The sequence below is a fragment of the Podarcis pityusensis genome, assembly GCF_964106645.2.
Source record: "Podarcis pityusensis genome assembly, chromosome: 12".
Taxonomy (NCBI): domain Eukaryota; kingdom Metazoa; phylum Chordata; class Lepidosauria; order Squamata; family Lacertidae; genus Podarcis; species Podarcis pityusensis.
The window spans coordinates 2,709,342-2,982,222 of record NC_138037.1 but is presented as its reverse complement, the minus strand read 5'-3'; the positions used below and the strand labels follow the sequence as shown (position 1 = coordinate 2,982,222).

At 46.9% G+C, this 272,881-nt stretch overlaps 5 protein-coding genes and 1 long non-coding RNA gene across 12 annotated transcripts; 1 reads left to right on the top strand and 5 right to left on the bottom strand.

Moving 5' to 3' along the window:
* Nucleotides 1-21,352: 21,352 nt before the first annotated feature.
* Nucleotides 21,353-31,916, bottom strand: ELP6 (elongator acetyltransferase complex subunit 6). Its single transcript, XM_080974276.1, has 7 exons — nt 31,784-31,916; nt 30,239-30,317; nt 29,069-29,139; nt 27,328-27,461; nt 25,715-25,910; nt 24,270-24,416; nt 21,353-22,548 (listed from the first exon to the last, which is right to left on the bottom strand). The coding sequence occupies exons 1-7, from the start codon at nt 31,835-31,837 to the stop codon at nt 22,420-22,422; spliced, it is 810 nt and encodes a 269-aa protein (XP_080830402.1). The 5' UTR covers nt 31,838-31,916; the 3' UTR covers nt 21,353-22,419.
* Nucleotides 31,917-51,125: 19,209 nt separating this feature from the next.
* On the bottom strand, nt 51,126-78,378 carry CSPG5 (chondroitin sulfate proteoglycan 5). 2 transcript variants are annotated; one of them, XM_080974082.1, is made up of 5 exons: nt 78,231-78,378; nt 74,202-75,732; nt 66,371-66,559; nt 57,607-57,760; nt 51,126-51,907 (listed from the first exon to the last, which is right to left on the bottom strand). In XM_080974082.1, exons 1-5 carry the CDS (start codon nt 78,292-78,294, stop codon nt 51,746-51,748), a joined length of 2,100 nt encoding a protein of 699 aa, XP_080830208.1. In that variant the 5' UTR covers nt 78,295-78,378; the 3' UTR covers nt 51,126-51,745. The 2 variants fall into 2 exon arrangements, with proteins under 2 accessions (XP_080830208.1, XP_080830209.1); XM_080974083.1 differs by having other exon boundaries at nt 57,688-57,760; nt 78,231-78,377.
* Nucleotides 78,379-84,539: 6,161 nt separating this feature from the next.
* SMARCC1 (SWI/SNF related BAF chromatin remodeling complex subunit C1) lies at nt 84,540-185,045 on the bottom strand. The gene is made up of 28 exons (XM_080974003.1): nt 184,686-185,045; nt 179,854-179,973; nt 178,076-178,161; nt 176,366-176,447; nt 173,974-174,066; nt 171,029-171,098; nt 164,281-164,350; nt 163,065-163,140; nt 160,767-160,892; nt 160,047-160,171; nt 158,127-158,251; nt 155,072-155,131; nt 153,417-153,454; nt 153,024-153,145; nt 149,822-149,893; nt 147,219-147,332; nt 145,787-145,940; nt 140,788-140,901; nt 138,758-138,817; nt 131,232-131,490; nt 129,848-130,009; nt 119,366-119,427; nt 117,999-118,113; nt 113,936-114,090; nt 111,342-111,476; nt 103,919-104,183; nt 87,824-88,000; nt 84,540-86,845 (listed from the first exon to the last, which is right to left on the bottom strand). Exons 1-28 carry the CDS (start codon nt 184,998-185,000, stop codon nt 86,742-86,744), a joined length of 3,456 nt encoding a protein of 1,151 aa, XP_080830129.1. The 5' UTR covers nt 185,001-185,045; the 3' UTR covers nt 84,540-86,741.
* Nucleotides 185,046-190,470: 5,425 nt separating this feature from the next.
* Nucleotides 190,471-236,158, bottom strand: LOC308459033 (KAT8 regulatory NSL complex subunit 1-like). 2 transcript variants are annotated; one of them, XM_080974046.1, is made up of 13 exons: nt 235,536-236,158; nt 219,920-220,061; nt 218,836-219,036; nt 215,683-215,810; nt 202,622-202,826; nt 200,884-201,049; nt 198,876-199,016; nt 197,940-198,106; nt 196,467-196,588; nt 194,985-195,039; nt 193,784-193,896; nt 192,508-192,733; nt 190,471-191,549 (listed from the first exon to the last, which is right to left on the bottom strand). In XM_080974046.1, exons 1-13 carry the CDS (start codon nt 236,042-236,044, stop codon nt 191,268-191,270), a joined length of 2,457 nt encoding a protein of 818 aa, XP_080830172.1. In that variant the 5' UTR covers nt 236,045-236,158; the 3' UTR covers nt 190,471-191,267. The 2 variants fall into 2 exon arrangements, with proteins under 2 accessions (XP_080830172.1, XP_080830173.1); XM_080974047.1 differs by having other exon boundaries at nt 196,467-196,585; nt 235,536-236,157.
* Nucleotides 236,159-242,031: 5,873 nt separating this feature from the next.
* Nucleotides 242,032-272,556, top strand: DHX30 (DExH-box helicase 30). Of its 5 annotated transcripts, XM_080973998.1 has the most exons (21): nt 242,064-242,092; nt 245,868-245,922; nt 253,097-253,114; nt 253,651-253,781; nt 255,467-255,577; nt 257,313-257,671; nt 260,129-260,252; nt 261,551-261,700; nt 262,278-262,430; nt 264,394-265,215; nt 266,401-266,479; nt 266,671-266,775; nt 267,069-267,244; nt 267,362-267,568; nt 268,229-268,310; nt 268,600-268,793; nt 268,881-269,040; nt 270,059-270,216; nt 270,860-270,967; nt 271,084-271,219; nt 272,219-272,556. In XM_080973998.1, exons 2-21 carry the CDS (start codon nt 245,895-245,897, stop codon nt 272,452-272,454), a joined length of 3,537 nt encoding a protein of 1,178 aa, XP_080830124.1. In that variant the 5' UTR covers nt 242,064-242,092; nt 245,868-245,894; the 3' UTR covers nt 272,455-272,556. The 5 variants fall into 5 exon arrangements, with proteins under 5 accessions (XP_080830123.1, XP_080830124.1, XP_080830121.1 ...); XM_080973997.1 differs by lacking the exon at nt 253,097-253,114 and having other exon boundaries at nt 242,032-242,092; XM_080973995.1 differs by lacking the exons at nt 242,064-242,092; nt 245,868-245,922 and adding an exon at nt 250,902-251,103 and having other exon boundaries at nt 270,860-270,963; nt 271,080-271,219.
* LOC308459167 lies at nt 245,776-259,860 on the bottom strand. The gene is made up of 2 exons (XR_013977833.1): nt 259,481-259,860; nt 245,776-246,294 (listed from the first exon to the last, which is right to left on the bottom strand). It is a non-coding gene; the product is annotated as an uncharacterized lncRNA (long non-coding RNA).
* Nucleotides 272,557-272,881: the final 325 nt, after the last annotated feature.

Below are 272,881 nucleotides of genomic sequence, written 5' to 3'. Positions count from 1 at the left end.
GGGGACAAGCTCTGAGATTATGTAAAACCAAGGGGAGAGCGTTGATCCACTTAATTCCAGAGTCTGTACAGAGCTTTCCTAGTTGTGACTTCAGCTGTTGATTCATTCTTTCAACCTGGCCTGAGGATGGGGGATGGTATGGGGTGTGTAGTTTCCATTTGATCCCTAGAGCTTTGGCGACTTGCTGAACTATCTCTGAGGTGAAGTGGGAGCCCCTGTCGCTGTCTATATGTCTCGGGACCCCGAAGCGTGGTATTATCTCATGTAGTAGAGTTTTTGCAACCATTTGGGCATTGGCTCGGCGAGCTGGGAGGCATTCCACCCATCCGCTCAACTGATCAATGATGACGAGGGCATGCTTATAGCCTTGACAGGGGGGCAAATCTATAAAGTCAACTTGAAGACTTTCAAAAGGAACAAAGGCCCATGGTCTGGCTCCAGGTGGGCTTCTGGCGGTATGCTTTGGATTAAAGGTTTGACAAGTGTGACAGTTCTTTACTGCTGTCTTCGCGGCAAGGGCTAGTCCGGGGGCATACCAGCAGCGTTGGACTGAGTCTATAAGCTTGTCCCTTCCCCAGTGGGTACACTGATGCAGAATTCTCACATGCTTGGGTACCCATAGTCTGGGCATTATAAGTCTCTTGTCTGGAAGATACCAGATGCCATTCTCAAGGATGGCTCCGTGTTCTGCCCACCCCTTTTTTTCCTCAAGGGTGGCGGTTTTATACATTAAGTCAAAGTCTACGTCTGATGGAACTTGGGGTCCCTGGAATTCAGTATCTGAAGAAAGTGGTTGGAGGGCTGCTTCTTGTGCCATGTGATCTGCGCAGCTGTTCCCTATAGATACGGGGTCTTTCCCCTTTGTGTGAGCTTTACAGTGGACTACTGCTATTTCCTCGGGAAGGTGTATGGAGTCCATAAGGCGCTGTACTAGGGGTGCGTGGGCGATCTTAGTGCCCGCAGAAGTTAGGAAGCCTCTCTGCAGCCAGATTTGTCCGGTAGCGTGAACTAGACCGAAGCAATATTTGGAGTCTGTATAAATTGTGACCCTTTTCCCTGCTGCTAACTCACATGCTCGGATTAAAGCGATGAGTTCGGCCGCCTGTGCGCTATACTTGGCATGGACAGGGCGCGCTTCCAGGATATCTGTGTCACTAACAACTGCATATCCGCTTTTCCGCTCTCCCCCTACTATTTTCGAACTCCCGTCAGTGTACAGTACTAGGTGGGGGTTATCTAAAGGGAGATAGTCAAGGTCCTCCCGTGGTTTCTCGGCATGTCGTACTACTTGGCTACAGTCGTGGTGTGGGGTGCCGTCGTCAGGGAGAGGTAGGAGGGTTGCGGGATTGAGGGAATTCACTCTCTTTATGGTAACATTAGACGGACTGAGGAGGATGGCTTCATATCTGTTGAGCCTTTGTATCGTAAAACGTTGGCACCCTTGCAGGCTGAGAAGGGTAGCGACAGCGTGGGGGACGTTTACGGTTAGTTCATGTCCAAGGACAGTTTCTTGGGCTTTTTCTAGGAGTAGTGCTGCAGCTGCCACTGCTCTAAGGCATCCAACGGTTCCCATTATGGTGGTGTCTAGTTGAAGGCTGTAGTATGCTACAGGTCTATTCCTTCCCTGAAAGGGTTGTGTAAGGACGCCTGAAGCTACTCCTTTGTTTTCGTGGACGAATAAAGAGAAGGGTAGTCTATAATCTGGGAGTCCAAGGGCGGGCGAGGACCTTAATTCGCGTTTGATAGATTCGAAGGCTTCGAGTGCCTCTGCAGTCCATTGCAATTGATCTGGGGCACTATCATGCGTCATTGCAGTGAGGGGTCGGGTGAACTCTCCATAACGGGGAATCCATGCTCGGCAAAATCCGCTCATTCCAATGAAACCTCTGAGCTGCCTCTTGGTCTTTGGGAGGGGTAGTTTTGCTATAGCATCGATCCTATCGGTCGTGAGGGCACGGGTGCCCTCTCCGAGGATATGTCCAAGATATTTAACTTCCTTTTTGCAGTATTGTATCTTTTTTGGAGATACCTTGTGTCCCTTGTGCGCAAGTATCGTAAGCAGGGCTATAGTGTCGGATTTGCAGGATTCTAAATCCCTTCCACAGAGTAAAATGTCATCTACATAAAGCCGGAGAACGGAACCTCCGGGGAGATTGACGTCTAACAAGTCTTGGTGTAATATGGAAGAAAAAATTGCCGGAGATTCCACATATCCTTGGGGCAGCCGGGTCCACGTTAGTTGACCGGTCTGCCATGTAAAGGCAAAAAGAAATTGGCTCTCCGGATCTACGGGGATGCTGAAAAACGCGGAGCATAAATCTATAACGGAGTAAACTACAGTTCCCTCCGGGATTGTGCTCAGAAGGTGGTGGGGGTTGGCGACAACAGCATGTCTCGGAATAACAAAGGAATTGATCAGTCGAAGGTCCTGTACTAGGCGCCATTTGACGGGATTTGTATTGGGTTTTTTGACGGGGAGAAGGGGGGTATTACATGGGGAGGCGCAAGGAACTAAGACACCCATTTTTAGAAATTCGTCTATCATTGGCGTAAGTCCTTCGATTGCTTCGGGGGGGAGGGGGTATTGCTTGGTGCAGGGGAATGGTAGATCTTTTCTGTAGTTAACTTTGACTGGGGTTGCAGATTTTAGAAGTCCGACTGATGTTGACTCAGTTCCCCACAGCCAGGAAGGGACATTGTTAAGGAGCTCTGGAGGTAGGTCAATGGTATTGTGGTTAGCTTCTTGAAGGATGCCTTGGAAATTGAAAAGGGAGTCATCCGGCATGTGCAGGAAAATCCCTTCTTGGCCGCACTGTATGGTGGCATTTAGTTTGCAGAGCAGATCCCTCCCCAAAAGGTTAACCGGACTGGAGGTGAGTAGAAAGGTGTGTTTAACTGATAAAGGCCCAACGGAGACGTTCACAGGTTTGGAAAGGGGGCAATTCCGGGGAATTCCATCAAGCCCCATGACGGTTCTAGTTTCTTCACCCGTGGGCAAATGACTATTCGTTAGAGTTGAGTAGGTGGCCCCAGTGTCCAGGAGGCAATCGTAAGACTGCCCATCAATTTGCATGGTGCACATGGGGTCAGAGGAGGATAATTGCAAAACCGGGCAGAGGAAAGGGAAAGAGGCGGGATCTGCTTCTAATTGTCAATGTGTCTGATACTCTTCAACCATCATTTCGTGAGTTGGGTTTGCGGGGCGCCCTCCCTGCTTAAATGGGTTGGCAGTGTCATGAAGTTGGTTTCGTGGTCGCGGCTGAGGTAGCGAGGGTTCAGCGCGGGATTGCGTTAGATTTGAGGATTGGATAGGTCCGTATGGAAGAGTAGGCTCTTTGTACCTAGGGTGGGCATTTTCTGGGTAGTATGGTTTGGGGTTCTTATATTCGACCTTTCTGGCTCCTGTCCGAAGGGGGCAATTTCTCTTTATGTGCCCTACTTCTTCACAGTGGTAGCAAATGCGGTCTTCAAAGAGTTCGGACCCCCCTGGTTTAAACCTTTCTTTCGAGGTAGACATTGCGGCTGCGTAGGCCAACACTCGTGGGGAGTCAGGTTTTTGGTCTTTTCTTTTCCGTTCATCCCTCGAGTTGAAAACGGACTTTGCGATGGAGAGGATTTCATTTACGGTTTTTCCATCATATCCTAAGTGGGAATTTAGAGCTTTTCGAATGTCGGCTGTAGCTTGGTCTTTAAAAAATCCTTTGACTATTACCTCATGTTGTGGGCTCTCCGGATCTATTCCACCCCAGGTCTTAATAGCGGAGACTAGCCTAGAGTAGTAATCAGAGGGGTGCTCATCCGGTCCTTGAAGGATAGCTTGGACCTTGGTCCAGTTTACTGTTCGCTGTCCCGCAGCTTTAATGCCGTCTAGGATGGCCTTCTTAAAAATTTTTAAACCCCATATTCCATGTTCGGTGTTATAGTCCCAGTCTGGGTCGTTAAGTAGAGACTGGGCGGTCAGTGGGGTCATCGAGGCGGGGCGATTTGGTTGGTACCCTTCCCGGGCGAGAGCTTCTCCCGCCTTCGCTAATATCTCTCTTTTCTCTGCCTCGTTAAAGAGGGCCCCAAGCAGCATATGCACATCTGCCCAGGTGGGGTTATGAGTGGAGAAGATGGTAGCTACCTGGCGGTGGCATTTGTCGGGGTCGTCTCGTAGGGAGGGCATCTTATCGGACCAGTTCATTAAGTCCGAGGTAAGAAAGGGCTGGTGAGTAAAAACCATGCGGGGAGGATCTCCTGCCCTGGCGGGGGGTATTGGTAAGGCCCGCAGTGGAAAGGCACCCTCTACCTCTCCGTTTTGCAGATTATCCCGATTCCTAGTTCTACTGGAGACGGGTCCCTCTCCTCCTTCGGTCAAAAGTTGCCCATTGAGCAGGGGTCCGAGATTTAGATCTAATTGGTCTCTTGTTAAGCTGGATGAGCTTGAGGAGGGGTCGGGAAGTGGTTGTGTATTTGGAGTACTTTGGGAAGGTGCAGCAGCTGCAGGGCGAGGTGTATTCTCCCTTGGTCCTGTGCCCCCCCCACCGGTTGCTGTTCTGTCTGTCGCCCCGGATCCTGGTGGTCGAGGTGCTTGAGGTTCGGGGTAGTAAAAGGGGACGAGGGTCCTATCCAGCTGTTCCTCCTGGGCTCTAATCTCATCATATGGGGGGGGTCCGGTTGTTTTCAAAACAGCCATTTGTCGGACAATTTGTGCTTGCTGCCGTTGAAATAGCTCGCGGGCTTCAGCGAAGGCATTTAGGTAGTACAATTGCCGGGGCTTTTCGTCAGCCAGGTAAGTTTTAAGTGCTTGCATCTTCAGGAGGTTAAAGGAACCATGGGGCGGCCACCTGGAAGCTGGTTCTAGATGGTGGGTGAAGGCAACCCACGAGGTGTTGCAAAGGTCCCTCAACTTTGACTTCGAAAGTCCTTTCCTCCCTCTCAATTCCTTCCAGTTTAAGAGGACAAATTGGAGGGGAGTGTCAGAGTCCTCCATCTGGCGGGAAGGCTTCGCGAAAGCCTTGTCGCCTGGAGGAGTCCAGTCGGAGTGTTTAGAAGCCTGGGCTCCCATTCTTCCTATGTAGGGGTAGGGGGATAGGGACACACACAAGGGAAAAGTGACGGGGGAAAGAAAAAGGAGGGGGTAGAAAATATCCTCAGTGTTTGGAATATCTTAGACTATCGCAACTTTCACCTATCTTCAAGTTGCAATTTCATTTTAAGAAACTCTATACATGAGCACAAACTACACTGACGGGACGCCTGGCCCGAAAACCTTTTCCTCGGGACGCCTGGCCCGAAAACCTTTTCCTCGGGACGCCTGGCCCGAAAACCTTTACCTCGGGACGCCTGGCCCGAAAACCTTTACCTCGGGACGCCTGGCCCGAAAACCTTTTCCTCGGGACGCCTGGCCCGAAAACCTTTACCTCGGGACGCCTGGCCCGAAAACCTTTACCTCGAGAAAATTTCCCTTTCGTGTTGCTTCACAGAACTAAACCCTAGTGTGGGGCCCCAAGTTGTGAACCACCCGCTTTCTTTTCCACGACAGCCTCCTGCCTAGCCTGAGACTAAGTTCGGAATTCCCTACTGAACGCTTGCGCAGTGCAATGCCAGATCGGGGTCCGAGAAAATTCAAAGTTAGAAAGGAAGCAAACGACCTTGCGTTCTCACATACCCGGGTCATCCCTAACAAAGGTCGCCAGGCAGGAGGGGCGGCTTCGTTTGCATAGTCGGGGTAAGGGGAGAGAGCAAGAGGGTATTAGAAAAAAAACGCCTCCGGGCGACTTCCGAGAGAGACGTCAGAGAAAGATAGTAAAGAGCCACGCTTTTCCGGACTCAACTCCAAGACGGAAAGCGGGGGAGAAAAGGAGAGGGAGAGATGCTTTCAGACGTTTCTGGACGACTCCGAGAGACAACGTCGGAAAATAGTAGGGCCCCGCGATCTCCCTGGCCACCCTCCGAGGGGGAGAATCGGGGAAGAAAAGGAGAGAGTTTAGAACGCACCCGGCCGACTCCGAGGGGTAACGTTAGAGATAGAGGAGAGAAAGGCCCGGCTGTCGTGGAGATATTCCGTTTCCAACCCCCTCCCAATGTATTTACTTCAAACCATACTCACGTTCGGTGATGTCCCCCGCGGATCCCGGGATCCTTTTCTTTAGCCGGCTTTCACCTCGCCTTTGCTCTCTCTGGTTGGGCTTTTGGTGACGGTTGATTACCGCCCGCAAAGAGGAGGCAGGGAGAGGAAAAAAGATCCCTGGGCTAAGGTTGCCCAGTGGCGCCTGATCCCCTCTATCTCCCCTCTCACCTTTGCAGGAGAACCAAGTGTCCCAGAGAGTGGTCGCCAACTGTTAACGGAAAATCTGAGGGCTCCCTTGGACAAAAGCAAAGACACCAGCCAGAGCAAGTCAGAGCAAAACAGCAGCCAGTAGGCCCGGTCTTTATTTAGGAAAAGACTGTCGCGACAGGACTCCCACCGCCCACAAGGTGAAGCAAGATGGAAGCCCCGAACAAAGGAAGACCCCAACTTTTATTAGTTCCTAATCCCCTAAGTTACACCCCTAGAAATACATCATATTTACATCATGACGACGTTAAAAAACAGGAGGAGCCAGAGGAGGGGTCGCACAGGTAATCCGAGTATCCTGACACCTGGCAGGGCCCCCTTCCCCTCCTTGCCATAAGCCTTTTCGGAGAACAAAAGGGAAGGGCGCGATTTCCTGCCCCCTGAGGGGACTCCGGTCACAGTCCCTTTGTCATAGTCCGCGCTGAATACACTAGCATATGCAGTTCATTGTGTCCTTGATAGTCTTCCGTCTGAGTCCATCAAGGCGACTATCAAGGTTGCTGTGTCAACAGGGGGAGGGTTGAAGAGTACGTGCCTGCTCGGTCAAGGGATCATGGCTGATTGGCAACAAGCCACCCCCCTTTGAAAGTCCTTGTAATATGGAGTAAAATAAAAGTGGTCCGATGAGAATCCGACGTACGGTTGATTTATGGTGAATTTATGAAGAATACCGTTGCTGAAGTTCAAGCACTTTCACTCCTCAGGAAGTGGTTGCTACATTTTGATTAAATCAGTCACGGTCAATTGAACCCGGAAACTTTGTATTAGGAAGCTGTCAGAGACAGAGAAGCGAGGGCCTGCCGCCTGCAGTACCAGCGTGGCCGCCACAAGGGGCGCTGTTCGGTAACACTGATTGGCTGAAACGGCTGCCGGCTGACCTGGAGTTTATGCGCCTGGTCTACTCGTACTAAAGATAGGGCAGAGCGGAACGTGGAAGAAATATAGAAATAAATGCTATTTTTTAAGAAGATCAGCGCTTCCTTATTTACGGAAGGCTTTAAGGGATGGCCCTCTAAAAGGGACATCCCTAGGGTCAGGAAGGGGAGATGTGTGCATGTGTGAGTGTGGTGCTTGTGCAACACGTGTCAAGGAGATGGGGGGGGGGGGTTTCCGGCGACAGTTTGACCAAACTGCGGGAGGCAGTGGAAGACAGGGGTGCCTGGCGTGTGTGATAGGAATTTTATGGTCTTAGATATATAGTAATGTTCATAACTGCACATACATAGATCAGCACAGGAAAGCCAACCTGGAACCATTTTGATTCCTAAACTGACCAAATCCTTTCTCTGCAAGGTTACCCCATTGTCTCTTTCCTCACAAATCCTGTCTCAAGGATATGTCTGTTTGAATAAGGTGTGAGCCTGTGACCTGGCCCAGGAAATAAGTATTTTACCACTACAAAAGAATGGCCAGGCTCCCCAGGAAATCCAATCAAGTAACCTGCTAGACAGGAGATAAACAACAACAGGAGAAAAACAATATTTAAATTTCTGTGATGTAGGGGGATGTATCTGAGGGGTGGTCTTAGGTTACACCCCTTCTGTGATGTATGCATAATGTTTCTGGGGGTGGTCCTGATCTAGAGAATGGGAATTTCAAAAGTCTTTATAAGGCCTTGCAGGCCATTGTTCTGGGTCCTCTTCCTCTCCTGCGTGTGAGGGGAGTACCCTGTTGCAACAGATCAATAAAGATCAAGCTTACTAGCTGCTTTGCTTCTCAATATTCTCTGGTTGGCCTCTGTTATTTTCTCCTACCAATAGGGAACCTATGTAAGGACTCTATATGGGCTCTTGGATACCCCATAAGGGAAAAGGGCATATTTTTATTTACAACAGATGGCGACCACGCACGAAGGGACTTTTGGTTACCCGGATTCTGGAAACGAGGAAGGACTGGTTATCCAGCGCGCACCAGGCAGTTTGCCAGGAGGAATAACCAGTCTTCCATCGGTCCCAGGGTCTGGAAATAACTGGAGTTTCAGCGGGGCTAACCAGAGGAAGCAACGCTTGATCAGGCCGGCCTTAAACAACCAGTCAAGAGATCGTGGGATCACCAGGAACAGCGCATGCGGAAGTGAGTATTAAGTAGGAAACACGGGTAGTGGGTTGGGTTCTCTAAACCACAGCAACCAAAATTCTATAATTCTTCCTTTTCCCTTCAAATCTAAAATTCCTATTTTTTTCCTCATCTAAAATTGCCTTCTCCTTCTTTCTGTCCCCTCGATCTCAACACCAGCCCTAGCCCTTCGGAGTATGCCCAGGCAAAAGTTGTGTGTGACTTCTTTCACTTCCCTTCTACAGTCTATATGCCGACCTATTCCTTCGGAGTTTTGCCCAGAAAAAGGTTGTGCTTTTTCTTCTGTACTGAAAACTATAACTCCCAGGTGCAGCCGCACCTCTGCCATGGCGATCTTTGTTAGAGATGACCTGTGAGCAGAGAAAGCAAGGGCACCTGATTCCTTTCCTTCTTTGTCATTTCTGAGTCCCAATCTGGCACTGCGCTACGCAAGCGTCCAGTAGGGAACTCTCAGGTTAGATTGTAAGAGGCAGGAGGTTGCTGTGGGCTCCCTGGCTGAGTAATGACCAAAGGGGGGAGGTTTGAGATCGCTGACCGCACTGTTAGCTTAGTAGCCAGGAAAGGCCAACAGCTGTACCAGCCTAGTAAGTCAGGCCAGACGAACGGCGGTGTGTCACAGTACTAATTCTCGGAGTTGTCCAAATTGAGTGTACTGTGGGTTATTTATTGTGTTTCCTGAAAAGTGGGGATAAAACCCCGACTGCAGTATAAAAGTAAAAGCTAGCGCTATTAAAATTCTTAAAATGGGTGCACCTCAATCAAAAGAAATGAACCCACAGACTCCTGATGGGAAAGAAGCCCAGTTGGCGCTTACTTCCCGCCTGGACTTTAAGAAACGTTTTTCCTGTGTTTAAATTGTACTTAGGTAACATCCAGCAGCTGCTTATCTTAAATGTGCCATCTAAAATAAAAATGCAAGCTTGCTCCAAGTTCTAAATCTAAGGAAGCCATGTTGGGCCTTATCAATCTTAAACAAGACAAAAATGAGAATGAAGTGTGCAAATGTTTGTTATTTGAGAGAGCCTCAAAAGAGTCTTCCTCCTTGTATGTACTTCATTAAGCATATGCCTATGAAAGTATGGTCTTCCTTCTAAGAAAAATATCTGAGTCCAGTTTTAACTTTGATTTGGTTGGACAGAAGAGTTATTGTAAGGCTCCTGATATCAGTCTCTATAAGACTTCCTGGCCTCTTTTCTTAGAAAATGCCCCCCCTTGTTTCATTCTGTCTCTTTCAGGTTTTTTTTCCCCTTCTCCTTCTTACTTCTGTGCCAGGTAAATTTACTCCCGAGTAAGCTTCCTTTAAAGGAAACTGCAAAGGTGGGGGGGCATAGATTAGGCTTACTATTCCTCTGCAAGTTCAGGAAAAATTGTTCACTCTTGTATTCCTTTTAAATCAAATCTATGGCTGTTTTAACTATGCTTTATAAGAGATCCTCTCCCTATCTTAGGAAAAATGTTCACTTCAGTCTTTAAAGATAATTTATCTAGGAACTTTAACTCTCTAGTCTAAGGAAGTAAACTCTCACTCAAACTAGCTTCAAGATCTGCTAAAAGGGTTCTGTATAAAGTTGGGTACTTTTATTTTCCTCTTCCTTAGTACATGATAGGCGCTTGGCTTGTGATAGGCGCATGGCTTGTGGTCTCTTCCCCAGTTGTGTCTGTGTACATAAGTATGTGTGTGTCTCTCTGGTAGTACAAATCTTGCTATGAACCCTGTATTTTAGGGTTGGACTAGATGACCCCAGGGTCCCTTTCAACTCTCCCAATTTGTGGCTGTGTGGAAGGCCATGTGTCTGCAAGCATTGGAGGGTAATTCTTAAATTCTGGTGAGGTGATGTGTTGAAATTCAGCCCAGATTTGCTCTTTGTTTTTTAAAAGGTGTGAGGTGAAGCCATGATGTTTGAAGCAGAACTGGTGATATCAGGCATTTAAGTGATTACAGTGTTTATGGTTTTGTCTGTTATTTACAAAAATCAGACTTAAAAGTCTACTCGAAGTTTAAGCACATACAAATGAATAATCAAGTAGAATTAGCCTTGACCAATCCTGTAAATAAAGGGCAGTAAAATTTGTCTGCAAATGGTAAGGCTGAAATGACTGAGAATGTTAAAAAAAATCAAAAAAAAAAATCCTATGAATTCTAACTCTCTGGCCATTTTTACTCATAAATAAGAGAGCGGTTGATTGTTCCGCGAATGACCAGATAAAATGACCAATAATGATAGCCCTTTCCTGTACATAAAGGAAGCAGTCCCTTTTGCTTGGGCTGAAATTGCTAGCTTTGGTGAATACTTAAATTGCTGAGTTTCTCTTTTTTGTTTTAAAATCTAACCCTATTTTTAAAATCTACTCCTTACCTTTCCCTTCCTTATTCTAATTGAGCCAAAAGATGCAACATTTCAATGGTATAAAAGGTTTGCTGAGACATGAACTCTGCACATGCACAGAGGCTAGATCAGCTTACAAAAAAGAGAGCGCGAGAGAAAGGAGGGGGGGAGAGAGAAGGTTTGGAGAGCGTGAAACCTATACAAATTTCCTTATGTAAAACTTGGAACCATTGAGGGAAATCGCCCTTAATGTGTTTTGCTCCAGGGGCTACTTAAGACAAAAGAGTTAAGTACTGGACATGCCAAATTCTTTTCACAGGTAAATATCAAAGCACTCCCACTGTGAGTTCCTCTCTTGAGTAGTTTCTCCCCCCCCCCCCCATGGGATTTAAATTTTATAAGTTTTTTTTTTTTGGTGTGTGTGTGTATATGCCTATGCATTTTAGGAACAGCATTTCCTGACAGACCTCTCACATGAAATAATTTTCCCTTTTAACAGAGTGTCCTTTCTTTTCTCCCACAGCACAAATGATAATGAGGGGATGCAAACAGTGATTTAAATACTCTATAAAAAGTAATTGCATTTGTTTTTCTTTTTGTCTTTCTTCCCTTAAAGCCAAACAGTCACTTTCTTTCTGTTCAGCAAAAGAAGTCTGAATCCCTGCTATATTAGTGACTTCCCTCTATCTCTTTGTGGCTTTGACATTTTTTTTAGGTTACAAATAATCTGTTTTCGTTTATTAAGTTCGTTTTATCAGTTCTTCCATTATATATATGAAATTAATCGAAGCACAACCAAACATTGTTTATGGAATGGTATTTGTTTACCTTTTTGCCTGAGCATTTCTTATTAATTCTAAGCCATTTCTCACTAAGCCATTTCTCACCTTCTCACCCCTTGCCTTTTCCTGTAAGACCTATTACAGTCGTTAAGAGTCGTCAACAGGCTCATCTCAGCTATCTGCCAATCTCCGATTCCCACCACCCTTCTAAGTAATACCCCTCCCCACCTTCTCAATATATAGAAGGATCTGGTAACTTCTGTTTCAGTGTATCTGAAGAAGTGTGCTTGCACACGAAAGCTTATACCAAGAACTAACTTAGTTGGTCTTTAAGGTGCTACAGGAAGGAATTTTTCTATTTCAACTTTAAAATTGCCATTCATTTTTTCTTGGTATTAACTCATTTCCCAGTATTCCGCTATTAACATTACAGCCGATGTTGTCACATCAAGAAACACTCTTTTATTTTCATTTGGGATGTTAGAATGCCAAAACAGATTACTTCAGGTTAATTCAGGTTTCTTAAAAAAAAAAATTGTGTGTCTTAGCATTTATTTATTTTTGGTTCCTCATAGGTCATTTTGTGTGTGTGTGTGTGTGTTTTACTTTGGGGACATGTTCATCACATGTTGAAAGTCAGTTTCATGAAGTTCTTTTATCAGATAGCACATGGTGAATTTTAAGTTTTTTCCCCATTGTTTTCCCTTTTTTTCAGTCCAGTAGTAATCTGTGCGGTTTTTGATAATATCTTTGTATTATTTAATAATAATTCTTTTCTGAATCTGATGTCTTTGTGTCAAGTCCGTTTTCATCTAACTGGTAATCTAATTTTTTGCTTTCTTTTTAATTTTTAACCTTTCTTGTATTTTTTACAGTTCTCTTTCTCTACATGTGGAGTAATTTTTTATTAAGTGAAGGAAAGCAAACAAACTTAGCAGATAATAACAGTAATTATATGAAAATGTGATAATAATATTAAAATGAGTAAAATGCTTAACGTGCTAAGATAACTCAAGGAGATTGGGGGGGGCTTTTGCCCCTTCCTTTTCTAACTATGTCTTTTAAGTCCCTAAAAAACCCTGCCCCCTTACAGGATGTCACTTCTACAGATGTGTTACTACAGACCTATGATGAAAAAGCTTCACCACCACCTGCAGCAACAACAGACACCAGAAGTTTTCAAAGTGCCCACAGCTATCTCTTTCAAAGGATATAGACTGATGGGGGAGTGGGGCTGACAAAGGGGGGAGGACTTGAATTGCAAGGACATTTTCTCACTTTTGAAACTCAAGCCTCTGTGCTCCAGGATTCAAAAGATACATACGTAAAAGATCACAATTGTGTCAAGATATGCAACTGATATTTAATTAGTTTGTTTTGTATTATGTGTTATTATGTAAGAATGTTGAAATGTGTCTGACAGTGTGATTTCCACAAAGGGGGGGGGCTATTTTTGTCTGTAATTGTTTTTATGTTTTATGTCTTATTGCTTACACACCAATGGAGAATTCTCATGCATTTTATACTTTCTAATAGCTCACACTATTGTGTAGTCCAATGTTTAGATCAATTTATAACCACATTGTTCCACCTGGCACTCTGCCAACTTTCCCTATCCATTTTAAAATGTGTTAAACCTCGTTTTGCCAAGGACAAGCTTCTGGATCCATAAAACACCAGGTACATGAAGGTGCATATGCTTTGGTTTAGCAGGAATGATCCCTTATAGAGTTAAATTGACTTATTTGGACAAAGTGCCCTTTTAAGAATGGTTTTCTTTTAACAGATTGGTTTGAAAAGTAGAGAACCATGGGGCAAGATAAATTCAAATTGGACTCAGTTTGAATTGGGCAAGTGTATCCAGGCTGCAATTAGCTTTTTGGTCCTTTAAGTGCAAGTGAGCAACTTCCCATGAGTGCAAGACCACAGCCTATAATAAAATCTCATAGAAAGGCCAAGGCCAAGGCATCTCCCTCACGAGATGCCCAAACCTGTGCCAGCTATGGTGAATGCCAGGCGACATGGTTAATTGAAAGCCCCGAGGGGATTCAACAGACAGGATGTGTTGCTGTAGCACTGTCGGTGTGAGACCACAAAAGAGCTAGCTTGACACCTGAGAAACACACAAAAATGGCGAAGGGCAAAACACCAACTGCATTTTTCAGTCATTAGTGGACCTTCCTGCTAGGTGTAAAGCATAGAACACTATTGAGTAAATGGTCTGTCCCAAAGTGTTAGAATGCCACAAGTAATTTAGTAGCAAAACACATGTGTTATTTTTATATGATATATTCATACAAAGGCATCCATTTACAACATACGATGGTATTATTTGTGGGGCAAAAATTTTTAAGAAAAATTCTAGCCCCAAAGGGGGGAATAATGTGATAGGAATTTTATGGTCTTAGATATATAGTAATGTTCATAACTGCACATACATAGATCAGCACAGGAAAGCCAACCTGGAACCATTTTGATTCCTAAACTGACCAAATCCTTTCTCTGCAAGGTTACCCCATTGTCTCTTTCCTCACAAATCCTGTCTCAAGGATATGTCTGTTTGAATAAGGTGTGAGCCTGTGACCTGGCCCAGGAAATAAGTATTTTACCACTACAAAAGAATGGCCAGGCTCCCCAGGAAATCCAATCAAGTAACCTGCTAGACAGGAGATAAACAACAACAGGAGAAAAACAATATTTAAATTTCTGTGATGTAGGGGGATGTATCTGAGGGGTGGTCTTAGGTTACACCCCTTCTGTGATGTATGCATAATGTTTCTGGGGGTGGTCCTGATCTAGAGAATGGGAATTTCAAAAGTCTTTATAAGGCCTTGCAGGCCATTGTTCTGGGTCCTCTTCCTCTCCTGCGTGTGAGGGGAGTACCCTGTTGCAACAGATCAATAAAGATCAAGCTTACTAGCTGCTTTGCTTCTCAATATTCTCTGGTTGGCCTCTGTTATTTTCTCCTACCAATAGGGAACCTATGTAAGGACTCTATATGGGCTCTTGGATACCCCATAAGGGAAAAGGGCGCATTTTTATTTACAACACGTGCTCTGGTCCAGGGGGTCATGAAGAGTCGGACACGACTAAACAATAACATGATGTAAGAGATTGTACTAGAGACAACAAACACAAATCCAGCATGATTTCAGATTAAACCTCAGAATCGTCACAACAATTTACAGCGATTTCATCTTCATTCCTTTTCCCGGATTTTTTTGTTTAAGCCAGTGAATAAACTGCCACTCTGTGTGTTACAAAGCTACTATTGTCACTCAAAAGTTAAAAAAAGAAATATGCCACGTTGTGCCTGCTTGCTTGTGTGATATATAAAGAGCAGGCTAACAGATAATGAGTGATGTCTTCCATCTATCTGCATGTGGGAACTTGTTGTAGCAGCTGCCCAAGACTACAATGGGCATCACTTGGAAGCGCAGTTCAATAAAGGCATTTCTTAAGGAAACTGGTCTGTTTGGTAAGATGTTGTTGTTGTTTAGTCGTTTAGTCGTGTCCGACTCTTCGTGACCCCCTGGACCAGAGCACGCCAGGCACTTCTGTCTTCCACTGCCTCCCGCAGTTTGGTCAGACTCATGTTTGTAGCTTCGAGAACACCGTCCAACCATCTCGTCCTCTGTCGTCCCCTTCTCCTTGTGCCCTCCATCTTTCCCAACATCAGGGTCTTTTCCAGGGAGTCTTCTCTTCTCCTGAGGTGGCCAAAGTATTGGAGCCTCAGCTTCAGGATCTGTCCTTCCAGTGAGCACTCAGGGCTAATTTCCTTAAGAATGGATGCGTTTGATCTTCTTGCAGTCCATGGGACTCTCAAGGGTCTCCTCCAGCACCATAATTCAAAAGCATCAATTCTTCGGCGATCAGCCTTCTTTCTTTGGTAAGATAACCCACTCTAAAATATACTGCTCTCAAGGATGGCTACCAAGGGGGAATTGGGTGTATTAATTAGTTGCAGGTCCCTTCTAGAGTCTATCCAGAAAAGTCAATCCCTTAGTTGACACGTACTCAATATCAAAGCAGAACTCAGATTTGGAAAAGAATAATTGTCTAAAACATCTTGATAGGCTGCTTTCCAGAGTTGGTTATGACTCAATTCCATATAACACAGTGCAAGAAAATGCTCAGGTCTACAATATAAAATAAATGTTCATAAATGTACCAGGCAAACAGATACATAAATATATAAACCCTATGTCTGAAACAGTAAAGGAAAATAATCCTGAAGCCATGTGACTCTCCCAAATAACCTCAAATATTTCTCTGCAAGGAGGAAGGAAATGGGAAAACCTCCCCATTGGCTCTTTGCTCACAAATCCTGCCTTAAGAGTGTATCTGTATAGGAATAGGGTGAGCCTGTGACCTGGATTCAGGAACTGAGTATTTACCATCACCAATGAATGGCCAGACTGCTCAAGTAATGCAATCAGTGACCATTATAAGGTACCCTGGCAAACAGGATTTCTGCTGTAGACCGCCTCTTCTGCTGTTGACCGCCTCCTTCTGTGATGTATGTGTGATGTTTCAGTGGGGTGGTCTTGGGCTCCAGGGTGGGTAAAAAGTCTATATAACAGCTTGCATACCAATGTTCTGGGTTCCTCCTACCTCCTGCATGTGGTGAGGACCCTGTTGCAACAGTTTAATAAAGATCAGGTTTACTAGCTGCCTTGCTTCTCAATATTCTCTGGTTGGCCTCTGTTATTTTCTCCTACTGATAGTGTGATAGGAATTCTGAGGTCTTAGATATATGTTAAATGTTCATAAGTGTACCAACCAAGCACGTACATAGATCAGCACAGGAAGACCAACCTGAATCCATTTTGATTCCCAAACTGACCAAATGTTTCCTCTGTAATAATAATAATAATAATAATAATTTATTATTTATACCCCGTCCATCTGGCTGGGTTTCCCCAGCCACTCTGGGTGGCTTCCAACAAAACACTAAAATACAATAACCTATTAAACATTAAAAGCATCCCTAAACAGGGCTGCCTTCAGATGTCTTCTAAAAGTTTGGTAGTTATTTTTCTCTTTGACATCTGGTGGGAGGGCATTCCACAGGGCGGGTGCAAGGTCAAAGGAAAATGCAAAAGCCTCCCCATTGTCTTTTCCTTCACAAATCCTGTCTTAAGGGCATGTCTGTGTATGAATAGGGTGTGAGCCTGTGACCTGGCTCAGGAACTAAGTATTTGTCATTACAAAAGACTGGCCAGGCTCCCCAGGGAGTCAAGTGACCGTTATTAGGTAACCTGCCAGACAGGAGAAAAACAACACACTCAGATTTCTGCTGTAGACCGCCCTTCCGTGATGTAGGTATGATGTGTCTGGGGGAGGGGGTCTTGAGTTACGCCCTTTCTGTGATGTATGTATGATGTTTCTGGGGGTGGTCTTGGACTCCAGGGCGGGCAATTTAAAATGTCTATATAAGGGCGGACACACCTGGGTTCTGGGTCCTCCTCCTTTCCTGCGTGTGAGGGGAGCACCCTGTTGCAACAGTCAGTAAAGATCAGGCTTACCAGCTGCTTTGCTTCTTAATATTCTCTGGTTGGCCTCTGTTATTTTCTCCTACCAATAGGGAACCTACGTAAGGACTCTATATGGGCTCTTGGGTACACCATAAAGGAAAGGGAGCAGTTTTTTTCTTATAACGGTAAGCATAGTAACATTTTTAAAAATATACTTTAAACTGAGTGCAGTCTGCTCTTGCATTAATTGTTGGCTGCCTGCATTCTGCAAGCTGCTGGGTTTTGCTATAAGCAGAATCTGCTGCTGTTCACGTGCCAATAGAGCCTGAGGTTGCAGGTTGCACAAGGCCAGCGATGCATTCATCCTCTTTAGGGAAGAGAAAACAAATCTAATCTCTCCATCCCTGTTTCAAAGGAAGAGGCACCAAACTGCCTCTTCCTTCCACCAATTCGTATGACTGCCTTTTTTCTTCTTTTTTTACAGAATTAGATAAATCAAAGGTGAGGCGTGTTATATATCAAAAGTAATAATGACCGGGAGAAAAAAAGTATGGTGAATCAACAGATTCCAATTTGTCGTAAAGAATTTCTTCTACCTGGAACGGTCTCTTCTCTGAAACCTCAACCCTAGTTCTAGGCAGGGCTAAGCACAGCTACCAATGGCCCTCTTCTCCATAAATCTGTTCCTCTTTTAAAGCCATCCAAACAATTTAAAATACAGGTTAAAATGCAATTTAAAATGCAGCCTCATTTTAAAAGTAGCCCATGGATCAAAATCATAAGGGAAGGGGAACATAAGGGTCAGACCGAGTCCAAACCAAAGGCCAGGCGGAACAGCTCTGTCTTGCAGGCCCTGCGGAAAGATGTCAAGTCCCGCAGGGCCCTAGTCTCTTGTGACAGAGCGTTCCATCAGATCGGGGCCAGTACTGAAAAGGCCCTGGGCCCTAGTTGAGACCAAACTAACCACCTTGCGACTTGGGACCTCCAAAGTGTTGTCATTTGTGGACTTTAAGGTCCTCCGCGGGGCATACCAGGAGAAGCTGTCCCGTAGGTACGTCATACACTTCACACCCAGCTTCTCCTAGGTTTAGCTGTCTGACAATAACAGGTGGGGCTGAAGCCCTGTAGCAACTCTGAGTGTACACATCATTCCTGTCTTCCCACACTTCATTACTGAAGATGTGGGAGGTCATCAATCACAGCTGTCAATATACAGAGCACCCACGTTTCCTTTCCTGCAGCAGGTCAGAGACAGAATGTCAACACCGGGTGTCAAATTATGGAATAATAATATTTATACCCTGCCCATCTGGCTGTGTTTCCCCAGCCACTCTGGGTGGCTTACAACATATCTAAAAACATCAGTCCTTAAAAACTTCCCCAAACAAGGCTGGCTTCAGATGTCTTCTAAAAGTCAGATAGTTGTTTATTTCCTTGACATCTGATGGGAGGGCCTTCCACAGGGCGGGCGCCACTACCAAGAAGGCCCTATATCTGGTTCCCTGCAGCTTCACTTTTCACAGGGAGGGAACCTTCAGGAGGCTCTCAGAAGAAGACCTCAGTGTCCGGGCAGAACAATGGGGATGGAGACACTCCATCAGGTACACTGGGCCGAGGCTGTTTAGGGCTTGAAAGGTCAGCACCAACACTTTGAATTCTGCTCAGAAATGTACTGGGAGCCAGTGAAGATCCTTTAGGACCAGTGTTATATGGTCCCGGCGGCCACTCCCAGGCACCAGTCTAGCTGCCGCATTCTGGATTAGCTGGTTTCTGAGTCACCTTCAAATGTAAGCCCCTGTAGAGCGCATTGCAGTAGTCCAAGCAGGAGATAATCAGAGCATGCACCACTCCGGCGAGACAGTCTGTGGGCAGGTAGGGTCTCAGCCTGCGTACCAGATGGAGTTGGTAAACAGCTGCCCTGGACACAGAATTGACCTGCACCTCCATGGACAGCTTTGAGTCCAAAATGACTCCCAGGCTGCACACCTGGTCTTTCAGGGGTACGGTTACCCCGTTCAGGACCAGGGAGTCCAACACATCCACCCGCCCACTGTCCCCCAAGAACAGTACTTCTGTCTTTGTCAGGATTAAACCTCAATCCAGCCACCAACTGTATCCAGACACTCACACAGGACCTTCACTGCCCTCACTGGTTCTGATTTGAAGGAGAGGTAGAGCTGGGTATCATCTGCATATTGGCGGGCACCCAGCCTAAAGCCCCTGATGATCTCTCCCAGCAGCTTCATGAAGATGTTAAAAAGCTTGGGGGAGAGGACAGAGCCCTGAGGCACCCCACAAATGAGAGCCAAGGGGTCTGAACACTCACCCCCAACACCTCTTTCTGGACACAGCCTGGGAGGAACTCTGTACTTGGCCCTTGGGAGACTCTCAAGCTGGGCTCCACATCCCCAAGCGAGACCCCTCACTGGTCCTGCTTCGAGTCCTCTAGTGCTTCTGTATGGTGATAACCGTTGGGACGTGGGTGGCGCTGTGGGTTAAACCACAGAGCCTAGGACTTGCCGATCAGAAGGTCGGCGGTTCGAATCTCCGCGACGGGGTGAGCTCCCGTTGCTCGGTCCCAGCTCCTGCCAACCTAGCAGTTCGAAAGCACGTCAAAGTGCAAGTAGATAAATAGGTACTGCTCCGGCAGGAAGGTAAACGGTGTTTCCGTGCGCTGCTCTGGTTCGCCAGAAGTGGCTTAGTCATGCTGGCCACATGACCCGGAAGCTGTACGCCGGCTCCCTCGGCCAGTAAAGTGAGATGAGCGCCACAACCCCAGAGTCGGCCACGACTGGACCTAATGGTCAGGGGTCCCTTTACCTTTATGGTGATAACCATAAAATTGTAGAGTTGGAAGGGATACCAAGGGTCTTGACCAAAGATTATTCATGTATGCCACGATTGCTGCTAGAATCTTGATAGCCCCAAAATGGAAAACACAGGAATTACCAACCGTGAAGGAGTGGCAGACGGAGATGGTCGAATATGCGGAATTAGCAAAGCTGACCTAGAAGGATCCGCAATCAGGAGGAAACAAAGTTTCAAAAGGAATGGAGTAAATTTATGGAGTATATAAGTGAGAACTGTAGAAAACTGAAGATGTTAGCAGGGCTGAAATAAATCTTATGACATGGACTAGATATTACCAAGGAACTGTGGATTAGAGACTGGAATAAGAAAACCTGCTGAAGGGAGGGAGGGAAGTCAATGCTCGGTAGAGCGGAAATAATAATAATAATGATAATAATTTATTATTTATACCCCACCCATCCGGCTGGGCCTCCCCAGCCACTCTGGGCGGCCTCCAACAAAACACCAAAATACAATAACCTATTAAACATCAGAAGCTTCCCTAAACAGGGCTGCCTTCAGATGTCTTCTAAAAGTTTGGTAGTTATTTTTCGCTTTGACATCTGGTGTGAGGGCGTTCCACAGGGCAGGCGCCACCACCGAGAAGGCCCTCTGCCTGGTTCCCTGTAACTTGGCTTCTCACAGCAAGGGAACCGCCAGAAGGCCCTCGGAGCTGGACCTCAGTGTCCGGGCAGAACGATGGAGGTGGAGACGCTCCTTCAGGTATACTGGACCGAGGCCAAAAGAAAGATAGATGTAAAAGGATATGAAATATCAGTGTATTTTGTTTGTATGTATGAAATGAAAACCTAATAAAAAGTATATTAAAAAAAAGGAAGGGATACCAAGGGTCATCTAGTCCAACCCCCTGCAATACAATGCCTCTTGCTTGGATGGAGTGTGACTCTTACCTCTTATTCTCTTATTCTCTCTCTCTCTCTGTACCTCTGGCAGCTGGCTTTACACAGCTGGAATGGAGCCTCCTTTGCAAAGGCAACAGTCACACCCATTCCACTTTGCCTCTGATGCCGCTCCCCTCTGGATTATGGCCCCCAGAAAATGGCTCACAAGGGAATGTCGTCCTCAGCTTTCAAATGGTCCCCTGCTCCTGCTTCAGCACAACCAGAGCCCACTTATCAGTATTTTTTAATCAGCTTCAGCTTCACTCTCTGCCTCCCAGGACCCAGAAGACAGGCACATTAAGGAGATCTGGGGCTGCCCTATTTGCTCCACTTGGCAGAGATATTTAACTTAACGCTCCTCGCCGAAGGAAACACAGCAATCTGCCACCAGTGATTGATAGTCGGGGCAGGGATGTCTCCACCTTCCTGTCTTTTGAGATGGATTCCTGGAGAAAAGGTCACTGCTGACTGGAGAGAGTTATTAAGCCCTGTCCCTATAAATGGGGAAATTAAGGAGATTAGAGCTGTTAGGACAGCAGCATCCCAACATTGCAAAATTGCAAATCCAAACTAAATAGGAGAGAATAGGTTTGGATCAAACAAGCATGAAATCTGCAACTGGTCTTGAATTGCGTGTTTATTCAGCTGTCAAAACCCCCGCTGGTTTAAGGCCAGAGGTTAAGGCTGTCTCACAATTCCGCTGGGTTAAGGTGGAGGCCTTAACAGACACGCCCCACAATCAGAAACGATGTTGGGCAATGTCAGAGATTCCCCGTGCTTTCAGGCCCAAATCCAGATGAGGAGAATGGAGTGCCTGGGATGAGCAGAGGTGTCCCTTGTTGTGCTGGTCCTGTCTTTCTTAAGCCAGGGGTTGGGAACTGCCAGCCACATTGGGCCCCTGCAAGGCTCCTAATGCAGCCTGCAAGGCTGTTCCCCCAAACTTCTGTTTTCCCCGACTACTGATGTGACGTCAAGTACAGGTCAGGTTACAGTGACTTGGTCGCATGACCAAGTTACCCATGGGGAAATTGATGGTGATCCTTGCAGAAAGTCACTTTGAGCTCCCTGCCTTAACCACAAGGGGTATTCTGGTGCCCCTTTAATCAGACTGTGCGGCTTGGCTCACTTCCCTGAGTTATCTCATCTGCACGCAAGTCATTTCCTGCCTTCCGTCCGTAGCATACTTGAAGGCTGGGTTGTGTTGGTATCTTGGGCAACCTGACAGCCTGCGAAGATGGGCACAGCACCTGTACACAACTGAACACGGAGCGTTTTCAGTCGCCTGGGCCTCCTGACCTGCCTTGCTGTCTTTTGACACCCGCTCGAGAACCGGCGAACCTCCCGAGACCACCTGGCACAACACCAAGGCTGGCTGGAGTTTTTTTTAGTGACAGGCCCCGAACTACTGGTTACAGTCTTTTCCTTGTTTTTGACATTGTCCGCAGAGCAGCTCAGAACAAATTCAAGATCAGACAGAGGACTGCAGTGGTGGTGGGAAGCCAGTGCCCTGCTCTGCCCCGGATCAAACCCCAACAGAACACCACAGTGACTGAACCGTCACTGCAAAAGCCACCTCTGCATGGGAGGATCCTTCTGTCCCTCTCTCGATGCCTCGAGATCTTCCTGAGGACAGAGCCACTCCTTCTCCATCGCCCCTGAACCAAGCTTCCCCCAACCCTCAGAAAGTCACAGCACAGCCGCCGACATCCCGCGAGCAAAAAACACGACGTTCCTGTCCTGGATCTTGTACTGGTAAATGCGCAAGAGGTCCCGCTCCGCTTTCCTCTCCCACGAGCTCCGTTGGATGATCGATAACTGGAGCAAAGAAATGAAAAATTGGGGGGCGGGGGAGAGAGGGCGTTTATTTATTTATTTTTATATACAGTGGTACCTCGGGTTACATATGCTTCAGGTTACATACGCTTCAGGTTACAGACTCGGCTAACCCAGAAATAGTACCTCAGGTTAAGAACTTTGCTTCAGGATGAGAACAGAAATCGGTGGCAGCGGGAGGCCCCATTAGCTAAAGTGGTGCTTCAGGTTCAGAACAGTCCTCCAGAATGAATTAAGTTCTTAACCCAAGGTACCACTATATTAAAAAATGTTTTTCTGCTAGATCACTAAACATACAGGTGAAACTCGAAAAATTAGAATATCGTGGAAAAGTTCATTTATTTCAGTAATTCAACATAAAAGGTGAAACTAATATATGAGATAGACTCATGACACGCAAAGCGAGATATGTCAAGCCTTTATCTGTTATCATAGCGATGATCATGGCATACAGCTGACGAAAACCCAAATGAAAACTTAATGATGGCTTTCTGCACAACTGTCAGGTCAGCAGCCTTCCCCATGATTGTGCTTCCTACTGAACCAGACTGAGAGACCATTTAAAGGCTCAGGAACCCATTGCAGGTGTTATGGATTGAATAGCTACTGCACCTTTTCACAATATTCAAATTTTATGAGATTGTTAATCTGGGGTTTTCATCAGCTGTACCATGCCATGATCATCACAATTAATAAAATACTAATAATAAAACATAATGATAATAATGGTAAGATCCTAAGCGAGAAATCCGGATGACGACACTGATGTCATTCAGATGGCAGCTCTCAGTCTCATTGCTCTCTCGATAAATTTAGCAACCTTCTTTGTTGTCGAGCTGTTCTGGTCAGCTGGGAGTGAAAACAATTTGGCTTCACAAGAGCGGCCCGGGGTGGCAGATAGGAGTGGCGTGATGGTCTCGTCCCTGAGACCTTTATATAGGGAACAAGACAGGAGAACGTGTGACACAGTCTCTACGTAGCCAGCTCCACAGGGGCAGAGCCGGTTCTCGAATGAAATTTTTTGATATCTACCTTCAAGAACAGCTGAGGGTAACATATTTAGTCTGGCCAATGTAAAGGCCCGTCTGAGTTTTGGAATAGTTAAGGTAGACATTATTATTAGTATTTTATTATCTCTGCCAAGTTTTAAGTACTGAGAGTATTAACTTATCTGCATCTGGTTATTATTATCTCTCTCCCTGCCCTGACCATTTATATTCATAATCTTTCAATTTGGTTGGTCTATTTACTTAACCGACCTGGTTAATATACCAGAGAAAAGGCCGCCGCCCATGGGACAGAGGATCATTGATGAATGATAATCCATCTTTTACCTAGGGTTTTAATAAGCCATAAGATTATATGGTAACTATATTTGTAATGTACTTTTGTCGGTGTTTGTCCTTTGATGCTATGGCCTGTTGGCTACGCAAATAAAGTCTTTGTTTGTTTTGTTTGATCATCACAATTATAACAAATAAAGGCCTGACATATCTCTGGACCTAATGGTCAGGGGTCCCTTTACCTTTTACACTAATAGTAACACCTGGAACTTCTCCTGGTAGCAAATCAGCAACCAGAAGTGAATCAAAACATAGATGAGCTCATTGCTGCAACAACTACCAATTAATCGTGAGGTTATCTTGACGATGAAGGTGGTGTTTGCAGGCCTTTCACCTTCATATTTGCTTCAACACACTCACCTGCCCATGAACATCCTTGCAGTAGCCAGTCGCCAGTCCTTCTGCCCACAGGATCCGATTGCTCTGGTGACGGACAGCCTTCACAAGCAGCTCGTTCTCCTCATCCTCCGAGTCGGCGCTGCTGTGTAGCATCACAACCAAGTTCCCCTGAGAGCCAGGAAGCACCACAACAGTTTCAGCTCCAATTTTAGATCAGGAGGCGCCGATAAGACACCAGCCCCAGTCTCCTAACTATGTAGTATCTGCACCAAGCTGAATTTTGAATTTTTGAAGCTAAGAGGCAGATTACTATTCTATTTATATATACCCCACCTTTCCCCCCAGACCAGGACTCAAGGCAGCTACAGTGGTACCTCGGGTTAAGAACTTAATTCGTTCTGGAGGTGCGTTCTTAACATGAAACTGTTCTTAACCTGAGGTACCACTTTAGCTAATGGGGCCTCCTGCAAATTAAAACAACACAGGTAAAATTTTAAAAAGCTAAATATACGTCCTCTTCAGGCTCCGGAGAGGGTCTCCTCGTGAGTCACGAAGGCTCTCCAGCTCTCTCCCACCATTCCTGGGTATGAATGAAATTATTTATAGTGGTACCTCAGTTTACGAACGTAATCCGTTCCGGAAGTCTGTTCTTAAACCAAAACCCTTCTTAAACTGAGGCGCGCGTTCCCTAATGAGTGCCCTTCCACCGTTCAGATTGTGTTCTTAGACCAAGGTAAAGTTCTCAAAAAAAAAAAAAAAAAAAGGTAAAGGTAAAGGACCCCAGATAGGTAAGTCCAGTCGCAGGCGACTCTGGGGTTGCACGCTCATCTCACTCTATAGGCCAAGGGAGCCGGCGTTTGTCTGCAGACGGTTTTTCTGGGTCATGTAGCCAGCATGGCTAAGCCGCTTCTGGCACAAAGGAACAACAAAACCAAAAGAGTGCATGGAGATGCCGTTTACCTTCCCACCACAGCTGTACCTGTTTATCTACTTGCACTGGCATGCTTTCAAACTGCTTAGTTGGCAGGAGCAGGGGCTGAGCAACGGAAACTCATCCCATCACAGGGATTCGAACTGCCGACCTTCTGATTGGCAAGCCCAAGAGGCTCAGTGGTTTAGACTACAGTGCCACCCGCGTCCCAAAAACTGGGACACTATTTCCGGTTTTGCGGAGTTCGTAAACTGAATACTTCGTCAACAGGACTGTCCTTAAACTGAGGTACCACTGTATTCATCTACTTCCTGGCGCCGCCCATGTACGTGGCTGCACACAAGGAGAACATGCGAAAGGGCTTGGTGGTGCCTGCATTAAGCACTTTGGAAACAGTTCTTGAAAGCCCAAGAAAGGGCTGTAAAAGGAACAGGATTTCCTTCCAAGCCCTGCCTACGCTGGAGTGACAACGGCCACTCGTTTCAGGGCAGGCACCTGTCAAAAGGGAAAGCAACCTGCGCAGCAATCATGGTACCTTAAGTTGAGTGTTCACAGTGACTCTGCAATAATGGATGAAGTCGAGAATGTCCGTCAGTCTCACACCCAGGCCCAGCAAGATGCCAAGGTTGTCCACAAGCAGAACAGGGCATTTCCACGAGTCTCTGCCAGAGGCAGGGCTCAGCGCACTCCGGACAAACTCATAAAGGGCTTTCAGGTTTGAGCCATCACCACTGCCAGGGACAGACGGAGGAGAGGAGAGGTCTAAGTCCCTGGAAGATCACATCTACAACATCCACAACATCCCACCGCAAGCAAGAGACATTACCTCCAAACACATACCTATGTAACAGGTGCCAGGAAACAACTTCTCCCCACTCAATGAAATATACTATCAAAGGCTTAGCTGCAATCCGGTTTTTTTCCCTTTTCTTTGGCAACAGTTATTTATTGGTTTTCACATATTACATTACAATACAAATGTACCAAAGCCAACACATTTCCTCCCCATCCCCCCATACATTTACATTTATATTTCCTCAATCCATCATATTATTCTTTTCTCCTTCCTCCCACTTCCCTCCACCCCCACTCGATTTCCTCCACATTATACAATTTTTTAGCAGACAAAGATACCTTACTCAGCGAAGTTCTGCCTGACTCCTTCCCTTCCCCAGGGCTACAACTGTTTTGCACAAAGATACGGCAACTCTGGCTTTCAAAGGATCTCCTGGGCGCTGTGGCTTTCCCAGTCGCCAAGACCATGTTGAAAACTAGGCTGTGGGACATAGATCGCCAGGAACTAATCTCAGCTGTGGAAAAAACATGCTCCCCTCTTTATTTTCGACTCTCTTGGGCGCAGGAATTTAACCTTAATTATTTACAATTTTTGTTTAATCTGCAAGGAAGAAGGGCCTTCTTGCTGGCTAGGTTCAATTCTAATCCTTCTAACCTCCTTTGCGGTAGGTTTGCGGGTTTGGCAGAAGGAGATAGGCTCTGCCCATGCGATGCCCACCTGGTGGAAACTCCAGCTCACACGGCCCTTAAATGTAATGTGTATGATGATCTCTGCCAGCAATTTTTAGACCACCTATGCATTCCAACATGGGAACCAGAGACGGAGGTCATGCGCTTCTCATTACAAGGGAGAGACCAGGAGCTCACCAAGACAGTAGCTAAGTTCCTCTATCTGATTTTTTGTTACCAAAGTATGCTACAGGATCCTGCCCTTGATGGAAACCCACAGAGATGAGGCGGATTGCTCTTCTGCCCTTTGGCGAGTGACTGTGCCGTTGGGGTGGCAACAGATCGCACTGGCCTATCCATTCAGAATGTATTCTGAATGTTCTTATGTGATTCCAATAAAGGTTACTTGACTTGGCATTATAAAATTTACAATAATCTTTGCGTTCTACAGTCTTCTCAAATCATCTATATTTTCTTATTATCTTTCCTTACTAATTTTTCTTCCATCCAGTACTTCGCATTTAATCTAGGCATATTAGCATTATCTTTTTTTGAGCAATATTTTGACATATATTCATCAAAACATTTCCACTCCTTTTTTTAAGGCGTTAGGCTGCAATCCTAACCCTACTTCAGTCGGACTTACTTCTGAGTAGATCTGGTTAGGGCAGCGATGCAAGTTACCTGAGGAACTGGAAAGGGCTGGCTTCACCCGTCTGTTCTTGCCGCTGCTGGCCAAACAATATGTCGTTTGAAGTTTTCAGCCCTTCCAAGAACACAAGCTGGCCTCGTTCTTTGGCCGCAGCCAAGCTGACTCCCTGAAAAGTAACATTTGCAGGTGGAGAAATGCAAGCATTGCAATTTTGCAAACGGACGCCAGGCACATTTGAACATCTCTCCTGCAGGTTTTTGGCTAGGGCAGCCTGCCTGCCAAAAGCAACAAGCAGGAACATTCACCATCTCCCGTTCCACGTGGAAGCTGGCCCAGGAGTCCCTCACAACCCAGTTTCAAATCCTCTGCATTGTTTATCAACGCAGACAGCTATGGAAATCCTTGGGAGAGACAGCACACACACAATCGCCCTCGATTGTGAGAAACCTCTGCACCAGTTCCTGTTTGTTGAAGAGTCACCAGAAACAGGATGTTGGAGTAGACGGGCACCCTCTGGCCTGATCCAGCCGCCAGGCTCTTTCTTATGTACTTAATTTATTTGGTCATAAATTATACCAAAATGAAGGAAATAGTCCTTCCTGATAAGAAGCGTCTTCATAGATGGTGCTTAGTTGGAGACACGACTGAGCAATGCTCTAGCTGACTGCTTCCCAAAGTGGGTGGTACCTGCCCTGCAGGGGGCAGGGGGATTACTTAAGGGTGTGCTAAGAGGCAAGGGGGGACGTGGGTGGCACTGTGGGTTAAACCACAGAGCCTAGGACTTGCCGATCAGAAGGTCGGCGGTTCGAATCCCCGCAACGGGGTGAGCTCCCGTTGCTCAGTCCCTGCTCCTGCCAACCTAGCAGTTCGAAAGCACGTCAAAGTGCAAGTAGATAAATAGGTACCGCTCCGGCGGGAAGGTAAATGGCGTTTCCGTGTGCTGCTCTGGTTTGCCAGAAGCGGCTTAGTCATGCTGGCCACATGACCCAGAAGCTGTACGCCGGATCCCTCGGCCAATAAAGCGAGGTGAGTGCCACAACCCCAGAGTCGGCCACAACTGGACCTAATGGTCAGGGGTCCCTTTATCTTTAAGAGGCAAGGGGGGGCTGGAGGTGGTCTTCTCCAAGCACATTGATCGCTTTTCTATGATTGACCAGCTTAAGGTCTCAAGCAAAACACCTTCCACACTCTGCATTTCAAGTTCCGCTGCTCTTATCACTATTTCTTTAGGTCACGTTCATTTGTAACGATTCTGAGTTGTCACAAGATAGCCTATTATGGGAAACAGCTATTGATTTTCTCCTAAATCCTTAACCGTACATCTGTGGTAGTTGAAGGTTTGTGTGTGTTTGTTAAGCAGTTGCACAGAAATACATTGTGCTATAAAGCCCCTTATGTTTCTGTTAGTCAGAATGCATGAAAATGCTTTTCATGCAATCCTATTTGCTGAACTTAATTGTGTTATCGTCTTTAGTGGGTTGTGTAAACTGCTATTTTATAGGGTAGGGGCCAGTGGGGATGAGTTTATGGAACCAAGGGGTTAGCAGCCTGCAAAAGTTTGAGAGCCGCTGGATTAAGATGCTGATGATGAAGCAGCCTTGGTATTAATTTTAATTCTGTATATGGCTGGTAATTGTGAGCAGGAGAGCTGCTGCGCTTCCTTAACAGTTTCCCTTTTGGCCCCCCTCGGCCTGATCCAATAGCCAGGTAGATCATCCCTGGAGGCCTGGACTGAGATGTTTTAATTAATACAATAAAATCAGCCTCGCTTACCAGCTTTTGGGCCACTATGTTGTAGTGGCTGAAGGATTGCAGAAGAGCCACGAAACAGACTTTACAGCCAGCTGGAAAGACAAAAAGGACACAAATTGTTTTGCTGGCAATTACAACACAAAATCGGCAGGAAACAAACTGTTGCTCTGAAAAGGCCCTTTCCCATTGTCATTTTTGTCATCACCTTTCAAGGCTTTCCCATCCTGCTGGGAAATGACAAAACCAGATTCACTGCCGATTCATTGCGTCTTTTGACTTTATTGCCCAAATGGACAGTGGAAGGAAGGCAAAGGACTCTCCTTCACTGGAGGTCTTGAAACAGATGTCAGATGGCCATCTGTCAGGGATTCTCTAGTTGTGGTTCCTACATTGCAGAGGGTTGGACTAGATGACCCTCGGGGGTCCCTTCCAACTTGACAATTCTGTGATGATTCTATCTGAAGTTAGGTGGGTTCCAACTAGTGACACAGCCTTCTCAGATGGAGCACTGCATTTGCTAGGAGGTGCTTCTCACACGAACTGCACAGCTTTCTGGTAGAGGGAAAAGACTATATATATATATATATATATATATTCAGTCCTTCCAGCACAAAACATAAACAGGCTGACTGCAGAGATTTCATCCACTCTGCTGAATCCTCCAGGCCGCTGCTCTGCTTTGTGTTTATTTTCATTTACCGTATTTTTTGCTCTATAAGACTCACTTTTCCCCTCCTAAAAAGTAATGGGAAATGTGTGTGCATCTTATGGAGCAAATGCAGGCCGCGCAGCTATCCCAGAAGCCAGAACAGCAAGAGGGATCGCTGCTTTCACTGCGCAGCAATCCCTCTTGCTGTTCTGGCTTCTGAGATTCAGAATATTTTTTTCCTTGTTTTCCTCCTCCAAAAACTAGGTGTGTCTTGTGGTCTGGTGCGTCTTATAGAGCGAAAAATACGGTAATTTTTACATTCACAGGTCTATCTTGTTGACGGTTTTATTCCACCATTTACAAAACTATATAAAAGAGCACATTTCAGAATTCTCCCCCTCAAACAGGTGTACAGATTACATACACACATGCTACTGTTCTTCTAAAGACGTTTGCATCCCATTTTGCCAATGTTTGGTTTTATGTAAGAAATATGGGGTGGTTGTTTTTTTTTAAATCACCAGATTGATTTTGCTGCATACCTTTCAAATAAAAGGAAAGGAAATGGTGAAGCAAGAAGCTGGCATCTGTCTTGTCAGAACACAGCAAGGTCAGCTTGCCCTGGAAAACAAAAAAATAGGGAGAGTATAAAAATGAAATGATCACATGAGTCAACAGTGTGATGCAGCAGCAAAAAAACCTAACGCAATTCTAGGCTGCATCAACAGAGGTCTAGAGTTCAGAACAAGGGAAATAACAGTATCGCTCTATTCTGCCTTGGCTGGACACCACTTGGAGTCCTGTATCCAGTTCTGGGCTGCCCTATTTCAAAAGAATATTGACATGCTGGAACATGTGCAGAGGACGACGATCAAGATGACCATGGGTCTGGAAACCAAGAATTATGACCTCACTGGGTCACGGCGGAGATTAAATGAGGGTGGGAAGAGAACTGCCTATACCACCTTGAGCTCCTTGGAGGGGAAAAAATATGGGTGTGTATATATGTAGATATATATACAGTGCTACCTCGGGTTAAGTACTTAATTCGTTCTGGAGGCCCGTTCTTAACCTGAAACTGTTCTTAACCTGAAGCACCACTTTAGCTAATGGGGCCTCCTGCTGCTACCGCGCCGCGGGAACACGATTTCTGTTCTCATCCTGAAGCAAAGTTCTTAACCCGAGGTAATATTTCTGGGTTAGAGGAGTCTGTAACCTGATGCGTATGTAACCTGAAGCGTCTGTAACCCGAGGTACCACTGTAGTTCTAACTACATCAATGTTTAATTGTTTTTAATGGTTATTTTTCTCTGTGTTTCTAGCTGTTTTTTATCCATAAGCCACCTTGAGTCCCTTTCATGGGAAAAAGTCGAAGAACAAATAAATATATAATAATAGTAGTAGTAATAATGTTAATATCAATGCAGTATACAAATTTAACTAATATTAACAAGAATAGATAGAAATCAGGGATGAAAAACAATAATTTTATATATTGCGTGCCTCTGTTTCTAATTCGACCCTGTTACACGGTTTTGTATGTATTGTGGTATTTTATGCATTGTGACTTGCCACTATTTTTCTTGATTATACTTTAGTAATGATTATAATTGTGAATTTCACTTTAATAATTATTTGCTGATATTCTGGGAGCTGGTTTTGTAGTGTACTATTATATTCAAAGGCATTATTCAATGTTACCTTATTTGATATGTCACCTATTTCAAAGTTACGTTTTTATGATGACTTTTTTGTATTTAATCAGATTGCTATAAGGTGTGGGGAAGACTGCTCTCTTATTTTGCTGTTTCTTTATCTTGTAATCCACCTTGTGCACAGTAATATAGAAAAGCGATAGATACATTAGAATTGAAGCACCTGGAAGTCTCCAGGGCTCCAGAAAGAGGCTTCACTTTAGGGGGGAAAGGCCTGCAAGGCCAAGGGGGGAATGACTACAAATCCCAGCATGCTTCGCTCCCACACCATGCACGCGCGTTGCATCCTGGGATCCAGAGCCCCACACAACCCACCAGCCCTCCGCCCACCGCTCCACGGAGGCCGGAGACTTCCAGGCGGCGGCCCCTCACCTGCTCCGGCTTCTCGACGGAGGCTCCGAGCAGCTCGTTCAGCTGTGCGAACATCGCGTCGCTCTCTTTCTCGCTCTCTCTTCAGTACGGCGTCCGCCGAGGGTCGAAAGAGGCGCCGCTGCTTCGCGAGGCCTGCAGGGCCGCCGCAGTACGCATGCGCTTGTCGGCCTCCGCCGCCCTCTGCCGTCAACTTGTCAAAAGAGGCGCGTTGCGCATGCGCCCCTGGGTCTCGGCTCCGCTCTCGCTGCCGCCGCCCTCTGCAGTCCGCTTGAAAGCGGCGCGGGCGGGCGCGAGGTCGCAGAATGGAGCGGGCGGGCAGGAAATTGATCCACTCGCAACGCTGACAGCTGAATGCTAGTAGATAAAAGAATTGTCATGGATAGAATCACAGCGTTGGAAGGGACCCCCAGGGGTCATCTAGCCCAACCCGCTGCAATGCCTAGATATTTGCAGGCGGTCTTCCCTATGAGCTGTTAGAAGGCGATGATAGATGCATGTTTTTTGCAGTACTGTATGGGGAAATACTGTAAGGGACACGGGTGGCGCTGTGGGTTAAACCACAGAGCCTAGGACTTGCCGATCAGAAGGTCGGCGGTTCGAATCCCCGCGACGGGGTGAACTCCCGTTGTTCGGTCCCTGCTCCTGCCAACCTAGCAGTTCGAAATCACGTCAAAGTGCAAGTAGATAAATAGGTACCACTCTGGCAGGAAGGTCAACGGCGTTTCCGTGCACTGCTCTGGTTCGCCAGAAGTGGCTTAGTCATTCTGGCCACATGATCCAGAAGCTGTACGCCGGCTCCCTTGGCCAATAAAGCGAGATGAGCGCCGCAACCCCAGAGTCGGACGCGACTGGACCTAATGGTCAGGGGTCCCTTTACCTTTACCTGTGGGGAAATTTAGTGATGTATGGAAGTGAGAGCTGGACCATAAAGAAGGCTGATCGCTGCAGAAGTGATACTTTTGAATTCTGGTGCTGGAGGAGACTCTTGAGAGTCCCATGGACTGCAAGAAGATCAAACCTCTCCATTCTGAAGGAAATCAGCCCTGAGTGCTCACTGGAAGGACAGATCCTGAAGCTGAGGCTCCAATCCTTTGGCCACCTCACGAGAAGAGAAGACTCCCTGGAAAAGACCCTGCTGTTGGGAAAGATGGAGGGCACAAGGAGAAGGGGACGACAGAGGACGAGATGGCTGGACAGTGTTCTTGAAGCTACCAGCATGAGTTTGACCAAACTGCGGGAGGCAGTGGAAGACAGAAGTGCCTGGCGTGCTCTGGTCCAGGGGGTCACGAAGAGTCGGACACGACTAAACTACTAAACAACAACAAATGGGGAAATTGCGGACATAAATTTGGCACGCGACAAGAGGACCGGGAAGCCCAAAGGCTTCCGTTTCATTTGCTATGAAGACGAGCGGATCACCGGCTTTTCTGTATTTAGATCCCACCTCTTTCTCCAGGGAGCTCCAGGGGGCGTACATGGTTTCTGCCCTTTCCTCATTTACACGATAACCCTGTGAGGTGGGTCACGCTGAGAGCCAGCGACTGGCCCTCAAGGTCACCCAGGGAGCTCCATGACCCAAGTTGGGCATTGAACCCTGGTCCAACACTCTAACCACTACACTACCACTGTCGCTGCAACTTCCAACATCCTCTGCCGATTCAGCCCCAATTGGGGCTGGGGAATGAAATAAAAATGAAATAAAATTAAGGTCTTTTATATCTTAAAATATATATAAGATGTCCCAAACTGACCAAATGTTTTCTCTGCAAGGTCAAAGGAAAATGGAAAAGCCTCCCCATTGTCTTTTCCTTCACAAATCCTGTCTTAAAGGGTATGTCTGTGTATGAATAGGGTGAGCCTATGACCTGGCTCAGGAACTAAGTATTTGTCATTACAAAAGACTGGCCAGGCTCCCCAGTCAAGTGAGCATTAACAGGTAACCTGCCAGACAGGAGAAAAACAACGCACTCAGATTTCTGTTGTAGACCGCCCTTTTAGTGATGCAGGTATGATGTTTCTGGGGGTGGTCTTGGACTCCAGGGCGGGCAATTTAAAATGTCTATATAAGGGCGGACACACCTGGGTTCTGGGTCCTCCTTTACTGCGTGTGAAGGGGGCACCCTGTTGGAACAGTTCAATAAAGATCAGGCTTACGAGCTGCTTTGCTTCTCAATATTCTCTGGTTGGCCTCTGTTATTTTCTCCGACCGATGGAGAACCTACAAAGGACTCTATAAGGCCTCTTGTGTTCCCCATAAGGGAACAAGGGCAGATCTGCGTTTATTACAGGAACATCCGGCCCTCCAGATACGGCTGGTTTTAAAAGGTTTGGGAAATTCAAGGGGTGCTGGCCTTCGCGCCTGCCTGCACACGGCTGGCCATGACTGGAAGCAGGTTACTGGGCCAGGTGAAGCACCTGCTAGGCATGCAGGTTCCACCTCACAGAATCACAGGACGGTAGAGTTGGAAGGGACCACGAGGGTCAACCTTATGGGGTCCTCGCCGCGGGATCACATTCATCCATTGCTCTACCAACTGCATTGGCTCCTGGTGGAGTACAGGGTCGGGTTTAAGGTGCTGGTTTTGACCTTTAAAGCCCTATGTGGCCTAGGACCCTTGTACCTACGGAACCGGCTCTCCATTTAAGGTCCACAAATAACAACACTGTGGTGGTCCCCAGCCTCAGGGAGGTTAGATTGGTCTCAACTAGGGCCAGGGCCTTTTCAGTACTGGCCCCGACCTGGTGGAACGCTCTGTCACAAGAGACCAGGGCCTGCGGGACTTGACATCTTTCCGCAGGGCCTTTGGTTCCACCTGGCCTTTGGTTCGGAATCAGTCTGACCCTTATGTTTCCCTCCCCTTATGGTTTTGACTTTTAAAATGAGGCTGCATTTTAAATTGCATTTTAACCTGTATTTTAAATTGGGGTTCCCCCCCCCATTATGTTTTTACTGTAATTTTACTGGTGTTAGCTGCCCTGAGCCCGGTTCTGGCCGGGGAGGGCAAGGTATAAATAAAATTTATTATTATTATTATTATTATTATTATTATCATCCAGTCCAACCCCCTGCAATGCAGGAATCTCTTTGCCCAACTTTGGGCTCGAACCCACAACCCTGAGATGAAGAGTGTCGTGCTCTACCGACTGAGCTATCAAGAAAGGCACATGTCTGACATCTCCAGGTACAAAGAATCTCAGGCACAAGGCGTTGGGAGGAACATCCTCTCTGTGCCTGAGAACCTGGAAAGAAGCTGTTGGTCAGAGTTGGCAATACTGGGGTAGATGGACAAAGAGTCCGACTGCTGCCTGGTGTAAAACATTACGGTAGACTTTGATCTGATCCGGAAAGACGGTCAGTGTGTCTGCGTTCCACCAGGGGGCATCACAGGGAAGCAGATTCTCTCAGAAGCCGGAATAAACGGGAAGAACAGGAATGAGAACAGATAGGAAAAGCCGGCTGGATTAGGCAGGTCGCACATCTCATCCAGTACCTAGTGTCCAATCCCAAGAGCAACTCTCCCTTCCTGCGGTTTCTAGAAACTGGCACAAATTGAAAGGGACCCCGAGATTAATCCAGTGCAGGAATCTCTACTAGATCTTACATGTGAAATAAAAAATTTAAGGTCTTAGATAGATAGATAGATAGATAGATAGATAGATAGAGATATAGATATACAGGTAAAGGGACCCCTGACCATTAGGTCCAGTCGTGGCCGACTCTGGGGTTGCGGCGCTCATCTCCCTTTATTGGCCGAGGGAGCTGGCGTCCACCTTCTGGGTCATGTGGCCAGCATGACTAAGCCGCTTCTGGCGAACCAGAGCAGCACACGGAAAAGCCGTTTACCGTCCCGCCGGAGCGGTACCTATTTATCTACTTGCACTTTGACGTGATTTCGAACTGCTAGGTTGGCAGGAGCTGGGACCGAGCAACGGGAGCTCACCCCGTCGCAGGGATTCGAACCACTGACCTTCTGATCGGCAAGTCCTAGGCTCTGTGGTTTAACCCACAGCGCCACCCACGTCCCCAGATATAGATATAGATATAATAAATGTTCGTAAATGTACCATCCAAGCACATACATAGATGTGTGGACCACATGTCTGGAGCAGCACAGGAGGACCGCTCTGAAACCATTTTCAATTTTTTTCTCTACGGGGGTGGGGTGGGGCTCCCCATTGTCTTTTCCTTCACAAATCCTGTCTTAAGGGTATGTCTGTGTATGAATAGGGTGAGCCTGTGACCTGGCTCAGGAACTAAGTATTTATCATTACAAAAGACTGGCCAGGCTCCCCAAGGTATCCAATCAAGTAAGCATTAACAAGTAACCTGCCAGACAGGAGATAAACAACACACTCAGATTTCAGCTGTAGACTGCCCTTTCTGTGGTGTAGGTATGATGTGTCTTGGGGGTGGTCTTGAACTCCAGGGCGGGCAATTTAAAATGTCTATATAAGGGCGGGCACACCTTGGTTCAGGGTCCTCCTCCTTTCCTGTGTGAGAAGGGAGCACCCTGTTGCAACAGTTCAATAAAGATCAGGCTTACAAGCTGCTTTGCTTCTCAATATTCTCTGGTTTGCCTCTGTTCTTTTCTCCGACCGATGGAGAACCTGCAAAGGACTCTGTAAGGGCTCTTCTGTCCCCCATAAGGGAATAAGGGCAGATTTTCATTTATTACACATGATAGTTGGCCATCCAACCTTTGCTTAAAAAGCTCAAATGAAGAGTATAGCCAAAATTATTCCTTGCCAGATGCTTATTAAGCAGTAAGGAAAACTGGAGTGCTTGGTTGTCAGCAATTGTCTGGAGCGTTCTGCTGCAAAGCTGTGGATGAACCTGAAAGGGATCAATGCGAGAAACAGAGAATCGTAGACTTGGAAGGGAACCCGAGGGTCATCCAGTCCAACCCCCTGCAATGCAGGAATCTCAGCTAAAGCATCCATGACAGGCGACCATCCAGCCTTTGCCTAGAAACCTCCAAGGAAGGAAACCTTTCCACAACCTCCAAAGGGAGTCCTTTCCACTGCTGAACAGCTCTTACTGTCAGAAAGTTCTGCCTGGGGTTTAGTCGGAATCTCCTTCCTTGTAACTTGAAGCCATGGGTTCGAGTCCTACCCTCCAGAGCATGAGAAAACAAGCTTGCTCCATCTTTCATGGGTCCAATATCTTATCTCCTCTCAGGCTCCTCTTTTCCAGGCTATAAACATACATTGCTCCTTCGACCGTTCCTCATAAGGTTTGGTTTCCAGACCCTTGATCACCTTAGCATTGCTGCCTTCAACAACTGAAGCAGAGCAAAACCATCAGGGCAATAATAATAATAATAATAATAATAATATTTATACCCCCGTCCTTCCTGGTTCAGGGCGGCTAGCAACAAATTTAAAACACTTAATTGATGCAACAAAAAACAGAATAGTATAAAACGTGAATAACAATAAATTCAGAATTCAAAATCAATTTAGGGGGGAAATCCATCCAATAAACATTAGATGATCACCAGGGCTAGTGGCTAAATTAGTCCTATTTGGGCCAGCAAGGAGACCAGGGGAGAATTAGTTGTGGGATATTAGCCCTCCATGAATTTGTCCAATCAGCTTTTAAATCCGTCGTTTTCCAAACTTTTTCCATGCTGCCTCTCACTTGCCTTCTCTGTAAACTAAAAATACTTTAGGATTAATATGGATTAAGACCCGCCGTAAAGATTTAGGGAAACCAGCGAGATTTAGCCATGGCTTGCTCCGAACACATTCTTCACCTTTATTTCTTTGAGTACCGATTCCATTAATACCCGACTTTCGCCTCCCATAAGCTCCAGGTGGCCTACATGGTTTTCTCCTCTATTAATTCCAGCAATAACCCTGTGAGGTAGGCTGAGTTGAGAGGCACGGACTGCCCCAAGGTCACCCAGTGAGCTTCTTGGCCAAAGGGGGAGATTCGAACCCAGGTCTCCAACACTCTACAGGCGAAACTCAAATAATTAGAATATCGTGGCAAAGTTCCTTGATTTCCGTAATTCAACTTAAAAGGTGAAACTAATATATGAGATTGACTCATGGCATGCAAAGCAAGATCTGCTTCTACTTCTCAGAGGTCCAAATCTTGCTCGATTTGCAATCCTTGTTTTGCTGATTTCCTTGAATATTCTAATTTTCTGAGATGGTTAATTTGGGGTTTTCATAAGCTGTCCGTTATCGCAAGGATGACAAATCAAGGCTTGACATACTTCGTTTTGCATGTCACGAGTCTATCTCATATATCAGTTTCACCGTTCAAGTTGGATTGTGGAAATCAAGGAACTTTTCCGCGATATTCTAATTTTTCGAGTTTCACCTGTAGAACAAATCAAGGCTTGACATATCTCGATTGGCATGTCATGAGTCTATCTCATATATTAGTTTCATCTTTGACGTTGAATTAGCATCCTTGTGCAGCTAGCCCTCAGTATGCAAGGGATCCCTTTCAAAATGGCACCTCCCAATTTCAAAATGGCGTTCCCCATGTCACGCGAGATGTGGGTACCTCAGGCCTACCCGCTCATCTTGGGGCACTTACGTTACCCTCCCCTTATGAAGGCCGCCCTGTTTAGGGAAGTTTTTAATGTCTGAATCTGTATTGTTTTTAATATTCAGTTGGAAGCCGCCCAGAGTGTCTGGGGAAACCCAGCCAGATGGGCAGGGTATAAATAAATTATTATTATTATTATTATTATTATTATTATTATTATTATTATTTTGATGAGGCGTCCGAAACGGACTTCTTCCTCTCGCCAGGGCCACTCGCCACAGAATCCAAACAGTTTGATTTGCAAAACAAACATTTAAAACAATATACAACAATCGATTTTAAGTTTAAAAGTGCGATAGGCATATAAACACATAAAAACTTTAAAATAAACTACCTTAGAGAAATGAACCAAATGTCGCCAGTGGATCTGGGTTTGGGAATTTTATTAACAAACTAGATTGGATCGGGGGATGATCTGCGCCTACGGATCTGTGCGCAGAATCTGGCGACAACAATCCGGGTCGTCTTGTGGTCTTTGCCTAACAGGAGAAGATCGAATTTTCGCTTTACCAGGAGGTCAGCAAGCCTCACCAGCAGGGGGTCAATGGTTTCTCTACATGCCTCATAGTAGAAGGGACATCTGAAAAATACGTGTTCAGGGCTTCCTATATCCCCCAATGTCTCTGCTTTTTAAGATGCTGTCTAGGTTTGGGTCATCACCTTGCCAACAAAGGTCCATATAGTTAAAGCCATGGTTTTCCCAGTAGTGATGTATGGAAGTGAGAGCTGGACCATAAAAAAGGCTGATCGCCAAAGAATGGATGCTTTTGAATTATGGTGCTGGAGGAGACTCTTGAGAGTCCCATGGACTGCAAGAAGATCAAACCTCTCCATTCTGAAGGAAATCAGCCCTGAGTCCTCACTGGAAGGACAGATCCTGAAGCTGAGGCTCCAATACTTTGGCCACCTCATGAGAAGAGAAGACTCCCTGGAAAAGACCCTGATGTTGGGAAAGATGGAGGGCACAAGGAGAAGGGACGACAGAGGATGAGATGGTGGGACAGTGTTCTCGAAGCTACCAGCATGAGTTTGACCAAACTGCGGGAGGCAGTGGAAGACAGAAGTGCCTGGCGTGCTCTGGTCCAGGGGGTCACGAAGAGGCGGACATGACTAAATGACTAAACTAAATTAAACTAAACTATATCCCCCAATGGACAGGCGCAAATTCTCTGGTCATATGGGACTTTTTTAAAGGATCCTTCCAAGACTGGCGAGGGCAGAGCCGAGCTTCTGGGGAGTGTAAAAGCCCTTATTGCATTTTTTGATAATCATAATAATATAATAATAAATTTTATTTATATCCCGCCCTCCCCAGCCGAAGCCGGGCTCAGGGCGGCTAACAACAATAAAACAGTACAACAGTACAACACAACACAACACTCTAAAATCATTCATTATAAAATTAATTCAAATGCAAGAAAAAGGAGATTTGCTGCTGGTGCAGCTATATCTCTCTCGAAGGGAGCGGTGATAAAGGCCCCTTTGATCCTGCTATGGGTCCGAGAGAGAGAAAAAGCAAACAGAGTTAAGTTTGTGCTCCCTGTTTCTGCATCCTTCATTCTTCTGCCAGCTTCTCTTTCTCTCTCTCTCTCTCACACACAAAACCCCAGACATGACTCCCTTTCCTTGGCCAGCTAACCAAGCATTGAAATTTAATAGCCTCGCTATTTAAAAGTGATTAAACTTTCTGATTACAATGCAGGTCTCCCCGGTGCTGAGTGGCAAGTCCATTCATCGGATGCAAAGCAGGAACTGATGAGTGCAAATGGTCTGGGAGCGCAGAGAGGGGGGCAACGTGATCCATCCCGGCCAGCCCCCCACCACAGGGGCACCCGCATCCCATTCGTGCCCTGGCCTCCCCAAAATGTGGTGGACCTCCAACACACGGGGCTAATTTTACGAGGCTGCAGCTTTGCTTCTGCAATTCCAAGTCTTTGGGATATCAACTGCAGAGTCCCATGTGCACAACCATGGGACGCAGGTGGCGCTGTGGGTTAAACCACTGAGCCTAGGACTTGCCGATCAGAAGGTTGGCGGTTCGAATCCCCGCGACGGGGTGAGCTCCCGTTGCTCGGTCCCTGCTCCTGCCAACCTAGAAGTTCGAAAGCATGTCAAAGTGCAAGTAGATAAATAGGTACCACTCCGGCAGGAAGGTAAACGGCATTTCGTGCGCTGCTCTGGTTCGCCAGAAGCGGCTTAGTCATGCTGGCCACATGACCCGGAAGCTGTACGCCGGCTCCCTTGGCCAGTAAAGCGAGATGAGCGCCGCAACCCCAGAGTCGGCCACAACTGGACCTAAGGGTCAGGGGTCCCTTTACCTTTACCTATGTGCACAACCATCCATACATAGCTGTCAACTTTTCCCTTTACTTGCGAGGAAACCTATTTGGAATAAAGGAATTTCCCTTAATAAAAGGGAAACGTTGACAGCTATGCATCCATAAGCTGTAGTAGTAGTAGTAGTAGTAGTAGTAGTAGTAGTAGTATATATGCTGCTTTCCCCCCAGACCAGGACTCCAGGTGTCTTTGACAAAATAAAATGCAAAAAGATAAACAGCCTATAAAAGGTAATTGTTTTAAAAGTAGTTAAACTCTAGTGGAAGTAAAACAATGGCATATTACGTTGATGGATTATGCTGAAATGGCAAAAATGACCAGAAGAATCAGAAATCAGGAAAAACAAAATTTTAATAAAGAATGGGGGAGATTCATTATTTATCTTAAAAACCATTGTAAACAGTTAAAATCATTAGTAGGGCTGGAATAACACTTGTAGTTTAATGGTGGATATACAGTGGTACCTCTGTTACGTACTTAATTCGTTCCAGAGGTCCGTTCTTAACCTGAAACTGTTCTTAGCTTGAAGCACCACTTTAGCTAATGGGGCCTCCTGCTGCCGCTGCGCCAAGCGATTTCTGTTCTCATCCTGAAGCAAAGTTCTTAACCTGAGGTAATATTTCTGGGTTAGCGGAGTCTGTAACCTGAAGTGTATGTAACCCGAGGTACCACTGTAATGGAGATGTAAAAGATTTGGATTATTATAAATGATGCAGGAGGAAACAATTAATAGGACCCACTCCTATATCTCCTGCCTGAGGGTAGAAGATTAAAGAGGTGCTGTCCGGGGTGTGAATTGTCCCTGAGAATTTTTCTCACTCTCCTAAGGCATCGATCCCTTGCGATGTCATCTAGCGGAGTCAAGGGACAGCCCATGATATCATGCACTGTGTTCACCACCCTCTGTAAAGACTTTCTGTCCGTGGCTGTCAAGCCAATATACCACACTGTGATACAATACGAGAGGACATTTTCTATTGTGGACCGGTAGAAGGAGGTCATCAGTTGTTGTTTAACATTGTTCTTTTGCAAGACGCTGAGGAAATGGAGTCTCTGTTGGGCCTTCCTAACCACCTGAGTTATATTGTTTTTCCAAGTGAGGTCTTCACTAAGGTAAACTTCCAGGAATTTAAAGGAAGAGACTGTCCCCACACAACCCCCCTGATATACAACAGGGCTAGTTCCCCTCTCTTCCTCAGAAAGTCCCACACCATCTCCTTTGTCTTGCTAATATTTAGGTGCAAGTTATTCTCTAAGCACCATGTAGATACCATGTAGATTCGAAGGCTCTTGCTCCTCCAGCTGAGCTCCTCCTCCTCCTCCTCCTCCTCCTCCTCCTCCTCCTTCTTATTTATACCTTGCCTTTTTTCCCCTGACAGGAACTCAAGGTAGCTTACAGAAAAAAATAAGAACCGCTAAAAACACAGACAAATCAATCATTACGTAACTATTAAACTTTGATAAACTCTCTCTTTCTCTCTCTCTCTCTCTCTCTCTCTCTCTCTCATATTTCAGGACATTGGTATTCAACTTCTGTTACGTACAATGGAACTTCAAGGAAAGCACCGCTTAAGGTTTGGGGAGGCAGTGTGGTGTAGTGGTTTGAGTACTGGACTAGGACCTGGGAGGGCAGGGTTCAAATCCCCAGTCGTACATGGAGCATGGACCTTGCCAACAAAGGTCCGTATAGTTAAGGCTATGGTTTTCCCAGTAGTGATATACGCAAGTGAGAGCTGGACCATAAAGAAGGCTGATCGCCAAAGAATGGATGCTTTTGAATTCTGGTGCTGGAGAAGACTCTTGAGAGTCCCATAGACTGCAAGAAGATCAAACCTCTCCATTCTGAAGGAAATCAGCCCTGAGTGCTTACTGGAAGGACAGATCCTGAAGCTGAGACTCGAATACTCTGGCCACCTCATGAGAAGAGAAGACTCCCTGGAAAAGACCCTGATGTTGGGAAAGATGGAGGGCACAAGGAGAAGGGGACGACAGAGGATGAGATGGTTGGACAGTGTTATTGAAGCTACCAGCATGAGTTTGACCAAACTGCGGGAGGCAGTGGAAGACAGGAGTGCCTGGCGTGCTCTGGTCCAGGGGGTCATGAAGAGTCGGACACGACTAAAGAATTAAACAACAACAATATGAAGCGCACTGGGTGACCTCCGGGGCCAGTTGCTGCCTCTTAGCCAAACCGTTTTTCTTCTTGTAAATAAAGAGAGAGAAAGAAAAAGAGAAACAGAACCTATGTAGAAAGGAAAATAAAGCGGGGAGGGGGTAAAACCCAAAACTGTATATTTTACAGGGTTGTTATTGTCTTAACCTATTACAGTATTTATAAGAATGGATTCCAAATATCACTGAATTTGCCCATGGCAAGTCTGCAATTATATGCAAGTTGTTCATATGTTGTGAGTTTGTATAGGTCTCCAATCCAATCGTAGAAGGGAGCCTCATTTTTATTTTTCTAATTCATCAGTATCAGTCTTTTCTGCCATGGTAAGTCCACTCACGTTGTCCTTTTGTAAGGTTCCATGTGCTGGGTATATAATTCAAGAGGATATTTTGCTCTGTAAATGTAAGATTATTCCATACAGTTCTGTTGATGGTTTCAGTCACCTTCTGCCAAAAATCTTTCAGCAAAGCACAATGAAAAAAAACACCCATATGTTTTAGAGAAGCATTGTCCCTATTGCATCTCTAACAGGTAGCCAAACCTACCTTGGAGGGTCATTGTGGATATTAAATGAGATGCGGGAGAACCACGTCCCCCACCTGGAACTCCATGGAGAAAAAAGGAGGGGTGTAAATGCGATTAATAATCATCATCATCAAAATCAATTTCAATTAATTGATTGTGGTTTTATGTAAAGTGTGTTACTTCTATTGCTCTGAGCCTGGCTTCAGCTGGGGAGTGCGGGATATAAATAAAATTTTATTATTATTACTATTATTATTATTATTATTATTATTATTATTATTATTATTATTAAAAACAGTATTGAAGGTGGGGTCGTGTCTAAGCACCTATTCTGAGCAAAAATCATCCTGAACGCACCGCACAAAGGATGTCTCTTGGTGGGGGGCCCTGGGATAGTCAAGCCTTTGGCCCAGTAACCTGATCCAGATTCCCAGAAGCGAAAAAACCGCAGCCAGACGAAGGAGCAGCAAAGAAATGGGTCAAGCTGTCTGGAAGCTCAAAGGGCAGCAGCAACTGTTGCGAAAAGCTCTTTCTCTCCCTTGGACGCTTCACAAAAGCCTGGAAGGTGGCGGCCGAAGCCGCCAGAAAAGACAGCCCCAAAAGAGGCCTCCTCTTTTGTCAGGAGGAAGGAATAGAGGGCAGCTTTCGAGCCCAAACCCTCCAAGATTTCTCCGTTGAAAAAAGGGACGTCCTAAGGAAAAAGGAGGGACGCGGGTGGCGCTGTGGGTTAAACCACTGAGCCTCTTGGGCTTGCTGATCTGAAGGTCGGTGGTTCGAATCCCCGCGACGGGGTGAGCTCCCGTTGCTCAGTCCCTGCTCCTGCCCACCTAGCAGTTCAAAAGCACGGCAAAGTGCAAGTAGATAAATAGGTACCGCTTCGGCGGGAAGGTAAATGGCGTTTCCGTGTGCTGCTCTGGGTCACCAGAAGCGGCTTAGTCAGACTGGCCACATGACCCGGAAGCTGTACGCCGACTCCCTCGGCCACTAAAGCGAGATGCGTGCCACAACCCCAGAGTCGTCTGCGACTGGACCTAACGGTCAGGGGTCCCTTTACCCTTTACCTTTAGGGCACTGCAGCAGAGGACCCGGGTGGCACTGTGGGTTAAACCACAGAGCCTAGGTCTTGCCAATCTGAAGGTCGGCAGTTCGAATTCCCGCGACAGGGTGAGCTCCCGTTGCTCGGTCCCTGCTCCTGCCAACCTGGCAGTTCGAAAGCACGTCAAAGTACCAGTTGATAAATAGGTACCTCTCCAGCAGGAAGGTAAACGGCGTTTCCGTGCTCTGCTCTGGGTCACCAGAAGCGGCTTAGTCATGCTGGCCACATGACCCAGAAGCTGTACGCCGGCTCCCTCAGCCAATAAAGCGAGATGAGCGCTGCAACCCCAGAGTCATCCGCGACTGGACCTAATGGTCAGGGGTCCCTTTACCTTTACCTTTAAGGAAAAGCGAGACATTCCAGGATCAAATCAGACTTGTCTCGCCAGAGTGGTGCATGCTCTAGTTATCTCTCGTTTGGACTACTGCAATGCGCTCTACTTGGGGCTACCTTTGAAGGTGACCCAGAAACTACAACTAATCCAGAATACGGCAGCTAGACTGGTGACTGGGAGTGGCCGCTGGGACCACATAACACCGGTCTTGAAAGACCCACTTGGCTCCCAGTACGTTTCTGAGCACAATTCAATGTGTTGGTGCTGACCTTTAAAGCCCTAAACCAGAGGTCAGCAAACTTTTTCAGCAGGGGGCCGGTCCACTGTCTCTCAGACCTCGTGGGGGGCCAGACTATATTTGGGGGGGGGGGGAATGAGCAAATTCCTATGTCCCACAAATAACCCAGAGGTGCATTTTAAATAAAAGCATACATTCTACTCATGTAAAAACACACTGATTCCCGGACCGTCTGCAGGCTGGATTGAGAAGGCGATTGGGCCTGCTCTGGCCCCTAGGCCTTAGCTTGCCTACCCATGTCCTAAATGGACTCGGCCCAGTATACTTGATGGAGTGTCTCCACCCCCATTGTTCAGCTACTGAGGTCCAGCTCCGAGGGCCTTCTGGCGGTTCCCTCGCTGCTAGAAGTGAGGATACAGGGAACCAGGCAGAGGGCCTTCTCGGTGGTGGTGCCTCCTCTGTGGAACGCCCTCCCTTCAGATGCCACAACTATCTGATTTTTAGAAAACATCTGAAGGCATCCCTGTTTAGGGAAGTTTTTAATGTCTGATGTTTTATTGCTTTTTAATTATTATAATTAATTCTGTTGGGAGAAACCAGAGTGGCTGGGGAAACCCAGCCAGATGGGCGGGGTGTAAATAAAAAAATATTATTAATTATTATTATTATTAATCTGCAATGACTTCTGTAAATCCAGGGCTGTCCCTGGAAAATAGGGACACTTGGAGTGTCTGTACCCAGCCGAGAATCTGAAGGAACCTTTGCTTGTCCGTTATTCTCCCAAGTGCTGATATCCTAGGGGTTACTTGAGGAGAAGCCCGCCCTGTAGCTAAATCCTGTGCCCTACATTCAATCTGTCTTCCTCCCTGCCCAATATTGCTGCTCATCCGTTTCTCTGGCTGCTAAGATTGATTCTTCCAATAATGGGTTCTCCAGAGCAGGGTCAGCAAATAATGGGTTCTCCAGAGCAGGGTCCCTTTACGAGGGGCTAGGGTCAGGCCCCCGTTCCTAAGTAACTGGGGAGATGGAGGAATAGGGCTTCAGCCGCCAAGAATGGCTGGCTATTCGCTTGGATGAGGGAGGAGGTCCGGAAAGGTTAAGGTTCAGGAAAGGGCCACCAAAATGATAAAAGGGAATGGAGCAACTCCTCAACGAACGAAGAATGGTTGCCGCATTCAGGACTTTTCAGTTTAGAGGACAGGTGAGTAAAAAGGGAGAAGCTTATAAATGATGGAGGTGCAGGTCAATTCTGTGTCCAGGGCAGCTGTCTCTCAGCTCCATCTGGTACGCAGGCTGAGACCCTCCCTGTCCGCAGACTGTCTGGCCAGAGTGGTGCATGCTCTGGTTATCTCCCGCTTGGACTACGACAATGCGCTCTATGTGGGGCTACCTTTGAACGTGACCCGGAAACTACAACTAATCCAGAATGCGGCAGCTAGACTGGAGACTGGGAGCAGCCACCGAGAACACATAACACCGGTCTTGAAAGACCTACACTGGCTCCCAGTACGTTTCCGAGGACAATTCAAAGTGTTGGTGCTGACCTTTAAAGCCCTAAACAGCCTCGGTCCAGTATAACTGAAGGAGCGTCTCCACCCCCATCATTCTGCCCGGACACTGAGGTCCAGCTCTGAGGGCCTTCTGGCGGTTCCCTCACTGCAAGAAGCAAAGCTACAGGGAACCAGGCAGAGGGCCTTCTCAGTGGTGGCGCCCACCCTGTGGAACCCCGCCCTCCCAAAGAGAACAACAACTACCAGACTTTTAGAAGACATCTGAAGACAGCCCTGTTTAGGGAAGCTTTTAATGATTAACAGACCACTGTATTTTAATACTCTGTTGGAAGCCGCCCAGAGTGGCTGGGGAAACCCAGCCAGATGGGCGGAGTAAAAATAATAAATTCTATTGTATTCTATGGGAGAAAGTGGATGAGGTTTCTCTCCCTCTCTGATAACACTAGAACTCATGAACAGTCAAGGAAGCTGAACATTGGAAGATTCGGGATGGATAAAAGAAAGTGCTTCTTTAACGCAGAGCACAATTAAACTGCGGAACTCCTTTCCACAGGAGACAGCAACCTGGATGGCTTTAAAAGATAATTATAGACACATTCATAGACGAGAAGGCTATGAATGGCTCCTAACCATGAGTAGGCCTGGGTGATATATTCATATATCATATATCGCCAAGGACCTGTAGAAGAGGTGGACCGTGATGGCGGCTTCACTCAGCGGTATATTGCAGGTGAAACCACTGTCCTCCTGCTGCCAGCGGCCAGCATGCCAACGGAGGAACAAGGTGCTGCCAAGCGCTGGAAGCAGAGGGACTCTGGCATGGTGGCATTTGGGAGCGGTGGGTGAAGCCGCCATCGCACTCTGGGTGAAAAGCGCAAAAACGCCCCCTCCTCCAGCTTTGCAAAAAGGGATTATCTTCTTAGCGCTGTGGCGATGCTACCTACAAACCTGGAACGCTCCTGTGAGAAAATGCCACATCTATTTTTCCTCTGCAGCTGACGCCTTTGCAGCAGGGACAAAGCCTGTTAGGAGGTTATTTCGGAGTAAATAAATGCAAGGTCCTCTGCTATAGCTGCAGTGGGAGGGAGCTGTCCAGGGTCCTGATTCCAGCACTCCTCTCTCAGGCCAGGAGTGGGGAGAGTGTGGGTCCTTCAGGTAACGAAGAACTACAGTTCCCATCACGCTGACCACCGGCAATGCTTGCTGGGCGCTCATGGGAGATGGAGTCCAGCAACATTTAGAAGGCCGCACGTCCCCCACCCGTGACTCAGGGTTAGTTCCCTACACTAAAAGGTAAAGTTAAAGATGTTGTTGTTTAGTTGTTTAGTCGTGTCCGCCTCTTCGTGACCCCCTGGACCAGAGCACACCAGGCACTTCTGTCTTCCACCGCCTCCCGCAGTTTGGTCAAACTCATGCTGGTCTCTTCGAGAACACCATCCAACCATCGCGTCCTCTATCGTCCCCTTCTCCTTGTGCCCTCCATCTTTCCCAACAACAGGGTCTTTTCCAGGGAGTCTTCTCTTCTCATGAGGTGGCCAAAGTATTCGAGTCTCAGCTTCAGGATCTGTCCTTCCAGTGAGCACTCAGGGCTGATTTCCTTCAGAATGGATGTGTTTGATCTTCTTGCAGTCCATTGGACTCTCAAGAGTCTCCTCCAGCACCACAATTCAAAAGCATCAATTCTTCAGCGATCAGCCTTCTTTATGGTCCAGCTCTCACTTCCATACATCACTACTGGGTAAACCACAGCTCTAACTATACGGACCTTTGTCGGCAAGGTGATGTCTCTGCTTTTTAAGATACTGTCTAGGTTTGTCTGTCTGATAAGGTAAAGGTAAAGGTAAAGGTAAAGGGACCCCTGACCATTAGGTCCAGTTGTGGCCGACTCTGGGGTTGCGGCGCTCATCTCGCTTTATTGGCCGAGGGAGCTGGCGTACAGCTTCCGGGTCATGTGGCCAGCATGACTAAGCCGAACCAGAGCAGCGCACGGAAACGCCGTTTACCTTCCCGCCGGAGCGGTACCTATTTATCTACTTGCACTTTGACATGCTTTCGAACTGCTAGGTGGGCAGGAGCAGGGACTGAGCAACGAGGGTTCACCCCGTCACGGGGATTTGAACCACCCACCTTCTGATCGGCAAAAAAAAAAAATAACACAGCAAGCAAAACGAGTATTTACTGGAAAAGCAGAGTGAGGCTGTCCTGTCTGTGTTATGCAAATCATGCCAATTTGCATAAGCACTTCATGCCACCTTGCAAAATATCTTTTGCTAGCAAAAACGAAGAAGGGGAGAGTTAGGCTGGGAACTGAGGAAGCACCATTCACCTCCCACCCCGCTGACAATGGAACTTTTCGCACTCTTGAGATTTCAGTAGGCACAGCTGGATCTGCCCTTGAGGGCTAGAAACTTGGGGGTGTTTTGTTTTTTCAAAACAAGAGAAGCAGTTTCTGGAAACTAACAGGGTGGGTTTGGAAGGTGCAATTGCTGGAATACTCACAGAGAGACCCCAGCCATTCCCATACATGACAAGGATGCAAATTAGAAAATGCATGACATTTTAGTGTATTTTTGGTCTTTGTTGGAAGCCGCCCAGAGTGGCTGGAGAAACCCAGCCAGATGGGCATGGTACAAATAATAAATTATTGTTGTTGTTGTTGATGATGAAGCAGGAAACTGGGCGTCTTAACTCCTCATGCCCGCTGCTACGAAACAGTTTGGAGGTGGTAGCGATTTGTGACTGGCCTACACTTGGGATCTTGGTTCAGAGAAAACCAGTCCCACCTACGTGCCCCAATGAAATCAGAGCAACATAAGAAGATATTTAAATTTTAAATTCTTAAATTTGAAACTTTCAATTCCTAGGAGTTTATCTCAGTGAAGACCTTACTTGGAAAATCAATACAACCCAGGTGGTTAAGAAAGCCCAACAGAGACTCCATCTCCTCAGAGTATTGCGGAAGAACGGTGTCAATCAACATCTGATGATCTCGTTCTACCAGTCCACAATAGAAAGTGTCCTTTCCTACTGCATCACGGTGTGGGACGCTGGTTTGACATCAACGGATAGGAAGTGCCTACAGAGGGTGGTGAATACAGCACAAGGTATTATGGGATGTGCCGTGAATCCCCTGGATGAAATAGCAGGAAGAACGCTGCCTCAGGAGAGTGAGGAAAATTCTCAGGGATGATTCACACCCTGGCCGGCACTTTCTTGATGTCCTGCCCTCGGGCAGAATAAACAGAAGCAGGATTAGTCGCACCAACAGGGTAAAGAACAGCTTCTATCCGTGGGCTGTTAGGCTGCTGAATGAAAAGATAGCAACAGGGCAACTGACTTTCGGGTTTGGTGGGTAAACAAGGGGAATTAAGACTAAGAGAGCTGAGTGGGGAGGGGTGCTCGTGTAATCTCACTGTATACAAGTTGTACAAGTGACAATAACTTTTTTAAACAATACACTGAGTGAAGAAGGGCTTTGTCCACAATCTTCCAACATTCAGCTTCATTGCTGTTATCAGAGAGGGAGAAAAATCTTTCTCCATGCCAGGCATAATTTTATAAACTTCTATCCTGTCGCCTCTTCCTCGCCGTTTCTCTAAATTAAAAAGTCCCGAACGCCGCAACCATTCTTCATAGGGGATTCGCTCCATACCCTCAATCATTTTGTTTGTGTTTTCATGAAGCTTTCCCAACTCTGCGATATCCTTTAGCAGATGAGGTAGCTACACCGGTCCTGAAAGACCTTCATTGGCTCCCAGTACGTTTCCAAGCACAATTCAAAGTGTTGGTGCTGATCTTTCAAGCCCTAAATGGCCTCAAAGTCCCAGTATACCTGAAGGAGCGTCTTCACCCCCATCGTCCAGCCCGGACACTGAGGTCCAGTGCCGACGGTCTTCTGGCAGTTCCCTCCCTGCGAGAAGTGAGGTTACAGGGAACCAGGCAGAGGGCCTTCTCGGTGGTGGTGCCCGCCCTGTGGAATGCCCTCCCACCAGATGTCAAGGCAATAAACAACTATTTTACTTTTAAAAGACAACTGAAGGCGGCCCTGTTTAGGGAAGTTTTTAATGTCTGATGCTGTATTGTTTTTAATATTCGGGTGGAAGCCGCCCAGAGTGGCTGGGGAAACCCAGCCAGATGGGCAAGGTATAAATAATAAATTATTATTATTATTATTACTACTACTACTACTGTATTGCTCAACGGCTGCAGCTGTTGACTGAGCAATGGCCCGGTGACATGTGTGGGGCAATGGCGTTTTTTCCTTCCGACCCTATAACATTTCCAAAATCGCTTCCTCAATCTGAGCACCTTCACCTGTGGTCCTGGTGCCCACACCCCCTTTTCCCCACATCTCAGCATTTGAAGGTCACCTGTCGCAGTTAGCGCCTGCCTTTCTCGCCTCCCCAAATCCTGGGAGTTGGAAGGGACCTCCAAAGGTCATCCAAACCAACCCCCTTTAATGTAGGAATCGTGCCTGGCTGTTTCCAAAGCGGCTGCCCCTCCAAATCCTGACCCCCCCATCACCCCCCCACACACATGCAGGAAGAGACACACGGCAGCAGCTTAACTTTAAAAAAATGTTTTGTATTTTTTAATTATTATTATTATTTCAAGGTCTTTTAATTTTTTTCACATTTTCAAACTCGTTTCTCCAAAAAAGGCTGGGTAAAATACAAAAAAAAGTCAGTCGAGTCACAGCAAAGTTTTAGAAATCACAGCAGTGAGGGGGGAGATTTGGGAAGGACGGAGGGGAAGGGGGGGAAAGAGTCAGGAGTGAGGCTAACCCAGGCATTATACAGACGGCGACGGAACACACAACCCAACACACACAATTCATGGGGGGGGGAGAGACACACTTGATAGAGGAAGAGTTTCGTCTTCTTGTGTATTCTTTATTATTACCCTTGTTTTTCCCGCTGTACAAAAACACATCAAAGCATGCTATGAAGTCGTTGGGGAAGGGATAGCAAAGAGAATGAACGATTACGAGAAATAAGCTTTGTACAAAGAGAGGGCGACCCTCGTGCTCTTAAATGTTTTATTCCGCCTTATTTCCGTTTCCCTCCTGCCTCCTCATTTCCTCTCTCTCTCTTTCTCTCTTTCTCTCTCTCTTTCTTTCTTTCTTTCTTTCTTTTTCTCTTTCTCTCTCGCTCTCTCCTCTTTCTTTCTCTCCTTCTGGCCTCTCATGTCAGGTTGTTCTGCAAGCAATTCACCTCCGAGTCGTCCGGTTCCCCTTTGCCGTTGTCCAGTTTGGGCGACATGGAGTTCTGGATGTTGAAGGACTCCTCGTCTTTCAGGCAGGACTTCAAGGGGTCTTGAAGCTTGTGGGGGGCATTGGGGTCGTCCTAAATTGGGGGGGGCGGTTGGGAAGGGAGGGAGGAAGGAAGCGTGAGAGAGAAAAGGGAGTCAGCGCTGGAAGCGGCGATGGCAACAGAGATCTCAACTAGGAAGGCCTAGCATGGACGGGGGAAGCTTGGGGTCAGATCCTGGCACAAAGGCCCCTAGCTGGCTGAATCCTATGCTTCGAGGTAAAAAATCACAAGCTCCTGAATCGTACAACAGTAGAGCTGGGAGGGACCCGTGAGGTCATCCATTCCAGCCCCCTGGGCTTAATCCCCAGGGACTCGGCAAGATCCCTGCCCCTGATCCTGGAGAGTCAATCAGCGCAGACAATAATGAATTGGATGGATCCATGCCCCGACTGGGTAATAAGGCAGCTTTTGGGGTTCTCATTCAAACCAGACCTCCATGAGGGCTAGAATCTTGTTTTTGGAGCCGGGCCCTAGTGTAGTGATCAGGTGGGATTACTATGAGGAATTATAACAAATATAGAGTAAGCCATCTGTGTCAGCAATGAAAGCATTGCGTTGACTGGGTTTAAACTATTTTGATAGGATTTCTGATCAATCCACACCTCTGCATCCCTGTTCCATTTCTCTTGCTTGACCAGTCATGTACACTGCCAGTTGCTTCGCCAGGCAGGCATCCTGGGTCATCAAAGACAGTGGGCAGTTTCTTTGATGTAGCTTTTCTGATATCAAAATAAAAAAATCCTTCCAGTAGCACCTTTAAGACCAACTAAGTTAGTTCTTGGTATGAGCTTTCGTGTGCAAGCACACTTCTTCAGATACAGAAAAGGATTTTTTTATTTTGACTATGGCAGACCAACACGGCTACCTATCTGTAACTTTTCTGATATGTTAATCTTAGGGCCAGGAAACAGATCTCACCTGAAGGTGATAATGATCACTGTCCTCCTGGCCATCCTTATCATGTATATTGCTTGTTTATCACTTCCCGGGGTTGCCAAATGCACTCCTTTGTAGTTCTGTTTTATTTACCCCATGCTTAATTAGTTTTGGTAGTTTAACTTTGTCCCCACGTGGGGTTTGTTGAAATGCTTAGAAGAAATCTGATTGGTTCTTACAAACACTCTGTAAAAAGCTCTTTTGTGAATAAAACGACATGAGCCAGGGGGTGGAGGGAGAGATTATTATACGCACCCTTCCCAGGGTCTTGCTGGTTCAAGCCTCTGTGTGTATTCTTATTAATCAGAGTTCAATCCTTCCTTTACTTTGGGAACGCCTCACCCTAGCTCACTGGGAGAACACCTCCTTTGAATCCCAGGTTTAGTCCCAAAAGGCACCTCCAGTTAGGGCTGGGAAAGCTGCCCTTCTGAGTTGATGGACGACAGCTGCCAGTCAGTGTGGGAAGTAGCTAGCTGGACCAATGGCCTGATTCTCTGTGCTCCTGGCTACGGAACAGATTTCCACACAGATTCCCTAATCTGGAATGTGCTTAGCAAATATCTTTCTGCAAGCCCATGCGTTTTTAACCAATTCAACTGCCGCTCCTCCCAGTTTTAAATCAAATTTTAAGCCCTAGGTTTTAAGCTTCAAGTTCTTTCGTTAATTTGAAACAGTTTTCCCTTGCATTTTAAGGTTGCTGGGTTTTCTCCTCCCCGATCCAGTCAGAGGACTCCGGTTACTTGGGGCGACAATAGAAATGTAGTAAAAAGCAGACATAGCAACGTGGTATTAACCACGCTTCTGAGGACAGCGCTGGGATTTTGGCACTTAACTCCAGGATAGTTTAAAGTACCAGGGTGCTGGTCTCAAATACATTTTATTTTTTTAAACTGGGTTACTGTGCATTTTAAATAAAGGTAAAGGTAAAGGGACCCCTGACCGTTAGGTCCAGTCGTGGCCGACTCTGGGGTTGCGGCGCTCATCTCGCTTTATTGGCCGAGGGAGCTGGCGTACAGCTTCTGGGTCATGTGGCCAGCATGACTAAGCCACTTCTGGCAAACCAGAGCAGCGCACGGAAACGCCGTTTACCTTCCCGCCGGAGCAGTACCTATTTATCTACTTGCACTTTGATGTGCAACTGCTAGGTTGGCAGGAGCAGGGACCGAGCAATGGGAGCTCACCGCGTCGCGGGGATTCGAACCTCCGACCTTCTGATCGGCAAGCCCTAGGCTCTGTGGTTTAACCCACAGCGCCACCCGCGTCCCGCATTTTAAATAAGGATGCTTTAATTCTCCAACGGCATTGTTCCTGGACGTTTTAATTCTGTTTGGATTTTGTGACGGATTTCATAGTTGTAAAATTCCTTTGGGAGCCAGCTTGGCAGATAAGCAGCGTATATGTTAATACAGTGGACCCTCGGAACGTAACTTCCGGGTTACGGACGCGACAAACCCGGAAGTGCATACTTCTGGGTTTTGCCGCATGCGCAGAAGCGCTCTGTTCAGGTTGGCGGGCGTTGCTGCCTCCTGCGGAAGGGAGTTCCCTAGTTTAACAGCGCACTGCACGTGAAAGTCCATGCCGACAACATTTCATATATTTCATTTCATTTCGTATATGCTGCGTTTTTATTGTAGCGCAGTTTGAATACCACAGGATTCAAACCAAAATACAATTAAAAAGCCCAATATATATATATAAGAAAGCTGGTGGTTCATGGATTGGGACCGCTTGCTACATGAGCCAGCAGCAACTCCCTGGCAAATGCACATAGGATTGTGGCATTAATTTCTTTCTCTGTCTGTCTATCTGTCTGTCTGTCTATCTATCTATCTATCATCTATCTATATCTATCTATCATCTATCTATCTATCTATCTATCTATCTATCTATCTCTGTCTATCTATATCTATCATCTATCTATTTACAGTATATCTGTCTGTCTTTCTGTCTATATATCATCTATCTATAATAATAATAATAATAATAATAATAATAATAATTTATTATTTATACCCTGCCCATCTGGCTGAGTTTCCCCAACCACTCTGGGCGGTTCCCAATCAAGTGTTAAAAACAGTAACTATCTATCTCTGTCTATCATCTATCTATCTATCTATCTATCTATCTATCTATCTCTATCTATCTATCTATCTATCTATCTATCTATCATCTCTCTATCTATCATCTATCTATATCTGTCTATCATCTATCTATCTATCTATCTGGATTGAAAAGTCCTCAGAGATTTATGTGTGTGTGTGTGTGCTTTTTAATGAAGGACGGAATATTAAATGCCTACAATAAACAAACACACAAAAATAATGAAATAAATACCCTGAAACCCCCAGCTGAGGAGGTCTGTCTGTTGACACCTCCAGAGTGTCCCTGATGCTCTCTGCACATGCTCTGTTGCATCCCCATCTCCCCCCCCAACTGCCCCCCACTTCCCCCTCCCACAGGCAGCACTGGAGAGAGGAAGCAGCAAGCGCATAGCAGCCTCGTGCCCCCACCCCAAGACCCCCGTGGCCAGACGTGGGTGTGGGCATGTGGTTGTCGGCACACAGACAAGCAGGGTCCAAGCCCCAGTGAGGATGGACACAAGGGAGGCGGGGGGGGTTGCGGAAACATGGAAGGGAAGGAGGGGCAGGGAGCACATTCATCGGGGAAGCATCGCTCAGGCAAGCAACAGCAGGCTGCAGGCTTGACAGTCCAAAGGGCCGGATCGAGAGATCTTGGGGGCCACATTCGACAACACCGCCCCCACCCCCAATCGCTAATCATGCGTATCGCCAGGCCAAACAGTTGCTTTGTTTAAAGGCGCAAGACCTTCCTCGTTTCCTGCTTCTCGAAATATTTGGCCACGATTCCTCCTCTGCAGCGGGGCTGGACTAGATGACCGCTGGGGGTCCCTTATGATATTTCAATTCTACGCGGCTGCCCCAAAGCTACTGGACATCCAGCGGGGCATGTTTGATGGTCATTTTTCTGACTGGCTGACTTTCAGGTAAAGGCATATAGGATTGCAGGATTAATTTGTATTGTTGTTGGTTTTTTTAAAAATCTGGATAAAAGTGCATTTTATGCAAATGTGGTGGACTTTCCCAAAGGCCCTGGAAAAGAGGGTTAGGCAAGCAGGCGGGCAGGCTCAGTGCACCGGATGAACAGAGCGGGTGCAGAGAAACGCAGCCATGTGGGCGAACAGTGGCACAACTCCTGCATGGATCGGGCGGCAGAAAGCTGCCCTTTTAAAAGGATACAAACGTAAAGGGACCCCTGACCATTATTATGTCCAGTCGTGACCGACTCTGGGGTTGTGACGCTCATCTCGCTTTATTGGCCGAGGGAGCCGGCGTACAGCTTCCGGGTCATGTGGCCAGCATGACGAAGCCACTTCTGGCGAACCAGAGCAGCGCACGGAAACACCGTTTACCTTCCCGCTGGAGCGGTACCTATTTATCTACTTGCACTTTGATGTGCTTTCGAACTGCTAGGTGGGCAGGAGCAGGGACCGAGCAACGGGAGCTCACCCCGTCATGGGGATTTGAACCGCCAACCTTCTGATCGGCAAGTCCTAGGCTCATTGGTTTAACCCACAGTGCCACCCGCGTCCCTTTAAAAGGATATATTATGCAGAAAATGATCAGCGGGTTGCAGCAACTCCCTACGAGGGGAAAGGTTGCATTTTCAGCTTGGAAGGGGAAAGGAAAGTATAACGGAGGATGTGGCAGAAATTTATACAGTGTGCATAGAGGAGGAATAATTTTTCCCCGTCCCTCTCTCGTAATGGAAGAATGTGGGCATTCAAGGAAGCTGAGTGTTGGAAAGGGCAGAATTTTCACACGCAGTGTGCCATTAAACTAGGGAACTCCCTTCCGCAGGAGACAGTGACACCCACCAACGGGGACTAGATAAATCCACAGAAAAAGGATGCTTTCAAACACATCCAGCTGTCTGGATTCACAAGGGAGGAGTGTGCAAGTATTGAACTCAGGTCCCTGCCTTGTGGGAGTCCCACCGTGCCACTGGGATAACTGGCCACTTCTTAGGAACTTACGGGGTTCCTGCCAGGGTGTTTCCTGGAGGAACCTACAGGTGAAACTTGAAAAATTTGAATATCATGGAAAAGTTCCTTGATTTCCACAATTCAACTTGAAAGGTGAAACTGATATATGAGATAGACTCGTGACATGCAAAGTGAGATATGTCAAGCCTTGATTTGTTATCGCTGCGATAACGGACAGTTTATGAAAACCCCAAATTAACCATCTCAGAAATTAGAATATTCAAGGAAATCAGCAAAACAAGGATTGCAAATCGAGCAAGATTTGGACCTCTGAGAAGTAGAAGCAGATCTCGCTTTGCATGTCATGAGTCGATCTCATATATTAGTTTCACCTTTTAAGTTGAATTATGGAAATCAAGGAACTTTTCCACGATATTCTAATTTTTCGAGTTTCACCTGTACTGAGCCACTGGCTCTTCTGACATCCGTATGGAACTTGCAGCTCCAGGGGCAGTCTATCTCGATTCTTAGGTTCTGTGGGGCATTTGGACCCTGGGAAAACAGGGTACCAGTTTAGGTGGGCCTCTGGCCAAAGCCAGTGGGGCTGTTTTGGAGTTATCTCTGGTTGGGGGCAGCCAGACCCCCCCCCGACTATTCCCCCACTGCAGGCACCGGCAATTTCTCTCGCTGGTGTTGGTCTGAGCGTGCTCGGGGGCAGGCAGTGGGGCGGGAGACGAGGGTGGGGGGCAGGAGGCATGCAGCAAGGGGGGGAGACGTGAAGAAGACGAGTTACCTGACAGATAATGTTATCATAGTAAGCCAATGCACGAGCATGAGGGGAGAGGTTGGAGGGGGTGTCACAAAATTTCCTTACATTTGGGTGAGAGCCCTCCGCAATTGTGGACAGCGAGAAGTTGTCGTTGTGGAGCTCAGAGGGGGTTCGGTATCTGCCGGCGGCGGGGAGAAGAAGAGGGGAAACAAACAGGAAGCAGAGAGAGGAAAGAAAGGAGAGAATCCGGAGGTCAGAAAGAGTCATCGCAGACTTGGAAGGGAACCCAAAGGTCATCCAGGCCAAACCACCCCCCCATCCCCGCGATGTAGGACTCTCAACAAAGGCAGGACACAACTCGATTGTCGAGCTGGCAACAAACCATAGCAATACGTCCAGGGAACTGCTACGCTGCCTGCTACGCTGTTCAAACACGATTACGGCTCCCAGTACGTTTCCAAGCACAATTCGAAGTGTTGGTGCTGACCTTTAAAGCCCTAAACGGCCTCGGCCCAGTAGACCTGAAGGAGCGTCTCCACCCCCATCGTTCTGCCCGGACACTGAGGTCCAGCTCCAAGGGCCTTCTGGCAGTTCCCTCACTGCAAGAAGCGAGATTACAGGAAACCAGGCAGAGGGCCTTCTTGGTGGTGGCGCCTGCCCTGTGGAACGCCCTCCCAGCAGATGTCAAGGCGATAAACAGCTATTTTACTTTTAAAAGACAACTGAAGGTGTCCCTGTTTAGGGAAGTTTTTAATGTCTGATGCTGTATTGTTTTTAATATTCGGTTGGAAGCCATCCAGAGTGGCTGGGGAAACCCAGCCAGATGGGCGGGGTATAAATACTAAATTATTATTATAATTATTATATGTGGAAGTGAACGGCATAGAGTTGCACAAACAGAGGGCAACTCCTGCAACCACTCTCTCTTCTGCACACCCAGCTGTACTCCCCTACCCCCCCCCCAAAAAAGCCTTCTCCTAAAATGAAGCAATCTAGCCATTCGTTCCACAACTTTTTCCATGGGAAAAACCAGAGGTCACCCACACTCACTTTGCAGAGCAATGGTTCACCACCAGAACAGGTGAAGCGCTGGGAAGAGATTGCCTCTGAGCAGTTGCAGAGTGCCTTTCACGCAGCAATCTCCGGCCAAATTTGCACTTGCGGAGGAGAACCTCCCAGGAGGAAAGTTTCCTGCCTAAACCTCCTGACTGGTTTTTGCTTAAAACTGATTTTTGCCTCATTTTTGCTTAAAACGATTAACATTCGCAGAATCCACAGAGTCAGAAGGGACCGACAATGTTGTGGCATCCCTGTGACCATCCATCTTTTTATTTTTCTTATTGTGGAGCTGGAATAATATTAATTATGACATATTGCTCATCATTTCTTATGACAATAACACGGGGGGGCAGAAAACCCTCTTCGATAATGAATTGATCGATTGCCAATTCATTTTTAAAAAATCACAGCAACAATTAAAACAAATCAAAACAATTAAAAAACAATTTTAAAAACTGCAACAAAAAGACATAAAGTTGTGCAGTAGAAAATATACAGGGGAAAAGTTTGACCTTTTCCTGTTATGCGAAGATCGTAAGACCCTGATGGTCGCCAGATTCTGTGTACAGATCTGTACGCGCAGACCATCCCCCGACCCAAACGAGTTCGTTAAGAAAATCCCCAAACTCGGTTCCATGGGTGACTCTGGGTCATCTCTCTGCGGTAGTTTATCTGAAAGTGTCTATACGCTAATCGCATTTATAAATTTTAAATTTATTGTTGTACATGGTTTTAATTGTTTGTTTTCCTTCTGTGACTGTACCCTCAAGTGCGTTTTATATGCTGGTCTCCGACCGGAATAAATTATCTAAGCTAAGCTATACAGGAAAGTGAGAAACAGATGCCAGTTAACAACTGTGGGAAGCTCAAGGGCCACATTCTCTCCCATATAACCTTCTGGAGGCCACATTCCAATGGTGGAGCAAAAGTGCTGCTGTTCCTGCATTTCAGGGGGGGTTGGACTAGATGCCCCCCAGGGTCCCTTTGCAATTCGACCGTTTTACAATTCCATGGCTTCATTCGCAAGGGGGGACACAGTGCGCTTGGTGCCAGGAAGGCGCGATCCGCCACGTTTTTGCGCCACGCTGCGTATCTCCCCAAAGGGAATTGAGTTGCTTCTCACCAACGCTGCCCCCCCCCGCTCTCAGATGACCTCGCCCCCCCCCCAAGATGCCGATGGAGGGAATCCTTCCCTTCGAAGACCCCCACCCCCGCCATACAAAGCCATCCCCCTCCCCACCCGACGGACAATATGGCCATCTGCTGTTGCCAAGCTAAGAGCCCCCACGCAGAGCGCCAGCTGCTCAGTGCCCCCCCACAAAGCTCTTTAAGGGAGCTGGAGGGAAGAAAGGGGGGGCATTGTGGCTGCGCACTCAGGCGGTTTTGTTTTTTTTTTAAAGGGGGGGGGAAACCAAGCTCATTTGCAAAAGAAAAAGCAGCGCATAGGCGCTCCCATGACCTCTGGCAGAAAGGGGCGCTCGGGAAGAGGGGTGGGGGCAGTTCCCAGGCTCCGTCCTTCCTCCCCCCCCCAACCAATGTGTTGTTGCTAAGAAGCCAGGGACCCATCTCTGCACATATTAAGCACTGGAGACCCCCGCCCTGCCTGGACGGGACCCAGCTGAATCACACAACACAGAAACCCAGCGTGGATGTCACGGCCCTAGAGAGAAGGGGCGAATAGCTGTCAACTTTTCCCTTTTCTCGTGAGGAATCCTATTCGGAATAAGGGAATTTCCCTTAAAAAAAAAAGGGAAACGTTGACAGCTATAAAGGGGCGTACCGTTCCAGAGCAATGTCTAGGCAACACGATGACCGCAAACATACGTAATAAACAATCTTTATAGAATTCCTTCAAATCACAAAAAGTTCAGAATGAAATCTTTAGTCTCAAAGTCTCTGGAAATCTTTAAATGAAGCGAGGTGCCAGACTTTGTACGGTGGAAGACAAGCTTTGTGTATTCAACAAATATAATGTCCAACACTGAACAGTGATTCCGGATATTGCCTACTGTTTTGTAGAATTCTTCGTCAGCGTGGTGGGGGGATATAGAATTGCTTAATAAACCCATCTTATTTCGAATGAATGTATGCAAATGAAAATATCAAATGCTGCGACTACATTATTACACGAGCACTGTTCCACAGCATTTGATATTTTCATTTATATACATTCATTCGAAGTAATTCATTCATTCATTGTTGAATACACAAAGCTTGTCTTCCACCGTACAAAGTACAGAGACTTTGAGACTAAAGGTTTCATTTTGAACATTTTATGATTTGAAGGAATTCTATAAAGATTCTATAAACTTCCCCAAACAGGGTTGCCTTCAGATGTCTTTTAAAGAGAAGATATCTGCTTATTTCCTTCACATCTGAAGGGAGGGCGTTCCACAGGGCGGGCGCCACTACCGAGAAGGCCCTCTGCCTGGTTCCCTGTAACCTCACTTCTTGAATGAGGGAACAGCCAGAAGGCCCTTGGCGCTGGATCTCAGTGTCCGGGCTGAACGATGGGGGTGGAGACGCTCCTTCAGGTATACTGGACTGAGGCCGTTTAGGGCTTTAAAGGTCAGAACCAACACTTTGAATTGTGCTCAGAAACATACTGGGAGCCAATGTAGGTCTTTCAAGACCGGTGTTATGTGGTCTCAGCGGCCACTCCCAGTCCCCAGTCTAGCTGCCACATTCTGGATTAATTGCAGTTTCTGGGTCACTTTCAAAGGTAGTCCCACGTAGAGCGCATTGCAGTAGTCCAAGTCCATTGAATTGGGTCCACAATGGCTAGAAACCAGCTTCTAAAGCAAGATTCACGTAGAGGCACCCTCAAAATTTTGCATTTTTGTGTGGAAGATATCGCACCCTGGGTTTTTGGACCTCCTACAAAATCACGGCATGCAAACGGCCTTGGTGCTAGGTAGCTAAGCGGAACCTCCATATCCAAGAAGAGTCTATCTCTGGTTGCCAGGCGCTAAGCGCAAAGCGGAGGGGGCCAGCCTCCCTCAAGAGGGAGGCATCTGCATAACCACTGCTACAGAAAGCGCATTGGGTCTGAAAGACTTGGGTGCCTGCAGGTTGGGTGGCGATTATTAGATTCTGCCACGACAGGGAGCTTTGAAAAATGGCTCATCGCAGCCAGAAGTGAGAGGTCAGCTGGGATTCTCAGAGAGGGGGAGAGAGGGGGGGGGCCCTAGTTTTTTGTTTGATGCAAACCCACTCTATCATTTTGCACCTTCCCAACAGGATACCACCATGAGACTTTTGTTTCCCAGTGCCTGGGATGCGGTCATTCCCAGCAGCAATAACCACAAATGGCGTTGCCTTGGCGAAAAACGGCGATGCCCATGACATGCAAAAAAGCCCCGTATTTTGGAGTTGTTCTACTGAAGATGTAAGGGAAAAGCTCAAAGTGCATTCAGTGCCCAGAAGCTGCTGGCAACTACCTTTGCTCTCCCCCTCCCATGGCCCCCACCCCACCCCCACAGGTCTTGCCAGACAGTGCAAAGCACTCCTTGGTAATTACTGATGGCACTTTTGCAAAACAGCAATTAACCGCTCATTAGGGAGCTGGCCTGCTCAGACCCAGGAGGGGAAAGAGAAGAGAGCCAGGAGCTGGGATACAAAGCCGTAACCTTAGCCGAGAAGCAGCGCAGGAACTCTCCCTCCTTCCCATCCTCCAGATGCTAAGTGGGGTTATGCAGGGTGAGCAGGCCTGCGCTTGCAGCCCCAACCGACCGGCAGGCAGCAGAGTTTCCAGCTTTCCTTGGCTCAACGGTGAGCATGAAGAAGAAGAACAGAGACCTGGGACAGGCTACAACTCGTGGGCATCTAATGAGGCTGAGAGCTGGAAGATTTCCTTAAGGTCCATGAATAATCATAGTTTAGAGGTCCCGGGCCCTAAGGAAGTCAGACTATCCTCCACCAGGGCCAGGGCCTTCTCAGTGGTGGCTCCGACCTGGTGGAATGCTCTGTCCCATGAGACCAGGGCCCTGCAGGATTTCACTTCCTTCCGCAGGGCCTGTAAGACAGAGCTATTCCGCCTGGCTTTCAATTAGAACTTAGCCTGATCTTTTATTCCCCTTCCTTCCTTCCCTCCCTCCTCCTCCCCCTTTTTATGAAGATTACCCGGTCTGGGATCCCACAGCTAATTCTCCCCTGGTCTCCTCACTGGCCCAAATAGGACTAATTTAGCCAGCTAGCCCTGGGGATCATCTAATGTTTATTGGATGGATTTTTCCCCTAAATTGATTTTTGAATTTGTTGTTATTCACGTTTTATACTGTATTTTATGCTGTTTTTGTTGCATCAATTAAGTGTTTTAAATTGGTTGTTAGCCGCCCTGAGCCCGGTTTTTTGAACCAGGAAGGGCGGGGTATAAATAAATTAATAATAATAATAATAATAATAATAATTATTATTATTATTATTATTATTATTATTATTTCAGGGTGGATGGAAGGAAGTTCTGCTGCATGCAAGCCCACGGTTAACCTATGGAACTCACTGCCACAGGAGGCAGGGATGGCCACCTAACCTAGATGGCTTAAAAAGAGGATTGGGCAAATTCGCGGTGGAGGAAAAGGCTATTGGCGATGGAGGCTGGGCTCTGCTTCCACGTTCGGAGGCAGAAATGCTTCTGAATTCGAGTTGCTGGAAACCACAGGAGGGGAGGGGGCTCGGGTTTGGGACTGGTTGGACGCAGAGGAGGGAGGGGAGGCACCAGCTGGAGAACCCCCATGGGAAGAAGACTCAGAGCCAGGGGATTGCTGGTGGGACAACGATGAGTGGGCACAAGGGGAGGACTGGGAAGAGGAGGTGTTGGAATCTGAAGAGGCGACAGGGCTTAGTGAGCGGGGAGAGTCAGTGGCAGAGAAGAGTCCAGACTCAGAGGCAGAAGCAAGAAAGGAGGGAGGCCAAGAGACAGAGATGAGCCTGGTTGGCAAAGAGTCACAGGTGTCTCTCCCACCTGCGGCGCCAGCTTGTATGTTTATGTTCTGACAGTTCCCTCACCTGCAGGCAAAAGCAGTCCAGCCCAGAAGGGATTCTGCCCCACAACTGTATGAAGTGGGTAGCCCAGCGAAGTACCGTCCCCTGAAGGGCAATGGGATTCCCTGGGGGATTCCCTAAGAGGCAAGGGGGCAAGAGGTGGGTGCTGGAAGTGGGGATTGAAGACTCTTGCTAACTTCTCTGCAGTGGCTCCCCGTCTGTGGGATGCTCTCCCCAGGGAAGTTTGACTGACGCCTTCATTATACACCTTTAGGTGCCAGGCAAAAACATTCCTTTTTAACCAGGCCTTTGGTTGACCTGATCAACATCCCATACCCTTTTAAAATGTGGCTCTTTTGGGGGGGTATAAATGGATTATAGGGATGCAGGTGGCGCTGTGGGTTAAACCAGAGTCTAGGACTTGCTGATCAGAAGGTCGGCGGTTCGAATCCCTGCAACAGGGTGAGCTCCCGTTGTTCGGTCCCTGCTCCTGCCAACCTAGCAGTTCGAAAGCATGTCAAAGTGCATGTAGATAAATAGGTACCACTCCAGCGGGAAGGTAAACGGCGTTTCCGTGCACTGCTCTGGTTCGCCAGAAGTGGCTTAGTCATGCTGGCCACATGACCCGGAAACTGTACACCGGCTCCCTCGGCCAATAAAGCGAGATGAGCGTCGCAACCCCAGAGTCGGTCACGACTGGACCTAATGGTCAGGGGTCCCTTTACCTTTACTTTATAATTGGGTTATTGCTTTTATTTTAATTTTATATACTGTGATCCTTTTATGGGAACCGCCTTGAGACCTCTGGGTATAGGGCGGTATATAAATCCAAGAAATAATAATAATAATAAACAAGACATTGGGAAACTGGACTCGCTGCATCAAGCCCATCCGTCACGCTGGGAATTTACTGAGCAGTGAAGAAGTTACTAAATGCGGCACCTAGGACTCTTGCTAGAGGACTTTGAGAAGCTGGCATCAAAGATCAAGTTCACCAGGCTTGGCGGAGTAATTAAACGAAATAGTTTTAATTGGGTTTTCAGCGAATGCGCAATTAATGGCTGCTGTTTCAAATTTTATTGTCGTCTTGTCTTCCTTAGTGGGTCATGCAAACTGCTATTCTGATAAGGGGGGCAGTTCTGAAAAATGCCGCTGTGTGCATTTTTCAGAATGGGCTCCCCCTCCCCTTCCACTCTGTTTCACCTCTTTCTCTGATGTCACCCGGGAAATTTATAGCCCTGAGGAAGAGGCGAACTGACAGGCGCTCCATCCCGGGCACACACAACACTTGGCGTTTCTCCCAGCCGGAAAACTCCCGCCCCGTAAATCACAGGATGGGGACGGGAGCAGGGATCCCACAAAGACTGTCGTTGATGGCAGGATCGTAATAAGGAAAGCCTGCCAGATGAGGCCAAAGGGGGAGCACCCAGTCCAGCATTCTGTCCTCACAGTGGCCAACCAGATGGGAAACATGCAAGCGGGATCCGAGCGCAAGAGCAACTGGAATCCAGATAATAATAATAATAATAATAATAATAATAATAATAATAATAATTTATTATTTATACCCCACCCATCTGGCTGAGTCTCCCCAGCCACTCTGGGCAGCTTCCAATTGAGTGTTAAAAACAATACAGCATTAAATATTAAAAACTTCCCTAAACAGGGCTGCCTTCAGATATTTTTTAAAGAGAAGATAGCTACTTATTTCCTTCACATCTGAAGGGAGGGCATTCCAGAGGGTGGGTGCCACTACCGAGAAGGCCCTCTGCCTGGTTCCCCGTAACCTCACTTCTCGCAGGGAAGGAACAGCCAGAAGGCCCTCGGCACTGGACCTCAGTGTCCGGGCAGAACGATGGGGGTGGAGACACTCCTTCAGGTCTACTGGACCGAGGCCGTTTAGGGCTTTAAATTGCTGTCTCTAACCACAGATGCAGAGTATAGCTATCCTGGCTAGGAGCCCTCAATAGCCCTCTCCTCCATGATGATAAACATGTGTTGCTCCGCCCACTTTTGCCCCAGGCCCCGCCCACTGCTGCCATGCGGCCCTTGCGATGTGGTCCAGAGATGAGTGTGGCCCTCAGGACAAAAAAGCCAAAAGACACACACACCCGGGACCTCCGCAATAAAAGGACGAAGATGAAACCTTTTCCAGGAACGTCCCTCTCCCTGCTCTTCCTCGCCAGTCAGCGATCGCACCATTTAAAGATGGAGTTAGCTCTTCACTAGCAAAAACCCAACTTGGCTGAGTGTGCGGCTGAGCAAAGCAGCTCATTCCCAGGAGCCTTCCTCCGTGAAAATCAGTTGCAGCGTCCCGACCTCCTCTCCGGGGATTTCCCAAGCGATCTGAGACTGCGCCTGCATGAGGCCAAACTCTCCTTCGCCCTGTTCATGCCTCTCTTGGTTCTGGGAGACAAGGCAGGAGGAGAGCTTGTCACAGCAGCAGGAGTAGCTTCTTCACCAGCCAGACCCATCTCTGCCTCTTGGCCCCCCTCCTCTCCTGCCTCAGCCTCCAATTCTGGACTTCTCTCTGCCACAGACTCTCCCCGCTCACTAAACCCTGTCGCCTTTTCAGATTCTGACACCTCCTCTCCCTCTTCCATCACCCTTCCCAGGGCTCTGCGCCTTCTTCCCCTGGGGGCTTCCCCAGCTGGTTCCTCCCCCTATTCCTCTGCGTCCAACCCGCCCATGACATTGACACCCACCCACCAAAAAACCTGCCCAGCCCAGCCCCGCCGCCACTCACTTGGTCTTGCGCAATTTGCTGTTTTCGGTTTTGAGCAGGTAGAGTTTCTTGGCGAAGAAGACGGTCATCATGAAGAGAAGGAGGACCACCAGGGCGGCCGAGCCCACCGCGATGCACATCACCTGGAAGTCGGTGATGATGGACTCGCAGCGGATGCCTTTGTGCCAGATGTAGTCCTGGGTGTTGCACCTGCGGGGCGAGAGGCAAAGCGAGGTCTGGTCAGCAAAGGGGGAGCCTGGGAAAGGCACCCATCCCAATAATAATAATAATAATAATAATAGTAATAATAATAATAATAATATCTGGACTGTCTCGCCAGAGTGGTGAATGCTCTGGTTATCTCTCGCTTGGACTACTGAAATGCATGTGCTCTATGTGGGGCTACCTTTGAAGGTGACCTGGAAACTACAACTAATCCAGAATGCGGCAGCCAGACTGGGGACTGGGAGTGGCCACCGAGACCACATAACACCCGTCTTGAAAGACCTACATTGGCTCCCAGTACGTTTCCGAGCACAATTCAAAGTGGTGGTGTTGACCTTTAAAGCCCTAAACGGCCTCGGTCCAGGATACCTGAAGGAGTGTCTCCACCCCCATCGTTCTACCTGTACACTGAGGTCCAGCGCCAAGGGCCTTCTGGTGGTTCCCTCACTGTGAGAAGCCAAGTTACAGGGAATCAGGCAGAGGGCCTTCTCGGTAGTGGCACCCGCCCTGTGGAACGCCCTCCCACCAGATGTCAAAGAGAACAACAACTACCAGACTTTTAGAAGACATCTGAAGGCAGCCCTGTTTAGGGAAGCTTTTAATGTTTGATGCATTACTGTATTTTAATATTTTGTTGAAAGCTATCCAGAGTGACTGGGGAAGCCCAGCCAGATGGACGGGGTATAAATAAATTATTATTATTATTATTATTATTATTATTATTATTATTATTATTTTATTTATTATACTCTGCCTGTCTGACTGGGTTGCCCCAGCAACTCTGGGTGGCTTCCAACAAAAATGCAATTTAAAAAGGAAGGAAAACCCAAACATTTAAAAGCTTCCCAAAGCAGGGCTGTGTTCAGATGCCTACGAAATTTTTTATAGTTGTTTAATTCTTTGACATTTGCCGGGAGGGCATTCCACAGGGCGGGCCTCCCCTGCTTTCCCCACACTGGATCTTGACCACCAACCCAGTTCAACTCAAGTGGAGAAGCCTACCCACAAAGGCCAAAAGTGGAGCTTCCACGGATAGGGGCAGGATACCTTAGGAAAAGATAACCGCATGTCACCAGCTTGTCTGTTTCCCTGGGACATCCATTGTCAGAGAAGGCACCGAGCTGCAAATTTCAAGTGCTAAGAGCCCTTCTTGTTAAAGGGATAATGATTCAGAAAACCCTACGACGGTCCTGCAAGGTAGGGCAGTATCATTGTCCCTGCAATGCAGATGGCAGCCAGGAGAAGGGGCTTGAGGACGAAAGGGACAGACTTGTGACTCTTCGATAAACGTGGGGATTTACTCCCCTGAAAGGCCCATTATAATAATAATAATTTATTACTTGTACCCCGTCCATCTGGATGGGTTTTCCCAGCCACTCTGGGCGGCTTCCACAAAGACCAAAAATACATTAAGATGTCACACATTAAAACTTCCCTAAACAGGGCTGCCTTCAGATGTCTTCTGAATGTCAGGTAGTTGTTTATCTCTTTGGCATCTGATGGGAGGGCAGTCCACAGGGCGGGTGCCACTACCGAGAAGGCCCTCTGCCTGATTCCCTGTAACTTGGCTTCTCGCAGGGAGGGAACCACCAGAAGGCCCTCGAAGCTGGACCTCACTGTCCGGGCTGAACGATGGGGGTGGAGACGCTCCTTCAGTTATACTAGACTGAGGCCGTTTAGGGCTTTAAAGATCAACACCAACACTTTGAATTGTGCTCAGAAACGTACTGGGAGCCAATGTAGGTCTTTCAAGACTGGTGTTATGTGGTCTTGGCGGCCGCCCCCAGTCACCAGTCTAGCTGCCGCATTCTGGATTAGTTGGTGCCAACACTGGGTTCGAAAGCTATGCCTAGTTCAGCTCAGCCGCACAAACAGGTCACCAATGTGGGACTAGGCTCAGTATGCAAACCAGCCCCACATTGTAGCAGCAACCTATTTGCTTGTTTCGTCAAATTCATACGCCGCTCAAATGCCAAAATAAAACCCTCGAAAGAGGTTGACAAAAAGGATAGAACCATAAGAAAACTACAGTCATACCTCGGGTTACAGACGCTTCAGGTTGCATTTTTTCGAGTTACGGACGCGCTGAAACCCAGAAGTACTGGAATGGGTTATTTCTCGGTTTCGGCGGTCGCACACGCGCAGAAGTGCTAAATCGCGCTTTGCGCATGCGCAGAAGCGCCAAATCGCAACCCGCACGTGTGCAGATGCGCTGGTGTGGGTTGCAAATGCTCCAGGTTGCGAACGTGCCTCCCTCACGGATCACGTTCACAACCTGAGCATCCACTGTACTAAGTAAAATTAGGAAAGGTAATTTCAGGCGTCGGAAAGTTAAAATTACAATTAAGGCTTGAACCAGCTTTCTAAACCACTGAATGTTTTTATCAGGCGCAGAAGAATCCACAGTGAAGGTGCTCACTTAATATCAACAGGCAGGGAGTTCCACAGTCTAAGTGCCGCCACAGTCAAATATTGAGCTCTTACAAATATCGAATGGGACTTATTCGGCGCCTGCCAGTTCCACAAATCGAAGCCGGTCCATGTGGGGGTGAGGCAATCTCGCGGGTAAACTGGTCCCAAAGTGTTCAGGGCATTAATTACTGATAGTAGGGCCCTGAACCTTGCCCGGTAACAAGCTGGAACCCAGGGCAGGTATCTGAGCACAGGTGGGATAGGCTGGCAAGGCCTCACCTCATTCCTGTCAGCAATCGGGCTATAGCATACTGCGCTAACTTCCAGCTGTCAATCGAGAGAAAGGGAAGCCCCCAAGTACAGCGCCTTGCGCAATAATGTTAGGGCGGCCTCAGCTGCTGCACCACACAGAGGACCCCGGCTTCCCCCAAGCCGGTGTCGTTTTGGACTACAACTCCCATCATGCATTTGATGGGAGTTTGCATCCAAAACACGGGGGGGGGGGGAGCACCAGGTTGGGGAACGCTTTGCTAGGCTATCATGCGTGGTGGATAAAAATCAATGATTTAAAAATAAATATGATTTTTTAAAATTTAAATCGGAATTTATTTTTAAATTTAAATCGGATTTTCAAAATAAAATGCTTTTGGAGGAAAAATCTTTCTAAAGATCGTTTTCTATTTAAGTTACATCGTAGTCCAAAGGCTATTCATCAGGAAATGAGGATTTGTTTTAAGTTTTTCACGTGTGCTAGTCTGAGTGAAAAAAAAAAATCGTTTAACCACATCAGTTAGCAAACATGGATACATATGCTATAATGTTATTGTTTTAGTTAAATAAATGGTTTAAATTGTTATCAAGGAAATGATTATTTTTCTTCTTCCAGTAAAGTACAGCAGAAAAATTGTCCAAATATGAACAGCTATTAAACCTCACATTAATTTCATAATTATCTGTGTATTTCTAATAGTATAACCAAATCAGTAATTTTTGATATAACTGTAAAAACTATTCTGAAAAATTATTATTCCAGAAATGGAACCTTCATCTGGCTGTAAATATTAAGATTATACCAGCAAGAATGAGTCCTTCAGTAAAAAAAGAGATTTAAATCAAGTCTTACTGACCAGCGATTTTAAATCAAATCCACCCTGCTCCCATGTGTCTGTCCATGCCTCTTAATGGAAGAGGAATGAGGACAGGGAGAGAGCGTTGGCCCCCCAGATGTTGCTGAACTACAACTCCCATCAGCCCCCATGGCCAATGGATGATGGGATTTGTAGTTCTGCAACACCCAGAGGAGGGACGCGGGTAGCGCTGTGGGTTAAACCACAGAGCCTAGGACTTGCCAACCAGAAGGTCAGCGGTTCGAATCCCCGTAACGGGATGAGCTCCCGTTGCTCGGTCCCTGCTCCTGCCAACCTAGCAGTTCGAAAGCACGTCAAAGTGCAAGTAGATAAGTAGGTAGCGCTCCAGCGGGAAGGTAAACGGTGTTTCCGTGCGCTGCTCTGGTTCGCCAGAAGCGGCTTAGTCCTGCTGGCCACATGACCCGGAAGCTGTACGCCGGCTCCCTCGGCCAATAAAGCGAGATGAGCGCCGCAACCCCAGAGTGGGCCACGACTGGACCTAATGGTCAGGGGTCCCTTTACCTTTAACACCCAGAGGGCCAAAAACTGCTCACCACCAACTTCTTTATTTCTCATGCTTCACACTCCCAGTATGGCTAATGATAATTTTACAAAACGCAGTGCAAAAACAAAGTTTAACCCCCCCCCCCAATGCAGAATAAAACACTGTCATGCAGATTTTGCAATGGCATCCAAGGCTTGCTGGGAAAAAGGATTTAGCTGGAAATGCTCATCCCATCAGGACCAAGAAACAGACAGGGAACCCGCAGGTGTGTGTTAGCAACCTGCAACTCTGGCATTGCTGGGGCTGGACTAGATGACCCTTTCGGTCCCTCCAAAACCAGACAATTGTACGACTTTATGAATGCACAGCACATCCCACACCCGGTGAACCAAAAACCCTTCCCCTGCCTAGAGGTACAGGTCCGGAATAGCTAAGTCAATGAGGAATGAGGCAGGATCTGAACTCGCCTCCCATTTGTGCTTCAGGGTTTTTGCTGGATCCGCAAAGGGGTGCATCTCCCGCAGAGGACCCCTACCCAAGCTCTGCTCCCGGGGCGCCCCGTGACTCGCACCCAGAACGCCATCTCTGGATACAGCGCGCCTTCTTCCCGCCACCGCTGTCTGTCAGAGCTGATTAGTGACTCAGGAAGAGCATCCCGTCAGCGTGGCTCTGACCTAATTCCGGCTCGGCTGAGCAGGCAGGGTGCTGTGGGGGCAGGGAGCACCCGGGAAATCCCTCCCCCTTCTCCGCTCAGCAGGCAGCCGCCGAGACGCCTTCAGGCTGCCTCTCGCAACCTTGGGTCGGGCAGACAGCACGGGGCTGAGACAGCATCGGACCTACCTCCCAGGGTCGTCGTAAACAAAGGACTCGGGGCACACCTTTCGGAGACCAAAGAGCATCGCCCTGTGAGCCCAGGGTTCGAATCCCGACTCGGTGTGTGACCTTGGGGGCCGGTCCCTGCCTCGCAGGGTTATTGTTGGGGGGCACTAAACGAGGAGGGAGGGGGAAAACCACAGGTGCCACCGTGAGCTACTCAGAAAAAAAGGTGGAATGCAATAAATGTATAGGAAATTCGGGGGGGGGGAGTGAAATGGAAAAACAGGAGTTCGGGGGCAGGAAGAGAGAATGGCATGGGATATTTCTCAATAGCCCGTGGTTGATGGGAGAAATCCGCGCTGCAACACTTCGCTGCAGTTCTTGAAAATACAGTGGTACCTCGGGTTAAGTACTTAATTTGTTCTGGAGGTCTGTTCTTAACCTGAAGCACCACTTTAGCTAATGGGGCCTCCTGCTGCTGCCGCACCGCCAGAGCACGATTTCTGTTCTCATCCTGAAGCAAAGTTCTTAACCTGAGATACTATTTCTGGGTTAGCGGAGTCTGTAACCTGAAGCGTATGTAACCCGAGGTACCACTGTACAGTAGAACCTTGGCTTACATTACTAAACTTCGGGTAGCAAAAGCAGCAAACCCGGAAGTATTTTTCTGGGTTTCGCTGCTCGTGTATGCGCAAAAACGCTCTGCGCGCATATGCGAAGAACAGGCACCTCTTGTTGTGGAAACCTCGGGATCAGACCAGAGCTCCGGATTGGATCCCGTCCGCAACCGGAGTACCACTGTACTGTCTGTATCTGTCGCTGATGGGCAAAATGCAGTCAGGATGATGGCGGTGTAGTCCAATAACGTCTGGAGGGCCACAGGTGCCCCATTCCTGCTTCAGGTTGATGAGACAGTTCCCTAAAGCTCCATCACAGTCCAGTGTGACCCCAAACCCCACATTACTGAATTGCGAGGGGTTGGACCAGATGACCTTTGGAGCTCCCTTCCCACTCTATAATTCTCAGATAACTCAGGATATGGGGGTCAGCAAACAGGAGCGGGTTCCCACTTGGGGGTGCCGGATGAGATTTCCCAGATTTAGCCCGCATGCCAAGAGGGATGTGCCCCTTTTCTTCCACATTAAGTGGGTAACTGGCTCCCGGTGGAGTACAGGGTCAGATTTAAGGTGCTGGTTTTGACCTTTAAAGCCCTTCATGGCCTAGGACCCTTGTACCTACGGGGCCGCCTCTCCCGGTCTGCCCCACGGAGAGCCTCAAGGTCCATAAACAGCAACACCCTAGAGGTCCCGGGCCCTAAGGAAGTTAGATTGGCTTCAACCAGAGCCAGGGCCTTTTCAGTGATGGCCCCGGCCTGGTGGAACGCTCTGTCTCATGAGACCAGGGCCCTGCAGGATCTGATTTCTTTCTGCAGGGCCTGTAAGGCAGAGTTGTTCCGCCTGGCCTTTGGCTTGGAGCCAATTTGATTCCCTCCCCCTCTTTCTTTTCTCCTTTCTGCATTTTAGTGTTTTAATGTTTCAATATTTTAATGTTGTATTTTAATCTTCTTTTTAAGTTGCATTCTTTCAACTTGCTTTTATTATTGCTTGTTAGCCGCCCTGAGCCCGGCTTTGGCTGGGGAGGGTGGGGTATAAATAATAATAATTATTATTATTATTATTACCTCCCATTCAGTCCTATGGAGAAAAAGTGCAAGGCGTGTGACCTCTGCTGCAATGAAGGCTGAGGCAATCCTTCTCCTCGGCTCCCCTACCGGCCTGCTCTAATACACCCCCGATGCTCTCCTAGTTGGGAACCTTGCAAGGCAGCACATGACTTGCACATCAATCTCACCACGTTGGGTATTTGGTTCATGAGGCCATAAAGCAGGCCACTTGCCCCTCTGGCACAGTTGCCATCCAAAATACGGAGCCTCGAGGTTCCTGGTACAACCAGAGAGGTTGCTAGAGCCATAAAAAGGGAACTGAGCATTCTAAACAAAGACGAAACTTTGGAACTCCCTATCCGGCACCTTCGCTGGACTCTTTTCCGCACATGTTAGAAACATCCTAGTTTAGACAGGTCCACTCAGATGTTTAGGAAGGCGGTGCAAATTTTCATCTGTTTTTGGTCCATTGCTACTTTCAATTATTGCGGTCATTTTTCCTTATGGATAATTTTATCCCTTCATCTTTCTTGAGGCTTTTGCTTTCTTACAACCAGGCAGCATACAAATCTGATGAAATAAATAAAGAAAGCCCAAACTCCCTGCAGTTAGAAAACTAGCTCAACAGGGAGCGGTCTAGGCTAAAACCGTTGCGCCTGATGCACTGGTCTTCTTACTTGAAGGGGAGCTTTGTGTGTTTTCACACAGGGGGGGGGGGGCGTTCAGTTAACAGCACTCACCCATTTGAACTATGAACTGGTTCCATCCACTCTGACCAGCTCTGAATTCGAACCCCTCACCCTGTCACATGCAGAGACCAAGCTGAAGCCAGTGCAGTTTTGGGTGGAGGATGAATCTATGCTTCAAATCCAGGCTCAGCCTGGCCCATCCCAGACCTTTTAAGGCTACTACTCCCAGTGGAAGAAGACTCAAATTTCAGGGGCACCCCGGGTGTCGCTAAAATTCCCCCTTGCCTTTCATGCTCCCTTCCACGTCCCAGTTGTGGCGCCCCCTGCAGCACGGTGGCCAGCGCGGCCACAGCTGCCTCTGCTACTCCCACCTCACCTGCAGGGAAGCCCCGCCCACTTCCAGGTAGCGCCTCACCTGCAGAAGGCCCCCAGGTTCTCCACCAGATAGCACTGGCCCCCGTTGTGGCAGTAACTGGGGAACGTGTCGCACATGGATTTGCAGGAGTTGTTGTGCCGGACAAAACCACTACGGCATTCGGTGCCGTTCTCCACGACGCCCAACAGGCTGAGGTCCCGGCCAACTTCCGCCGGACGGGGTCTGGGGGTTGCCCTGCCGCCGCCCCCCGTGATGACAAAAGTCTGCAGAGGTGGGACGACGTAGCGGCGGCTGGTGGGCTCCGCTTCCTGGACGGCGGTGTGGATCTTGGGTGTAGCCGGCGTGGGGATCCGAAAGCCGTTCTCGTCCTCCAGATCCCTGGCCAGCCCTCCTCCGCCATCTTCCTCCTCCTCCTCTTCCTCCGGCTCGTCCAGGTCTTCCTCATCCCCGTCGGTGTAGAAGGAAGTCGTGGGGTAGAAATCGGACTCGTCAAAGGGCGTGAAGTCATCGTAGAGGTCGTGCAGGGACCACGACATCCCTTTGTCGTCCACCGGTTTCCGCTTGGTGGAGTCTAGGCCGGCACCGCCTAGCCTCTCCCCGTCAAACAGGTCATAGTAATCGATGTCGATGATCTCGGAGGCCAAAGGGTCCTGTGACGGCTTCGGGGAGGCCTTGACCGGAGGCGTGACGGCCGTCCGCGGGGTCTCGGCGCCCGGCCAGCTCAGGTCGGTGCGGCCTTGCGCGCCCTCGGCCGGTGAGCTGCTGGAAGACTCCACCCACAGCTCCAGAGGCTCCTCCTTTTGGGCGGAGTCTTGCTCTGGGACCGCCCCACCCTCCTCGGGGGCCGGGACGTCGGCCCTCGTGGGAGACGCCAGCACTGCCACCCCAAACGTGTTGAGGAGGAGGTCCGTCTCGGCCGAACTGTGGCCCAGGCCTGCGGGAGAGCTGGCCTCTGGTGCAAACTTGGGGGTCGTGGTCCGTTCTGCCAACTCCCCTTGATCCGGGGAGGCCTTGGAGGGCTGGTCCCCGCTACCGGCTTCCTCTTGGCTTTCTGGGGCGGTGTGGGGGCTCCCCGCTGTCCCGTCCTTCCCGTCAAGTAACTTCCAGGCCCCCTCCTGCCCCTGCGCCGGCTGGGCAAATTCGGTTCCGCCCGACAATGCTTCGAGGGGGCCCTTGCCGTCGCGTCCCCCCAAAAAAGGCTGGCTGAGAGTCCCTCCGGGGCAGCCCAGACAGAGGCCCGACACGTTTTTCTCCTCCATCTCTCCAGAAAAGTACCTCACTGTGACGCTTGCCCCTGGGGGGCTGCCAGCAGCTGGGATTTCAGAAGCGACGGCGTCTCCTCCATCGCCGCCTGGGAGAACGGCAGGTGGCTTGAGCTGAGATTCCTTCGCTCCCACTGCCTGCGAGGCTTTGGCGGTAGAGGCGTTCCCTCCTCGCCAGGCGCTGGGTCTCGGTGGCAAGGGATTCTCCTTCCTCGGAGGCGGTGCTCTGCTCACAGCGGCCGGCCTGCTTTGCCAGGGGGCTCCTCGGACGTCAGTGGCGTTGGGGGATCTTGCAGGTTGCTCAGAGGCTGCAGGCAAGAAAGGCAAAAGCGCTTGTGAGTGGAGAAGAACACAAGCAGGGAGAGGCGCTCCTTTCTGTGCACACAGAGGCGTTGCTAAGCTCCCTCCCCAAAATAAGAACCCATAAAGAGCCCTGCAGGATCAGGCCCAGGCAGCATCCTGTCCTCATAACCTGATACATAGAAAAGTCAGAAGGGACCTCGTGTGTCATCTAGTCCAATGCAGGAATATTTTGCCCCACGTGAGGCTCGAACCCATGGCCCTGAGGTTAAGAGCCTCACGCTCTGACAACTGAGCTATAAACTGCATCAGGGCAGAACAGGGCAGTTGTCTCAATGCAAAACCCGCAAGCACGACCCGGGCGCGAGAGCATAGCCATTGTGGGCTGTTAGCTCTCGATGGCTTTAACCTCCATGAATCTGCCCAGTCCTATCTCAAAGTCACCTAGATTGGCCACCATTGCCTCTTGTGGAAGGGAGTTCCACAGATCAACTCAGCGCTGCGTGAAGAAGGACTTTATTCTATCCGCCCTGAATCTTCCAACATTCAGCTTCTCTGCTTTTCCAAACCCCAGAACCTCCTACGGACAATTCCAGTGCACCGAATGGTACTTTCCCTATTATATATATACGTATTCTTCCTTGCCGCGGTGTCAAAAATAGCAGCGGTCTCGGCTCGCGGCTCATTCCCACACATTCTGGCTGCCTGATTCAGCTTTTCTCCTTCCCCCTCTTTCCCAGTGTAGTAGAGCAGAATTAATCACTTGGAAGGTGGGGGGGGGGGGGGAGAGAAGAAGCTGGCTGGTTGTAGCGAGGAGAGGGGTGTAAATATGGGAAATGTCTTTGGCACTAACAGTCGCCTCGGGGGTTTATTTACCAAATCGGTGGACCTCTCCCCGCAAGGAAGGAAGGAAGGAAGGAAGGCAGCCTGATCAACCTTCGGGAGAAATCCTTCCTTCCATCCATGGGCAAAGGGTGGGCTCCCTCTGACAAGACCCCCCACCCACCCAGTGTTCTAATTTTGGCTTCCCTGAGAAAGATCTCAGGGTTTTTTTCCGAGGCTTAAGACAAAAGCGAACAGAAAAAGGAGGGCGGAATGGAAGAGAAGCCAATGCAAAACAGAAATAAGTGGTTCTAGAGGTAGGAAACACCCCTCCTCAAACCAGGGGGAAAATAAATACAAGGAGGAGGGTGTCTGTTTGGTTTTTGAGCATCCAGGACTGGGGGTGTGACTGAAGAAGAGGACTGCAGGCAAAACCAGCTGGAGAAGAGGGATGGAGAGATCCCAAAAGGGTGGACATCACCTCCATGCCTACACACAGACGCACACACCTCAAGTCAGCACCTGTCTGACTGGTCATCACCAGATCCTAGAACAGGTGGAACCTCCTGGTCTGATCCTGCCAGGCAGCTGAGCGGTCTTGCAGGGGGAAAAAATCATTTTGCATTCCCCCCTCTGGAAGGAAGGTCTGACTGAGTCACTGGTTTTTGTGGCCTTCTGACCTGAAAATCCATAGATTTACACATCTGAACCTGGCAGCAGCAGCAGCAGGCAGGATAATTCTCACTCCCTTCCAAGCGTCTGGGGTTTATTTACGACAGGACACGGTCACCGGGGGACTATACAGATAGATCTCTTCCACCATCAAACAAGACCCGCATTTTTAAAGAAATAAATGGACTCTCTTTTTGCATTCATTCGATCTTCGACAGATTTTTTTTTTTTTGAGAGGGGTGCAGCCAAGAAAGGCACAGGGGGTCTTGGATGTTGCACCACCACCCCTGACTCGCCCGCAACGGAATCACTAGGACGTGATCCGGCGCGATTCCGCATTTCGCTGCGATCTCCCGCCGCTGCCGCCGCCCGCCCCTCCCCCTGCCCTCCAGCTCTCCATTTGCCACAGCCTCCTTTTTTTGGGGGGGGGGGGATACGGACACACACACCCCAAAATACATTTGCAGGGGAGGGGAAGCAGGGCGAGGAGAGTGTGTGGATTTTGTAACACGTGTCTTGCATTACAACTAACGCCGCCACCAAATCACTCAACAGACATCCCCGAAAGCATCCTACAAAATGAGGGGTGGGAGGGGGAGAGGAGAAAAAGGAGGGGTGGGAATCATTTTTTTGGGGGGGAGAGGGGTCTTCTCTTCCCACCCCAATGTGGCCATTTTGCACCCCCCAGCCCTAACCGTCCCCCACCCCACTTCTTGAAAAGGCTCCCCCAGTTTCCTTAACCATTGCCAAAAAATAATAATAATGCGCCCTCCTTATTTTTTGCGCGAGGGGAGTGGTCGGGGGGTGGGGGAGAGACGAGACTGTCTGGGTTGGGGGGAGCGGTTCCCCCGTTGCAAATTCCACCCCCACCCCAAAATAGACCCCCAAATATTTGCAATCCAGAAAATATCCAGGTAGAGAAAAAGGGTGGAATCTGGGGATGGGTGTGTGTGTGTGTGTGTGTGTGTTGGCGTCTCCATCCCACCCCCCAATTCCCCTCGCCCCCACCTACCCGCGAGGAGGCCCGCCAGCGCCATCAGGCCGGCGGCGGCGAAGGCGAGCCAGGCGCGCCCCATGCTCCGTGCACCCTCGGCCGCGTCCCGCCCTCGGCAGGAGGCTCCGCGCGCTGCTCCGGCTGCCGCTCAGCGCCGGCGGACGCCCCGCCGCATGGCGCGCCCAGCCGCGCCCCCCGAGATCAGCGCCCAGACGCCGCCGCCGCCGCCGCCCAGCCGGCCCGAGGAGGAGGAGGATGCCGCCGCCGCCGCCGCTGCCCCATCGTCCCCCGGCCGCCGCCGCCGCCTCCAGCCCCAGCTCCAGCGGCAGGAGCAGCAGCAGAAGCGCCGGCCCCGCCTCGCCGCGCGCAGCGCCAGGAGCCGCGGAGCGGGAGGAGGAGGAGGAGGAAGGAGGAGGCGCTTCTGCAAGGAGGATTACGGTGCCCGCGGGGGGGGGGGGCGAGACAGACACACACAGACTCACACGCACACACATGCACATGGGCGCGGAGGCGCGGGCGCGCGCAGCACCCCCCTGCCCAGTTGCAGCCGCTGCGCTCTTGCAGTTGCAGGACGCGCCGGGCGCTGCTGCAATGCATGCGCGCCCCTGGGCACGGTTTAGAACTGGGGTGGGATGTATGGAAGGCAGTTGGGGGAGACGGAGGCTGGAAGCGCTGGAGGGGGGTGGATGCGCGAAAGGGGCGCAAAACCCCGGAGAGGGGGCGGCCAGAGGGAGGACCGTAGAATCGGAGAGGTGGAAAGGGATCCCCAGTTATCTAGCCCCGTGCGATGCAGGAAATTGGGAAGAACTGGAATGAGAACGGGAGAGGAGCCCACGGCGGATCAGGCCCCTGGCCTATCTGCTCCCTGGCGCCGTCCTCCCACCATGGCCACCTGCGGGAAGCCGAGCAGCAGGATTTGAACACAAGAGCAGCTCCCCATCTGGGGTTTCCAGCAATTTGGAAGCACGGAACCGTAGAATTGCAAAATAGCCCCAGGGGTCATCTAGTCCAACCCCGGGCAATGCAGGAATCTCAGCTAATGCATCCGTGACAGGTGGCTACCCAACCTCTGCTTAAAAACCTGCAAGGAAGGAGAGTCCACAAGGAGCGTGTTCCACTGTCAAACCGCTCCTACCATGACAAAGTTCTTCCTGAGGTTTCGTCAGCGGAATCTCCTTTCTTGTAACTTGAAGCCTTGGGTTCAGGTCGTGCCCTCCGGAGCAGGAGGAGAGGACGGGGTCTTGCTTTGCTGTAAGGGGTGGAGGGATGCATGGAGGAAGGCCAGTGGGGTAAGGACATAAGAAGAAACGTGCAGGATCTAGTCCAGTGGCCAGCCAGAGGCCCCCAAGCAGCCCTCTCCTCTCCCCTCCTGTGGTTGCCAGCAAGTGGTATTCATTGGTGTTGCTGCCTCCGACTGTGGAAACTAGTTGTAAAAGGAGCCCTGACCATTAGGTCCAGTCGTGACCGACTCTGGGGTTGCGGCGCTCATCTCGCTCTATAGGCAGAGGGAGCTGGTGTACAGCTTCCGGGTCATGTGGCCAGCATGACTAAGCCACTTCTGGCAAACCAGAGCAGCGCACGGAAACGCCGTTTACCTTCCCGCTGGAGCGGTACCTATTTATCTACTTGCACTCTGACGTGCTTTTGAACTGCTAGGTTGGCAGGAGGGAAACTAGTTGTATGTGTGTGCAAATACCACGCTCTGTTGTCCCTGGGTGTGTGCCACAGCTCTCACACGCACACACTCCTCTCCAGATCAAGCCCGCCTTTGTGAAGGACTTCCTTGTATCTGACTTTTCATTTTTGGAGAGGCACTGTCGCCCAGAGCATTTCCTAGGTGCATCCGCTTCTGACAGTCACACACAAGCATCAAATACCATGTTATGCGCAGGATGAATTGCAACGTCTTCCCTTCCAAATCTCCTTTCCATTCGTGTCTAGACCAGGGGTCAGCAAGCTTTTTCAGCAGGGGACCGGTCCACTGTCCCCTTGTGGGGGGCCGGACTATATTTTTTTGGGGGGAATGAACAAATTCCTATGTCCCACAAATAACCCAGAGATGCATTTTAAATAAAAGGACACACCCTACTCATGTAAAAACAGGCTGATTCCTGGACCGTCCGTGGGCCGGATTTAGAAGGCGATTAGGCCGGATCCGGCCCCTGGGCATTAGGTTGCCTACCCATGGTCTAGACGCTGTACAGCGGACCAGCCATTGCTCTGGGGGCATGTGGGCCACAGGCAAGTGTCCATGACACGTGCGCCAGCTTCAAGAAACCTCTCCTGCCAAGCTTCTGCTAGCTACATGAGCAACTCCTCGCTGTGTTTGCTGCCCAATGCAGAAAACAGGGTCAGAATTATTATTTCCCATGAATCTGGGGCAGCTGCTCCCCTTCCGTCCTCCCCTCGCTAGGGCCTGCTGCTCAGCCAACAACATCCATGTGGACTTTTGCTGCTTTCCCCCACACCCTCCAGCCAGGGTGAACAGTGATCTGAAATTCATTGTCTCGGAGTTGAGCCAAGGAGAAGGGTTAAAGCTCATATACAGTGGTACCTTGGTTCTCAATTGGCTTGGCTCCTGAACAAATCGGCTCAAACCCAGAAGTGAGTGTTCCGGTTTGCGAACATTTTTTGGAAGCCAAATGTCCAACACGTGCAGGAAGCTCCCGCAGCCAATTGGAAGCCGCGCCTCGGTTTTCGAATGGTTCCGGGAGTCGAACGGATGCCCGGAACGGATTAAGTTCGACAACCAAGATGCCACTTTATAGGGAGGGGAGACTGCTGGTATGGAGGGACCAGGAGGACACACAGACCGCAAGCCTTAAGCTAAAACACAGTTTCCCATGATGGGAATCTGGCTGGCCACTGTGGGAACAGGATGCTGTAACAGATAGGCCATGGGCCTGATCCAGCAGGGTCTTCACATGTTCTATTCAGAAGAGTAGTGAGCTGTGCAAGGCAAGGGTGCCCTGAGATAGAAGAGTTTCCGTTCCCAGCTGGTCTAAGATCCAGCAGGGTCTGAGGTGGGCAGGAGGCATTTTTACCATGTTGCCTCTGGCTCCTGAGTGCTCCAGGCCAGCCTCTTACCCAGCAGTCAGCAAACTTTTTCAGCAGGGTGCCGCTCCACTGTCCCTCAGACCTTGAGGGGGATGGACTATACAGTCATACCTCGGGTTACAGATGCTTCAGGTTGCGTTTTTTCGAGTTACGGATGTGCCGAAACCCAGAAGTACCGGAACAGGTTACTTCCCAGTTTCGGCGGTCGCACATGCGCAGAAGTGCTAAATCGTGCTTTGAGCATGCACAGAAGCGCCAAATCGCGATCTGCGTGTGCGCAGATGTGGCACTGCGGGTTGCGAACGTGCCTCCCACACAGATCACGTTCGCAACCCAAGCGTCCAATGTATTTTGGGGAAAAAAAATGAACGAATTCCTATGCCCCACAAATAACCCAGAGATGCATTTTAAATAAAAGGACACATTCTACTCATGTAAAAACATGCTGATTCCCAAACTGTCTGTGGGCCAGATTTAGAAGGCGATTGGGCTGGATCCATGCTCTTACCTGTGTGCTAAAGCCTCATCTCTGGCCTCGACTGCACTCTCTCTTCTTCGCTTGCAAGGCAAGGCCTCGGGAAGCCCTCTAGAGACCCGCAAGAACGGATCCTCCTCGATAATTAACGAGCTCATTGAAACACTAGCCCTGCGGCGGAGGCAGCACTCTGATTTCCGGCTGCTGCTTCCAGCTGTGAACTCTCTCCACAAGGTGCCAACCACCTTGGCTGCTGCATTCAAGAACCAGGCTCTCCTCTAGAACATGCGCAGAGGGCAACCAAAGATGGATCTTTCTGATGGTAAGAGCTGTTCAACAGCAGGATAGACTTCCTCGGGAGGTGATGGACTCTCCATCATTTGATTGGGGGGGGGGGGTGGCTGTCTGCCAGGGATTCTTTAGCTGTGATTCATGCATTGCATTGGGTTGGACTTGATGACCTTTGGGGGTCCTTGACAGTTCTACGAACCAAGCAGGTGTGGAATCTATTTCAGGCTAAGGAAAGAAAGCAGGCCAATCCTGGAAACATTTACGGAAACATCCCAATTTCTTCCGAACACCAGAATTGCAGCGTAACACTATTTTTCAGCATTTACTCAGGTGGCAAGGGGAACAAATCTTCCTTTGCCATTCTCTTCCTTTAAATTGCTCCTGGTGTTTGCAGAGAGGGCCCACAGCTTAGGGACACCTGCTGGGCATGCAGAAGGTCCCAGGCTCAGTCCCTAACAGAATCTCCAATTAAAAGGGTCAGGTAAACAGCAGGGGGTGAGGAAGACCCTCTCCTGTACCAGGAGAGCCACTGATGGTCAGAGGGGTTGATATTGGGCAAGATGGACGAGTAGCCAGGGGGCAGCAAACTATGCTCCCAGGGCACCTAACCGCCCAGGGAATCAACAGATCCCAGATGTCTTAATAGCTCAGGAATTGCTTTGCTGAAGTGGATCAAAGCAACAGCCAGGCCAGCACTCTCATTTCTCAGCTGTCTCCCGGAAGTCCACAAGCTGGTTATGGTTTTGATGGGTGTCAAAGAGTGAGCCAGCACACCATTCAAAGTTGGAGTCAACTCTTTATTAGTAAAATCACAATCTTCACAGACTTGGCTGAGTGTCAGGCCTAATGAGTGCAGCAGCTCATCCCCGTTAGGTCTTGTCCCATGAATCAGTTGTGAGACTGAAAGCCCCTGCCTTCCGACAACTGCCTTAAGTCCCATCTGCTCCAGGGATTTTCCCAAGCAATCTGAGACTGCACCTGTGTGCAGCCTGTCACTACTCCGCCCGTTTCAGCCCTCTCCTGGTCCTGGGAGATGTGGGGAAGGGAGCTTGTCACAGCAGGAGGGGAAGACACCCCATGCCTCTTAACCAATCTGACTCATCTCTGCCTCTTGGTGTCCGGTCTCAGAATCTGCATCAGATTCTGGACTTCTCTGCCACACTCTTCCTAATCATTAAGCCGTTACCTCTTTAGCTTCCAACACCACCTCTTCCCAGTCTTCTCCCTTTGACCACTCATCCTCCCCCTAGCTTTGTGCCTTCTTCCCTTGGGGATTCCCCAGCTGGTTCCTCCCACCGTTCCTCTGCCAGTCCACGACATCAGGTCTTTGGTTTGGTTTGCCCCAACTCTGGTAAAGGTGTAACGTAGGGATGGGCACCCTGTGGCCAAACTCATGAAGCCTCCGGCGAAGGCACTGTGCTGAGCCCTTGAAAAGCGGAGGAGGAAGATGGCAGAGGCACAATGGGCAGCGCTGTTCCTAGAGAGCTGGGCAAGGGCTGATCTGGAAGGGGAGAGCCAAGAGGCTGCCTCGCTCCCATGAATACCAGATCAGATGGGGCCCCCACTTGCTGCTTCCCCTCCCTCTCGCCCTCTTGCTCAACAGCGCATTGTCCCGGCCACCGGGACTCAACTCTTTCAAGGCAAAGGATTAGTTCTGCCCGAGAGCTGAGGTGCTCAGCATCTTAATGAACGGGGCCAAACGGAGTTCCAAGTGGAGGAAGAGACTGGGCCCTTTTAAGCGTGATGCTACTTCCCTTTCTCTCTCTGCACATCCTTCTGAACAGCTGCCCTATTTATAGCAACCATTTGTAGAAGCGAGTTGGAGGCTCTCGTTTGCCCTGGGCCCTTGTATTACCCAACCACTTCCTCTCCAAATGTCACCCCTCCTCACCCAACGCTCTGTCTCAAATCACATCATGGTCTGCAGCAGAAGAGCTGGACACCAAAGAGCCTTCTTGTTCGCTTCCATCCTCATCAGCCCCTGGCCAAGGGACTATCATCTAGCACTTACATCACATGAAAATGCTCTTTCCACCATCTTCCCCCTGCAACTTTTTATCCATTAAAATGCACTGTGCGTGTCGTTAATGACGCCCGATGGGAAGGGCAGATGGGTAAAGGGGTGCAACTCCCCAGTTCAATGTTCTCCTGGAGTATTCTGTTTATTTTTATATTTATTAAATTTCTAAAGCGCCCTTCATCCGAGGATCATGGGGCGGTCTGCAATAAACAAACACAAAGACATAGTAACAAACCAAAGCTATACCCCCTCTAGTTCAAAAGGCCCATCGATTGTTTAATTAGCCGAAGGCGGAAGAGGAATGTTTTTGCCTGTGTAACCAAGGGGCCAGGGTCAAGGAGCGAGGTGGACGGCACCTTCTGTCCATTCATCCCAGACTGCATTTGAATGGAGGGCAGTCATTCATTCAAACCCGTAGCAAGAATCCAAACCAAACCACTTCTGAGCTTGGTTCTGGCTAATGAACACACGGAGCACAGATGTGTTTTGTTTTTAAAAAAACCTGCATTTTTATTTCACAAAATTTAAGTGGCTGAGTTGCAAGAAACGAAGGTCTCCCCACTCCCACTCCCCACATACAGGACCAGACTAGAAAGGGGGGGGGGACAAACCAACAAATGAAAGGTCATCACTCCCACCCACAACCCACCCACTTGTGTACAGAAACACCGTCGTGTTAACAATTCATATTATGCTGCAGGACACAAGTCAACAGTAGAGTAGAAAAAGAAGAAGACAAGTTTCTCCATCTAGAACCTTGACATTTGAAGTGGATCTCGCTAAAAACAACCTGAGGTTATTAGTCTAAAGAGGACCATGTTTGGAATTTCGATTCCACGCTGCTCCGAAGACAATGGGGTCCAAAGGGGGTGGGGAAACACAGCAGCGGGGGAGACGTGGGAAGCACTTTCCTTTCTGAGGGGGTGTGTGTTTTGGGGAGGACGCAGAGGAAGAGCTTCGGCCAGAAGGCAGGGGCTTTTCTTTTCCTGAGAAGGGGATGGCGTTATCCCCTAGGTGTCCTAAGTGAGAGGCTTAAGAGCAGGAGTCCGGATGGCCAAAACTAAGTTGTTCTCCTCATCCCTAGAGCCCAGAACTTCCAGGCAGCAGGGTGAGGAAGGAAGGGGCAAGCGTTGCTTCTGTGGCCAAAGAGCTGGAATCAGACCAACCTCTACTGGCAACCCTTATTTGTGTATGGTGGTATTAGGAGGGGCACTAACCGTACAGGAGCAGTGAGGCCTAACTTGGAAAACTGGTACACTGCATGCCCCCTGGAATGGCCCCTCCCCAGCCCAGTAGGCTGCAAGACCACCCACTTCCCTGGCATTGTTCTCAACCAAAGCCAAAGCTGCTCATTTACACAAGAACTCCTTTGCAAGTTGCAGGAACGAGAGGAAGAAAGACTGGCAACGGGAAAGGGACGCAACGCCCACAATCTGGGCAAGGAGCAGGATACGGAGCAGCCCAAGTTGTAGGTTGAGGGCGAGCTCACCTGCAGCCTTCTATATGATGCTGGGACTACAACTCCCATCAGCTGCCGCCGCCACCACAGGCAACGGTCAAGGGTGATGGAGTTTCAATTCCAGCAACATCCAGAGAACACGGCTGCCCCCAATTGTGGTTGTAGGTGGACAGATTTCCTTGCTCCCTGCGCAGCCCCCCCGGGGTTCAAGTGTTCCCAGCAAAGAGCTGGAAGATAAGGAAGCAGGGAGTGTGCACTGTACCTACGTGTGCTTGCAAATAAGGAAGATGTCGGTGATGTTTCAGAGCTCCTATTCGGACCGTTCCAGTAAGGAAACGTGTTTCCTTAATCTGCTCCCCTCAGCCCACCCCACGGCTGCCTGCAAGAGGTAGTTGGGGTAAGCACACACCCACACCCCGGCTGCTCCAGCACAATCCTGTAAACTTGCGCTTTGCTATCTACGGGGGTTTGATTGCTTGCTCGTTTTGAAAGAGGAACACCACGATATATGCTCCAAGGATACAGGGGAGGGAAAGGAAGCAGGCTTTATTTACCCCTCCCTCCACTACTGTGGTGACCTGTTTGATATGAAAACGAGAGGGGAGGGAGAATGGGTGCATCGACCCCACTCCCCTTGCGCTGAAAGGCTGGAGTGGGAAAAGCGAACATCGCTGCAGAGAGCACCCCGCCAATTGATCTGGCTCCCGGCTCTTCTCGGGCGAGATCGATATTTCCTTTTAATAATATCGCCAGGCAATCCCCAGGGCTCGACAAGCTTCCTGAATAATTGCCCACCTGCAGCGCCTGTGGTCAGCGTGAACCGAGAAGCCGAGGCCAAGGGGAGAGGCAGGCTGCTTTCTCCACCGCCCTGGCCGCAAAACGCTTCTACTCTTGTGACTGAGGAGGGGCGGCAACACGATGCTTCGCCTCCCACAACGAAGGGACCCAACGGGCTTCTGGTTACGCTGCATCTCCTACCTGGGGAGGTAAAGAGGACCCAGAGGCTCAACATGCGAAGTAACAAGTTGGAGCACTGTCAGCTCTGGCTGTGTTCCTGGCAGAAAAGGAAGGCACAAACCGTCACCAAAACTGCGTGGGGGAACAGGTCTGGGTGTTGGCGCATGGGGGGCGGGGGCAGAGGCCAGGGAAGGAAGGAGCAGGAAACTGAGGAATGGTGTTTTTGGTTGCTACTGTCACAGCTTGAGAGACGCCTTGTTGCCGGACCGATCAGGGAGCTGCGGAGGCTGTTGCTGCTCCCGCAGGAGGTGGGGTCGCCCCGTCAACTGGAGGCTGCGGCTGTGGCTGCGGCGGCTGCTGTTGCTGCTGCGGATCTGCAGAGGGATGGGTGTGAAACCGAGAATTAAAAGCTTGGCAGGGACATTCCTCACTCCCTAAAACTGCCTGCCCTTCCAGGAGTCCAAATGGCAGTGCTTTCAGCTCCAGGATAGCACCACCCTCTGGTTGGGAGATGGCGCTGACCACCTCCCTGTCTTACAGTGACACTCTCCCGGACCAGAATTGGGAGATCGCTTGCTGGGTTTTTCAACGTGAACATCTGACCCGTCTATCTATCAAATTAAGAATTGGGGGAATTCCTCTCCCACCCCCCACTCCCGGTGTCCAGAGGAGAGTCTTTATAGCTGGGGTGTCCTCTCAGGAACATCCTTTGGCTTGCAGCCTTCCACTTTAGGAAATCAGAGACCCCTCTTGTCCAACGGCTGCATCGGCCAAGGAGGTTGCTGTGGCCTGATAAATCTTCTCTAGAGGAGACTGCGCCTCCAAGGCTGACCCACTGACCCTCTCACCAAGTGAACCAGCGACCCACGATCCTGCATTGCAGGGGGTTGGAATAGATGACCCTCGGGATCCCTCCCAACACTGCAATTCTATGAACTTCCTCTCTGGTCCTGTGGAGCACCAGATCAAGCATAAGAACTTAAGACTGGCCTGACCCAGCAAAAGCAGGAGGAGTTCTGAGGATGGTGGGCTGGGTGGTGTTGGGGGAAGAGACCCTTGGTGTCATAGGACTAGAGTGAGGTGAAGGAGAACTCTCTGTCTACAAAGATCACTCACCCACAATGAAGAAGTAGTCAGAAGACGGACTGCTCTTGCTCTCTGTATGGGCAGACCAGTGATGGTGCAGAGCAGCCCCACATGGGGCAGAAAAATCCTGACATTGCAGGTGGTTGGACTACAAAGCCCTTGGAGACCCCTTCCAACCCAGTGGTTCTGTGGCAGGTCTAGGACCTGGGGTTGGCGAGGGGGAAGGGGCACGCAGCGGGGAAACACAGGTGACCGGTTCTACTTACACAAGCCGTTAGGAGAAGCCAGGGCCCCCCGGGCTCCCACGATATTTCCTGCCGCACTGGATGGGGGAGCACTGCTGCTGCTGCTGCTGGCTTGGTGAGCGCTGGCCGATCCGCTTGGCATTGCCCGGCCTGGCAAGGGCTGCCCGGGGATCATGGAGCCTTGCCCTAGGATCTGAGCTGTGGGAGGGAAGGATGGTGCTTAATGGGGGTGGGCATTCAGTGGTGGTGAAGAAAAGCAGCCATGACACAGCTCTGGACACCTATGCATGTCGCAAGCACCTCCTCCCGGGGATCTTTCAAGTAGATTGGCAAACACAAACAGAAAGGGGGGGAAGAAAACCCACACAAGCTGTAAAATCACTGACCCCACCTTGAGCTTTGGGGAGCCCAGATGATGCTGGCTGCAGCACAATCCAGGAGGTGAAATCCTGGCATCCCATGGCTCCAAAAGTAACTTATTTTCCTGCCAAAAAGGAGTTAAGTTTCCACGGCCCACCCACAATCACTGTTGCGGACAGACGGGCTGGGCTTGCTCAGTAATTTTCCCCCAGTCCCACCCACAGGCCTCTCGACAGCCACTCCCTTCTGCTCGCATCCTGGTGCTGAAGATGGCAGAGGTAATTATTCTTATTCTCGTTCCTTGGAGGTTTTAACAATAATTTATTATTATTAATAATAATTTATTATTTATACCCCGCCCATCCGGCTGGGTTTCCCCAGCCACTCTGGGCGGCTCCCAACAGATTAAAAACAGAATAAAACATCAAATGTTACAAACTTCCCTAAACAGGGCTGCCTTCAGATGTCTTCTAAAAGTCAGATAGTTGTAGTTTCCAGGTCACCGTCAAAGGTAGCCCCACGTAGAGCACATTGCAGTAGTCCAAGCATGAGATAACTAGAGCATGCACCGCTCTGGCGAGCAAGTCTGCGGGCAGGCAGGGCAGATAAACAGCTGCCCTGGACACAGACTTGACCTGCGCCTCCATGGCCAGCTGCGCCTCCATGGTCCAAAATGACTCCCAGGCTGCGTACCTGGTCCTTCAGGGGCACAGTGACCCCATTCAGGACCAGGGAGTCCTCCACACCCACCCACTCCCCCAAAACAGTACTTCTGGGTGGCCGCCTGTCATGGCTGCTTCAGCTGAGATTCCTGCATTGCAGGGGGTTGGACTGGATGACTCTCGGGGTCCCTTCCAGCTCTGCAATTCTATGATTCTGTTTGAAGAGTGGACCAGAGGACATTCAGCTGATGGGATGGTCCCTCCCTCTGGACTGAGGAGGCAGAGTCTTTCCAAGTCTTTCACCACCAATTAAACAATTATTACAGAGGAAGAAGGCCACCGTGCTATCCTGACCAGAGGCAGGGAAGATCTGGAGGAAGGGGTGGCTCCTTCAAGGCTTGGGAAGACCCTTGGCTATACAAGCCCATGAGAGGCATCGGCCTGTCATCTGAATGCCCTCCAGCCCACTCTGGCAAACCTCATCCCTGAAGGCAGGCACACCAGCTGCCCAAAGTCCCAACCAATGCCTGCAGTCAAGTTGAGAGAGTGGCCCTGAGAGAACAAACAGGTCAGGCACAATGTTTAGGGGCTCCAGCCCTGGCAGTTCTGTTCAGGGCAGCGGGGAAGACTTCTGGGCAAAAAGCCGAAAAGAGGAGCAAAAAAAAGTCCCTCGCCTCAAGTTGAATCACCAGATGGAGGCAAGAGAAGGGGGTGTGGGGAGAGATGGAGGAGCTGAATTGGGCCAATTCCCAGTTTACTGGTATGGAGACTTTGCCTCTCTTAGGAACAACACTTCACAGAAGCAGCAGGACTCAAGGAGCATTTTGAAGAAAGAGTGTGGCAATCCTAGAGTGGAGAATGGGTGGGTTCTTTTTGGGGAACAGTATTACCAGCCCCAACCCGTGGCTGCGGGGGACCGTTCCGCATTATCTCTCACAAACAATGAATTTACTTTTCAGAGACAGCAAGAAGTAAAGTGGCCTTTTCCTTGTGGCAGCTGCTGCTCAGCAAGGGGATTCAGGGATGAAGCCGTCTTGTGAGAGAGCAAGGGCCACACAGCCAAATTATTTCTCATTTCGTGTGTGGGGTGGAAGTTGGTGAGCAATGATGGGCTGCAGCTGTTCATAAATTTAAACTTGGATTAAAGAGGGCCCTTATCCTGGCCGTCTCCAGGAAACTGAGGAAGGAGAGGGGAGTGCAATTGCTGTACTTCCTCACAGGGGCACAAGACACACACACAGAGAGAGAGAGAGAGAGAGAGAGAGAGAGAGAGAGAGAGCGAGAGAGCACTTTGGCCTCTCCAGCCAAGAAAGCCCATTAAAAATGTGTTACACAGCAGTGGTGGGAACTGAGGCCAAGGAAATTCCTAGCTCAGCAGATAAGGTGAAGGCTGCTATGTGCCAAGTTATTGACTGCCACTCTTAACACCCACTTACAGCCTGTTACTGCGACAGATTTATTAGCATCTTGTTAGCATCAAGAACTACTTTTTTTCCTTCATTAAAAAAACTCCAACCCTTTCTAGACACACACACGCTAGCGGTTTCTTTTTACAGGAAGAAACCCTCATGTCTGGTACCTCGATTGCAAGTTAGGCAGAGATCACATGCAACTCCTCTGGATCCAGAAAACTCAACACCCCCTGCAGGTGAGAGTGCCTGAAATAGAGGGCCCATAGGCCAGTTCAGGACCAGATGAATAAAGGATTCCCAGCCTGGAACTGATGAGCTCCAGCCGAGCTCTCAATCTTCCTTAGTAATAATAATAATAATAATAATAATAATTTATTATTTATACCCCGCCCATCTGGCTGGGTTTCCCCAGCCACTCTGGGCGGCTTCCAAAAGAATATTAAAATACTATGATACATCAAACATTAAAAGCTTCCCTAAAGATCTTTGTGCTGTGCCGGCCTGGCACACTTCCAAAGTACCAGCCTATCCTATTAACTTTTGGTCACAAGTCCACACTTCTGTCCAGCACCCTAGGCCAGCTCTCCATAAACTCCACACCAATGGAACCCAAATCCTTCCTGAGGGACATAAATTGTTCTGTAGACACGGTTCCAGTTTTAGGACGATTTTGTTCCATGCAAAAGACTGGAGTAATGACACTGGATGGGAGGACCAAGAGCACAAACCTCGTGAGAATGGGCCCGGGGTGTGTGTAGCAAGCAGGGAGAGCAGCAGCAGAAAGGAGAGAGAATTGGCTGCCCCTTGCCTGGTGACCTACTGGGAGTTTCTACTGAAGGCGTCACAGTGATAAGGCATTTGCAGCGCAATGCTACTTAGAAACCTCACTGGTTGCACCTTTTGATATTTAGCAAAGGTGAGCTGAAACTTATGGAAGCTTCTCCATTTGGGAGATATCTTCTGCAATCATTAGCAAAAGAAGCACTTTCTCTCTCTCTCTCTTTTTTAAAAAAGCTGCCTTTCTTCTGCCTGTACCCCTGAAACCAATTTCCGCACCACCAAAGCCCTCCAAATCCTAGGCCTCCTGGTTGAAGAGAGTAAAGCGAATTCAGTCCTCTGCAATTCCTTGTACAGTGGTACCTCGGGTTACAGACGCTTCAGGTTACAGACTCTGCTAACCCAGAAATATTACCTCGGGTTAAGAACTTTGCTTCAGGATGAGAACAGAAATCGTGCTCCGGCGGCGCGGCAGCAGCGGGAGGCCCCATTAGCTAAAGTGGTGCTTCAGGTTAAGAACAGTTTCAGGTTAAGAACGGACCTCCGGAATGAATTAAGTACTTAACCTGAGGTACCACTGTAAAAGGAAACTGGGATTCCACTAACACCTTCAGGCTGGCAACCACGACATCCCACGTTTATGCTGAAGTCTCCTATTTGCATGGTTTATTCAAAGACACCACACAGCTTCCTGGGTGGTAGGATATATCTATAATCTTTATTGAATCCCCTTCCCCTCTCTCCCCTCCAGTAACAGGGTTCAGAAACCAGAACCGTTCAGGCTCTTCAGTCTTGAGACAGCCAAACATATGAGCAAAAAACTCTGGCATTACTGCAGCACAACAGATGGAAAAAACCTCCAAACCCTGCCTGGGCAAAGGGCTCTCAGAAGAATCTTCCAACCAGAGAGGAGAGACTGCAAAACCCATCCATGCACACATGGATGTGCACACAGCCTCCGGCGAGCACACTCTCCACACGCAGCTATGGCATTTCTGCCATTCCCTTAAAGAGCAGCAGCAGCAGCAACAACAACCACCACCCACCAGAAGCTCTCCCTGTGCAAAATCTCCTCTACTCATCGGCCTGAGTAGACTTGCTCCCCCTTCCAAAGGAGGAACAGGGACTGCCCACAAGGCTTTTGCTGCTGGGGTCTTCTTTCGATGCTCCAGAGCACCTGACCAGGTGAGAGCAGAGCAGACCATGTGACAACACCACAGAAGATTTGCAGGGAACCCCCTCTCCCTGCCATGTTCAGATGGAAGTTACCCAGCTTGGCTCACTCCCCTCCTCACAATGGGAGAGCCGATGGGAGCAAAGAGTGCAGATTTACTGCTGCTGATTCTGGCTTCTGGCTTTTGGCTTTTGTCTGCCTCCAGTTCCCTCTCTCATGAGATGTGAGGAACAGAGACCAGTAAGAATAATAAAAATTTATTATTTATACCCTGCCCATCTGACTGGGTTGTCCCAGTCACTCTGGGAGGCTTCCAACATAATATAAAAACACAGCGAAACAACAAGCATGAAAAACAGGACTGCCTTCAGAGGTCTTTGGGAAGTCACATACAGTGGTACCTCGGGTTAAGTACTTAATTCGCTCCGGAGGTCCGTTCTTAACCTGAAACTGTTCTTAACCTGAAGCACCACTTTAGCTAATGGGGCCCCCGCGCCGCCAGAGCACGATTTCTGTTCTCATCCTGAAGCAAAGTTCTTAACCCGAGGTAATATTTCTGGGTTAGCGGAGTCTGTAACCTGAAGTGTATGTAACCTGAAGCGTATGTAACCCAAGGTACCACTGTAATTGGTTCTCTCTGACATATGATGGGAAGGCAATCCCTCTGCCTGGTTCCCTGTAGCTTCCCTTCTCGCAGTGAGGGCATTGCCAAGTTTGCAGCCTGTCACAGGTAAATAGCAACCTCCCCCAATCAAAATTCAGACCAACCGGGGCAAAACATGCAGACATTAATATCAGGGGTTAGCAACAGACATTTGCCCCTATCATTCGCTCCTTCATTGGAGGTTTCTAGGCAGAGGTTGAATAGCCATCTGCCGTGGATGCTTCATCGGAGATTCCTACATTGCAGGGGTTGGACTAGATGACCATGGGGGGTCCCTTCCATCTCTACAATTCTATGCGGGAGCTGTTTGATGAAGAAAATCCAGGTGGAGAAACTTGTCCCCAGGTATAGATGCTGATCATAGCCTGCCCTTAACGGGCAAAAAATGACTGCTTAGCCTCTGAAATTTCACCTAATTGTTCCAGAACTGAGGCTACCACAGGCTAAGTTCTGCTGCAGGCAAACAGAAAAAGCAATGGTGGGCTCACTCCAGCCCTCTCTTCCTAGAGCGCATGAGGAGCATTGTGGCGGGGCTAAATGGCAGTTTGGCGACCACAGAATTAGACGGAAGCCGGCAGAGGGACTGCTTGGACCAGAGGGCTTTTTCAGAGCTGAAGAGAGCAAGTTCATCGCTCTGCTCATCTGGGAATTACCGTGAGGAAATAATGGAAGGAAGGTCAATAATCCCGCGGTCTTCATGGAGCCCTGCCTCTGATCGCTGAGATTCTGATCTTCAGGCTGAAAGAGGCATTGCGCTCTCGAAAGGCTCACGTTTCCCTTCGCTCGCCACTTTCATCCTCCTTCTCTTTCCCTACAGTACATAAATAGCCACAGCCACCAGAATGGTCAAGTCTATTCCCTGAAACCCAACCGCATCCAATAAACAGGGAGCACTGGCAATTGAGTTTTTTTTCAGCCACAAAATGTTTCCCCATCTGCCCTGGTTAGATTTGCACAGGCCTGTTAAGCCTGAGATTTCTCCAGCAGAATCAAGGCACTAATGTAAGTAATTAAAAAAGGGTGGGGGGAGGACGACGGCAGGTGGAAAGAATCGACTTAATCCAGCTCACACTAAGCTGGGCTTTTGGGGAAGAGGGCTGCACAGGTACCCCAACCCGCATTAGAAACTCAGAAAAATAAGCTGTTTGCCAAATGGCACCTTAAACCTAGTTTATGGTCGCCACAACAGAATGCCACACCGTTCCACCCCAACCGGTGGAATGTATTATTGTTATTCATTTCTATACCGCTTTATATTTTTAAAAAATCTCAAAGCTGTTCACAATACACCCAAACATCAAATAAAACAATCCAGGATAAAACAAATTCAAGCTCCAAGGGGAATATTTCGGATCCTTCTCTGAGTGGCATTTGGCTTTCCCCATATTTATTCATCTAGTGCAGGGTCCGACCGTTTGAAATGAGCTGTCGGAACTCAAGATTCTGGGTTGGCACTTTGACTTGGATCTTGGCTGTATCCCGCGAGGCACATCTGGATTTGTAAACCCCACACCTGGCTAAGTTTGTGGCCTTCTGCCTCCAATAGTTATTCCAGGCAAATTCCAAAATGTTTCAGTGCACAAGTCTAGTTCATCCTCAATTGTCCTTTTCTCCCCGCAAGTTAGAAATGTTTCAGGTCTGAATTACTGAACTCCTCTTCCCAAAGACCCTGTCATCCAACTGGACTGAGTTCTTCTTCTGCCAAGCTTATATAAACAGTGGTACCTCAGGTTACATACGCTCCAGGTTACAGACTCCGCTAACCCAGAAATAGTGCTTCAGGTTAAGAACTTTGCTTCAGGATGAGAACAGAAATCGTGCTCCGGCGGCGCGGCAGCAGCAGGAGGCCCCATTAGCTAAAGTGGTGCTTCAGGTGAAGAACAGTTTCAGGTTAAGAACGGACCTCTGGAACAAATTAAGTACTTAACCCGAGGTACCACTGTATTTGCTCCAGGTAATGTAGCATAGTAAGCCAAGGTTTTTATTAACCTGGCAGATGCCTAGGCCACTGAGTACTATTAACCTTATTCTACCTTCAAGTACAAAATCATCATCATCATCAAGTTAGTTCTTGGATAAGATTTAGATCTAGGCTTTGGACTTGCAACAGTTGTTTGGGCTCCGCTTTCTTGGTGAATGTTATTAGCATTTCTCGTGAGGCATTTTCAGAGTGAGTGCTTCAGTGGTGAGGGTGGGAATTAAGCTTCTTGGCCTCACCCAGAAGAATGGGGATAATAATCATGGCCCTACCTTACAAGAATGTTGTAAGGATCCCTAGTGCTGCGAAGGGTCTGAATGAGCCATTTAAAAGGTATTTGTTCTGCCCTCTCCTCCTCCCCCAGGAGAAATTTCGGTGGGAGGCACGTTAGTAAAACACTTGGGAGTGCCCTGCCCTGCCCCAAGATCAGCTGGGGAGGGGAAAGCCCTCTGCGCTTCCACTGGCACCCGCCTTCTGCCTGTCCGTTTCTAAGCCTGCATTGTATTTCCCAAGAAAATGGCTTCCCACCAACATTATTCTTGCAGCGGAGACGCGGTGATCTGTTAAGGCAAGAGATGCTCGCGGGCGACTCTCTGATCGCGGCAGCTTTCAGGCTGACAAATAACGTAGCTGAGACCATCCAGGATGGGGTGGGGGAGCCTGTTTCAAAAGTGGATTAAGCATTTTGGGCATTCCAGTCAGCAGGAAAAGGGGGGGGGGAGAGAATGCACAACACAAAATGCTGCTCTTTGGGAGGAAGAGGAAAATACGGCTTGAAACTCAGAGGCAATGGTGGGGGGGGGGTGAAAGACAGTGAAGTGTGACCTACATAAGGAAAGGAAAAAGCTTAAAGGGGGAGGGGGGGAGGCAGATGTTTCAGGAGGGAAGGTAGGTTCACTACTGTGAGAGGCAGCCTACTGAAAAAGCCTGTTCCACGTTTAGGTCTCCTCCTCCTCCTCCCTCGGCCGGCAAAGTCACGCTGCATGGCATCAGGCTCACATATGTTGCATGACACAGGCGTGTGCTTTGGGCTGTGCGGGGAAGATTCAGCCTGGACAGGCCCCCGGGCGCTGTCCTGACACATTTATCGACTGCTCCTCCTCTGTTAATGGCGACCGATCACATTTTGTTAAGTGGAGAGTCTAGCATCAGGCTTTCGGGCTCTCCGAGTAGTCCTGGCTAAGGGGAGGCACGGGATGGAATTCATTTATTCCAAACATTTCTGTGCTGCCTTCTCAGTTTACTTTTTTTTTATTAAAAAAAAAAAGCTTGTTAGTGTTGCATAAATTTATGTATAGGTTGGGTGGGGGGGGGTTGCCCCTCCAGGAGATATCATGCACATGCAGCCCACTACCAAAACCAGCACAATCGCTTTTGTGACTTTTGTGATTTGTCCCCACAAAACACCCCATCGCAGTTTCTTCCTATCTATTCAAAGGGCCTTTGCTGCACGACACCAAATGTCAGAATTCACTGATAAATGTATCTATGTACTGGCTCACTGGGGAAACTTCAGAAATTCATATAGACGTGTGAGCTCAGCTATTCAGCAGCCCCTCTGCCTGAGTGATAATTCCTGGCATCCTGATACCTGAGTGCCAGACAGGTAGCCATTCCAGAAATAACAAACCCAGATGAAGACAAAAGGGTGTGATTAACTTGGCTGGGAAACAGGGAAATGTAAGTATCTTTTGTGTTACACTTGATGGGTGTTTGGTGGAGGGCAAGGGGAACCATGGGGCAGGGTCCAGGATGCTCAGATTACTGCCACCAGACCTCCCCTTTCATGATGTAACCATGATGTATTAGTGATGTAGTGTGGGGGTTGTAACATGGGGATTAGCAGCTAATAAAAGTTTGGGGGCTCTTTTGTTCGGGGCCTCCATCTTGTTCCACCTTGTGGCAGGTGGGAGTCCTGTTGCGACAGTCTTCAATAAAGACCAAGCCTACTGGCTGCTGTTTGCTGTGGTATTCTTGGCTTGTCCTTGTTTTTTTGTCCAAGGGAGCCCTCAGATTTCTCCGTTAACATTAGGATGAATTTATATTAAGCCAGAGCACTAAGGGCTTTTCCTGGGAGCTCAAAATATGCCACATCATGTTCTTTTGCTAGCCCTGACAACTCCCCCTTCTAAGGTAAGCCCCCAAACCCACATTACAGGGGGTTTTTTTGGGTGAGGAGGAAGGCCAAGAGGTTATCACTTATAGAGACGCACTTGCAGGTTGAGAGCTGCCAACAGCCCTGTCCCACCCCCAAAATGGATGACAGTCTAAGATGGAGCAGGAAGTAGTGGCCGTGTTGCCTTACTGCCACTTAAGAAAAATAAGAGTGCCAGTGTGGTTTAATGGTTAGAGCACCAGGATTCAAATCCCTGCTCACTCAGCCAAGCAGCTCACTGGGTGTGACCTGGGGCCAGTCACCGTCTCTCGGCCTAACGCACCTCACAGGGCTCTTGTGAGGATAAAATGGGGGAGAAGAAGTATGCACACCACCTTCAGCTTCTTAGAAGGTGGGATATAAATGCAATAAATGCATTTGTTATTAAACCAGCTGAATGCAAGAGAAGCTCTCTACAGTGTGCAGGTATTTGTCTAGCAGGGAGAGCATGGAAACCAGAGTCCCTTCTGTGGGGCAACGCAGTGCCATTAAGCGTGCTTACGCACACACCCGAAAAATTATGAATGGGTTCCATAAAGCTGGACTGCGAGTCTTAATACCACCAGGCAAGCGCTGGAATCTGCCCTTCCTGCCGAATGTTTTCCCCAGGAGACCCAAAGAATCGCAAAGCCAGGCACTGAATAATTAAGCACAGTAGCTAATTTAGCATCAACTCTCCAGCTCCCCACTCCGCCTGCCGTGAACATTTCCATCACTTCTCTCCAGTGTTATAATTCACTCTACGCCGGTCGGAGAAACGGCAGCCCCCCCCCCCCCCAACACCAGCCTAATGCACCAAGAGGGTTATTTTCTGGGTTAAGACCAATTTGGACACCAAGCAAGTGTCCAGGGAGCTTCTTCCGAACACATCAAGCAGCGGGCAACGTAGTTTTTCCAAGGCCAACACTGCCCAGACATAAAGCAAACTAAGTGGCACGCCAGGACTGAACTGGCTACCTTCAAATATTTATGGCTCCTAAATAAAATATCTCTGTCAGGAGGCACCAAGCAATGAAACTCACTCAAGTGTTTTCTGCAGGCATAAAAGGCCTGCACAGCTCAATGTAGTTAAATCATTCTCTGGCATCCGCAGGAGGCAACAACCCCTGCCTGACTCCCTTTACTGCCAGTTCCAGCACAGGCAGTCTTTTTGCCTAGCCAGGTTTCAAATCCAGTGGGGCTATGAAGAGACTGCTAGGGCCGAGCTCGTGGAAATCACCCTGGGCACTGGGCAGCCTCAAGTGGTGGCACTGAATATTCAGGCTGGAGCATCTCAAGACTCTTCGCAAAGGATGTTTCAGCTTAAGTCCAACGGAACGTAGACTAGTTTCTCTCCTGGGAACAAGCTTTGAAGCTACCCAACAGAATAACGAGGTCTGGATTTGAAATGGATTACATGAACCGTAAGAAAAGTCACAAGGGCACGGGAGAAGCAGCTCAGCCAGCCCTGGAGGTCTCAATTTGTGGGCGCTACTTTTCAGCGCTAAGTTAAGGTGCTGCAAGCAGCTGTGTTGCCTCCACCTGCCTTACGGCTTTTGCTACCTCTCAATTTCTGATTCATACAAAGGATTCCCCCCACCCCATGCCTGTTCTTCATCCGGCGAGACGAAGGACGATGTAGAAACATTTTAAACAAAATGCTCTGGACTGTAAACCATAGCTATCCCCCCCCCCCACTTTCTTCTTGGCCAGTAAGCATTTTATGGGCCCCTTATCTTTTCTCTAGACCTGCCTGTCACTTCAGCAAGAGACTTTGAGCCCCACACTTCCCTTCATGCTCTGCCGGATTAGTCACCAGGAGGCAAAAGCAAGCCTGCCAGGGAATGGCTGCCGAGGGTGGGGGTAAGAGGCGCGCAACCTTTCCCAGGCCACTGTGACGGAGCCAAGGAAGGAGGTCAAGCTGGTTGGTGGCCTCTGTGTGTGCTTTCTGCCTTGGGGCCTCCTCCTTCTCTTCCTTTCACAGAGAAGTCATTTGGGGATGGTTGCAGAGGCTTCACAAGCCTGCCTATCCCTCCATGCTGCCAGGATCACTCTTGCAGAAATCCAACAGGCAGGCAGGCAGGCAGGCAGGCAGGCAAGCAAGCAAGCAAGAGCAAGCAGTAGCTTTCCCTTTGCAGATGAACAGGTGACACACAAGCTCACCCTGCACAGACTAACTGGGGCACGGAGCGCACACCTGGTGAGCTGGAGGTCAAGGGAACTGCAGGTGGAGACACAACAGGAGAGCAAGGTGGGAGTCTGAGGACCAGCTGATCAGAGTGCGGAAGGAACAGAGCACACCGGCAACAAGCATAACACCACTGAAAAAGCCTGCAAAGACCCTCCAAACCTCCTCCCTCAAACTCTCCACAGGCCTCGATTGCCAGTGCGAGGGCTCCTGGCATTGCACCTGCAAAGGCTCGTGGGATTGCTAGGTGTCGTTTCCGCGCAGTTTTCACCTTTTCTGAGCTCTTTTGGGGCTGTTTTCGCCCTTTTCCTAGTCACTTCCGGGTTCATGGCGATGCACACGCGTGCAGTCATGCACATCCTGAATGCACGTAAAATGGTCATTGCCTTTACTGATGTAAGAACCACCTGCTGGATCAGGTCAAGGGCCCACCTAGTCTAGCATTCTGTTCTCACAGTGGCCAACCAGATGCCTCTGGGAAACGTGCAAGCAGAACCCAAGCACAAGATCCACTCTCCCCTCCCATAATGCTTCTTCCGGGAGGAGCGTGAGAGGACGACCAGTACAATTCAAGGGTGTATAAGGTGGTCTCCTTAATCCATGGTTGTACTGGAGGCCAACCACGTGTCATGCAGAGAACCACAGTTTAGTTAATATTTAAAACTTAGAATAGCTTTGGAAGTGGTTTTAGGCTGTAGGATTAGATGTAGAAGATAGTGTATTCTAGAATAGTATTATTTTTAAGTGATAAAATGTGAAGATTTTTTATGGTAAAAGTAAGCGTGATAAAAAAAAATGGTTAGAAATTATGATATATGTAAACTGCTGAAGATGAGGTAAAATGAAAGTCAGATAGGGGGGACTTGGGGAAGTCCACCTAACAATGTTTAGAAAAAATAAGGATAAGACAAGAATTTGTTTGTATTGTTTTTCTGTTTGTGTTTTTTAGTTGTGTTATAAAATGAAGTAAAAAATTTCATTAAAAAAAAAAAGAGAGAACCACAGTTTAGCAGACAGATTCAAAACTTGTGCTTGTAACACATGGTTTATTGTGACACTGCATTTGGTCACTGAGTGGCAGTCCCTCAAGAGACACTTGCCGTTTTTCAATAGCACTGGATGCTCCCCTCTCTGCTGTGTGTCCTGCAGCAACACTGTGTGGCTTTTGCTGCTGGTCGGGGTTTTGGAAGGGAGGGTTGAGATGCTGCCGCCGTCTTGCGTTGAGTGTGTGTGGATAATACAGCGGTTGGTTTTAGATTCTGTGTGTCCCCCCCCCCCCCCCCGTATATTTATGTAAACCACCCTGGGATCCTTGGGTGAAGCGTGGGCAGCAAGGACTAAAAATAAACAAAAGTGTGAGTCCTGGAGCAGCCCTGCTGGAGCTGGGCACCTGCCTAGCCTTGGGTATTTGGTTTCCAACATTGGCTAGTCACAGTGCCTCTAGGGCAGCAGAGGTGGTGAGATTCTACTCAGATATCGTGGTCTAACATGTTTGAGGCTAGGGCAGAAATCTCTGCTGGCTGGTCACATATATGCAGTTGTACATGCCGGAGTTGTACAACTGGGCAGTGGGAGGTAGAACCAGATAATAAACAACAACAACAAGTTTACAAAAGGAAAACAAAGGACTGTGGTGCTGCCTGCCTTTGACAGCTTCAAATAATGTCTAACACAGGGTGACTTAACTGCCTGTTCAGAAGTATGATCTGACACACACACACACACACACACTTTTCTGATCTCCCAAGGGTTTGCTGATTTTGGCAGTGGCAGTGAATATAATAATAAATGAAGGAGACACAGTGCTGGCATGTGCAACTGATGTGTACCACCAGAAAGAGCCTGACTGTGACCGTGTGGGGGTGGGTTTTCTGACCAAACCCTCTATTGATTGGCAGCCCGCAGAGGACTGGCCAAGAGTGAATGTGGCCCTTGAACATAACATAAAATAATAAAAGCAGAATATGATAAAAACATACTATAATATAATAAAATAGGTTATCCACCCCAGATCTAATAGGGTCCTTGCGACATTATCAATCTTCATGGGGAAGATTGTGACGGTTTGTGAAGTTGAGAACGCTTGTGCTTTCTCTGAACTCTCATCCATTGCGCAAGCATTTTGTACGGGGCTGGAATTAAAATCAGCTGCCCTAATTTTTTGTCCTCCAGTTATTTTGGACTACAATTCCCATCAGCTCCAGCCTGCATGGGGAAGGGTCAAGGATGACACGAGTTGTACTTTAAACTAGGGGGCTCCAGGTTAAACTGGAGGTCACTGCAGGCTTGCCCACGGAGGGAGGTTTCCTGCCTCCCTCCTATACAGCAAAGAGCGCTGAAGCCCCCACACAATGGGGCAACCTTTGTTGCTCATTCCTTTGACATTGCTGTGAGGAAGATGCTCATCCCTGCCACTCATTTGGACAACCACAGACTACCATGAAGTCTGTGCCAGTCATTCAGGGGAAGGAGGCTGTTAACAGGTCATTTTCCCAACCATGCCTTCATTTCAGGTTTTAATTAGTTTTGCTAGAGGACTCGCATTTGATAAGAGGCACAGACTTCTGGGGTACTGGAGCAAAAGAGGTTGAGCAAAATAAATCCATCCGGCTTCAATTGCTCATGTTTTCTGGCACCGCAGGCCTACAAGCACAGCACCACTGATGAGAACGGACAGGTCTGGATTTCTAACAACACGTAACAGTTTACCCAGAAAGAATCGTGTACCTGACAAGTTGCCTCTTCTGCTTGCACCTCCCCATCTGTTGTCGCCCCATCGGAACAGCCTTGCCATGGTGTTCTTTGCTGCTTCCTTTCCCCATTTTAACTACTTCACTGCACCACCCTTCTCCTGATCCTATACTTCAAACTACTGTAAAATGTACCCCTGCCTTCCCTACTCATGGATCTGTTCGTGTTTCTTCCCGGAGAACAAACTACTTTAGGATCTTGAGGTTCGCAACTTCTTCCCAGAAGAGCATGCCTACGTTCAGGGCAAAGAAGCCCAGGCATCCGTTACGCAGAACTGTAGAGCTGGAAGAGATCCCAAGGGTATAGACCAAGCCCGCAAACAATAATTTAGACCAGGGTTTCCCAAACTTAGATCTCCAGCTGTTTTTGAACTACAATTCCCATCATCCCTGACCATGGGTCTTGCTAACAAGGGATGACAGAACTTGTAGTCCTGGAGACTGAATTTTGGGAAACCCTGATTTAGATGAACATGCTAACTATCAGTAACATTGATCCACTAAGTATTTTATCAAGGCAACAGTAGTGGTGGGAGAGGGAGAGAGAGGGAGAGGGAGAGGGAGAGGGAGAGGGAGAGGGAGAGAGAGAGAGAGAGAGAGAGAGAGAGAGAGAGACTGCGCTCCAGAAACCGAAGGCAGCATGAACTACACTCCTTTAGATGCTTTTGGCTTCTCAGAGCAGTTGTTGGCGCACACACAATTGGCACATTAGAGCGGCTAGTCTTAAGTTACTTTCAGGAGGTTATGTGCTGTTTAATCCTCTCCTGAGAGGTTATGGGAAAAGGTTCATCATGAGGTGATGCCTTGGGTTCCGTATTTTAAGATAGGGCTTGGATTTGAAGAAGTCTCCCTAGAGTACTTTCCACAGGGCGTCGTGAGGCACTGGTGCTAGCACATGTGTATCACGCCATGTCTAGTGTGGGGCAGCTAAGCAGACAGAACAAGCAGCCCCTGTTTAGAATGGCACTGCCCCCCCCTTCCAGGGCACTGTAATCTGATGGAAGGCTTGCCCTCTTTCATTCATCGGCCTCCAGAGTGCTGATGGATTGACAGGTGTGGAGAAGCGTGATCAAGTGGGGCTCTTACAAAAGGCCAGGAAATGGAAGATATAAAATGAGGAGATGAAAAGCGGTCATGATGAAATTACACAAAACGGTAGCGTGGAACGCCAGCTATGAGGAAAGGTGCTCTCTCACAGTTATCCAGATCGGAATAACCCTTTTTCGATAACAAAGTGTGGGGAAACGGCATGAGAGGTACTTAAGATTCAGAATTGCAGGACCTGTATATCGTAAAGTGGCCTGATATTTCCCAACGCTCCAAATCCCAGGGCTCGGAGTGGTGTGTGCCCCTTGCAGAGCAAACAATGTATTCTGGGCCCATTACTTGGCTACTTGGGAACACCTAGCTTTCAAACTAAAAGCAAACCCCTACACTTCGCTGTGGGTTAAACCACAGAGCCTAGGACTTGCCAATCAGAAGGTCAGCAGTTCAAATCCCCGTGACAGGGTGAGCTCCCGTTGCTCGGTCCCTGCTCCTGCCAACCTAGCAGTTTGAAAGCACATCAAAGTGCAAGTAGATAAATAGGTACCACTCCGGCGGGAAGGTAAACAGCGTTTCCATGCGCTGCTTTGATTCGCTAGAAGCGGCTTAGTCATACTGGCCACATGACCCAGAAGCTGTACGCTGGCTCCCTCGGCCAGTAAAGCGAGATGAGCGCCGCAACCCCAGAGTTGGTCACGACTGGACCTTATGGTCAGGGGTCCCTTTACCTTACACTTCTACACATGGATGTGTCCCAAGCGTGCAGGCACATTGCTCCCTCTCAGCTATTTCTTTGTGCCCATTTTTTGCCACAAAGCTATGAATTTCTGGGGGGAGGAGTCTGCAGAAACGCTGCAGTCGTAATAAGCATACTTACCTGCTGAACCCGGCACATCTCCACAGTCCAGCCTCAGACCCGTTTCCAAACTTCCACCAAAAGCACAAAGGGGTGTGTGTGTTTCCCAGCCCTTACCTGGCTGCGGTGGATGAGGAGGGGGCATCTGGTGGTGCATCATGGGATACGGAGGAGGCTGCTGGTGAGACAACAAGCCCGGGTGGCTGGGTGTCCCCAGAGGGTTCATGCCAGGGCCGCTGGAATGCTGGTGGGACTGCTGGACGTTCTGGCTGTGCTGCTGCTGCTGCTCCATTTGCTGGCGGGCGCGGAGCTCCGCGTACTTCAGCTGCTCCATGTGGAAGTTCTGGCGCTCCGTCAGCAGCTGTTGCCTCTGCTGCTCCAGCTGATGGGGGAAAGGGAGAGATTCACAGCTGTGTATTGACTGAAAGCCAAGCTATAAAAAAACCCTTGTGCTTTTCCTTCCGCATACAAGTCTGTACAGTACAGCATTCCTTGATACAGTGGTACCTCGGGTTACATACGCTTCAGGTTACATATGCTTCAGGTTACAGACTCCACTAACCCAGAAATAGTGCTTCAGCTTAAGAACCTTCCTTCAGGATGAGAACAGAAATCGTGCTCCGGTGGCGCGGCGGCAGCAGGAGGCCCCATTAGCTAAAGTGGTGCTTCAGGTGAAGAACAGTTTCAGGTTAAGAACGGACCTCTGGAACGAATTAAATACTTAACCTAACCCAAGGTACCACTGTCTTCGGTTAAAGCAGCAGCACCCAAGCCTTTCCAGGCCACCACCTCCTGAACTAAACCAACACATCCATTGTGGAAAATGACACCGCGGTGGCTCAACTAGATCTTGAGCGCCACCATCCCCATTTCTGGACTAATGCCCTTTTAAAGCCATCACCTCACCCTGAGGGGGTATATTCTGTAAATTGTGCCATTGGAACTTCAATTTTCATTTTTTATTGTGTCGCAAAAGCTTTACCAGATAGAATTTTAGAGTTCGAAGGGATCCTGAGGATAATCTAGTCCAACGCCCTGAAATGCAGAAATATGCAGCTATCCCTTATGGGGACTGAACTTGCAACCTTGGTGTAGTCATCACCACACTAACCAACTGAGCTATCCAACTCATTTTATGCTGTAAACAGCATTGCCAAACGCCTTGCTCTGCTTTCTTTTGGACTGCATCCGTGGGGCTGGGGTGGGTGGGTCTTGTTGCCTGGGCAGCCCAGGACCTCCAGACACACCGCCCAGGCTTGCGCCCCGGAGAAGTCGCTTTGGTGCTGCTAAGGCAGCAAAAACCCAATGTGGGAGGCAGCAGTTATGAGTTACCAGTCTCCGCACCCACAGCGGGTGCTGTTATTCTCCAGCAGCTTGACTTCAGCGCTGGAGGCGTACTAAGTTATCTCTTGAGACAGACAGGTGTCAACAAGAGCTTTTTAATATGAAAGGTAATCTATAAATGCTTTATGAATTAAAACATTTCATATTAAATATTTAAACACTATAAAACGCTACTTATTCCATCCTGAATCTGCTGCCAATTTCATTGGATGTGTCCAAGTGCAAGTATTATAGAAAGGAGGGGGGACTATTTGCTTCTTCCATACCTCTCACAAGTTTTATAACATTCCCCATTGGCGATCTCCTCCCCCCCCCCCCCCCGGACTAAAAAGCCCTCAACACATTAGCCTTGATAGATAAGATGTTCTCCAAACCCTTGGCCGTTTTGCTTGCCCCTTTCTGCCCTCTGTCCCGCTCTGAAACAGTCTTTTTGAAACAGGGCAGTCAGAACATTGTGTATAAAGACACAGTAATGCTGCCCCCAGGTATTCATTTGTGAGAAGCGGGGGCCCATTGTGCTGTGTCCGGCAGGCAGGTGCCAGCCCCAAAGTAAGAAGCGTCCTGGATTTCAATCCATATTGAGGATTAGAACAGGATAACCTGCCTGACGCATTTCCCCTGCACTCCCATGTTCTCACTGCACCATGTGCTTAAAACCCATCTCAACCACGCAGGGCACCATCCTTCAGGGAGAGCGCTCACAGCTGCACTCCAGTACTTGGGGTGGTGGGGTGGCCTCTGCAGCAAGCAACAACTACGATGCATTTTATTTGTGCTAATATGCCTTCCTTTCTCCTTGGATAAACAAGACACATATTTCCAAGGATTCACCAGTGATAATAATGGTGTGTGGGTAGAAAAAACACACGATTCAATAGCTGGGGGGCAATTTCACAGCTGAAACTGCTCTGAGAGGAAGGCTTAATAAAGCAGCCTTGTTGTGGCAGCTCTCTGCGATGGAAACACACACACACACACACGCCTCTCCTTCCAACCGCGGCTCTTTGGAGCGACAGCGTTGCCAAAATTGGCCACCTTATTCTTCCCTAGTGGGGCAAACAGCTAGCTAGCAACAGGCAACAGCTCTTTAAGGGTCATACAAAAAGCAAAGGCAGCCATGTGGGTTCATAAGGGGAGACGACAACCCCAAAAGGGTACAGTTGGGCAATACCTCTACCAGTGCAGATGAAAGCTACATTCTCCAAGCAGTTTTGCCATGTGCAATCTCTGTGGCGGGCGAGGGGTGCGGGGAGGAAGAAACTGCAATTGCCACAGATGCATGCATGCGTTTAGTGGGCAGCGTATTCAAGGTGCTGTACGAAACGTGTGAGTTAAGCTCTTGAACAGAATTTTAAGAGAGAGAATTTTAGCAAGCCAGTGTTTCACAGCGGATAAGAGTGTTGGGAGTAGAGTGTCAGGGTTTCAATTCCCCACTCAGCCATGAAGCTTGGGCCAGTCACTGCCTCTTAGCCTAACCTACCTCATGGGGTTGTGGTGGGGATGAATGTCCGCCACCTGGAGCTCCTTGGAGGGAAAGGTGGGATAAAAAAGCAGCAGGCAAGAAAATAAATTTTATGCCGCAGGAGGTGAATGGAGGAGACAATAGGAGACGCTTGGAAAGGAGAAGCACGGATGAAGTGACTGGTGGCCAGCAGGAAGAAGGAGGCTAAGAAGAAGTTGGTTTGCTACAGTCTGAGAGGCGACACAGAACACAGCACATAGAATAAAGGCAGAACAGAGGCAGAGCAGCCTTTCAGCCACAAAGCCCTGAACGCCTCTCGGTCAGAGACAGGAAACTTGCCCACATCCCCACAAGTCAGGGGCCACCTACAAGTAAATTACCTGGTGCAAATGTCTGTGGGTGACCTGCCTTTGCCTGCAGTTTGAAACTAAGCTTCCGGGGCAAAGTAGCGCGCACAGCACCGCCCAGGCAATGCGCAAAGAGCTTTGCAGGCACAAACAACCAGCTGATCTGCAGTGCCTGCAAAGTCCTTCCTGTCCAAGTCCTGGCTTTGCCATCGATGGTGACAGGTGTAGGCAGGTAGAGCTTGCTTGGCCATGACAGCCCCATGGGTCAAAAGGGGAGGTCTGGTGGGTCCACATAGCCCCGCAGACTGGAGGTTGCCCACCACCAACTGTTTAGTCAAGAACTGACTTGTCGACCTTCTTGGAAAGATAGCACCAAGACAGGACCCTCCTCATATTGACATTTTAACTGCAAATTCATCTCAGCACACTAGCCTTTGGTTTCCAGTTTTCGAGGTCACGTAGAAAACAACGAGACAAAAATCACACCGAGATCAAGCTCTGCACGGCACTCAGTGCATGACGGCAAAAGCTGGGCAGGAGCAGAGATTCTGCTCACAGTAGTGACAGTAATCAAAGGGAGCAATCCAATTGGGCCAGGGAGGGCTGACAGTGAGCAAGGCTTTCAGGATCTGTAATTGGGAAAGGTTGCCTTGAAGCGGGCTTTATAGGAGAAGATTCAGGCTGCCTAACCCAAGGCTGCAGCAGAAGCCACAAATGCTACATGCCAAGCCATAGATACCCAGATGTGGCAACTAGATATTCGCATGCAAATGCCAAACGGAAAGCACAAACGCCTGCATCTGTTTGGTTTATACAACTGCTGTTTCCCCCCCCCAAAAATATTGAGTATTATTACTTTGGGAAGGTATGACCAATGAAAGGAAGGAGGCAGGGGTCCAGAAAAAGAGAGGGTCATGTGGGAAGAGAGATACAAACCGGGCTTTTCTGAAACTTAATGAAAATAGGAAATAGAGCAGGATCTGAGGTTGTAAAATTCTGCACGAGGTCCTGAATTCTGCTCACACACTCTGCATCTCCAAATGGTGGGAGGGAGGCAGGGCAGGTTCAGTCTGTGGTGCAGCCTCTCAGATAACAGCCAGGGGGATTCTGCTGCGCATCGTGCACTGGAATTCGATCTCGGTTCATATTCGCTGGGTGGCTTTACCCAAGTTGTAACTTCATTGTTTAAAATGGTATCTTGCAAGTGGAAATTTTTTATCTTGGCACCAGGCACACAAGTGAAAATGCTGCTCCAGGAATCAGGAAAGAAGAACGCCACCCCCCACATGTCACTGTCAACTGTACATCGTAATACATTCTGTCACAATTTCTGGATTAACAAGTGCTCTTGACTCAGAATACAATTTGGGCTGACAGCCCTAAAACGGCTTCGCTTTACAAATTAGATCATATTATGCACAAACCTGTTGACTCCCCTCCTCTGCTCCCCACTTCGAAACAACAAGGAAACAGCCTTTATTGTGCTACGAGAGGTTTTGGGCAACTGACCCACAGGAAAAGACTAAAAGCTGCATTTTTTTTTTAATCGCTGGGAGCTTTGTGGAAGGAAATTTACAAATGAGAAAGTCTGCTTGGAAAGAGACAGAATATCAGATGCCTGAAGATGGAGTGAGAATGGCTGATGCAACAGAGGATTTTCCTTAAAGAAATGGGAACCCAGGGAGAATCTCCCCCTTAGCAACAGCTCTTACCTTATCTGCCAATCAGCAGCGGGGTCTGTGAGCTGGTGGGGAGGAGCAAGGCAGAGATGCTCAGCAGAAGAGCTGAAGATACAGATTTTTATTTTTTGGTGTTGGGGAGTGGAAGATACAACACACCTCCTCACACGGGGCTGAGCCAGAAAGATGCAGCCTGTCTTGGCAATCTGGTACGTCAGGTGATAAATGCCAGCAGGAAAATGCAGTGGCAGAGAACCTGTTTTTGCATGCAAAACCCCCACATCTCCAGGTAAGGCTGATGTGCTGCCAGGAATCCGGGAGAGCCACTGCCAGTCAGTATAGACAAATTCTGATCAGCATCATGGCATCAGGGGGAATGTGTTAAAGACTCCCCCACAGCCCACCATCCTAACCTGGCTTGGGTCCCCCTCATGCTGGCTATCTAAGCTGTTAAAAACCACAACCACCACACCTGCTAGGTAGTTGAGTGTGGCCCTAAAGGAGGGGAAAAGCTGAAGAAGAGGGCAGAAGGACCTAGAAGTTATTACGCATCAGAATCTGGACAAGACATATCCTTTAAGCGTTCCAATCGTGGAAAATAATTCTCCCTGCTCTCTGACAGACAGCTGCCGCATTCACTGCTAATTTTCCCAGTCCAGGACAAGATGACAAGCGGGAGAGAAGCTCAGGATGCCCTGAGAGGGGGTGGGGCAGACAGTTGCTGGTTTTTGGTCCAGAATGATTACCATGCTTCAAGCCCGCTTGCAGGTTTCCCACAGGCACCTAGTTAGTCACTGTGAGAACAGGATGCTGGGCTCTTCTTAAGTTCTTAACCTCCCCATTCAGTGCCAAACCAGGGGAACAAGCTGTCCTCATCCAGGCAAGCAGTCAAGCAGAATTACCTGGCGGACCTATTAATGCCAACATTCTCTCAACACGGAGGGGGGTGTCCCTAAGAGGACACAAGCTCCTCCCTGCCTATTCCTTCCCTTGCATGAAACCCAAGGCCCCACTTCACTTGGGCTCCAGACCCCTGGATCAGGAAGAAACAAGATGCAAGTGTTGTGTGATGAGAAAGAGAAAGAGAACAAGCCCTACACAGAATGGACAGAGGTTACCCAGCACAGTCATTTGGGGTTGATGGGAGCCATAGTCCAACATCTAAAGGGCACCAGGTTCACAAATGCCGTCACAGAAACCGAGCTGAAGAGAATGCCACAGAATCGCAGAGTTCGAAGGTACACCAAGGGTCATCTAGTCCAACCCCCTGCTCTGTGGGTCTGCTCTGCCCATACAGAGGGCAAGAGAAGTCCATCTTTTTGCTTCTTCTTGAAGCAAATCAAAACACTGCAATTGACCTGGATTTTGAAGCCTGGGCTAAGCTCCTAGGTGGACGGTGCTTTATTGCACGATGTTTCAATTTAACTAGTTATAGGCTTCCTCTCTAACTTTTATTGCAATGCAGAGGTGCTGTCCAAGACAGCTGTCGGATGTAAGAAGAGCCCATGGAGGTGCCCAAGAAGAAGAGTTTGGATTTGATATCCTGCCTTTCACTCCCCTTCAGGAGTCTCAAAGCGGCTAACATTCTCCTTTCCCTTCCTCCCCCACAACAAACACTCTGTGAGGTGAGTGGGGCTGAGAGACTTCAAAGAAGTGTGACTGGCCCAAGGTCACCCAGCCGCTGCATGTGGAGGAGCGGAGACGCGAACCCGGTTCCCCAGATTACGAGACTACCGCTCTTAACCACTACACCACGCTGGATTCCATCCATTAGCATCAACCTAGCAGTTGCCCCAAGTTACACCCTTTTGCAGTCTCACCAAGGTCTGATCCTAGACACCGCTCCTGCAACTTCTAAAGGGAATTTAATTAGGCTGGCATTTGAGGGTCCTGTGAGGGGTGGTGGAAGGAACTGCTAATGATATATCCCAACACACACACACACACGAAGCTACTTTTGATCCAAATGATCCAAGGGACAGTGACAAGAGGCAAACCAACTGAATTCTGGGTGTTCAGAACCTGTCAGATTAGCACACTCCATTTTGAAGGAACTATCCTCAGATACTCAGTGTCCCAAACCGTTCTCCAATTTTTCTTGCATCGGACAGGAAAAAACCAAGTCCACAGAGTTGCAGAACTGAGATAAGTAATCAGCCCATACAGTGGTGCCTCGCAAGACGAAATTAATCCGTTCCGCGAGTCTCTTCGTCTTGCGGTTTTTTCGTCTTGCGAAGCACGGCTATTAGCGGCTTAGCGGCTATTAGTGGTTTAGCGGCTTAGCAGCTATTAACGGCTTAGCGGCTATTAACGGCTTAGCGGCTTTAAGAAAAAGGAAACAAACTCGCAAGAACTCGCAAGACGTTTCGTCTTGCGAAGCAAGCCCATAGGGAAATTCGTCTTGCGGAACGACTCAAAAAACGCAAAACCCTTTCGTCTAGCGAGTTTTTCGTCTTGCGAGGCATTCGTCTTGCGGGGCACCACTGTAAATGCATATGCAATGAAACTTTCAAAACCATATGAAGAGTAGATCTGTACAGATGTGTGTTATCCAAAAGCAAGGAGGCATCATCAATGCACAGGAGAGATGCAACATTTAAATGCTGATGAAAAGCTTAAACTGACACAGCCCCCAAAGTACCAACGCCGCTGAGCTTTCAGGGGGCACCATATAAAAAATAAACATGCCCCTCCCCAACCAGTCTTACCGCCTCTTTCTCTCTGTCCATGATTGTTTCCAGCTCCTCAAAATGACGGAGTTTGATCTCCAGTTTCTTCATCTGTGTTTCCACCAGGAGGGCGACCAAGGACTTGATCTTCCTTTCCTCAACAGCAGCTAGATGCTGGGAGGAAAAACACAAACACACACACCTTACCTACGTGCAGGAGAAACAATAGCAAAGCCCCCCACCCCAGCTTTTTCATTTGGACAAAACATTTTCTGACTTCTAACCTGGTAACAGTTCATTTTCTTCTAAGATTTCACGGGTCTTATCAAACATACGGCGTCAAAGTCCTTTGAAAATGTGAACTAGCTGGTGCTGAGACTGCATGAGGCAATAAATGAGGTTTGTAGGTTCAATGGTAGCTTATTTTTATGCTATCTACAGTATTTGCTTGGGAATCTGCTTAATGCCAAGATTTAGCAGAGGGCCAAAGTAGCCCCTGATATATCCTCCTCTGCTGCTTGCATGGAGTACTAACCCGTAGACTACTGAAATTGAAACTGTACAACTACTTTATGTAGGAGCTCATTAAAGGTAAAGGGACCCCTGACCATAAGGTCCAGTCATGGCCGACTCTTGGGTTGCAGCGCTCATCTCGCTTTATTGGCAGAGGGAGCCGGCGTACAGCTTCCAGGTCATGTGGCCAGCATGACTTAAGCTGCTTCTGGCGAACCAGAGCAGCGCACAGAAACGCCGTTTACCTTCCCGCTGGAGCAGTACCTATTTATCTACTTGCACTTTGACGTGCTTTCGAACTGCTAGGTTGGCAGGAGCAGGGACTGAGCAACGGGAGTTCACCACGTCACAGGGATTTGAACAGCCGACCTTCTGATCGGCAAGTCCTAGGCTCTGTGGTTTAACCCATTACAACAAACCTTATAACAAAGTAGTATCTTAAAATTTCCACTAATGTAATAACTTCATTTACTCCAATGTTTCTTTAACACATCTTGAAAGACTGTTCAAGATGGGCTTTGACACTGAAGTTATGATCGTGGGAACCTCTGGAACAGCTGTCATGCTGAACTGGCACTACTAAGAGTACATTTTGATACATGGGACTAAGTCATACCCAAGACACAAAGCAGGGCTGGCTAACAGGTAGCTACAATTCCCAGATTTTTCATGCAAACCAGGAGGGCGATTGGTTCATCCACTAAGAGCCTACTGGATCAGGCCAATGGGCAATCTAGTTTAGCATCCTGCCCACACAGTGGCTGGTACCTGTAAGAAGCCGACCAGGAGGACCTGAGCACACCAACATCCTCTCCACTTGGAAGAGAAAAGCAGAACACAGTTGCCCCACGATTCAGCTTTGGAAAGCACCAAACTGTCAGTAACGACTCCCTCTTTTATGAGCGCAGGATGCCTATGTCTCTATGGAATTCAAACTGACCGCACTGATTGGTAGCAACTCTCTAAGCCTCACTTAAAAACGCCAAGGACTGAACCTTGGACATTCTGCATGCAAATCAGATCTTCTACCACTGAGCTATAGGCCCTCCCCAAATTAGCCAGACACCTTTTCTCTACTCACACCTTAAAGAAAAGGAGGCTTGGCTTCGCGAAGGCAGAAGAGCCACCCTTCCTGTTTGCAGAATATTCATCCTTATTCGGATTTGTATTGCTTGCCTTAATGACACCCATCAGTTTGTGATGGACAGGACTCTTGCGGCAACATATGTTATACAAGAGCCCTCTGCTTAGGCTGTAAGTCTCAAACACTCGGAGGTGGTACAAGTCGGGCTGTGGGAGTATCTGTGCTTGAATGAGAAGGACCCCTCCACTAAGACGTATGACGGCCCCAAATTTCTTGAACATGCTATTTCGCCATTGATTTCTCCATCAGTTGGGTATATCTCTTTCCGTTTCTTTCTTTAACAAGAGACGCGTCACACTACCATTCTGTGAAGATATCACTGTTCAAGATGGAAGTGATAGGCAAATAAGGCACAACCCTTCTTTTTAAGGAAGCAGAACAAAGAAGCTGGCAGGGGGAATCACGGGGGAGAGCCTTGCTAAAGAGGGTCTCTGTGCACTAGCCTGGAAACCGGAAAACTGAGAACAGAGCAGGAGAAAAACATCTATTTTGCGCCAAGTGCCGAAGGCCAGAAAAATGAGGAAATTCCTCCTCCGGTTCTGTAAGTTTCACACAAGGGCTTCCTTCAGCCACACTTTCTAAGTTCTGTTTTCGAATGTGCTAACCTCCCAAGGAATTGGTAATGGGCTTATGAGGAAAGGAATGCCTGGCTGAGTTCTTGAATCTTCTCAGCAGCTAAAGAAATAGCCCATCAAAAGCTGAAAAAGAAGCTGACAAACTTTCTGGATAGGCTCTCTCACTGTGCCTTTTAGTAAGCCCACAATGGCAGCCTCAAACCCATTCACGGGGAAACAAATTTCATTTAATGATAACATTCATACAGCTGAAGCCGAGGAGCACAGAAAGTGCATTTTAAAAAGGCATGAGAAGCAGAAACAAGCTCCATTGGTGCCTTTGCAAACAATGGGGTCATTTTAAAAGCGTTCCCTGAGCAGCACCGGAAACCAGATGCAGTAGAAATCTGTGCCCGACAAACCTTGGCTTTGGTGGCAGCCGAGGCGAGGGCAGCAGCTGCAGCCGTTGCCACGTTCCCTTCGGAGATTTCGTGCTCCACTCTCTTCTTCCCAGCGTCGCCCTCCTTGTCTTTGCACACATCAAGGTTCTCCTTGTTCTCGTCTGCTTCCTTCTCATCTAAACGAAAACACTCCCTAGTTAGCCTTGCACATCCCTTTAGCGCAGCTGATGCTACCATCTCGCTCCTGATTATTTGTGCAGCGCTCAAACTTCTAGCATAAAATAAGACCATGAAGTACTTTCAGGTTCACTTTTGGAAATACACCACATGTTGGGATAAGTTGTCATCTTGGGTGCCCTCCTTAGAACAGCCAAGAAAATAGACACCTCTGGCTTGGCCCACCCCAAGAAGGATGTGGTGTGCTCAGTGCACCCACTCAGAATCTCCCCTTCCATTTGAGAAAGAGAAATATTGGCTTTCAAGTTTAAAGTCAAGGGACCGCTGCAGTGAGACAGCTTCCTAACAGCACCCAGAACCAGCTCACTAGATATACTGGCCCAGCCATGACTTGCGAAATAATCATTTGACTGTCACCTGTCTCTTGTTACCTGGCTAATGATGCTGCTTTGGGCAAGGGGTTCCTCTAGCTCACCTTCTCCACACCCCCAACTATGCAAATCAACCCTAAAGGTAAGAGAAATTATTAAAAGCCTATCCCCCGACCCAACTATTTAAATTTCAAAAAAGCAGACAATTGTTCTAAAGGACATAAATGTTTTCATGATCTAAATTATCAAGTTTCTGTCAACCGAAAGGCAGAGAAGACAGCAAGATACTTAAAAAGTGGTCACAGCCTGCCCACCTATTCTTTCCGATTAAGGCTGAACCAATGGCTTAGCAAGAGGAAATAACACACCCAATTCCTATTAGGCAGGGCTGCTTCAGCTCAGCATTGGTTACCCGAAGTGTACAACCAAGATGAAAAGAATTCCTGACTGAAGCATGAAAGGATTTCAAATCAAGATTTAGCGCCTGAGCCAGGCTTGTGAGAGATACAGCCTGAATATGGACTACTCCATTCTATCCAAAGCAGACATGTTACGGTGGGGTAGGGGTTGTCGATGTTTATTACTTCTCTCCCCTGGCAGCTACTAGGCTGGGAAATTTTTTTGTTGCTTTTCTTCTAAACTAATTGGGGTATTTTCCTGGGGAGGGCAGCTGAGGCAGCTAGAGACAGCCTTCCCTTCCCAGCTCTAAACTCCAGGATGGTACCCCCCTTGCTAATATACACACACAATGATTAGTCTTGAAAAAAGGCTTCTATTAAAGCCAAGAGATTTCTTCCCAAGCTAATTTCAGAGGCAGTGGTCACGGGGGTGCTAACTGTTGCCTCCCCAGTTGTATCACCTCTGCAATAATTAGACTTGAAGAAGCTTTCTACTGGCTGCAAAAGGGTGTGTGTGTGTGTATGTGTGTGTGTGTCCACATGCGCTGAGGACGGAAGGTGTAACCCTTTCCCCTCCAGCTGCAATTCCCCCCTCTTCTGCCCTAGAAATCACCCCTGAATTGGGAGTTTAAAATTGAAAAAGGAACACGACAGGGGTGCCCCTTATCACCCTTGTTATTTATTTCTGTCCTGGAGGTGCTGCTTAACTTGATCAGGAAGGATCAGCAGGTGGAAGGAATACAGGTCGGAGGAAAACAATATAAACTGAAGGCTTTTGCAGACGATTTGGTTTTGACATTACAGGAGCCAGAATCTAGCACAAAAAGAGCTTTAGAACTAATTTCTGAGTTTGGTCGGGTGGCGGGATTTAGGTTAAACAAACAAAAAACTAAGGTCTTGGTAAAAAATTTGACACCTTCAGAAATAGATGGGTTTCAAAAGGAAACAGAATTAAATGTGGTTAAAAAAGTGAAATACCTGGGGGTTAACTTGACCGGGAAAAATTTGAACCTATTTAAAGACAATTATGTAAAATGTTGGACCGAAATCAAAAAGGACCTAGAAATTTGGTCAAGATTGAAACTTTCCTTGTTGGGAAGAATTGCTGCTGTTAAGATGAATGTATTGCCAAGAATGCTGTTTCTGTTTCAGGCCCTACAGATCGTGGACAGAGTGGAGTGTTTTGGAAAGTGGCAGAGGGACATTATGAAGTTTGTCTGGCAGGGCAAAAAGCCCAGAATAAAATTTAAAATATTAACAGATGCAAAGGAAAGAGGGGGATTTGCCCTGCCGGACTTAAGGTTGTATTATGAAGCTGCATCCTTCTGCTGGATGAAAGATTGGTTTTTGCTAGAAAACACTGATGTCCTAGATCTGGAAGGGTTTAACAATGCTTTTGGATGGCATGCATATTTGTGGTACGACAAGGTGAAGTCTCACAAGATGTTTAAAAACCATATTGTCAGAAAATCTTTGTTTATTGTCTGGACTAAATACAAGGACTTAATGGAAAATAAAACTCCGAGGTGGTTATCACCGATGGAGGCTAAGGCCACAAAAATACTTAATATGGGGGGTGGATGGGCAAAATATTGTGAAATAATAGAAAGAGAAGGTGACACTTGGAGGTTGCAGAGTTTTGAAAAATTGAAAGGAAAGGTGCGAGACTGGTTGCATTATGCCCAAATTTTAGAGATATTTAAAAAAGACAAAAAAATCGGCTTCCAGGTGGAAAAATTAGAATTAGAGTTGGAATTACTTGAACCTAAGACGAAAGTGCTTTCAAGAATGTATAACTTGTTGCTTAAATGGAATACTCAAGATGAGATGGTTAAATCAGCCATGATTAAATGGGCACAAGACATTGGATACAACATTATGTTTGAAGACTGGGAAAGGTTATGGACCACCGGTATGAAATTTACGGCATGTAGTGCCTTAAAAGAAAATATTATGAAAATGATATACAGGTGGTACATGACCCCAGTCAAACTTGCAAAGATATACCATTTGTCAGACAATAAATGTTGGAAATGTAAAGAGGCTGAAGGAACATTCTTTCACCTCTGGTGGACATGTCCGAGAGTGAAGGCCTTTTGGGAAATGATTTATAACGAGTTGAAAAAGGTATTTAGGTATACCTTTAATAAGAAACCAGAAGCCTTCCTCCTGGGCATTGTGGGCCAGAGAGTGTTAAAGAAAGATAGAACTTTCTTTTTATATGCAACTACAGCAGCAAGAATCCTTATAGCTAAATATTGGAAGGCACAGGAGCTACCCACACTGGAAGAGTGGCACACGCAACTGATGGACTACATGGAATTAGCCGAAATGACGGGCAGAATCCGAGACCTGGGAGAAGAGGCAGTAGAAGAGGACTGGAAAAAATTCAAGGACTATCTACAAAAACATTATAAGCTATATGAAAGTTGAGAATTTGCTAAGTTTTGAGGAAAACATGTTTCAGTATTGAGAATTGAAAATGATTGAAACTAAGTCATAACGGTGAAAAGTTTTAATTTAGAATATATAAATAGATGAAAGTACAAAAACATACGAAACAAAGTATTAATTTGCTGTATAATACTCTTTTATGTAAAGAATGCAGGGATGGAAGATTTGGGGAAGTCCAGTTGAATATGAAAAAAGATGTGGAAAAGTGAATTTTCTTTTTTCTAACTTTTTCTTTCTTTTTGTAAAACTGCTTTTGCTGTGTAAATTGATGATGGATTTTGACTTTGGAAAATAAGCAATAAAAAATTATTATTAAAAAAAAAAAAAAAAAAAAAGAAATCACCCCTGAATTGGAAGGAGCTTCCAAACTGCAATAGTAATTCTTTTCCAAGCCTAACTTAAATTCAGAAATAGGCTGTTTTCAGGATTTGTTTGTTGCAGCCCTGGAGGGGAGAGTTAAGCCTCCACTTTTTACTGGCTATAACAGAAAGCCTTTTCAAGCCTTAATTTCACTGGCGGCGGGTAGGGAGCAAAGGGAAAGCCCTTGTGGGTGCCATGTTGGCAACTCATGCTATGGGGAATAATGCCTTCGTTACAGCTTAATTTATGAGACATGCCTGGAACTACAGGGAAAGCACTTTAAAGCCTCTGCACAGCGGGGAGAGTGAAGCCGCAGCTTCCTACCTGGCTTGGAGTCCTGGGAGACGTCGCCATCCTGATCCTTTTCTGCGTTTTTCTCCTCGTCTCCTTCCTGTGCCTTGTTTCCATCTGCAAGTTCATGGTCCCCCTTGTTTTCAATCTAGAGGATATGAAAAGTGGGGGAGGCGTACTGTAATTAAACAGCTCAGGGAAACGAAATTTTAAGGTTTCTATTGGGGGGGTGGAATATTCCTCTTGACAACCATAGTTACTAAGCAGGAAACAAATAACTGCAGAAGTACAGACACAGCAGGCCATGAAAATAAGGATAGCTTTCCTGAAGAACATCGGTGCATTAGGAACACCAAGTGTTCACTTTAAAAATAGAAATAGCAAGGGATGTCATACAAAAAAAAAAGTAGGAGAAGGCAATTGTTTCCTTATTTAGAAATACTCTTGACCGATTCCAAAGCTCCAAACTAGAAAAGCCAGCTTAGAGTCTTCAGTGAATACTCTTGGCTTCAGTTTCTCTATGTGTTAAAAGGTAAAGGGACCCCTGACCATTAGGTCCAGTTGTGGCTGACTCTGGGGTTGCAGCGCTCATCTCGCTTTATTGGCCAAGGGAGCCAGCGTACAGCTCCCATGGCCAGCATGACTAAGCCGCTTCTGGCGAACCAGAGCAGCGCACGGAAACGCCGTTTACCTTCCCGCTGGAGCGGTACCTATTTATCTACTTGCACTTTGATGTGCTTTCAAACTGCTAGGTTGGCAGGAGCAGGGACTGAGCAACGGGAGCTCACCCTGTTGCATGGATTCAAACCATTGACCTTCTGATCAGCAAGCCCTAGGCTCTGTGGTTTAACCCACAGCATACTGGACCTAAAACTGACTCCAAATATTCCCTTCTAACAACAAAAGAGCATAGTGGGAAAAACAACATCCAATGAAACAAATCCCGTACTGGAAGTCCAAACTGGTGGATTTCATTGACTGCTTTTGCATGGTTTCTTCAAATCTTCCTACTCAAGTCTCCTGCTTTAAGTTAGCAATATGTTTTAAAGGGATTGTTTTATTACATATGTTTATATTTTAATGCTTGTGCAATTGGTTTTTAACCATTTAGAGGTTTTTTTTTAAAAAATGAACTGATGTATAAACTTTATGAAACAAATAAAAATAGAAGCCGATTTTTGCATTAAGCAAGACATAAATTAATAAATACATCATTTTAATTTAGGTAGAAAACAAGATGTTTTCTTAAAATAGGTGAAAACAAACTTTCTGAGCTTGTGAAAGTGGGACTTTATTTTCATTCAGAGGCTTCTGTATTATTATTAATAGTAATAATTCATACTCAAGAAATGCTTGAAGCACTGCACGATTTAAAAAAATGGTATTTGAAGCAGTCAGACCTTAACTTTTTCTGCCTGTGGTCCATCTGTCTCTGTCTCCATTTTCTCTTCTTCAGCTCCATCTGTAAGGCAGAATAATTAACACTTAACACAAAGCTGACCGTGTGGCAGCAGGAACAGTTATTGATAACCCATCAGAGGGCTAATGGAAGTCTCTTGTTTTGTTTTTCAGAGCACTTTCACAAAGCATCATCACATTGAACAAGGCGATCGCAGCTCAATCCCTGCTGGCCATGGGTAATCAAACCTTCAAATCAGATCAGCATTACGAGTCATCCCGTCCCAGGAATCAATGCTCCTCTGCCCACCACCGGTCTGAGAATACACTGGCAGGCCTGTGCTACATATGCATATATATGTACAGTGGTACCTCGGGTTACATACGCTTCAGGTTACATACACTTCAGGATACAGACTCCGCTAACCCAGAAATAGTACCTCGGATTAAGAACTTTGCTTCAGGATGAGAATAGAAATCGTGCTCCGGCGGCGCGGCAGCAGCAGGAGGCCCCATTAGCTAAAGTGGTGCTTCAGGTTAAGAGCAGTTTCAGGTTAAGAACGGACCTCCGGAATGAATTAAGTACTTAACCCGAGGTACCACTGTATAGAGATTACTTTCACTTGCTTTCCAGAAGAGCAGATTGATTGGTACACTGAATATTTTTTTTTAAAAAAACACCTCCATTTGAGAGTAACGACCATCAAACCTAGAAGGGCTTACTTCTGAGCAGATCTGCACAAAAGTGGGAAATCTAATCTAAGGCAGACACAATGAAAACAGAAGCAGCAAAGCCTTTATTCCAGGTTACCTAATCCAGGACACTTTCGCCTCTGGCTCTGCCCCCAAACAGGAAAAGGATTGCCCATCCCTACTCTAGAGAGATGCTGTGACACGGATCCTGCTCTCAGAAGCCAGCCACTCGCATGTATGTGGCTCTCTGAAAATCAACTCTTCCCTGCGGTGGGTTAATTCTCCACAAGCTCCTCTAGCTCAATGGCAAGCATGGGTGCTGACATTTCTGGCGGATTGCTCCAATTATCATTTAGGCACGGAAATAACGTGTGGAACACAGCGATACGATCTTGCAAGAGTTCCTAAAACATGTGTTCCTAAACATCCGATTCCTGGAAGCCTGGGGTAAGCTACAGGGACCCGTAATTATTCTTCCAAAGCATCAGGTTCCGGCTTCTGTTGGATGCAGAAACCCAAACTCTGGCAATGAGAATAGATTAAGCAAATTAAGTGCGTTTATGCACATTTTCTTAATTGCCATAATTTATGGGCCCAGGATTGAATGTCTTGGCGCAGGGTAAACAGTCCTAAGTAATTGCCACTCAACACCTCCACACAGCCTGTAAAACAAGTTAATTAGATATATAAAACTCTCACAGCGATCAATTAGAAGAGGATCTCAAGGCAAAGACTTGTTAGTGAGTATTTTAGCAAAGCTTCCCTTTGCTCGTCCCACTGTGTTCATAAGGAGGTTTCGTATTATGCTTGTAACAGAATACGAAGCGCCTGTGAAAACTTGCCCCCCACGCCCCCAGCCATTCCACTGGGGCCTCTGTGTCTTTTCAAGCTCTTAAAAAGTCTCCCTTTATATCCTTATTTCCACAGTTGCTCCAGCCAGCTGGCACGCCTTAGCAAGCGCCTGCAGCTTGCTTTCCGTCTTCCCCAGGTGGCAACTGCTCACTCATTCAGTGGCTACTAAATCCTCTTGCACAAAACCACATGCCAAGAGAGGACAACCCACACTGGACTGCGACGACACTCTGATCAAATATATCTCCTGTTTGCTGAGGCAATTCACTCTCAACTTTTGAGCGCTGTGCTTTTCTGCAAAGCCCCTCCTGAGGCTCTCTCAGTGCTGACTGACTCTCTGCTAAACTGTCATCCGTCTCAAGCACTCCCTGCCTTCTGGATAAAGATCGGGCAATTCTGCTTTAGCCCTGAAGGTTAAAAACCAAAGTACCTTGTCATCATTAGCCAATCCCCTACGGATCCACCCATCGCCGTCCTTCCTCAGCTGCAGAAGCACATGCAGGGGGGAGACTGCTGGAACCATTAGGGACAAGCTATTCCACCCGCCTTGCCCCATCCCCTACCTGAGGGAAGGTGGGGCTGTTGTTTTTTTCTATTTGAATGTTCCCTATTTTATTGTTAGGCATTGTTTCAGTGTTTACTAACATGAGGTGTTTGCCCTATTTACATTAGTGCGACTGTTTTGCTTAAACTGTGTTCTGTTTGCATTACCGTGAAATGTGGTTTTCATTTATTCTGCATGTTGTGAGCCACTTTGAGAATGCACCTTCCATGGGAAAGTGGCATGCAAATGAAAACGTGACATGCACGAAGGAAGAGGAGCTTTGAGGGGTTGGACTAGATGACCCTTGGGTCCCTTCCAACGCTAAGATTCTATTATTCAACCCTCTAGCTGCCTTCACAGAAGGAGAGACGCCTGCTGCAAAAGGACCACCCCAAGGCCACTGCCTAGGGTTGCTTGGCAGTGCAGCTGGCTCCAAATATTCTACTTACCCGAACAGGGTTGCCGCGCAAATAAAAAACTGCAACCCCCCCCCCATATGCTGCCTTGAACAACTTGGGAGGATGTGTGCACAGGAGAGGCCCTGAAGTGAGGTTTTCAGCAACGGAAAAAACATCCGATCTGAGCAGATGTAGAGCTGCATCCACCACAGCTCAAGCCTGCCATGCTCCATGGAAACAAATTTGCGGGCTATTCATTTCCCTTCCTAATAGAAAGCTGGAAGCTCATTGAAAGCCTCAGATATTGAACAGCCACTGGGAGCTCTGCATCCAGGAAAAAAATGGATTAGCGTCTAGTCTTCCAGGATAGAACAAGCTAAGCTGCAAGGAAAGGAAGAAAATAAAAGATTTTGTGGCTCTGCATGGGCACACTCAATAAATAAAACAAAGGGAGTGAGGAAGAGACAAAATCAATCCTGAAAAGGCTCATTTAAAAAAAATCCATTTCAAAAAATGGTTGGAAAGGCCAATGTGTACAGCCATGTTTATCATATGAATACAGTGGTACCTCTGGTTGCGAATGGGATCCGTTCCGGAGGCCTGTTCACAACATGAGCAGAACGCAACCTGCGTCTGCGTGGGTCGTGATTCGCCGCTTCTGCGCATGGCGTGACGTCATTTTGCGCGTGTGCACATGCGCGAGAAAAACCCGGAAGTAACCCTTTCCGGTACTTTTGGGTTGCTGCGGGAAACCTGAAGACGTTCAACCTGAAGCAAACGTAACATGAGGTCTGACTGTAGATGCAAAAGTCTACTAGATTAGACCCATCTAGTCCAGCATCCTGTTCTCGTAAGAACCAACCAGGGAGCAGAACCTGAGCATGAGAACCCTCTCTCATTCTGCGGTTACCAGCAACTGGTGTTCAGAATCATTGCTGCCTCCAGATGTGGAGGTAGAACATAGCCATCCTGGCTAGTAGCCACTGATAGCCCTCTCCTCCTCCTCCTCCTCCATGAATTTGTCTAATCCTCTTTCAAAGCCATCCCAGCTGATAGCCATGAGTGCCTACTGGGAGAGCGGAGTTCCACAGTTTATGCACTGCTTGAGTACAGAGGTACCTTGGTTGTCGAACTTAATCCGTTCTGGGAGTCCGTTTGACTCCTGAAACTGAAAATACAGACCACTGTATTTTAATGCTTTGTTGGAAGCCGCTCAGAGTGGCTGGAGAAACCCAGCCAGATGGGTGGGGTATAAATAATAAAATTATTATTATTATTATTATTATTATTATTATTATTATTATTATGCCACTGTACAGTGGTACCTTGGTTACATACGCTTCAGATTACAGACTCTGCTAACCCAGAAATAGTGCTTCAGGTTAAGAACTTTGCTTCAGGATGAGAACAGAAATCGTCCTCCGGCGGCGTGGCAGCAGCAGGAGGCCCCATTAGCTAAAGTGGTGCTTCAGGTTAAGAACAGTTTCAGGTTAAGAACGGACCTCCGGAATGAATTAAGTACTTAACCCGAGGTACCACTGTACTTTTATCTTTTATCTGTCCTAGATGTATCAAATTATAACCTGCCCCATGCAAGCAAAGTTATCACCCGAGAGCTTCCAAACGTGAAATTCTCCTCTCTTTCACCTGTCCCTGCAAAGATCACAAAAAATGCTAACTATTTCTGCTCATGTATATTGGATATGGACAAACCACATCCAATATACATGGAGACGCATATTCTTTCCGTTAGTCTGGAACACACATGAGCAGGGTTTGATGCTCTCTCAAGCTAGAGGACAGCTGGGCACTTGGGGCAGTGGGAAGGGGCCAAGACCTGAGTGATTTAATGCACAGTTCCTTGTCCCACTCACCTGGCCAGATAAAAGTACCAATGTGCAAAGCAAGTGAATTTGCATAAATGACTCAGAACGAATGTGAAAAATCTGAATGTTTGAAGCTCAGGTTATACTATATATGGCCCGTGTTAAAAACAATAAAGGAGGGAGCATAGCTTAGGGTTAGAGCACATATTTTGAACACGAGAATCTCCAGGTTCCAATACCCAGCCTCTCTAGGTAAAAGGGACAGGGAACAGGTGATGGGAAAGACCCTTCCCTCTGCCTGAGACCCTGAAGAGAGCCAGCTGGCTGGGGACTCAGAGTGGACAATAAGGGACTAGATGGACTATAAGGACGTAAGAGGAGCCTGCAGAATCAGGCCAGTGGTCCATCAAATCCAGCATCCTGCTCTCACAGTGGCCAAATGAATGGGAAAACCGAAAGCGGGATCTGAGCACAAGAACAGCCCTGTCCCCTCCTGTGGTTTCCAGCAACAGGTATCCAGAAGAACTGCTGCCTTCAACTGTGGAGGCAGACAATAGTCATCACGTAAGGCGGCTTCTTGTGTTCCTTCCCAAGCTAGAAAGGAAAAACCTTCAAATCTTGCAGGGGGAGAAACCCCGGTGTTCCTCAGCTACCAGCTCCACTTGCCACTTTTGCTAAAAGCAAACATCCCAAGGCTTTCATATTTACACAAAAGGCAAGTGGCCCATGAAACTGTAAATTTCGCATATTCTTATTCACTTGGCAAAAATTGCTTTTGAGTGCCTAAAACTAAGTAGCGCTGGAGCTTCTGAGGAGGCCAGGCCCTCCCGAACGGCACACTTATTACTGCATTGCATGTTCAGAATCATAGAGTTGGAAGAGACCACAAGGGCCATCGAGTCCAACCCCCTGCCAAGCAGGAAACACCACCAGAGCACTCCTGACATATGGTTGTCAAGCCTCTGCTTAAAGACCTCCAAAGGAGGAGACTCCACCACACTCCTTGGCAGCAAATTCCACTGTCAAACAGCTCTTACTGTCAGGAAGTTCTTCCTAATGTTTAGGTGGAATCTTCTTTCTTGTAGTTTGGATCCATTGCTCCGTGTCCGCTTCTCTGGAGCAGCAGAAAACAACCTTTCTCCCTCCTCTATATGACATCCTTTTATATATTTGAACATGGCTATCATATCACCCCTTAACCTCCTCTTCTCCAGGCTAAACATGCCCAGCTCCCTTAGCCGTTCCTCATAAGGCATCGTTTCCAGGCCTTTGACCATTTTGGTTGCCCTCCTCTGGACACGTTCCAGTTTGTCAGTGTCCTTCTTGAACTGTGGTGCCCAGAACTGGACACAGTACTCCAGGTGAGGTCTGACCAGAGCAGAATACAGTGGCACTATTACTTCCCTTGATCTAGATGCTATACTCCTATTGATGCAGCCCAGAATTGCATTGGCTTTTTTAGCTGCCGCGTCACACTGTTGGCTCATGTCAAGTTTGTGGTCAACCAAGACTCCTAGATCCTTTTCACATGTACTGCTCTCAAGCCAGGTGTCCCCCATCTTGTATTTGTGCCTCTCATTTTTTTTGCCCAAGTGCAATACTTTACATTTCTCCCTGTTAAAATTCATCTTGTTTGTTTTGGCCCAGTTCTCTAATCTGTCAAGGTCGTTTTGAAGTGTGATCCTGTCCTCTGGGGTGTTAGCCACCCCTCCCAATTTGGTGTCATCTGCAAATTTGATCAGGATGCCCTTGAGTCCATCATCCAAGTCGTTGATAAAGATGTTGAATAAGACCGGGCCCAAGACAGAACCCTGTGGCACCCCACTAGTCACTCTTCTCCAGGATGAAGAGGAACCATTGATGAGCACCCTTTGGGTTCGGTCAGTCAGCCAGTTACAAATCCACTGAGTGGTAGCATAGGGGGCCCAACAGATGCACTAAAATCTAAAAGGGTTGGGGGCAGGCCTGACCGAGATGCCCTTGATCAAGACAGCACCAACGGGTTTCCATGTGCCCCTCCGCAGCCCACCTTGCCCGTGTCTACACAATAAGGAGTCAGTTTTGGCGAAAGCCTGCTGCGGTAACTGTTATGATTTTTATCTATCCGAGCTGCTCCAGCGAGCGGTACTATGATTTGCATACATCATGTGAGTGTCTGAGAAAGCGTGAGAAAGGAAGTCTGTATTATCTCTTCCTTCTAAGTACTTTTGGAAGTTGGTTTCACGTCTGTGTGTGTCGCAGTTCTGTACGGGTGTTCAGAGAGCACAGATGTACGGATGGAGTCTCTGTATATAAGACTGTAAATAAAGTAGTTTTAGAACTACGATTAAGTCTTTCTTCTGCTATGATATACAATGGTACCTCGGGTTAAGTACTTAATTCGTTCCGGAGGTCCGTTCTTAACCTGAAACTTTTCTTAACCTGAAGCACCACTTTAGCTAATGGGGCCTCCCGCTGCCGCCACGCCTCCGGAGCACGATTTCTGTTCTCATCCTAAAGCAAAGTTCTTAACCTGAAGCACTATTTCTGGGTTAGCGGAGTCTGTAACCTGAAGCGTATGTAACCTGAAGCGTATGAAACCCGAGGTACCATTGTACCAGAAGACTGGCGTGTTCTTTTCAGGAGAGAAGGGTCGCTTATTACCAGCTATTCTGTACTGAAGAAGATTTACAGCCAGAGTGGGCCACCAGGGAATGCTCTGGAGACTGGGGAAGTTTGCAGCCTTCCCAGGGCATTTTTCCAGGGTGGCGGCGGCGGCGCGCAACCCTGGGATGCTGCACTTGAAGCCTCCAGTAAGTCCCAAGAACCAGTGAACGATGCGAGTGAGGATTTCTCCACTCTTTCAACACGAAGACATGGGAATGACAAAATATTTCGCTTAACCTTAGGGTTTCTTCATGCCTTATGCAGTGGCATTTTCTCAGCTACCTGTACAATTGCACATTTGCCGCGGGTGTGCATTACATACTCACTTGTTACATGTAAATGTGTGGTGTGACCCGCCGTCTATGCTGCCCATCATGGCTCTGCTAAATGATTCAGGGATGGGCGCTGGGACTACCAGCTAACACTGCCAACGCAGTTGCTCATGCTGCAGTTTTACGGCTCAGCTACAGTAATTACTAGTGAGGGATCACCCTTCCCCCCAAGGAAACATTTTTAGCACTCTAGAGCAATACTGTTTTAAATCCAACCCTTCTGGTTTTAGCTGCCCAAATATATAAGCAGTATTTTCGGCAGGCATATACCATGCAACTTTGCTGTTGCATATTTGTAAACCTCCCCCCCCCCCCCGCAAAAAAAGCGCAGGCTTGGCGGAGGTTTTCTTCGCCTTGCACCCTCTGGTGAAAAGCTGTTTCAGAGCAGAGGCGCTGCAGCCCGTCGAGTGACCCAATTCAATTTTGCCAAGCCACTCCCCCACAGAGAGCCATCTGCTCCTGCCCTAATTTATTCCATTAGTCACAGATCAATACAAATCACATTAACTGGCTAACATTAACTGCAAAAATCCAGTTCATTTCTCTCATTCAGAAATAATCTGCATCTCACGTTTTATTCTCTGGGCCAAGGAAAGGCTTCAAATTCTATTATCTGCTGCTAGCAAGCGAAAGGGAAAACACGTGGCTTCTTACTTATGTTTCTGCTGTCCTTGCTGTAATTTTGCATGCTGTACACCCATTTACTGTATTTTTAATGGAAGCGGGGTCTCTAAATATTTCAAAAAGTAAATATTCAGCACTCAATACTAAAGAGCCCTATTCAGGCGCTTGTTCCTCCATCTGATGTTAATCACGTGGAGAACACAGTGGGAGTGAGGACGCTCGCCCTGCCACATTCATAGTTGCCCCTGATGAGTTGGAGGATAGCCGCCTGTAAGAGGTAACCAATTATACAACCTTCCATAGACATCTGAAGGCAGCCTTGTATCAGGAAGCTTTTAATGTCTGCTGTATTGTGTGCTCTTTTATGTTTTATTGGAAGCTGTCCAGAGTGGCTGGGGCAACCCAGTCATATGTGCTGGGTACAAGCATAAATTATTATTATTATTATTAATATTATCATCATCTCCACTTAAAAGCACAGAACTCAGCACAGCCAGGAAAAATCAAAACCTCGCCCTGGTCTGGTTCTCTGGGAGGAAGTTCCAGATCTATTGGAGCAGAGTATTAGCTAGGCAGCCATGAAGCTAATCACAACCTCAGGTGTTCACCTGAAACCTATAAGGCACATGGAAAGGACACAGAAGGGAAACAAAGCATAAGGACAGTTACTGAGATGTTCACAAGGGTGTGGAGCCTTGAGATTTGAGTTCAAGTGTCAATGCTTGACATTACTGCAGCTTGACTGAAATTCCCTGTTCTCAAGAGACTGGGGCAACGTGTGGTACTGTTGCTGTTATCGTATGTAATTGTGGGAAGGAAGATTACTGTAAACTGTGTGGGTGCTGAAGGTTGGTGGGTATAGGAGGAAGAGAAGAGCAGGAGTCTAGGAGAATTAGTTTCAATAGACAAAATTGGTGAGACGCTATCGTTCAGGAGGGCACAAAGTAACCGAACGTCCATCAGCCAAACTGCGTGCTCCTCTGTACCTTGACTGGCACTGCCTGCAGAAACGTTAAAAGTAGGTAACGTAACCCACAAACATAACAGGGTGCTGCAGACTAAGCACTGTGGCATTTTGGTCTTAGTAGGAGGCTGAATCAAAGGATGTATTCACCGTGGTGCTCAGTAATTATATTTTGACAAAGCTGTAAAATTCTGCTTTATTGTGTATGCAGAAAATGGAAGGAACCATGCCCTAATTACTCTCAAGTCTCACACCAGAAGCAATATCTCTCACTCAAGGACTGCTTTCCATTGTGTTGTACAATCTGCTTAAATGTAGGAATTATCAAGATGACCCCTAATTTGCTGTTTCCTGAACTTGCGCCTGCCACATACTGATCTATGCTGGTGTGGCATTTCGATCATTATTCCAAATGGGGAGAATAATGTTCAATCTCCAAGTATAAAACCAAACGTCTCATATTGTAAATGACTTTCTGGGAAATAAATAAGGCAGTCCAAAGCTTCTGGCACTTTTGACACACTTTTGACACCCCACGGATTCTCAACCATTGTATCAGGCATAATTCCAACTCCCCCGTCAAGATCAAACATTTCATTTTTCTTGAGTTCATGAACGATGCAGGCAATAATGATTACAGAGTACGAGCTGTCATGTGACTCTCAGAGTCACAATTACATATTGGTTTTCTTCATCGCTCAATGGCCAAAAATATGGTGGCTTGTGTGAACAACCCAATCTCTAATTCTGCCTGCTTCCCCTACCCCAAAATAAAGCAAGTCGTGTTCTACTATACCTTTTCCTTTAGTTATGATTGCCTTTGGTTGACATAAACACAATAAAACACCACAAACTGGCTTATAAGTATAAAAGCAAATTTACTAGAATAATAGCTAGAATAGAGATAGACTTGTAACCATTCAAACAACAAACATACTAAGGTGCCATGTGCAAGACAAAGCCTAGAGATACTGTAAACATGGAGTGCATAAATGTACAACTCTACCTTAATGAGTTACATGTGTAGTAAATGTTATACAGACTGGATAAATGAACCGTTCAACAAGTAGCGTAAGTCTAATCACAGAACGGCAACCCCGTGCCGCCACAATGGCAAGGGTAGCACACTGGAGAATATGACAAAGTTTTTCAACTCTGTTTTTCAAACATTGAACTGGATGAGAAAAGTGGAATTGAGAATTATCCTCAGTTGAGAGGTTATTCTCACCAGGGTGGTGGCTTTGATTTGCCTTCCCGTGATTGATCCATGCACATGGCTTTGTGTTTCCAACTCAAGACCTATTGAAGAACATCTCATCCAGTTCAATCTTTGAAAAACAGCCTTGAAAAGCTTTTTCATATTCTCCAGTGTGCTACCCTTGCTGTTAGTATGTTTACTGTTTGAATGGTTACAAGTCTATCTCTATTCTAGCTATTATTCTAGTAAATTTGGTTCTATACTTATAAGCCAGTTTGTGGTGTTGTTTTGTTGTATTATTATTACTGTCACCACATTTGATGCTTTGTGTATATACTTGACATACACACAAATCAGAGACAAGCATGATGGACAGGAGCACCAGACGGCAACCCCTAAGGACATACCAAGTTTCTCTGGCTCATCTGGAGCCGTTCCGGCAATGCAGCTGCTCTCCAGTCCGTAAGTGGGATCCACTTTTCCAGAGACTCTGGCTGCCTCCTGCACCTTCTTGACATGGGCCTCAACCAGTTCCAGTGGCACTTCCTCTCGGACCCTGGAAAATTCCTCTGTAAAAAAAGTAAAAATGACAAAGCTTAGAAGTTTGTTTTTAGGCGGGAGGAGTTTCAAAGTCATGTACCAATAGAACAGGTAACTCTTTAAGACAGCGGTTCTCAACCTGTGGGTCCCCAGACGTTGTTGGACTACAACTCCCATCATCCCTGAGCTCTGGCCTTGCTAGCTAGGGGTGATGGGAGTTGTAGTTTAACAACATCTGGGGACCCACAGGTAGATAAAGGCTGCTTTAAGATGACCCTGCTGGATGATCTGATTGCACATTTTACACTATTGTAGTTACTCCTGTTTATTGGACATTTAGCAAGGGAGATGTGAGTCACAAAGCCAAGAGCAGAGTGGGAGAAGGGGACAAAGGGAGCTGACAGCAGGACAGGCCAATGAATAGCAGAACAAAGGGAGATGTGGCAAGAGACTCGGGCAAGGCAGACAAGAGGACCCCAAAATTAATGGCCCAAAAGCTCAAAGCACAAAGCAGCACCAGCCTTGAGAGAGGAGCCATGAAAAAGAGACATAAAAAGGAAGGTAATTTTAGCACCAGCGCTTTGAATTGACTGATCAGGGAAGATGACATGCAGAGAAGCCTTTTGGGGAAGCTGCCTGCAGAATGGATAAGGCAATTTCCAAGTTATTTTAAAAACGCATTACTCTCACACACTAAACTCTAATGCACGTATTGCCATTGTGCGTCAATTAATAATACAAGGGCTGTTTTGTTCAGAAATCTTGAGAGCATCTTGGACAGCATCTCAGGAAGATGAAATCAAGGATGGGAGCAGACAGCAGAACCTGAAGCATTCGTAATAGGTTAGCAAGGCCCTTTTGAAGTTATACACTGAGCTACACAAATGACAAATTAATGCTTGGCGTTTAGGTACCACTTGGCTTAGGCGGTGCTTTACTAACATTAACCAATTAAAGGTAAGTGACAGCAGGCGGCAGACTGCAGAAAAGATGAAAGCAGGCTTCAATTTGCTTCTCTGGGCAGGTTTGCCAGCCTGTGCGCAGAATGTTCCCCCCCCTCAACCCCCCCCCTTCTAAATACCAACATCTTTCCAGGCAGTCCTTAAGTAGTTTTGGTGAATTTACGACAGATCAGCCAAGGAGACGGTGGAGGATTTTCTTTAAGGCTAAGTCAGCACCAAGCATGAAATTAAGACCTTCTCAGACAAGATTGAACTGGAAAGGGGGTGGGGAGGGAAGGTGACTCCATACCTAAAGCTGCTTTAGCGGCAGCAGACGCCACCCGGGGATCCACGACAGATGCCAGAAAAGCCACGGTGCTCATCACAGGGTTTCCAGACTGGCTGAAAGGCACAGGCTGGTAAGCCAAAGGGCCCAGCGAGGCATCGGAGTTCTCCAAGTAAGGATCCTCAATTGGAAGCCTCAGGAAATGGAGGATGCACTCGTCCTGAGTGCGGCTTCCGACATGCTCAGAAACTTTATTCCAGTCATCTTTGTACATCTCCAACGCCTTAAAAAACAAAGGGGGAAAATCAACTTTTAAAGAGACGCAATGCAAAAGTAGTTGGTTCACAAATTTGGTAACTGAAACATATACCATGAGAAGAGCAGGAACTGAACACTTGTTCAGATAATAGAAACAATTTGTGGTCCTGTTGAGATTAGAAGCAGGTGTTAGTAAGCTGTGGGAAGGTTTGGCTACATGTGACTACTCTTTTAAGAGAAATATTTTGATCGATTTTTGTGAACGTCTTTCAATGAAGGTAAATAATAGCAAATCTGTGTAAAAAGAACAAATATGAAGAGCTGAGAAATTCTGAGAATGTTTATTTCAGAAAAGGTGAGTTACCAGACTGGCAAAGCAAGTGTCAAAAGTGATTACGCTGGACCAAAACAGCATACATTCTGCAACTTGTTTGACAGCAGGATCCTTCTATTGTATGAGATACATGGGAACCTTCTTTCAGTATAGCAAGCAGTCAGAGAAAGGCCAGAACATTAGAGACAAGAATTTATGGTGTAAGCTTGCCCCTAAGTACCATCCTCCAGTCTCTGGTACCGCTGGGCCATCACTGCTACTTCTGAACTCTCCTAGTGGCAAAAAATGTCCAAGCAGCAGCAACTCTTGGGGATCTTTTACCACCCCTTCCTTCTACAACACTGACTCTGAAACATGAAGACAAGGTAGCCAAGCGCTGTCATTTAGATCCTCTGACCTCAGAAACATGCCTAAAACTTTTGCTGCATTATTGGTATGGTGTCTTCCATTCAGGTTCCCCACCCATATATTTCCCTGACCACAGAAACAAAATTCACCAAAGTAAGGCCTACACCCGCCTAGCATTTCAGCTTTGGATATGAGAGTTGCTATTTCAAAACACATTGGCGACTAATATACACACAGTAATTACCAAAATAATTATACATTCTTTATCAATCTTCTGAGAAAAATACAAAACCTTGTGCAAAGCCACATAAACTTGCAAACTACCCTGTCTAAGATGAACTTATAATGCCTTATAATTTCAATAGATTTTTCAAATGCTTAACTCAGTCTTTTGTTTTCTTTCTCTTTTTAGGTAAGTTCATGAAGATACCTATTAAAAGGTAAGTCCGGTGTTGTTCACAATACTGAGAGATGCTAGTGAAGTTGTAGATGGATGTTAGTGAAGTTGTAGAGACAGGGTGCCGGCGTTTTGCTCCTCCTTCCCTGGCCACCTCCAGTCCCACAGCCTTGCCTCACTGGCCTTTGCACCAATTTCTCTACTATAATCTTTCCTATCACCTTTCAAATGCATTGCAACTCTCACCTCCCATCCCTCTTCCTTTGAGCAACTCAGGTCTATGCATCCTTTTCTGCCTTCCATCTCTCTTGACCCATCTCCAACCTGGTTTACAATTACTTCTAATCTACTAGTCCATGCTACAGCGTCATCTCTTGCCAAGATTATTATTATTGGACATAATCTTTGTGTCCTTCCTTCCTGTAGTCCCTTCTCTTGGGTTGATTCATACTGGCTCATCTAAATTGTCCCCACCCCACCCTGACATGACTCCACTCTGACATAAACCATCACCTGAAGGTGTAGGCTTTCAGACTGTTTTCTTTATTTGCTGGCTTCTAAGCTTTGTGTGGCCGAATTATCTCTTCCAGCTTGTGTTTTCTCCAAATTTTGGAACTATGGCACCTAGAATAAGTTGTGGAATTTAATGTAAGTATCTGGAGGAGGGCAGAATTGGAAGACGGAGATATCCTGTTTCTACTTCCCATCTGAAATGCAACAGATCTGTTTCTAGAGCATGTTGAAAAGGGAAAAGAAAAGTGAACTGATTGTTCTTAAGGTGAGGGAGGGTACCAAGGAGAATAGTGTAGTGCAAACACGTTGATTTTTACGAAAATATTGCACAAAAGGATTACAAATTTTTAAAAAAGGAAAGGCATACCTGTCAAAAAAGGAAAGGCATACCTGTCAAATGTACTGGAGGGTACAAATAAAAATAAAAAAGGACTTCAACGGGTTCTCTTTCTCTGGAGAGAAACATGACCTCCAAGTCTTCTCTCCCATATGGAGAATAACAACCCAAAAATTTATATGAAAGCAGCTGCTGACAATTTGATTAGCTGAGCTTTCCTACATCAGCCATCGTGTCAACTGTTCTACAAAATCCAATGTCACCTTGCTCATTCCACACGGAAACAGCCAGACTTGTACTGCTATTACAAGACTCAATTCAAGTTCCAGGGACTAGAAGTCCATAATAAAGACACCCGGGTTTCGCAACAGGAACAAATAAGGCATATATCTGTGTGCTGTATGTTACTGGCATGAGTTCCTGCGAGATTTATTTGCTGCATTGGGAATTTGGTGTTCTCTTCTGGAAAGGCCGGGGCAGCGAATGCTTTTATAACATGTGGTAGCAAAATGTACACTTAGTCAGCCGCTGCAGCCAATCCCAATTTCTTCACTAATACACCCGCAGGATACAAACGTTAGAGAACATGTTTGTTGCCATTATGTTTTACACCTACACTACACAATGTGCGAAGCAGCTCTAAGAAGGAAGAAATGTGTGAATGGAGCTAAAAAACAACTGACACTGTAAATGCAAAGAGTCAGGGACTAGGAGAAGCAGCTGGGAAAGAACTGGCTTCTGCGCCAAATCACATTTTCTATTTTAACAACTACAGATACAACATGTTCTTGGGTTTAGTCAGTAACCAGGAGAGTCTGAAAGGCAAAGGATGCTGGAGAGGTCACAAACTGAGTAGGGGGCTTCCAAGAATCTGCCCCACCTGGATTCCACTCTGTGCTGCACTAATTCTAACCGGGCACATAAATGTTTTCCCCCATGGCAACCTTGATTTCCGCTTGTTTCAGCTGTCTTACTGCTTAGAAGAAAGCCAATAACGTTTCCTTTTGTGTTCTGTGGAATTTAACATGTATGTAACACAACTTCATTTATCTGCCTGCTGAGATCTGACAGTGATTAACCTGCAGGGAGGGGAAAAACCGACTCCGCGCCAAAGAGATACAGGGCCGGCAGGCAAGGGACAACTTGGATATTTATTTTTTTTGAAGCTTGTGACATATGCACTTCCTCAAAGGCACTCTAAGAATTTATAAAGGACGTGCTTCATCTATTGGAGGTTGAAACATAAACTGATATCCGCTTCGCTGCTTTATCTGGATGTTAAAAAGTGTGAGAGGAAAAAAGCAGTTGTGTCTAGAGAGCTAAATTATAGTACAGACGCTGGGCTCTCTCCCTGTCAAAAATGAATTAACAAGATGGTCCTCCTATGAATTAGCTGCTCTGAAGCTTTCTTGCCGTCTTGCATAGCAACAGTTCACTTTTACCCAAGCGCCACTGATATAATTGTCACCTCCTTTCAAATATGGAAGTATAAGATCAACTGACACCTCTGGGCTGCAAATAAACCACATTACTGTATCTTTCTGGAAATCGCTGTTCTGGGCTATTCGCACTATTAACGGCAATGAAAGTGTAAGATATGCTGCCGCTGCAAATAACCTTATCAACACGACTGCTTTACACAATCAGACACCATAAGGTGCATTAAATGACATTATTTTATACACTGCATCCCAGTGTTGATAAGCAATGCAGTGTCAAACTCATCATCCTGAAGTAACACAGATGTTTTCATGTAAAATGGACCTCTGTATGGAAGCAGAATTCTGTTATGCTGCCCCATCCAATGAAGAAGAAGAAGAAGAAGAAGAAGAAGAAAGAGGAGGAGGAGGAGGAGGAGGAGGAGGAGGAGGAGGAGGAGGAGGAGGAGTTTGGATTTGATATCCTGCTTTATCTCAAAGAAGTCTCAAAGCGGCTAACTTTCTCCTTTTCCTTCCCCACAACAAACACTCTGTGAGGTGAGTGGGGCTGAGAGACTTCAGAGAAGTGTGACTGGCCCAAGGTCACCCAGCAGCTGCATGTGGAGGAGCGGGGAAGTGAACCCGGTTCACCAGATTACAAGTCTACCGCTCTTAACCACTACACCACACTGACAGTGTTCCTGCTACGTATTCAAGAAATCAGGGAGAGACAGTGAGTGCACCATTTATAAGACAGAACCTGCCTCCCCCTTTTGCTAGTACTCTAACATCCATACTGCTATTAAGGGGGAAGCTTTACCTAGCTACCTTACCATGAGGGAACAGGTGGCATGTGGAGACGGCAATGAGCCGGATGGTGACTGTTTAGTTGCTCAGGTAGTTGTGTGTTCCCTCCCTACCTCACTCAGGTTCAAGTTATGCCACTAAACTCCTCTTCAGGAAAGGCTGGGGTGGTTTCCTAAGCAAGAGGAGAAAGTCTATCCTGGCTGCTTTCCTGAAACCAAAGGAGATTTGCTTGGCCTGCCAGAGCTATTGCAATCCCAACATGGGCTAGGCAGAGAAAGACCAGACCTGCGCGCTCTTGCCGATTAGACAACTTGATTTACTCAAGGAAGCACAAAGCATGCTTTGCCGCCAAGCAGGAAGCCGCCTGCGCTGTCAGAAACCAGCGGCTACCGTTTCCCTCTCGTCTGGCAAGAGGGCTTCTGGCTTGCTCAGACACCAAAGTCAGCCAGCACTTCCACGTTTATATTAAGCCACGACATATGCGAGCACAGATCTTGAAAGCCTCCGTGTTGGAGCAACACAGGGGGAAATTAGGCCTGCTCAGAGATACAGCACAGCTGGTGTTTACTACAAACTCAGTGCTGAACAATGAAAAATCTGCAAGGGTCGTAATCCTGCACACTTGGCCTAGAAGAACTTGCACCCCACAAGAAGGTGACAGTGACGTCAGGCAGGATGCATGTGTGAGCTCTTGCCGGGGGTGGGTGCTATAAACATGCAATGCGAGCCCCCACCCTGCAACAGCCAATGAACACACCTAGCAGACTAGAACATCACATGACTAGAGCAACCCTTTGCAAGAGCTTCCGGCTCAGCCCTGCCTCTTCGGTCTGAGCAACACTCAGCTCACCACGGCTCTCTGCCAAGTATTTCCTGCCTCACTTTTTATCTGTGCCTCAGCCTGTGCCTTTTTACTTAATGCCGGTTGACCTAGCAGTAGCCCAGTCTGACGTTTCTCCACAAGTGCTTGGGGAATACAAGTCAGATACATGCCTTTTTCTTTCTCTGCTTTGCTCCCCCAAACTCAAAATGCTATTAAGCTCTGTTTTTCAAAAAGCGAGACAGAAGCACAGCAAGGCTACAATTAACATCAACAGGGAAAAGCGGGTGATATGGAGAAAATATCGACTGGAAATACCATTGAGACCTCCCAAGCAAAGTATCAAGACACTCAACAAAATTCTTATTTTCAGACTAGAGCAGGCAGTGTGCAAGGTTTTGTTGCTGTTGTTGTTCCAACGCCCAATGATGGAGTGGACGGCCTGGGTAGGAACAGAATACTATGGTTCAGTTCAGCATTGACAGAAAACCATGGTTTCCTGCTATGTGAATGAACCGCGATGAGCTTTGAGCTTGTGCATTACAGCTAGGAGCCATCAGCAGAACTCTCCTGCGTAAATTTTTCTAATCCTCTTTTATAAAAATTATGTTTATAGTACATTTATCTTGACATCCAAACTTGGGAAACCCATGCTTTGTTTAAATTAAGGTGAGAACAAATAAGGATCAAAACATAGGGAACTGTGGCTAGTTTAAAATCTGAAGCAGAATCCTCTCATCTCCCCTGAGATGTGGAAGATTTGGGGCGGCGGGGGGGGGGGGCGGCAAGTGAACACAAAAGCCCAAGCAGGCTCACTCATGTAGAGGGGAACGATGACTGCCTGTTGTGCCTGAGGGCCAATGGAGGACGGCCTTTTCCTACTGGAGGCTGCCTGAACCATTTGCTTGTCAGAGGCTCTCCTCCAGGTCCTCCCATCACCTAAAGCGAGGTGGTGGATGCCTAGGAAGAATATTTTTTTCCATCGTGGTGCCTTGCATTAGTAACACCTACCCAGAGTAGCTCACCTGATGCCATTTTTGAAGCCTCTTCAGCACAAGGAAGAGGGTCTTTTTCAGCTGCCTAGCCACTGCAGCGTATTTTAGAGCATGTTTTATTTTCGTTTTTATAGCTCTGCTGGATTTTATGAGTGCTACCCTTTTGAACTTTTAACGTTTTATATAGAGATTTCATTACAGTTTCTTCATATAAACTGTACATCACTCAGCAGCCTTTGCAATGAAGAACTGCCGATAGATAATATTAAACAAATTCCAATATGTATGTAAGCAGCTTTGAGACACAACCTAAGGCTCTGTACAGCAAGATTACAAAGGCCTCATCGCATCTGGAAACCAAGCCTTATGAGGAATGGTTTAGGGAGGGAGGAATGGTTTAGGGAGGTGGATATGTTTAAGCCTGGAGAAGGGCAGACTGAGATGTGATACAATAGCCACCTTCAAATATCTAAAGGGCTGTTACATGGATGATGGAGCAAGCTTGTTTTCTACTGCTCCAGAGGGTAGGACTCAAACCAATGAATTCAAGTTACAAAAAGGGAGATTCCAACTAAATATCAGAAGAGCTTTCAGATGGTAAAGCTGATCGACAGTGGAACAGACTCCCTCTGAAGGTGGCAGATTCTCCTTCATGGAAGGTTTTTAAGCCATCTGTCATGGGTGCCTTGCAGGGGGGTTAGACTAATGACCCTGGGGTCCTTTCCAAATCTACAATTCTATTTTTGTAAGTTTCTTGCATCGACTCCTTTCAGGTTCATCCACAGCTTTGCAACAAAACACCATCAACAATTCTATAGCCATACAGCTGACAACCAAGGACTCATGTTTTACTTATTGCTTATTATTATACTATTATTATTTTATTAAATTTATGTACCACCCTTCATCAACAGATCTCAGGGCAGTTTGGAATAAAATACAAGCTAAAACACAATAATTAAACCAAAACCACAAAACAATAACCCCCCCCCCTTCCCACAGGCACATGTAAACGTCTGTAGGATATTAATCAGCCAAATGCTTGGTTGAAGAGGAACGTTTTTGCCCGGCGCCTAAAAATATATAATGAAGGTGCCAGGCAAACCTCCCTGGGGGAGAGCATTTCACAAACGGGGAGCCACTGCAGAAAAGGCTCCGCTCTCTACTCAACAGCCTTGTTCTATACAAGAAGTCACCCAGAAACATATTAATTCAATGTAAGTCAGAAACTAGGTACCACTTCAAATGTCACTCAGCAGCCTCCTTTTCTCTGCATCCCCACCATCACAATTCCCCAATTTCCCCCCACTCAAAATTTCTTACCTCAAGTAGCAGCAGAGTCTCTTGTTCTGTCCATTCTCGCCCAGCACTAGCACTTTTGCTCTGTATGAAGGAGGGGGAAAACAATTCACTCGTGTACCCAGTGCACAGATGAGTATGGCTATTATTGTCAAGAGGTGGGATTGGCAATTTGTTCCATCACAGATGTGTTACTTGTTGGAAGGGGCCTCCCTAAACACAGACAAGCCCTAGTGGCACATGCCATGTCAAAGGAGAACCTGATAAACTCTTGCAAGTTGCATCATCTGCATCATCATCATTTCATTATTTGTATGGCACCCATCAGCCACTCTGGGCGGCTTCCAGCAATCAATCAATCTACACACACACATACACACACACACACACACACACACACACACACACACAATAAAACATAAAACTTTAAAAACTTCCCTATATAGGGATGTCTTCTAAAAGTCAAATAGTTGTTTATCTGTTTGACATCTGAGGGGAGGGCAGGCGCCACTACTGAGAAAGATGACTGCTGCTCCTTGGGGCAGCCTGACTCAGCAGTTGAGGCAAGAATCCCCAAAGCAATCAACACTCGTTCAGCAGGAAATCTGATCAGAATAGAGGGTTAACTATTTCTAAGGTTACGGATCTGTGTAACGGAAGAAGCGCTGCATGCAGGCACTTTCCCTTTAAGCCAATGTTCGAACAAGTGAGGTAAAGTGCAAGAGCTCTCCTTTTAGCAACAGCCTACAAAGGAGAATAGTCCCGGGGGGGGGGGGGGGAGAGAGGAAGGATTGCAGAGAAGGAAAGAAGGCAAAATGGCCCTCATACAACACCCTGCACTGATACTAGGACATGGCTGCTAATTCAAATACCAAGAGTAGATTAGCCTACTATCATCCCAACTCTCTGCAACTAAGAGATAACAGGAATGCACAACCTGCGTCAAATTTTAATAAATGCAACATGCCAGCAAAGACTGTGTTCAAGTGACTGAGACAAGCTCAGCTAAATAAATGTGCCCCAGTACAGGGGAAGGCTAACATGCCTTGTCCCAACATCTGCTTATTTTCCTCTTCCCAAATATGGCAATCAAAAGCAACGCTTAGAATGCCCATTAAATCACCCAGAATTCTCTACAGGTGCTCATAAATATTTAGCATTCTAGGAAAATATCACCCCAGCCTTAAAATTAGCATCAATTCTTGTTGCTAAAAAAGCCAAAAAAAAGGATCAATGTGTGTGTGAGAGAGAAAGAGAGAGAAACAGCTGTTCTGAACCAAACACACAGCATTTATAAAGATTTGACTGTATAGAAGTTCTGTGCATGGTACACAAACATCACAGGAGCACAAGTCTGAATATTTAATGACAGCCATGTATTTCTGTTGAGCTATCATAAGCAGAGGGCATCAAGGAAATTAATTCCTGCATCGTAAGAACACCCCTGCAGGATCAGGCCCATCTAGCCAGGCACCTCCTTCTCAGTGGCTGGCCAGATGTCCTAATGAGGATCCCTCAAGGAGGACTCAAGTGAAAGAGCATTGCTCTACAGCTGCTGGAATACAGAGGCATACTGCCTCCGATACTGGTCCAAGTTGGTGGTCATTACTACATCTTTTGGTAGCAAATCCCATAGTTGGAACATGTGCTCTGTGAAGAAGTATGTCTGACTTGAATCTCCCAACATTCAGGTGCCTCCAGGGACCCCACAAGTAGCAGATGAGTGCAAGAGCCCATGAATGACCCCCAGGAACTGGCATTCAGAGGCAGGCTGCCTTACATAGCCTTGACTACTTAGTTGCTGATGGGGTGCCCAAGAAACAGAAAACGTCATCTCTGCAAGTTCTTAATGTCTGACGCTGTATTGTTTTTAATATTCGGTTGGAAGCTGCCCAGAGTGGCTGGGGAAACCCAGGCAGATGGGCAGGGTATAAATAACAAATTATATTATTATTATTATTATTATTATTATTATTATTATTATTATTATTATTATATAACACAAGGGGGGCAGACAGGGGTCTGGAAAGAAAAGAGAATATCTAGTGCCTTGCCTTTGCCAATGTTTTCTTTGAGTATATGTCTGTACGAAGCCCAAAGTTCTGCAGGTCAGTAGGTTTATCCTTGTTTTTCTCGGGGAAATTCAACATCTGCTGAGCAGCTGGGATCTGGGTAAAGAAATGTAAAAAGGATGAGAGCAGGAGGGAGGATACGAAAGCATCAGAACAGTCATATTAATCAGCCTATGTTACTGGGGAAGTGCAAGTGGAATGTTGAAAATGTGCTATTTATAGTAGATACTACTACTACTACTACCACTGCTACTTAAGAATGCTCGATAGGAGAATTTCTCACAATCCGTCAGATTAAGAAAAACAGCTATAGTATCCCTTCTATGACCCATTTGAAGCTCCAGGACCACATGACGAAATCAGGGGTGAAACAGAATTATATAAAAGTTTTTGGCATTTCCCCCTCGGCGTCTGGATGGTATCAACTATTTTGGAAAGCTTTTTGCTTGCTACGCATTTGGGCCCCTCTTAATGATATTGTGACCAAATTTTGCATGATGGCCCCCAAGTGCAACAGGTTTTCCTCTATGTTTGGATACCACTGGCCACCATTTTGAACAAGGTGGCGGACTGAACCTTCCAAAACTGCACTGGTTTTTTTGGTCGCTTAGAATTCTCGAGTAACACCAGGAAGGAGGCAGCTGGCCCTGCTACAATTCGTAGGGGGCAAAGTGAGGAGATTTCACCCCTCCCATACCCAAGAATCTCCTGATCATCTCCTGATGGTCTCTGCTGACTCTCCAGAGAAGAGGAGGCGTGTCCTGCCTATCTACTTATTCTGCCCAGTAACATATCTGTGTGTGTGTGAGAGAGTCAGTCAGTCAGTGTATCGGAGAGAGTGAGAGTGTTGGAGATCCTAGAGATAAGATTGCTGTTAGAGCAGCTGCAGACTCTCAGTGTAGCATTGATTTATGCTTAGAATATTCAGCTCTGTATATAGTTTTGTATCATAGTTGTAGTTATAGAATAAAAGAAGGGAAGATATTCTACAGAGCTGCTCTCCGAGTGGTTTATACTCTGCAAGACTCTGCAAAACTCTGCTGCGCAACGACTATATTATTGAGACAGTGAATCCGGTGCTCTCAGCTCTGAGCTGTGAGTCCACAGCACTGTGACCGTTTCCTGTGAGAAGGAGGTCTCTGGCGGTGCTACCCAGCTCGCCTAGCCCAGTCGGGGTTGAGGTGCAAGAGTCCAGTTGGTGCACTGGCTCTAGGGCGATGCTGACATCGGTTATGGGCCCAGTCGTTGTTCCAGTCGTCTGACCTGGCGTTGTTCCAGTCATCCCAGGCGTCCCAGTCGCCAGAGGTTTCTGTTGCTGATTGCCGGACGGTGGAACGGACGCTGCATGCTGGACTGATTTGCGGTGCCCAGAAGCAGAGCTGTTTTGGAGCAGAGTGTTCAAGCTGCCGCTTTGCTGTTGCTTGATTTATGGAGGTATGTTGCTGACTGCCAAAGGAAGAAGATAGCATCCCTGTTTGCCTGTTAATTGCGCTCTGAGTGGGAGAGAGAGTGGCTGAGGGAGTCAAGGCTTTATCTGTGTTGCACGAGGGAAGTGTCTTGCTCTAAGTAATAGCAGACATGGCCTGTGCACATTCTGGCCAGATGGCTCTGTCCTTTCCTCTCCTCACGCCTGAAACCTATGCAGTTTGGCAAGTAAAGATGAAAGCGCTTTTACAGAGGGAAAAGCTATTTCACACGATAGAAGATGACCCTCCAGATAAGGATGATGATGATTGGGCTGAGTGGCATGCTGCAGATATGAAAGCCCGAGGGACAATTATTTTGAGTGTTTCAGACCACTTGCTGGTGAACTTAGAGGGTCAAGAGACTGCACAAGCTGTTTGGCATAAGTTGAGAGATATGCATCTTAGACAAAATGCTGGTTCCAGTGTGATTTTCTTTAAGAAGCTGTGCAGGCTGCAGTTGGAGAAAGGTGGTGATTTGCCTAGCCATCTATCTCAATTAAAGCGTCTCAGACAGGACCTTGTTCAGCGAGACCTGGCTATTTCAGAGGCTGTGTTTGCAATGCTGATGATCAATAGCCTAGATGAGTCTTATGATGGAGTGGCTGCCCAGATTTCCACAATGCCTTCTGACCGGCTAACAGAAGATTATGTGTCTAGCGTGCTCTTGAATGAGTGGGATCGCAGACAGGCTGTTAGAGAAAGCCGGGACTGTGTTGTTAAAAATGTGCTTGAAAATGTGCCTGAGTCTTCAGCAGGGGAAAGTGAAAGTGAAACTGTTGCTGTTAAAGCTTTGAAATTGAAGCGGTGCTTTTCGTGTGGAGCACAAGGCCATTTGAGTTTCCAGTGCAAGAAATCTTCAAAGAAGAAGGGAAACTTCAGAGGCAGAGGGGGAGGAGGACGAAATCCCCAAGCACCTGCTACTTCAAAGGCCTTGATCTCTCGCTGTTCCAGTCAACGTGGGCGGAGTTTCTTCGTGGTCGACTCTGGCTGTTCAAACCACGTGGCCAAAGATAAGAATCTCTTTGTTCAGCTTGAGAAGCAAGAGAAAGAAATTCATCAAGCAGATGGGACAGTTCTCACGAGTATGGCTCAGGGAACTGTGTTCTTAAAGAGCCTGAATGCAACTATTAAGAATGTCCTGTATGCGCCTGATATTCAGGACAATTTGTTGAGTGTTTCCCAGCTTGATCGTCAAGGGTTTAAGGTGGTGTTTGCTAAATCTCGCTGTGAAATTCTTAGAGATGGCAAGCTCATTTTGTATGCAAAATGTGTAAATGGATTGTACCAATTGCCTTTTGTTTTAGGTACAGGCACTGCAGAAGCTACTGAGAAAAAGTGTTGCAATTTAACTGTAGATAAGAATGAGAAGTTGCATGACCAATGTATTCATTATTACCATCGCGTTTATGGTCATTTGAATTTCCAGGCTGTGGCAAAAATGCCTGATATGGTTCAGGGTATGAAGTTGAAAGAATGTCCCTACCACATGAAATGTGTTTCTTGTGCAGAGAGTAAGGCAAGGCAAGCTCCCAAAGGTACAGAGTCTGGGAGAGAGGCCAAGAAACCATATGAAGTCATTCATGCAGACTTAGTGGGGCCTCTAGCGCTCTCTAGAGGCAATTCAAGGTTTTTCATGGTTCTGATAGACTCCTATTCGAAATATGTTTGGGTCTATATGCTGCAGAAAAAGGCTGAAGCCTTTACCAAGTTTCGCCAGTTTTGTAAATGGCTCAGAAATGTACATAATGAGAATGTACGTTTTCTTTTCACAGACAAGGGTGGAGAGTTTTGTTCAGAAGAGTTTGAGAGTTTTCTTTCTGAACAGGGCATTGAGCATAGGACGGCCACGCCCAGATCACCCTGGCAGAATGGTTTATGTGAGAGAGTAAACCAGACTCTGCAGCAAGGAATCAGAACGCTGTTACATGATTCAGGGCTGCCCAATCCTTTTTGGGCTGAAGCTCTTTCGTTTTTCTGTCACGTGTATAACAGGAGATACCAGTCTAGTGTAAATTGCACCCCATATGAGATGCTTCACGGAAGAAAGCCATGTGTAAAGCATTTTAAAATTTTTGGTTCGGAGGTTTGGGTGCACACCTCGCAGGGTGACAAACTGAGCAAGCGTGGAGAACATGGTGTTTTCCTAGGATATGAGAAAGGGTCTTATCGTGTTCTGATCACAGACACGAAAACCATAAGGCTGACCAGGAGTATTGATGACAATCCACAATGGGACAGAGTTGGCGTTTTTCAGTGCCATCCCATTTGTGATGATGGTGCAAAAGGGGCAAAGAAAGTTAAGAGGAAGGCAAGTGTTGTTGGTGGTGATAATCCTGATGCCAATGTAGTTCCAGATGATGGCACAGATTATCAGAGCCCAAAAGCCTCAGGTGAGTCTGACGCTGACTCAGACTTAGCAGCTTCATATACTTTAGCTCCCCATTCTCCCAAAGAGGAGGAAGCACCAGAACAAGAGGATCAAAGAGTTCTGCGCAGGTCCGAGAGAACAACCAAGGGTGTACCACCGAAAAGGTTTTCTGAAGAGTTTGCAAAGACTGCGGTCACGAGCAACTCTGGTGGGGTTTTCAAACCTAGCATGAAGTGTGCTGAGAGTAGTAGCACAAAACGCTGTATTTATTTCCTTACCTGATATTTGAAGGAAAGCGTGTATTTGAGTTCTGAAAAGTGGTTTGTTCAAATCTGCCTAATTAGAAATGTCAATTTGCATTTGAGAGGAAGAAATGTGTGTGAAGATTTTTCTAGAAGCTGCTTATTCAATGGTATTGTAAAAGTGTTTTATATGCCGGGAAAAGAGATACCTGCAAATATATTAACCAAGGTTGTAAGCAGAGAACAACTTTTGGAGTGTGTGTGTAAATTGCAGTTATGTAAAAGATTCTTGAAATGGTCGGATGAAATGGGGGAGGATGAGGAGATTTCACCCCTCCCATACCCAAGAATCTCCTGATCATCTCCTGATGGTCTCTGCTGACTCTCCAGAGAAGAGGAGGCGTGTCCTGCCTATCTACTTATTCTGCCCAGTAACATATCTGTGTGTGTGAGAGAGAGTCAGTCAGTCAGTGTATCGGAGAGAGTGAGAGTGTTGGAGATCCTAGAGATAAGATTGCTGTTAGAGCAGCTGCAGACTCTCAGTGTAGCATTGATTTATGCTTAGAATATTCAGCTCTGTATATAGTTTTGTATCATAGTTGTAGTTATAGAATAAAAGAAGGGAAGATATTCTACAGAGCTGCTCTCCGAGTGGTTTATACTCTGCAAGACTCTGCAAAACTCTGCTGCGCAACGACTGTATTATTGAGACAGTGAATCCGGTGCTCTCAGCTCTGAGCTGTGAGTCCACAGCACTGTGACCGTTTCCTGTGAGAAGGAGGTCTCTGGCGGTGCTACCCAGCTCGCCTAGCCCAGTCGGGGTTGAGGTGCAAGAGTCCAGTTGGTGCACTGGCTCTAGGGCGATGCTGACACAAAGGCGTTCCAAGATGGCAATGGATCTTTACCTGAGGTGTCCGAAGGTGAAGAGGCATGAGTCCCGAGGGAGTGTCGGCAAGCACATTGAAGTGTGGGGTGGGAGGAGGCCCCATGGCCATGGGTCGGCTCTCTGGATCCACTTGGTAATTAATAAGCCCCCACTGTTCCAAAAAGGCATGTACCCTAGGAGGTAACGTTACAAGAGCGAAAGACTGAATGAAGGAAAAGTTATCAGAATGGGAAAGGCAGTGGGTCAGAAAGAGGGAACATTTCAGAACAGAAGGACTTAACTTCAAGATCAGTAACTGGGCAGCTAGCCCTGAAGCATCTTACAATAGTTCCACATCCATCTTTTCCTTTTACTCTTGTTCAGCTCATTTCAGTTGGGCTTGGGAATAACTTACCAGAATGCTGCATGCATGTGTGTGTACACACACACACACACACACACACACACACACACCTCTGCCCCCTCCATGGCACACAAAGCCCATTACTTGATGCAGTTCTCTCATTTTGCCCCAGGGCAGGCTCCCCATCTGCTGAAGGGTGAGAAAAACCCTCTTCACTTGCCTTTAGGCAAATTAAGAAGCGGTTATTGTGCCAGGCAATTGGTTTGAATTGAATTTTAACTCTCGCTCTTTCGACTGGCTTATCCAACCCTGGTTTTTTTGTGGCTTTGCGCTTTATTACATTGGTCTGGTTATATGTTCTTTTGGCATTGTTTAAATTCTGATTTTGATTTTATAAACATTTAAAATTAAAATAACCGAGGAAAGCAAAATTATTAAATGAGCATTTGATAGAGTAAATCTGGCATTTCATAAAATGAAACCCTTCTGCAGCCCAATAATAATAATAATGTGTAGTCACTGGATTCTGAGATGGCCAACAGGAGGTTGTGGAAAGAATACCAGAAAACACAGCACATATTGAGGAAGTTCTTTCCCAAACGCTTGACTGACACCAATAAGTACTCAGAACTGACATCATGGCTGGGAATGAGTGGCTTGATCACATCATGTGATCTCTACACCTTTCCAACCAGTCTCTATTGAATCTATATTAGGCTATCAGGGGTTTTTTTAACCTAGACCACAGAGATGGGGATGGTGCCTGGAGCACCTTGTAAAAAAGAAAGAAAAAGGCAGCATAGGATATAAGCAAGAATAGCTTCTTCCTTCCATTTCCCACACTGCCTTAGAACCACTCTGAGCATGGATACTCTCCAGGTCAGCTGACAGAAAAAGCAACAGGTAAGAAAATGCATGGCTGTATTTGGGCATCGAGTACATGTTCTTCGTCTTTCAAGCATTAATGTGCTCATCCCTCAATATTTCCCCAGCCCTGAAGTTTTGAACAATGGGATTTTTAGCTTGAAAGGGATGATTAAAAAAAAAACCAACACTTTGCTGAGTTTAAGATCCTGTTCCACCTGCAGCCAAGTAGAGCAAGACTTACCGCATTACTGCACAAACATCTCCAGTCAAGTTCCTTCTGCAGGCAGTGCTAGTCAAGTACTCTTGAGGGTTTAAGCGATACGTATCAATCATGAAATTGCGGTAAGCCAAGTATCTGGAAAGAAATCCACAGACATAATATGGATACACTTTCCCACTGTGCGTCACTTGAGAATGTTAGGGTCTCTTTAACAGAGAAGGCTATTACGATGCTGAATTACTCGCCCTTCACCCTAAGGTCCCAGGGCAGGTTACGACGCAATACTAAAAACAATTTAAAGCAGCTTACAGTCACAAAGATAAGGTGGTCCCTAAAAATATGCACCTCAAGTGTCAAAAGCCAGGGCGAACAGATGCCTCTGTGGGGGTGGAGTTCCATAACTTAGGGGCCACCATAGAGAAGGCCCTCCCAGGCTGCTGCCAACCCTCCTGCCCCCGAACTTCTGAGGGTGAAGAAACTACTACAGGGAAGGAGGCGGTTTTTCAGGTAATATTGACAATTTAACTATGTGGTTGATCATTAACAACCTGTCTGAGGACAGGTATATAGAGAAGCAAAACAAACACCTTCAATCTCCTTTTCTGAATTGAACAGACACGCTGACCTATTTCAAACCAAACCAATTCCTGTTATGTTCAAAACCAAGGCCTGCTTTGACTAGGGACTGAAGCAAAAAAAAAAAAAAAGGGAAATGAGGGCTTCAATGTGCAGCTTTTACGCCATGTCTCATCTACTTGGGTGTCCTCAGTTTACTAATAGGACACATACCTTTAGTTACAACCCAGGCGTCAGAAGAAGTTTTGAGTTTCAGTTCAGTGGAGCCTTACAGAGAGGCACCAAGGAGGGCGCCTCTGGGGCAGGAAGGTGCCGGCTATTCCAAGGCCACTTCCCTTATGCAGTAAGCCTGAGAGGGTTTCACACATGGAAGAGCAGCTGAGGAAGACCAACTGGGACATCAGCCTGCTTCCTTCCGCACTCTTCCATGGTGAACTGGGTGGGGGGTGGAGGCGAGAACAAAAAGAAGAAAAGAAAAGGAAAATTGGAGAGGGAGAGAACAGCAAACATTAAGAAGAGGGATACAGGATAGAAACTACGGGGCTCAGGAGGCAGAAAGCAGGAAAATATTATCCGACAGCTATTTCCATTATGTAAGGGAAATACATTTTCTCTTTATCTTGTTGGCCCACTTAATGATTCATCTTCTAAACACTTCATTTTTGCGCAGAAAAAATAAACCAATGCAAAGTAAAGCCCAGGTGAGCTGTGTCTCTTAGTACTTTCCTTGGTGCCTCCATCCCTAAAAAAGTGCAGGTTAAAACTGCTCTCTTGCGTGTAAGCCAGATGCCTGGCAGCAAAACCTCTCAGCCTGGCTCCTAGGGAGGCAGGCCTCTTTCTCCTGCATTACCGGATTTAAACAGCATCTCAGAACCTACAGCCTCTGGCAAAATATCTTTTATTTGGAGCTCTAAGCCCCCCGCCCGGAGGGCCAGGCCAGGCACAAGAACCCAAAGCCATCCAACTATTTTTGGGGGGGGGGGGGAGGGAGGGAATCAGGCTTTGGAAATGAATGCTTTTTTAAAAAAAAAATCTTTATTTATTAAAAATTTACATATCTATACAAACATTATATGCTATCTCTTCACATATGAATAAAAAGAAAATTATGTAGAGAATAGAAAATTTCTAAAGGAACAAAAAAGAGGAAAATAAAGAAATAACAAAGATATGAAGTATAAAAAAAAATCGAAAGAGGAAAAGACAGGACAAGACAACATTATTTACACAATAAAAGTGTTCATCGACACAATCCTTCCCATTTGGAAGTGAACCCTTGGGAGCACAGAAGCATTGAGGAAGGCTGCTTGGTGCACAATAAGGAATGTCCATAGCTGTGTTACACAGGACAGAAGAGGAGACAGTTTGCAGGTATAGTTTAAAAAACCAAAAACCCGTAATGATCATCCAAAGTGGAGGATAGGGGCAGATGCCCCCCCAAACTCTTGTGTCAAGGAAAAGAAGCCTCATGACTCCTGCTTCTATCAAAATTCCAAACCTCAGGAGTAGATTTTGATGGTGGGAGAAGGGGCAGGAGAGGACAAAAGAGGAAGCTCTCTTCTGCTCATGGGGGTCTGTTGGACCAGCAGAGATACAGTATTGGATACGGCCCAAAACACGCGGAATTTCAGCATGGCATGAAATCCTTATGAAATTGACACAAACTCCACGTTTCTCCAAACCCGTCTTTCCAACACCAACTTTGTATTTACTTCCACGTCCTTACATTATGCTGGATGCAGACTGCACTCAGCCCTCAAAAACTTTACTTGCCTCTGAGTGAGTTGCTTCTAAAGACAGTGTCCGCAGCACACGGAAAGATCCAAGATGGATTCCTTCTGCTGTCTCAGACAGGCATGCATGCAGGAAAAGCCGCTTATGGTGTCAGGGAACTGCCAAGCTGAAGAGCAAGTCAAAAGCCCCATTGCAAGAGGTCAGAAATTGTTACAACTGTACCTGGCTGTAATTGCCATGGGAATAACCATTGTGCCTGTTATAAGCAAAAAGGGAGACACAATACATGGTTACATTGTTCTGCTTTTACTTACATTTCTGGGGTCTTAGATTTGTTTTTCCCATTGAAGAATTCTGGAAGAGCACGGCGCTCGATTACATGAATACTGTGTCAGGAGGAAAAGCGGAATGTGGTCACTGTAGAACATGCCAAGATTCACTCAACACTGATCACACACTATGAACTAAGCAGCCACGGCTAACAGCATGACATCTATCCAAGACAATACCTTTTCTATAAATACAGGTTTAAGAAACAGTTATTTAACCTTAAGAGTCTCCAGATCACTAATACCAAAGGAGGAGGGAATAAAATTCTGAATCTACATTTGCAGGAAAATAAGTTTGGAACGAAGTGTAGTATTGGTCACAACTGCAGGAACCCATAGCTTTCGGATTTGCTATTATAGCATCACTATTGACTTCAATATGTTACAGTCTTAGAGTTGGAGGACAGTCACAATGTCCACAGTAAAGTGCTTGCTTTACACATTATGGGCTGCAAACAGCCATGTCAAAGCTAAGAAATAAAGAAAACAAAACAAAAAAACAAAACACACCAACTCAACATATATGGATCTTGAGGTTTCAGCTCTGCTCCCAATTCCTTTAACATACAGAGCATTCTTCTACTTTATCTGCAACACACCACAATGTGCAGTGTTCTGGATATAATCCCTTTACCATCAATTGAATTATGAAATGGATTTTCTATTTCAGAGAACGATCGAAAGGCTAGTTCATTTATTGAAAGATTAGGTCGAAAATAATTGGGTAATGTGAATTTTCTTCCACAAATTGCTTTAATAGCCTCCAAGAGAGACTGCCATTAACAGAAGTTCCTGACTTGAAGGTCTTCAAATGCATTTACTTTAATTGTCCTCAACTGCCCCCACTCCCATAACAGAGCTGCATATATAGAAGGCGTTTCTCGGGATTTAGGCCAGAGCTGAGTGTTAGGACCTTCTCCCCCAAGAGTGCTTGGGCCACTGACTTTTAACACACAGGAACAGAAAAGCAGGCCATGCTGGATCAGATCGGCATCCAGTTTCCCACGGTGGCAAACCACATTCTCAGCGGAAGCCCAACAGCAGGACATGAAGGTAATAGACCTGAGCATCCTTTACTGATGCTGGTGCTGTTAATTTTATTTATGGTAAAGGTAAAGGTAAAGGGACCCCTGACCATTAGGTCCAGTCGTGGCCGACTCTGGGGTTGCGGCGCTCATCTCGCTTTATTGGCCGAGGGAGTCAGCGTACAGCTTCCGGGTCATGTGGCCAGCATGACTAAGCTGCTTCTGGCAAACAATGCAGCGCACGGAAACGCCGTTTACCTTCCCGCCGGAGTGGTACCTATTTATCTACTTGCACTTTGAGTGCTTTCGAACTGCTAGGTTGGCAGGAGCAGGGACCGAGCAACAGGAGCTCACCCTGTCGTGGGGATTCGAACCGCTGGCCTTCTGATCGGCAAGTCCTAGGCTCTGTGGTTTAACCCACAGCGCCACCCGCATCCCTTTTATTTATGGTACCCAGGTTTTTATTACAAATGTTATTGCCTCATGTTTAAATTGATATAGTGCACTGGAGGCTTTCGGAGGAAAAGTGACTCAAAATTTGCTTTGAATTAAAGAAACACCCTTCCTCTCTAGCACTAAAAGCTGTATATGGAAATGGTTAATTGAATTAGCAGGACAGGACAAATGGCAAAGAATACCTACACATCCTATGCTTCTGGAGGAATGTTATCTCTGGCATGTCGTGCCTGACTTGGTTGAAACACAAGATTTAACGTTTGAAAGATTCACCACGGGAATGAAGGGAAACAGGCGGACATGGATGTAAAAATACCTCCTCCTTTTTGGCAACCAAATGACGCAAGTCTCGGAACAGCAATTATACCAGGCCAATTTGCATTCCGTTTAGAGGGTAGTGTCTAGCCTAGTTACAAGTGCTTGGGCATGCTTTGGATACGAAAACACTTTCCCCAGACAGCCATTAGACAAGCTGCGTCCACATACGTCAGAGCAAGGCACTTCAGTGCCGGAAGAATCAGACATGATTTTATTCATATCTACAACTGCATGAGGAAGACGGGTCCCATAGCAGCAAGGAAGAGAAAAAATGCGGAACAAAAATTTACTGGGGGTTATTCAGTGTGCCACTCAGTTTTCTTTAAAGGAATTGGGAATAATTTGGTTCTTATTTTTATGTGTAAAAGCTGCCTTGAAGAGTACAAATAAATAAAAATATAATCATCATCATCATCACTTCAATGGGCAGTGAAGGTCTAACTCTGACATTCAGAAAGCCTACATGTGTACAAAATTAAGTGCAGTCTAAGATAAGCCATAATGCAGAAGATTTAGCGTTTTATCAAACGCTATCTCAGTGGTATTCAATTTACACAATGGGACTTTCACTTCCTTTCCTTTCCCCAAGTCCCTCCCTCCCCAGATCAGTTCTGAGGGTCAACAATCTTCTGGAGCAGATTTCTGCAGGGGAGTGGAGTGTGGAGAGGAAGGTCCATTGTATGAGCAGCACAGCAGCGATGGATAAAACTCTCAGGTTCCAGGGCCTGACACCTATTATATATTCAGCAGCGATATGGATTTATCTACTGTTTTGGCTGAGAAAGTGACCTCAACACACACATTTAGGGCATGCTGCCTTCATTTAGGGAGGAGGGAAGAAGCGGATGGGTGCACCCCATTCTTTATCCCTGCACTTCAGAATCCATTCAAAGGGAACAGAAACAGCTCATCTTGCAACCCAAGCACAACATCTATCCAACCTGGTTTGAACATCTGTAGTGCCGAGCTCTACAAAGAGGTTTGTTTCATTTATTTAACAGCCCTTCCAGGCAGGAAGCTGATAACAGCCAGTCTACAGGCTTAAACTGGTCATGGCCCACCATGCTGAGGCAGAATGCAAGGTTAGTTTTAACTGGCCATACGATTCCTGGGTTACACCTGGGCCAAGTTATCTAGCATCCAGAACGGTTTGCAACAAATGGTGCATAGAGGCCAGTTTAGCTGAGATAGTTACAAAATGAAAATATGTGACGTAGAGTGGAAAGGAAGGTTAATGTCAAAGGCTGCAACTTTCAGATTAAGGTAGTTTTCACTCCTGTGAAATACATCACAGGAACATGAGGGCAAGCTAACATGCAAGTGGCTGTCACACACAGCAGACTCTGGACCTGTGACAATTCCCTGGCTCCCTACACCCTAGAACGTACCAGTTATAGTCAAACCAGGATGCATAGCTGGGGATAATGATGTGATTTGTCTGTTCTGTGACATTGTCTTCTCCGGTATCTATCGAGCGGCTCTGGTCACCTTTGTTGGGATCTTCGTCTTCCTGAAGGAGGAAAGATATAGAGTTGTTTGGGAGGGCAGTTACTGGCTGTGCAGAGCACAAAAAAAGTTCAAAAGGCCATAGTGATGTCAGGGGGCAGCGGTGGGAAACGTTTCCTGGCCACAAGGCCAAATCTTGAAACTTCTCAACTGCTGGAGGGCCCAATTTGGCAGGCGGGCAGGGTTACCCACCTGACATTACAGTGACATAAGGTAAAGCTGCACTTTAGTTCATTTTCACTCATTCTTCTCTAAATGAAGAGCTAGCAGTTTACCTTTCCTCCCGTGGCGACCGTCTCCTCATCCTGCTCATCTGCAAAATAAATGAGCAGAGAGAAATAAACACAACGGCACAACTAACGATCCTTTACACCTCGTGCCTTCCAGATGTTTTGGACTACAACTCCCATCAGCCCCAGCACCCCACAGCCACGTTGGCTAAGGCTGCTGGGAGTTGCAGCCCGAAACCCTTGGGGGGCACCTGGTCAAGGAAGGCTGCTTTACCATCATTTCGCCTCAACTGCAGCAAGAACAAGAGCAGAAAAATATGCACAAGCCATTGCTAGAGAAGTCATGTGACCTGGCAAACATTGAGCCTGTCACAGAAGAAAGAAAAGGAGCAAGGGTATATTCCATAAAGGCCAGTAAATGGGCACTTGCTTAAGCAGCAGCCTTGTATTATTTTTCTCTTGCATTTATTTATATCCCATCTTTTTCCCGGACTGGGAAAGGGACCTGTGGCATGGGACGCAGGGGGCCAACTCACCAGCATCATGCCTGTTCCTGCTTTAGCTGGGAGTGGCCCTTCTCCTGCCCTTGTAAGGCTCAGTGGCCCTGTGGGGAAGAGAGGAGGGGTGCCCAGGGGAGTGTCTGCTGGGACCATCACTGGGCACCAGTTTTTCCTCCTGCCTTGCTCCATTCCCCTGACCTTAATAAGGTAAAGACGCTGCTTAAGTATCCTTGATTTCCCTTAACATTTTTGTTGTGAATGCCTTTTTGGAAGTAACACGGATGTGCATTGTTTTAAAACACTGTTGGAATATATTGAATCGGTATCATTTGTATTTGCATTTTTGTATTTCTATGTATCTGTTTTTTCCTAAGAACCACCTTGGGAGCCCTCTTGGTTGGAAAGAATAATATAAATAATCAGTGACGTAAAAAAGCAAGTCAGAAGCTATTGAACTCCTGGCCTATAAAGCCTTTCTTGGCCTTGATCCACCATGTCTCACTCCATATGATACCATCTGCCCATTAAGACCCCTTAATGAGAGGCCCCTACTTGGAGTTCCTTCCCATCTAAAGGTAAGACAAGCTTGGGTAGCCATAAAAGCTTTTCGCCAGTTACAGCTACAAATCTATCACTACCCTGCTTGGAAAAGCATGCTTCAACCTGCAGATATTTAGGGAAAATAATCTAAGACCTTATTTTATTTTTAACCCACGAAATTACAAACATTTTTGGGACTCACACTGTTTCAAATGCATTTAACAAATAGCCAGTTTCATTTGTGAGGCTGTGATTTGTAACTGTCAGAAAAATTGTGAAGGTTCGGTTAACACTAGTGGCATTGTCTCGAAGAAATGTGAGCTTCCCTGAACATTGTTTTAGTAGGGCAGGATATAAAAAGACTTGCCATGGCAGTGTCAGCTATTTTAGTGAAGAATCACCCTTCCCCTACCTACAGAGATAATTTTAAATGCCTGGGGCAGTTTTAAAAATAATAATCGTCTGGCAGCCTTTTGGAGGCTTCTACCCTCTGCATCCTCCTTTAGAATGAGAGCCCTCCAGAGAGTAAGAATAAGCCTCTACAGAAAATTGCTTTTACACACACCCCTGGAACGGGCTGAGTTACAAAGCAAATATAGATGCCAGCCTCAAAGAAGAGGGGAAAATCTATCATTTAAAAAAACCAACCAAAGAACTTACCAAGGTCTGCTACTGTTCCTCCTTTCACTGGAGTGTTTTCACTATCTTTCTTTGGATTTACTGCAAAAATTAAACAAGATTGAGATCGTCAGGCTGTGCATTCTCTGCAGTAACACTGCATGGGTTGTTACATTACGCAAAGGTAGCCTAGCCACCTCTTCACTCTCCCCACCATCAATCATATGGTTATGAACCACATTTTCTCATTATCTGGCTTTGCACACAATGAGCCCCTGTCCCAAGCTAACAATCTTCCTTTGCATTTGTTGGTGAATTACATTTGATAAATAAAGAACTCAGGGTTAGGCTGGGCAATGTTAGGATGAAAGGCAGTGAGCAGTTCATTAGGATCATCCAGTTACGTTTCTGGTTCTCATAAAAAAACCTCATGAGCAAAGACTAGGACTGGCTGCATAAAAGTTGAGGCCAGATGACCAAGGCCTCCTGATCAAAGCCCAGCTGACTGACTTGCTACTCTACAAACAGCAATTTTGAAGGACACTGTCCTACTACTGCAATACTCGACAGAAGAACCATCAAGCCTTCTATTCAGACTTGCTATAAGTAGTTATTTCGAAAAGCAGGTTCTTGCCTGGAACATCAAGTCACTTTTACAGTTGAGTCTTACTTTCCCAGGCTTTTAAGACAAGAGACCACTGAAAATCTTTGCCCAATAAAAAGAACCAAAAGAAGGGGCCAGTTGCTGGACCTGGCCAAAGAACCATCTAGTTCAGCACTGCGTTCTCACAATGGCCAAGCAGATCATTGCAAGCAGGACCTGAGAGCAACAGAACTCTCTCCACCTCTGATTCCCAAAGAATCAGAGTTACTTATTTCATAGAAGCTAGAAGTTACTTATTTTATAAAACTGATACACTGCTTGATTATTAGAAAAACTCATGAATCGGTTTACGAAAGAGATAAAGCAATACAACTATCTATAAGAATTATTATTAATAATAATTACTTTCAAAAAGTTAAAATAACAACTAAAAACAGATTAAAATCTGCATATACATAAGCCACCATGATGAGTAGCCAATGATAATTATCCACCCTGAGACTGTGTAGGACTTCCAAGACACAACTGGGAGACAGACCTTTGCTTCAACAATAGACCTTCATTGTTTTGTGGCTTGAGACTGAAGTGCCCACGCAATGGGGAGTTAAGTAAGCTGCACTGTAGACATCAGCACTGCCTTTGTGCCTTTCCACTCCTTCGCCAGCCTAATGAAACACTTCTAAAATTTCACGCTCAAGGCCTGTCAAGTGGGAGACCTGCAAGTGCAAGAGATGGGGGGGGGGGGGGGGGGACAGAAGCCACTTCCTTGTTCCAGCTCTGCAGGAAACCAAGGAGAAGACTGGCCAATAAACATGGGTGTAGGATTCCTGCACCAGGATTTGTGTATTCACAGCTTGCTACATTTAACTGTTTACTTTGCTGATCTGCCCACCGCAGTTCAGAAGAGGTTGCATGGGCGCCACGCCTGCTGCAAGCCCAGGGGGCACTGCTGTCAGCTTGCAGGCAAAACTGATTTGCGTTCTCACAAGCGTCCTTTGTGAGTAACTGCGGCGAGCTATTATTCTTACACATTCTGGAAATTACTCTCTTGCCCAGTGCTGAAAATGTTACTTTTTGCCCATTGCTTCTCATGTTTCTGACAGTCATCTGTCTAGCACAGTCTCTGGTGCCTTGTCTACATCTTGTGCTAAACAAGATGATGGTAGATAAGGAACAGAGCCTTCCAATAACCGATCAGGCAGCTCCAGCTCCAGATCAGCAGAGTATTATGGCAGTATAGCTTTTAAGCACACATTTTGCTGAGGAAACACACTCCTCTTTCCAACAGCTAAAAATGTACACAAAGCCAGCTCTGAAGGGGTTTATTCAAGATCAAAATACAGACTAGATATTTTCGATGCTCCGAAGCAACGGAAACCAAATGCACTTCCACAATATATTCAGGGGAAAACAAACATTTATGTTGGCAGCTGGGGATTTATCCATTGGGAGGGAGGGAAAAGATATCTGGGTAGTGGAGCTGATCACATAACTGTGAGCCAATTACGGTCTGCAAACACAGACAAAGGAGGCAGTTTTAGAAGGAAGAAGGAGGAAGTTCTGGATAGGAGAAGAATGTCAGGCTTGCTTCGGGAGGAAGGAGAGACGAAAGAATGGAAGAATTGGCGGTTGAGCCACCTCTTTTGCAGGTCAACTCCAGCAGGGGCTTGAACATATCGCCTTAAGACTTTTAACATGAACAATCATTTTCACAAAGGGAAGCAAAGATTGGCCTTTAATTCTTGGGGCAGGGGGGACCCTAAGAAAACAGGAAATTCCTAAATCTCCCAAATCATGCTCATATTACACTGAGTTCCAGGATTGGACACACACTCTCTCTCCCTTCTGCTTTGAATGCAGGAGAGGTGCAAAGAGCTGCTCTCTGTGAGTAAGCCTGATGGGTGCGCCATTGGAGCAGTGTTCGAAACTCCCATTGTTCTAGGTGCATTTTGTGACAGGGAAATGTCATTAGCACGAGCAGTTTCTGAGCCCTGGGCGCAGTACCGCACCTAAGATTTCAGATTAAAACTGCAGAATGGAAGGAAAGGAGGAACTTTTTCTGCCTCCCCACTTCCAGCTACCCTCTGAAGACTGGAGAAGAGACCCTCTTAAGAATATTAGCGGGGTGGGCAGCGGAAGGACTAGACTATGTGAAAAATGAACGTAATATTCATTCGTTTTCAGCTCTGTATTCTTGTTATAAAAAAAGTGCGGCTAGACATTCTGTTGTTGCACTCATAATCTCGATTTAAGGTGCCATTTAGCTCCTAGCTTTCATGTCTGTTTCTAACACTGCATTGGAGAGATATCTCTGCACGCATGGCAAGAATGTGTTGTGCTCTGCAAGAGGAGCCACTCAAACCCAGGTTTTATGCAAAAAGTCCAGTTCAGTTCCATCAAGATTACCCATCATCAGCATCGACAAACAAGACATGGCAAAAGCCATGGTACGGAGACAGCTCAGTCACGGGGCAAGTATTTGGAACACTGTACCATTTTTAGGAAGTACCACTTCTTCTATGTTAGGCACAGGGGTTGGATCCTCCATGTCCTTGGTAAGATCTTCTTGCTCATCTTCTTCCTTTTGCCCTCGCCTTTTCCCATACAGACTTGCTTGCCTGTGACAAATTAAGCACAAACGACAAGTCACCTAATGGTTTCCTAACAGATGGCTGCATCGGCTACATTCTGTACTACTGTGATACTGCACCTCAAAAGTGTGGGCAGAGCCCATGGACCTATAAGAAAGTTCTGGGCAGTGATATTCACTAGGTGAATAGAAACCACAATATTTCTGGCTGGATGGCCATCTGTCATGGATGCTTTGGTTGAGAATCCTGCTTAGCAGCGGGTTGGACTAAGGTACTGGGTACCTTGGGACACGGGTGGCGCTGTGGTCTAAACCACAGAGCCTAGGGCTTGCCGATCAGAAGGTCGGCTGTTCGAATCCCTGAGATGGGGTGAGCTCCCATTGCTCGGTCCCTGCTCCTGCCAACCTAGCAGTTCAAAAGCATGTCAAGTGCAAGTAGATAAATAGGTACCGCTCTGCCGGGAAGGTAAACGGCGTTTCCGTGCGCTGCTCTGGTTCGCCAGAAGCGGCTTAGTCATGCTGGCCAAATGACCCGGAAGCTGTACGCCGGCTCCCTCAGTCAGTAAAGCGAGATGAGCGCCACAACCCCAGAGTCGTCCGTGACTGGACCTAACAGTCAGGGGTCCCTTTACCTTTACCTGGTACCTTAGGAGTACCTTCCAACTCCAACGAATTTCTAATTAATATTCTGAAGCTAACAGTATTCATTTTGTAGTGGTGTGACTTTCTGGGACTAGATAGATACGCCTGGCAGAAATTAGCGATTGCAGGCAAATGCATTCTTCTCCATTTGTGGCATGGGGTTTTAGGAGATATGGAATTGGGAGTAGTCTAATTGTAATAAGGAAAGGAGAGGTAGACAATTATGGCCTCCTTTCTTCAAGCTTCTCTGCCCACCCACTGAGCCACATTTGAGCCTTTTTAATGTCGTCAGTCCAGAACAGACCATTAATCATTCATAATATAATCTTTAGTGGCAGATCTGGTGTGTATAACAGAGACGTGGTTTGAAGGCCCAAGAGAGTCTGTCTGAATCCAGCTATTCCTGATACAAGGTCACTGAAAAGGAAGTGTGGGGCCCTGCTAAGGAGATGGTCATGCTTAGCAGGGGCTCAGTCTAAGGCACAGCCCATTTTGCGTGTGTACACATAGTACAGGAAATCAGGACAGAATAAGGACTCTGCTTCAACCCACCATGAACAAGAGAAGATTAATTCACTAGACTGGATCTTTAGTGAAGAGCCCGGCTTTCAGAATTTCAGGAATTCATTTCTGGAGAAAGCTGTTATCCTAATCAATAATGCTTCCTTTTAAAAAATTACATACACTATGATGCTGTTCAACTGTTTTAATTTAAGCTACTTTGAGGGGCGTATGGCAGAAAAGTCACACATAAATTTCAAATATGAATAATGTGTGCAATAGCTTAGGCTCATACAAGGAAGAAAACAGTTGTCGTTTTTTACGTTCAACAACTGCACAGACAACTGTATTAAAGAACAGAGTTACATCAGGACAGACTTTGCCATATTGAGAAGTAAATTTGCTTATTAATGGTCTCTGCATGTCAACTGTGAGGCGCTCATTAGATTGGAAGTAATGACTGCGTCAAGTTTTCTTCTACTGGCAGGAGGTACATTCCCCTTGGATGATCAAGGAATGAAGCTCAATGTGCAGCATTAAACATTCATGGACTCAAGGAGACGGCATCTTAGCAGGCCGCTGTAAATGTGGAGTTGAGCCGAGCTGCTGGCTCATCTCTCTCTCCCTCAAATATTTCAGAAATAAATTATTGTAAACTGCAGGAGCTGCAGACTACTCACCCCTTCTTTCCAGCTTTCTTCCTCGATTCTGCTGGGGTGGGAGGAGGTGGCGGTGAAGGGGAGTGCCGCCGTTTTCTGGCACCTGTGGCTGCCTTCCTATCTCTCCGTTCAGGGCTATGGACTGGCTGTCACGAGGGGGGGGGGGAGGTCATCAGCGATAGGCATAACCTGTCCAGAACTAAGATGCACTTTGCTATCTACCAGGGCCTAGCACTGTCAGATTTTGCTTAGTAAGGAAGAGGCTGCCAACTACTTAAGGGTACTACCCAGCCCTTTAAAGAGGCACTGCAAAAATCCACTTAAGGAAACAAGGTAGGATAAAACTTCAACATATGACCTGCTGCAGATAAAAACTGACACATCACCCACACCCACACCCATGGAAAGAACTAGTCAAAGGGATTCAAGCAAAGTTATCTGGTCTAAAAACCCCTCTTGGCTCCAGCAGACCGGAAGATGAGAAATAGATGGGCCTGTGGAAGGTCAACAGAACTGGTCCCTGGCTCCTCCCAAGCCAGCTATACTTAGCTTGTTCACTTGCCATTTTAAGGAAAATTTGAGTCATAGAGCTAAGTCCCACACTAATTTCAAGAAGAATACTGGCATTTCTTCGAGAACCAGACAATCGGCTTAGGTATAGCAGCAGAGTAAAACGAAAGAACACCCAACTAATGCAGTTATTCTACATTACATCCATCATATGAAATAGGTAAGTCTTACTTCTTCATTTTTCATATAGATACGCTGGCGAAAGCTGACCAACTTCTTGTTCTCATCTACTTCATAATCTTCTTCATTCATCCATTCATTGAATACATCTGTGTCCAAAATCCACTTAGCATGAACCTGCAAAACCAAGTGCGACAACACACAGGCACAGAGTGCATTTCAGACAGCGAGTCTCCTCTCATTATGAAAACACATGTTAAAAAAATTATTGCAATCCACGTTATGAACAACTGCAGCAAGCAAGAAAGTCAGAACTCCTTACTTCCACATTAATTTTTATTTGTCAGAATTTGTAAACTGTTCTGCATTCAGATAATACCCGAGTAGTACACAGGAACAGAACACAAAACAGATCACAAAAAGCACTGCAACACAAAAACCACCAAGAATGAAGAAATGCAAAAGAGAGACTAAAATAATGACAATAATTTTATTGTTTATATGCTGCCCGTCTGACTGGGTTGCCCCAGCAGTTCTGGGTGGCTTCCAACAATGTACAGTTGCCTTCCAGGGGTTACAGAGACATGCTATTCATGTAGGTCTTAAATTCAGTTTGCAAAAGCAACCGTTGAAATAATCTTCAGTAGCAGAGCTGAGAAACATTCCCACGGTGGAAGTTGGAGCCCACAAAATCTGGAGTCCAACAAGTTAGCCATTCCCAGTATACAGGGTGTGTTCATGAGATTTTGCTTGGCCTTCGCCAACCTGGTGCCCTCCAGATATTTTGGGTGGGTGTGCTGGCTGGGGCTCAAGAGGGATATAGACCAAAACAGCCCAGCATATTCCCTTCATAGCCAGAGAGGGGTCAACAAAAGGCAAGTGGAAACAGCACCCACCTCTGTACAATTTGCCAGCCCAAAACTTTAAAAAGCTGAAATTTAAAATGGGTTCTTTTGCTTTTGTTTCAACAAGATTAGAGTTCAGGAGTATCTTATGTGGCACTAGAGTCCTGAGCCCAGTCTTTCCAGTCCACCGACACAGCTCTCCTCTGTTCCTTCACCTTAATTCTCATCACGTAATACTATTATTCTGCTGACTGCAGGAAAATGAATTAATGAATCCGGGAATAATGTTTCATGTTGTCACACAAGTACAGCAATTATCTGAAAAGAAGCAGTTCTATTGAAACAATTTCCTTATTTTTCTCTCTCAACGAATGAAAACAGTCTCCACTCACAACTACTGCACACAGGCCTCTAATCATTCTGAAAGCAGAAATAAGGCTGCCAGTGTTGTACTGCCTCTAAGTTCAACAGACTCCAGAAATTACGAACCTTGTCATCATTAGCATGAACTCCAAGCCTTTAATCAAACAGACCTCCTTTGCCCTAACAAGTTCTCATTTCCAGCACTAGGGCTTTTTAATGATACATTGGCCCTTAAAAACAAAAGGACCTTGCAATACAATAACAAACATTTAATCTGGTTAATGAAATAGTTTACGAAGGACCATTCCTGTGCTGTGGTAATGGAATAACCTGTGCTAGGAGCTGAAGTCCAGGCAAACCCCTCCTGCCTTACTCGGGGGGCTTATCTCTGCCAGGAGAGATGAGAGCCACCCACTGCATTGCTTAAATATATAAATTCTCATTAAATTTTTAAACCATTTGCAGCATTGAAGAGCTCAATTCTAAACAGTTCTTTCTGCAGTTTCAATATACTTATTTCATGAAATTTACATACAGCTTAATTGTAAAAAAATAAAAACACCTCAAAGCAATTTACATGTGTTTTCATTATTTTATAATGTAGTGGTTTTGGTTTTTTTTAATACAGTGGTACCTCGGGTTAAGTACTTAATTCGTTCCAGAGGTCCGTTCTTAACCTGAAACTGTTCTTAACCTGAAGCACCGCTTTAGCTAATGGGGCCTCCTGCTGCTGCTGGGCCGCCGGAGCACGATCTCTGTTCTCATCCTGAAGCAAAGTTCTTAACCCGAGGTACTATTTCTGGGTTAGCGGAGTCTGTAACCTGAAGCGTATGTAACCTGAAGCGTATGTAACCTGAGGTACCACTGTACTATTTGTACACCACTTGAAGTGTTTATGTTTTTAAGGAACACCTTAATAAGTAAATAAATAAAGGGAGCTTTTCCTGCTACCATGGGAAGAATTAGTTTGGTTTAGTAATACAAGTGCTTTGTCTATTGCTATTCTAGACATACTGTTTGCCCTCTTTCGTACTTTGCATGTGTGAAACAACACGCTGCATTCTTTCAAATACCATTTCCCTCTGGGAACGGAAGGCTGTGAAATTACGTCAGCGCAATTTCGGGAAGAGCACACACTCACCTTCCACGGCTTCTCTGGAATTGGAGGGTCTTCGATTTCGGCATCTATATCAGTAGCATGAACCCAAGTGTCATAGCTATAAAGGAAAATCAAAAGCAACAATGTGAACCCATCCCTCAGGTAGTTTCATTATGGTAGCACTGCCATAATAAAAGCATCCAGTGATTTTGCATCACACTCATTGTAAAAGGAAGGAAGGAAGGAAGGAAGGAAGCCTTTTAAAAGACATGGTATGCTGAAGCTGGGAAAATGTGTTGAAATAAGTGTAATGAAATAGCAGATCTGGTGGCAAAACATATCTTTGGGCAAGGCAGTAGACACAGCAGTTGAGCAAAAGGAGCCCTCAGCTACCATTTCAATGGAACAGCTGCTCAACACCTTAAAGAGCTTAGCAATTATTTATTTCTACAAGAATTATGCCACTTAATATAATCTAATCCGGTTAAAAGAAAAACGACACAACACAATTAAACATTTCCTAAAAACTATTAATAAAAATAAAGCAATTGCAAGGCAAAGGCTGCAACAGTTGACCCAAAATAACATAATGTGTGTTTATGAAAGGATGTGGACAGTGTAACAGATGGCAGTTTCCAGTCAGTTATGAGGAAGGAATATATTATGGATTTTTGGTGTGGGTTAGTGTTTCTCAAGATCACCATATCTTCTTCTCTCAGCAGAAGATGGTGCACATCACATGTGGTTTGTTGTACTGCCTGAACCAACAATTACGGGGGACAAAACTATGGCTTGCAAACAGCCGTCAAAACAGGATCTGAACCACAGTCTGAAGACAGCCTGCATAGGATGGTTTAGGAAAATGGCAGTTTGTTATGACTGCACTGAGGGGCTGCTGTTTGGGAGAGCATCTGTGAATTATCAAGGGAGGTAAGGGGAAAGGAAACCACACAAACTGGAGTTTGCTTGTCTATTTGGAAGGGAAAATATGGTTTGGGGTCTACTCTACGGTTAGCGAAAGCCATGGTTTGGTGTTACTTCTGAACCAATCCTGTATTATCAAGGTGAGGATATTTCATGTATTTAATGATGGATTGCCTTTTATAGGGGTCACAGCAGCAGTGCTCTTGGACCAACATCCGTGCAGGCAGCCACCTTGAATTTTAAATGGTAGGGACAGAATGTATCCTTCCCACCAGATAAGCAAGGGGCAATATTTTTCAAAAAGGGGTGCTGGCACTTCAATCCTTGTCATTACCTGTCTGGGTAATAGCCCCAATGCACAAGAACTTGCTTGTCTTTCTTCATTACAGGTCTTAACCACTCTTCTGCAAAAGGGAAAAATAAAATGCCATCAGGGTCAGAAAGTGATCCAGCTTTAACACCGTTCCAGTTTCACAAGCTTGAAAACATTCACTTTTGTCATCCCAAAAGGAAGAGTTCTCAAGAGGCTGGGTTGGAGATTCATTTTCTTAATGGAATGTCCATCTACAAAGGGCTCACACTAAGCAGCAAAGGTAGAGTTGGAAGGTAACTGCTGCTCAGATTGGCTCAGTTCTCAGTATCTGGGTAAGAGCTTTGTCAGCGTGGAGCAAGGAGACAAGCAGTAGTACAGAACAGAATAGGAGGGACATTTAGTGGTACCTCTGGTTACGAACTTACCGTATTTTTCGCCCCATAGGATGCACCTAGTTTTTTTGGGGGGGGGGAATAAAGGGGGGGAAATTATTTCCCCCCCAGGCACGGGGCTGGCGCGGGGGAAGTTCGAGCTTCCCCCGACCCCAGAACAGCCTGCTATCTGCAAGCCTAGGGAGCCGCGCTGGTCTACCCAGGCTTGCGGAGAGCTGCGCGAAGCCCGGGCACGCTCTTCAGCGCGCCCCAGGCTTCGGAATGCAGGCAGCTCTGCGCAACCTTTGGGAGCCCGGCGCGGCTTCGCGCCGGGCTCCCGAGGGTTGCGCAGAGCTTCCTGAAGCCTGGAGAGCGAGAGGGGTTGGTGCGCACCGAACCCTCTCGCTCTCCAGGCTTCAGCGAAAGCCTGCATTCACCCCATAGGACGCACACACATTTCCCCTTCATTTTTGGAGGGGAAAAAGTGCGTCCTATAGGGCGAAAAATACGGTAATTTGTTCCGGAGGTCTGTTCTTATCCTGAAACTGTTCTTAACATGAGGTACCATTAGCGAAAGTGCGTCTGGCGTGCAATTTCCACTCGCATCCCAGAGCAAAGTTCGCATCCCGGAGCAACTACTTCTGGGTTAGCGCAGCTCATAACCCGATGCATGCGCAACCAGAAGCGTTCGTATCCAGAGGTACCACTGTATTTTTATTTTCAACATTTATACAATGCCAAACAGCAGTGTTTGCCTGTAAACAATAAAGTGTAAAACAGGAACAGATGATGACATCCATACAGCAAAGTTCACAGCAACATCAAAAATTTCCCACTTCTTAAAACTCCAAACATATGTAAAAGACTTAGGAAATCACTAAAAGATGAAAATGCCCTAACACAGGTGCCCTAACCAGGTGCCGTAACCAGGCAAGTCGCTCTGGGCAGGGCATTCCATAACCAGGGTGCCATCCCTGAAAAGGTCTTCTCTAGTTGCACCCACTGCATCACATTTGGCAGGGGCATCCAAAGGAGGGCCTTAGAGGCTTCCGGTTCCGGTCTGCCTTAATGGAGGCAGCCCCCACAACAGTGGGAGAGCATAGGCCATGGAAAAACAAGAACAGAGGGTAAATCATTCCTGGAAATTTCCCCCAGGGATGCGGGGGAATGGACTTCACTCGCAGTCCATCTCGGTACATGGAATGCAGGGGTCAGTGAGGCGCTGAGTGCAAAAGCACCTCGCCTGGAGAAAACCCTCCAACGCCACCATTAAGAAGCAGAGGTTCTCCTGTTAATTAGAGCTTAATTGGACTAAAGTACAGGTGCATGCTAGAAGAGATGAGATCACAAACTGCAGAACAAAACCAACTGCAAGGACTTTAAGGTTTGAACTTGAGATAAGACTTTATTTGGTGCAAAAGACGGTTGGGGGGGAGGGGAGACTATGATTTCTTTATTTAAAGTTTTCTTCTCTACATTTAAGATTCGGCAACCCTCCTCTGAATGTTAGTTCAGATTATATTTGTACAAGCAAGGATGGAAGAAATTGGATTATAAATATGGAATATAACATCAAATTGAACTGTGTGTGTAAAAAAGAAAGGGAAAAGGGAAGCAAACTATTTTGAAAAAGGTTTACAGTGGAAACTTAGAGCTGACTATTCCCCATCTATTATCTATGAAGTAAACTGAACAACGTTAAGAGGAATTTAATTTGGTAACACCTCAGTTCCCGCTGTATGGGATAGCTGGCTGGGACTGATGGGAGTTGTAGTCCAAAACACAAGGAGGGCACTGGGTTGGCAAAGTCCACTTTATTCTTATTGCAGCCCTGTGCACAATTGGAGCAAAGGCTTTGGTCCTCAAAAGGTCCCTGTAGATATCATTACTCCAGTGAAACTATTAAATCTGAGCCCTATCTATTTACCATTAAAATTTCTAGAAGTTGGAGACTGTATACATGTTGCTTTTGCAGTGATGAGGGTTGCCACTAATGGTGCACCTCAACAGTTCATCCCCACTCCTTCGTCTAGAAAACCTGCTCAGCAAGTTACTAACTAGCTTTTAATTGCACTTGAGAAACGTTTTATTCTGGTGGTTCTATGGAGTTTTCACAATGATAGCCGGTTTGAGGTTCCTGAAGGGACATAAAACGTAAATAAATAAGTTTGCTCCATCATTTCAAGGTCACAGGAGTTTAACATTAGTAAATGAGGCCCTGTGGATATTGAGTACAGTGGTACCTCGGGTTAAGTACTTAATTCGTTCCAGAGGTCCATACTTAACCTGAAACTGTTCTTAACCTGAAGCACCACTTTAGCTAATGGGGCCTCCTGCTGCTGCTGCGCCGCTGGAGCACGATTTCTGTTCTCATCCCGAAGCAAAGTTCTTAACCTGAAGCACTATTTCTGGGTTACCGGAGTCTGTAACCTGAAGCGTATGTAACCCGAGGTACCACTGTATTGTTCCTTTGTGCAGCTTTGTATTTGGCAAATTGTCTTGAGTATAGCATTTAAATGTCGCGACTCAGTGATAATCACATATTTCGCGGACAATTCTTAAACCTGCCTTTAAGCAAAATATGTCAGCATCTTGTAGCTCAAACCTATTTCATGCAAATGGAGGAAACTGAACGTGCACAGTTTTACTTGGCCAATGATATTTTGACGACAATCTTGCAACCAAGGAGTGGCAGAGGATGGGATGCTGTGGGGAAGCAGAGATACTGAGGCTCAGGCTGGCTGGGGGCTGACAGGTCATGGAGAGTTCAGAGAGAGGAGAGGAAAGACAGCCGCTGCATGCAGCCAGCTTCCAAAAGCGTAACACAATTCTTGGCATAATTCCTCCCTCTCTTGTTCCCTCCCGCCCCCCACCCTGGACTTTCTCAGGCCGAGAACCAGGGCAAAAGCAGCATTCGCACACAGAGCAGCTTCTGCTCCCCACGTTTGCTCCCTTCATTATGACCTCTGAACATCCTGCCAAACACTATTCCTACCCTCCCCCTTTTTCTTTCTTTTTTGTAATCTGCACTCAGCCCAGCTCAAAAGGATCGTGCTTTCTTCCAGATAAAGGAAGCGGAGCACAGCTTTCAAGTGATACTTCATTCCCAGAAAGAGGAAACGCTATTTTTGAAGTGAGAAATCCTATCCTCCCCTGAGGGAGGAGCGGGCTGACACGGCACAATTTCAAGGCCGAGCAGATCTCACAGGAGTCTAGACCGCTGCCTGAGTGTGCTTGTCATTGGAGAGACGGGAGGCTGCACCAGCAGAGAAGCTCCTCTGCTGAAAGACTTAGAAAAATGTAAGCTCTTTTACAAACACCGCACGTTAGCACAGATTTGGCATGCAAATCTATTCTGCTCCCTCCCACAAGCAGTAGTTGGATGCCACCAACTTGAATGGCTTCAACAGAGGGTTAGACCAATCCATGTGGAGCGACTCTGTCAATGGCTACTAGCCAGAATGAAGATGTTCCCCCAACACTGTCAGAGGCAGTGCTCCTCTGAATACCAGCTTTTGGGAAGCACAAGTGGGAAGAGGGCTGTTGAGCTCAGGCCCAGTAAGGTGTGTCAGACGCATGACTCTCCTTCGCCAGTGTTCAGTTGGATTGTTTTCATTTTAGAGCCAAAACTCTAGTTCATGGATAGGCAAACTAAAGCCCGGGGGCCGGATCCAGCCCAATCGCCTTCTAAATCCAGCCGGGAATCAGCATGTTTTTACATGAGTAGAATGTGTCCTTTTATTTAAAATGCATCTCTGGGTTATTTGTGGGGCATAGGAATTCATTCATTCCCCCCAAAAAAATATAGTCCGGCCCCCCACGAGGTCTGAGGGACACTGGATGGGCCCCCTGCTGAAAAAGTTTGCTCACCTCCGCTCTAGTTGGTTAGCGATTCTTGCCTCCCTGTTTTTATTCTGGCTTGTTTTTCTAATTATTGTATATTGTTATTATAAGTCTTGTATTTTTAGCCACTGCTGGTCTATGACTGTAATAAACAGATAGATAGATAGATAGATAGATAGATAGATAGATAGATAGATTAAGGATTGGGGCAGCTCAATTGGTGCAGCATGAGACTCTTAAATCTCAGGGTCTTGGGTTCGAGCTCCACGTGGGGCAAAAGATTCCTGCATTGCAGGGGTTTGGACTAGATTATCTTTGTGATCCCTTCTAGCTCTACAATTCTATTACTCTAGGAAGAGGGTCCCCCCCAAAAAAAAAACCATGACTAGGAAAAAAAATGTTGACAGCAATGGGAAAAAATACATCAATACAGAGAACGCTGCCCAGATCAACCAAGCATATCCAAAAGCTGGGTATAGGAGAAGAGCAAGTTTCCCCTTTCCACACTGAGTGGGGTGAAGAGAGAAAAGAACTCTTCCCTCCCAATGCAAATATGTTCAGTCAAAAATACTCGGTGACCCACATAAGGACAACAGTGTAAACAAGCAGGCACGTGTTCATACATGCTTTTTTCACGATGCCATTACAGCAGCTCTGCTTTGCACTTATGCAGAAGGAAAAGATGGATGGAACGGGACAAAAGGCTACTAGCACAAGAGGCTACTTTAGGGTAACACCTGAATTTTACTCAATTTTTTCCAACAGCTAAATAAAAATGACTCGCCGCTCCCTTTAAACAATCTCAGATTCAATACAACGCAGCGGAAAATACATCACAATGAATTAAGCACATAGGAAAATTCAACAGACACCACTAGAATGCAAAAACACACAGCACGGATGATGAAGCCACCGTGCGCTCAAAGCTCCACACAGATGAATGCTGCCATCTAGTGCTCCTCCGAAACAGATTGGGATCAGTTCAGGGGATTGGAGTGGTGGTGGTTAGAATAACCCCATTGTCACAGAATTATAAGAGTTGGAAGGGGCGCTGAGGATCATCTAAGTCCAAACCCCTACTGTGCAGAAATATCCAGCTGTCCCATCCAGGGATCCAACCTGCAACCTTGGTGACATTAGCACCACACTCTAACCAACTGAGCTATCCATGGATGGACATGGTGCTCTTCATTGGGAGTTCTGATGTCTGGGAATTGCAGACATGGCTTGCTCTTAATGGACTTGCTTTAGATAGCTTACCATTCATGGTTTGCTCAAACCAACAAACAAACAAACCACAATCTGAGTTTGTATAACACAGTGTTTGTGTCACATTTGCAAGGCAGAAATGGGATGTTCAGAAGTAAGCTGTGGTTCAAAACGAAACGGTGGCTTAGCACGACATGCAAACCAGCTCACAATATGCAAGGCTCAGAACATCTAATGGGACTTCTCATGCTAATTATTAGTTTGAAAGGTGCTGTTCTGTGAATAGATACTTAAATGACTCCACCCCCTTCTCCTTTATGGCCTTTTCTTCCTGACACCTCCTCTCAGATCGGTAAAGGTAAAGGGACCCCTGACCATTAGGTCCAGTCGCGGACAACTCTGGGGTTGCGGAGCCCATCTTGCTTTATTGGCCAAGGGAGCTGGTGTACAGCTTCCGGGTCATGTGGCCAGCATGACTAAGCCGCTTCTGGTGAACCAGAGCAGCGCACGGAAACGCCGTTTACCTTCCCGCTGGAGCGGTACCTATTTATCTACTTGCACTTTGACGTGCTTTCAAACTGCTAGGTTGGCAGGAGCAGGGACCGAGCAACGGGCGTTCACCCCGTCGCGGGGATTCGAACTGCCGACCTTCTGATCGGCAACTCCTAGGCTCTGTGGTTTAACCCACAGTGCCACCCGCGTCCTCTCAGATCAGTAATGTGCACCAAACTGTTCCTGGAAAACCCATCTTTACTGTGAGACCCCACACCTTACTTCTCATCCTAAATTGAAATAAAGCCTAAGTACATCTAATCACATTTGCTTAGACTCATTCTGCTTACCTTTGACATTTCTCTACACCATTTCATCTCTACATTTCTCTCCTCTACTGTCAAAATTAAAATACCCTACCCTGTGTGGGGCAGGGTATTGTATTATCCACCTGTATTCATTTGTGTTGTGGGCACTGACAGTGTAAATGAAGTTATATACAAACCTCAGTACCCTGAAACCTATTAAGATATTTCTCTGTGGTATCCCAGGTAAGGCTCAAAAACAATTTCCCCCATTCCAAGGTCTGTAAACTGAATGAAAAAAGCTATGTTGATGAAACTATTCATTAGGTTCAGACATATCTCATTTCACTCTTTATAATGCATAAATTGATGCTTTCCACTCTCCAGTACACCTCCTCAGTATTTTTTTTTTAAATCTGTTTGTTTTTTTTAATCACAAAACTGATGGGATTGGTACAAAATATTTCATTTACTTAGAATACTTCTCTATCAGCTTTTGGTCCAAAGACCCTTGAGGTGACTAGTAAGAAATGAATGAATGAATTTTACCTTCATCCAATGAGGTAGGAACAGGATAAATATGGTGGGTGGCTTTAGACTTCTCATCTGTGACTGTGCCCTAGGAAAGAACAAAAACAGGTATTGCATCAGAAATATGTAAAGGAATAAATGCATAAAGAATCACCTTCCTTTCCCAGCAACATGCCGTATTTGGAGCCTGGATACAACATGACACTGGATGGCATTGGAGTAGTGATCTATAGGCCCCATTTCCTCAACTGGACTCTGGGCATAGTAAGAGCACACCCATTTTGGTTTCTTACCAAGGAAAACCCCTAAAAATTCCAGCCGTTAGTGCAAGTGAAGTAGTCTAAACTGCTTCCTCTTTCTTTCAAGATACAGGAGAGTCATCTATTAATTCAAATAAACGACGAGCATCACCCAGCACTGATCCCACCGTGAATCTGCACATTAGATTTCTTATACACCAGTTTATACATAAATTGTTTTGTAAGCATCATCATTTGCAATTCAGATTTCCTACCCCTTTTAAATGCAGATTTGTTTTAGAAGTTATAGGCAAATGTTTTCATTACTTGCCGGGGGGGGGGTCCTAAGTTGCTATCCCCTCCAGCTAACAATGGAAACAAAAGACTCCTGTCTGATGGGTTCTTTTTCAGCGGACTCTTATAAATATTATATCATCTCATCAATATATAATAAATATAAACCAACTGCATTCTATTAGTATCATTTAAATCAACTTGACCTAACGTTGTTTTCAGCGATGTGGAAACCTGATGTCTTGCATGATGTTCTTTCTATACTTAATCAATAAGCTGTTTCTTATATTTAATAAAATTTAAGAGCATATTTTCTACCTCTGCCAGGGCCCATTTTAGTGAATGCCATAATTTTAGATTAAGTGGACATGCTGCCACCTGCCCTTAGTGTTAAGACAACTTAACATTAATACGCTGTAATCCACTGCTGATTTCACAAGCTATATAAACACTAAGCTGCTTTTAGCGAGAAGCACAATACACTTAAGTCTATTCTTAGATACCATTTTGGTTGTGAGTCCTAGAAGACCTGCTCCCTGCCTTGCAGGCCTTTTCCCACCTGGCTTGGGAGGGCGGGACTCTGACTGACCCCAGCTACACAAGCTGAGGCTGCTGAACAGACTCTTGTTCTAGTGTACTGTGTAAGGATTTTGCGGGAAGAGGGAGATCTTATGGTTTTTGTGGGAATTGTTCCGCTTGGGTGTGTATTTTTTAACGTTCCATTTATCGTTGAGGGATGCTTGATGATCGTCTTCCAAAGCAACTACTCTATTCCAAACTTTAAAATGGAAAGCGTAATGCTGGTGGTCAACAAAAGAGATTTAAAGACTCTCTCAAGGCAAATCTTTAAAAAATGTAGTATAAACACTGACAACTGGGAAACACTGGCCTGTGAGTGCTCCAGTTGGAGAACAGCCTTGACCAAAGATGTCATAGGCTTTGAAGACACTCGAACTCAGGATGAAAGGGAGAAACATGCCAAGAGGAAGGCACGCTTGGCAAATCCACACCGTGATCAACTCCCGCCCGGAACCAATGTCCCCACTGTGGAAGGGCGTGTGGATCTGGACGTGTGGATCCAGAATTGGCCTCCACAGTCACTTACGGACTCGTTGTTAAAACCGTCTTTATGGAAGACAATCTTACTCGGCTACGAGTGATCACCAAAGGAAGATTGCTTACGACTTCTTCTGTTACATTGCAATTACATGTTTTTTCATGTTGTAAGCAGCCTTGAGGATGGTCTGAACTGTGGAAGGGTGGCATACAAATGAAATTACATATGTATCTACATATGTATTCTCAGCTTTGCCTTCAACTATTTGGGAGAGAAGTTAATCTTCAATAGGAAAACTGAAGAATGCTGGCATGTTCCTCTCATTTCCTTTGGGAGTGGGGGAGAAGAGGGAGGAAAGAACCTCTTTCCAATTCACACAGCTAACAGAAGCACAGGTACATCCACTCCCTGGCGTCATTAAGTCAAGGATTGAATCTTGCCATTATGACAAAAAGCCAACCAGTGCTTGTTTCAGGTTTATGAGGCCAGTGGACAAATGTCCCCAGGAGCCCCTTTTCAGCTGTGGAGAAGAGAAGACAGCCACTGCAGCTGAAGTTCTTCCCTAGCTGTTCTCTCGGAGAGGAAGGGCTTAGGAGGAAAGCAGCTCCTACTCTACAGTCCAGAGTAATGTGGACCCCAGGTTGGAAGGTAGCAAATAATGAAGATATTACTAATAGGCACCTCACACCAAGATTGTAGCCTTACAATCTGACATCATGTTGCACCTGTGAACACGCCTATGGTGCCAAAAAGGTTTTCACAGGGACAAGATACATGTAAAATGGAAATATTACAGTTATACAGTCATACCTCGGGTTACAGAGGCTTCAGGTTGCGTTTTTCCGGGTTACAGACTGCCGAAACCCAGAAGTACCAGAACGGGTTACTTCCGGGTTTCGGCGGTCGCACATGTGCAGAAGCGCCAAATCGCAACCCGCACGTGTGCAGATGCGCCGCTGCGGGTTGTGAACGCTGCGGGTTGCAAACATGCATCCCACACGGATCACATTCACAACCCAAGCATCTACTGTATGAAGGTGAGCAAGAAATACATTTTAGTCACCTGACTCAAGTCTACATCACAAGCTGAAGCAAATCACCATCTCCTTCAGAAAGTTCTAATAGCTAGAGCAGACATGGGGAATCTGTGGCCCTGCAAATATTGCTGAACTACGACTCCCATAATCTTTGGCCATTGGTCATGCTGTCTGGGGTTGATGGGTGTTGGAAGTCCACCAACATCTGGAGGCCCAGTAGTTCTCCAGCCCTGAGATAAGAGTCTGAAATAATTATGTTCCTATGTGCTGAGTCCCTTTGCAATTATGCTAAACAGATCAACATTTGACATGCTAAATGTATGATGTGCCTAATACCTGGTGACGTTTGACAATGTCCTTTAGCTTATTGGCTAACTTCAGTTCAATTTCTGGTACGAGGTAGATGGTTGGTCTGCTCAGACAGTTATTCTGGAAGAGAAAATAAAGGAAAGATCATTTTATTAAAAACAAAAACCAGTAATAAAGAGATTACCAGCACAACTATGGTAATCCATTACACACAACCTGGAAATGGCGGGAGAGAGCTGGAGAGTCTTCATGGCTTGCAAGGGGACCATACCTGGAGCCCAAAGAGGACAACTGCGAGGGCAGAGGAAGCCCAAAAGAGGTGCAGCCGGGCTTTGTTTAGCCTGCTCAGCCTCTGTGCCTAACAGCTGGTGAGAGCGGAAGCAGCAGTAGCTGCTTTCCCACACATCCTCCAGCCGACCCCAGAGCTTCCATTCTAGTTGTGAATATTTTTATATACAGTATTCTTTGTCTAGGGATGCGGGTGGCGCTGTGGGTTAAACCACAGAGCCTCTTGGGCTTGCCGATCAGAAGGCTGGCAGTTCGAATCCCAGCAACGGGGTGAGCTCCCGTTGCTCGGTCCCTGCTCCTGCCCACCTAGCAGTTCGAAAGCACATCAAAGTGCAAGTAGATAAATAGGTACCACTCCAGCGGGAAGGTAAACGGCGTTTCCGTGCGCTGCTCTGGTTCGCCAGAAGTGGCTTAGTCATGCTGGCCACATGACTGGGAAGCTGTACGCCGGCTCCCTCGGCCAATAAAGCGAGATGAGCGCCACAACCCCAGAGTCGGCCACGACTGGACCTAATGGTCAGGGGTCCCTTTACCTTTACCTATTCTTTGTCTGGATTGGAGACAGTGTGGCAGAGAGGGCATTTAAAGGATGCTCCCCACTTATGCGCACGGGTTCTGGAATATAATTTCTGTCTAGGTTTTGGGGGGACGGGACACCTGCATGCACTATTTGAATAAATACTTCCTGTTTGTATGTTCTGAATCTCTGCCCAGCTTCACCAGAGAACCTCATTTGGTTCCAGCATCACGAGGAGGAGAAAAACTTCTCCATCTACTTTCCCCACACTGTGCTAGTATTCAGCTGTGGCTCAGTGCACAGAGACACTATAAGCAGCCAAGAGTTCAACTGAGAAACCAAAAGAATCAAGGATCAAGAGCATTAAGATGCACCAGGGCTAGTTTATTCCACACTAGGGCTCAGTCCATCACAATATCTCATTATTCCCACAACCAGGAAAGCAACAGTATCTGCTGTGTTTGTTTAGAATTAAACGTATATTGAATGTCAAAATTTATAATAGCAAGCTTCCAAAAACAATGCAACATGTTCAACATGTAAGGTGCTTGGGATTTCCTATGTCTGCAGCAGCAGCCGCCTCCTGCATCATGTGTCAAACCATGTATGAAATTGAGGGACTTTTCAAAGGAGTCTCTCATAAGGGATGGGGATCTGTTGTGCCAAGTAAACTTCCCACTAGATGTGCTTTATCAAGAGGGAATCCAGAGTGGCTGGGGCAACTCAGTCAGATGGGCGGAATATAAATAATAAAATAATAATAATAATTGTTGTTGTTGTTGATGATGATCTCTATGGATCCAAGCCAGTATCTTTTATAAGGCTAATTTCTGCTGGTAGAGATGGAAGTTTTCATATTGAAGAAGCTCTGTCAAGGTGAACTCGAAGACAGCTAAATCTCAGGCATACATGCAAAGTGGTGAGTTGAACAGAATACTGCTCTCAGCTAAGTTTGTGCTGGTGACATCCCAGCACATGAATTATCATCAGAGCCCAGCAGGTTTGCTGGTGAAGTATCAACAGCCAAAAAGAAAGTGAGCTATAGGATCACCATTTGTGGTTTTCTTTGTCCATGCCTCCTTTGTAGTACAGTTTGAAATGTAACTTATTATTTTGAGGTTCATTCATGTAAGGTTCTATTATAACCAAGCAGCATATAAATTGTTTAGTAAATTAAGAACTGAATTTTGCAAGCATAACCATGCACTAGCATGGGCACCTAGACCTGGCACCTCTGCCATACGGCTCCAGGAAAATCATGTTTGCTCTGCTGCAGTATCCTAAACATGACTGATCTGCCTCACAGGGTTACTGTGAAGGTAGGCAAGACTGAAGAACTTTGTGCCAATTAATTGTTCTACAAGTGATAATCCTGCTTTATAAATTAAAATAATTGCTTCCTTTCCTGAATTCTTAATTACATACACATTTATTCCCTTATCCTCCTGCTAAACTTTATTTTTAATGCGACGATATGCCAGCAAGCTACAAATGCAATTTTTACGTACGTTCACAGGTGGGCCTGTGACCACATTCACAGCAAGCCTTAAAGCTAGAAATAAATTTCCACACAGAAGACCATAAATTAATCATTATTATTAACAGAATTCTTGCCTGCACCAATGTTTTTTCAATATTCATAAACATTTCGACGTTTCGATCCATTCGGGAAGGGTTCTGCAAATCAAATCGGCGCCTGCAACAAAAAATATTTATATAGTACTTAGAATAGATAAAAACCTTTAGACATGTTTGGGATAATTCAAGACAGCATTGCATGGAATTAGGGCTATAACAGCATCTGATAATTATAGTGATGGTCCTGTGCATTTAATAAGGCAACACCTTTTTCCATCAATTCCATCAGAAGTTCTGTCCATGAATACAGAAACGTTTCCTAGGGAGCCTTTAGACTTAGGGCACTCCAAGGAACCCCAACTTAATGGGGTGGAGAGAGAGAAAGGAAGATGAGGCCAGACAAAAAACAAAGGCAGTGAGAACAACCACAATTATCTAGGGTTTGGGGGAAGGGAGATACCCCAGAAAAATGCTATGCATCAAAAGGAAAATAAGCAGCCCTATAATGGAATTACAACAGTCCATTATCTTCTCCACAGACCCTATGTGCAACAGGAGAAGCATGTATGCATACAAGTGTATGGACTAAACTGTTTCCTTTCCTCCTCTTCTCTTCTCCAAGCCTTGAAAATATAAAGAGTTGCATCGCTGGCTCAATCCAAAACCTAATCCAGTGTTTTGTTTAAGGATAGCAGTCAGCTAGATTATTTTCAAAGTTACAGGGAAGAATGAGATCTAATGCTCTTGCCCTGTTTGCTCCGGGCATCTGTTTGTTCCTTTATTCTCACTCATCATGAAGTGAATGCCAGAATCTGAAACACTAACAAGGTCTGAAAGGAAATTTGAGCGGTCAAAAGAAAAACAAGCAACTATTTAAAAAATGCTATGCCACTCTGCTTCAGAAGTTCTCTAATGGCACGTAAAATCACCAGATAGGATCCACAGATAAGCATGAAGCTAGACAGAGAAAGCAAACTTTCCTCTGCCTCCGGAAGTTGCTACAACATGATTCACACACACCCTGCCCCCTGGACATGCCAGACCACCTGATCCCACAGAATCTATAGAACCTCTGCGTGTGTGTGTGTGTGTGTGTGTGTGTTAGGCCTCGGTCCAGTATACCTGAAGGAGCATCTCCACCTCCTTCGTTCTGCCTGGACACTGAGGTCCAGCACCGAGGGCCTTCTGGCGGTTCCCTCGCTGCAAGAAGCCAAGTTACAGGGAACCAGGCAGAGGGCCTTCTCAGTAGTGGCACCCGCCCTATGGAACGCCCTCCCACCAGATGTCAAAGAGAAAAATAACCACCAAACGTTTAGAAGACATATGAAAGCAGCCCTGTTTAGGGAAGCTTTAAATGTTTAATAGGTTACTGTATTTTAGTGTTTTGTTAGAAGCCGCCCAGAGTGGCTTGGGAAACCCAGCCAGATGGGCGTGGTATAAATAATAAATTAGTAGTAGTTGTAGTAGTAGTAGTAGTAGTGGTAGTAGTATTACTACTACTACTACTACTATTGGAAAGTCAACTTTGCCATGCTTATCTATGGACCCAACCCACTATATTACAAAATAACAACATACAGGAAAGAATCAAGAGAGTAATTTTCCAATGAAAAACCTGATTTAACTACAAGTTCTTTGAAATAAAATCATTTTCATCTGTCCACCTAAAACTAATGCAGCGAGTGCCACATGCTCATGAGCAGGACTTGGGAATTCTGTGGAAAAGATGAAAAGAAAAAGACTCACCATCCTTGCTCATTTTTGTACTTATATGCAGCACCAAGAATGTGACATAGTGTTCCTCCAGCTTTGAAGTCCATGAAGCACTTTGCCTAAAACAGAGAAAATATCAAGGTGACATTCATACTCACAGTAACAAAAGCAGAAGCAAGCAGTGAAGCAGTGGAATATTAAACAGTACCAGCCTCCCAAGGAACCAGTTGCAAAAAAAAATAATCACATTATTTGAGCAAAGTATTGGCAGGCTGAAACTCAAAGTACACACACCTCACTGGTCTCCTGTATCTCCCACCCCCCCACCCCCCACAATGTTAGAGATTTCAAGTTACATTTGGGTCCTGCATACTGTCCTTAAAAGCTCATGTGAATCTAAAATATTAAAGAGTACACTGCTTGAAAATCTGCAGCATTGCAAATCCGTAGTGCAAAAATTGACAGGCCATGTGTGCCACAGAAACAACTCCCAGAGTGTATGTGAACAGTTATTTCACCCCTACCCTCCTAATTAATCGGCACAACCAAGTAGGAGCAAATGATACGAACCCAAACAAAGTCCTAGAGAATTACTCAGCACCAAATCAGGGGCCCTTGAGGTCTAGTCAGTCCTCTGTTTGTGACTATCCTAGCTATCCCTCGTCAGGGGTGTAGTGAAATGTTCTACAATAAAATACCGTATTTTTCGCCCTATAGGACGCACCGTCCCATAAGGCGCACCTAGTTTTTTGGGGGGAAATAAAGGAAAAAAATTTTATTTCCCCCCCAGGCGTGGGGCTGGGGAAGCCCGAGCTTCCCCCGACCCCAGCCCCCAGAACAGGCAACTCTCCGCAAGCTGCGGGAGCCCGGCGCGGGCTCCCACGGCTTACAGAGATCTGCGTGAAGCCTGGAGAGCGAGAGGGGTTGGTGCGCACCGACCCCTCTCGCTCTCCAGGCTTCAGCGAATGCCTGCATTCGCCCCATAGGACGCACACACATTTCCCCTTCATTTTTGGAGGGGAAAAAGTGCGTCCTATGGGGCGAAAAATTTGGTACGTGATCTCTCAAGTTGCTCCAGTACTGTGGCCAACAAGAACTACATAAGGAGGGGTAATCAAGACTGATCTATTTAATTTAAATCATAAAGACAAAAAGATCAATTGAAATGCAAGCCATCACTGAATTTGCCATCTTGGAGTTCACAAAAGGAATTGCAACTCAAGATGCTGGCAATTACCCACGAAATCCTAAATGGCTTGGACCAAGCACATATTTGGGTTCCATCTACTTATGTATTAAAGTCTCAAAACAAAGCCCAGATTTAATCCTACAGTATTCTTAGTATATTGAACCCTGCAGGGTTGTTAGCAGATATAACAGCACAAGAATTACAAAGAGTGAAGGCTAAATTGGTCAACTTGTGTTTCTGACACCAAGTGAAACAGGAAGAATCCTTTTGCTTCTGGGTTCAAATACAGTGGTACCTCAGGTTAAGTACTTAATTCGTTCCGGAGGTCCGTTCTTAACCTGAAACTGTTCTTAACCTGAAGCACCACTTTAGCTAATGAGGCCTCCTGCTGCCACCGCACGATTTCTGTTCTCATCCTGAAGCAAAGTTCTTAACCTGAGGTAGTATTTCTGGGTTAGCAGAGTCTGTAACCTGAAGCGTATGTAACCCAAGGTACCACTGTACAGCCTCCCACTCTTAAGTGTTGGCAGCTTTTCAGGAGGCAGCTGTAGACCTATTTACTTTGAAGTATATGGAAACACAACAGCTGAAGAAACATTACAAGAGCGTTTTAAATACTCACAGGGAACTTTGTAAAGGCAGGATTGGCAACATGCTTTCCGAAGGCATCTTCCTGAAACTGCAGCAGCTGCACCACAAGCCCAGCCAGTGTTTTATTGGTAGGAGCATCTGCTTGAACATACTGAAAAGCAAACGTTTTCCAAATCAATCTTTGTCTTTTCACTCATCTGGAAATCACTCACAAGCTATAGCAATTTTAATGCCACAAATTCAAGGTTCATTTCTGCCATGTTGGTGACTTTTTAATCCTGACTTTTAAGAGTTATTCTGCAACACAAGTTAGTAGCTAGGCAGTCAAAGAGGAGCTGTCATTAGATTTAAATTTGCCAAGTTCACTTAAGCTGCTATTAGTTTTCAATACATTAAATGCAAACCATCACTGGCAAGGCCAGTACTACTTCTGTGTTCAACACTATACTACTGCTGCTGCTGCTGCTGCTACTACTAGGGTCACTACTACTACTACTACTACTACTAAATTATTTGTACCATGCTCATCTGAGTGGGTTTCCCCAGCCACTCTGGGCATCTCTCAAGCATTAAGGGCACCCTATTTATATTGCATGGATTTCTTATAAACAGCATCTAACAGTGGACAAAGCTGATAACCATTTGCTACCCCAGATTACGTTCACATTTTTGTCCACTGTTCAAATGCATGAGCTTGCACCAGTAAGAGAAATGCACATTGGTATGAACATTTCACAAATTAAAGTGATCCTCAAGATCCTCTTTCCGTGGAGCCTTTGCTTGACACCCCATCTTCATACCCAATTGCAACAAAGTCTGTGTATTGACATTTGTTCACCAGTATCCTGAACTGCCATTGCCTCTCTCACATCCCATTCCTCTGTCATCTCGACTGTCAAATTTAAAAGCAGTCACTTCCTTTGCACAGCAACCCAGTTTTTTCACTTATGCTGTAAACCACCATGCGCACTGACGGATGTGTAAAAGAAATGGTATTTCACAGGAATTGGAAAGTTTGGTCTAGGTAGACATTGCTTATGGTCCCCACTAAGCCTTAACCCTCCCCACATATCTAGTCTTGCATTATCACAGGTGATGTGGAATAATCACACACAGGTGAGTGGGCACTGGGCTGCCATCTGCTGGAGACAAAGAAGTGTTGTATTTATTTCTATCATGGGCATGAAGGAAGCCAAGCGAAGTGCCACCTTCACTGAATCTCTCTGGTATCTCCCTGAATTTCTGAGCTAGGAACAAAGGGAAATTCCCTCCTCTGCACAGAAGCAAAGTCAGTCTTACTAGTCTCCTTTTTCCTTCAGAGTTCAGCCTCTGCAAAACCACTTTATGAGAAAAAATAAAACTACAGGTTAGTAATTTCTGTGGGCTTATTGGCAAGGCTGCCTGAGCCCTTTGGCAAGAGATGGGGAAGTGTATCGCACCTGACACTGTGCAGCACTTCAGGGGCAAAGCACTTGGGAGTTCTCAGTGATTCTGAGTGCCTCTTTGATCCCAGGTAAAAGCTGGGGTGTGATTTGTGCCTGGTATTTTTATACTGCAAGCATCTCCTAGTCTGGTATCCCCTGGCATTAATTATTTACTTTACAACACTGTTATTCGCTTGAATGTTATCTGCTGCCTGGTGTTTTGTTAGAGGTGGACCAGGGGAGTTAAGTGTCGAAGACAGGGAAGGTGAAAGAGACTGCCATCTTTCTGATGACAGGAGCTGGGTGGCTGTCTTGGGACTTCACAGCATCCATGTCAACCATGGGGCTGTCTTGGTACTGTAATGACATGTGTACACTGAAGCAGCAGAACTGACAGCAAGAGCACAGGTGGCATCAACCTTCAACTCTAAATGAACATGGGTGAGAATGAACTACTACACTAACCATGTGGCAGTGATAGCAACAAAGAAAGCTTGCTTCTCTGTCACTGCTGTGTTTGCAAACAGCCATTCAGCAGAGCTTTTCTGAGTGATTGATGAATGCCCTTTTGACATTTGGCCCACAAAGCACTGTTGTGACATCTTTACCAGCCTCCTCTAACTAAGTTGTGCTTTCCTTTAGGGATAAAGGGGCTCAGATTTGGACAAAGTTGGACACCACAGTTACAGCACAGTTACTCCAGCAGAGTTCTCCAGAACACTACCTGTTCAATCTATACAGCATCAGTTCCAGTTGTAGCCAGGGGGGGAGGACTACTGCAGCCAGGCTATACCGAACCAGGAATGGCCGTAGTTGGTGAACCAGCAGATATCAGAAATACCACTGACGCTACTTTGGCTTCCACACAAAGAGAGATCTGGGACTACTCCCAAGTATGCACCTGGCCACTTCAAGGGGACTGCAACTCTGTGCAAAACAGGCCTCTTACCCAATTCCTGGACATAAGAGCTACAAAGCCACCTGTTTTGTTGGGTTTAACTTCAGTTTTCTGGCCCCCAACCAAAGCATTTCTACGTCAAAGCAATGATCGAGCAGTTATACAGCCTTAACTGATTAAGGGAGAAACAGGAGCTGGGCGCCAACCACATTCTAAAGACTCTGTTCCAACCCTACCCCGATAACCAGATGTTAAAAAGCATGGGGGGTCAGGAAGGAGCCCCAGAACCACACAGCCGGCTTGCTATGGGCTCACACAGCAGTCCCCCACTGCCACTCTCTGGAAACTGCCATACGGATAAGACAGAACAGAACCACCATATCACTCTGCCTTCAACACACAACCAGCAGTGCCACTCCAGATGAATACCATGGAGAACAGTATCAAAAGCCACTGAGAGAAAAACCAAGAGGGTCAATCCTCTCCCAGCACAGGTCATCAACCAAGGCTTCTTCATTGCAAAATTAGGCCTGAAACAAGACTGAAATGGGCCCAGGTGATCTGATTCTTCCAACCACGCATGGAGCTGGATGGCAACCATCCTCCCAAGCGCCATCCTCAAAAAGGGAATAATAAAGCCATCACATCTCTCTGGGTCTAGGGAAACATGTAAACGTAGTTTTAATTCTGTATATATGCCCTGGGTTCCTGCATTGATAGTAATTATTTCCTCATCTATTACATTCATGCTTTTAAAGAACACTTCCAACAGTTTCATTCGCTAACCTCTGAGACTTCAATAATGCTTTTTACTGCTATGTTAATAATGTTTTAACTGTCTCAGAGATTATATGCTGCTATGAACGTTATACCTTTTACTATGCCAAGACATCTCGTAAAAAGGGGAAACAAGCCCATATTTAAAGTTCCACATGGTACGTAATTTCTTGGCCACACACAGAGGACCTTGGGCACACTTCACGGTTTCACCACCACCTCAGAAATTAATGCAAAGACAGCTTCAGCTAGACTTAAATGAAACTGATAGCCCTGTCAGCTCACACATCTAGGCCCAGAAGTCCTCTTAGGACAAAAGACCACACTGAGCATGTGCCCCAGGGACCTGCTTGGCAGGGGGTTGGACTCGATGGCCCTTGTGGTCTCTTCCAACTCTATGATTCTATGATTCTTTACAAATGGACAACCTCCTTCCTCCCGTTTTGTTCCATCACGCATTATCCCTCTGACCTCTTATAGCCCCCCCCCCCCCGTGCAGAAAGGCTGAAAATAAAGAATAACAGCAACCTGATATTTGAAGCAGGGACAGCTTTTAACATAACAAGCCCCACAACTGCAGGGTGAAGAGGCAGCTGGCCCTTTGTTAGCTCTTCCCAGGGAAAGCAAAGACCTTGCCTCTTCCGCACAGAGCCCGCCCCCTTCCCTTCACACAAGAGCTCCCATTCAACTGGAAAAGGCGATCCTCTTTCCCCTAAACCCAGGTAGGTAACAGGACACCCTGACCAAGTCTGAACCAATTTGCACAAGCCACTCCCCTTTTAAACTACCATTCTCAGGAGACAAGGAGCCTAGGTCCCTGCCCCCAACTATTCCCAGGATTACACTCCATTCAGTTCCTTTCTCTCTTAAGCCACACGCCCCCTTCTGTTTATTCATTTATTGAATTTGCATGCCACCCTTCATGCACAGGTCTCAGGGCAGTTCACAGCATAAGAATACAAGATAAAAAAATACAGAATATATAATGAAAACAAGAACAAACCACTGAGCCTCCTCCCCTCCAATACTCATTCTGTATGTAAACAGCTACATTCACAAGATAAACACAAACCACATGACCCGAAAAGGGTCACCCTTCCGCCTGCCAACAATTCAGCACCTGTTTATTGCAAAATGCAACCTGCACAAGCGTGTTTACATGCTCCCCTATCAGTCCCAAAGGAAGCCGGCTGGCTGAAGTCCTGTGGATCCACCCCTCAAATACTCTTTATAATAGGAAACAACCCTCCAGAGAGGACGCCCATCCCTCACACCCCAGTGTTGCCCACCAAGTTGCTCTGAATTCCCTCACCTACACCTGGCCCCCTTGGAGTCCCCACCCGGCTTCCCTCCTCCTTATTCTGCACACCCTTACTCGGGAGTAAACCCCGCTGACTTCTGCAGCACTTCAAAGCCCCCCCCCCCCCCAGATCACCTCCCATCTTGGGGTTTTGTTTTGTTTTTGGCGCTCAAGTCGCCTCCCTTTGTCATGCCCCGCTCTCCGCCAGCCCCGCGAGAGGGAGGCTCCCTCGGGCAGAGGGTCCGGGGCCAGGGAGGGGAGGGGGAGGGGCGGCTCCCCCCTGAGGCCCCGCCCTCCCTCGCCGAGGGAAGGAAAGGGGCCCGTGAGGAGAAAGAGGGAGGGGAGGCGGCGGGGCGAGCGGGCGGGGCCCCCTGAGGGGAAGAAGGCGAGGCCTCTTTCTCCTCAGGCGACGCCGCCGCCGCCGCCTCACAGCTCCGCCGGGGCCTGGTCCTGGGCCTCCTCACCTTCTTGCAGTGCTTGCCGAGCCAGGCCCGCGCGGCGTCCAGCTGAGAGACGGTGTCGGGGCTCTCCCAGAACTTCCCCGAGGGGCCGCCGTCCTTGCGCCGCGACGCCGACAACGGGGCGGCGGAGGAGACCCCCGAGCCGGGCGCGCCCCCTAGGACGCCGCCGCCGCCGCCGCCTGCAGGCACGGCCGCCGCTGCTGCTGAGGCGGCCGCCGCCGCCGCTGCCGCCGCCATTGTCCTTCCCGGCCTTCCGCGCCTCCTCCGCCGCCACCGCCGCCGGGGCCCGACGCCTCCCACTCTCTTGGCCCCGCGCATGCGCAGAGCCCGCGGGACGCCGCGGCGGCGGCTGCCACACCGCCGCCACTCTCCCGCGCGCACGCGCAGCGGACCAGCCTCCCACGCGCTCTTGCCTCACGCGGCGCCTTCCCCGCCCGCCCGCCCGCGTGCGCGCGGGACGCCGGCTCCTCGCGCTGGCTCAGGAGGCGGGAGTGCTGGCCGGGCGCATGCGCACCAAGGGCCGTTTAGACGGCCGCCCCCCTTGCGACGCCCTCTCCGCGCAGGCGCCAGGTGCGGGCGGGCCACGCCTCCTGGAGGATGTGCGCATGGGCGAGGCTGGAGCGCTTTTCCCCCCCCCTCTCTGCGCAGGCGTGCCGGGAAAAGCTGCGCGCCTGCGCGCTGAGGGGCCCTTGTTCTGGTCGCTGCCGGGCCGGGCAGCGTGGCGGGGGCGGGAGCAGCAGGCGGGCAAAGCCGATCCGCCAGCCCTGGAAAAGAAGCAGCCCGAGCCTGGCAGGAAGGAAGCAGCAGCAGCAGGGATTGGCGCCAGGGATCCCCACCAATTACTCGGATCTGTTGCGCCCAGCTGAATATGCAGTTAATTGACCGTGCAATTCTGCATTGGGCAGAAGGAGCAAAAACAACAGCAGGAGAGAGAGGCTGCAGAAGGCTGGCTCCATCAGCTTTGCCAAAAGCCCAGCTCCATCAGGCGCCTCCTGCCCCTGAGCTGCCAGCTGGTCAATACAGGAACAACTCGCCAGAAATGGGGGCCTGGGAAAATCCGACAACAGGGCGATGAAACATTTCAAACAGAATGGAAGAATGTTGTACGCAGGAAAGATTTGTGTGAAATAGAGAAACCAGTAGAATCGAAATAAACCTCATAATGTGTAATATAAATACTTTCATTGGAATAATAATTATAACGTAATTAAAGTAACCAATGGTAGCTGCAAATAATATATAGATAGACAACAAGAATTGCATATATAGAAGGGCTTATTTATTTACAGACAATCTATGGACAAATGCGTAAGCAGAACAATATATAGAATGGATAAAGACAATGCGAAAAAATTAGAAGCGACATAAAGAAGTCAAGAAGGAAGGAGGGAAGTCAGCTCATAGGAGCAAACTATAAATGTATAATGTAATATAATATGTATTTGAAGTATGAAGTCTGGAAAACTAATAAAAGATTATATTTAAAAAAAGAAAAGAAATGGGTGTCTGGAGGGTGGTCGTACCCTGCCTTCCTTGTTCCTTGTCCTTTATGTGATGTGTTTTCTTAGATCATAAGCCCGCGGGCAGAGACTGTCTGCATTTTCATTGACTGTAGCCCTTTTGGCTGACAGCAGGGTACAAATGCTCGAAAGATACAAAATAATAGGGGAGTAACTCAGTGGTAAAGGACCCAATTCAATCATTAATAGCATTTTCTGACAGGGCTGGGAATGTCCCCTGGAGAGCTGCTGGCAGGCACAGACAACACGGAACTGGGTGGTTCAAAGGTCGGACTCCTAAAAAGGAGTTTCCTATGGCACTGAGAAGGCTAGAGCTGAATGTTAGAAGCTCTTGAAGCTGAGCCATAGCTCAGTGGTACTGCTTTGTATGGATAAAGTCCCAGGTTCAATCCCAAGCACAGGGCTAGGAAATAGCACCCACCTCAGAAATGTCAGTTGCTGTCAGTCAGTGGAGATGAAGCTGGATACACAGCTTTTATGCTCCTAACTTTTAAGACATAAAATAAAAATAAAAAATTGTCCAGTAGCACCTTAGAGGCCAACTACGTTTGTTCTGGGTATAAGCTTTCGTGTGCATGCACACTTCTTCAGATACCACAAAAGCTTATACCCAGAACAAACTTAGTTGGTCTCTAAGGTGCTACTGGACAATTTTTTTATTTATTTCGACTGCATCAGACCAACACGGCTACCTACCTGAATTTTTGCTTAAGACAGAACAATTCTATTGAAGACCTCATGCTCCTTCACAGGCTGCAATCCTATACACATTTGTGAAGCCCTTTGAAGGTGGTAGACTGTCCTTCATTTGAGGTTTTGAAACACAGGCTGGATGACAATTTGTCAGGGATTCTTTAGCTGCAATTCTTGGATTGCAGGGGGTTGGACTAGATGGCCCTTTTGGGGGGGGGGGGATCCCTTCCAACTCTTATCATTCTGTGACTTCAGAGCCAACATGTATAGGATTGCCTTGTCAGTCAACCGGCATAATCCAGGTCAGTCAAGCCACATTGGCTGCCCTGCCAGGGACAATGCCAGAAAGTTTCTCTGGTAGTGAAGATAATGGAGTTGTGATGCAGGAAAAATTTCTACTGAACTACAGCCTCATCCGTTTAATAAGCCACACTGTACATATGTAAGCAGAGCAAAACCTTTGGGTAGTTCTTCTAAGTATTCATGCGATGGTAGTTGTCCTGATGAATATGTAGTCTCTTTTTACTTGGATGTTGACATTTTAAGGCAGCCTTTCTCAAGGGTCAGTCCTCAGGTGTTGTTCGACTACAATTCCCATCATCCCTAGCTTGCAGAACCCATTGGTCAGCGATTATGGGAGTTGTAGACCAACATCACCAGGACAGTTAGTTAAGGATAACTTCCAAGTTCTTGCAGTTGCCTCCGCACCACGGACTAACCTGGGCGTGCTAAGAAAGCAGGGCTGAAACAAGAAATGTGGGCTGATAAGCAGGAAAGGAAACAGCAGCCATTCCATCAGGGTGTAAGAGAGAAAAAGATGGCGCTGCAGGGCTTCTTCCAGTGAAAAACATGCAGCTTTGGGCTCAGTCTCTAGCATTTCCATTCCAGTTGGTCATTGCAAGAACTCTGGAAGGGTGTCTTGAGTTCACTTCTGCTTCCAGCCAGAGGCACTAATGTTTTCAAATCCCGGTTGCTGGAAACCAGAGTGTGGGGAGTGTGTTCTCACGCTCAAGTCCTTCTTGCGAGTTTCCCACAAGCTTCTGTTTAGCCACTGTGAGAACAGGACGCTGCACAAGAGAGCCACTGACCAGATCCAGCAGGTTCTTACGTCCCACTCCCTGGGTGAAGGAAATCTCTGGTATTTGCAAACTGATTTGGGGGCTGTCACAGTCCGGTACATGGGCAATCGAAGTCCCAGCTAGGGACGGGGAGCAAGATGGCGGGGTGGGAGCAGGAACGGGAGTCCAGAAGCCAGGAGTCAGAAAGCCAAGAGTCCGAGGGTCAGAGAGCCGGGAGTCAAGAAGCCAAGAGTCCGAGGGTCAGGAAGCAAGGAGTCTCGAAGTCAAGGGTCTGAGAATCAAGGAGCAGGAAGTCACGAAGTCAGGGGTCTGAGGATCAGGAAGCAAGAAGCCAAACGCAGCAAGGCAGGAAGCTTTATATCCCTTCCCGGCTCTTGCCACCAGGTGCTGTGAGTTACCAAGCGGCCTCACCTGTGTGGCCAAACTTAGGAAGGCCCCAGTGATGCGAAGTCCCATTGGTCACAGGGCCTGGCTCCTGCACGCACACCTGACAGGGGCTTTTTTTTGGCTGCAGAGCAGGGTGAAATGCTTTTAAATATGCAAGAGTGGCTAGGAAGATTAAAAATGCAGAAGAGCTGGGTAAGACAGGCTCTGTTCAAGGCTGCCTTTGGAAAGTGCTCAGAAACTTCCAACTGGCTCAAAGAGCTGCAGCCAGACTCTGGAATGGGGCTGGTTTTAGGGAGCAGACTGCCTAGCAGTCTGTTTCAGAGCACAACTCACAGTGCTGGTTATAACCGATAAAACCCTACATGGCTTAGGCCCAGGCTATGTCAAAGACCGTATTCTCCCATACAAACCTGCCCAGGGCCCTGAGATCTTTGTGAGTGAGGCTTCTCTCAGTCCAACCACCATCACAAGCAGGTGTCATGGGAAGAGGGCCTGGAAGTTCCTTCCTAGAGAAGTTAGACTGGCTCCCTCTGGCATACAAAGACCTTTTCATTCCAACAGGCCTTTAGGAACTGGCTGTTTTACAGGAAAAAGACTAGTGCTGTGAGCTTTTTATTGTTAGTACCTGTATTTTTAATATAATTTATATACATGTCACTTTAATTCTATTCGTCTTTAATTACTGTTTATTTCATAAAATTATGTCTTGCCTGTAGAAAGAAATCCTCAAAGCGGTTTTAAAAAAAGATAAAATAATAAAAATCAGTTAAAAATTGTAATACTTTAAAACATACAAAAGTTAAAAGATTAAAATTCACCTTAACCTTCTATTGATAATTTTCTGTTTTTAGCTTTTCTAGTTTATCTGTGTTTTTATATTTTTCTCTGCAAGCTGCCTTGAGTCCTTAGGTCTGGGGGAGCAGAATAGAAATAAATGTAATAATGTAATAATGTAAAAATGCCTGTATCATCTGTGTCCTTTCCACACCAATGTGTGTCTCACACCTGGTATGAGTTTTAAAATATTTACTTCTGTGAAATGGTGTTTACATGGGGGGCGTTCCACACCTGCTTTTTCCAGTAAATTATGCAACTCCATGGCTAGGACAAGAGGAAGTTCTACCTGCTAGGCTACCTTTTCTTTGTTATTTTCATTGTTTGCTTTTCACAAGACCTGGAGAGGTTCTCACCAGAACTCTTGAAAACCTTTGCATGAAACATTTATGCTCGTTGACTTTTCTCAGCTGTGCTCAACCCAAGGCAAGATGTCCCGAAAAACAAATGCGAGTTTATGCAAAGGAAAAAGACTTCGCTGCTGTGTTTGTAAGAGCCACTAGCTTTATTTTCTCTCCTGTTTTCACAGGATTTTTGCACAACATGCTGTGAAGTCATTCCTGGCACATAAGCCTTTCATGACTCAAGTTATAAACAGAGTTCAAATATGAAAATGCCAAAATGACAGAAGGGAGTCTACATACAGAACGACACAAAGTGTGTGCCTACTAGACAGTGCTGGCCGTAGCTTCGCTAGATCCAAACTTTGGAGGGGGTGCAAGTATGATTGGGTGGATTTGGATGTTGTAAAAAAAAAAAAACAACCTTAGAGAAGTGAGACATTACCAAACTCCTTGAAGTTGAAGTTGCTCTAACTTTGACAACCACCCTGCACTGTCTCCTTGAATGCTGCCTCCTCTAGGCAAACCTTTCAGTAGCAAGTTCACTGACCTAATCCTGACGAAGCGTCACAGGTGAAACGCCATGGAATTCAAGAAAACGGATTGTAGGTTATTGAGTAGAATGGAAATCCCTTTCTACTGGAGGCAAAGCTGAATCCTCGCCAGCTTTGTTTAAAAACACACACCTATTCCATCAGAGAAAGGATTTCAAAAGGTAAATCAAACTACCTGGGTGATTAAAATATTATGAAGTTCAACCCCATTTTTTTATATGACCAGATCCTTAATCAGGAGGACAACAACAACAAAACGGCCACCCAAGACATCCAACCTGTCACGTTTTATTTCATGTGCTGGGAGATAAATTAGAACATCCCATACAATGAACAAGATTTACAGGTCCTCTGAAGGAAATGTAAAAAAACAAACAAGCTTTATCATGATTTATTGTTTATTATTAGCAACAATAGCATTTCTGCAAGGCCAAGAAAACATGATTTGCATGTTAGAGAATCAGTGATTTCAGAACTACATTTAAAAATTAAAAACCATTATGAAAAATTTGTAGGGGAAGCATCTGTCCTCCCCTACAGGCATTTATTCAGCACTCACACACACACCAACTACCCCTTGGTTATATCCCTTGCTGCCATCTGCGGCACCGGGACAAAGCCTGTGATCTGTGCGAGTGAGTTTCCACAATCGATACTTTACTCCTGCCCCCAAAAGTGGCATAAAAACCTCATGAGGACTACATGTTCAACTGACTGGCACCCTTTCAAAGACGTGTTGCCTGAGTAACAGACATCCAAATTGAAACAGCTCAGCCTCCCCCTTCTTTTGCTGTGTCTTCCATCCTCTTTGCTGCTCCCTTTTTGGGTTACATCTTGGGCTGCTGCACTTGTGGCACCAGCACCTAACCTTGCCAGCGAGGCGCAAGAGTTCTTCTGCCCAGAAACAACCTGCAACTGGGCTTTCCTGGATGCCTCCTCCCCCCTTACCACACTAGGGAGGCCCAGCACCTTGCCTCTGCTGCTGCTGCTGCCTGTCCAGCCCTTACTGATCTAGGGGAGCAGGAGCTCCAAGTTCACAGCTGGACCTCTGCTCCAGGCACAGCAGTGCTCTCTGCCGCCACTGCCTTGCTAGGCCAACTCGTCAGCCAAGCTCTGTGATACCAATCTATAGAGTATGGGTGCAACTCTTCCACGGGTTATCATGGGGCCCAAACGCTCATCTGTTGTTGATGAGCACTGGCGGGACGCAGGGCTGGCCTGCAAACTCGTCTTGCTGCTTGCTGACGCCTGGTTGCACCTGCCAACCGGATACAAATGGCTCCCTAGGATTAGAAGTGCTGGAATTTATATTGTTAGTCCTCAAGCCCTGATTGCTCCTAGAGTTCCACTGCTGAATGGTACTTGTCTGCTTGCCAGGAGCTTCGCACGGTGGGTCCTGAAGCGCCTTATACTCTGTGTCGGAAAGGGGGAATGTGCGGGGCTCCCACGGCTGGACGTTCTACGACAGAGAGAAAGAGCAGCAGCGTTAACGGAACGGAATATATTATTGTCATTTGAGGAGGAGGTGCGAGAAAGAGAGAGATTACGCATGCTTCCATCTTGCTTGGATGAGATTAAAAAACAGAGGAGCAGCTTTTCTCTTGAAGGAACAGCAAAATCAACAGTAATCATCCTCTCAACCCTTATTCATAGGTCTAGTTTACATATGCCACTTTCTTTATCTTGATAAATATGATGCCTTCCATAGAATGAGAAGCTGTTTTAAGTCACTGGCAACAAGATGCCAAGGTGCTCAGCTCAGATATCATGCTAAGCACAAGTAAAAGGCCACGCTATAGAATAAGCATTTAAGCAAACCGTGCTTTAGAGATGCATGTCAGTTTTCATTCTTCATCTGCTAAACATTCAGCTTCATTGGCTTGCTCCTATTTCAGTGGGGCACAGATAGACACAGTAGGTGCCTTAACTGTCTTAGCTGTGCCTCCTTAACTGTGGTAAGATCAAAGACAACGTAGTTTGCAAACTAGTTTCAATACCCTTGTTTGGCTGCCTTTACAAACCATGGTTTATGAACCAATATAGGTTCAGAGGTAAAAACTATGGCTTGGCATAACAACCCAATTATTGTGACACCTTTTTGGAAGTAAGGTTACAAGGTTTAACTTCTGTTTCCCACCCGCAGCACACAAATGCGAACAATCCACTGCAATGATACATTCAAAGTCCAAATATAGAAGGTTTATTTGCATCCCCTTCAGCCCCAGAAATGCTTGTGAGCAATTCTTCAATCGTATTCTCTTGTCTTTCATGGCAAATCCAAGATGGTGACATCATTTTATACTCTGAATGAGCGACCATGGTGGGCAATGAAGATGACGGAAAAGCTTCGAATATGTATGGTTTGCCAAGTAAACAGGCTGTATGTGAGATCTCCAAGTAGAAACACAGGTCCTCACCTGAGTATCTTCGTCCATTTCTGAGAAGGAGAAACTTGTGTCTTCACTAAAGGACAGACTGTTTCTGCCCCTGCCCTTTATGAGAAGGGGCTGCAGAACATTGGAAAGTTCTGGGCTGAGAGACCCCATGGGAGAATTTGCATACTGGAGATGGTTAAGATTATGTGACGTGGCATCTGGAGAGCCCGGCTGAGGAATCCATCGGCCATCTGCTCTGTTAGAGCTCCTAAAAGAAAAACACGCCACAAAAAAACAATCACGCTGCCAATGTGAAGCCACACTGTGAGGACAACTGTTACATGTGAGAACTGTAAGACTCAAAGAAGTGCAAGCTCAGAAGCAGAGAGGCCTATAGCCAAGGTATCATGCAGAATTTCAAAATGAACTCTTCACCCATACTGCACACTCTTTAAAAACAACAGGAGCAGGCAGGGTGGGGGAAGAGAGTCTACTTGACTTTTCACTGCCATATTTACAGCCAGCACTCTCACTCTGGCAATAATTCTACTCATGGATTTGACAATGAGGCTAAACTACTGGAGAGATTCTGCCTGGTTTAAGCAAGGGAATGTGGCTTAATACAGAGATCTTAGCTGCCACATAGTGCAATAATTCTAGTCCTCAGTGTTTGCAGCAGCACAGGATACTAAGGCTCTGAAATTAAAACGAGATCCAATGGTAAGTCTTCCTACAGACAGAGGGTGAGAGAGAGGGGTGTGTGTGTGTGGGTGTGTGGGTGTGTGGGGGTGTGGGGGTGTGTGGGGGTGTGTGTGTGTGTGTGTGTGTGTGTGTGTGTGTGTGTGTGATTTCACTCATCCTGTTATGCTGTTACAATGTTTCCAAATTTTCATGGAAGCCAATTCTCTTCCTACCTGCTCTTACTCCATTAATTTCTGAAAACACAGAGGCTCAAAATATGATAAATCTCTATTATAAGGGAAATTCCACAGCTGCTTCCAAGCCCGCTTGCAAACTTTTGGAGCACCCTTAACAAAAGCTTATTCATTCGTTATTTCAAACCTGTCAACAGTTAGGCGGGATATGGGGGGGGGGGTGAACTGACCCAAAGCTATCAAATTATTTCCTAGCTAAGGAGAAACTTAAATCTTGTCTACTAAGGCTCAATGCAAAACTCCTAATCCACCCAACCACAGTTCACTGTACTGACTTCTTCATTAATGCTTTGCTCACAAGTTATGCAGGAAACAAAGTTTTGAATATAATCTGACTTGGGAAGAGAACTATTTCACAACACACAGCTAACAGCAAATGTTACCTGTTCCCTCGCCTGTGGGAAATGCTTCCTGCCCAGGAATCCCAGCGGGCCCTTTCCAGCTCTTCATATTTTTGGTGATGGTTCAGATATGTCTCATCAGAAATATCTTCCAGCTAGGACAAAAGAAAGTTATTTTTGACACATTCAAGAGAGTCAAAGCTGTTTCTAAATAGATACTGTCCACCCACCCACCCCAAGAGACACAGGAAAAATAACCACGTAATCTGTACAGGCCCAGCAGTGCAAAAGTTTAATAAAAGTACAGTTTCCCCCTTTCCACAGTTGCTAGAACATCACAGGTGTACACAAGTTGATAGGACTGTTTTGGTAAACGTGGCTACCAAATAAAGTACATTAATTTTGTCCAACAACGGAACCAATTCTGCACCTTAATAACTAAATTTATGGAATATGTGTGTCAGGGAACTGACATCGGAGCTAGAGGCGGAGGGAAGGCTCTCAAATGATGCTGGAGAAGGGCCCAGCAGGGAGAGAGGCAGCTCAGCAGATGGGGAAGCAAATCAGCGCAACACCAGGGATAAAGGGGGGCAGATGGGGGGAATCGGCGAGAGGGCTCCAGGACTCTTCACCGGACACCAGCGGGGAGAGCATGGGTCCTCCGCTACCCACGCCCTCCCTGCGCAGAAGGCTTCTGCGCAGGGAGAGTAGGAGGAGACTTGGCGTCAAACAACTTTTATGTTGGAAAAGGTTTAAGAAACGCCCACTGACGGATTCTGCTAGCGACTGAGGCAGCCACGAAGTGAAGGGCTGTCCAGACAGAAAGGTTTAACAAGGCAACATAGCCAGGAGAGGCGGCAACTTACGCACGAGCAACCCATACTCATTACAATGTGTATACAACCTTTTGGATACACAAGAATGGAGATTTTCTCACACAAAATAGGTTTTACACTCCATGGCAGTGTTATTCAGTCTTGCAGTCTTGAATGAGAACAAACCAAAAGGAGTATGTGTTTGCTTTGATAACTGATTGGTTCAAGACACAAAATGAATGTACTGACTGCTGGCAGGATAAGCAAGGTAAGAATGGTGGTCTGTCACTCAAGGGAGTCAATTCTATGTAAAGTGAAGCTCTACACTTTATAAATACAAGGCAAGAGAAGTCCTGGTCCATGCAAGCCTAGTTAGACAGATGCACTGCTTGAGGCATGAGATAATGACCGGATCTGTTCCTCCTCACCTCTGAATCTACTTCTCCAGAGGTCTTGAGCTCTTTGAGATCCACCATTCTCCAGCTGCAGGAAGAAAATGACTCAGGGTTAGGGTAATTTCTGCACATATTGCAAACAACTGCATCAACCAAAAGTGTACTCCAGGGCTTGGCTTGCTATGGTGCTGCTGCTTCCTCACCAGTAGACACTGAGGCAATGCCACATTCTGAAGTCAAATACCTTCTCCAAAAAATCGCCAAAGGAGGTGTCAAAACAGGCTATGCCTAGTTAGCTCTAGTGCTCTCTTGTGCGAGTGCTAAAAACCATGCAGGTTTCACCTTTCTCATAAGCAAGTGGACCTGCTAAATATCTACTGCTGAAATAGGGTGGGGGATGACGACAAGGTGGGATGCACAGAAGCAGAGTAAATGCACACACCATCCTCCGGCACCAGGAAATAAACCCATCCCTTATTCATGGCTACAGGGATTCTTCCAATTCCGCTCTTAAAACATACATTGATGTACAGTGGAAACCTTGGTTCTCAAACTTCATCCGTTCTGGGAGTCTGTTCAACTCCTGAAACCATTTGAAAACCAAGGTGCGGCTTCCAATTGGATGCAGGAGCTTCCTGCACTCAAGCGGACTTCTGGGTTTTTGGAGTTCAGGAGCCAAAACGTAAGAGTACCAAGGCGTTCAAGAATCAAGGTACGACTGTACAGTACAGAACTCAATCACCCTCAACCTTACCACTGCTATTGACTGTGTAGAACAAATGGATTTATGGGGGGTGGTTATATATTTATTGGGGAAACTGCCTTGTGTGCTATGTGGCAGAAAAAGGTCGTGCGTGCATGTGCTCGTGTGTGTGTTTAAAAGCAAGTTTCTAACCCTCCATCCTGTGGAAGCAAACATACATTGCTTGCACCCAATATTCCTCAAGAGCCATGAGGGCTAGAAAACTGCTCCACAGCTGCAAAATAACTTTAAAAGGAAACAAGTGTGTTGGCAGTGGATGAAGATGTGCTTTAGGGTAAGGTACAAGTAACCTGTGAAGCTCTAGATGGATATTTCTGGACTGCAATTCCCATCATCCCTGCCAACTGGCTACACTGGCTGCAGATAATGGGAGTTACGATTCCAGGGCACCCCGGTCCTGCTGTAATACACAATTCAGCCACTGAGTGTTTGGCCAGTTCATGGTATTTTAAGTTCCTCCACACCTGGAAATACAGCTAACGCTTCACCAGAAGGTACAGTTAGGAAACTGCCACCATGCCTCAGGGCACTTTAGAAAGGAGCGTGTTGATGTGACAACTTCAGGAGGAGTTGTTGTTAACTCAGCCCTCTCCTTGACTAGCAAAACGCCATTTGGCATGGCGTGCTGTACGTTTACTCTTAAAAAAAGACAACTGGATTTCTTGCAAAAATTATGAAAAACAATGCTCTTATGTCTAAATCAACAAGCTCCAGCTGTTGTTTAAATCTGAAGAGTCTCCAGGTGAACCCACCTTGGTGTCAAAATCTCTTTATACTGTAGCTTCTCCACCCGTGTAGCTGCAGCCATTGACATGGGGATCACTATATTGTTGATGTCATAGGAACATTCCACCTTCTTCTTCTTGGCAGGCTGCTGAAACCAAACAAGGATCATCAGAAAAGAATACAAAAACATAGTACTGTCATTCGCATTTCCTCCCAACACATCAAGTACAAGCACCCCACAGCTGGTTAACCGATAGCGTCTAAATGTCCACACAGGCAAATATAGAGTCTAGCAGCTGTTTCAACATCTCTCTGCCCCAGTACGTTACCTGTGTGCTGTGAGACTGTGCTGGTGTGACCTAAGCAGCTGCAACAAATCTGAGCTCTAGGTCAGCACTGATATGCCTACAACAGCACCTCCTATTATTGGCCCAATGCTCCATGCATAATCAATCTTGCCTGAATAAAAGGACTCTTAGGTGTGCCACATTTTTGCATTGATTTGCTGCAACTGCTCTGTGCAGCGGTTGCTCTTAGCTGCCTTGAGCATGCCAATGGAAAGATCGTAAAAAATGGACACATCTTAAAACATGAATAATGAGCAGCCAACTAACATTGAATGTGCTACAGAGCACAGAATAGGATGGGGAAAGTTTCTTGACAGGGTGGGGCTAGGGCAGGCTTCCTCAACGTCAGCCCTCCAGTTGTTTTTTGGCCTACAACTCCCATGATCCCTAGCTAGCAGGACCAGTGGTCAGGGATGATGGGAATTGTAGTCTCAAAACATCTGGAGGGCCGAGGTTGAGGAAGCCTGGGTTAGGGGATGAAGTTTCCCAGGCAAAACTCCAAAGGCATTTTGGCCACCATGGAATACAACACTATTAGCCTGGGATATGGTTACTGAGGTCCTTCCAACAGGGCAAGAGGTAACCATATAATCACAGTCAGGCTGTTTATTGATAAACACAGAAGCCATCTGAAATACAGCTTAAGGCTTTTTAAAATACAAAGAGAGCAAACAACCTCAGGATGAAAAAGGGTGAAGTAGTATATAGAAAAACACCCAAGACAAGAAGCTGAAGGACACAGGAATGTTCTGCCCAAAACAAAAATGAAAAGGGTATAAGTGGATAGTCTTCTGCCTCTATTTCCACATTTTATTCAACCTTCAAGGCTTCCTTTTTCTTTTGAAAAAAACCCAGCACTGGTTTTTGGTTTTTTTAGTGCAGTAGTCTGCATATCTAACCAATGATATTCCTAAAAGAAAACGAAAAAAGCCACCAGGAGATATGCTTGAAACAGCATAGCAAATGAGTTAGGAGACAATTCAAGGTTAAGAGAACAGCGCATCATTTAAAAAACGTTTTGCACTCCCAAACACGCCTCGCTCAGGGGAAAGATGAAAGAGGCTTAAGTTTAAAGCGAAGTCACCCAGCAACACTAATTCTTTATTTCCTCTTTGCATTTCTGTTTGCCAAAGGGACTATGTTCCAACTCACCAATGTCGAGCTGCTAGCAGTCATGGAATTGCCAGGGACTTGGTTGGAGTGAGGGGCAGGTGTATTTTCAAAGCACAGAGATGGCACATGATGTAAAGAACTGGGTTTGTAGGTCTGAGGGCTAGGAACAAAGAAGCTGCGACTGGCCGATCCTTTCAGCAGAGGACCTGGTAATGAAAACAGGAAATTAAGAGGATATACTAACTCTGCAACTTCTGCTTAACCACAAGGTAGAAGGGATCTCATTTTTTCTACTGCACTTTCTGGAAATAGTTTATCTGTTATTTTTTTAATGTAGCTTGACTGGAGGAGCAACATCAAGTGGGAGTGAACCGCAAGTGTATCAATATATATGTTACCCTAAAATATTGCTCCCGGTGCCCCTGTTTTGTAGATGTCCTACCTAAACCACCAACAACCCTACTGTTAAAATTGATGCACAATGATGGAGAGACTGGACGGAGAATTTTCTTTTGCCTCTCTTGCAAAAAACAAGCTTGTGTTCATCCAATAAAATCAACACAATCGTTTTAGGAGAGGGAAAAGGAAAAACTCCATTTAGATAATGAATAATGAACTTAGGAAATTCTCTGATACATGATAAGCTGACCACTCAGATGCTTTTAAAAACCATTGGGCAAGTTCATGGAGGACTGTTATCATGACCAATAGCTACTGATAGATATAAGCAGAACTCCCCTGGACAGAGTCAAAAGACCCCTGGTTTCAGATACTGGGGATAAATAACATGCTATATCCACCTCTTTCAGGCTCCTGTCAGTGGCCACTCTTGGAAACAAATGGACCTGATGATCCTTTGGTTTGATTCTGCCCATACAGTAGATGAATTTTTTCCCCTCAGACACTGTGGCACCTTTAATGGGAACTCAGGCCTAGAGCTAAAATAATGCTTCGCTTATATTGCCTATAATTTACCAGATGCAGAGAGAGATGATGAACAAATGTTGTTGGTAAGGTCTTTCAAACCCCACTGGGGTATCTTGAGAGTCTTGAGTTTATGACTCAACCTGTGGTCCTCTCTCAGCAAGGCTTCAAAGTGTAAATGAAGAGGGTTGCCTATTAGCAGAAGAAAACAAGTTAACCCACACTTGTTATTATTCGGTATTCAAATTTATATCCTGTGATTGTTACAAATAATTCACAAATCATGATAATTGCACTGAATACTTCCGATAATTATAGTACATGCATATTAATGGTACAATATTTTGCTTCAGGTTTTTTAAAAAAGATGGGATCGGTTAGATTTCACATACTGTTCTTGTAGCTTTATGTACTTTACATTGTGGGGTATTTTGTACCCTGATGCTTTGTGTGCAACTATATTATCTTACTTAAAAAGGGAAAGATCTTAGTGAAGGCATGATTTATTTTCTCTGTACCTGCAACTGGTGCCAAGCTCAATACCGTCCATTTGGTATTTAACTTATATGGCTTTCCTGAATTACACTGGACTCCCAAACCATACTGACAGGGTTCGGCAATATATTGATGTATTGTCCAAAACTGGATTCAAGTCTATATTGTGGTATTTGTTTCATAATTTTTGACCTGGAAATGTTGTGAATTTTCTCTCTCTCTGTGCATGTGCTTTGCAAAAATCACAACATTGGAAAAACCGTGAAGCCAGCCAATCCCTCTACATAAAAAAGGTAAAGGGGCCCCTGACCATTAGGTCCAGTCGTGGCTGACTCTGGTGTTGCGGCGCTCATCTCGCTTTATTGGCCGAGGGAGCCGGCGTACAGCTTCCGGGTTATGTGGCCAACATGACTAAGCCACTTCTGGCAAACCAGAGCAGCGCACGGAAACGCTGTTTACCTTCCCGCCGGAGCAGTATCTATTTATCTACTTGCACTTGACGTGCTTTTGAACTGCTAGGTTGGCAGGAGCAGGGACCGAGCAACGGGAGCTCATCCCGTCGCGGGGATTCAAACCACCAACTTTCTGACTGGCAAGTCCTAGGCTCTGTGGTTTAACCCACAGCGCCACCCACGTCCCCTTCCCTCTACATAGCTCCACCCTTATTTCAGACATTGTGATATATCGTTATATCACGATGTTTAGCTGATGATATATCACAATGTTGAAAACCAGGTATCGCCCAGCCCTACACAAACACAATCCATTTCAATATTAACAAAAAGGAGATGACTAAGGCTTGTCACATGTCACAGCATGCTCAGTAAACTATGGTCAGCAAGGTTAAGTATGGACCTTCACAGATTTGGCTTTCATCAGCAAGATCTGGCTCATTTTAAACCAGAGGTGGCTAACCTGTGGCCTCTAGATGCTGTTGGGATTCCAACTCCCATCAGCCCCAGCCCCCATGTCCAACGGTCCAATAGCATCTGGACATTATATAAATGAATGAATAACAAACAGCAACAAAATTTGAAAGGCCACAAGTTAGCCACCCATGTTTGAAATGAATGATAGGGAGGGAAATGTTTGAGTGATACTTTTACCAATGAGAGAATCACAATATAACACACCAGAATTTATACAAAGAAATGTGACTAAAGCATCGCTGAAATAAACTCAGTGCCACTGGTCATCTTGCAAAAACACCTCCTTTGGCACTTACAAAATAATGGCAGCACACTGCTTTTATTACTTTTGCAGATTTCCCAACTTTTGCTTTCTAGTAATCTTTGTACATGATTCTCTTTAATCCCTTTAAAAGGCGGTACGTTAATTCTTTAGAGAAGCTGTCCTCCATGGAAATATCAAGCAAAATAAAAGGAAATTCTGTTCTACATTATAGAAATTCAGCCTCTACAAATGTGGCAGAAGACAGGAGTGCCAAAACCTCCACTGAGATATGATGGCGAACACTCAGCTCATGCTAGTAGAATGAAGGCAAGCCTCCTAAACAGGCAGGTTCTTCATTCCACATGAAGAGGCTGTTTAGCATTTTACTCACCGTGGGAAAATGACAGAATGGGATGGAAGCCTGAGTCCAGCAGAGCTACCCGCTCCTCTAAAGACATTGTCTCTGGGTCTATGGTCTGGACAGAGGCCTTACAGTCACACAAGATGCAGGAATTGGGTCGTTCACAGTTACACTTCATACTGAGAGGTTTCTGTGGCTGGAACACAAAGGATATCAACAAAATAGTTATTTATCTGGAACGGTTAAAACGACCACTCTCTGTTTCAGACACAGATTAAAGATGACTGCAAACCAAGTAACCCAAAGGCCTAACACATCAAAAAGCAGAAGCACAACAAGCTCTGTGGAAAACGTTGCTTCTTCCAGTGGGTACAGTAATGCTCCAGAGAACAAAGGCAAGCAAGAAGTGCCAAAACTCAGCAGTACGGGTGGGGCCTAAGAGTACAACTGTCACTTCCTTTCCAATCTCTTCCTGTTCAGAATCCTGGCTCTTCCCTTTGCAAACATTCCATTTCTACTTGCTGTCATGACTGAATACAAACAGTGAGCTAAAAATAAATAAATGTGTGATATATTACCTGTTCCCATGGCTCTCTTCATACTGCTGAACCCGTTTTTTAGCAGAGCATTTAGCAATACTAGAATGACTACAACTGGGGGGCTCCAGGTTCAAATCCCTGCTCAGTGACAAAGCTTAGGATGATAGCCAGACCTACTGAAATCAACTGCCTTAAGTAACTAGGTGAGCTATCCCAGTGGAGATGCTACCCCCTTTTTTTAAAAAAAAGAGCCAATTTTCTCTTGTTAGCATACTTTACATGATTCATGGTGGAATAATAGTGCCAGAATCTTTCAGGCGCTCATCTAACTAACATTGCCTCTACTACTACTATTAAATTAGTAGCAGCAGTAGTACTAGCCCATCAGAATTATTATTATGTATTTATACCCAGCCTTTTCCTCTGACGGACTCAAGGCAGCTTACAGATAAACGCAAGAATCATTTAAAATGTAGCATAAAAACAATTAAACATCAATAGAACTAAAACTACATACATATAGTAAACATACAATAAAAACAGCACAGAACCGACCCTTTCATTAAAGCAGTCAATCCCCAAAAGCCTGTTGGAACAAGTAGGCTTTCACTTGCTGGCAGAGGGACAACAAGGAGGCAGCCAATCTAGCTTCTCCAGGCAGGGAGTTCCAGAGTTGGGGAGCAGCCACCGAAAAGACCCTTTCCTGCATCCCCACAAGGACCAAGAGAAGAGCCTCCCCAATAAGATCTCAAAAGCCAGGCAGGCTCTTAGGAGGGAATGCCGTATTTTAGATAGCTTGTACTTAAGCCACCTATGGGCTTTATAGGTCATAAGCAGCACTATGAATTGTGTCTGGAAACAGAATGCTATCCAGTGGGGCTGCTCTAGCAAGGGAGTCGTCTGCTCCCTATAACCAGCCCCAGTCCAGAGTCTGGCTGCAGCTGAAGTTCCTGAGCACATTCCAAAGGCTGCCCTACGCAGAGTGTGTTACAGTAATCCAAATAGGCTGTAATCAAGGCATACGTCGCTGTGGCCAAATCAGACATCTCAAGCAATTCTGTCTGGAATTCCTACAGTCCAGAACTCCAAGGTAACAAGGCGACCACAATTTGATTGCTGCCACCAGACAAAATTGTGTCCTGCCTGTCTCTCCTTAAAGGATGGAATCGAGACAAACATTATCAGAACGTTCTTCAACAACAGCTGCAGAGGTGAAACATCGCACGTACCTTTCTGCTAAGGTGTGAGACTGCACTGACTCTCACCAGCCTGCGCTTCCTGTATCTGCAAATTGGACGGATTCTAGCAGCGACACAGCTGTTGTCAAGGGAAGACAGTGTAGCAGGCAGGCTGTTGTTGAGTTGCTTCGGTTTCTTGAGAATCCTGTTGGCATCCACATCATCTTGGGAATTGCTGGTGGAGCATGTGTTGAAACTGCAGTCAAAAGGAAGAGATACACACACTGAAAATTCTTCTGAAAGAGGGAGCCAGAAGATTCAATACTTGGGCAGATTATCCTATTATGTGTATTTTTGTAGTTTCAGTCCTCAACGGTCACATTTGACCTACCGAAAGCAACACAGAGCCTTGTAGCACCTTAAAGAGTAACGTTTATTTTTTAAAAAATGAATTTTATTAGAGTTTATAACAAAAACTACTAAAATTATTGCCAAATATATTTTTTGTCCAAACTAAAAGAGGTAAAGAAGAGAAAGAAAAATAAAAAGGAATAGAAAAGGAATTTAAAGAGAGAAAGTGAGAGAAAGAAAAAAGAGAGAAAAGATAAGAAGCTATATATAAACATTATTCCCTAAACCATTAACTTCAATTCTCAAATCCAAATGTCATTATTTCTTCCCCCCCCCCCCAAGCAAATAGCATGAGGTTTCCAAACTCTTAAAGAGTAATATTTTTACAGCATCAGCTTTCAGTCTTTAGTCCACTTCATCAGATGTGTAAAGTATTATCATGAGTTATACATAAGTATACAAGTATACATAAACATACAATTGTGTTGTTTTTTGGGGGAGAGGTTGTAAACAGACTGTTGGCAAGTAAAGAAAAGCAGAACGTATATATTTTCACTTCTGGCAAGGCTTAAAAAAAAACAACAACTAACATTGATTATACTGTCCCCACTCAGAGTCAGCATGAGCTAGGAAATAGGCTTAACCTATTTGCACCAGCTTTGCTTTACAATTACCAAAAAACAAAAGTGACAGCATAGAACTTCAGAGGGCTAGCAGGACAATTGTAAACAACCTTGCCCTTCAAAGAGTGATGTAGGCTTTCCAGAAAACTTCTCAAAACCCTTTATCAAATGGAATCTGATTTAGCATGACTTGTTTGACATGCATGCAGTAAACGAAACTATAGAAGTACTACACATTAATTTAACAAGCTATAGAAATCTCTCAAAAATCAGCCAGAAAACTGATGGGGGGGACACACACAGCAAAATAGGTTCCTGGTTGCATGGTTTGGATTTGAGGCCACCTTGCTGAAGCTAAACAGGCGTGGATCTGGTCAGTGTTTGAATGGGAGACTTCCTGGGAACACGTAGGGTTCCATGATGGAAGCAAGGCAGGATATAAACATTATCTAAAAAAGAATGAATGTGCTTTCAAGGTTATATTTTTAAAAATTAAAAGCTCTAGAAATGATTTTTACTGGAATAACAAAACATTTTAAGGCATGATAGTAGTAGACACTTCCCTAATTCTTGAAGTTTTAAAGGGGGGATTGAAGACTCTTAAAACTGTTAACATTAATTTTAGCACACTCCCAAAATCAAGCATATAAATTTAGCTATGTGTGCATGCTTCCTAGGAAGAGTCATCTGAAACAGCTCAATCTGACCAGTGTCACACCAATTTACATTACTTAGTAATGTTATGAAACTATAGGTTGGATGCAGAAAGAGGCTTGTAAAACTTGAGTCCCATCACTCTTCTCTTGAACTGCCTCTCCAGTGTCAAGAGACCTGCCTGAAGACGGTAAGTGTATAATTGTGAAGTAGGAGAAGGAAACAACCCACACTGTTCAGGAATGATGCTTCAAAAGGATATAAAGGGGGGGTGAAACAAATTTGCTGAGTGAGCAGCCTTTTGCTCAGGCAATCTTTGGCTGCAATCCAATAGTGTGGATCCACAGAACCATGAGTGGAAGGGAAAATGGATTAGCTCTGCTCTGTGAACTCACGTGCCAGCAACAGAGGCCATTTTTCACAGTGCAGAACCACAGTCTATCAGGAAGTTGAATTACAGAGAGCAACAGCAAATAACAAAAACAGGGCGAATACACTCTAGTGGGCCTTAAGAAAAAGTCTCAAAAAAGGGTTTCTGCAAAGTCTTAAGTAAGAGGTTGTGCAAATGGAGCAACCTCTCTGGGTTTAGGGTCATTTCTCTCATGCTCTTCTGCCAGTCTGGAAGCAGCTCTTCTGCGAGCTGAAGAAGCACTTGGCTAGCAGAAAGACACGTTTGGATCCAATCCAATGCATTTTAAGAAAAGCAAACAGGTTGAAAAATATGAGCTTTATGTTTCTTAAGAGTTTTCTGGGAAATATTCCACCCATCCATACTATTGCCTTAAGAGATATTAAGAGGAATATGCAAAACCCATCATGCTTCAGTACATTCAAACACATTCCTGTTCTACAAACAACCTGAATCCACTGCCACTTAGGACAAAAGGCCCAATAGGTTTTTCATACCACTGTGAAGTTTGCAAGTCCTGGGGAAGAGGTTTGGGTGACTGAGCTCATATACAGAGCCCAGAGGCCCACGCCAGCAAATATCCAGTTTGCGGGGGGGGGGGGGGGCTCCTCAAACTTCACCATGTTGGCTTCTGCAGCTGTGAGGGAGGGGGCAGGGAGAAAAGGAAAAGGGGGAAACCCAAACTCCTTTCATGTTTTAAAAACAACTGTTTCCCTTCCACATAGCAGTCACAGATAACTATGCATTCCAACCCTGGGGCGTGGGAGACCCAACCACCACAAACCCGGTTCCAGGGTAGTGACATACACCCAGCCCATTTCCAACTCCTCTTGGCCCGCCCATTTAACATAATGCAGCAGTGGGAGAAGAGCAGGGAAAGCGAGAGCTCCAGGCAGACAGGGTGAGAGGGAAAGAAAAACACTCTCCTTCCTCTTGTAATTAAAGGATTAATCTTTACCAAATATTTGTGAGCAATTATGTTTTTATAATCTAAACCAGGGGTGGCCAACTCCAAAGAGACTGCGATCTACTCACAGAGTTAAAAACTGGCAGTGATTAGGTCAAAGCTGTTGAGCTTTTTTGGGGGGGAGGAAGGCCCCATTTCTTTGGGGTACATGGAAAAATGCAATGTTGTTCAGCTGCTTTGGGGGGAGCCAGTGATCTACCCAGAGATGTCCAATGATCTACCATTAGATCACGATCTACCTGTTGGACATGCCTGATCTAAACAAAAACAGAGGCACCATTAAGGGCTATGGACATTGTTTTGCTGACACGCACCCACACCCTTGAATGCCACAAATAAATAGTCTGGCAAAGAGAGCCAAGCAGGGATTAAATCATTTTAATCAACATTAAACATCTTCAAAATCAAAACCTTAAGAAGACAGGCAAAACACAGTTGTGTTTATTTTGTTTTATAGCCTGCCATACAGGGTCCAACGTAAGGCAGCAATGTGCTTCACGATTTAAGGCAAAGTGGTCCCATCAAAACAGAAGCAATCCTTCTCCTGGGAGGGAATCATTGTCCCACCTTGGACAGGGAGCCACAGAACTGGTGGGTGCAGCAGAGGCAGGGAGAACTGTTACAACACATACAGCCAACATTTAGGAGGAAGCAATGTTGATGCATTTTATATGCCCAGGTGTTCTTATCTTTTCTGCCAGCAAACAGACGGTACTCAAAACAAAGCAAGACAAAGCAGGCTTTTGGTTACCGAAACACTGTGGTACAAAAATGAAGATTCGGAGGTTTCACACCTTGCCATTTTAGTCAAACATGGTAAAGGCACATGCTGAGCTAGTGATGGCTGTTTCAAGATGCTGTATTGTGTTGTTGTTTTTTGAAACGCCTTATTCCACCAACTTTCCCCAACCTGGCATTCTCCCTATCTTCGTTTGACAATTGTTGCCATCATAGAATCATAGAATCATAGAGTTGGAAGAGACCACAAGGGCCATCGAGTCCAACCCCCTGCCAAGCAGGAAACACCATCAGAGCACTCCTGACATATGGTTGTCAAGCCTCTGCTTAAAGACCTCCAAAGAAGGAGACTCCACCACACTCCTTGGCAGCAAATTCCACTGTCAAACAGCTCTTACTGTCAGGAAGTTCTTCCTAATGTTTAGGTGGAATCTTCTTTCTTGTAGTTTGGATCCATTGCTCCGTGTCCGCTTCTCTGGAGCAGCAGAAAACAACCTTTCTCCCTCCTCTATGTGACATCCTTTTATATATTTGAACATGGCTATCATATCACCCCTTAACCTCCTCTTCTCCAGGCTAAACATGCCCAGCTCCCTTAGCCGTTCCTCATAAGGCATCGTTTCCAGGCCTTTGACCATTTTGGTTGCCCTCCTCTGGACACGTTCCAGTTTGTCAATGTCCTTCTTGAACTGTGGTGCCCAGAACTGGACACAGTACTCCAGGTGAGGTCTGACCAGAGCAGAATACAGTGGCACTATTACTTCCCTTGATCTAGATGCTATACTCCTATTGATGCAGCCCAGAATTGCATTGGCTTTTTTAGCTGCCGCGTCACACTGTTGGCTCATGTCAAGTTTGTGGTCAACCAAGACTCCTAGATCCTTTTCACATGTACTGCTCTCAAGCCAGGTGTCCCCCATCTTGTATTTTTGCCTCTCATTTTTTCTGCCCAAGTGCAATACTTTACATTTCTCCCTGTTAAAATTCATCATTCCTGACTACTGGCCCATACTAGCTTGGACTCAGGTTTGTCTACAGTGCAGTAACAACTGGGGGTTGGGGAAGGCTTTTCTAGACATTTGTTGAGATAACTAGGCTTCCCAAGTTGTGTCCAGAACATTACCAAAGAGCACCCAACCAACTAAGAAGGCTTGTGTCAGGTGCTGCAGTGAAGCATACTCTAAGCATTTGCTACACCATGTTCATAGCATCAACCAGAGACCTAAGGAACCAAGCACCTAAGGAACCAAGAAGAGCCCTGCTGGATCAGTGTCCATGGGATAGCAAGTAGGAACAGAGGCATGGATCCAACTGAATGGGATGGAGCTTGCCAAGAATCTGGAGTCCGGCCACTTAGCATTCCATTCATTTCATGAGTTATCTGGTGCCAACAGACATTAAAAGATACTGATCACAATGCCCAAGCAACAGCCAACATGTAAAGATTTGCAATCTCTTAAATCTCTTAAATCTTTGACAACTATGGCTCGTTGTAAAGCGCAGTGACATGCCTCAGGCTCACACATTCCCCTCACCCCTCCTTTGCACGCAAGAAGAGGATATTTAAAGGTTTCTGAATATAGTTCAGAAAGTAGTTTGTACAAACCACAGGCAGAAAACTTACACCGTCTTGTGCAATTAGGCTTCTGCCTCCTCTCCCCTGCTACTCCCTGTGCATTCTCCACATCTACTGCAGAGGATCCCCCAAATCTCTGGAGCAGCTTTTGGAGCTGGGGGGGGGGGCAACTGCAGGGGGGAGGAGAGTCAAGATGCAGTCCTGCTGCATGAGTGAAAGTCCACTTTGCTTGTGCAAACTGCTTGTACAGGAACAAGGTTGGATAAAACCCTCTATAAACGAACAAGGATCTCACATCAGGCTCACATCCTGGTTGGACATAATGGCTTATTCATTTCAGTTTTTACAAGCCATGGTTTCCTGCACATGGAAGATATATTTATCAGTCACCTCATGCCAAAGCCTCTAGGCAACATATAATAAAACAGATTAAAAGCAGTGAAACACATCCAGATACCAGTTATTAATAAATGAACAAACCAAAGAGCAACAAAAGCAACTTCAACCCTGGCTCAATTATACCAAATTTAAAAACACCACCTGTATAAGCAAAACACAATCACCATAAGAATTTGAAAATGAGCTAGAAGAGATGACATCATTTTAAATTCAATTTGAAACTTTAAAAGTAATTAAAAAGCTGAAAGAAGAAGAATGCTTTTGTCTGGCGCCAAAATGGCATTAAAATGGATGCTAGGCAAACGCTTTAATATGACAGGAAATTGCAGCTTGTTCAGAATAGGAGCTTTAAATCTCTTCCCTTCATGCATAGAGGGGGGCATGAGTCAGGCTCACTAGGGTGCATTCCAAGTAGCTGAATGCAGCAAATGGCTTCATTTCAGGGGTTAGCAGTAGGATGAGCTGCAGCAAACCTTGGACGTGCACTACCCCCAACACAACCATAAGGAGCTTGGAAACGTTTGTTTACATCTTGTTTTGACATCTGAACTTGGACAAACTTGAGTTAGTTTTACTTATGATTAGTGAAAGCAAAATAACCCCCCAAAATTAGTTTATTCAGCCTTGTCCTATTACCCACAAAGACCAGCCAGATGTCCCAAGGGGAGCCGTGCAAGTAGGATACCATTACGGAGCACAGGAACTTCTTTTATCACGTTACATTAACAGTCCCCATCACTTCAGAGCATTCTAAATGTGATGCGATCAAAGTAGGAGGGGTGCGATTTTTGTATTCAATAAAGTTTCCAGTATACATTGCCACAACATGACCCTAAGACCATTGCTCTGTACAGTGGTACCTTGGTTTACAACCATAATACGTTCTGGAGGTCCGTTTGTAAACCAAAACAGGTTGTAACCCAAGGCGCGCTTTTGCCAATGGGGCCTTCCAAAAAAATTAGTTCATAATCAAAAAAATAAAAATAAAAATGGGTTGTATTCCAAAAAAAGGTTGCAAACCGGGATATGCACTTCCGGATTTGACGTGATTGTAATCCAAAACGTATGCAAACCAAGACATATGCAAACCAAGGTACCACTGTAATTCCTTGACTTCAGGTCAGCCTCAAATATTCAGCAATAGTAGAGTGGGGTGGGGAGGGTTGGAGAGAACTAAGAAAGAATCCTTTCTACAAAATTTTGAAAGTTCCAAAATCAACAAGAAAGAATAAAATGATGCCCAAGGTAAGATGAACCGTAACAAAAATACGGAAAGAGATTTGAAGTGATTCTTCAGATTCCAAGCATGCAACAAGTTTTAATTGCAAGTCTGAACCAGGTCCAGTGCAAACACAAAGCCACCACTCAGGCACTGGGGAACAATGGGTTGGATCCAACTAAGCCATTGCACAAGCGTCTGCCACAAGCACAATGGAATTTTTCTACATTATCACCAGCTAAACATCGTGATATTTCAATATATCATGATGTTTGAAATAAGGCTGGAACAATGTAGAGGTGAATGTGGTAATGCCCTGGCGACTGCTACTGCTTAGGGGTCTAACTCTAAAACTGATAAATTTTTACCTACCTTTATTTAACATAGAACTGTACCTTGGTTTTCAAACAGAATGCAATTCAGAAGTCCGTTCGACTTCCGAAACATTTGGAAACCAAGGCGTTGCTTCTGATTGGCTGCAGGAGCGTCCTGCAGCCAACTGGAATCCGTGGAAGTCGCACCGGCCGTTCAGCTTCTGAAGCAAAGTTCACAAACCAGAACACCTACTTCTGGGTTTGTGACGTTCAAGTTCCAAGTTGTTTGTGAACTAAGCTGTTCGAAATCCAAGGTACGACTGTATTGTTAAAACTGTTATGTTACAGTACAATTGTACTGATGTTTAAATTCAATTTTCTCTAAAATTGAAGCTGTAGAAGTAATTCAGTTGCATAGATATCAAAGGTAAGGTGAGAGAATGTTTCCTTAAAAAATTGTTTTTGAAAGTTAGAAGAATAATTTTATGTACACTAATCATGGTGAGACATAAATAAAAGAGAAAGAGCACCCACGTAGAAGGCAAAGTAAAGGGGGAAGGGGAAGAAAACAAAAACTCTATAATTTACAAAGTTGTTATTGTAATTGACCAGGTCTTACAGTGGTATCTAGGTTCAGGAACTCAATCCGTTCTGGAAGTCCATTCAACTTACAAAACATTCTCAAACCAAGGCGTGGCTTCTAATTGGCCCCGGAAACAATGCCAACAGCCGAGACAAATGTTCAGCTTCCAAAAAACGTTCGCAAACCGGAACACTTTGTTCCGGGTTTGTGACGTTCGGAAGCCGATTTGTTTGGGAGCCAAGCCATTTGGGAACCAAGGTACCACTGTACAGTATTCGTAAGAACGTTTCATAAAAAAATTGATTACATTACTACACAAGAAAAAAGCCAATTCACAATCACTGTCACATTTTTAGATATTCAAATATATTTCACTACTGAGTCTTAGTTGAAGGTTCGCATCCCGCAACACCAGTTATTAAACGGTTTATTTTTCATTTATAAACCAGGTGAAAATAGAAAGAATGGAATGGATAAATTTTTACAGAACAAAAAATTCCTAAATGAAATTTATCTTTTTAGTGCCAGGGGAATTTGCATTTCTTTTATAAACCAGGCCAAACCAGAAAGAATGGATAAAAATTTACAGAATTTAAAATTATTAAACAAACATAAATATTTTCGCAAGGAAAATTTGATGCATTTAATTATATGAAAATTTACTCAATAGCATGCTTGAATTGTAACATTACAGATTTCTGGAGAATATATTAATGTTAATATATTAATTTGTCATTAATAATAACAAATGTGTGAGAAAGCAAAGGGGCAAGGGGAGAATTGATAAGAGTTTTAGGGTAGTGAGAGAGTCTGGAGGAGAATAATGAGGGAGACACACAGACATTTGCGCACGCACACCCACACCCAATAAGAAGCACATGCAGATGGGAAAAAGAGGGAAGTGGCTAGAGCTTCAATGAAGTTTGTTTCTTTGCAGTTTCCTTGGGACAGGGGAGATGGTGGAGGCGGAGGAAACTACAGTGGTACTTAATTCGTTCTGGAGGTCCGTTCTTAACCTGAAGCACCACTTTAGCTAATGGGGCCTCCTGCTGCCACCGCGCCATAGCTGCACAATTTCTGTTCTCATCCTGAAGCAAAGTTCTTAACCCGAGGTACTCTTTCTGGGTTAGTGGAGTCTGTAACCTGAAGCGTATGTAACCCGAGGTTACCACTGTACTTTAAAGTTAAGAAAAGGAGCTGCTGCCTGCCAGCAAAGAGAGGCTGGGTTAATTTAAAAACAAAACAAAATGCACTGCACACAAACACGGGAATGGGGAGGGAGACGCGCGCGCGCGCGCGCGCACACACACACACACACAGCGAGACAGACAGACAGACAATCGCACACCCACAATCAACAAGCACAGCAGGGGAAAGAGGGAAGCTTGCTTGGGACAGGGGAAGCAGAGTGAGGGTGGTGGTGGGGAGCTACTTTAGAGCATTTCCTGTCGCCTGCCAGCATAAAGTGCCTGTGTTAATTTTTTTAAAAAAGTGTTCTGCTTTTTCACAAAAACAAAACCCACATGCACACAAACATAGCAGTGGGGAGAGAGTGAGGTACAGACAATCACACCTAACTGCAATGAACAAGCACAGCAGGGGGAAGAGGGAAGTGGCTCTTACGCTTTCTTTTTCCCATTACCCCAGTTTATATTTTTACGGAGAACAGGAGGAGAAAAGAGGCTCCAGATTCCAGAAGCCATGCATCTACCTAAGCCACCTATCAGCCTGGGGGCTGCCTTTCAGCAAGAGCCTGGGTCTCTGAGGGAGGGAAGTTCCCGCTTGCAGGCTGCTCACCTCCGCCTGCTCAGGAGACAGAGCCCTTGGGCAGAGTTAGGCTGCACACACAGATATCTCCAAGGACGGTTTTTGCCTGCCGCCAAGAAGGCAGGCAAGGCATACGGAGAGCTGCGGCAGAGAGTTACCCTGCAATGCACACACGATTTCTCAAAGAGCGATTTTTGCATCAGCCTGCCACTGCCGCTGCAGGAGGGAAGGAAGAGCAGCTAAGGCACTTAGCAATTGCAACAGCTGCACAGGACAGGAAGAAGCATCGTGTGATAAGAATTTTAAGGTCTTAGATGTATAATAAATGTTCATAAATGTACCAACCAAGCACGGACATAGATCAGCACAGGAAGACCGACCTGAAACCATTTTTGATTCCCAAACTGACCAAATGTTTTCTCTGCAAGGTCAAAGGAAAATGGAAAAGCCTCCCCATTGTCTTTTCCTTCACAAATCCTGTCTTAACGGTATGTCTGTGTATGAATAGGGTGCGCCTGTGACCTGGCTCAGGAACTAAGTACCGCATTTTTCGCTCTATAAGACGCACCAGACCACAAGTTTTTGGAGGAGGAAAACAAGAAAAAAAATATTCTGAATATCAGAAGCCAGAACAGCAAGAGGGATCGCTGCGCAGTGAAAGCAGCAATCCCTCTTGCTGTTCTGGCTTCTGGGATGGCTGCGCAGCCTGCATTCGCTCCATAAGACGTACACACATTTCCCCTCACTTTTTAGGAGAGAAAAAGTGAGTCTTATAGAGCAAAAAATACAGTATTTATCATTACAAAAGACTGGCCAGGATCCCCAGGGTATCCAATCAAGTAAGCATTAACAGGTAACCTGCCAGACAGGAAACAAACAACACACTCAGATTTCTGCTGTAGACCGCCCCTCCGTGATGTAGGTATGATGTGTCTGGGGGTGGTCTTGAGCTACACCCCTTCTGTGATGTATGTATGATGCTTCTGGGGGTGGTGGACTCCAGGGCGGGCAATTTAAAATGTCTATATAAGGGTGGGCACACCTAGGTTCTGGGTCCTCCTCCTTTCCTGCATGTGAGGGGAGACCCTGTTGCAACAGATCAATAAAGATCAGGTTTACTAGCAGCTTTGCTTCTCAATATTCTCTGGTTGGCCTCTGTTATTTTCTCCCACCAATAGGGAACCTACATAAGAACTCTATATGGGCTCGAACTTCCGGGTTGGTGCCATCGGTAATGGCGGATTCCCTCTGACTTTCTGAGGGACCAGCTCCGCGGGATCGGGGCTGCACCGCTGCGGCGCAGCGGGGACCCTTCAAAAATCACAGGCGGGTGAAGCCTGTGAACGTGGGACTCGGCGGGCACCTTTTGCGCCCCCCCAATTTGCGAAGGAACGCATTTACGGGCTCCGGAGCGAAACGGGGTGAGCGGCGCGGTGCTGAGAGTCGACTGCTTCTTCCGTGGAGTGAAGCCGCACAGCCATTATCGGAGAGCGCTGACTTTTTCCTGGGACAATTTGACTTCAAAAGCAACTACCCGTGAGTAGGATAAAATTGGACTTAAAGGGAGAAAAACAATTAATTCGGCACCGAAGCGGGGAGGCATAAACAGGAAGTCCGCCTTCCGTTTCTTGTAAACAGATCAAAGCAAAGAGACTGTAAGCGGAAACTTTGAAAGACATTTGAAAAAGGACTCAAATCCTAACATCAGAAAAGCGATCTCCCCTCCGGATTGCAGGAGAGGAGGGGGGAAAGGTTTGAACTGTATTTATCTGCAAAGATGTTGGATAGAAATTAAGTGGTTTTTAGCTGTAATACTATAAGGGAATATGAAAAATGGATTACTAACAGGTAAAAATTTAATGTTACAATATTTTAAGATTAAAGACTAGGATAAACAAAGAGGGGAAGGATTTGCTGAACTAACAAACCGAACTGGAATACAAAAAAGGGAGGCGTGAGGAGGTCCAGGAAACAAGCTAATGAAAGATAAGTAACGGAAAGATTGAGTTGTTTTTAACTATTTTTATTTTGTATTTTTCTTTTTTCTATTTTTCTTTTGTAATATCTTGAAAATTTTAATAAATATCTTATATATATAAAAAAAGAACTCTATATGGGCTCTTGGATACCCCATAAGGGAAAAGAGCAGATTTTTGTTTACAACAATCGGATTCCCAGTTTTTGCAGTATCGTGCTATTTGACTATCCGACAAAAGCACACACCCGATTCATGGTACATTGCCAGGTAATTTTTTTAAAAAATGGTTATCCTGATTTGCTCTCGATAGCGGTATAAAACAATCTATTGATATATTGCCCGGTCCTACTCTAGAGCATATTTGGGGGCAGTGTGGAGGGGAAGATCGGTTGCACGAATTGAAGTATATCTGCTTGTGTAATGACTTGGTTAGATTCAACCCAATTAAGGACAGCAAGACGTTCTCTTGCAAGGAGTCACTACTACTCTTTGCATGTGAACCATAGGCATTGCACCCAGGGGACTCTCAGAGGAATAACGCACCCCTGCCTTGCAAGTATTTGATAAAGAAAAAGTGTAGATACAGGATAGGGAGCTGGTCATGTGGGGTAATACAGGAGACTCAGGCTAAGGCCTCAAAATAAACACCTATACTTCCTACAATCAATTTAATGCCTTTCTCTGCCATGACAGAACAGCAAGAAATAAAATTCCTAAAGACTGACCTCCATATGCTGGCATCTGTAGATGCCAATAGCTTGTATTTACTATATTGTGGTATAAAAGTGTAATTTGAATCTTGTTCTATTGTGATGAATAAAAATGGCAACGCAGGGGTAAGCTTGATCAATAATGAAATTGAATCTGTTCTGAAGAAAGAGTCACTTTTCTTAAGAAGCTGGTATGGTGCCCAAAGGCGACATTTGACGGCTCTACAGTGGTACCTTCTTTTGAGTCTGGGATCTGTTCCGGAACCCTGGATGCTCCATGAAAGGGATGCTCGACAAAGCGCCACTCTGCGCACACACGCGGAGCGGTTTGCGCTTCTGCACATACGCGAGTGGCAAACCCAGAAGCAACCCGTTCCGGTACTTCCGGGTTTGTTGCAGATGTTTGCCAAAATGGATTATAACACAGTCGACAGGGCAGATGTTCGCGGAGGTATTACTGTACATGGAACCTGAAAACATCTTTCCCCAACCAAAAGTTCTCCTGTGACTATATTCAAAACTGAAATTGTACAGAAGGAAGAGACACAGAAAGCCTTTGCTTCCCACACCAGCACATATGGAACCACAGACAAGCGACCTGAATGCATTTTACAACAAGCTTCACTAAACAATGTATTCTATTTTGGTCCAAGAACATTTAAAATTATGACAATCCATACAGAATTCTTTTTTTCAAAACACCTCAAAAACACCAAATTAATTTTCTCTCTTTTAATCAGAGCCAGTGTAGAACACAATGTTTACTCAGCAAGACAAATTCCAGAACATCACACTGATCAACCTGAAAGAAAAGTAGGACTAACCAGTTACTTATTCCGTTGACTTGATGGGGTGATGTGCAGGCTTTGGGGGGCTCTGGAGACCCATTGATGGGTGTACAGGAGGGACTTTGACACACAAGGTTTCTTAAAGACTGCGCAAGGCGAGAATTCTGCAAGAGAAAAATGAAATCTCAAACTCAAGTAAGTCTTGTGACAGAATGAATCAGAAGACTCATTTGTTTTGTGCTCTGGAAGCAGGAAGAGGAAAAAAACAACACAAAAGCAGGAATTTAACAAAGTGCAAAGTAGTTTGCCATCTCAGTAGGGTTAATCCAGAACCATTCGTGCCTCTTTCCATATATCTGCATTCGAAAGATCCATGAATACACCCTCAGACTCCAATTTAAACCATAAAAGCTGCCTTTAAATTTCACCCACAAACTAAAAATAAGACCTGAGCATTTCCTTCCTCTCATTAATGATTAGATTTCAACAAAAAATGCCAGTAAAGAGGGAAGTAATCCAATTATCCTCTACAGCTACAATCCTATGATGCAGGAATGGCACATAACATTTTAAGAAACTTCTCAAGATTTCAGCTCTCATCGTTATGGTGCTTAACGTATTTGGTAATTTCCAACATACTACGTCGTAAGCTCTTTGAGAATGAGACTCTGAAACACACAACAAACCCAACACACCTGCCATAAATGTCATGCCAAAAGCTGTCAGAAAATTTATCTCAAAGAATATTTAAAATCAGGTCACTTTCAACATCAGGTAGTCCCAACTTCAGATTTGCTACCTTCACTTAAGAAGACAGCTAAGCTACTCATTAACAGGAAGCTTAGTTATTCATTTTAGCATTGAAGAAAAGAGGTCTTGCTGTAGGGAAGATGCACTAACAGTCACTTAACAGGAAACACAAAAACCTCAGTGAATATTTTCAGGAAAGCTGTAATCAGGGCCATGTGTTTCTATGGCTCCAGGCATTTGCTGCACCCCTGAATTTGGCATCCTGAGTGTTGTTTATCTGTTTTTACATTTTAGGCAACCATATTTGCAAGTAAGCTAAGCTGAAATAACAGAACTTGCTTCTAAGTAGGCATGCACAGGATTGGTCTAAAATTTTGCAGAGAAAAACATGAATGCAGGAGCAAATGGAAGGGATAGAGGGAGGAAGAGAAAAGGGAAAAGAGTGTGTCTGGTGACAGTTCAAATACCAGCAAATCAGCCAGGACAGGATTTCCAGCATCTGTTTCCCAAGGTTGACACACATCCTTCATTCTACCCTCCCACCCCATCAGGAGAGGAGACTCCTCCTTAAAACCAAAGCCCAAACACACAACACTTGAGTAGCAAAAGCATACTGCATACAAAGCCTGAACAATAAAAACCCTCACTCTGCCCTGTGGGAACAGCATGTTAAGTTCAAAGAGGCCCCAAAGAATGGCTCTTTAGAATACACTTATCAACATATCAGTGAAATTAAGATTAGAAGATCCGCTCTGGGAAATCCACGGAGATTCCTCATCACTGGGAGAATTTGTTAACAGCCAGCCAGGAATTTGGATCACTTCAAGGAATCATCTGCATGAGCCTCAATTCAACATAAGGTCTCAGCATCAGTGTGACAGTCCCCCACTACTCCTGAACCACTTTTTCCATGAAAAATGGAGCAGAAGCCCTCTTTATTTCTTGGAGTATTCCCACCCATTTCTTGACAAGACTTGTTCTTCCAGAAGCAAACCACCATGACAGCCACTGCCAATGCATGAAGACATGTTTCAGTCATGCGAACAGCTTCCACAAAACTATGGAAGAACTTTCACTATTTCACCTAGCAGTATGTGCTCAGAAGAAGATCTCACTACAGACAACTAGGTTTACAGAGGGCTGTGCAAATCAAGCATTTTACTCCCAATTGCTCAGATACCAGGATCAATTCATTCTATCTTAACTTGTGAACAGGAATTCATTATGTATCATATTAGACCTACCACCTAAAATGACAAATAAAGCTACCTTTCTCAACTCCTGACAGATAATCAGTAACAAGATAACTTGAAAGGAGAAATACAATTTTTTTTTGAGAAAAGCCATCAAGCATAAAGAATTCTAGGTCTCTGTGCAAGATATGGCAGGATGAATGAGAAAGAACTGGAAGTTTGCAGGGCAAGAGCAATAAAGGCAATTAGACAAACAGAATTACCAGGATCCCTAAAGCCATCAGGCACTGCAGCTGAGAAATCCAAATGAAAAATGAGCACATGGTGAAAATCAGTGACTATCAAAAGATGTCCCAGAAGAAATGAGGTAAACTCTGGATATCATGTGCTCAGGAGCTATAAGAGAATACCTACCATTCCCCAGAAAGCTAATACAGTATGGAAAGAACAGTGTAAGTTATTGGGAAAACTGTTACTTCTTAGTTCAAACCCCAGTTCAGTCTCCTATTTATGAGTTGTCCTGGGACAAGTTTCTCAGCCTTCGTTTCACTGCTTTTAAAAAGTAGTCACCATATTATTACAAAAGCAGCAGGCTTTACACACTTTGTAAAGGTATAAAATCTGTTTTAAAGATGCCATTGGGGGAAAGCCTCTTAAGATGAAATCTATCACTGTTTGTCCAGAACTCTTTTATAATTATATCCTTTTTATTGTATTTAGCAAGAGAAGCAGACCCCCACTCTATGCAGCCCCTCCACCAAGAACACAAATTTAAATCTGCCTCCTCCAAGGTCAAGAGCAAAATTTCCCAGGAGCCTCACCCATGTAAGCCCTTTCAAAAACACTCCCAGGGGACTATATCACAAATAAAACTTAAGATTCCATTTCTGTTTTATCTGGGACATAATATCTGGTAAAAGGAAGGCCAGATGAATGAAGAGAAGTTGTTTGTGAATACAGTATCCACCAAGACTTTTTAGCAATTTTTCTAATGCAGGTGTGGGGTGGAAATCCTAATCCTGCTTTCATTAGAAACCAGCACCAATTTAGTCACTTATACTCACCCTGTACATCTACAGGATTTTTTTTTAAAAAACCGCATTACATTTCTAGACACCCATCAATCAAGCACATGAGTTATTTCAAGCCTCAATCCAAGGCAATGCAGATTTTAAAGACTGGAACACACATTGTTAATCAATATCTTTGCACAAAAGGAGTCTACTGCCACAGTTTATACACTGACCTGTTTCTCTGCATTCTGCAGGAGGTAGGAAGGGATACAGGGAGACAAGTCACACTGCCTGTCCCCAGTAGGCACCTTCAGGTGGGAGGAGGGTGGCGGCAGTATTTTATTTTTCCTGGAGTTCACCACAGCTGCAGAACCTAGACGACTCTGTTGTCTCATCACATCCTCGTGCTGGAGATCACCCAAGACAACAGGGCCCTAAAGAATAAAAAAGGACATTATTCACGTGTGATTTTTAAGACATCTGAAAGGCAGCCTGTTCAGGGAAGTTTTTAGTGTGTGATGTTGTATTGTTCTTTTGCTATTTTTTGAGGAAACCCAGTGGCATATAAATTATTATTGTTACTACTACTACTGAATTACTTTATATTTGTTTATTATTCACCAAAGATAGCAAAAATGGGGCTGGGACTTACAAAGCTGTTTGGCTGCAGTGCCCCTAATATTTTGCTAATCCATGCACATGAAGGATTGCACAGTTGACAGATTTTTATTCACTCAAGATCTTTCCCTTCCTGCCTCCCTAAATCTTCCATAAGCAAAAATGTTTGGTAGCAGTAGGGGGCATGCAGGATATCTGCTTTTAGATAAACTTCCTGTAGCTTTGCCTGTTAGCGCAAAAGAGCTGCAGCCAGTAAATGCCCTTAATCAGGTCCCAGACAGAAGCAGACTGACCCAGATAACCACCACTGTTTGTTTCACCAGGGCTCAGACAGTTTTCTAAATGTCCCGTGTTGTCCACTTCTTCAACACCAGTGTAGAAATATTCCATGTGCCCAGTTGCAGCTGACATGTTATTAACATAATTCTGATTGCTTTAAAAAAACAGTTGCAGGAAGACCTGAGGCGGAATTGGACCTCACAACAGGCTAAAAAATAATAACAGCTAGCCACAAAGCCCAGCTGCAACTTGCAGCTCTATTATACCACAGTGAGGGCCTTACCTTATAGCGTGCATTAACTACATCATAGTCAACCTGCTCCTGAACTCCCAAAATAAACTGTGATCCAAACCTTGGTATAGTTCCTGAATAAGAGGTTAGAGAATGAGATACTTCTCAAAAGAAGAAAGCTGGCCTACCTTATTGGCACGGAGCTGCTTGTAAACATCAGTCTGCTGCCTTATACGATATTCCAAGTCAGAAACCTGAGCCTGCAGCCATGTCCATCGACATATAATGGCCGCTCTTTCCATTGCCCACTGGCGCTCTGCTAGGCGTCGTCTGAAAAACAAGCATTTGCATGTTGTTAGTACAACAACCTATGAAATCACTGGTGCCAAATTCTAGCTATTAAGACTGTTAAAGGGAAAAAAATTCTGGGGTGAGAGACTACTCAACAGCCCAGCTTGTCGGGGTGCAAGTCCCCCATGGGTCTACGTGGTCAGTAAAAGACGAAAGTTCCAGCCAAGTAATTTGGAGCAAAACAGCAGTCAGTAGACCATGGTCTTTATTGTTGCGCAACAGGCGCCCAAAGGAGTAAGAACCCCCAGCATGGGGTGACATCCTCTTTTAAAAATTCCCTCTTTCCCCCAGAATACACTTTGAGAGGCATTATTGATACTTCATCACTAAATCACTAGCATGTCACAAATGGGAGGGGTATACAAGGGTTACAGAAGTTCAACATTAGGTTACTTTATCAGACACCTTTCCCAACACCTCTTAAGGACCCATCACCGAAAGAACAATAAAACTCCTTACATATCCTTGCCCTCAGGAGACTTGTCTGGAGATGGGCCTTCAGAACACCTGACTTGCTAAACTGCTTCTGTAGACATCTATTGTGTCCCCTTTGGTCACTCCCTGGGTTGGGGGCCCTGTCTCACACTTGGGGAATTATGGCAGGATGCCCTGTTCCTGCTGCTTAAGTGACTTCCTGCTTCTTGGTTCACTGGGGGAGGTGGAGCCCAAATTCACCTTTCTTTAATGGTTAAAATGGTGTTGGAATGAGGAGAGTTGGTTAAAGTATGGATTTTCTATAAATTTATAAAGCTAAGTATCTTCCCTGAGCTGTCAAGTCGAAAGGATACATTCAGGCATAATATTTGTAACACTGAAATAACTTTAAAGATGTGCTCCCCACATGTCATTTCCGTAACAAAACTATGGTGTTCATTACTATAGAATGTGGTCACAGTCACCATTTTAGATCTGCCTTCTGTGAATTTCCCAAAGCGCTAGTTAGCCACTGTGGGAAATAAACGGACCCTCTATCTGATCCAGCAGGACTCTTTTTCTTAAGGGTCTATTTAGTGCTGCTATTAAAGCTAAACAGAACCTCCATTTTCAGATGCTGTTATGTTAATGAATGGCAAATGCTGGTGACATAACAGAGAGTTACTGCCTTTGTGCCACTGCCTGCAAGCATCTAGTTTGCCACTGTTGGAAGCAGAATGTTGAACCAGATGGAAGCTCTTTCTGATCTAGCATGCAGAAGCAACCCAAATATTTCTGTCACCTTGCTCCTATAAAAAGTAAATTATAGAAGGCACCTAGATGTCTTTTTCTTTGAACAGTAAAGGCAGAATATGGGGTATCTAGCTACAAAGCACTTAGACCCACCGCCAACTTAACGTAGCAACAAGGAATAAAAAGCGAGACCCAGGCTTTTCAAGCCTTCTCTGGAATTGCAAACAAGTAAAAAAGCAACATTACTTAGCCAAAATTGTTCACTAGACTACAGACTTTTAAATCAAAATAACACACACCAAACCTGGGGGGGGGGGGGGGAGAGAGAGAGAGAGAGAGAGAGAGAGAGAGAGAGAGAGAGAGAGATGGTTGAGAATCAGTCCATAGTTTTGTTCAGTCAAGAAGTGACCTCAAAAAATTAAACATCCAAGAAATTTTAAATGTGGTTGTTTCCAAGCTTCCTTCATTGGGGGATCAAGTTATATCATAGCTCCTCTCCTGCATGTTACTATATTCAATGGCCCTGAACCAATGACTATACCACACGAAAGTAACTATAACCATGCCAACCATCTATGAAAGGGTGTGAGCATTATTTTCTTGGGGCCACAGAACACATGATTTTCTGGCTATCTATCAAGCAACCTGCAAAACTACTCAGATAATTATTATTTTGCTCCTCTGAAACGCTGTGTACACTAATGGTGTCAAAACATAAGAATATCACACATTCTGCATCATCACTATTCTTCTTTAAGATGAGTAACTGTTTTATCCTATGTAAGTGTTAATTATAAAACTGTTAGTGCTTTTCAGATATGCAATTGCTATTAGAACAACACTTTGCTGTGTTAAAATGCCACATTGATAGCTGTCTCGCTATGCCTTTTTCATGGGTCAAACATCGTAAAGAATTGCAAAAAGTCAAGAATGCATATATTAAATGGTAGTCCAGATTTAACTGCATAACTGGGTTGTCAGATAGAAAAAGCAGGGGCAAGATGTGACACTCTATCCTGACAGCTGGCAGAACCCACATGAGAATAATTTTCACTTAGGGCTGGGCACCCTCTGCCTGAGGATTCCAGACTTCTGGAACAATAGCAAGCTTCTTTTCGAATCCCCGTGACGGGGTGAGCTCCCATTGCTCAGTCCCAGCTCCTGCCAACCTAGCAGTTCGAAAGCACGTCAAAGTGCAAGTAGATAAATAGCTACCGCTCTAGCGGGAAGATAAACAGTGTTTCCGTGCGCTGCTCTGGTTTGCCAGAAGAGGCTTAGTCATGCTGGCCACATGACCCGGATAAACTGTCTGCGGACAAACGCCGGGTCCCTCAGCCAGTAAAGCGAGATGAGCACGGCAACCCCAGAGTTGTCCGCGACTCGACTTAACGGTCAGGGGTCCCTTTACCTTTTAATGAGAGGGACTGCATTTCAAGTCTTCTTGAAGATGACATGTGAATTTAACATAATGATGTATTACTGCTGTTAAGAAATTCATGGTTGGTAACTATTTGACTGTCTATTGAAAAAGGTATGGAGGGAGCACATCTCTCATGTCAACCTGGCTGGAGAAAGTTTTTTGAGGAGAAGGCAATGCAATTGTTTTGAACATACTGCATTTCCTCCCCTCATGATGCTGTAAATGACCTAGCATCTTGGAATACAATTTATCAAAAACTTCACCATAATCCAAGAGGGCTCTTCAGCACAGCTCATAAAACAGAACCATCAACAGAAAGGAGAATTAGAATAAGCACAACATGCACATTTTGTGGGTGTCCTAAAGCCATCTAATCTATGCATCTGCTCCTTTTATGAGTTAGTATTATACTTATATGGCAGACAGCTTTTTCAGCCTATTAACATTTGATTTCCATAGCCCTGGAATGACCTCTAGGTTACTGGAACTGAGCACACTGCTAAGCCAGGTCTTCATTTTATTTGCGAGTGCTAAATCAACTAGGTCTGCAAAAGACACAGAACGATACTACTATACTGGTGATCAAGCAGAAGCGCAGTCAACACAGCCTGAGTAACTACAGCTTCGTGAGCAAGAATGTGCCTCAACAGCACCCGTACTTAAAACAGTAAGACCTAGCTAACTCAAAGAAGCAGACTCACTTCCACGTTGGTGACTATCATAGTATTCATATATATGATTTCAAAGTCTTAGATAGCCGTGTAGGAACAAACAGTACAAGAAGTTGCTGCATTATGCAATATTACTGATTCAAACCATGCTCACATAAGCAAATGTGAACAGAATTTGAGAAGGAATAATCAGAACAACACATGCTAAAAAATGGCACCAGTAAATCAGAAAATGTGTATCCACAGAATTCCATCCATCTGTAAATGGCACAAGGAGACATTTCTGAGTTAACCACTTCACACTCATCAAATGAGCTTGTGCTGAAATTTGGAACAATAATCACTTTTCCCAACTACATTTGATACAGAGATGCAATAGGACTGAGATCTCTGAAGAGAGAAACTCCGGCGCTCAGACAAGACACATTTAATACTACTGCTGTGCCTGTCCCCCATGGCTGCAATCTGGTGGTCTTTCATCTTTTTCCTCCCTGTCACTGACATTTAGGCTGGAATCCTACACATACAACAGAAAGTAAGTCCCACTGATTTCAGCTGTGCTTACTTATGAGTAGAAACGACAAGGACTGTGCTATTTAAATTATATACTGTATTTCTTTGTGCCAACTTTGATTTCCCAGGTATGAAAATGTTTTTCTAAATCCATCAAGCCTGAAGTCGGGGCGAGCCAACTTCAGACTTGATGGATGTACTTTGTTTTTGTTTGTTTTTTGTCTAGAACTTTTGTGGTTCATCAACTGAAACCAGAACATCAAGTCCTGGGAGGGGGGCTTCTGTAAACTCAGAAATAAGGAACAGACTAAGCTCAACAATTTGTTTTAAATGTCAGAACTGGGCTCAGAAGCCTTGGACAAAGATTCACACAAATATTAATGCTTGCTTTTCCTCCATGCTTGCTTTATTCAAAGAAGGCTAATTTATATTTTTCTAAGCCTCTCAGCAGCTGCTGTTGCTAAAACGTTGCAAATTGCCCCAAGATCTACTAGATCTCAATCTATTTTCTGCCCAGTCCTACTCCAAAATATGAATCACTATTATTCAATCTCGAAATAGAACACATCTGGATGGTAAATAGCCTAGTAACACCTTAGAGACTAACTGGTTTATTGTGCCAGAATCGCATTGGATAGCACCTTCTGAACTGTAAGTTTACTGTAATGGAAACTAATACAATTTGGCAAATTACCGGCACACCCCAAACCTTTGTACTAGAAAGCATGCTCCATGAAAACCTTCAAGGACAAACAAGAGCTTTATCCATACAATGTTAAAATTCTTAACAATATAATACCTGAATCAAGCAAATATATTAGGGAAGGACCATAGTTCAGTAATGTTTTGCATTCAGACAGTCTTTAGTTCATTCATTCTGCAGCATCTCTCCAGTAGGAATGTGAAAAACAAGTCTGAAAACTTGGGCAGCCTCTGCCAGTCAAAGTAGGAGTGGGAAACTTCAGGCTCAAATACCCTCTCAGGTTACAACCCCTGACTGGCTCTGCTCTGTACCCTTCCTGATTGTTATGAAAATACCTCTTGCTTTCCCAAGAAAGCAATTTTCTGTGCACACAGAAGCCTCTTGACTTTTGCATGGCTCCAATGTTGCCTACCTCAGCCAAGGAAAAAGCTACACCCATTGTTCCACTCACTTTAACCTCTCGCCCTGCTCTCCCACAAGTGCACAGCCTCTGGAAGGTTGCCCATAAGAGAATGGAGCCCTCAGACTGAAATGGTGCCCCTACCCCCAATGCAGACAATTTTGAGCAAGTGGGCCAATGACCTAACTACTGCAGTAAAGTGATCTCCTACGTGCCTGTCTTTATTATTCTGGTAAACCGAAGAGAGTTTTCCAGTCAGATGGATAAACATTTCAAACACACTCAACAAAATAAAAGGTCATCTCCTTTCACCTGTAACTCTCTTCCACATTTCATTATATAAAGAACTCAAACTAGGACATCGTTCCCACACCATTAATCCACAACTGAAACCTTCTAATCAGCCAGATAAGATGTAGATAAGGAGAATTCTGAACCTTCAGAGGAGCAAATGAAAGCCAATGCACTGTGCCTGAAAATTAAACTAAGGTTAACGAACCGCATAAACGAAAACAGAAATCCCGGGGGGGGGGGGGGGCGGAATGGTTCATCTGTTCCTAGTAAACCCTGGGATCCTGTCTCTTTGACGCAGGAAGATATATTTTCCTAACATCATCATTGCACAGGCTGAATTTAGGCAGTTTTACACACAATCCTCCCACCCAACCCCAAGCAACAAATGCCTAAGGTCACTAACTCTGGTATCTGTGGGGGAGGCCACTTCTCTGCTATATTAAAAAAAGAAAGCAGCAGCAAACTTTCGTTTTTAAGTAATCTGCTTTTTGCTCATAAAAAGAAGTCGCTCTTCTCCCCGTTTCTCTTCAGAGTGAAGACCAGGCTAGTAAGCAATAGAAAGCAAAGAGTAAGGCTACCATAACTTCCGTCACAGAGCTGCAAAATGCTGATGACAATGTAGTGTGTGCACACTCACAGGATGACCTCCAAACCATCCTAAATACCTTCACAGCTTATAGAAAAGCTTGGTCTATTCCTCAATATAACAAAAAAAAACCCCAAAGTGCTGCACCAACAAGCACAAAACAACCCCCTCTGCAGCACCACAAATCCAACTTAACGATGTGATGTTGGACAGTGTTGATCACTTTTCCTACCTGGGCAGTTATCCCTCCACAAGGGCTGTAGATGTGGAAATCCTGCATCGTTTGAGCTCTGCGAGTGCAGTTTTCTCCCAACTGAAGCACAGGAGTGTTTGAGGATCAAGACATCCACAAAATGGACATCATCCAAAATGCTGGTTTACAAAGCTACTGCACCACCAACTTTACTGTACGCTTGTGAAACATGGACCACTTATAAACTTCAACTCCTCAGAAGATTCCATCAATGGTGTCTCAGAAAAAATGTGCGCATCACTTGGGAAGACAGGCGAACTAATGTCAGCGTACTGGAAGACGCGAAGATCACCAGTCTCAAAGCAATGATTCTTCAACATCAACTTCGCTGGACTGGTCATGTTGTGCGGATGCCTGATTATCGCCTTCCAAAGCAACTACTCTATTCCGAACTTAAAAATGGAAAGTGAAATACTGGTGGACAACAAAAGAGGTTTAAAGACGCTCTCAAGGCAAATCTTTTAAAAATGCAGTATAAGCATGGATAATTGGGAAACACCGGCCTGCGAGTGCTCCGATTGGAGAAAAGTCTCTACCAAAGGCATCATGGACTTTGAAGAAGCATGAACTCAGGACAAGAGGCAGAAACGAGCTAAGGGGAAGCCATGTTTGGCAAATCCTCATCTTGATCAACTCGCACCCAGAAACCTATGTCCTCACTGTGGATGGACGTGTGGATCCAGAATTGGCCTCCACAGCCACTTACAGACACAACATTAAGACTGTGTTCATGAAAGACAATCTTACTCGGCTACGAATGATCGCCAAAGAAGTAGTAGTAGTAACTGCTGGATAGTATGGGGGGTGCTTATTGACAAGGATAGCAAAATGCTATTTCATTATCACTTCTCAGATGAGACAATTTATTTCTGGTGTTTCAAGAGGAAGCCTAACCCTCAAGAGGTGACTTGCATGGAAGCTGTGGGGAAAGAGGAATGGCTGAAAGCAGCCTCTCTCCCCATTCCACTGAAGGATGCATTCAATCAACCAACTGAAGGTCACTTACTGGATATTACCACCCAAAGCAAGCAGAGGAAGGCACCCACCCCAGCTTCTTACTCACCACATTTCTATTTCAAAACATAATTTATCTGCCCACCCCAAATACTGAAGCAGCTCTCTGGAGTTGCTTGTTCTCTGACCAATGAATGGGACCAGGCTGACTTGTGGAGATCTTCTCAATGGTCATTTCGTCTTCTGGCGAAGGACATAGTATACTTCCCTTCTGCTCAACAACCTCAACTCTCTAGTTACTAAATATGAAAGCATTCAATGTAGTTTCATCAGCTATTCCATTAGCTCTGCTGGGTGTCTAGATGCCTTTTGGCTCTGCTTCTCCCACATCCGTCACCTTGTTCAGATTCCCTTTAATGGTTTCCATCCTAGGTGGTTGAACTGTAATTTTAAGAACTGGTGCCAGCATTTCCTTTTTTCCTCCTTTCTTCCCATCCATTTGTCTGTAGACTGGGATCATTTATCAGAGCCTATCTATCATGCAGCATTTCACTCACCTGACCAGCAGGAATTATGGCTGGAAGTGAACAGCATCCTCCAGTATTGTCAGCCTCTTGCTAACTTGTCCTGAACATAATTTTACTTCCTATCTTAGCTTAAAATTAGTCAAGGAAAATTATGAAACAAAGCAAGTATATCCAGAATGAGATCTAAAAGAAAAAATTAAACTCAAATTTAAAAATGGGACTGGCAATACACAAATCATTCTTCTGTTTTGTAACCCAATGTAGTTTTTTCCTGTGCAGGCATCCAGTTGCCAGAAATGTTCCTAGAAAACAGTCTTCTGTGAACTGTGACACTAAATACAGGTTAAGACAAACAAACCTTTTCACTTTCTGTAATGACTCACTCCGAGTGATACAACAGACTTCCACGAGGACATGAAAAACTCAATTCAGATTACAGCATCTTCTCAATTGGTAAACAGCAAATAAATACACCCTTAAATGGAGCAAGCCAGAAATGTGATTTGGAATTCTAGCTGCTTTGCAACTTCCTAGACTGACGGCTTAAGATTTGGACTGTATCTTAACTGTAATACATGGGTTGCCTTTTCTACATTTTTGGCTCCTTAAGCTTATGACACATTTGTCCTTTGTCATCTAACTCTCTTGTTGACTTATCTGCATTTCTTTTTACATCTGCACACAGTGGCTTACTTTAAATAATGGAATTTCTATTCTACCTTTCTAAATTTCAATCAAAGTGGCTTACAAATAAAGAAAAAGCAAAAAGAGTTTTGAAGCAGTGATACATCCTTAAAAGCTATATCCTGAAAGAGTCTGCTGAAATGCAAGTTTCACTTCTCACCTAAAACTGAGCAACAGTACAGCCTAACTTACTTCTGGGTGCAAAAATAAAACAGCCCACTCTCTGGTGCCCACTTGGTTCAGATTCCTGGGGATAGGGGGAGGCAGCAGAGCAACTCTTGAAAGTAAGTTTCTGGGGAGGCTCATTAGTCATTCCTAAGTGATTCCTCTGGTCTCAGATCTCTAGAACTTTAAAAGCTCAAAAACAGCATCTTGAATTGACACCGGAAGCCAACTGCTAACCACTGCAGCTGGTAAAGGGTCTGTTCCTCAGGATACATGGCTATGGTTTGCTTATGTTAGTCACCTTATGTTTGCAAATATTACGCACTTTATCCAACTCGGACCCTGCAATCATCCTGAGGCCCTTCTTTGTGTGCCCACTTTGTACCTCCTCTACTCCTGGATACACCAAGAGCAACCAACTTAGAGATGTGAAGGCCTGGGAGGAGGGGGTGGAAAGGTTTTTCCTGCATCTTCATATCTCTAAACCACAAGTGTTTGCTTATTCTGTTATCCAAACAGAGGCTCATGGTTTGTTTCTCTCCAAACCATGATCGGCAGCCAAGCTTCATTCTTTGCTTCCCACAAACCACAAGCCTAATTCAGATGATAGCAGTGGGGGAGGAACAAAGCAGGTAACAAGCACACTACTCATTCATGCTCAACCATAGCTAAACATGAATGCAATGTGCAGACATAACCACTATGAACATATCCTGCTACATACAAAGGAATATGATTTTAAGTTAGAAGGAGTGAATGATTGCAGAATATATAACCTGAAACAATAATATTCTCTAGCTGCTCTGAAAAGATATCGAGAAATGTAACTTGCTGTAGAAGAGTTAATGCCATTACTCCAAAGAAACACACTTTTACTGTACAGAAGCAAGCTCTGAGAACCACAACAAACTGGAACATAATAGTAAGGTGGATGGTAACTTAGCTGCAAGTAACTTCTGTATGCTATACAGATTATTTCAAGACCTTTATTTATAAAGCACCAACTATTGTACTGGATGCTATATAAATTAAGAACTAGATAGATCCAGACAACATCATTTGCTTCAAGGCTAACTTCCAGCCTACTAAAATGAAACTAATAGTCAAGCTCAGCTTAATATCATTCAAGAGATAATGTGCAGCGGAACAAAGGAAACTCCCATGTCACACCATATTGGTCTATGTAGCTCAGGACTGTCTACACTGATTGACAGTAGCTCTTCAGGCTTTCAGAAATGAACCTTTCCCAGCCCTCCCTGGAGGTGCTGGGGACTGAATCTGGGACCTATTGTAGGCAAAGAAAATGTGCCGTACCACTGAGATATGAAGCTTGCCATTTCAGACTGAAATTAATCAGGTCAGGCTTGTATTCAGAATACTGAGCTACTGTGCCCCTGAGTGGCAAATGGTTCTATACATGAGTCCAAGCCACTTATCCCAAATAAGAAGTTTAACAGGAAGGTGCTTTGTGCAATTAAAGCGGCAAAAGCAGAAACTACTTCCTCAAATTTGTCTATCTTCAGCCAAAACATCAACCGATTAATAATTGCTAATAGTTACACGACACACAAACACAGAGGCTGTTTCAGTTTCTTGGGGTTTTTAAATCAACACAGGAGCCTTATGAGACATTAAATTCCGAGTTAACAATGTACTCAATGCCACCAAGGTATTCCAGGTTCAAACTCAGTATGTGTACACTACACATTACTTGCCATCAGGATACATCAAACTCAAATCACTTGGCCAAACACAAGGTTTTTCCACCACTTTTGGATCATCAACCTTTTCCAAGAAGACTTATTTTTGCTTAGTTGTATGATTTTGAGTTTCTCACATGTGCATGCTGCTCAGGTATAGATGATTAAGGTTCTCACAAAAGAGAGAGGATGCCATAAAAGCCCTTTCTTTCCTCTAGAACAGACACCTGCCAGATTAATGTGTCACACTACAGCTACACACACGAAACCCTAAAGTGTGCCAAAAAGTAGGGTTACTTTCTGAAGCTGTGGCATCTGATAACCCATCTCTGTCCTGTGCAAAGACTTCAGGACAATCAGATCATCATCAGCACAGAGCAAACTTAATAAACAAATGGAAAGAAAGTAGAATTCATACCTGGGAGAACCTGATTCTAATCAACTACTATCAGTGCTACCAAGTGAGTGTTATTCATTATACTGATTGACTTTGTCTTGAGGGGTTATCGATCATGCAAACTATCATTAACTTGTTTAGTGCCTGATCAGTTTAGTGCCTGCTGCAATGACAAGAGGAAAGAACTCTTAGTAAACTGTGTGCTATTGGATTTCCTCTCTTTCAATTCAAGGAACATGCAAGGAAAGGATTGGAATCTTCTAGTGGGCTCACTAACTACACCTTTTCTATGTACTCTAGTTACCTAATTATTATAATGCACTCTTCATGATGCTAGCCTTAAAGGTGTTCTGAAGCTTCAACTGATACAGAACACTACAAGCAAGTTCCTCATTGGACTTGGTCAGTCAGTAACTCAAATTCTGCTTGATTTACAATAAGCTAAAAAAAGAAGAAGTAGATAATCTATTTAAATTGCTTGTATTCTTTATTTCTGAATCACCCATAACCAAGATTCTCTGCACAATGCACTATAATAAAACCAATAATTACCGTAAATTTCGCTCTATAACACGCAGATTTTTTCTCCTAAAGAGTAAGGGGAAATGTCTGTGCGTGTTATTGAGCGAATGTGTGGACCCTGGCGCTGACTCGCCGGAGCGCAGGGGCAAAATAGGCAAAAATCAAGCAAAAAAAAGATCGGGCGGGCGGGCGGAGGGAAGGGGGAAGGCGGAAGCTTTCCTGCATTCTGCCTCAGGGTCTTACTGCCCACCCGCTTCTGTTGCTGCGTTTGCTCAAACTCAACAAAGAGCAGGGAATCCCCTGTCCTCCTGGCAAGCAGAGGGTTAAGGAAAGGATCGAGTCCTTCCTTCTAATTCTTTCCTAGTCACACTGCGTGCAGGCTCCAGCCCACCACTTCCTCCTCTCCGTGCTCTAGGGACTCGCAGGCAGCCGAAAAGCAAAAGCATGCAGGTGGGAGAGAGAGAGAGAGAGAGAGAGAGGGCTGGCTTGGGGGGGGGGGGGACTTTTGCTTTACAATGGTAGGTTTCTCATTTCTTTTCCAAAAGCAGAGAGCCCTGCCCCCAGGCCCCCTCCAAATTACAGCTTCTCCAAGCAATGTACTGCTGGAGGGAGACAGTATGCTTGTTTGGAAGAGAAACCCTGCTTCCCTGCTCGTAAGTAACAGCAGGCTGGATTGCAGAGTGAGACATGGAAATCTCTGGATTTATATGCTGTATATCAAATATCTTAATCTATACTTTCTACACGCGGCTGGTAAATCAGAATCTCCTGAGCCAGGAGGATTACAGCATCTCTCCTCTCCCCTTCATTAAAAGCCTAATACTCTTCTTTGAAGTATAACGTGAGAATGTTTTTTATATATATTTTTTAAAGTTCTTTTCCTCATTGTGCGCTATACACTGATAATTGCTGCCACAATAACAATTGATTGAAAATGGAATTTAGTCTCCCCCCCCCATAGAGAGCTGTTCTTCAAACGTTTAGCCTTAATACAGTGGCTGATGTAATACCCTTCTGCTTCACTAGGCATTTTATATAGGGACATTAAAATTGATTTTCTATATCTTGGCAGATGAAAAAAAGTGTGTTACATGCCCTATTGCCCAAAAGTGTGCAAGCACAGAGCAAAGGTTGCAGTGACAGAGGTGGCCAAAAAAGAAATACCGTAAATAAAAAAGAAATCATACTTCGTATATCCTGTCTGGCTTGGGGGGGGGGGGGCTTTTGCTTTCCTTCCCTCCCCATTTAAAACGTGGTGACAAAGCACGGATCCACATGGATCCTCAGGATTTTTGCACTGGGTCACCCCAAATTCACCATCAGATCACATTACATGTCCATGGCTACAGTCTGTACCAAAAAAATCACGCACCCACTGTTGCCTGGGGCTGCAATGGTGCAAAAACGTGGTTACAAAGCATGGATCCACATGGATCCTCAGGATTTTTGCATTGGGCTACTCCAAACTCACTGTCAGATCACATGTCTGTGGCCACAGCATGAACCACAAAAATCATACACCCACTGTTTCATTTAGAATATTTTTTTTGTTTTCCTCCTCTAAAAACTACGTGCGTGTTATGGTCTGGTGCGTGTTATAGAGCGAAAAATACGGTAACTAGAAAACTCTTAACACAGCACACAGGTAAGTATGGAATTCGCTACCACACGATGTTGCAATTGCCACCAATTTGGATGGGTTTAAGAGAGGTTTGCACAAATTCACAGGCTATCATTGGCTGCCAGCCATTATGGCTGTATATTACCTCTGGTATTGGAAACTATATGCCTCTGAATACCAGTTGCTGGAAATCACAAGTGGGGAGAGTGCTATGTGTTCATGCACTGCTTGCTGGCTTCCCAGCAAGCCTCTGAGAACAGGATGTTGGGCTAGATGGGGCTTTGGTCAGATCCAGCAGGGCTCTTATGCAATACAGAAGCTTGGCTTATACAGAGTCAGACCACTGGCCGATCTAGTTCAACATTGCCTATACTGAGCAAAGAAGATGGTCTACCACTGAGCTACTGCCAGTCCGTACTTCTGCTGCCATGGGAAGACTTTTTAAATCCTCAACACACTGGGGACTAAGAAACAAAAAGACCACCTTCTCTCACACATGTTATCCTGTAAACTCTGGTCATCAGCATCCCAGACACTCATATGCGAAAGAGCCTTTCCAGTTGTGATGCTAAGTCAACACTGTGGAATGTCCTCTCAAGGCAGGCCCACCTGGTAGTGTCTATAGCTTCAAATGGTAAGTGAAAATCTGGCTTTTTCCTGCCCGTAATTCGTACTGGATTGATAACTGCAGCTGTGCTTACTTTATTTTATGGTGCTTGTTGTTTATTTATTAGCCACAAGTGTTAGTGGCCCCAGGCACTTGAACAAGAAGGACCAACTTTCTTGATACAGATGGGTAGCCGTGTTGGTCTGCCATAGTCGAAATAAAAAAATTCCTTCCTGTAGCACCTTAAAGACCAACTAAGTTAGTTCTTGGTATAAGCTTTCGTGTGCATGCACACTTCTTCAGATACCTGAAATAAATTTTTTTATTTCAACTTTCTTGAAAAACTTCAAAAAACTGAGGCAGGCAAGGTTCCATGCAAAGAGTTTTCCAATTCCTTCAAGAATGTGAACAAAGGAATTTTATCTAAAATACCCAGAAAATATTGTTCCTGCTTCCACTGGGGCAGGGAAGGGGAAAGAGGAGATTAAGAACCATAATGCCAATATTTCACTTTTTAAGAAACCTGAGATATGGTGCAAAATGTGCAGGGATTGGTGTTATTTTTTGTGAGAAACTAACCTGCTCACTAAGAGACGCTGGTGGCGCTGTGGTCTAAACCACTGAGCCTAGGGCTTGCCAATCAAAAGGTCGGCTGTTCGAATCCCCGCCCGCTGCTGGTCCCAGCTCCTGCCAACCTAGCAGTTCAAAAGCACGTCAAAGTGCAAGTAGATAAATAGGTACCGCTCCAGCGGGAAGGTAAACAGTGTGCTGCTCTGGTTTGCCAGAAGCTTAGTCATGCTGGCCACATGACCCGGAAGCTGTACGCCAGCTCCCTCGGTCAATAAAGCGAGATGAGCGCCGCAACACCAGAGTCATCCGCGACTGGACCCAACGGTCAGGGGTCCCTTTACCTTTACCTAACTGTTCATTGCTACACTCTGGAAAAATTACTGCAGACACCCTGACTGTGAAGGCAGAGGTTTCCTATGTAACCTATGCTATCCCCGAAATCTTGTTCTCTGAAGGCTGGAGCTACGAATTCTGGATAATAATCTCAGATAATGTATATTACCACTGGTTGTATAAACTAGTCTATAATGACATGCAGCATATTGTCTTTCACCTTCAGTTTCATTGTTTCCAAAGAACGAACAGAACCAATACTCTTTCACAAAGCTTGCTGCAAGGATGACTTAGACCTTTTCACCATGTGGGAACTGCTTCCCAACCCTAAGAAACAACAGCAAGTGCCATGTGACTATTGCACTATTTCTCATGCCAATGTTGCCTTGTCTCTCAAAACAAACGATTCAGTTGGCATTGGAAATAACTGCATCATTTGCTTGGCCCACATAATTGTCTATTTCAATCTTATCATCTTGCTCAGTTGTTGTTTTTCCCCACCAGCTTTTGTTTCTAGCATTTTAACTGTTTTTCTTGTTAGTCACTCAAGCAGCATTCAGGAAGGAAAGCACAGTACAGACAATAACAAAAAAAAATGTTTTTTTTTACAAAGAAGTCTCCTACAGACATTACCAAAGCAACCTGACACTCAGCCACAAAAGGAGTGATCGTAATTAAGGACCAGCTCTAAGTTCCTTACCTGCATACAGGTCAAAGCTGCCACTGAGCCAACAGATTCTTTCTTTCTTTCTTTCTTTCCCCGCCCATTACACCAAGTAGCTCAAGGCATGGCATTTCGTTGCTCCATTTTATCCACACAACCACCCTGCTTCTTTAGTTCAGGCATGACTCACCCATGGTTACCCGGTTAACTTCACATCTGAGGGGGAATTTGAACCAGGGCCTTCCCCATCCTCGTCTGATATGTTAAGTGGTATACAGCCCTGTGCCGCCTTTAAACATTCCGGGGGTGGCCTGAGTTCGACTCCTACCCCTTCTGTCCACGTGGAAACCACTACTTACTGCGGTAGCATCCCAAGCACATGGCGCCTTCAACCCGCGATCCACACACCATATGGCCACGACATCTCCCACAACTGGCCAGAAATGCAGGGAAAGAGGGAGGCGTTGCGCAAGAGTTGCCTCAGCCCTTGGCCAGAGACTTCGGGCGCGAGGAACAAACTAGGCGCAGCCCCAAAGGGAGCTGCTCGGGCTCCCCATCTGGGCAACGGGAAGAAGGGCGGCCTACCTCACGGGGTTGCTGTGGGGAGGAAGCCCCCTTGGGAAACGAGGAAGTTGAAGCGGGCGCCTTCTGCTTCCTCCAAGGCGGAGGCCGCCTCCCCTCCCGCCTCCCCGGGCAACTCACCCCACGTTGGCGGGGCGCTCCGTCGGCGGCGGCGGCGGCGGCTCGGCGCTCTCGCTGTCCGAGGCCGAGGAGCAGGAGGAGGCCGAGGACGACGACGACGACCCCGAGGAAGCGGACGAGGCCGAGCAGGCGCTGGCGCTGTCGGTGGCGTCCGAGTCGCAGGCGCGCTGGGCGGCGCGGAGGCGGGCGGTGGCGGAGGCGGCCAGCTGCCGCAGCTCCGGGCCCAGCGCGGGCGGCGGAGGCGGAGGCGCCTCGGAGCCCGTCCGCCCGGCCACGCTCCGCGCCAGCCCGGCCAGCTGCTGCCGGACGTGCCGCTCCACCTGCCGGGCCTGCAGCGCCCGCAGGCGGCGGCACAGGCTCCGCGCCCGGCCCCACAGAGAGGCCTGCCGGGCCCGCGCTTCCGCCTGGCGCTGCCGGCGACTCTGCGACCGCCACGGCGGGCCGCTCGCCTCAGGCGCAGCCGCCGCCGCCGCCGCCATGGCGGGCCCGGTCGCAGCCGCCGTCGCCATGAAGGGAGCCGTCGCCTCGGGGCAGGCCGCTCCGCCTCAGCAGCAGCAGCAGCAGCAGCCGCCGCCTCCTCAGCGCCTCAGGGCGGTCCGGGACTCTCCATGGACTCCCGGCCGGGACAATACGAGCTCGCCCGAGACGGCGCGCGCGCGCCCGGCCCAGATATTTCCCTCCCAGCCCGCGCCTCAGCCGCGGCGCACGCATGCGCGTAGGAGCGGGCCGTCGCAGCAAGCCTCTCTCCTCTCTCTCTCGAGCGCGCGCGCGCGCCAAACACTCGGCGAAAACCTCGAGTTGCTGACAGAGCGCGGCCGCCGCAGCCGATAGAGGGCGGTCGCCGCCCTCTGCGCCTGCGCCCCGCAGCCTCTTTCCCCCCCCAACTACTCGCCATCTTGTTACCACGTGAGCACTGGGCGTCGCTGCTGCTCATGCGCCAACGCGCGACCCTCCCATATTCGCTCTTCCGAGGCAGCAGGAGGTGGGAGGGAAGCTCGGGGGAGACGCATGCGCACAACCGTGGCCATGCGCGCCCAGCCTTAACCCAAGCGTTTCCCGCGGGCGCCTGCGCAGTAGCCGCCACAATTACAAATCAACGCAGGAGCCGTCAACGCTGTTACTACGCGTCCTGGGCTGCATTCTCACGAGCATGTTTTCCAGTTCCAGGCGCGCCTGATTTCAAACCGCAGCTTAACAAAACACGCAGCTCCAGCGTCTCCCAGATCTGCACAACAAGGCAGGGATTCAGCAGGTGGAGCCTTAACCCAGAAGCATTTCCTCCTGAATTTCTGACTATTACGCATCTGCCAGTAAAATGAAAAATGGCTCTGCAGCTCAAAGGGGGACCTTATCAATATTTTAACCAATCAAACAAGACATACTAGAATCACAGAATTCATACATTATCCACTATGGTAATGTAACCCAACCGCCTGCAATGCAGAAATCTTTTGCCCAAGGCGGGGCTTCAACCCAAAACCCAGAAAATGAGTCTCAGGCGCTGCAGACTGGGCTATCCCAGCATAAAGAGGACAGGCATATCAAAGCCTGGAAACCAACCCAAACATTCAAGCTTTAAGCAAGCTATCGTTTTTACAGAATACACAGTAGAATGGGGAGAGTTATTCCTGAAAATACATTAATTCTACCCCTGAATACTTGCTTTACTTGTGGGCATCTTGCCCCTTTTTCAAAAAGCCCCAGTGCCTGGACAACCTTCTACTGCTTTTTAAATGGCAAGGTGTTACACAGACCCAAGAAGCTGCCAACTGCTGACCACAGCATTCAAAGGCTTTTCTTTCTCAATCTTTACACTAATGTTAACAGCAAATGCGGTTAATGGCAGGTACCCTATCCTCATCTCTCAGATTACAGGGACAAGCTGAAACAACTCTCATATTTCCAGGAGGGGAAAAGAAGCAAGGTTAGAAGTTAAAGAATATAGTATACAATTTTTCATATACATACTCAAGCCAAGTGCTTGTCTATATTCATGACAAACCACATTTGTCAGAGGCTCCTTTTATACACACATACTAACCAAATTGAACTCAGAGAGTTTTGGAATCACTGCCATAGTATATATCTGTATGAAGGGCAATATGCAAACCTCGTGCTCATAAAAAATAAAAACATCACAATGTGATCTTAAGCACTGTTACCTGGAGGAAAGTTCAGTTGAATTCCGTGAATCTTACTCCCTGCAAAAAGTGGTTAGAACTGCAGCCTTAGCCTTTAATATACTACAAAATTCAAAGGTTTTCCAAGTACTAAGAGCTCCTGTGGCACAGTGGGCGGTGTGGTAGTCTAGGCCCTTGAAGACCAGGGTTCAAATCCATCCGCAGCTTTGAAGCTCATTGAATGAGCTTGGACCCCTCACCGTGTCTCAGCCTAACCTTTCTCGGGAGCGTTGTTGTGAGAACAGAATGGAGAGGAACAGCAAGGGAAAGGTACAAGATTAAGATACAAGGTAAGTCCCATTTCTACAAATTCCGAAAACAATTTAAATGCTACCGATTAGCATGTATTAACTATGCACAGCAAAGCAGCAACTAATACTCAGCACGAAGTATATAATAAGCATGGTACATTGCCTGCACTCATTTAGATTGTAATAGTATGCATCACTTTTCAAAAATGCTGAAATGTGGCAGAAAAATAAGAATGTGGCTCCCAAGAGTGCTTCATCCGGCCCTTCTTTCCTCACTTTTAAGTATATTATTGCAAGTTATATTCTGGCAGGCATTTCTGGTGGAGGCACCAAAACAATATGTTACTATGTTGCTGCAGTTTGCTGGCGTATATAATTTTGTTCCCATTATTGTTTTGTTCCCATTATTGTTAATTTTAGATTGTATTTTAGTTTGTTTGGTTGCTGTATCTTTTTAAAATAAGAGAACCTGTTTCAAATTAAGATTCCTGCAAACTTCACTCAATGCAGATGAAATTAAAAATGAAGAATGTTCATTAGCACTGAGTGGAGTTTGCATGTTTCTTATTTAACCAAGTCTTGCTGTTTTGCCACACTCCTCTTCACACATCCCTCATTGTAACAGATATACAGTAAGCAGGAACTGGAATCCACAACAAAACACTCACAGAAGAGGTGTTCAAATTGCAGCAGAGTCTTGGCCATTACGATGTCTACAACCTAAAGCTCCAATCTGCTCATCCCAGGCTATCTGAAGAACTGCATCCTCCCATATGAATCTGCCCAAACTCTGAAACCTGCTTACTTGGCACTAACTTCCCTTGAACTTGGATTTCTGAGTAAACATGCATAGTGGTGGGCTGTACGAATACATGCCAAGACCGTTAGGGAGACCTCTGGGCAGGGTCTGGTAGCGGGCAAAATTACTCAGCTGCCTACGGGCATTGCAGCAAGTTCCTGAGAGGTGCGGAGGAGAGCTCAGCAATGGCAGGCGCATCAGATTGGCCTGCGCCGCCACCACCACACTCACCCCACACTGAGCTTCCTGGGCTTCTCAATCACTGAAAGTGATGCTCAGCATTGGGAAGGCAGCTGAGTAATTTTGCCCTGCCTGTACAGTTCACTCCCAGCAGGAACTATGCCTCTTCCTGCTCCAGTACAGCACTAACACTCAGAAACTGCTGTATGATTGAAAACAGAAGCAGCAGTAATAAAAAGATAAAGTGAAGAACCACCATGGGGCAGTAGATTTAGCTCTCTACTACTCCTTTGCAGTGTCTGTCTGTTCATTCTGGACATACGTTGCAGCTCGAATACATTATTTTGGTATGATTTATAATGGATGGGCGGGACACGGGTGGCGCTGTGAGTTAAACCACAGAGCCTAGGACTTGCCGATCAGAAGGTCAGCGGTTTGAATCCCCGTGACGGGGTGAGCTCCCGTTGCTCAGTCCCTGCTCCTGCCAACCTAGCAGTTCGAAAGCACATCAAAGTGCAAGTAAATAAATAGGTACCAATCCGGCGGGAAGGTAAACGGCGTTTCCGTGCACTGCTCTAGTTTGCCAGAAGTGGCTTAGTCATGCTGGCCAGATGACCCTGTACGCCAGCTCCCTTGGCCAGTAAAGTGAGATGAGTGCCGCAACCCCAGAGTCGGCCACGACTGGACCTAATGGTCAGGGGTCCCTTTACCTTTACCTATAATGGATGGGTAGCTCCAAAGGGAGTGAAGGAAAAGGGTATCCTGCCTTTGGGTCTCTCCTTTGGGATGTGACAAGAGGGAGGGCACTTCCCGTGGGCAACTGATTGAGGATAGGCTTTGGTAATAGTTGACATATTAGAACTTGGCCAGGGTGAGGGTGGAAATGCGAATTAAGGTGGCTTCTAAGTGAGAAGGGGAATGCTGGGAAGCTGTGTCCACAGAAAAGGCATGAATGCAGCTCATGATGTGGCTGATGGGTATTTAGTGATTGTGTCACTTTATAGTATTGATTTGCCATGTTTCTTGTATTTTTATTTTAACTTTGCTTTGTATTACAGTTGTACCTTGGTTTAAGAACAGTTTAGTTTTTGAACAACTTGGATTAAAACTGGAAACTGCAAAACTGGAAGTAGGTGTTTGTGAACTTTGCCTTGGAAGCAGAACATGTTCCGCTTCCTGTCGAGTGTGTTCCATTTGTAAATTGAGTCCGCCGCTGGTATAGGAAAGCACGCCTTGGTTTAAGAACGCTTTGGTTTAAGAATGGACTGCTGAAACGGATTAAGTTCGTAAACCAAGGTACCACTGTACAATGTTGTTCACCTCATTGGGGGGCTTTGGGCCAAAAGTTCTATAGAAATAAACCGTAGCGTGTGACGTAGAAGGCATTCCTGTGAGAGGCTTAATATTCTTAAGGATTCTTACCGTCATGTTACTCCCCTTTCTGACCCGTCCATTTCTGAAGGTCTGGAAGAATTGCGGCACTGCACTGCAAGCCAGGATGAGGCCATCAAAACAAGCTCCTCCAACTTCAGGTGCATCCCTGTATAATCTGGGGGGAAAGTGATTCCAGGGTTTGAAAGAAATGCACAGAAGCATAATTTTTCTCAGGACCAATAAATATAAAAAGAAACTTGTAAGGACCATAATTTAATTAAAGCCATGGAAAATCCTGAGCTCAAAGAAAGAAGGATGCACAGCAAACATTTCAACACGAGTGAGTTCCAGAGTTTAACTCAGCACCATGTACAGTACTTCCTTTTATGTTTCCTGAACCTTCCAACATACACCTGAACTGGCTGTAACAATGTTGGAGCGTTAAACGTTACTGCTTATCTTCATGCCAATAAGGGGAATTTGTTCGTTTGTTTGATACAATTCATATGCCACTTGATTGTATAAAAAAATTACTACAGCTCAAAGTGGTTTATGCAGACATAAAACAATAAAAACGGGGGGGGGGGTTTGCAGCTTTATTTTGAAACGTAAAAAAAGTTAAAATACGAAAACAGAGCCGATCGACCTGCTAAATTTCTGCCTGCCACTGCTGAGGGACCTTCAACACCCCACTCAGCCCTTACGTGCGACCTTCTCTCCGCCTCAGCCTACCTCACAGGGTGGTTGTTGCTGTTGTTGTGGGGGCTATTACTACCAGACTTTTATTTTATTTTATTACTACCAGACTTTTAGAAGGCAGCCCTGTTTAGGGAAGCTTTTAATGTTTGCTGTATTACAGTATTTTGATATTTTTTGGAAGCCGCCCAGAGTGGCTGGGGAAGCCCAGCCAGTTGGGGGCTATAAATAATAAATTATTATTATTATTATTATTATTATTATTATTATTACTGTTGTTGTTGTTGTTATTATTACTTTTTTTAAAAAAAAGAGGTGGGAGAGGGGGGCAAACCCACGCACGCCGCCTCCCGCTCCTTGGGGAAGGGGGGTAGAATATAAAGCGAAATAATTAAATAAATAAAGGAGCAGGGAAAAGAAAGGGGAAAAGAGAAGCAGGCGGCAGCCCGTCAGGTGAAGCCCAGACAGTTGTAGGCGGGGGGGGGGGAGAGAGAGAGGTGATAGGGCGGAGGGACTGAGGGGAGGCGAGTCCCGGGGGAAGGAGAAGGGGCGCCTCACTCACTCACTCACCGGCAGAGGCCCGGAGGCGGCACCGGCCTCCTCCTTCTTCTTCTTCTCCTCCTCCTCCTCCTCCTCCTCTCTCTCCGGGCCTGCCCGTCACCTTCCGCCTTTCCCCTCCAAGCCCCGCCCCCCGCCGCCTCCCATTGGCGTGCTCCGTTGCCTTGGAGAGCCGCGAGCGCCCTCCTCTCGCCCCTCCCCGCCGAAAGCCCCGGCTGCGCTTCCTTCCTTCCTTCCTCCTCCGCTTCCGCTCAGGGACCGGAAGCCGTATCGGCGGCGGCGCGCGGGGGCTGCCGGGAGCCGTAGTCCCGGCGCCCTGAGAGGGAAAAGAGCGAGCCGGCCGGCCAGTCAGGGAAACCAGCGACCCACCCACCCACCGCCTCTCGCCGCCTTCGCCCGCTCCCGCTCGCCCGCCCGCCCGTTCCGCGCAGCCGCCGCGGCCTCGCGCTCCTCCTCCTCCTCCTCCTCCTCCTCGCCCGCCCCTCGGCCAGAGCGGCGAAGAGCAGCGGCGCGAAGGAGGTCGGTGGCCCGTGAGGGAGGAGGGAGAAAGAAGGAGAATAGGCGGCGGCGGCGAAGAGGGAAGGAAAGGAGCGGCCGCCGCCGCCGCCGCTCGTCAGGGAGGGAGGGAGGGAGAGGCGGACGCAGCTGCCGTGAGGCGCTTCGAGGCGGGGGGGGAGATAAATGGGAGGAGGGGGATGCGCAGAGGAGAGGGGGGCTGTGAGGGGGGCGAATTAGGGGGGAGGGGTTGGATGGGGCGGGGGGGGGAGCAGGCCGTGGGGGCGGCGAGGGGGACCGAGGTCTTGGCGGTGAAGGGCGGGGTGGGCGTGGAGTAGAGGTGCTTCTTTTGGGGGGGGGTGAGAGAAAGAGAATCCGCACGAAGGATGGTTTTTTTGGGGGGGGGGCAGTGACAGGTGTTTGGTCCTGCAATGGGACGCCTTGACGTTTGCTTGCAAGGTGGCGCTTTCTCCGTTTTTCCTCCTCGCAACGACAACCCCGTGAGGTAGGCCAGGCGGAGAGGCAGCCGCTTAGCCCTCAGGGAGCTTCGTGGCCGGACCCCGCTCCTCAGGGTCCTCCTGGTCTGGGATGCCACGCTTGGGAGAGGTGGCCAGGCTCCGGATGGATCAGAGGAGGTCTGGGGGGCTTGGTCTGGGGAGAGGGGCCCTAGGGATGGGAGCGCTGTAGGTGTGTCTGGCGAAGGGATGTTGGCGAGTTTGGCATGACGATGGAGGTAATCCTAAGAATTGGACCCAGGGTCTGGAGACAGCGGCTTGGCTAGTGATGGAGGCGAGGTGATGTTGGAAAGCTGTGCAGAACCGAAAGAGTGAGAGTAGGGTTGGTGGTCCTGATGCTGAGGGTGACAAAGGGATGTCTTCAGATCTGATTTAACAGCATCAGAGGTGGGGAAAGCCATGGTTCTGGTGGCAGGGAGGGTGGTAGTTTGGCAAAAGGTAGTTTGGCAGCTGCGTGGATTTCAGTGGGTTGTTGGGAGCGTAAGATTTTCTGGATACCGGGTACTGCCTTCTGGAGCAGAATTCTGCTTAAGGCAGTACCCAGTCAGGTGCGTCCGGATGCTCATGAGTCTCAGTGTTGTTTGTAGACACAATTCCTCTGGGTGTAAGAGGAACAGGTAGATGGGTAACAGGAGGTAGGGCATCAGATCACAAGTAGGCGTCATTATAGGGGAAGAGGATGGGAGTGAGGTTGCATGGAATTGGGATGAAATTAGATTCCTGGGGTTCCAGCCTTATTTTAACGCTGGAATAAAAGCTTGCAAGGGTCAAGTTGGTTTTGATGGCTGGCTGGTGCTGACGGGAGTTGTAGTCCAGAACGTCTGGAGGGCACCAGGTTGGCAAAGGGAGCTGAGAAGCAGTTCTTGTTCTTGGAACATCAGTTGCAGGCAAGTTCAGGTTGGCAGCATTAGCTAGCCTACACTTCTTCTGTTGTAACAAACGGACTAAGAATGAATGGGACATGGACTGGGAGAGGCAGACTGGGATTAATAGCTGTAAAGAATATTCATTGGCAGAGCTCGCTTCTTGATTGATTGAATCAATGGAGAAAACCTAACTCTGGCATTGTGTGCCAAACATCCCAGCCTAAACAAGTGTCTTCAGAATAACTTTGAAGTAGGCTAGGCTGAGATGTGTAGTGACTTGCCCAAATCTCCACCATGCTCTAGGTTTAGCAAGGATTTGAACTTGGACACCACCATCAGTCCCAGTCTCAATCCACAGTTATTAGCCCTAGTCTCTGTTTTATGCCTTTTTGGGGGTGTTCACTTTCTATGTATAAAAAAAAAATATGTAGTAATCACATACTAAACTTGGAGTAGCTATGATGGGGAAACTGTGAGACAGCTGGCACAATGTTCTTCACTGCATGGCTCTTGAACAACAGTTGTTTTTAAGTGCCCAGCATGTCCTGGGAATGTGTGGGTTTGATTCTGCATTGGCTCTTGGATGGGTTTGCAATGACAAAAGGGTGACATATAAGAGGGCATTTCAGTGGGTAGAGGTTTTTTATGCCTGCATGGCAACTCTCACCTGCCAAAACTCTTAAATGTCACTGGGACTGGTACATCCTTTGCCTCCACTGATCCTGTGATGATCCTGGAAAACATATCTTTTATTTGACTGTTGTATGTGGGAACTCTCAGTGGACCTCCATGCAGTCAGCCTTCCTTGGGCACTATGAGAAAAAACTGAATGGACTAAATGTTGCCCAAACTTGCCCATGTCCTTCTGATCCTCCCAACCAAAGTCCCAAATTGCCATGCCTGTCTTTGGTTACGGAGAACAGCCAGTAGGGATGCTGGCTTCTTTATCAGCCTCTGCTCTGGGCCTTTAATAGTGAGTTGATGACGAAGATATTAACACAGGGACTCCAACTCTCATCAGCCCCAGACAGCATGGCTAGTGGTGAGGAATGATGGGAGTTGTAGTCCAGCAAACGTCTGGGGGGCACCATGCTGGCAACCCCCCCTGTTTTCAGGTGGTATGTCTTGGTATGTCTTAAAAGGCTTTATCTGCTGGTTTCCTAAAAGTAAAGCTGCAGTTAAAAGTAGAGGTGCAGTCAGGGCAGCCTGGCTTTTTTCAGGTCAGTTGCGATCCTTGCAGCTCATAAACTCTTTGAATAATTAAGAATGTCTCTTGGGAATATCATGAGGATTTTTCAATCCCTTTGGTTATACTGAATCTTCTTTCATCCTGATAATCAGCACTACTGGTTAGGACCAAACTGTGCTGCTTGGCTTTTCAAACTATAAATAGCAGCTGGGATGGAGTCAGAACCACAGCAAAGTGGGGAGGTGGGTTTAACACTTTCCTTACTGCTCTTTCCCCCAATGTTTTCTTTAGCACCAACTAGGAACTTGGGAGGGATTTTCATGGGTACAAATGGGGGATGGGGTTACCAAACACAAATACGCACTGCTGCTTCTAGTTAAAGTTCTAAAAGGGAAATGTGTCACCAAGTTAAACATTTGTGTGTTTTTTTAATGTGGAGCTTTGCACTTGGGATGGGGCATGGCTGAGTAGTTGGACAAAAAAGATCCCAGCATCAATCCCCATCACCTCCCTCTTTAAAGGATCTCTGTAATGAGGAGAGGGAAGTCCACTAGGAATTGAGATGTATGTGCTGAGATGATGGCGTCCTTGGGATCCTGCGATTTTTAAAAGACTGGTTTCATAGAAAAACCTCCTCCCAAAAGTTGGTTGAAAGGAAGCTGACAAACCCCAGCCAATAAGCCTGACTACACGTGATCATGAGGCATTTGGCTTCCTATCTCTCTCAGAAACACAATATTTACATACAAGTTCTGGTTGGACGGTTGCTTAAAATTTTATTTACAGGTAGTTAGTCGTGTTGGTCTGCTGCAGTCGAAACAAAATACCAACTAAGTTTGTTATTGGTATGAGCTTTTGTATGCATGCACACTTCATCAGATACAGTGGTACCTCAGGTTAAGTGCTTAATTCGTTCCTGAGGTCCTGAAACTGTTCTTAACCTGAAGCACCACTTTAGCTAATGGGGCCTCCCACTGCTGCTGCGCTGCCGGAGTACAATTTCTGTTCTCATCCTGAAGCAAAGTTCTTAACCCAAGGTATTATTTCTGGGTTAGCAGAGTCTGTAACCTGAAGTGTATGTAACCTGAAGCATATGTAACCCGAGGTACCACTGTACTTAGTTGATCTCTAAGGTGCTACTGGAAGGAATTTTTTTATTTTGCTTAAAATTGGTTAGGCTCTCCTTGATACATTTCATCTCCTATCTCTTCTCCCTCTTGTTTTTCCAGGAACTGGACCATTTTGCTCTGCCAGCGATGTTCTCCCTGAATTCATGTAGAAGAGGTAAGAAGGTAGCTGGCCGGAATGGGGTGGGTCATGGAGGAATCACTATTTTTGATGACTAGGGGGAAAAGCTCTAGAACTGGTTCTCTTCTCAGTCACACCAGACCTTTGTGAGACTTGAGCTTTCCCCCTGTGGCAGTGAATGAAATTTCCAGTCACTTTCTATTCACACTGGCTTCAGGTCCTCATGCTGAGCTTCTGACAGGGATGGGGAGTCTGGTGCTCTCCAGCTATTGTTGAACTACAACTTCCAGAAGCCAGCATGGCCAATGGTCAGCGATGGTGGGAGTCTGAATCCAGCAACATCTGAAGAGCTTTAGGTTCCTCATCTTTGGCTTACAGCATTGGCTAGGACGTATTCAGATGTACTACCTAGAAAATGAGAAAGAAGTTGTGGGTCATTGTTGAGCTGAAAATCATCTCATGCCTTTGGCTATGAATTGGTCCATGATCCCAGGTGCGTTTTGCAGATGTTACATCAAGGCTCATTTCAACCAGGCACAACCAAAACATTTGTTACTGAAGCTGCCCATGAGCATGTAATTGGCCTCTAGCTAATAATGACAAACATTCAACGATTCACATCTTTGCAGATCTCCAGTAGCTATTTCGATAGTGACCCTTTCCCTCTCTGCAATGATGCGGGTGGCATTCAACTGTCATGGTTTACCGTATATAGATCTCACATACCCTGCAAACCCAGTTTTCTGTCCATTCTAGCCTTTCCGTTGGTTATCCACATTAGATTAGGCTTTGGTGTTCCCCACCCCCAATCCAATTTGAAATAGGAACGTTCCCCCTTTTTAAACCTCATATATCCCTTTTTCTTAGTTGTGCTGCTTTGCACCACCTTAGTGAGACTGCTGTCCTTGGTGTTGACAACATCTGTACAACATGTTCTCATCTTCTATCATGTTGTCTCTTTCCTCTTTTCCCTAACCAAACTCTCCATTTAGCTCATTACTAGTTTTCCACGTTAGTTGCTCCAGCCATCCGCCATCCTTGTTGTTCTTTCTGAGCTCCTGGCCGTTGATTTTAAAACGAGGTGCTCATGCAGGAATAATGAATTCCTGGGATTGGCTGAAAGAGAGATGATTACTGTGTTCCGCCCGGTGAAGTACTATTATCACCTTTGCAGCCCTTTGGCATAAAGACCCTGCAAATTTTCATCACCAAGAGCAATGCATTCAAGGATTCTTTTCCTAAACGCACACTTGGCTCACTTGTCAGGTGAGTTGGCACGATGATGACATTGGCAGTGGCCGAATCAACTGCAGAACTTGAAAAAGAGACCCCAAGCAGGGCAGGAGTCCTCAGAACAAGGCTAGTGGTTTGTCATGGACTCCATGGTGGTCCTGTGATGGGAGAGGAACACAGCAAAATTACCTTCCTGTCTGCATCAGAAAGACTCAACCATGGCTGGTTCCTTTGAGACAAGAGTGGCAAGTTATGCCTTTAGCCTGACCTGGCGAGCTGCAGGACAAAATGTAGAAATTAAATGCTGTTAAATGCTTTTATGTTGCTTAATAAAAAGTTTTGTGACTTCAAATAAGGAGACGGTTGACTTTTGGCATCTTTCCTACACGTTGCGTGCTCAGAGCTGCAAGCTTTTGTATAGCTGTCCGTGACAAACCACTAGCCAGACTCGTGTAGATGGTTGTCCATCATCTCACCTTTCTCCTTCAGCTCTCTGTTACTGTGCTCTAGCTCTCTCCTCTTCCCGTCAAAGATGGGGTTGCAGCTGCTATTCTTTTCACTGCTGTGTTTTACATACCTGGTTCCTTTCTCTAGAAATACTGTGGAGAGGGGGGAATCCTATTGGTCCACCCTTCCAACCCTGACAGCTGATCCATTCCATGTCCACGGCCTGCTCCCTCCCACTTCTCTCCCGCATATGCCATATTTCTTTAGCCTCACTCTTTGCTCTGTCTCCTTCCACAGACGCAGTTGCCCTCCTTACGTAATCCCTCAGGGATAGACCCACCATCTCTTCTCCTGCCCCTAGCAACCACCTGCTTTGGAAAGCTCTCTCACTCCTGCCCATTAGCCTTTCCTTCAGTTGTTAGGCTGGGAGAAAGGGATTCATTTGCTAGTGTGTGTGGTTGCCGCTGCCACCAAAGTACCTTTTTATGGTGTCTGCGGTAAGCAGAAAAGTTCCTCTTTCATTTGTTACTAGGAGCACTAAGGTATAAACTGTCCATGTCACCTGAAAACAGTAATGAGAGCAGAAACACAAAAACCACCAAACATCCCCTACAGGTGCCGTTTCATCTGCACAGCTAGTCCACCCAGCAGTGGCGGAACTGGACGACGCCCCTTGCAGCTGCACAAGGGAAGCATTGGTTTTCATGCAGCAGCAGCACTTCTGCCAGCATTTGCCAACCTGGTGCCTACCAGACGTTTTGCATCAGCCCCGTCATTGTATGGCCTTGCTGACTGGGGCCAATGGCAGTTGTCTACCAGATGTTTTGTACAAACCTGGTTGGCCAAGGCCAGCGATCACACTCCTGGCAGCTATCTTAACTATATCCGGCGCTGTGGTGCAAAGCTCCTTCTGCCCCCCCCCCCCCGTTTCCCAGAGTTGTCAACCTTTTATTAGGGAGGACGGGGCTGGGGGAGGCGGGCAGTGGCTGGAGGGTGGGGAAGAGGCGGAGGCTGGACACGGCGCCTCCCAGCTCCGCTGGACACTTGTGATGTGGTGGCCATGGTAGACAGAGGCTCCAGGCACGGTGCTGCTTGGGCGTGGCATGGCGGGCGAGGGTGGCGAGCTGATGCCTGGAGGCCTCCACCTCTTCCCTGGCACCCTCCAGAACTTGGTGCCATGGCGCCCCGCGCCACTAGCCTCTGTGGGTAAGATGCCCCTACTGGCAGCGTTAACCTGCTCCCCCAACCACATTTATTTGAAATCCAATTAAAGCTATTTAATTAATTTAACAAAATTGATGCGCTTGATCCAGTGATACCAGCTTTTCAATGTCTGATTGTCACTGACACCCCTCGCTTCCTAGTGCCCCCTCCCTAGGTAATCCCTAGGTATGTCCCCTCCTTTCCATTCCTGTGCAGTAAGGAGAAAGGTGTCTGGCTGCATAACAAGCCACCTTGTGACTACCCTAAAGCACTGGAATTCCTTGTGACTGTTCCCCCATGCTACTTTTCCAGACTCCCACTTGTGTATTTCAACAAAACTCTGTGTTGGTTCTCCCTTCATGTGTGTTACACATAGCCTTGTGGTCTTGTGCTGTGCACTTTGATGTGATAACCTTACTTCAGCTTGTGTGACTACAGTGGCACGGACTTCAGCATAGCCTTGCACCCACCAGGGCAAGAGAGTGGTCATGACCCTGCCCTCCAATCCTTGCCCAGTGTCAGTGGGCACAATTATCTGCTTCACTCTGTCTGCAGGCTTCTTGCACTGGGGTGGGACTTGATTTCCATATGTTGACCTTATTATACGAACTTAGTCATTAGCTTGACAAAGAGCAGAACAGAGCATTGAGGCCATGTTAAGGTTGAGAAGCCTCCATTCTTACATGTTTTAAAATTACCTTTGGATATGACAGGAGTTACTGTGTGTCATAAGACACATTGTTCAAGCTAACTTCCTTATGGGGGGGGGGGGTTGTCTTCATTACGGGTTTAATAGGCACACAGCAGGTAAGTTCAACTGGGCCACATGTCTCCCTGCTTGGAAGAGCTTCTTGTGTGCCCATGTTTATAATTTTTTTTGCAAAGCACTGGCTCTTTATTTTAAACAAGTTTTTTATCTTATGAGCCAATCCTATGAACTTTTGCTGTAGCAACGAAGCATTCTGGACCAAGGACAATTCCCACTGGATCAGTACCACCTTGCTTCTTGAAGCAAAGCTGTAGCATTCTGAGTTTTCCTGGGCTGTTTTGCAAGCCCCAGCATCATTTGCTCCGTGCTGCCTTGCTTACAAGGCAGCAGCACTGCGGACAGACAATACATCAAGAAAACAGGCAGACTTTGGCAGAGGCCATTTGTTCACAGAACTGTTGACCCACATTCAGGCTGTTAGTGTGGACCCAACCATGCCAGCAGAGCGGCAGCCATCTGAATTCTTGTACCTCTGCTGGCCTCTCTTGACAACCTTTGTTTCTTTTGTCTTTTTGAAAGCCCTGGCTATCTAAAGTGGTTGTGATCTGTGCAGTTTTCGAAAGAAAGCCACGAGGCTTCCAGTTCCCTTCGGAGCAACACTTACGTTGTCATTTCAATAACATAACGGGTGTTTTAAGATCCTACAGGACTGGAAAATTAAGGGGCTTCACCTTTTAGGCTGCAGGTATTGCAGCCCATTATGATGAGGACAGGGATGCGGCTGGCGCTGTGGGTTAAACCACAGAGCCTAGGGCTTGCCGATCAGAAGGTCGGCGGTTCGAATCCCCGCAACAGGGCGAGCTCCCGTTGCTCGGTCCCTGCTCCTGCCAACCTAGCAGTTTGAAAGCACAAAGTGCAAGTAGATAAATAGGTACTGCTCCGGCGGGAAGGTAAACGGCGTTTCCGTGCGCTGCTCTGGTTTGCCAGAAGCGGCTTAGTCATGCTGGCCACATGACCTGGAAGCTGTACGCCGGCTCCCTCCGCCAAGAAAGCGAGATGAGCGCCGCAACCCCAGAGTCGGCCACGACTGGACCTAATGGTCAGGGGTCCCTTTACTATGATGAGGACACCCACAAATAAGCCGGGAGAGAGGGGTGGGCCCACCAAAGCCGCTCCTCGGCTCTTTGCCTAAATCCGAGGGGGCAGCAAGCACTTTTCCCCTGGCTCCGGAGAGGAGGGTCGGGGCTGGGGTCCTGCTGCTGGGTTGAGTCCGCCCGCCTGCCTGCCTGCCTGCCTGCCTTTGTGGCCTCCCTGCGCTTCACCCCGGCGCCCTGCAGGGGGCGCGCCGCGGAAGGCGGAGGCGCCCCTCTGGGCTTTGTGCGCGTGCGCCCCGCTCCTGCGTCGCGGCCGGCGTGCGAGCCTGCCTCCTTCCAAGATGGCGGCGTCCAGCCGGCTCCTGCAGATGCTGCTCGACGGCGCCGCCGGGCCGCTGTGGCGAGCGCAGCCCACGCTGCGTCGCTCGTTGCGGAGGGGCCTGTGCGAGCGCGCGGCCGGCGCGGGGCAGGCGCAGCAGGCGGAGGACGACGACGACGGAGGCGCCGACGGCGGCGACATGGGCCGCCAAGGTGAGCCGGCGGCGCCGGTTGCTGGCTCGCCTTAGGCCGGGTGGCGGCGGTGGGGCAGGGCAGCGGGCGGAGGGAGACTCTCCCCTCAATTCCCGGCCTCATGGAAGCGGGGTGAGGGCTATGGGCGAAGGGCATGAGACCCCCGCGCCGGTGCTCCTGCTGGCCTTCCCCCCCCCCCCGGCCTTTTGAGGGCGCCTCTCTCGCCCGCGCGCCCGCACTTGGAGGCGATGCGGCGCGCTTCTAACGGAGCTGGACGCGGTCAAGGTCACGCGCCGCACGTGCTCGCATCCCCCCCTTCCCCCGGCAAGCGAGAAATGAACCTTAAGGTGCCGGGGGGGGAGGGGCCTTCGCTTCGGCTTCCTAAAGCATGCGTAGGCAAGCTAAGGCCCGGGGGCCGGATCCGGCCCGCGGACGGTCAGGGAATCAACATGAGTAGAATGTGTCCTTTTATTTAAAATGCATCTCTGGGTTATTTGTAGGGCCTGCCTGGTGTTTTTACATGCGAAGAATGTGTGCTCCTATTTAAAATGCATCTCGGGGGTATTTGTGGGGCATAGGAATTCGTTCATATTTTTTTTTCCAAAATATGGTCCAGCCCCCCACAAGGTTTGAGGGACAGTGGTCCGGCCCACGGCTGAAAAAGGTTGCTGACCCCTGGCCTAAAAGAAGCGAGGAGTTTCCCTAGGCGTTAGGCCCACCCTAGAGGGTGATTTCACTTGCAGTCTGTTCTAGAGCCCCCCCCCCCTGCTTGGGTGGGGGTCTGGCTCAAAAGAGCATCCCATAAGCAGGAAGCATTCTTGGACTTTAGGGAGGCGAGGAGGATCAGGAAGGTGAGCAGACTTTCAGCTGGTATTGTCTTTTACTGGGGCCTCTGAGCTCCAGAATTGGTTTTCAGTGCCAAGTAACCTCCTAGAAGGCCAGGGTTGAAGCAATGGGATCTGTGCTACTGTTTAATTCACTCTGCTGCTTTGAGTAAATTTGATGCTGTAGTTTAGTGTGAAATCTTTGCAAATATTGGTTTAGCAGGTTTTTACCAGCCCACCTTTTCTCTTAATAAAAAGGATGAGTCGGTGGCACACCACTTCAAAGCACAAAGTGCATTTTCAAATATAAAAAATGTTGGGTGTGTGGTAGTGATCTCTGTGGTTGTGTTGGTCCATAAGGGGAAACTCCAAAGTCCACAGTGGTGCAGAATATTAATTATGATCAATCAAAATGCCACAGAATTGTGGCGAGCTCTGGAGTTCCCCAAAACTTTTTTTCGAGCAAGCAGGAATTAGGGGGAGGAGGAAACATTTTTTTAAAAAAAACTACTGTACTAACATTAGATGGAGGCCAGTCTGTAAACTCTTTTCCAAGCTGGTGATTGTAGGCTGATTACAAGCCAGACTTTTGAGTTCTCAGAGATGGGGAGCAACTAATAATTGTGGCTTCAAAGCCCAATACATGACACTTTTTCTGACATGTTCTCCTGCCAGGTGATGGTCTGCTGGGTGCCTTGCAGGGTGGATGCAATTCCCCATCCTGATCTACAAGCTGACCTCTTGGCTACGCCGTCAATCTATGTATTTTTTGTACTTTTTATCCTTGTTCCCCTCACCACCTGCTTTGTACAACATTGTGCCTGATGAAGGCTTCTGGAGAGCTCAGAAGCTTCCCACACCTTTGTTGGTCCCAGCTGTGGATTTTGAAGGTTGTTCTTGTATTTAAACCTAAATTGTGTCTGATGATTGGTGTTCTATTGAGAACTTCTAAGTTGGGAAATGACCTGAAATGAATGGCTCCATTGCGGAATTCTTAGTAGGAAGTCTCTGCTCTTTGTCATGGTACCATATTTTATTTTATTTTTAAAAAGAAAACCCATAAGCTTCTGTTTTCTGGGAGTTTATGGGGTTGGCACTGAAGGTACCATAGGGGTATATCCATCTGTTTAAGCTCCACCTTCTCAAACCTTTTTTTATTCTGGATCTTTTCCTTCTTGCTTTCCTCTTAGATAGGACAATGCAAGGAGGTGAGTCAATTTCACTTTCACTTCTCCTTTGTTGGCAAGTCTAGCTGCTGCCATAGCGTGTGTGTGTGTGTGTGTGTGTGTGTGTGTGTAGGATTGATCTCTGTTATCTAGATATGGTTTCTATTGAACTCTTATTGTATGAACACTTTAAAGATGTTTTTGCTGTCTTCAGCTCAAACATCTGAGCTAGCTAAACGCTTGTGCAAGGTGGTTTGAGCATGTGGAGTTCTCGAAGCAGAGGGCCAGTTGATGCAATGCACCTTCACCACACATCAAAAGCTCACTGTGCACCAGTGGTTTGTGTAAATCAGCCCCCAAGAGCAGCTAGCCCTGGGAGTTAGGATAAGACACCTTTTCCTGGTGTCTTGAATCCTGGTAAACGGACCTCAAGGCTGAGTCTGCCTAATCTGCCGTCTGCAACATTGGACATTGCTGACCTCACATGGATGACAGATGCATTGCATGATTCATTTGTCTTGTGAAGTCTTCTCAGTTTGACAGGAGGTTAATTCTCCCATCCCACAATCTTCTTTCAGATTCAAGAGATTTACTGAAGGAATTTCCCCAGCCTAAAAATTTGCTCAACAGCGTCATTGGAAGAGCTCTTGGCATTTCCCATGCAAGAGACAAGCTGGTGTATATCCACACCAATGGGCCACGGAAAAAGGTAAACTGTCTGCAGCACCTAAAGCAATGGATGGAAGTGGCAGAGAAGCAAGTTCTTGCTCGGTGTTCGAAACTCCCATTGTTCTAGGCGCATTTTGCAACAGGGAATTTCATTAGCGCGAGCAGTTTCTGAGTTCTGGGCGCAGTACTGTGCCTAAGATTTCAGATTAAAACTGCATAGTGGAAGGAAAGGAGGACCTTTTTCTGCCTCCCCACTTCAAGCCACTCTCTGAAGACTTAATAATAATAATAATAATAATTTTTTATTTATACCCCGCCCTCCCCAGCCATGGCCGGGCTCAGAGCGGCTTACAAGCAATAATAAAAACAAGATGAATGATTACAACTTAAAAACAAAAATAAAATACAACATTAAAATAATGGAACATTAAAATATTAAAATGTAGCCTCATCGCAGGAGAAGGAAAAGAAAAAAGAAAGAGAGGGAGGGAGGGAATCAAATTGGCTCCAAGCCAAAGGCCAGGCAGAACAACTCTGTCTTACAGGCCCTGCGGAAAGAAATCAGATCCTGCAGGGCCCTGGTCTCATGAGGCAGAGCGTTCCACCAGGCCGGAGCCAGAGTTGAAAAGGCCCTGGCTCTGGTTGAAGCCAATCTAACTTCCTTAGGGCCTGGGACCACTAGGGTGTTGTTATTTATGGACCTTGAGGCTCTCCGTGGGGCATACCAGGAGAGGCGGTCCTGTAGGTACGGGGGTCCTAGGCCGTGAAGGGCTTTAAAGATCAAAAGCAGCACCTTAAATCTGACCCTGTACTCCACCGGGAGCCAGTGCAGCTTGAAAAGCACTGGGTGAATATGCTCCCATGGCAGAGACCCCGTGAGGAGCCTCGCTGCAGCATTCTGTACCCGCTGGAGTTTCTGGGACAACTTCAAGGGCAGCCCCGCGTAGAGCGAATTACAGTAGTCAAGCCTGGAGATGACCGTCACATGGATCACTGTGGCCAGGTCGGGGCGGGAAAGGTAAGGGACCAACTGCTAGATGCGGCGAAGGTGGAAAAATGTTGCCTTGGCTGTTGCTGTAACTTGCGCCTCCATGGAAAGGGAGGCGTCAAGGATTACACCCAAACTCTTAACGGAAGGCAATGGCACTAATTGGGCCCCCGCAAGAGAAGGGAGTTGGTCCCTCATCCCCATGCCATCCCGACCCAGCCATAGGACCTCTGTCTTCGAAGGATTTAGTTTCAATCGGCTCCCACGAAACCATCCAGCTACAGCTTCCAAGCATCTGGTCAGTGTGTTCGGGGTCGAGTCGGTGTGGCCATCCATCAGCAGACAGAGCTGAGTGTCATCAGCATATTGGTGACAGCCCAGCCCAAAGCTCCGGATAATCTGGGCAAGGGGGCGCATAAAGACTTGAGAAGAGACCCTCTTAAGAATATTAGGGAGGTGGGCAGCGGAAGGACTAGGCCTAGACGCGCCTAGACGTTCCATTATTGCACCCATAATTTTGGTTTAAGGTGCCATTTAGCTCCTAGCTTTCCTTTGTGTGAGAGCTTCTTGTGGGCATAAGATTATGGGTGAAAATGTCTCTTAAGGTGAAGCTGCATGTGAGGAGAGCTGGTGCTTGCTGTGTTGACTGCTGTGCTCTGTTAAGAAGGCACAGGATGCTCAGAAGCGGCATATATGAGCAGTATGCCTGACCTCTTGCCTTCTTTGTCCTTCTGCAGAAAGTCACGCTGCTCATCAAGTGGCCAAAGAACGTGGAAGTGGAAGGCTATGGGACCAAAAAGATCGACGCTGAGCGGCAGGCTGCAGCCGCTGCTTGCCAGCTCTTCAAGGTGATCCGGGGGTTGGGGTTTGTTGTCGGGGGGGGGGGGCATCCTTCATTTCCTGTCCCTGTCCCATCCTCTCACATGCTCATGCCTCACCCTGTGGCCAATTCTTGCTTTCATTTTACCAGCAACATCCTTATATATACACAGACACCTAGTATGATTCCAAAGACCACTAGGAAGACTTGCCCTCTGGCTGCAGGGGGTTCCCTGAACTTTTTCTGCCATTTTGGGCCTTCCATATCCAGAGCCAGGCAGTGGGCGGTGCTGTAGGATTAAATGGGTTTTTGAGAGGTGAGGTGCAGTAGGCAGTTTTGGATTTGCGTTCCTGTAATGGTAGCCGTCCCAAACTTTAGGGGTTCAGCAAGCCAGAAGTGGAAGAGCTGCTGGTCTGTTTGACACCCCACTCCCAAGTTACATTAGAGGAAGGCGGAAGGGAAGTCTTGTTTCCCCACCAGTGCTTCAAATCACATTCAGTGAGTGACAGTTGCTGTCAAAAACTAAGTCAAGCTTGCATGCTGGTCATGCGTGTCAAAGGCACAAATCTCTATTATTATTATTATTATTATTATTATTATTATTACACCCTTCATCTGCAGATCTCAGGGAGGTTCATGACATAAAAATTCAATATACGTTATAAAAGTGAGAACGAAAACAAACAAAACAATACCCCCGTCCCCACGAATACATTTAAAAGGGATATAGGATATTAATTTTCATCCCAGGTGTCTCCAGCTTTCTCCTCTGCCTCTCCCCACCCCGTCCTATGGACTGCCATCGCGCCTACAAATTTCTGTGCTGTTTGCAAATCCTGCACAGTATCCTACTTCTGGTGGTCTGCGTGTAAAAATGTGCATTAAATGAACGAATGAATGTGTATTATTACAACCAAACAGCCAGCTCACAGATGTGCATTGTTGCACTATGGCAGCCTTCACTAACCTGGTGCCTTCCGGGTTTTTCGATGGGGGGTTGTGGTCCAAAACATATCGCTGGCACCAGGTTGGCGAAGGCTGCGGCATCAGAAGGAAATGTCAGCAATGGGATGCTAAAACCACGGTGAGCAAGAAACATGTGCCTTTTCTGTAAAGGGGAGTGGTTTTCAAATGAAGTTACTGATACTGGCATAAAAAGTTTGCTCCTGAACTTTTGCTGTTTTTACCGATGTCATCTTGAATCCATGTATCTGTATAAAACAATGTGCCTTTGAAACTTGGCTTTCCATTGTTCCTCTCTTGCCCACGCACCCTTCCTGCTCCAGAGCCTGAAATGCCCCTCTGCCATGCTCTGGGTCCAGACCAGCCACCTTAACCTGGTCCCTTCCAGGTGTTTTGGACCGCAGCTCCCATTAGCCCAATCATCCCATGGCTGTCCTGACCGCACCCGATGCGGATTGCAGCCTGAAACAACTGCAGCATGCCAGTTTACGGAAGGCTCTGCTAGTCAGCCATCTTACTCCCCTTCTCCTTGTCCTTGCTGAAATCTGAGACCCTGCATCCAGGCCACGCAACCCTAAACCCCCAGTTCGGTCCTTCGTTGCTCTCCCTGACATTGGCAGGTGTAAGAACCAGCTCAAAAGTGACGAGAAAGACCTGCAGTTGCCGGTCATTGGGGCAGTACTGGGCTAGCTGAACAAAGAAGTCCGGCTTCTTTCTGACGCAGCTCTGAGTGGTTTAAAACACCCTTTTCTTTCACCCTTCCAGCCATCTTGACCGCCTTTCCTTTCCTCCCTGCGCAGGGCTGGGGTCTGCTGGGTCCCCGAAACGAGCTCTTTGATGCCGCAAAGTACCGCATCCTTGCTGAGCAGCTGGGCTGCCCCGATGAGCGGTGGTACTCAGAGGGCAGCCGGTGGCGCTCCAAGTCCGGGCCGTCTCTGGCTGACCTCTCGACCTGCTGGAGGAGGATGGAGCCTAGCGAGCCCATCCAGTCCCTGGAGCACAACAGGCTCCCCAAACCCATCCGGAAGGAGGAGCTGGAAGAAGGGGAGCTGGAGGAAGGGGAGCTGGAGGAAGGGGAGCTGGAGGAAGACACCATCGATGTCTCCGATTACTTGTCCATGGCGCATCCAGGGGCCCGCACCCCACCCAGAGACATGAGGTAGGTGAACCCCGGAGCCCTGAAGGGCATGGGCCTTTCATGCATTCTGGACTCACAGCTGCCCATGGAGGCGCAGGTCAATTCTGTGTCCAGGGCAGCTGTCTACCAGCTCCATCTGGTACGCTGGCTGGGACCCTACCTGCCCACAGACTGTCTCACCAAAGTGGTGCATGCTCTGGTTATCTCTTGCTTGGACTACTGCAATGCACTCTATGTGGGGCTACCTTTGAAGGTGACTCGGAAACGACAACTACCGTATTTTTCGCCCTATAAGACGCACTTTTCCCCCTCCAAAAATAGAGGGGAAATGTGTGTGCGTCCTATGGGGTGAATGCAGGCTTTTGCTGAAGCTTGGAGAGCGAGAGGGGTCGGTGCGCACCGACCCCTCTCGCTCTCCAGGCTTCAGGAAGCTATCCATAAGCCTGGGGAGCCCGTGGGAGTTCCCCCAGGGCTCCCTAGGCTGCGGATAGCAGCCTGCTGCATGGAGCGCGGGGCGCGCTGAAGCAGAGCGCCCCGCGCTTTGGGCAGATCTCCGTAGCCTAGGAAGCCCTGCGGGAGTTCCCTTGGCTGGGGGGGGGGAATAAAAAAAATTTTCTTCCCCCCCCCCAAAAAAAAACTAGGTGCGTCCTATGGGCCGGTGCGTCCTATAGGGCGAAAAATACGGTAATCCAGAATGCAGCAGCTAGACTGGTGACTGGGAGTGGCTGCCAGTACGTTTCCGAGCACAATTCAAAGTTTTGGTGCTGACCTTTAAAGCCCTAAACGGCCTCAGTCCAGTATACCTGAAGGAGCGCTTCCACCCCCATCGTTCTGCCCAGACACTGAGGTCCAGCGCTGAGGGCCTTCTGGCGGTTCCCTCGCTGTGAGAAGCCAAGTTACAGGGAACCAGGCAGAGGGCTTCTCGGTAGTGGCGCCTGCCCTGTCGAATGCCCTCCCACCAGATGTCAAAGAGAAAAACAACTACCAGACATCTGAAGGCAGCCCTGTTTAGGGAAGCTTTTAATGTTTAACAGGTTATTGTATTTTGGTGTTCTGCTGGAAGCCGCCCAGAGTGGCTGGGGAAACCCAGCCAGATGGGCGGGGTATAAATAAAGTATTATTATTATTATTATTATTATGCACACGTGGCATCAGCTTGGGGTCAGGCCTTTGTGTGCTGGCATGGCCCTCGGGGCAGCATTGATAATGCCCTTGGCAGGATCTTTTGAGAATTCTCCAGGTTCTTTCTTAGCTGTATTTATACACTGCCAGGTTTTTTTGGGGTGGGGCTTAAAGTAGTTTACAAAAAGAAAGATAGAATAAAATTACCAAGAAGTAAAATTAACAGTAATAATTTAGGACTTCGGAAAAGTTAAAATAGCAGAAGATTAAAAACAGGTTAATGCTCGCATCACTTTTCCGAATATCTGGGTAGGCCTGCCTAAACAGGAGTTTTTAGCAGGTGCCAAAAAAAGTACAGTGAAGGCGCCTGCCTGGTATCAATAGGTAGGGAGTTCCAAAGTGCGGGTGCCGCTATACTAAAAGATCGAGTTCTTACAGATGCGGAATGGGCATTTTACGGCATCTGAAGTAGTGCCAGTTCTGCCAATCACAGCAGGAAGACAATCTCAACAGATGAACTGGTCCCACAGTTGTTAAGAGCTTTATATGCTAAGTGTAGCACTTTGAACCTGAGCTGGTAGCAAATCAACAACCATTGCAGCTCTGTAATTCCACCAGTCCATAGTGTATTCGTTTTACATGTGTGTGCCTAATCCTCAGGTGACATGAGGAGCAGTGAGTTTACCGCCCCCTTCCTGCGTGCCTCACCTGCTGGTCTGAGCTGTGCTTCTCCTGCCTGCAAATGCAGCCTCCTCCATCCCCTTCTTGCTCGGGTGTGGTGTGTGGAGGGAGGGAGGGAGGAGCTGGGTGATCCTGGCCACGTTCTGGAATGCCACGGGGGTTCTGGAGTCAGTGTGATGCAAACAATTTCCAGAGCACAGAACAGCATTGCCTTTGGGAGCAAGAAGCACCTTATAGTTCACCAATCCGGCTCAAACGTGTCTCCATCTGTTAGGAACATCAGCTCTCCTGTTTTACGTTTTTTAGAGGCTAGTGGGGAAGAAACGGGGGTCTTTTCCTGGTAGCCGCGTAAAGAAAACGGAAAGCCAGGAAGACACGTTTCTGCCTTGGAAGTGGCGTGTCCAAGTGTGGCTTCTAGCCCCCCTCAAATTCTACTTCCCCCCGTATCAGTGTCCTGAACGAATACTCCAAGCCATACTTGGCAGTTCATAATAAAACGGGGGAATAATCTATTTGGATGCACCGTTGCATAAATCCTGTATCTCCCAGCCGCTCTTTAGTGGGTGGGCAGGTGTAGCTCTGAAGGCAAGACGGATGCCAGCTGATGGAGGCCACATGGCAACCTTTAGAACGAGAGGACCTAGCAGCCGCCTTCTCTTCCCTCTCCTGCTGCAGGGACGGGTTCTCTCTCGAGATGACGGATGACAACACAGCCCTCCGGGCTCTGACCCAGTTTCCTCTGCCCAAGAACCTCCTGGCCCAGGTGATCCAGATTGCCACTTCTTCGTCCACAGTCAAGGTGAGTTGGAGAGGGTCACGTCGGCCAACGACACATAGGAAGGAGGGTGGCAGGTTTCTTTGGAGAGGCTCTTCTTAAAGCAGCCCCAGCAGTATGAGAATAGGGCCTGGGGAAAGTACCACCACCCAAATGGGAGCTGCCAGACGTGAAGGGCAGAGAAACAGTATCCAAAGGAGCTTGCAGAGCAAAGGGCCCCCAGGTGACTTTAGCCAGCGAGCCAAGCCACGTAAACTGCAGGAAAAAAGCAGAATCTGTAGAGTTCCCAGCTAATTTCTGCCCCTAAGGAAAGTCCTCCAAGCGAGTGTCCCCCTATCTCTGTCTTGGCTCGCTACTGAATGGTCCAGCCTTCGCCAACCTGGTGCCCTCCAGCAGTTTTGGACAGCAGCTTCCATCGGCTGCAGCCACCACAGCCATGCTCCTGCCAGGCTGGCTGATGGGAGCCGGAGTCCAAAAGGGAACCAGATCAGCAAAACCTGGGAAAGTCGTTTTCAGAATGTTCCATAGTTGTCACCTCTCCCCTTCAGAACCAGGATGCTTACATGATGCTGCCATTACCTGGATGTTTCGCTCTTTATTGCCTCCAATTGTGCTTTGCTTTTAAATTGTTCTGTGCAGTAAGTGTGATTGCATGTTACATTGGGGTTCGCTTCCAAGGGTTTCACATGTACACAAAGCCTGGAAGCCTGGGGGTGTTTGCACGAGATCTCGTGGGAACTTAGATGCCGCCATGAAATCTCAACATGAGCATCCCAGAGCTGGCACCCTTCCTGATCTGGGCTCTCTCTGCCCCCCCCCCCAAAAGGAGAGAGATTAAAAGAACTTTGCACACCAGGTACCCCTAAGCGGATCCAGTGTGCAGTTAACTTTTAAGCTCTCCATTTTGCTTGGATTTAACTTGTGCAATTTCAAACCAGCCTTCCTTTCAATTGCACATGGTTGAAACTGTACAAGTTAAATGTGCGTAAGATGTGATCGTGCTGTATTTTGTAAGTCTCCTTTGAGACGTTTGTGTGAAGAAGCTAATGATCTTAATTGATAATGACACAACACGGAAAGAATATGTAGCAGCAGAGCTCAGTCTGGCACTTCCTAGTCCTTTAGGCAGCTAGTGGGGGGGGTGTTGCTGCAGTGCCACCTTAACAGCCACGACTGACCCACTAAAGGTTAGCCTCTTCCAGTGTCCTTTGGGAGCAGTTGAGTGATCCCGGCTTCTACGGGAGTTGGAGGAAAGGAGGCAGCACACACTGGGAGGTAGTGGGGGCTCCTCCCGCTGAGCCCTTCTCTTTTGCCTCGCACAGGAGTACATGCAGTTCCGGACGGTGGGCACCAAGACCAAGATCTGCAAGCTGACCCTGCGCTGGCCCTGCCCCATGACCTTTGCCGCCAAGGGGCGTCGCAAGGTGGAGGCAGAGAACAAAGCGGCTGCTCTGGCCTGCCAGAAGCTGAAGGTGAGACTTGGGGCTCCACTCATTCCTTTGTTATTTTATTTGCACGCCGCTCTTCCACAAAAAGAACCTGCCCAAAGTGGCTGACAACCAAGAAAACTGGAATCAAAGCGTTTCAAAATCAAACGGTGCAAAAACAATTTCGTGGTAAGACAGCGCCAAATAGCAAATAACAAAAAAAAACTGTAACATTTCAGTACTATAAATATGACAAGATTGCATTACGCTTCCTGACAGTAGCCAAAATAACAAGGGAGCTTAGCTGTTCCACCTTGGTCGTAGAAACACCCCTCCCATGATGATTCTCACAATCCCTGTCCTTTTCTTAAAAGCCTTTTAAGTGCAGAGCGGGGGGAGGACTAGCTGGAAACACCTTCCATGATGATGTTCCTTCCCTAGCACTTCCAACTGAAGGCGCCCATGGCTGGGCCACAAATGACCTCTGCCAGCCAGTCTCCTTTCCTGATCAAGGATTCCTGTCCCCCAGGTGGCCTCTTCCCCTGTCTCCCTGCCCAGGCAAGCCTCTTACTCCCACTTGGAGACCCTCCTAGGCTGACACACCCTCCTTCCTCCCTTCCAGAGCCTCGGCCTGGTGGACAAGAACAACAACCCCCTGAGCCACGCCATGTACAACATGACATCCCTCCGGGAGCTGGGCGAGAACCAGCGGAAGCCCTGCCACATCAAGGTCCCCGAGGCCACGCTGCGCAAGATCGAGAACTACCTGAACCATGTAAGCCTTCCCTTATTTCAAAGAAAGTGGGCTGGAACTTGGGTTCCAAACTAGAACCAGTTGTGGGGAACTGGGGGCCGCAGAACATGGAACTCCTGTCACCAACTGGCAGAAAGTTGAAGAACCCTTGCCCTGGCTACTTGTTACCTGTATGTTCTCCTCCTTCCCTCTCCCCACATCATTGGCCGAGTGGCTGTGATGTCATGGAATGTTTGAAAGCGATCTAGCTGCTTGGGGTGAACGTATTGGAGATGTTTACTAAGAGCGCAATTTTGAGGAGTGAGATAAAAGGTCAGTTTGGGACTTGGGATAGGAGAACAGCTTCCCCCAGGACCCTGGGGCTGAGGAAGGGCTGTGGGGCTCATGGACCAGGGGCCTGTTTAAAAACAGGCAAGACAGGTGGGGAGCTTTGTGGAGGCTGGAGGTGCAAGGAAAGCTAGTTTCACATTTCTATGGATTTACAGTCATGGGGAAAAGAAAGTGCACCCTCTTTGAATTCTGTGGTTTTACATATTAGGACATAATAGCAATAATTGGTTCCTTAGTAGGTCTTAAAATGAGGTGACTACAACCTCAGATGAGCAATGACATATGACATATTACACCGTGTCATGATAAAGATGTTGAAGATGGCGCCGAGGTAAGGCGCGCTTGTCAGAGCTCTCTTCAATTATATGTTGGGGCTCCTACTCCTTTTTAAACTTTTAAAAGCTGGAATCGTAAGGTGTACTTAGTTTTTCACACACGGCTTTTCCATTTTTGCTTTATTTCTGTTAAATAAATAATGACATGGTTCAATATACCATTCGTTGTTGTTCATCTGAGGTTGTATTTACCTATTTTAAACCTGCTAAGGAACAGATAATTGTTATTACGTCTTCATATGTAAAACCACAGAATTAAAAGAGGTGCACTTTCTTTTTCCCGTGACTGTAGCTGAACTCCAGATTTCTGCTGTTCCAGCTTTCTCCGCCTGGAGGATATCTTTTCCCACTTAGAGCTGCCTCTTAAGCGTCCTCATTGGTTTCTGCATCTGCTTTGCTGTACAGATCTTACCCTCCTTGAGATAACCTTGCCAACTAATATTCCAAAGAAGCAAGTTTTAAGAGCAGGCAGCCTGAGGCCCTTGAGTAATTTCATAGCCAACCCAGCACTGAAATTCAGTTCTTTGGTTGGGAAAGTAGTTTTGCTTTGGTGAACGATGGCGTAGACTGAACTTGGAAGCAAGACAAAAGCACACCAAGAACTCAGGCCAATGTAAGTTTCAACAGTGGGAGTGGTCCCTACTCGCAAATCAATAGTCAGCAGTAACAAAAACTAATCCATTCAAAAGTATGTATTCTGACAAGGATTACAAACTCAAATAAAGATTACAAACTCCATGACGAATCTAACTATGCACTAATATGAACGTATCTCTACTCATAAACTCTTACCTTTAATTCTGTAACGAATTATCGTGTTATACATATTTTTATGAGTTTGAGTTTGTAATCTCTGTTAGAGTTTGTAATCTCCATTTGAGTTGGTAATCCTTCTCAGAATACATACTTTTGAATGGATTAGTTTTTTGTTACTACAGACTGCTGATTTGTGAGTAGGAACCACTCCCACTGTTGAAACTTACATTGGCCTGAGTTCTTGGTGTGCTTTTGTCTTGGTATATTTAATAACGTGAACTTGGAAGCAGACTTCACCCTCGCACGGGTTCTGCAGTAGTCAGAGGGCAAAGCAAACTGCTCCCTTCCCAGGGGGCTTTCCCCCTCTCCTCCCCCCACCCCAATACTCCTGCCTGTTATTAATCCGCCGCGGTTTCTCCCTAGGAAGCCTAGGGCTTCCTCCATACCTGAGAGCCATGATGCTTAAGCAGTTGCTGTCATCGCAGCTGTCGTTTGGCTCGCTGAAGTAGGCAACAAAGGCCTAATGCTGAAGAAAAGGCTGCTTTTTCTCTCCTCCTTCTCAGTATCCAGTGGACACCCAGGAATCCAGGCCGCGCCTGGCTGACGACATGATGAACCTGAGCAAAGAGACGGGCACCCTCAGCGACGCCATCACAGGCAAGAGTTACATCCCCATGTCGGAGTCGGAGGAAGTTCGCCACAGCCAGAACCTCCTGGCTCTCTGGAAGCGGAGGGGCAGCTCCTGGCAGGAGACCCAGCCTCTGCCCGTGGACTCGCACCGGGAAGCCATCCTCTCGGCCATAGAGCAGAACCCGGTGGTGGTGATTGCCGGGGACACGGGGTGCGGGAAGACCACCCGCATCCCCCAGCTGATGCTGGAGCACTACATCCTGGACGGGCGCGGCGCCCAGTGCAACATGGTCATCACGCAGCCGCGGCGAATCAGCGCCATTTCGGTGGCGCAGCGCGTGGCGCAGGAGCTGGGCTCCAGCATGCGGAAGAACGTGGGCTACCAGGTGCGACTGGAGAGCAAGCCGCCGGCCCGGGGTGGAGCGCTGCTCTTCTGCACCGTGGGCATTCTGCTGCGGAAGCTGCAGGGCAACCCCCGCCTGGAGGGCGTCAGCCACATCGTGGTGGACGAGGTGCACGAGCGCGACGTCAACACCGACTTCCTGCTCATCCTGCTCAAGGGCGTCCAGAAGCAAAACCCCGGCCTCCGGCTGGTGCTGATGAGCGCCACGGGGGACAACCAGCGCTTCTCGCAGTACTTTGGGGACTGCCCCGTGGTCAAGGTGCCGGGCTTCATGTATCCTGTCAAGGAGTACTACCTGGAGGAGATCATGGCCATGCTGGGGCGACACAGACACCGGCACTACGAGATCAAGGTGAGCCCAGCGCACGCACGCTCCCCCTCCTAACGTGGCAGGCAGTTCTCTGTTGCTCATGTGCACGTGCTCAATCTGTGCATCGTTACGAGGTCCTCTGTGGCGCTGGCCTTGGCACCGGACTGATGGACTAGCTGAAGGGTACCAGGTTGGCAAAAGGGTGCAGCTCCACCCTTTTGAGCGCCCTTGCTTCTGCCTTTGTCGCCGCTGCGATGTTTTGTTAATTGTGGGTCAGTACCTGAGGAGCATTCCTTCACCCCCTTGTTCCCCAGCAGGGAGAGGTGGTGGTCCATTTGGGAAAACTCAGTGACAGGGCGTTTGCTTTGCGTGCAAAAGGTCCAGCTTCAGTCCCCAATGGCATGTCCAGTCCTGCCTGAAACCCGGAGAGCTGCTGCCAATCAGTGTAGGCAGTTCCACGCTGGGTGAACCTGTTGTTTGACTTGTCATCAGGCAGAGCTCTCTGTTTCCAGTATGCAAAAAGGCTTTAGCCCCACGCTAGAGCATCTGTTTTGCAGGCAGAAGGTCTCAGGTTTAATTCCCGGCAGGATTTGGAGACAGGCTTGCCTGAAACTCTGAAGAGCTGCTTCCAGTCAGTGTAGGCAATACTGAGCTAAGTGGACTAATGGTCCAACTTGGTATGACACAGTTTCCTAAGTGAGTGGGCAGCAGAGAAAGGAGGGAGACACATAAAGCCTTGCAAAAGCCCGCCTGCCCAGCCTTGCTAGGTGGTGTTTCAACAAGGTGTGGTTGAAAATGCACATTGGGTTGTATGCAGAGGCCGCCTTCAAATGCAGGACTGCATTCCCCAGTTTCCCCCTGCAAGGGGAGCCATGTTCATTGATACCATCTGAGGCTATCCCACAGTCCCACTCACCGTGCTTTTATTTCTGGAACAGCCTTCACTGATGACCTGGCACCCACCAGGTATCTAGGACTACAATTCCCAATGGCCCCAATATCATAGGTCTGCACTGGCTGGTGGGGTTGGGATTTCCATGGCCCCCGGTGGTCTGCACCAACATAAGGCATCACCAGGTGTTCCCCTGACAGTTGTTTTCATGCAGCTGCTTGCTTTGAGGAGTGCCTGGAGTTCTCCTGCACCTGCGCACACTTGGCTTTGTGCTCTCACTGTCTCTCTGCAGCACCTCCTGGCAGATATTCACTGTGCCTCTTTTTATCCCTCAGCAATCAGACGAGGAGTGCGTCCTTGACCTTGAGCTGATCACTGACCTCATTCTGCAGATCGATGCCCACGGAGAGCCAGGTAAGTGGTTGTCATTCTACCTTGCGCCCTCCCTCTCTGCCCTGGTGGATCAGAGGGTCTGGCATGCTTTTGCTGCAAGTGAGACAGTTCGACAGTTCCCTCCCTCCATGCCACCCTGAGCTACCAGGTGGAAAGGTAGGGTGCAGATAACTTCACGGTTATGTGTGACTCTCAGTCTTTGTTGGTTGCAGGTGGGATCCTCTGTTTCCTCCCCGGCTGGCAGGAGATCAAAGGAGTTCAGCAGCGGCTCTTGGAGAGCCTTGGACCTCATAATAGCCGTTACCTTGTCTTACCAGGTGAGAGGGTGGCATTGCTCTGTTTCTCGCCTCACTGTGGGGTTTGTGGGAGGTGGTGGCTGTCTGCTGCAGAAAGCCTAGAGCAGGAGTAGCTGCCATGGTGCCCTCTGGATGTGGTCGAACTACAGCTCCCATCATCCTTTACCACCCAACCATGATGGCTTCTGGGAGTTGTAGTCCAACATCTACAGGACATCAAGCAAATGACTCCTGGCCTAGATTGCCGTGATGCTCCTGTTGGAGGGAACAGGGGACAGGTGCTCACAGGTGTTGTTTCTCCCCACCCTCGCCAGTTCATTCCAACATCCCAATGATGGACCAGCAGAGCATCTTCCCACGCCCCCCTCCCGGCGTGCGCAAGATCGTCCTGGCCACCAACATTGCCGAGACCTCCATCACCATCAACGACATCGTGCACGTTGTGGACAGCGGGACTCACAAGGAGGAGCGCTACGATCTCAAGACCAAGGTTTGTCTGGGCCGCGGTTGTCTTGGGTTAGGCTGTGGCAAGCTCAGAAGCGAGTTTGATCTGGTGTGGGGAGCGCGGGCCTCATTGTATGGGATGGTGACACACCTCTTCCCCCAGGTCTCGTGCCTGGAGACTGTCTGGGTGTCCAAGTCCAACGTCATCCAGAGGCGAGGGCGTGCTGGGCGCTGCCAGTCGGGCTTTGCCTACCATCTCTTCCCGCGCAGCCGCCTGGACAGGATGCCCACCTTCCAAGTGCCTGAGATCCTCCGCACGCCCCTTGAGAACCTGGTGGTCCAGGCCAAGATCCACATGCCCGAGAAAACGGTAAGGAGAGGCTCTCCCGGCTACAGAGCCTCCAAGGATCCTCTTCAGGGCAGGCCCCCCTTTCTTGGGCTTGTTCTAATGAGCAGACAGAACTAAGCTTAGCTGGTGCCTGAAAAACATGTCCCAAAAAGCCCGTAGCTTTTGTCTGAGCAGGGTTCTCCAGTGTTGGAGTTGCTTAAAGCCCAGACTGTGGAACTCGCTGCCACAAGAAGCAGAGATTGCCATCACCTTGGGTGGCTTTAAAACAGGATTAGGCAAATTCCTGGAGGAGGAGAGATGGCTGTGGATGGTTCCTAGCCAGGATGTGTCTGCTCTGCCTCCACAGTTGGAGGCAGGAGTGCTTCTGAATTCCAGTTGCTGGAAACCACAAGCAGGGAAAGGGCTCTTGCACCCGTGTCCTGCTTCTAGGCTTACAACAGGCATCTGTTTTGCCAGGGAGACCAGGATGCTGGACTAGATGGGTCCAGGTTGACAAAGAGCTCATTGCACTTGGTTAAAAAAACAAAACCAGGGTCAAGAAGAAGAGTTAGCATATTTATGTTTAGAACTGGAACAGACCTGTAGGGTGTCAAGAGCACCCTTCCCTTCCCCAGTCCAGTCCAGTGCCCCTTTCCACTCAGCTGGTCTTCATATTGTATACTCTGTTGCTTTTGGCTGCAGGCTGTTGAGTTCCTCTCCAAAGCCCTGGACAGCCCTGACATCAAAGCTGTGGATGAAGCAGTCATCCTTTTGCAAGAGATTGGTGAGTATCCGGGGAGGCTGGCTGGGAAGTGGGTTGCTGGTAGGAAGCGGCTTTTATAGGCCAAGCTGTTTGGCTCTCCAGAGTTTCAGACAGGAGATGTTCCCAGCTCTATCATGCCAGGGATTGAACCTGTAGTTCATGCTTGACGACAGTCTTTCCACGTACGGCTGGGTCTGCTGCTGCTGTCGTCACCTTGGGACCACCGAGGTTGCCAAGCCAACACAGAAAGCAGTGCCCTTCCCTCTCCTAGCCAGCCCTTCCAAGCACTCCTCTGCTGCCCCCCTTTCAGGTGTGCTGGACCACAGGGAGGCCTTGACCACTCTGGGCAAGCGCCTGGCTCAGATCTCCACCGATCCCCGGCTGGCTAAGGCCATCGTGCTGGCTTCCATCTTCCGCTGCATCCAGCCGCTCCTGGTCATTGTCTCCTGCCTCACGAGGGACCCCTTCAGCAGCAGCTTGCAGAACCGCACCGAGGTGGACAAGGTGAGGGGCCAGTGTTGTCAGTGCTTGTGTGTGGAGGCGGAAGAATCAAAGGTGCACATGAACACCCCGTTGTTCCATGTTTCCTAGGCCAAGGCCATCCTGAGCCGAGAGAGCGGCAGCGACCACCTGGCTTTTGTGCGGGCAGTGGCCGGCTGGGAGGACATCCTCCGGCGCAGGGATAGCCGAGCTCGCGACAACTACCTGCAGGATTACCTGCTGTATGCGCCCAGCCTGCGATTCATCAATGGTAAGCAGAACAGGCGGTGCCCAGGGATACAGGAAGCTGCTTTGTACCAAGTCAGAATCATTGCTCCGTCTAGCTCAGTATTAGTCAGTTCAACAGCCTGGCACACACTCTTTTCAGAGTGGAGATGTTGGGGCTGCTGGAAGTTTCTTGAATACAGCTCCCATCATTCCTAGCCATTGGCTAACACTCGCTGGGGCTGATGGGGGTTGGAGACCAGCAGCGACTGGAGAGACCCACAGGCTCCCCATTCAAGCTTTACTCAGGTTAAGCATCAGCCCTGGCTTCCCACGGACTCTGTTCTCCTGGCATGGATCCCCGTTGTGATCAAGGAGCCTGAACCTAGAGAAATTCTGCCTGCTTCTGAAGGTGGAGACCAGGGCCGTTGTTCTGGAGCCAGAATGGAATATTTAACAGGGCTCTGTATGTGGAAGGGAAGAAAGCCACAGACCCCAGATTTCTCTTTTTGCCAGTACAGTGGACGCTCGGGTTGCAAATGTGATCCGTGCGGGAGGCATGTTCACAACCCACAGCGTTGTGCGCATGCACAAAGTGCTGAAACCTGGAAGTAACCCATTCTGGTACTTCCGGGTTTCGGTGCGCCTGTAACCCGAAAATGCGCGACCTGAAGCGTCTGTAACCCGAGGTATGACTATACTGCCCTGTTAAGAATCTTGTTGCAGCTCCCTTCCAAATCCCCTTCTGCCAACGTGGACAGAGAAGACCAAGAGGGAAGCCCAGGCTGAATTTGTACCCGGCACTTTAAGAACATAAGGAGAGCCTGCTAGTCTAGCATCCTCTTCTCACGGTGGCCAAGCAGATGCCTCTGCGAAACCTTTGCAAGCAGGTTTCAGTCACAAGAGCCCTCTTTCCTCCTGTGGTTTCCAGCAACTGGTATTCAGAGGCATAGCTGCCTCTCCCTGGAGGCAGAGCCGAGGCATCCTGGCTAGGAGCCATTGACAGCTCTCTCCTGCACAGTTATGTGGAGCCTGACGCTGAGCTTTGCCTCTGCCCCCCACAGGCCTGGTGAAGCAGTTCTCGGAGAATCTCTACGAGGCCTACCTGGTGCCAACCCCCTCAGACTGCCTCTTGCCCTCGTCTGTGTGCAACCAATACAGTGAGGAGGAGGAGCTGGTGAAGGGCGTCCTGATGGCTGGGCTTTACCCCAATCTCATCCAGGTAAGAGGCCCACCTCCCCTTCTATACTGTCTTTGAGTGAAGCAACAGTGGGGAAGGGTTCCCTTTCCTTGGGTGAGAATTTTGATGGATTCTCTCAAGTTTCTCTGGGTTTTGGAGCAGCAGACAGGGCAGAACGGGGGGGGGGGGGTTATGCGCACTCTGCTGACGCATGCAGAGGCCGGGAACAAAACCCCTGCGCAAAATGATCACCATCTTTATTATGCACAATTTAAAACAACTTGCGACCATAAAAAATAACATGGATCCTAAAAACGCACACCTCAAGCTTCGAAAGCGTTCGCTGGAAGCTGTGTAACGAAGGTACCAGACACATCTCTGTGAGCGAGGGGGCTATGGGGCCGCCACCTCTTCGAGCCACTGAGACAGAGGAACTGGAACTACCAACAGGGCCTCCTCTGTCGATCTCAGCACCCAAGAGCATCCATAGGGAAGCAGGTGGTCTTTCGGGTATTTGGGGCCTGAGTCGTTCAGGGCTTTGAACACTGTTATGTACATAAAACATAATGAGCAATACGTAATAAGCAGCAGTGTCAAATCATCCTTTTGCCAACCCAGCAATTGACTCTTAGCCAAGCTTGTCTTGCTAATCCATCCCTCTTTTTTTGCCCACTCCTCTTCCCAGGTCAGGCAAGGCAAAGTGACCAGGCAGGGCAAGTTCAAGCCCAACAGCTACACGTACCGGACCAAGGCTGGGACCGTCCTCCTGCACAAGTCGACGATCAACAGGCAAGTGGGCCGGGTGCCGCCCAGGCCGGCGGGTGCATATGACCTGGTGGGGAGGGATGGAGGGAGGGCAGTGGCAGCAGGCCAGGTGTGAGACGGCCCCTTCCTCTTTACCACAGGGAGACCTCCAAGCTCTACAGCCGCTGGCTGACGTACTTCATGGCGGTCAAGTCCAACGGCGGGGTGTTTGTGCGTGACTCCTCACAGGTGCACCCCCTGGCCGTGCTGCTCATGACGGATACGGACATCCATGTGCGGGGTGAGTTCCGCGTTCTCACAACCTCCAGTTTCCGCTTTTGCTGCTGCTTCAGGGATCAACAGCAGTTGGTTTAAGCAAAGGGCTGTAGCTCAGCGGGAGAGTGTCTGCCTTGCATGCAGAAGGACCCAGGTTCATTCCCTGGCAACATCTGCAGGTAAAGATGGAAATGTCTCCTGCCTGAAACCCTGGCGAGCTGTTGTTGCCAGCCAGCATAGACAATATTGAGCTGGCTGGGTCATTGGTCTGACTCAGTATATGGCAGATTGCTGTTTCTACGTTATGAAGGTCTAACTTGCTCTTCTGCAGTGTCCTGGTAGGATCTTCAGAGACTATGTGGTTATGGTGGGAGGGAATTGCTGGGAATTGTACAACAAAACGCACAGGGCGCCCCATTTTGGGAGGCAGTTTAGGGATCACGAATCATTTGGTAGGTAAAGGTGATATTTAATTCCTTCCAGCATTACCATATGTAGAACAAGGCAGGCATCCCATCGAAGGCAACCTTCTCTCTCCTAATACCGGCTAATCTGATGCTATTTAAAAGTTCACAGGCAAACTAAAACAACAGCCTTTATTCCTATTACTCCACGGTCTTGCAGAGGTGCAGTCTCTGGACTTGGAGGTTACGCACCTGGCTGTTTATTTTATCTGAAGGCAGCCCTGTATCAGGAAACACTTAATGTCTGGTCTGTCGTGTGTGTTCTTTTATAATCTGTTGGAAGCTACCCAGAGTGGCTGGGGCAACCCAGTCGGATGGGTGGAGTACAAGTAATAAATGATGAAGATAATTGTGATGAGAGTGCAAGGATAAGTACTTAAACAGCAGCTCCTCCTTGCCTGGGACTCCCAGGCAGGAGGGTGGTGCACGGCAGATGGGAGAGCTGGTGCACTGATGGCTCAAGCAGACTCCCTTCCCTGCAGCCACCACCTACTGCTGGCCCAGGAGTCTCCCTTGGACTCCCCCCATCTAAGCTCCTCTCCCTTCTTCCCTGCCCCCAGATGACGGCTGGCGAGCGACCGTCTCCCTCGTTGACAGCGACCTCCTGGTGCTGGAGGGCGACTCCTACACTATCCGGCTCCTGCGTGACTTCCGCGTGGCCCTCTCCAGGATGGTGGAGGTGTGCCTTTGCTACGAGATGGCCGCCATCCCCGGGGACCTGCACCACCAGCACAGCCAGCTCCTGGACATCCTAGTGGACCTTCTCAAAGGGCCTCCCGGCAGCTTTGGAGCTTAGATCTCCCGGCAGCGGCCCAAGGATCTGGACACGGGGACTTGTAATTTGTAAAAAGATGTTGACAAATGTTTATTTAAATAAAGTTCTATTTATCCCTTGTGACATCTCTCTCCGTCCTGGAGGATTCCTAGCGCCTGCTCATCCGCTGCAGCCTCTGGCAGCCCGCGGCGGTTGGGGAGAAAGCACACCAGCTGCTTGCCTGCCAGCGAGGATGCCAGTCTGCAAGTCCCGAGGCCCTGAAGGACAGTGCGGCGGATGGCGGCCCCTCACTCTTCCTGGTCTTGTGTGTTTTGCCCCCGTAGTGGGGGCAGTCCCACATAGAAGGATGGATTTCTCGCATGGAGGAATGGAGCATCTTCATGTGTCTCCTGGTTTTGAAGGTGTGAGAAAGCGAGCTCACGTAGACACTCCTCAAGTGTGCAGGAGT

What these genes read in the sequence shown, in the direction of transcription:
- LOC308459033 (XM_080974046.1), bottom strand. Translation starts at nt 236,044, where the DNA reads ATGGCGACGGCGGCTGCGACCGGGCCCGCCATGGCGGCGGCGGCGGCG. An exon ending in GAGCGCCCCGCCAACGTGGG is followed by an intron (nt 220,062 to 235,535) that starts GTGAGTTGCCCG and finishes CTTGTTTTTCAG; the next exon opens with ACGACGCCTAGCAGAGCGCC. An exon ending in CTGGAGAAGTAGATTCAGAG is followed by an intron (nt 193,897 to 194,984) that starts GTGAGGAGGAAC and finishes CTTTTGTCCTAG; the next exon opens with CTGGAAGATATTTCTGATGA.
- SMARCC1 (XM_080974003.1), bottom strand. Translation starts at nt 185,000, where the DNA reads ATGCGCGGGGCCAAGAGAGTGGGAGGCGTCGGGCCCCGGCGGCGGTGG. An exon ending in TCCTGGTTTGACTATAACTG is followed by an intron (nt 149,894 to 153,023) that starts GTACGTTCTAGG and finishes CTCCTGACACAG; the next exon opens with TATTCATGTAATCGAGCGCC. An exon ending in GGCTTCTCCTAACGGCTTGT is followed by an intron (nt 86,846 to 87,823) that starts GTAAGTAGAACC and finishes ATCCCTCTGCAG; the next exon opens with ATCCGCAGCAGCAACAGCAG.
- DHX30 (XM_080973995.1), top strand. Translation starts at nt 250,914, where the DNA reads ATGGCGGCGTCCAGCCGGCTCCTGCAGATGCTGCTCGACGGCGCCGCC. An exon ending in ACCCCACCCAGAGACATGAG is followed by an intron (nt 257,672 to 260,128) that starts GTAGGTGAACCC and finishes CTCCTGCTGCAG; the next exon opens with GGACGGGTTCTCTCTCGAGA. An exon ending in CACAAGTCGACGATCAACAG is followed by an intron (nt 270,964 to 271,079) that starts GCAAGTGGGCCG and finishes TCTTTACCACAG; the next exon opens with GGAGACCTCCAAGCTCTACA.
- CSPG5 (XM_080974082.1), bottom strand. Translation starts at nt 78,294, where the DNA reads ATGGGGCGCGCCTGGCTCGCCTTCGCCGCCGCCGGCCTGATGGCGCTG. An exon ending in AGCAAATTGCGCAAGACCAA is followed by an intron (nt 57,761 to 66,370) that starts GTGAGTGGCGGC and finishes CGCCGCCGGCAG; the next exon opens with ATACCGAACCCCCTCTGAGC. An exon ending in ATGATAACATTATCTGTCAG is followed by an intron (nt 51,908 to 57,606) that starts GTAACTCGTCTT and finishes CCCCCAATTTAG; the next exon opens with GACGACCCCAATGCCCCCCA.
- ELP6 (XM_080974276.1), bottom strand. Translation starts at nt 31,837, where the DNA reads ATGTTCGCACAGCTGAACGAGCTGCTCGGAGCCTCCGTCGAGAAGCCG. An exon ending in CTGTGAACACTCAACTTAAG is followed by an intron (nt 24,417 to 25,714) that starts GTACCATGATTG and finishes CCTGGCTCTCAG; the next exon opens with GGGAACTTGGTTGTGATGCT. An exon ending in GCAAGGATGTTCATGGGCAG is followed by an intron (nt 22,549 to 24,269) that starts GTGAGTGTGTTG and finishes TCTTTGCTCCAG; the next exon opens with TTATCGATCATCCAACGGAG.